General features: G+C 35.5%; 3 protein-coding genes and 2 pseudogenes across 6 annotated transcripts; 2 read left to right on the forward strand and 3 right to left on the reverse strand.

Moving 5' to 3' along the window:
* Positions 1-2361: 2361 nt before the first annotated feature.
* On the reverse strand, positions 2362-122087 carry AKAP9 (A-kinase anchoring protein 9). Its single transcript, XM_079152064.1, is given in 48 exon segments — positions 2362-2909; positions 4405-4544; positions 5094-5220; positions 6401-6486; positions 8474-8703; positions 9608-9805; positions 10924-11106; positions 12454-12559; positions 12862-13079; positions 13300-13968; positions 17850-18000; positions 18699-18918; positions 21391-21535; positions 25328-25516; positions 25754-25945; positions 26734-26825; positions 26937-27003; positions 27404-27889; positions 28205-28345; positions 30388-31440; positions 31958-32137; positions 32493-32645; positions 38226-38330; positions 38697-38873; positions 41556-41675; positions 42640-42872; positions 45478-45690; positions 46887-47049; positions 57105-57118; positions 57121-57282; positions 62228-62436; positions 64925-65028; positions 65520-65660; positions 66721-66945; positions 67630-67986; positions 71416-71508; positions 77075-77160; positions 77905-78043; positions 79355-79434; positions 81340-81553; positions 88301-90628; positions 94828-95025; positions 95850-96005; positions 96781-96948; positions 97317-97370; positions 100578-100622; positions 101267-101512; positions 121527-122087. Coding segments are annotated over 48 exon segments (11142 nt in total). The 5' UTR covers positions 121575-122087; the 3' UTR covers positions 2362-2871.
* A 45204-nt stretch (positions 122088-167291) lies between these two features.
* Positions 167292-168406, forward strand: LOC306668793 (ribose-phosphate pyrophosphokinase 1-like). The gene has a single exon (XM_079152547.1). It carries the CDS (start codon positions 167402-167404, stop codon positions 168356-168358), a length of 957 nt encoding a protein of 318 aa, XP_079008673.1. The 5' UTR covers positions 167292-167401; the 3' UTR covers positions 168359-168406.
* Positions 168407-181022: 12616 nt separating this feature from the next.
* Positions 181023-192522, forward strand: MTERF1 (mitochondrial transcription termination factor 1). Of its 2 annotated transcripts, none has more exons than XM_079152104.1 (2): positions 181023-181044; positions 189469-192522. In XM_079152104.1, the coding sequence occupies exon 2, from the start codon at positions 189499-189501 to the stop codon at positions 190630-190632; it is 1134 nt and encodes a 377-aa protein (XP_079008230.1). In that variant the 5' UTR covers positions 181023-181044; positions 189469-189498; the 3' UTR covers positions 190633-192522. The 2 variants fall into 2 exon arrangements, with proteins under 2 accessions (XP_079008230.1, XP_079008229.1); XM_079152103.1 differs by lacking the exon at positions 181023-181044 and adding an exon at positions 187200-187544.
* On the reverse strand, positions 184642-187121 carry LOC306668589 (zinc finger CCHC domain-containing protein 17-like; annotated as a pseudogene). Its single transcript has 2 exons — positions 186906-187121; positions 184642-186772 (listed from the first exon to the last, which is right to left on the reverse strand). The product of its transcript is annotated as a zinc finger CCHC domain-containing protein 17-like (transcript).
* Positions 192523-265516: 72994 nt separating the features above from the next.
* Positions 265517-265902, reverse strand: LOC306667822 (small ribosomal subunit protein bS21m-like; annotated as a pseudogene). Its single transcript has one exon. The product of its transcript is annotated as a small ribosomal subunit protein bS21m-like (transcript).
* Between the last annotated feature and the right edge of the window lie 22456 nt (positions 265903-288358).

The raw sequence follows: 288358 nt of genomic DNA on the forward strand, positions 1-288358 counted from the left end.
TTTAAAGCTTATAACATTGTTTTAGATTGCACACAATTAGTATTCTTTTACTTTTTTTTTTTTTTTTTTTTTTTTTTTTGCAGTGCTGGGGATTGAACCCTTATCCTTGCGAGGCAAGCACTCTACCAACTGAGCTATATTCCCAGCCCTACATTACTTTTAATGTCAGATTTTTGTCATATAGATCATTCATCTAAAACCCTATGTTGGACATTTGGATTATTTTTACTACTTTAAAAACAAGGTTATTAAAGATTATTTTGATACATAAAGATTGACTTTCCATAGATCCCTTAAAATACAATTGCTAGATCAATGACATAAATTCTAAGATTTTTAACTAAATTATGAAATTGCTATCAATTTAGACAGATGCTACCAATTTTAATATATCTTGCTAATTTAGAATAATAAGGCCATTACCTATAAAATAAACGTCATAAAACTAATTTTTGTTGTCATACTGACTGCATTTTATAGCTTTGTAACTCAGTCCACTATTAAGAGACAAAATCAAATCCTATATTTGGTGGAAACTGTGCCTTCGTTTCTGGTAATGCCCTTTTCAATTTAACAACATTGACTTTAACAATAGGTAACTTTTATTAATCTTCCTGGCCAAACAGAAATATTGTCACTTCTTATGGTTTAAATATTTGTACAATGCTAGGTCATTGTCTACAATTTAAGGTTAATAATGCTCCAGTTTATAGCAATCTTTTTCTGCAACTTAAAAAAAAAATAAAAAGGGGGAAAGATTTCTATGTAAACTCACTTAATTTCTAAAAATTGATATTAGGAGTTTCACCACTGTTGAGTGACACATGGAACAATGAAATATACCAGATTTTACAAGAAGGAGATCTTAAATCTCCAACCACAATATTTATATGCTAGATCTATTGAGCTCTCAGGTAAGTGAAATATATGGGAAATCTGTTGGGCCCATTTCCCAGATCCGCCTTTAATACATCCAATGATGTGGACTGGGGAATCAATCCCAATATTTGCTGATGATATTCATATGATGGAAGGTTTTACAGATACATTACACCCATCCATGTGACTGAATTTGACTATACTGGCCCTTGGAACTTAGGATTGTATGTATGTTCAAATGGTCTTAGAATGGGACTTTCTCATATAAGGCCAGTCTTTTCTATGAAATACCCACCAATATCTTACTGAATTAATTGTTCTGCAATAGAATTCAACAAACTGATATTACACTAGAAGGATGAATAATTCACATTTATATTCTAACAGTTATTTCTTTGATTATTTGGTTCATATATATTTTAATATATTCTTCTGTTTCTATTTATTCCCACATTCATTATATCTAGGGGCATGATTCCTTCTGTTAGGATGCTATAGCCCCTGAAAGTTAAGTATTAATAGAATGATTGAGATTAATTAAATGCTTTTACAGCTCTTATTGGAAATATCAGTGATGAGCCTTTGCTCTCAAATTTAAACAAAAGCTTAAATGCCATAATGATTGTAAACATGTAAGTTGTTATAACTAGATATCATACTCCCCAAAGGGACTAAGAGATAATTAAGAATCATGTAATGGACATTTGACATGGCAGTGATAATAGCCTGGATTCTGTGAAATCATATCACCACATCCAGGATATTCATAAGATAGAATTGATCTCATGGACTCTGCATTCCTGGTTGATCAGATATTTCCTAAATTGAATGGTATTGGAATAATGTTTGCTACTAATTTTTTTTGTGTCATAATAGGTTACCATACCCTCTGAACCAAGAGCTGGGACCTCAGAGTGGCTCTTAAAACCAAGAGTTGGAGCTTCAATATAACTGCCCATCATTTGTATTTTAAAATATTAAAAGAGGGGAGATGTGGGAAGCCATTCTTACTTAGAATCAGACTAGGTTGAGCCATGTGATGCAGAGGCCTGGTTTCTAGGAACTACCAGGAAGCATGTGGCGCTGTGTGGGAGTGGTTCCCTGTCTCCTTCTGGAATCTTCCCCCTAGGAGGGGGAATCATCCCTAACTCCACCCTATCCAGTCCATCAGAGAAGAAGCTCCTCCCGTTCCTTGCCTCCTTTACCTGTATGTTATAAATAAAAGAGTTGGGTGACTCCACATTGTAAGAGGCCAGAGCTCGTATGGCTGTACCCGTCATGCCCCCTCTCTTAAAAAGAGTATTGGCTATTATATGTGTATTGAGTAGATAAGTTTTTTGGGTAACAGAAAAACCACCAACATCCTCCTCTGGCAGTTAACCCTTTTCTCTTCCAAGTGGGGATGTGGCAGAGAGAACCCCTACAGGATGATATGCACCAAGAACTATGGCTCAGTTAAAAATGAAGAAGGTTCAAATACAATATGGTGAAAATGGTGAAGTCATTTTTATTTCAGTACTTTGACAAAATATCCCATAAAATTCAAAACTTCTACCATTATACAAAAATAGGTCTCTACAAGTGATATCTTCTGTCTTCATCACCAGTAGCAAATATATTAGGCAGAAACATGTAATTTCAGTCACGTTTAAGAAAAGTGCAGGGCACTGCAAGCTACACATTCAGTAGTATCATATTGGCTAAAGTTTAATCTTTTCACCCATTTGATAAATACACAAGGTTTATAATTTAATCAATTAAATTAGCATTCCACAAATATACATGTAATTGTGATAAGTGTGCATGAATACATACACAATGCTTATATATACAAATTCCAGTTTATTTTCATGTGCAAGGGATCTGTATACAATCATAAGCTGTATTTATATTGGTCCCATAGAGTATTCACATTACAAAAGCACAAAAGAATAATTGATTTACAAAAGGGAATTTGTTTAAAATCACTTCAACTTTTGATGTTTCATAGGATTATCGTCTCATGCCACTATAAAATGGAGTAGTTGGACCTGTATGAGAAAAACAAGACATTTTGCATGATTTTAAATATGACTGCTATCTATACCAGCTAATTTATGCAGAACAAAGAGATTCCTCTTAATCTCCATTAGAACAAATGCCCTTTTGTCCTTAAAGGTCTTATTCATAGTTCAACTGGCTTTTATAGAGATTTTGACTATATTTAAAGGTCACTGGGCTGGGGTTGTAGCTCAGTGGTAGAACGCTTGACGAGCATGTGTGACACACTGGGTTCAATTCTCAGCACCTCATATAAATAAAAACAAGGTCCACTGACAGCTAAGAAAATATTAAAAAGAAAATAAAAGTCACCAAGAGTGGTTCTATAGCCAGGAAGCAAGACTTCTACTAAGCTGCTCTATAAAGTACTCTAAAGGTTGAAGTTCTATGCCTTGTACATCCTGAAAAATATTTTGGTCCTAAAATTCTGGGTCTTGTGAAATTCTGGATGCTCAAAACAAAACAAACCTTTAACCAATAAACAAACCTCAACTATGATAATAAGAGTTTCATAGTACTACAAGTTGCTTATGTTAAACACATGACTTCTTGAGTGAAGAGAAAACTACTAAACTCAAAATAATCTCATATTAGTCCAGTTTGTGGGAGTAGCAGGAAAAAAAAGAATCATTAGGGGCTGGGGATGTAGCTCAGTTGGTAGAGTGCTTGCTTGGCAAGCATAAGGCCCTGGGTTCAATCCCCAGCACCGCCCCCCCCCCCCACACACAAAATCATTAATAAAAGTTAAAAAAAAACCTATAAAAGTGGACTGAATATAATCACTTAATGATTCAAACTATTTGGATCAGAAGTAAACTGAAGGGAGATAGGGAAAAGGGGTTTTTTCATAATGAACAGAGAATCTACTTCTGTTATAAAGTATGGTATTTGGGTGTATTTTTTCCATAATCTACCAGTGCTGGGGACTCGAACCCTGGCCTCCAGCATGGGAGGCAGGCACTCTACGTGATAGGCTATATCGCCAGCACTGGGTGTATTTTTGAGGAAAATGAAGTATCATTCTTATAAAGTCTAAAGTCTTTTAAATGGGATTTTTTTTGATCACTCATAAAAGCACCATGTAGTAGGGATAATGGTTGCATTAAGTGCTTAATCCTCCTCCCCATCTCATATCTGCCTGTCTCATCACTTTCTACCATGTATTACTTAGGCACGTGTTCTCCAGTAGACTGTAGTCTCAGAGCACCTTGCACATTAGTCCTCATCATGTATTTTGTATGAGCAACGTACTGAATGCAGGTTGTAGGGAATTATTTTGGGGTGAGTAGGATCTGAGGTGGTAAATCATGTCTTAAATTCTCTAAAGTCAATCACTCTGCTGGTTACACAGTTTAAGCTTTAGCTAACTTGGTAAGTGCACTAGGTTTTATTACTCTCAACAATAAGGGTTAAGGTGTTTCAAAATGAGGGGAGCTGTGAGTCTAGCACCATGGCACTACCAATAAGTGGTTAAACTTAAAGCACCTGAATACACAGTTCCGAGTCTTCTTTGTAGTGCTTCCAATCTGGTAATATAATCTGTCAGGGCTCTGTCAGGATCATAACTTTGGAGGTGAGAATATACTACAGAACCACGATTTAAATCGGCTGGAATGCCTAGGGACCTAAAGATCAAAAGCAGTATGTACATGAGCCAAATTACCCAGAAACAATGCGACCAAATTACCCACCTGCCTCTTCCCCCATCCACCAAAGGTAAGCCACTTACACACTATCTAATCTATACCCACCATGCTTCTAAGTGTGGGATGAGAAATAAATAGGTCTTCAATAAATTCAAAGAAGCTAAGTCTTCATGAGAATGCCAAGTATAAAACCTGTCAGTTTCTCAGTAAATGTTGGGTATGTAAAAAGGCATGTGTCATGTACTGTAACATTTTCTTTAATGGCCAGTGACATCGATTTTAGTCCATACTTTCTCCAGTGTCTAACCATGGCATATATTAAGTAACATTTGATCAACTCTTTCCTTTAACCTTAGAAACCATTTACAAATTTAAAAACTAGCTTTGATTCTGGGCCATAGGTTACACAGATAGAAACTAAAGATGTTTAGCTATTGCAATGCAAAGAAATCCAAGTCCTATCAGGGTCCATCTTTCTCTGTTAAATATTACTACATTTACTCCAGGCATGGTTTACCAAATTCTTACCTATTTTGAAAAGGTAAAGGAGACCTGGGATAATCCAGATCTGGTCTGGAGCGGTATACTGTGTGTCTTGGTTCTCCACATAGTTCTGGTCCACCAGAAGGATAAAATGGGTCATTCTTTTCAGCACCTTAATGTAACCCAAGATGTATCATTGTAAAGAAAAGAAAACAAAACCAAAAACAAAAAAACAAGCCCTTTAAAGTTTCTATAAAACATGTAAGGGTTCAAAAGACTAGTGTACTATACCATCCTATGTCTTACTTACAATCATTTTCAATTATTCTTGCTAAAGGAGAGAAGAGTACAAATAAAACTTCAGCTTTCAATGTTCTACTTATGTTTGAATGTATTTCTGATATATGAATTATGCTTCAAAGAAAAACTACTGAATTAGAGTGTTTTATTTTTAGAAGAGCTCATCTTAGTTATAATTAGATGTGAAGTGTTTCTGAATGTGTGTCATTTGGGGAAAAGAAGATATGGATAAAAATATTAGACTAATGTAACCAAATCTGTTAACACTCCACTTTCCTGACTTACTGCAAAAAGAATTGCAATCAAGATTTGCTAATTTTTAGTATGACACAGAACTCATGATAAAATTTTCAGCTTTTTCAGTGCAAGCATTTATATTTCAAAATACTTTCATGGAAATTTCCCTTTTCTCTGCTGCTCAGTTGCTGGTAAATTATCTACAGGTAAGTTCTCTGTACTCTGTGCTCTCCAGCTTTTGACCTCATCCTTATGTCCAAAGTGTTCAAGCCTTAATTTTTTTTCTACTTCATTCTAGGTGCAGAAAGAAGGAATTTTAACTGTTACCATTTTTATACAACGTAGTAGTAAACTCAAATAAGATTTGAGTATTGTTGGATTGTGAAAACTTCAAACCATGACTTCTATATGACTAATAGCAATCCCGTCTCGAACCAGAGCCTTAAGTGCAATTGTAAGGAGAACGGGCTTGGTGACTTGACAGTCAGTTTGGTTCTGGCTACACTACTGACCCCATTGGTCAGTAACCTGGGGCAAATACCATGTGTTTTCCATTGCTCAATTTTTCATCTGTAAAGGGAGAATAATAGTAATTGTGGCTATATAGAATTGGGAGAATACATTAAAAAAGCAGGGTCAATTCTCCATAAAAATTAGTAATTGTTACTCTCTTTAAAACAATGAGGTCCCTAGTCTTGTTAGTTATAAGGGCTTTATCTTTGGGAAACTGGCTCCAGAATTTGTTATTTGGAAGATATAACACTTTTAGTAATTTTGGAGGGTTGTAAATGTAAAAAATGTTATTTTGACTTTACCTGGAGTTAGTTCAAAGTCATCCCTGTTAATATTGGTGGAACCAGAATCAGTAACTTGATGCCACCGTCGAATCAAAATTTTCATTCTAAAAAAGATTCCAAGAAAAAAATATCACAGTACATCTATAAAGATCATAAATATACACCTACAAAAATCATTTAAATATGAATAAGGATCAGATTTTCAATATAATCACAATTTCCTAAACCAAAACTATGCAAATACCCCTGGTTGATGGCAAAATCAACTGGCACAGAAGAACAGGGCTGTAAGCTCCCCTTGCCCCATTTCCAAGGGGAAGCAGAGGTCTCTGGTATTGCCAGCATCAGGTTTTAGCTTTAGGGACTAATGGGACATGAGGAGATGAGGGGAAAAAGTAGATAAGAAAAAAAGAGCCAAGCCAAGAAAGGGTAAAAAGTAATGAAAAGAGCGAAAAAAAAAGAGCGGAAAAAAAAAAAAAAAAAAAAAGAATAGAGGATGAAAGGCAGGTGAGAGGAATAGGACAAAAGGACCTTTAAGGGGGAACTGGGAAGGCTGGAGGATGGGTGAGGCCTTGTGACCAGGAACAAAAAATAATGCTGGCTTAAATTGAATTGGGGGTGTTAGTGTCACCAAATAGCTGCACAGAGTTGCTGCATGGCCCATTCTGGCTCACAGAGCTTTTAGGAATGCCAGTTTTGATTTCTTAATTCCAATGTGTTTCAAGACTTGATTTTAGGAGAGTCAAAATACAATGAACATTAAAGAGTCTCCCCAAATTCCTCCAATTGAAATTACTAGCTAAGTCCTGTAACCTCCCATTGAGTGTCTCCTAAGTTCTGGGCATATGGCCCTTCCCCAACAGAAAGACAGCTGTCTTTGGATTTTAGGCAGGAATGATGTCTTTTTCATCCATGTAGCTCCAGTACTCACCCATGGTTTGCCAGACACAAGGTGATGATGGAAATGAGAAGTGAGAAAGGCAGAACTGAAGTGTGAGACTACAATGAGGAGAAAAGGCAGGCAGGGACAAAGGCAAACAGTAAGGTCACATCTGAGCTCTTTTAGAGAGCCAGCATGGGTGCGATCTGAGAGACCAGACTGACTGTCCTTACTGGGTTTATAACTCTCCCTGTCTCATTTTTCTCATTTGTGAACTGAAATTTGGAACTAGATAAACTCAGTTTCCAGTTAAACAAACAAACAGAACTCCTATTTTTCAGGGAAAATAGAAAAAGAGCAAAATTCCTTGAAGAAGTATCAGATGTGACGTGACAAACAGAAGTTTAAGAAACAAAATTCCTTTGGGACTCTGCTGAGTTTTAGAGAAATAAAAAGGAGGGGAAGATTAGGTGTCTCATCTACTAGCTAGATCAGAGGACAGCTGTGATCTAGGACTACAAGGTAGTTTTGACCACCTACAGAATGAATGCCAAAATTTTTAGCTTGTAACTACTAGGAAAAGAGTGACAAAAGCACCAGCAGAATCCAGTGCCCCTAAAGACCAACTGTGGACCTGAATGCAGAGTTAGACCACGGCTCTCCAGAGTTGGGCGCCAAAATAGGTTATTTTAGTAGTAAAGAGGACAGATGTATGCCAGCCAGAGGGGTGATTTTTCAAAACATTTTTTTCCTTTTTATGATCTCTTATGTCTAAGTAAGTATAAGCTAGTTCATGGGTCTATTCAAATTAAAAAAAAAAAAAAGACAACTGGAGTGGATGTGCCAGCTTGAGTCAGCAGCTGCATGTATCTGAGAAGGCCCTTTCCAAAGGGTTGATTTACACAGTACAGAATAAAGAATCCCTGCTAAAAGGATGTAAACCCAGAGAGAAAGTTATGGGATGGCAAAGAAATACTACAAACACTTTTTTTTTTTTCCTCCCCATGTTACTGGGGATTAAATCCAGACCTGCTCTACCATTAAGCTATATCCCCAGTCCTTTTAATTTTGATGCAGGGTCTCAGTAGGTTGCTGAGACTGGCCTCAAACTTCCAATGATCCTGTCTCAGCCTTCTGAATAGCTAGGATTATAGGACAAATATCCCTTTAGAGGGTCTATGAATGAAATCCATTTTCTTTAAGAACTTTACCGTGAAATTGCAATAGATACTCTGACAACTGAACGAAATCTGAGGTAGCCCTTCGGGCGGTTGATCAACTCCTGGTTGGTGAATGCTGGCAGACCCCCCATCTGGGCAAGCAGCGCTATGGTGGCTTCTTCACATTTCTGGAAGCCACCCAACATCAGCAGCAGGTATTTCTTCTGATAAATGAGAGCTTTTCGAAAACTTTCTGCCTTCAAGTATTTGCAATACATTCTCTACATTCAAAGAAGGGAAGAACATAAAGTCATTATTAAGAAATCATTCAAATTGTTCTCTAGGGGAACATTATTACCTAGTTTAAAAAAAAAAGCAGTAGCAGAATGGCAGGTACTATTTTTAGCTTCATCAGCAAAGCTGAAGGTTAATGGAACTTTAACCATTATACTTTGCTACCTTTTAGTCAATGGTGTGTAAATACTAATCTTTAGTTATGCTTTTAGTTTGAGTTTTAGCCCCTGTTCATGATATTATTGTAAATACTTTTGTCATCCTATTATCATTTGAGTTTCCTTATGAATAGAGCTATATTTTTCATCTGAGAATTTTAAAAGTTGCATAGAGCTATTTTATTGTTATGGTCACTCATCTATTTAGTTTTTTAAATAAGCTAATTTTTCTGTCACTGTATGAGTCATAAATTTATGTTGACTCTATAATCAGAATAAATATTCCCAATACTTCTTTTTCTTTTTGTTTTGGATTTTACATTAAGTGATCATGGTAGTTCAACTACAATATTCATCCCTAGACATTAGAAAGGCCACTCAGAGTGCTTTGCATCTTAGGACAAGATGTTCTTACATTGACAGTAGTAGTATGTTTGTGAGGAGTTGAAAAGAAAACAGTTACTATTTGTCTAGAAAGTGTGGGAGGGAAGACAACCAGCTCTGGATGTTGACACTGTGACAGTTAATAGAGCTTAATCTGGTCCCAGTCCTGGGCATGCCTCTTCACAAACCTCCTGTGACCTGCTAGAGACCTTGCAATCACAAAAGACTAAACAGGCACAAAGAGACAGCCTGAGTGCTACTACATTTCTTTAGTCTGTTCAAGTAAGGGCAAAGAGATGAAATAAAAGCAAAAACAGAGGACCCTCTTTAGAAGGAAGGTGTCACCTACCTTTAAATAGGCAACCTCAGAGTCAGGGCTCAGATTCTGTAAAGTGTCGTTTCTTAGTTCAGCTTTTAATTTATATATTTCAGCTTCTGCTCTTTCTAAGGCTTTCTGCAGAATTGACTTTTCTCTGTTCCATGTGTCTTTTTCAGAAGCAATAATGGCTTCAATATTGGCACCAACACAGAACGAAAACCTAGAAGACTGCAGAGACAAAGCTACTTATGTAATTTCTCCCCCCTTTTGGTGGCCCAGAGGCACTCTACCACTCATCTATATCCCTATTATATTTTGTTTTGATTCAGGGTCTAAGTTGCTGAGGTTGGCCTCAAACTTGCAATCCTCCTCCCTTCAGTCTGAATTACTGGCAGTTAGGTGTGTGCCACTGTGCCCAACTCCTTACATAAAGAACACAGCTCTGAAGAAAAATCTGAATTAAAGATAGTAAAGGAAATCCCCATCATGGATACCTAGTCTTAGTTTTCCGTCCTCAAAGTCAATCTCAGTTGACGTTAAAGAATATTTATCTACTAACTCCAAGTATATGGTTTTTTTTTTTTTTTGCCAAGTAGATTATCTTTACCCCTAAAAAGTCCTTGGTGAAAGCCTAGCCACAGAAGTTTACCAGATCTAACAGAACTTTAACTAAAAATGTTGAGAGACTTAAGAGATGGACATGTGGGTCCAAATGTGGAGGCCATACTAGAGAAGTGGAGATAAAAGAAAAAAATTAGCCAGTATGAAGAAGTACGTGGTTTCCTATGGAAGCCATACAGAGGTGTTATAATCCATTTCACAGTACACTTGTCTTACTGTTCTTCCTATCTTTATATTGAGTCATTATAGAAATTAGCAATCTATTTTGTAGGATTTTTTTAAATGGAAAAATTTAAATTCCAAGTGGTTTATCAAACTAAAATACAAAATTTCAAAGCATCTTCCATGTGAGTCATAAACATAGTAACGGGTAAATAATAAAGAGAATAGTGAGGATTCATATTTGAACATTTCTCTTCATGTGTCTGCTGACAGTCGATACATGTATCTGTCTTTGGAGATTCACAGACACAGACTGGATTATGATTTCAGGTCAGTTTTCTCATGTACATGGCTGGATGTAGAGATTCTGTATATATAACCCAGAGTCTGGTATAGAGAAGGTTCCCCCCACAAAATAATAGCTATTACTATTACTGTCATCATATAAAGTTTTCCACAGACAATCCTACACATCAGATACCTGACGCTTTTACATTCAGGGTTCAGAACCCAAATTGGATAGCAGAAACTGTAACTTGGCACTACTTTTGAAAATGACATACATAATCTCCACCAGTTGCTGTGTGCTGACAGCGCCTCATTTGCTCTTCTAACTTCATAATCACGTATCTCAAACCATTCTTTTCTTCAGTCAGTTGGCTGATATATCCTGTCAGCTCAGTATTTTGTCTGAGTAATTGTTCAGTCAGTGCACCAGCAAAAGAACCTGGAGATACTAAGCGAGGCTGGAAAAATAAAATGGTAATAAGGTCATGCAAGCACAAATGTACATGAAAGTGTGACTAGGCACTGAGAATAAAAGAGTTCATGGACTGTTGTTTGATTAAATCAAAGAAATTTAGCAAGCAAGAAAAAAAATCTAGGGAAGAACTTAGTAGAAGGAAAGGCACATATAAAACCTCAAAGGCTTATGCAAGAGTATGCTGCTTTTAGGGAGCTGTAAGTTGCTTGGTAAGGCTAGAGGGGCTGCTTCATTTATGAACAATAGATGTAAATGAGCAAGAGTCTTCATGAGTCATGAAAGACTTTAGGCAGGAGCTTGCCATGAACAAAACTGATGTGTTAGGAAAATTCTTTTGGTAGCAGTGTGTAAAGTAAACTAGGGTAGACAAAATATCCTAGTCTCAGGTAAATCCCTCAGGTGAAAAATACTGAAAGCCTGAGTCAAGAGTCAAAAAGCAAAGGGCTCATGGGATAAGATATTTAGGAGGCAGAAGGCATAAGACTTAGTGACTGCTTAGATGTGTAGGTCAAGGGTGAAGGAAAACAGTATATGGTGACTTTTGGCTTTATAAACTGGGTGATATCATGACCAGGAAGGGGGTGTGGGGCATGAAGGAGAATGGGAAGATGATGTTCAGTTTGGAATGTGCCTGGGAATTTCCTAAGAGGTCACTATGGGCTATATTTCCTAAAGAAAAGATGTAAATTGATTAAATGGACCTGTGGTTCAGGTCAAAGCCTATTATGGAGCTGCTGTCTACTAGATAATCTCCATGAGGGCAAGATTTCCGTCAAATTTGTTCATTCTATCCCTAGGAACTAGTAAAGTACATGGCACACAGTAGGTGCTCAATAGAAAATATGTAATCAATCAGTAAGTCTAGTGTGTGCTTGGGCTATGAGAATCAAGAGACCTTCTATAGATAAAAACATGAAAAATGACGGAAGAGGAACCCATGAAAGTAACTGATAAAGAAGTAGATGAAAGAGTACTGACATAAAAGGCAAGGAAAGAGAAGGGTTTAAGAAGGTAGAAGAGGCTGAAAATGTAAAATTCTACAAAGTCAAGGAAAGAAAGTGAGGAGATTTACCAGAATAGTCACTCGTGAAGACATTGGTGGGATTCTGCAGGTGATTTTATGGATTGGTGAGGGTATACCCCAGACTGCTCTTTCAAGAAGCTTGGTCTCTTAATAAGAGGCCGATGTAACTAGGCAAACATATTTAAAATTTAATAAAAGATCAAACTGCAATGCTTATAGGATATACTGTCAGTTTCAAATGATTCATCATTTCTATTAAATCTTTGCTCTCTACATTTTACGAAGAGTTTTAATTAAAAGTCTTACCTCTTCACTTAGGCGGCCAGGTAATTTCCGTAGTTGTAAAATAATTCTATCAATAGTGTCCTCAATCCAAATGAAAGCTTCATCATCTGCTGTTTCAAACTGTAGTCTTTAAGGAAAGGACAGTCAAAACATACCTCAGGGATGTTTACTAACACAAACATCAAGATTAGGGGATACTTGGCTTCACTATCACTTGTTCCTTATGCTAAGTGTTCTCTTTTCCTGGGTTAAGTGTTAGATATTTTCAGGTGTATGAGTTATTTATTTTTAAAGAATAACATTTCGTAACGTAAACATGCATGATCTTTAAAACTTTAATTCCCCACTCTTGGCTACCTACTCGTAAGGGACAGAGTCTATCTAGCTTGTCTAAATGCCATTTCTGAAGATTAGGCAGAAGAGTCTAACCTGTTAGAGGTTTTCTGGGCTAGATGCCGCAGTTTAAAGGTCACACATTGAAGTTTTTGTCCGATCATTTGTAATTCATGGTTATAACCAGTTTCTCCTCCATTCATTTCAATGAATTGAGGGTAGTTTGATTCTTTTCTCTCCCCTTCTATTTTCTGTTGAAGAACCCAATTTCTAGTTCGATCGTTGGTTAAACTCCAAATGCTTGGCTGGCAATTCTGGACAGAAAAACAAAATAATAATTATAAACATACAGTGTTTCATATTCTTTCTTAAAAGGTAGCACAATTATTGTTTGTATTCTGAATAAAGTTCTATAGAATTTTGAATGATTTGCACTTAAATATTTAAATACTTTAATCAATAGCTAAAGTTTTTGCTCAAAGGGCTGTGGAGCTCCTTAAAATATATTTAAAAAGAAACAAAGTGCCAATTTACCTCGTTAAGGTTTTGATAGAGAATTCGCCTACTTTCTCGATTTTCTTCTCGTGATAGTTCTTGTTTCTGGAATTCCTGCAAGATTCCCTGCAGACGTCTTCTTTCAAGGTCTAATTTATACACTTGCTGCCTCTTCTCCTCCAGCTGCTGCTGAAGGTCTTCTATTTTGGAATGTAGCTCATGCATTTTTTTCTGCCCCTCAGTGTTGGCATTTTGTTCTCTTTCCATCATTTTCCTGTGAACCTGCCTGTCTTTTTCTATTTGCTGTCTTATTTGCAAAGAATCCAGTTTATATTTTTCAGTTTCGTTCAACAATTCTACTATACGATTATGTTTTTTAGCCAGCTGTTTTTGTAGCTCTATAAGTAGGTGGTTAGAGGGTAAGGCTGACCAAGGCTGCTCACTATCACCCTTGATTTGGAGCTGTAAACGCAATTCTCGTTCTCTATCTAGAGTACTACTCATTTCTTGAATTCGAACTTTCTCAGAGTCAAGAAGTACTTGAAGCTCTAAGTTTCGGCACTGTTCTTCCGATAACTGGGCATCATACAGCATTTTTTGTGATTCTATTTTCTGCTGTGATTCATTTAATAGTTGTTTCTGCTGTTCCAAAAGCAGGTTTAGTTGAATATTCCTCTGTTTTTGATCCTCAAGTGAAAATTTCAAGTCCTTATGAGAGAAAAATCAAATTTAATAACATTATTAAAAATACTTTGTAAGTACATGACTATGCCTTTATTAATATTAAATTGATAAAATTTGGTAATAGAAGATAAAACTTTTATTTGGTTTATTAAATTTTCAGTGATTAGAGAAGAATTATTTGGATAGCCAACTGATTTTCAACATGGTATATAAACAAAAGGTAGGCAAATTAGCCAGCACTATAGAAAATACTTAAATACTACATACAGAAGAACTTAAAAACAAATACCCAGAGTTCCTGATTAGATGAAGCTCACTAGAAGAGCATTTAAGCAAATGAGAATTAAGATCCAATTAAATATATGAAATAAATCAAAATAGCAGGAAACTGATCTCTCCATAACAACTCTGAATGCTCCCAACTCATTCTATGAAGTCAATATCACCCTGATACCAAAACCAAATAAGGGCACATCAAGGAATGAAAACTACAGACCAATATCCTGATGAACACAGATGCAAAAATCCTTAATAAAATATTAGCAATCCAAATTCAGAAATACATGAAGAAGATTATACACCATAACTAAGTTGGTTTTATCTTGGGGATGCAAGGTTGGCTTACTAAATGTAAATCAATAAGTGTAATTCATCACATAAACAGAATTAAGGACAAAAGCCACATGATCATTTCAATAGATGCAGAAAAAAATTCAGTACCCATTCATATAAAAATACTGAAGAAACTAGGGATTAGAAGGAATTTACCTCAGTCTCGTAAAGGCTATACGTGACAAACCCAAAGCCAACATCATAATGAATGGGGAAACCTGAAAGCATTTCCTTTAAAGTGAGGAGTAAGACAACAATGTTTACTCTTACCACTCCAATTCAATTTGGTGCTTAAAATTGTAGCCAGAGCAATTGGGCAAGAGAAGAAAATTAAAGGAATACAAAAAGAAAAAAAAAAAGTCAAATTATTTCTGATGACAAGATCCTATACTTAAAAGATCCAAATACTCCACCAGAAGACTTCTAGAACTGACAAATTCAGCAAAGTAGCAGGAAACAAAATTAACATACAAAAATCAATAGCTTTCCTATGCATCAGTAACGAATCTGTTGAGAAATAAACCAGGAAAACAATTCCATTCACAATAACCTTGAAAACAAACAACAACAAAAAACCTGGGAATAAATCTAACCAAGAAGGTGAAAGAATTAGACAACGAAAATTATAGAACACTGGGGAAAAAAAGCTGAAGACCTTAGAAAATGGAAAGACCTTCCATGTTTTTGGTTAGGCTGAATTAATATGACCATATTACCAAAAGCAATCTATAGATTCAATATGATCCTCATCAAAATATTAATGACATTCTTAACAGAATAAGACAAAATGGCCTAAAGTTCAAATGGAAGAATAAAAGATCAGAATAGCTAAAGCAATTCTGAGAAATAAGAACAATGCTAGAAGCATCATTATACCTGATCTCAAATTATACTGTAGAGCAATAGTAACAACGTGGTACTGGCATTGAAACACACAAAGACCAATGGAACAGGATAGAAGACACAGAGATAAATCCACATAGATAAAGTCATTTGATCCTCAACAAAGATGCCAAAAACATATGTTGGGAGAAAAGACAACCTTTTAAACAAATGGTGCTGGGAAAACTGGATATTCAATATGCAAAAGAATGAAACTAGATCCCAATCTCTCTCCTAGCACAAAATCAACTTAAAAGTAGATCAAGGGCCTAAGACTTAGACCAGAAACACTGCCAACTGTTAGAAGAAAACACAGGGTCAACACTCCAACATACTAGCATAGGCATTGGCTTCTTTATGATTACATTCCTAAGGCTCAAGAAATAAAGGCAAGAATCAGTAAGTGGAATGGCATTAAATTAAAAAGGCTCTGCACAGCAAAGGAAATAAGACTGTGAAGAGACAGCCTACAGAATGGAAGAAAAAAATCTTTGCCAGCTACTCTTCTGACAGGGGATTAACATCCAAAATATATAAAGAACCCAAATAAACAACACCAGTTTCCTTTGCTGAGAAAAAAAAATTAGTTTGAAATCTATCCCATTTATTGATTCCTGCTTTTATTTCTTGTGCTTTGGGAGTCATGTTAAAAAGTTTGGTCCTAAGCTGACATGATGATTTGGACCTACTTTTTCTTCTTTTGGGTGCAATGTCTCTGGTCTAATTCTTAGGTCCTTTTTTTTTTTTTTTTTGAGGTACTGGGGATCGAACTCAGGGCCTTGTGCTTGCAAGGCAAGCACTCTACCAGCTGAGCTATCTCCCAGCCCTTAATTCCTAGGTCCTTGATCCATTCTGAGTTGAGTTTTGTGCAAGGTAAGAGATAGGGGTTTAGTTTCATTTTGCTGCATATGGATTTCCAGTTTTCCCAGCACCATTTGTTGAAGAGGCTATCTTTTCTTCATTGTATGTTTTTGGCACCTTTGTCTAGTATGAAATAATTTTATTTATATGGGTTCGTCTCTGTGTCCTCTATTTTATACCATTGGTCTACTGTCTATTTTGGTGCCAATACCATGCCATTTTTGTTACTATTGCTCTGTAGTATAGCTGAAGGTCTGATATTGTGATGTCACCTGCTTCACTCTTTCTGCTCAGGATTGCTTTGGCTCTTCTGGGTCTCTTATTCTTCCAAATGAATTTCATTATAGCTTTCTCTATTTCTATGAGGTATGTCATTGGAATTTTAATTGGAATTACACTGAATCTGTATAATGCTTTTGGTAAGTATGGCCATTTTGATAATATTAATTCTGCCTATCCAAGAACATGGGCGATCTTTCCATCTTCTAAAGTTTTCTTTGATTTCTTTCTTTAGTGTTCTGTAATTCTCATTGTAGAGGTCTTTCATCTCTTTTGTTATATTGATTCTCAAGTATTTTTTTTTTTTTTTTGTGACTATTGTGAATAGGGTTGTTTTCCTAATTTCTCTTTCAGAGGATTCATCTTCGAAAACCTGGAATGAAACCACCATTTGATCAACACCTATTGTTGCTTATATTCTTGATAATAGACATTCTAATTGGGGTGAGGTGAAATCTTAGGGTAGTTTTGATTTGCATGTCTCTTATTACTAGAGATTTTGAACATTTTTTCATATATCTATTGATTGCTTGTATATCTGCCTCTGTGAAATGTCTGCTCAGTTCCTTAGCCCATTTATTGATTGGGTTATTTATATTCTTGGTGTAAAGTTTTTGAGTTCTTTATAAATTCTAGAGATTAGTGCTCTATCTGAATTGCATGTAGCAAAGATTTTCTCCCATTCTGTAGGCTCTTTCTTCACAAAATATTCCATCAGAAAACTTCTAGAACTCATAAATGAATTCAGCAAAGTAGCAGGATATAAAATCAACACTCATAAATCTAATGCATTTTTATTCGTAAATGATGAATCCTCTGAAAGAGAAATTGGGAAAACAACCCTATTCATAATAGTCGCAAATTGACTGTGGTTCTGAGAGAGCCCAATGTTCACTTTAAATGTTCTTGAAGTATAACAGAAGGGCTCCTGCTACCAGAAAAGTATCCTTGTTCCCCTTTAGGAAGAAACAGGAACTAAAACTACTTCAGTGTTATACTGACATGATTGACCTATTTATCAAAATGTGTGTATAATAATTCATATCCCCAAAATATGGTGCAGTAGAGCAGTCTGTATGTTTCCCTGGATGTAACAAAACAAAAAATTATCACACTAACATTTCCTCATAGTTCAGTTTAGATAACATTACAACAGTACTTAACATAATGAACAACATTATACCATAAACAAGAGTCTAAAGTTGACATTTTAGACAGAGGAAAGTCTCAAGCATTTAGAGTCTCTAAAAACAGAAGGACAAGGACAATACCTCAATTTGTTCCTTTTCCCTTTTTCCAGTGAGGCCCAGTTTGGCTTTCTCTTTCTCTAGAGCCCATTGGAGCTCTCTTGATTTTTTCTGCTCACTTGCTAGTGTATCAGTAAGTAAATGTAGTTCATCGGTCTTTTCTTTAACTTCCGACCTAAATAAGAGACAAATAAAAAAGAAAGAGTTTTATGAAAGAGTTTCATAAAACTCTTTTGGATCAAGTTTCTATAGAGAGAAACAGGAAATGTTTCCAATGAAAGGTTGAGGAATATTATAAACTACTTAATAGGAAAATACAAACTATTTAGAGATTAAGAATTGACTGTGGTTCATTTTCAAATTAATTGTTTCTAGTAGTACAACTATCATTATTTACCATTGTGACAATTATTCAATTTATTTCTAGAAAAGAATATTAATAAAACATTTTCCTTGTCTTTTACTAATGTGGGAACTGTTATGCATCCATTTTTGACAAATGGAATACCTTAGGATCTATACCAACAAATATATCCCATAAGCATTATATCTTCAAATACTATATATTTTATCTAACTAAACTCTGAAACACATTGAGATAATACATTTCACTTCAAATTGGTTGGAGGTAAAATAAAGAATATTTTATACAAGTCTCAAATAGAACTTAGGGCCACAAAGAGAATGGGCCAAAACAATTCTGAAAAACTGAGGTTTTTCACCCTCTACTGTAATTTTTTCCTATAAATAACAAAATCACATGCTATTTAAACATCATGTATGATATTTTAGTTTTGTAATATCTGTGAAATATGATAGAAGTATTCTAATTCCTTCATTAATACATGTTTTTAATAAGGAAGTGTATCACACCTGAATGCTTCTAAATCCTTTAGATGCTTATGCTGTGCCTTGAGTGTTGTTTCAAGTTCCAATTCCGTTTGTGCAAGTTCACTTTTTAGTTCAGCAATTATCATTTTTTCTGAACTCATCTGTTCCTTTAGTTCACTTGTTTTGTCTTTCACATTGCTGAGCTCCACCTGCATCTCCAAAATTTGAGCCTGCTTCTGCTGCACATTATATTCCAACAGTTCTAACGGAAAAATGATTAATATTTATAATTTAATCTAGTAACTCCTATTTGGTTTATAAATATTTTATTGATAAGAACTGATTTGTAATATGAGATAACTGCAAAGCAATCATGAAAGGATTACAGACCCCAAAGTTGGTTAATACAAATAAACTTTATGCATGTTTTCCTCAGTGGTAGGAGTCAAGATTTCAGAAGCATATACATAGTTTCCAGAACAATCTCTCTTTTTTTTTTTTCCTGCAGTGCTGGGGATCGAACTCACAGAAGCATATACATAAATGATAAAAGCTTAACAATAGGCTAGAGGATACAAGATTTAAAATAAATAGCTTTATGTTTACAGAATATTATAAGTAGGAACTTGTAATCTGTTTATTCAAAACATCAATTGCTCACACTAAAAATTCCAAGGAGTTTTTGAAAGTCACACATAGTACTTGTAGGAGTTATTCATGTATCTATGACTACAATGGTTGTCACTGCTTCTTTTGTTCACCTTCTCTTTGAAGACAGTCCCTAGGAACTTTACTGTTATAACTCTTCCAGAAATGGCAGTCTAAACTCCAGTTGAGATCTTGTTTTATTTCATTAAAAACTAATCAAACCATCCATACTATGCATACAAGAATTTAAATCTCCAAGTATGTTAAGTAAAAATGGTTACAAAATATGCATCAGGATTCTGTTTTTATGAAAAAAATATGTACACATGGACAATAAAGAGGTCTGCAGACATATTTACTTGGGTGTTAAACAGTCATTATTTTAGACTTTAGTTGACTCCCTAGGTGATTTGTATTCTATTGTTTTTCTATTCTACCATAAATACGCAACACAACTCTAATAAGAAAATATTTTATTAACTGAAATTCTAGGAAAGTTCATGAATTCACATTACAGTACATATGAATGAAGTTAGGAGAAGGACATAACATTGACTTTAATGATAATCATGTTCAGTTAGCTTTTAAAACTATTTCTTAGGGTGTAGAGGCTAATGATGTACATATACAAACATGAATCTATTGAGATACTCATTAAGCCTTTAATGGAGTTGTATTAAATTTAAACAAACAATATTAATTAACTCTAAAACAATGTCAATTATGCCTCTTTCTAAAAGGATCTGTTTATCTTATTATACCTGTTTTTTCTCAAGAATTTTAATATGATTCAGCTTTTCAATGACAAATGTTGACCCTGTGCTGTGACTTTAAAGTTTGCAAAAGCACAGGTGTTTCTATCACTACATGAAACAAAGTTACTAAAGATGCAGCCATGTGTCCTCACTAGATATGAAAATTTACTAATGATTTCCATTTATAGTTAAATTAAATAGGTACTTCCATCAGAAGGTGGGAAAAAGATCCAAGCAAGCATATCACAAAACAAAATTCAACTAGCTGATAATCATAAATGAAAAGGCACTAAGTCACTTGAGTGATTAAAGATCAATTAAAACCACAATTATCTACCGCATACCCAACAGATTGGCAACAAACGTCTAACACTGGCAGTTGGCAAAATTTGTGAAGTAACACAACTCTCATATATTGCTAGTGAATGTACAAACTAATAAAACCACTCTTTAAATGGTTTGGTGTTATCTAATAAATTTAAAGATACGAATCCTATGACCCAGCAATCTCACTCCTAGGAAGGCATATGCACATATACATCAGAAACACTGTACAACAATGTCTACAACAGTATTGACTGTACTAGCTAAAAAACAGAAATAATTCAAATCTGATCAACCACAGAATAAATATATAAGTTGTAGATATCCAAACAAGAGAATTCTATAATGGTAACAAAAACAAACTAGAAATAAATACAGTAAGTTGGGAGAATACAGGAAGGTGACAGAAGCAAGACACAAAATATACAAAGTTCAAAAATAGAAAAACTTCATATATGATTTGGAATATATAAATTAGTAATAAAACTAAAGAAAAATCAGGATAATGATTACCTCTAAGGTACTAAAGAGAGGGCTTTGAGATATGGGCAATGTTCTACTTCTTAACACAGGCGACATCTCTTCCACAGACGCTCATTTAATAATGTCATACTGCGTTAATTGAATTATTCATTTTTCTATATGTTGTTATAGTTCCCAATTTTTAAAAAGAGGAATTAAAAAATAAATGGCTACTTTTCATTATAGATTTCCTTCTCCAGTAGGTAACTATCCTCTGGTATATAAAAGACTTTTCTTAACATACAGCTTTAAAAGAGACAATGAACTTAATGTGCCCAACTTGGTCATGGTAAGGCCTCTTTATATAAAATTAGATATAGTTGTTTAAAAACAGTTTGATAATCCTCTAACCACTAAAGTAAAATAATTAATGTTATGAGACATCAATGCCACTAAAAGTAAATATGTTTTAAATGAATAATAATAACGCAAAGTGAAATATTTCACCCATTTGTGTAATCATATGAGTCTGTTTTGTAACATACCTTGGATTGGTTTATCAATTTCCTGTTCTCTTTTCAAGGTCATTTTTCTACCATTCACTTGAGCACGAAGTGCTTCAATTTCAGATAACATACTCCTTCTATCTGCTCTTTGGAGATATTGCATAGCTGCTTGGAATTCCATACCCTTTTTTTTTTTTTTTTTTTTTTTTAAAAGGAAAAGGAAAAATCAAGTGAAGGGAGTTATAAAGATAATAAAATAAAAAAGTAGGAACTCTGAAGAATGAATAGTACATACATGCTAAAGTTTTTTCTTTTAAAAATTTTATTATTTTTCTCGTCTAAAAATCTAGAAGACAGATGCTCCTTTACCTCTAAATATTGCAGTGTATTTCCTAAAAATAAGAGCATTCCTTTACATAACTGCAGTACAGTGATCAAAAAGGATTAACATCATAATATTATCTACTATGAGAGTTCATTTAAATTTTGCCTAAAGTTCTTTACAGAAAAAAAGTGATTCCTAAGTATTCCTTTGTCTTTTATGATCTTATATTTTTTTGAAAAGTACAGGCAGGTTACTTTGTCACGTGTCCTTTTTTTTTTCTTTTAAATTTAGTGCTCCTTTATTTGGTTCCCTAATCACAGCATACTTAATACACTGAAGAGGTAAATATAATTCTAAATATTGTGTTAATGACATTATTAGCTTTTTTAAAAAATTTATTTTTATTGTAAACAAATGGGATATATGTTGTTTCTGTTTGTACATGAAGTAAAGGCAAACCATTTGCGTAATCATACATTTACATAGGGTAATGGTGTTTGATTCATTCTGTTATTTTTTCCTTCCCCCCAACCCCTCCCATCCCTCTTTTCCTTCTATACAGTCCCTCCTTCCTCCATTCTTGCCCCCCTCCCACCCCCCCATTGTGTGTCATCATCCGCTTATCAGTGAGATCATTTGTCCTTTGGTTTTTTGAGATTGGCTTATCTCACTTAGCATGATATTCTCCAATTTCATCCATTTGCCTGCAAATGCCATAAAAACTTTTTATTTTGAACTAACGTAAGCCAAAGTTCCTGTGACCCCTTCAATCAGCTTTCCCCCAAAAGTTTATATAATCATGGCACATTATCAAAACTGAGAAACCGACATAGATAAAAATACTATTTAAACTACAGGGTTTATTAAAATTTCATTACTTTACATGCACTCATTTGTTTTCTTGGTGTATGGTACTATGAAATTTAATCACTTGAACAGGTTCATGTATATGTACCACAATAAGGGTACAAAATTATTTCAATTACCACAGAGACTACTTTGTAGTCATACCCTCTCCCCAATCCTAACCCCTGGCAACAACTGATCTGTTCTCTATCACTGTAATTTTGACATTTTTAGATGTTACATAACACACAGCAAGTTTAGGGTATTGATTGATTGTTCCTTTTTTTAATTGCTGGATAGTGTGTCACTGTATAAATGTACCACAGTTTCTCCATCCATTCACTTACTGGAGGACATCGTGTTGTTTCCAGTTTTTGATTATTACAAATTAAACCATTATAAACATTCATAAACAGGTTCTAATAAAGACACAAGTTATCATTTCTGTTTGATTAAATATCTATGAGTGTGACTGCTAGACTATGTAGTAGATGTATGTTTATCTTTATAAGACACTGTCAGATTTAGTTTCCAGAGTGGCTTTCCTACTTTACACTGCTACCAGCAATGTATGTGACATGCAGTTTCTCTCCATCTTTACCAGTGGTGGTGTCATTATTTTTGTTTTTCCCATTCTAACAGATGCATGGTGGCCTTAATTTGTTGTGGTCTCATATTTCCCCAAGTGGATTCTGGTTATGCATTTCATAGAAGTATAACAAATTAATTACAGTGTCCTTCATATGAGGAAGTATCATGTCTTTTTTTTTCTTTCCCCCCATTACTGGTAATATTAATTCTGATCGCTTGGGTGATATCTGCAAGGTTTCGTCACTGTGAAGTTACTGTTTTTCCTTTTGTAGTTAAAAAGGATCTTCTGGGAATTTTACTTTTCTTATTAACTTTTTCACATTAGTTTTAGCATTCACTGATGATTATTGCTGAATTGATCATTACTATATTATTGAATAAAGTATGATCTTCTAATTCCTCCATTCTTTCTACATTTAATAGCTAGCATTCAACTGTGATAATTTATTTATATCCTTTGAGCTCATGAATTCTTATTTTACTCTACATTATAATCTGCCACTATCACTTAGTTTGATGTTTCAATTTTTTAACTTTGGACAGTGAGAGAACCTTCAACCACATTGTGTGACATTTGGCACATTCCCTTGATTCTTTGACTAATTCTTTACTTGCTGGCAAAATGAGAGATTACAGGTTTACCTTAAACCTTCCCTACTCTACTCCTAATTCTTTTTAATTAATTTTAATTCTTTTAAATTCTTTTTAGTGGATAATGTATTTAAAAATCAAGACCTGGGTACTAAGTGTTATGAGAACATTTTTAATTACTGATTTGCTTCTGTTACAGGTCTTTTCTGGCATTCTATTTCTTCTTGTATGAATTCTGATTTTCACTGCATGAAAGTGATTTTTTTTAAAGAAAACCTGTTTTACCCTAATTTTTTAATTTGTTGAAATAATTTAAAATATCCTATTATTTTAATATCTGTTATACATTTAATTATGATCCCATATTCATTTATAACATTTAAAAATCTTAATTCTCCAGAAAAGTTTATTTTATTAGTATTTTCATGGAACTGATTTTTACAGTTTTATCCTCTCTATTGTTCTGGCGTATATATTTCATTAATTTTTTTACTTTATTAGAGTTAATCCTCATTATTAATGGATCCTTTTTTTTAAGATTTGTCTACTTGATATAATTTTTTTGTAACTCCCAAATCAATACTTGTGTTGCTTTCACTGTCAGACATATTTAGAATACTAAAAAATTTAAATAGCCTCATGCACATGTTCCTAGATGAGTTCAACAAAGGGATACTCTACCTTCTTATTTCAGCTCTCATACTGTACACAAATATCTTTTTTACAGTTTATTTAGTATCTTGTTTTTCCTTTTCTTGTTTTTTATTTATGATTTCATGGTTTAAAATAGCCTACAAGTAAAGGGTTTTGTGTTTCTAAGTGCAAGAAATTTGTGAAGTGCTTTAAGGAGAAAAAATTTGTGTTAGATAAGTTTCTGTATGAGTTGCAATTACTCTTGGCCATGTTAAACATTAATGAAAAATATATAATACAGAAGGTGTCTTTTTTCTTTTTTTAACAGCACTGCATATTGAACCAAGGGCTAAGAGCATGCTTGGCAAGCATTCTACCACTGCTTTACATCTCTTCCCACATCCCCATAAGATGTCTTTAAACAAAACCACACAGAAAACAAGATCAAGTATTGATTGGTGATGAAAATGAAAATGTTGTGATCAAGGCTTGCAGGAACCTATTCCTATATTTCCCACAGGAGCAATGGCTCCTGGCAGTTTTATAAAACATAACTACTGCAAATAACGAGAACTGACTGCATCTTAATCCTTCCATTTTGGCAGCGGCAGGGCGGGGGGTGGTGGTGGTGGTGGTGGTGGTAATTCTATTGCTCTTTCTAACTTCCTAAGTTTGAGAACTAGTTCATTAATTTTCGTTTTTTCTTACTAATATAAGATAAAAATCTAAGGTAACTTTTTTTCCTCCTAAATATTCTTAGTGGCCCCTGTGAAAAATGTTAATATTCATACATAAATTAAGACTCTAAAACAAATCAATAACTGATTTTCTCATTACTATTAGAAATAGTAGTCTTTAAAATAAAATTTTGGGGCTGAGGTTGTAGTTCAGAGCTAGAACTCTTGCTTAGCATATGTGAGGCACTGCGTTCGATTCTCAGCATCGCATATAAATAAAATAATGGAAAAAAAATAAATTTTGTTTTGATACCTGTTGTTGTAGACTCTGTTCCAAACAGTTAAATAATCCAACTGCATCTCTATTACCTAGAGCTGTCAGTTCAGTCTGAAATATGGCTAATAAAACGTTGTGCTCCTTTAAGAAAATGTTTTGAAGGGCAAGCAGAAATTCCCCTCGCCAGTCTGAGAGGTTCTCAAGAGACTGAGAATTATCATAAACCTAGCAGAGCACAAATAAAAAGTTAGGTTTCAAATAAGCATGTTTTTAAAACATTCTAAAAATATTAATCTACTAACCAAAGTAAGTATTAAAAGCCAAAGAACATATGTATTTTTGAGTATGAAAATACATATAGTAATTCATGAAAATACATATAAAAAAGAATGAAATTTACAAAGTTTATTATTGTCATTAAAAATAACAATGCTACTTAGAAGCATAATATTTTTTGGGTACCTCAGATTCTCTTTGCACTTGCATTTTGGTAATTAAATCCTTAAGAGATGAGATTGTATTGAGGTAAGCTCTTCTCTCTTCTAGACAAGATTTTGAAACTTGATGAGCAGAATGATCTTCTCCGTCGCCATATGGTGACTCAGTGAGAGAAAGCACCTGCACGCCCTCTTTAAAAACAGCTCTCAGTAAGCCCTAGAAACCAAAATCCAAAAGCTAAAGTTATGACAACTTCTCCAAAGCCTGAAAAATTAGAGACACAAAGCCAAATAAATTTTAAGCAAGGTAGCATTATCAAGTAAAATGATTTAGAAAAGCAACTGCAGAAAAGAAACTCCAGGCACTTTTACTGAATGCCTTCTTCCTGTGGAGGGCTAAGTCAATTCAAATACAATTATTGTTCCTTTGATTTAGCTAATGTACTCTTCCTAGATTTAATAAGCAAGCCACTAATTTGACCAAAAGAACTACTGTGGGAAAAACTTCCATTCCCTGAGACTGCTTTTATAATTTTGGCAAACAAAACATTAAGAATAAAAATTATTAAAAAAAATCTTTATAACATAATCATTAAATGTATTTTATTATCTGTGGAATATGGAAATAAAATAAAATAGATTCCCAAGGATTTTTTTTTTTTTTTTTTTTGCTTTTAAGTCATTTATTTTAGCCTGTTTTCATTTGAAGCATGAGGAGAGTGCTACTCTTTCCTCCCATTTGATGGGGTAGACTGAGACATTTGATGCTCAGTTGTGCAACCAGGGATGCTATTTCCCAAGATCTTTTCTCCTCAATATCTAGTTAGCAGATATTGGTAAAAAGGTTTCCCTCCCTCCTTTCCTTTAATCTTTCTTGCTATGCAATTCTGTCTTCAGAGAGGATTCCAGTACATAATTTAAAATAAACTACTATGTTCAACATAGACATTATACTGGCTGTTTACTAAAAGATATTATGTTTCAATAATATTTTTCTTTTAATACCGTTATTTTCCTAGGAAATGACTCTCTTAAACTTTCTCCTTCTTCTCTCCCTTCTGATATGTCAGATTCTTGATTCCAGTCTGACCTAGAATCTAAAATAAAGAAAACAACCATATGTTGTTAAACAAACACACCCCTCTCCCAACAAAAATAACACTTTTAAATTGAATACTATAAACATTTCAGAAATTTATATAACTTACCATTAGTACATATTTCTTTAGACTGGTAAGCATTAGAATACGTTAATTCAGGAACTGAGGATGATCCCTAATTAGAAAAAGAAACAGAACACATAAATATTTTTGTTTTAAATAAAAACAGAACACAATGAACTATTTTATTATGTTATAATGTTCTAAAAAAAAAAAAACTCAATCTAATATCCTTGTTGGAAGACATGAAACTATCCATGATTTATAACGTCTATAATTTTTTTTCCCCATGAATGTTACCATAGGAAGAAGAGATAATTATTATTTAAGGAATCATAACAGGTTCCAAATCCCACAGGAACTCTATTATCTAATGCTATACAATGGGAAGACTTAAATTCTAGTAGTATCAAGAAGAAGAGATATTTCCCCTATTTCTTTTAAAATTTTTGCTTAAAAACAGATTCTTGAGAACAGTGGAAATTCCCCCCACAGGACAACAACAAAATACATACCTCTTTAGATCTCAAACACTGTACCACTGCCTTCAAGGTACTACACTCCTCTGTTAGTAAATGAATAGCAATATAATGATCCTTCTTCAAAGTTTCTGTTTCTGAAATATGTCTGGATTCCATATCCAAAATTTCAGCAGCATGCAGCTCTTGCATCTGCTCAATTTTTTCAGTAAACTGACTGATTATTTCACTGACTTCTTCGGAGGAACGGTCACTCTGTAAATCAATTTGAATTCCTGCATTTCTAACAAGAATTTGTGGAGTCTGGTTATAGGTATGAACTTTGAGAATTATGTCTGTCTGTGATGCCACATTTTTCCCCACTTCAACAGGAAGTGGCTCCAAGCAAATCTTTTTGTTTGCGGGTACCTCAGACTTATCCTCTTTTTCTAAGAAGTGAGATAATTTATTTCTTGCCTCTGTAAGTTGATTTCTAACTTGGTTTAAATCTTTTTGAAGAGATGCCATATTCATTTCTTTTGCCTAAAAAAACAGATGGCAGAACAGTATAGAATTCGGTTAAAAATCTTGCACATCAAATGGAGAACTTAGAGTGGAGAGGGAAACAGTATAATTTCATTTATATGTTTATTTGCCTCAGAATAATAGGAAAAACACTTTGGAAATAAGTAAGGAGATGCTGGTGAAGAGATTTATAACAATGGAATTTTTCAGTAAGCCTATAAAAGACTTTAGTGTTTAAGTTACAGGTCTGGGCTTATTTTTATAGAATATATTTTGAAAGGGAATTATGATGGGTAGAAATAAATGAATTAAAAGCTATATTACTTGTCTTACCAAAAGCTCTTCTTGAAGTTTTTCTGCTCTTTCTTTGCAATTGGCAAGTTGTTCTTTGGTAACTACCAACTCGGTTCTAAGAGCCTCAATTTCATCGAAAAAATCACTTTCTCTTTTGGCATGTATTAATTTGGTACTTGTCTGGATGGCAATAGAAAACATAAAAAACACATTATTTAAAAAAAAAAAAGCCAAATGGCTAAGTTCAAAGCACTTACATAGTCTAATGAAGCTTTTCCAGGAATGACTGCCTAGGGGGTTTTAGTGATAAATGCTCTTTTAATAAAGAGTGAAACATTTTCAGATCCATCATTTTGTATTCTTAAGGCAATAAGAAAGATTTTCTGGGAATGAAAGGTAAATCATGACATTAATATATATACTAAACATTTATAAATTATTGATAAAAATATTTTTTGTTGCCATTCAAAAGTTTCATATTTATATTATTTTCCTCAAAAGATATAAGATGTAACTAAGATAATTCTTATAAGTTATACCTGTAAATTATATTCATATTTTAATAATTAATGCCTATAGTAATAAGTAGTTCCAATGAGCTAGGAAGAAAAAGTCTAGTGAATGGAATTATTGCAGTATAAACTATGTAAGCATAAAATTCCAATATATCAATTAATCTTCTGGTGTTGGATAAGAATGCACTTCTGGCACTCGAAATTTTAAGTTTATTAAGTGAGGAAACTTGAAGGAAAAAGTCCTTGTATTATCTGTTATACAATAAGAAATAACTGTAATTTCAGATCTTTAAGTAAGTAGACTTGGTGAGGTCAGATACAAACCTTTCCTAAGAAGAATAAAATCTATTACGAGGCATAAAATTTGCAAAAGCTAATGACTTGTTACTCACATATTAATTCAGTAGAATATGAATATATTTTGATATTTTCATAACTGTATCTCACAATATAATTGTCAGATTTTATGCCAAAATCTTTCTGATCATTGTGTGAAGCTCCCCCACAACCAAAAAAATTGCTACTTAAAAATCATCTACTACTTAAAAGTCATCTATTACTAAACTGTCTTTGGTGCAAGATTAGGACGTACAGAATACTCATGAATAAATATTAATGTGGTGAACTATGGTACTTAAAAGCGATGCTGACCGAACATACTTACTAGAGGTACATTAAGGGGGAAAATATCCACACAAGTTCTAGAGCACTATAATTCTTTGAACTGTTCTAATTAATGACAATCCTGATTGAGTAAAGATATTTAAAGACAATAAAATACAGTTTGTATACATTATTCTAGTGATGATAATATGATCCCATAGTGTTAAATTTAATCTGTCTGGTCTCTACACCTTGAGTTTCTGTGTAAGAAACTGCAATCTAACTTAGTATGAAAACAAAAGCGTGTAACAAACTGCCAAGTCTCAGACAATGAAAGGCATCTATGTTTGAGCCAATTAAAGCTGACTGATCAAATCACATCCAAATAAATCTAGCTATGATCAATCAAGCTATTTCCGAATTTATTTGTGAGTTCTGTCTCTAAATACCACCCACTGTTGCAGAGAGGAACTTTTTTGTTTTGGTAGTTGTAGATGGACAGAATGCTCTTATTTTATTTGTTTAATTTTATGTGGTGCTAAGGATTGAACCTGATGCCTCACACATGCTAGGCAAGTGCTCTGCCACTGAGCTACAGCCCCAGTCCCAGCCCCAAAGTAGAACTTTTTGAACCTCTTCTGATTCTGAGTGCTGCACAAAGCATGCATCACTCTTTGCTCAAATAAACTCTTTTAGTTTGTCTAAAGTTCTTCTTAAGAACGGTATTTTTTTTTTTTTTTTTTGGTATGGGCGATTAAACTCAGGGGCACTTGACCACTGAGTCACATCCCCAGCCCTACTCTGTATTTTATTTAGAGACAGGGTCTTATTGAGTCGCTTAGTGCCCTGTTTTTCGCTGAGGCTGGCTTTGAACTTGTGATCCTTCTGTCTCAGTCTCCCAAGTGGCTGGGATTACAGGCGTTTGCCACTGCGCCCAGCTTTTAAAGAACAGTATGATATTTTAATAAAATCCCATTATGTATAAATTATAGGTGTAAGCAGAACACCATATTTAACTTAGTAAATTAGCAATCAGCTTAATGAGCAAAGGGAAAAAAGAGTTTCTTAGGGTATTTGCATGAAAATGTCAAATACAAAACTAACTTTGAGAACTTCAAAATCTCCTGGAAGGCTCGTTTTCCTTTCTTTTCCTTCCATTCTTTTCTTACTGTCTTCCAGTAGTTTCTGCAGTTCTATTAGCTTTTTTTCCTTTTCTAGAGCGTTTTTCTCTGCAGTTACTACTTGTTCTTTTTCTGAAATCAAAGTAGTATGCATTTTAATCATTTGGTTTTCTAATTCTGATATTCTCAAGGTTAACGCAGACATATCTAGCTCTATCTTGTTTTCTGCTAGTTGAGTTAAATTTTGCACAGTTCCATTTTCAAGTTCAGGAGAAACTGCTCCTTTATCTTGATAGAACTTCATATATTCCTGAACTGCCTCAAGTTGGACTTGGCTCACAAGTGCAGCAGCTACTTTTTCCTCAAGGGTTTTCTGTAGGTTTACAATCTTCTTTTGAAGTATTTCTGTTTCAGATTGGCCTTGCTCTTGCATTTCTTCTACTTGTTTATAACAATGGATAAATTCTAAGTCCTTTGTGCTAACAGAGCTCTCAAGCTTTGTTTCCAAACTTCTGGAAACTTTGGTGTTTTCTTCAAAAGATCCGAGGAACAGTTTATTTCCTAAGGGTTCAGTATGCAACACTTCTACTTCAGGTTGGTCTTTGCTGAGATCATCTACAGTCATGTTAACACTCTTTTCTGGTATACTTTGGATTTTGTCCTTATTTTCATATTCTTTCTTTAAGCTGAATAATTCTTGTGTGAGCTGATCCATTTTAAAATTGGTTTCTCGAAGTAAATTTTTTGTGAAGGCCATCTCCTCATTAGTGATTTCGACCTGCTGTTCCAAAGCCAGCTTTTCAGCTATAACCTTTTCCAACTGATGTTTTAAACTGTCTGCTTCTTCTGGTAGGGAACAGGTATCCACCAAAGACTTCTTTTCGATATTTGCCAATTCCTGCTGAAGTTTTTCGATCACTTCGTTGAGCTGTTCTATTTCTTCTTCTCTATTTTTCTTCACATGTTCTTGATCACTCATCAAACATTCTATTTGGCTTTCAAGATCCCTTATCAGTTCATTTTTTTCTTCAATAACCTATTAGTTAATGAAAAAGGAAGCATATGTAATAAGTATGTATTTATATTTTGAAAATTTTGTTTTATTTTAGGGCAGGAACTTAAAAAAGATCTAATATAAGATCAGAGGGCTGGGGATATGGCTCAGTTGGTAAGAGTGCTTGCCTTGCAAGCACAAGGCCCTGGGTTCCAATCCCCAACACTGCAAAAAAAAAAAAAAAAAAAAAAAAAAAAAAAAAAAAAAAGATCAGACACAAAAGCTATATACTATCTTACTTTCAATACAGACAAACACCTCCCCTATCCTATAAAACAAGGACCTTATTTAGAACTTCATTCTGGAAGTTCTGTTAAATATAAAGTGGCTTATGCTTTTAGTTGATTTTCTATTAGGAAAATAGTCAACATTAATACATTTTATTGGAAAGGATAAAATATTGAACTAAAGTGTACAACAGATGGCACTCATAGCTAATTATTCTATTTAACTATTTTATATTAGATTTCAGACAATAACCCATTTCCAATGAGTATACCTTGTTATCTGTTGTAAGTTTAAGTTGCTGCTGAAATTTTGTAATTTGCTCATTTAACCGATCGATTTCAACCTCTTTTTCTTGTATCATTTGAGTAAATTTCTCAAATGGCACGTGCTGGTCATGAGTAGAGATAGCATCAGATTCCTTTATAGCAAATTCCAGTTTTTTAATTTCATCCTAGTGACAAAAATAACCATCATAATTGGATGTATTCATGACATGGCATTTTCCACAACATTGTTTCAATTAAGTCTTATAGAGATATAGTACCTACAATGTACAAGTGAAAAAAATCAGAGATATTGTAGGATCAATAATTCTTGAAATATTTTCATAGACAATCTCAAAAATTTACTTATGATGTATTCAAATGTCTAGGTTGAGCAGAAAATAAGTTCCATGCAAATCCATTTGCTTGCTAGTGTTCCTCTATTGAGTATTAATTAGATCTGGATTTAGTAAATGTTTATTATAACTACATAGCATCAAAACTATTATTTATTTATACACAAAATTTTTCTAAAATAGATACCTTAAATAACTTATTTTCTTGGTCCAGTTCCTGCAGACGGGTAGTAGATTCCTTTTTCTGTATTTCCAATTGCATTTGTAATTGTTGAACTTCTTCAATCTTATTTTCTAGTTCTTCTCTAAATTGCTCTAATTGTTCTTCTAAGTTGTTAATCTTTAATTCCAAAATTATGAAAAGTAAAGAAAAAAAAACTATATACAAATGTTTGTCAAGATAGAATTGAGTGCTGCATCTGCTTTACAAAGTATATATATGCTTAATTCATAAGAATTCATGCTTAATTCATTTTTTCTTTTTTTTTAGTATTATTTAACAGATGTTGACAGACCTTTATTTTATTCATTTATTTACATGTGGTGGTGAAAATTGAACCCAGTGTCTCACATATGCTAGGCAAGTGCTCTACCACTGAGCTACAACCCCAGCCCAGAAGGTGGTTTTCTAAGCCAGGCATAGCTGCATGGTTCTGAGAGATTCTCACACTGCACATCCTTGGTTTTTGTTGTTGTTTCTTTGTTTTATTTTTGTTTTGACATGGGGATTAAACCCCAGGGAGCTTTACCATGGAACCACATACCAAGTCCTTTTTTCCATTTTATATTTTTTTTAGACAAAGTCTCCCTAAGTAGTTTAGGATTTCACTAAGTTGCTGAGACTGGCCTCAACCTTGCAATCCTCCTGCCTTAGATTTCCGAGTCACTGGGATTACAGGTATATGCCACCACGCCTGTCATGCTGCACATTCTTAAACCATCTTGCCAAAGCAGAAATACCTTAAAGAAGAACACCAGGAAATATTTTCTACCCAAAGTTTTTTTTTTTTTTTTTTGCTGTGCTGGGGATTGAACCCAGGGCCCTGGGCATGTGAGGCAAGCACTCTACCAAAATGAGCTATATCCCTAGCCCTACCCGAAGTATTCTCTAACGAAGCACAAAAGAGCCACAGAAAGGAGGAGTCCATATATTAACTCTTATGTTAAATTCAGGTGCTATTGAAAAGGTTAGAAACAAATATAGAATTAAATCAGTTATTCTAATATCAAGTAAGATTAACTAAATATAGTCACAAATATCTAATTAATCCACTGAAAGGTCTGGCTGCCTTGTGGTTTACTTAAGCAGAAGGAAGCAGAGGTAGGAAATAAGGTCAAGAGATCCTTAGGTCTGAGTTGCAGACCTTAGAGGAAGTTAACAATATGATTTTAGTAGAAAATTAGAGTGCTCCTACTGGTAGGAAAACAGAAATTTAGATTGATTTTTTGATTTTTTAAGACAGATTATTAGTAATAAAGGTGAAACAATCCTCTTTGAAGATTATACAAAAAAAAAATGAACCTGATGACAAATATTAGGAGCTAGTTATTGCCCTACTTAAAAGAAAAAACTGGGTTTGATTGAGGACATTAACAGTCATTTTAGTTCACTGCTTCACAGCTATTTAATATTTAATGTATGAATTTATAAACATGTATTTACTTGATGATCAAAAATGTAGCATTAACAGCAACCTAAGATGCAGAAGCAGTGTTTAGTGGCAGCTGGCTCAGAGCCAACCATAAATCATTAAGTGCCTTAGAGTTGAAAAGGGGCTTACACACGGATACATCACATAATTAGAATCATTCTAGCACTGGCAAAGCAAGGCCTTAAAGATTAGTCTAATATTTCTTAAACAGAAATGGTACCAATACTAAATAACAGCTATCATTTATAGACAATTTACTGCTTGGCAGAGTACAAAGTGCTTTATATATTGTTATTTTTTAAGAAAAACCCTCTAACAACCTTATGAGATCTATTCTATGATTATCCCCATTTCAGAAGTGAGGAAGGGAGTTATACCAAGAATTAACTTGTCCTGAGGTCACATGTCTAGTATGTGGTGAAACCACCTTTTGAACCAGGGGACTTCCACTCCTAAACTATAATTTATTCTGTTTCTAATAACTAATGTCTAAGACTCATATTTAATTTTTTTCTGTTAACACTGATATTACACTCTGTAGACATTTAAATACATTTAGTGGTTGTACATATATAATTACCAGGTTAGTTTGTTGAAAATTGTGATGACTATCTTCTTCAAAGTTATCTGACACTATTTATACCTATTCTTATCTTCTACAACAACTTTTGATGTCAAGGTATTATAAAATCAACACATACATAGTTATTTAAGTTCAAAATTGCTGCCCTACCTCACATGACTTTTTTTAAATTTTCTGTTACATCACTCAATAGTCAAATTCTTAGCTCTATGTCTAAAGCCCTGATACTCAAAGTATGGTCTCTGGAGCAGCAGAATAGGCATCATTTGAGTTTAAAGTACAGAATCTTATGCTGCACTCAAGCCCTGGATTTTAATAAGATCCCTAGGTGATTCATATGCAGAGGAGGACTGGTCTAAAGTATTAACATTTTACTTTTAAGTAGCTGAATTTGAGATATCACATCAGACTTTATTTAATTCCTCCAAATGACACTACAGAGCATTCTTGTTATTCAAGCAGACTCTAGTTTCAGTCCCAGGCTATCTTATTATTGAGTTTATAACCACTCAAACCGTAAGAACATTAGAAAGGTTTAAACTTGTTTTAATCTTGTTTATCTACCAATTGATATCTAGACTATTTGGATTACTCTAATTTGCACCTCTTTTTCTTTTAAGTGTTTTTTCTCTTTTTACAATAGTATATATAGCAGATTCCTTAAGTCTGGTGTTGGTTTTACAACTGGAAAGAAAGGCTCTACATGCAGTAACAGCTTAATAAATGTTGAATGACAGCCTTTAACACTTCTCACTAACAAGCAAAACATATCCAATGTTCTGGCAGCATAGCATCAGAGGGTTCCAGAACCAGCAAATTCTGGGAGAAATTTTTTCTGTACTAAGTACTAACCTCTCTTAAGGATCAGATTACACATTGGCAAAATAGGAGATAATAGAGTCTGTTCCCAGGGAGAATGTTAAAGGTTAATGGTATAAGGCAGTTAATATACTTACACCTTCTATCACTCAGTCCTCAACAAAGTTAAATACATTGCTGTCTGTAAACTAGAGCTCATTAGTTCTACAAACAGCTAAAATTTACTGAAGGAATCTTTTCCTAAAAAATAAAATTTCTATTTTCTCCACATTATTTTCCTTCTCCTATAATCCTGAAGCTCTTTGCTTCCAAAGTTTTCCTCTTTTTATTATCCCACATTTCTAAATAGTCTCACAAACTTTCAAAGAAATGTTTTATGCAATTCTAGGTTGAGAGTATTTGAAAGCATCTCAACTACAATGATATATAAGGATATCTTATGTTCATACTCAACAGGATATCTGAAAATATTTGCCTAGTTTTCATGATAGAATGCTTTAGTTATTTTCATTAAAAGACATGTCTTAATTCTACATTCATACCTCTCATTATTCGGTTATAGGTTAAGGGAGTGGGTTCTGACAGAGTACTCATTATAATTGTTTAAAACAAGTAGATGAAGGTCAGCTGTTAATCTGTTATTCACTCAACATCTCTGGCTCTGGGTCTCTGTGAAAACTGAGAGTCAGTTAATAGATGCTCTCTATAGTTTCTTATAGTTCTGAACTACTACAACTATGATTCAGAGTAAAAGGTATATGTTTATTAGAAACTTAATTCAAGAAATTAAGGTATTGGTAGATATATATTATATTCAAAAGGAAATAAAAATGATAGGGCATGATGGCACATGAATGTAGTCCTAGCTACTCAGGAAGCTGACGTGGAAGGATTGCTTGAACCCTGGAGTTTGGAGTTTATAGCCAGCCTGGCACTGTACTGGCTCCCAGTTAAAACAAACAAACAAACAAACAAACAAACAAAATATGTATGTGTATCTATCTATCTATACACACACACACACACACACACACACACATATATGTATGTACAGAATTAGGGCTAAGGAAATAACTCAGTTGTAGAATGCTTGTGTGAGGCCCTTTGATCCCCTGCGCTGGGAGGGGGGATTTATATATATATATATATATATATATATATATACACACACACACACACATATATATACACACACACACACACAATGTGTATATATTTATATATATATATATGCACACACACATATATGTATATGTATGTATATATATATGGAGAGAGAGAGACAGAGAGAGAGAGAGAGAGACAGAGAGAGAGAGAGAGGGGACACACTAATAAGTTAAACCAAGTATCCATAATCAACTACCACTGCTTTTAGATTCCATTGTGAAGCCCCATTTTTGGGGGAGAAGATTATTTAGTATGAAATAAATCATTAAATATGAACTCCTTTCAAATATATAGAGGTAGTTACACATAAAAGTATTTATACTGCCTCCATGAAAACTCCAAACCCAATAAACAAGAACTTCTCAGATGTTATGTGATAATAGGAAATCGATCCTTCTCAAGGATCATTTCAACGACAGTCATTTCTACAGATTCCTTTTTTCTCCTCTGAACTACAAATTCTCTGAACTGTCACTTTACCCAATGTCTAAATCATTCTTGTACGTAGATTTCAAAGTACTTATTAACAAATACTTCTACAACATTTAAGTAAAATAAGTATTTGTTAAAATACATTTAAATGTCCTGAGAAAATTCTATGGAAAGAGACAAAAACATAATTAAAAACTTTTTAGGGGCTGGGGATAGCTCAGTTGGTAGAGTGCTTGCCTTGCAAGCACAAGGCCCTGGGTTCAATCCCCAGCACTGCCCCACCGCCCAAAAAAAAAAAAAAAAAACCCCAAACTTTTTTAAACATTAAAAATTATATATCGCTATATAATGTTGAGTATGTTATGTTTTAGGAAGACTATTAGTAGAAAAAGAAAGTTAAAATTACTACAGTTCTAAAGGTGAATTTTCTTTTCTATTCTTTTTTCTTTTTGAGACAGGGTATTATTATGTTGCTCAGGCTGAGCTTAACTCCTAGGTTCAAGTGATTCTCCTGCCTCAGCCTCCTGAGAAGCAGGGCCTATAGGCATGCTCTACCATGCCTAACTGGATTCTCTTATTTAGGAAGGAGGGAGAAGAGCAACATAAGATAACTTTATAGTTACTTTATTGTTATAATTATTTTGTGGTGCTACAGATTCAAACTCTCACTGAGCTACATTCCTAGAGCTACTTCATTATTAATCCTTTAAGCACAAGCTTCATACATTGTAAAACAACACTATAAATTCTCTGGGAAAAGTTTAAAAAGAAAAGCAAGTAAACCCAAATTCACAGAACAGCAATAGCTGTTCACTGAACAGTGGACATCTCTTCACTGTCCTCTTCACGCAGTCCATACCTGCTTAACTGGCCTTTTTTCCTCTCTAAATTTCTTCCTGCTTCAAGGTGTTCACACTGGTTATCCTCTACTGGGAATAGTCTTCCTTTTACAAGCTTATCATTTCACATGTTTATTGTCTTCTAGATCAACTGATCAATTAGGCGCTGAACTGAGAAAGTCTATACTTTGGTTTTAGACCATAAGCTTCATTTTGTTCAAATGATATTTTCAAAGTAACTGATTTTAAAATAATCCAAACCATATGTCATTTAAAAATAAAGCAATAGAGTGCTTGGCTAGTTCGTGTAAGGCACTGGGTTCGATCCTCAGAACCACATAAATAAATAAAATAAAGGTACTATGTCCATCTACAACAAAAAAAAAACTTATATATATATATATATATATATAAAAAGAAGACCTTACCTCCCTTTCCTTTCTGTCAATAGCATCTCGTTCAGCCTGTAGTTGCACTTCTAGAGATAATTCTACTTTAGTTTCTAACGCTCCAAGGCGTTTTTGGTCCTCCACCTTTAAATATATAAGAATTTTCTCAAATTTTCAGACATTAAATCCTGATTATTCATTGTGTGTGATTGTGTGTGTGTGTGTGTGTGTGTGTGTGTGTGTGTGTGTGTGTGTTTCCTTTTGTAGAAGTATCAATTCTCTCCAATCAGGACAAACTCTACATTAGTGAATAATCAAAGTTTCAGATAGCCTTGAACGCATTCATAATTTCAAACCGGAACTTTTGACACTTAAAATGAATTCCTCAGATAAAAATGAAGGCTCTCTCCCATTTGCCCCCATCCCAAGCTTCCTTATTTAGCTCTGATGTTTGTGTATCAAACTATTCATCATTAAAACACTTGATAAAGTTAACTCAAAATGTCACACCTTTTGATAGATGTCTGTATTATTAAGTAAGGCTTGCTCTAGTTCTCTTACTCTGAACTCTAGCTTTTCAATTTCTTCATTTCGCTCCTGTATATCTCTCAGAAGCTGTTCTTTTGATAGCAAGAGCTCATTACATTTGTCTGTTTTTTCTTTCAGATGATTTGTTAATTGTTCAACCTGAAAATGTAATAAGCAAAATAAATAAAAATTTAAGCAGCTCATAACTTTAAATATATCTACCTTCGTCTCAATAAACATTTTTTCAAAAAACATTTTAAGTTCTATACTAATTTCATTTTTATAATGATAGCAACTGTTGTCTCCAACAAAGGTGACATTTCCCAAGTTGATAAGAACTAGGCAGCATTAGAAAATAAACAAATAATACTGCTTTCACTCAATCCTTTTAAAGAAAATTTCTTTCTCTTGAGACTTTCTCTAGCTAGCAAGAAGGGAAAAATGCATTTTTGAATAATGTTGAATTATCTAATGGTGCAATCATACTAAGACCCTATGACCTCGAAGATAGCAAATTTGCAGAGTACTTACTGATTTACTCTCAGAATGTGAGGTAAGATAACCTGAAAAAAATCTTTCATGAATTAGATTTTGATAAGTTATTTGCAAAGAACATACATTCAATCTATACATTCCACCACCCCAGAACAGAGATGAGGATGGGTGGTGAGAGAGATCTACGCACTTAAGGGTCTTAAAAGTTTCTCCTCCATCCAAAATAAATGATGACACATCTCAGGACTTATCTCTGAAGACTGATATGTAAGTCCCTTCAATTTAACGGCTCTGTGACAGTGGAATACTTGGAGGAAATTATAGAAAACAATACCTATTATTCAGAACATTAAAAAATGCAAGCTTTATTATAATTACAGGTTTAAAGGTAACAGTAACAAAGTTATTGAGGAGAAACTTTAATGATAATAGGTTGTCTAAGCTTTGGAGAAAGTTCATGAGAAAAGGATATAAATTAGGCACATTAAAATGGCATATTATAATATATATTCACAGTTAGAATTTTTGGGTCTTGAGAAAACCAGAAGCTGGGATTAGTTCTGGCAGGATAAGTAGAGAACAAATGAGTCACACGCTCCTAAGGAAAGTCAAACATGCCTTGTTAGTTGCTTAAAGCCTCACCAATGAGACAGGTCAACTTTCAAAAATTGTATAATAGGAAATGGCAGTCAAAGTTCTAGAGTATAAATAATCTTTTGAGTTTCAATGAACAAGTCACTACTTTTCAAAAGCTAAAAATACATTTGTTAGAAATAAGAGCAATGACTACAAACAAGGGGATTGATAACCTCTCTGCTATTCTAACAGATTTAACATTTAGTTACAATGAACTTCTTAGAAACTATAAATAATTTTCAGCAATAAAATTATTTTCAGAAATAATAGTAGTTGAATTTAAGTGTTACCCATACTGCTGTGCAGTGTGAGCCATTACCACCTTTATTTTAGAAATGAATAAATAAGAGATTTGAAAGGTTAAGTAGCATAGTCACTATCATACATCTACTAAATAGCAGAGCCGTGATCCATGCTGGGATTGCCTTATCTCATGCACAATCTCTTTATAACCAGGACAAGTAATCATTAGGAATATATATAGTGAATCTCCCCTCATTCATGCAGCATTTGTTTAATAAATATAGAGTGTTCTATATGAGGAAAATGGACAGAGAGAGTGAGAAAGAAGAAGCAGGGAGACTGACTGGTCAGGAGGCCACCTCACCCATCCAGGCAAATAACGACAACCAGGACATAAGGAAATGAAGGTGGAAGGAATAAAAAGATGTATTACAAATCTGATCCATCAACGGTGTTGGATCAGGGCCAAGGAGAATTGGGATTGAGGAAGAATTCTAGAACTTAGCAATGAGAAGATATAGAAGGTACAGCATTTAGTGAGATGAAGAAGGAATAACTGTATTCTTATCTTTTTGATAAAAGGTAATTAGAAATCAAGAATTTTTCTTTGGATGTGTTAATCATGAGACATCTACATGGAGACAGAGTAGGTAGTTGAAAATTCAAATACAAAGTTCAACAGAGATGTTAGGGATAAAGGAATAATTGTGGGACAATTTATATATAACTGCCTGGGAAGAAAATGTACATATGGAAGAAAAAGACCCCTAAGACTAAGTCATGAGGCACCCCTAGTTTATTTTGAGTAGGCAGAAGAGAAACAAAGACTAGAGGAGAAGACCACACTTTACGGCAGGTGTGTCATGGAAGTCAAGAGAAGGAGGTACTTTCAGAACACTATAATGAGTGTCTGAAGAGTTGAGTAGAATAAATTCAGAGAGGTGATTATTGGATACAGCCAAGAGGCTTTGTGTAACCTTCACAGGAACAGTTTAAATATACTAGCTGGTATAAAACTCCAAGAAAAAGACATTGGAAATGAAGAGAATGGGAAATAGATTAGTAGTGACTACAGATAACTCTTTTGACCAGTTTTGTTGGGAATGGGAGTGCAGAAACAGGCAGAGAAGATTATTTGAGTAATACTGGAAGATATATAAAGATGGAAATAATTCCAAATTTCAATACAATCTTTCTATGTTTTGTTTTTTTGTTTTTGGTGGTGCTCGGGATCAAATCCAGAGCTTCAGGCATGCTAGGCCAGTGTTCTACAATGAACTACATTCCCTAGTCCAATATAAATACTTTTTAGGGTCAATGACCTCCTCACATTTAAGTAATATTTAATTTTCTGATTTTTAAGATTTACACATGATAGAAAATATTCACTTTTAAGTTTTTCATAATATAACTCTTACAACGAGATAAAAATTACTATAAAGTAGATAATACCAATAAAGTTCTTACCTCTCTAGTTTGATGTTCACCAACATGCTGGATTCGAGGTACAACCTTAAGTTGTTGTTCAAGTTTCTGTATTTCTTGTTGGAACACATCTCTCTCATGTTCCCTATCCATAGTCTGTTCCTAAAGTTACACAATAATAGAAACAACAGTAATTCAAGAAACAATATTTATTAAACCTATTATTTTCCTTTTTAGTTACCAGTTAATTTTGTTTGAAGACAAAGTACTGATGACAATAGAATATCCCAAAGCACAAAGATTAAACATTTTTTTTGGTATGATTATGTAGCCTATTTGGGCTCTTCCACAAAAATGTGAGTATTTAAAAATTATTTGAAGTACATTTGTTTTTCATTTAAATAATGTTAAACTCAAAATGAAATAACAATTCTCCTTCGATGGATGCACTTGTACAAAGGAGGAATTACACTGCTAAGTCATTAAACAAGCAAACTGATAAATCAATTTTTTAAATTTTAATCTAAGTTTTATACCTAAAATTATACCTAAAATGTATAAGACTTTGATTCTCTGATATGTGAAGGGAAAATTTGGCTTATAAGAAATCCTAAAGAAGAAAATACATGTAAAATTAGAGATTTAACATCTTTTTGGAAGACAGCAATGGAAGCATGACAACTATTCCAGTCCAAGTGCCACACTGTTACCTGTGGTGGCCAATTAGCTCTTAGAATTCTTACCTGCTTTGGCTACTGGTTAAATAAGAGACTAGTAGAAGATTAACTCTGAATTTTGAAAAGTTAACTAGTAGGGCTTATTCACAAGCTAACTGTACTACTTTCTGTTGTTATTAAGGTTTTTTTTTTTTGGTGCTTGGGATTGAACTAATGGCCTCATGCATGCTAAATAGTGCTCTGCAACTAAGCTATATTACATCCCCAGCCCTAGTTTTATTATTTTGATTGTCAGATAATAAAATTATTGGAGTATTTGATCCATTGGTAGAATACACACTTATGCAAAACTATTAATTCAGGAGTCCCTATAATTTAAAATTACAGCCCAGAATAGTATCATGTAGCATTCCACTGAGAAAAATCAGTATCAAGTTGCAAATACTTACATCTAAAAATTTTCTCATTTTTTCTAATTGCTTTTCCAGTGCTTGGTTTTGCTGTCTTATATCCATTAGTTCAATATTTTTTTCTTGTTCCAACTCTATAAACCGGGTGACTTGTTCTTCAACATCTACTTCTAGTGCTTTCACTTGTTTTTGAAGGTCATCACGTACTTTTTCAGCTTGACACTGCACCTCTAACTTTTCCTTCATTAATTTTTCTGTCTCATGTAGTAGTTCTGTTTATAATATGCAGAATTATACAGAGTTAATTACAATTAATGGTGTTTTCAATGAATTTTACCTTCATGAAATAAAGGCTGAGAAATATTTTAAATATACATTAAAAAGTATTCTCTTATGAAAATAACAAAATATCCTACTTCTACATACATAAGCTACTATTATTAACATTATGCAGAATTAACAAAAAAGTCCTGTCACAAAAATAGCATTTTTGTAAAAACATAGCAAATGACAAAAAAATCCACTTTTCATTATTCAGAAAAGAACAAAATCAAATTAATTTTAAGTATAGGAAAAAAACATTTTCTTTACCTCATGCAAAAATTAATTCATTCCAAATTCATAAATCACTTTTATATGCATATGCAATATATACACAAATCACTGTAAATATTTACAAAAGCAAGAGTTGCAGAAGAAATATGACTATAAACCGAATTGCCTGTTACTCTTATTCCTCATTAGATCCGTATTACTGAAAAGTTGTTTTTACATGCTCACATGTATGTGCATCAAGGGAAAACTGACATGTGAGGGACAGTGTGGTTAGCACTTAGAAACAGACTATGGCTTCAAATCCTAGCTTGCCACTTCTGTTCTATATGATATTCAATATGATCTTTAGTTTCCTTATATATAAAATGGGAATAATATCATTACCAACCTTTTAATAGCAATTTTGGAATCAAATGAGTTTTAGTATGTAAAAACAGTGACTGGCGTATAGTAAGCATTTTTTGTGTTGGTTAATATTATTATTAATATAATAATAAAGTATATAAAAAATAAACCAATCCTCTAATAAAGAAAATAGAAAGAACACAAATCTAGAATCTTTATACTAACTGATGTGCCAATGCTGTACTCAGGCTTAGGAATCAATAGAAAACATCTTTACACTGATATTAGATGTTAACATAAAGTAAATCAACTACTGAACTTCATTGATCCTTTTGCTACCATCATCTTATAAACTTCCTGACTTAGAAGAGCATTCTGGAAAGTCATAGTACTAGAAGAGTTTAATATATTTGTTAAAAAAAAATAAAGAAAAGTCAAGAAAAAGACCCCAACATTTTCTTTGAAAAATTGAAAATTTTTAAGTTTTGTGCAAAATAGATACAATAAGATGATGGTCATTAGAATCTCAGTTGTTAATTTCAAATGAAAGTGTAAACTTTTATTGTAAGACAAGCTGTTTTGTTAGTAAATAGAACAACTGTTAAGTATGAAACACAGCAGCAAAACTGCAAAATTAGAGATGTTAGTTGAAAATCCAAGGATTGCTCAAATTTTGAGTCTAAGTCCACCACTCAAAAATAGTCCACGCAACTGTATGCACACACCTGTTCCATGAGCTGCATCGAATGCAGCATCTACTAGTCCTATGAAAACAGAAAACAAGACAAAACACAACGAAAATATTATATATCTTCTATTGTCTAAAATAATATGAAGTATGTGTCCACATGTATTAGAAACAGATGTTGAAGCCACTGATTATCATCACTGGGTATATTTTGAAAAGTTCCAATATTTCTTGAATATTTTACATGTATGGCATGTAAAAGATCCACATTAAAAATTACAACCCTAAACCTGTGGTAGACTAATTTCATCACTGGAAGAAAAATCTTCATCTTACAAAAAATGTATATTGTATTTCTTAATTGATAAAATGAAATTACAAAAACTAGTTTACAATTCCAACTTTTGTTTACTATAAAAAAGTGAGGTATCCTCATGATTGCCATTCTGATAGGACCAAATTACAATCTCAGTGTAGATTTGATTTTTCCTAAGGGCTAGAGATGTTGAATATTTTTCATATAATTGCTGGTAATTTGTACTTCTTCTTTTGAAAAGTGTCTGTTCAGTTCTTTTACCCATTTATTGTGTAAGTCACTTGGTTTTTGGTGTTGAGTTTTTTGAGCTATTTATAAAATCTGGATATTAAAAAAAAAGTGAGAAGACACAACAAACAATTTTAATTTTTACAATTATAAAGATTGACATTTACTGCTAAAAAAGCTTTAACTTCAAGATATTACTTAGTTTCTCATTTAAGGAAAAATTAAGGTTACTTGTAAATTTAAATTCTCTTTGAACTCATACTAAACTTAGGTGTTAGCCCACTTCTAGCACCAACTGACCTTTTCAATCTATTTGGCTTGCAAGCCCAAAACCTCCACACCTGCTTATTACTAAAATCAGACCATGTTCTTAGTTATTTAATCCAACAATATATTTTTGCTATCTCTTTGTTATTAAAAGAACTAAGCCTTACACAATTTGTAAAATATTTTGCCCAGTTATTTGTAGCCTTCTCCTGAGGCAGATTTTTGGGGATAAAGAACTGTTTTTTCCTGTTAACAGTTAACATCCGTCAAAGATTAAAAAAAGAAAGAAAAGAAAACCCTGATTCTACATGATTCGCTAATAAGACATTTACCTATAAAGTATGTTTTCTTTTAATCTTTCAAGTTCCTATATGGTATATGAATAATGGCATTTAAAGAAAGAAAAAAAAAAATGTCACCTGAATGTTTAAAGACTATAAAGGAAAAGAAAAGTGTTCCAAAGTCTGAAAATACATACGTTGTTCAACTTGTCCTGCTTCAGCTTTCATAGCTTCCTTCTGTCTGGATAATAATTCTCTTTCTTCTTGCATTTGTTGTTGGTCTATTTCCAGTTCGTGCAACCTATTACCTGCACATAACAATTCCTGCTCAAGGCGATTTATTGTATCAGTTTTTTCCTGAATTTGCCTTTCCAAAAAAATTTTTTCATCGGCATAGCCATCAATGATACCTATAAGGCAAAATGAACAGGAAATGGAATTACAACTCATTCGAATTTGAACATTAGGTTTTAGTATGAACAACAAAAGGGCTGTTAGCATAACTTTAAATCATTCCAACCTATTAAAAGACCTGAATGAACTTGCTATCAATAACAGCAAATTAATCTTTAATATGGTACATTTAATGCCGTTGTCTTTTTTTTTTTTTTTTTTTGGTACCAGAGATTGAACCTGAGGTGCTTTACCACTGAGCCACATCCCCAGCTCTGTTTTTTATATTTTATTTAGAGACAAGGTCTCACTAAGATGCTTACGGCCTTGCTAAATTGCTGAGGCTGGCTCTGAATTCACCATCCTCCTCCCTCAGTCTCCTGAGCCACTGGGATTACAGGTGTGCGGCAATGTGCCGGGCCTAATGCAGTCTTCCTGTTTACCACTCAACATAAACGTGAAATTTCTCTAAACTTTCGAGTACTTTGCTATGCTGAAGTTATCATCTCGTATGTGCACAACTCACTTTATTAAACAGAGAGAAATACACAAGTTTCTGGAAAGTTTAATGTAAATCAGATGCTCGTAAATCAAATAACAATTCTAGCAGAGTAGAGCAAAGAATGGGAGAGGAGAAGGAAGATGGGAGGGAAAAAGAGAGGATCATGAACTAAAATCAATTTCCATGCATGTATGAGTTTCTTGAGATGACCTCAACTACTATGTATAACTATGAAGCTCCAATAAAAAGGATCTCTCTCTCTCTCTCTCCCTCGTTGATATTTTAATTCTAGAAGGTCAATACATATAGCATGGGGGAAGAGACAAAGCCCAGGGCTTTAGAGGCTTAAAACCTATGGTCACCATTTAATGGTTACCTTAAATAATTCAATAACATCTTTGCCTTCAGTTTTCTCATTTTTAAATTATAAGTATTGTCTTAGGATGGTGGGATCATGGTAACAACTCACCACTATCCATTTCTCTATTCTCTAAAATTTTTTTAATATTTTCTGTAATTCTGTAAGTTCCTCTTATAATTATGTATATGCAGTTTTAAAAACTGCTTGGAACAGCTGAAGACAAACACAATTACTTTTCAATGGTTGCTCTAAACTAGAGCAGACTCATTTCTGAACTTGGCTGTACATCAAAATCTCTATTTGAAGAATGAAATTCCACTACTGTAACTTGCCAATGGCGAGGTGCTTACCCTCAGCTTTACTGAGCTCCATGGCCAGCTGTTCTCTGGCCCTGAATTCTTGGTGAAGGCGTTCTCGCAGTTCTTCTAGGCACTTCAGGGACTCTGCTGCTTCTTGTTTCTGTTTGAATGACTCCCGCATCAACTCTGTCTGTGTAACTTTTGCATGTTCGAGCTAAACCAGGAGGGAAAGAATACATGAAGGAAGATGAAGTGTTAGGAATACCAGTGTCATTTTCCATTAAAGTGAGGATTTAAAATAAAGGGCATGCTACTGACTTAGAGTCACTTAAAACAGTTCGAGTGAACGTTAACATTAGTGGGTAGCATAAGTCATAGTAGACTCTATATTTGGTTTATTCTGAAAACCTTGGAATTCAGAGGCATTAAAAACAGCTTTGAGGCCAAAGTTCTCAATCAGGAAGTAACTGAATCACCATCACTGAACCACTGTGTGAAATTATAAAAAAGTACCATCTCTGCTTTAGTTATCTGGGCTTCTGTATTCATCATATATTTACCTGTTTTTACTGAAACAACTACATGCAGGAAAAAAGACAAAAACAAAAACAAAAACTGAGCTCAAATGTTTCTAGTACTTAGTCCAAGAATTTTAAGAAATGATTATATGAATTGACAACAGGCTTACAGCAAATCTCATAAAATTTTGTAAATTTATATATACTTTGTGTATCAGAAAGATATTACTGTCATGTTTAAGCCTAAAATGATAAGATGCAGTGGTTTCTAAGGCTTTTAATTTAAAGTTAGACATCAGTACTATATTATAAAATTAAGATAATATTTAAAATCTTATTCTTAAAGACTTTTGCTCTTCACACCTGAGTGTTATTTGCCATAGTTCTTTTTTTTTTTTTTTTTTTGGTATTGGGGATTGAGTTCAGGGGCACTTGGCCACTGAGTCACACCCCCGGCCTTGTTTTGTATTTTGTTTAGAGACAGGGTTTCACTGAGTTGCTTAGCATCTTGCTTTTGCTGAGGTTGGCTCTGAACTGGCAATCCTCCTACCTTAGCCTCCTGAGCCGCTGAGATTACAGGAGTGCGCCACCATGCCCGGCTGTTTCTTTTATTTTACATTTGTTTTTAGTTGTAGATGAACACAATACCTTTATTTTACTTATTTATTTTAATGTGGTGCTGAGGATTGAATCCAGTGCCTCACATGTGCTAGGCAAGTGCTCTACCACTGAGCTACAACCCCAGCCCAAATTATTATTGTTTTAAAAGGTGTTTAAATTTTATTTATAACCTATTATTTGAAAATGAGTATACATATAAGACTCATAATGGAAAATTAAGCATAAATTTTAATTTATGAATTTCCTAAAATATCTGTGAAAATATTGTTACTTTAAAAAGGAAAACAATTTATGAACATCTTTACATCTTTAATTAGCAAGAATATTTTTCCTTTAAATGTGGATAAATACTGTATATTATAATTTTTACTATAAAGAAAATGACCATGAACTATAAATTTTGTATACAACTACTCTCCTGAATTTAGTCACATTCCATATTTTTAAAATATATCAATTGCTTCTATATGTACATTATTTTTTATTATATGCTAATGACCTAGCAAATACATGAAATCTACAAGAGTTAAAAGTTATAAATAAAAGAGGTAAACTCAGGAATTCAGTATTTGCAATAAAATAAATATTTGCTTTAGGATTAAATAAGCTTTTGCCCCATGCTCCATTTCACAAGACCTACATACATTTAGATATTTACCATAAAACCACAAGAAATAACTTCAGTTTTAGAAAACAAAACAAAAATCTGAAGCAATCAAATACAGTGAGCTTAATATATTTTATTTATGATAGTAGTTGGGAATCACTTTGTTTGGGATAAGAGACCCCCTTTCAAATTCTCATTTAAATACTTTACATTTTAAAAACTCTTCTATCCAGTTAAGGTATGATTTCTTTGTAATATCTATAATAGTATGAAGTATATAAGAGTTTTATAAAACTTGATATTTTCAAAGTATTTAGTAAGCTCACATTACATTTCACATTACATTTAAAGTATGGATAAGCTTTAGTAAAGATTCTGCCACTTAAAATAATAAGTTATAGGAGAGGGAGCAATACTATTCCGAAAACCATCTGGCTTGTTAAACATTAGCTAGCATGTACAGTTAAAGTCACCAAAGTCATAAAAAGTGCTGAGTAACTTGTAGTGAATCATTCACAACCTATTTAAGAATCAAATGAACCTGTAATACTGAATATGCAGGTATCTTTATGGTAAACATCCTTAGCAATGTTCAAAAAATAAGTTTCACATTAAAAGCAGAAAAAGATATTTCTCTACAGAATTAACAGACATATAGAAAACTGAAAATAAGTTCCTTTTGGTGTAAGAAAATCTAGAATCCAAGTTTGCTTTTTCCTTGCCTGGAAACTGCCAGTATGCCGTGGTTGTAAACATTTCCTAATTGGCTCAATGACAATTCAATTAGCCGATGTAGATATCACAATGCCTGTCCTCTCAAATATAATCATTCCACTTTTAGTCCCATTTTTATTCAGGATTGGTGTCACAAACATACAAAAACAAGAATCTTAAAGACAGCAGAATCTTTTATAAATGGCTTGCCTGGCACTGGAGAAATGTAATATTATCTCATTCTGCTTTCTGGAATTAAGAACACAGCCAAGGTGGGACTTTTAGACCAAACTGAGTCCTTTGATACATTTAGGATGAATGAGCAGCAGCATATACCAAATAATAGCAAAATATGGTTCTATTTCATTTTAACCTCATTAATAATACTTAAAATTCCATTTCTCATTATGCTTATATTTTAAACTAAATTAATTCTTTTATACTTACAGAATAAGGAGGGGTAGGCAGTGAAATTTTAGAAATAAGCTTTAATACGTGCTCATTTCTTTTATGAACCAAGTGGAAAATAGAAGTATTAATAATTACTGCGTTATTTTCATCCAAATGATCACACAGAGGAAAAGGATATGGTAAAGGCACTCGAGATTCAACCTCATAAATATCTTCATCTTGTTCTTCCAACCAAGAGCCATTGATTTTGACAGTTGCCAAATAGGTCCTGTAAGAATCCATTCTAGAAGATGAAGCTGCCAAGCTTCTTCACTTTTCAGTTTTCCACTACATTAAAAAGTTCCTTCTAGTTTATTCAAGATATTCCATACTAGTTTCTGTTTAGCACTATCAAATACATAAAAAAATAATTCATACAAATGAACAATAAAAAGGATAAGAAAGTCCAGGGGGGAAAACCCTACAAATCTAAAAACCAAAACCAAAACCAAACCAAAACAAATCCTAAATGTCTATCAGTCTTTATCCAAAGAATCCAAAACAAAACAACAAAAAAACTGCACAAAAAAAGCACGCACACAAACCACCACTATTTTACCTAGAATAGGTAAATCTTGACGAATGAAAGAATGAAAAGATAAATGTATAATAAGCGGAGCAATAAAACTACTTTCAGTATCAAATATGTCTGTGGTAATAAGTAAGCCTTCCAAGCAGAACCTGGCAGGGAAGGTCAGGTTTTAAATATCCACAGCAGCAGTCTTGAGACATGTAATTGCAACATTATTTCCCTTGGTCTTACAGCTTTGCCCTATTCAAAAGGAAAGGCTCTTCCAAACTGAGCCACAGGATTCTAGTCAGTGTCCCCTGAGGAAAAGGTCAGAACAGAGGGTGTGGTTTAATGTCTTTACCTATATGTGCTCTGACAGGTGGAATGTGAATTAATACGCCCACAAAAAAGCCTGCCTAACAGGATCCAAGTTCCTTGAAAGGGTTATTTAGAGAAGTTTACAATGTGTCTAAGATAAGCTGGTGTTTTCCCACCCCACTAAAAATTGTTTTAATTAAAAATGTGAATAAAATATGAGTTTACATTACTGATCAGTTCTTCAAGTATATCAGAAAATCATAATTATGTCTGGAAATTAAACTAGAACTTCTTTTTGATAATTCCTTAGATATAATACTTAAAAAAATTTTCTTTAGTTGTAGATGGACACAATACCCTTATTTTATTTATTAATGTGGTGCTGAGGATTGAACCCAGTGCCCCATGCATGTCAGGCAAGCACTCTATCACTGAGCCACAACCCCAGTCCCAGACATAATATCTTTGAGGAGCTACTGACAGTAAATACAGACAGTTCAGTTACAATTTATTTTCACACTGACTTGTTTACAGAGTGTATGTTAAGAAAAAAAAAAAATTATTTTTAAAGCCGCCTTGTATAAGTTGATAATTATACCACTTAAGGTAGCCTATGAACCGTGACTGAAATGTAAAAGCCCAAGTTGTATATAATAGTTAGCATCAGGTAATTCCAGAAGCCCGAGTAATACTGAATGAACCAGTTATTCATAATTATAAAAGATAAATAACTTACTTCTTACTATTAAAAGATTCTTAATAATGAAAACTATTTTAAATAAAAGAAAAGACTCATTTTGGTTACTAGTAACTAAATATCCTAAACCCACAAAGTCTTTATCTAAATGGAAAAATCCATACTAAAGCAAGTGACAGGTTAAAAAATGCCTTATAATTATAGCCACTCTTACTACATAAAGTAGTTTGGAGAAGCTAGTTTCTTTCATAGCAGACTAATAACTGAGACAGAGAAAATAAAAAATTTTACATAAAAGTCCCAAAGCTGCAGGGAGATGGCATGTGGTTGGGGAGGTGCAGTTGCCTTTTAAAGTTCTGAAAAATTTTATTACTGTTTCTTATATTCTGCAGTTAGTCTGTGAAGATGTCTTAACACCTGTATGAGATGGGAGCCCTGACCTATGACTGATGCAGCTAAATGTGATTTTAATGAGGCTACAGCAGATGCAAAATCATCAATATCCGAGCTATTCAGCTTTATGAACTGGGATTGGGGGGGTCCCATACCTTGCCTATGAAATGCCTCTCAAAATACGCTTTCCCTGCTCCCTTTGCAAATTACAGTTATTTTGATAATCATCTAATTTCTCTCATATGGGGTAAAAACAAAACCGTGGGTAAGAAATAATTCTTCATAAATATCAGCATTTTAGTCAACATAAGAATTAACTACAAGGGAAAAATAAATGGGGAGAAAAAAAGACTCAAAGAGTAACAGATAAAGATGACCCAGAAAGGGGCAGTCTTTGTAATAATATATTAACTAGTACCATACTACATTAATTGATATCCAGAAAGAAGACCCTGAATTAAAATACCTTTAAATGATGTACTAATATTTTCACCCAGTTTTGGAAGCACATAAAAACTTGTTTCCATGCACATAAAACAAAAACCTTTATAAATAAGGTATGTCTGCTTATGACTAGGAACGTGGGTCAAGGTAAGAAACTACAAAGAACAGTAAAAATAGACGAAAAAAGTCTTAAAAAGTAGTAAAGATGATTCTGGATGATGGCATATGGTGATTCTGACAATAATTCAAATTACATTCAATTTTGTATTTTCCTCTAGTTTAAAAGCTTATGAACCTTTTTGCAAAAAAAATTAAAATACAGTGACTTCAATTTCTAGAAGCATATTTAACTGTCCAGACTAGTTCCTTATCCTCAGATTTCAAGTCAGGACTTTAACATACGAATGAAGCTATTAATTTACAGTACATAGCTACATTTTCCCAATGAAAAAGGTTTACATTAATCATATAATGTCAAGTCATTTAACCTTTTATCCTCATAAATTATTTCCTTCAAATTGTAAAACACTTCTGCTGCTCTTGGACTTTGCTTTATTTACTTATTTCTCTAAGTTATTTAATGGAGAGACTAAATCCTGAATATATTACCTGACAGAACCCTGACTAATGCTAAGCATACTGGGGGCAACACTTGATGGCAAAATGTGTTTCAACACTTATAGTTATGATTAAAACAAAAGAATGACTAAACAAAAAGCTTGGTCTGCTCGAAAGAGCAAATTTCCCTTTGAAAAATTATAGAAGCATGTAGCTTTGATTCCATTACTCTCAAAAATGAGAATTAGTAAACTCACAATAATGTTCTCTAATGAAAATCATTCTGGAAAAATAAATTATTCATTAATTTCTTCCATGGGAGTTTTAAAATTCTCATTTTTAATTTTATTAAGTTTTATTTTATTGGCAAATAATAATTGAAATATTTTGAGGTAAAAAGTGATATTTTCTTATGTGCACAGGTTGTGGACCTCAAATATTTATAACTTCTTTGTGGTGAAAATAGTTAAAATTCTCTCCTTATAGCCATTCTGAAATATACACTAACTATTATCACCATGCTGTGTAACAGAACACAGTCTTTCTGTCTGAAACTTTGTAGTCCAAGGAATTCCTAAAGGAAATTTTTTGGTAAATAATCTCTTGTGGCTCTAAATATAACCTCTGGATTCCATGAAACTTTAATTATTGAAAGATTAATTCCCATAGAACAGATGTGTTTCTATTTTTACCTAACTGAAAAGTCAAGAATCTTTGAAACCATACTCTCAAAGATAATTTTTCTGCAGAATTGAAGATCACTGAATGAAGATTGTATTAAAGAGATTATCTTTTTAAGGACCTAAGCTGAGTCTCTAAGCACCTTTCATTACTGTATGTTGAAAGCTATCCCAAACAATTGGAAAACTATCAAACTCCACTGAGACAGTTCCTGTTAGGTTACCAATGATCTCTGGATTTCAAAATTTATTACTCAGTTATAGTTATAATTAAACAAAAGAATGACTAAAGAAAAATCTTAGTCTGCTCTTTAATTCTTAAGATTCCCAGAAGGCAGAAGAAGTAGTGGTTAAGAGCATGGACTCTGAAACCAAAGTACCTGGGTTCACATTCCAACTCTACCACTTAACTTGTAAGCCTGGGCAAGTGACTTCTCTAACTGGTTTCTATGTTTCTGCTCTGCATGTACCCTCAACACCCTCTATCTATTCTAGTCTATTTTTAATGAGATAGTCAAAGTGATCATTTTGGAAAATACAAGTTAAATTCTCTAATGATCTAAAGATGGAAACAATCTATATGTCCTTTAAACAGTAAATGAATAAACTGCTGCAGCCATATAATGGAATATCTCTCACTTATAAAAAAAAAAGTAAAGGACTGGGGATATAGCTCAGTTGGTAGAGTGTTTGCCTTGTAAACACAAGGCCCTGGGTTCAATACCCACCACCAGGAAAAAAAAAAAAAAAAAAAAGGAACAAACTATTATTATACAAAACAACATAGATGATTTTTAAATGCACTTTGTTAAGGTAATGAAGCTTGACCCAAAAGACTACATGATATATACTTTCATTTATGACACTTTGGAAAAAGCAAAACTGTAGGAGAGGAAAGCAAGCCAGTATTTACCACAGGAAGGAGGTGAGAGAGGGGCTGACAATAAAAGAGAAGTGGCTGGAAATGTTGGGGTAATAACTGTAGTGATAAGATAAATGACTCTACACATCTGTCACAATAGAGAGAACTGTCCGCAAGTGATTTTTTTTTTTCTTATTCAGAATAAGGAAGAACCCAAAATGGAATAAAAAATCACAACTTTGTTATGATTGTCATAAATATTCATGTACTTATTATATTCATATATACCATGGTCAGGCTCCTACTGCACCACACTACCTAGTCAAGTAAGCAGAGGGCTGTTGTGATTTGGGGACTTGGCCTAGGGAACTGAGTGTTTCAGGAAGATCCCACACACTTGATTGTTGACTGATGGCAGCATTAATGATTAGGGAGAAGTTTTTCTCTAGTTGACTGTAAGAACAAATAGTCTGTAAGAACCGCTGCTCACTTGTCATTTATTTGTCATTTTCCATGGTGATTATCAAAAGATTAACCATAATGTGCATAATTTATAGTGGCATTAACAGTGGTCAAGTTCCAGGTCAAAAGTATGTAATAATGGTCAGGAAAGAAAAAGAAGGGCTCCTGTTATAGCTCAGTGGTAGAGTGCTTGCTAGCATGTGTGAGGCACTGGGTTCTATCCTCAGTACCACATAAAAAAATAAAGTTATTAAAAAAAAAAAAAGAGGGGCTGGGAAATTAGCTAAGTCGGTAGAGTGTTTGCCTCACAAGCACAAGGCCCTGGGTTTGATCCCCAGCGCTGCAAAAAAATAAAATAAAAAAGAAAGAAAAAGTATCACTGTTTTCTAGTAGAAAAAGTACAAATCGCAGAATTTAAACACTAATATGACTGAAATAAACACAAACCAAACAAAAAAGAATAATTCAGTATACAATTATCTATACTATATAACTTTCACAGAATAAAGGGATAATTAAGATGCATATGCATTCAAGCTTTAAAAGTACTGAAAATGTCTGAGTAAGCTCAGCTGACTCAGTTGGGTAGCATACTCTAGAAGTGGCTTATGCAAAAGCATTCTAAAAGAGACAGGTCCTAGGACTTAGGTTAATTAGAAAAGACTAAAAATGTAGTAAATCTTGGTAGAAAATGTGTATTTTCTTATGTAGACTATGGAATTCCACATTATGGACACAGCATTTACAATGTCAATATTTGAGTTTAAATAAAGTCTGCTGAACTTCAGGCAAAAGGAAAGGTGACTATACAATTCTCTGATCCAAGAGTATAATTTAATGTCTTAATAATACAAATGAAGCTGGATTTTATGGGTACCATTTCTTTACTAGCATTTAGGATGTTGATATTGAAAAATAAAATAACTCTCCAGGATTTAGTGGAAGATGGAACCACCACTTATGTTTTTACTAACAGTCATTTTTTTCTACTCTTGGCAAATAACACAAGTATTTGAGCCTTCAAGATTATTAGATGTCCTATGGTTCTTTGTGATGCTCAAACAAATTTCCAAGTTCCTGAAACAGAAGCTTTTAATCATTCTGTACATGCTATAATAGAAAGCTCTAGAGAAATAAGAATTGCCCAAGGTTAAAAATTTCCTCTGTTATTTAACTACAGGTCCTCAGAATTAATCTATGGAAACATTTCTGAGACCTACATAAGCCATATATTTACCTTAGTTTGGCCAGTCAATCAAGGTGCAAACCAGAAGATATATTCTAACTTTTTATTCCCCATTCCTCTCCCCAAGTGCTGGGGACAGAACTCAGCGCCTTGCACATGCTGGGCAGGTGCTCTACCACTGAGTCCCGTAACAGGAGATACACTATGATGAATTTCCCTGACCAGTTAGGTGAATTCTCACTACAATGTATGGTATCTCAAGATTTTCTTTAAGGTATAATTCATATTCTATCACAGAAAAAAGGTTTAGTTTGTTTCCAAACAAAAAAGAATATCTGGGGAAATTCTAAGTGTCATATCTGAAGACTAGTCAAAGAACAAATATTTCAATAGAACCGTATGTAATTTTGATAATGCCTTCCTCAGTGAATCCCAGCAGCATGTTACAAGTGTCAGGGGGTGGGGTAATATATTGATAAGAGAAGTTAATAAACTAGTAGGTAGTTAACAAATTATTTTAGATGTCAATAATTGAAGAAATGGCCTAAAATCAATAACTTAACCCTAATATAAATGAATCAGGCATTAATATGCAAAATACATACTATTTGTCACAGTAATTAATAGTCACTGATATTGCAGAAACATGGATATTTAATTATTAGAAAAAAAAGTACAAGGAAAGTCAGTCATCAGAACAAGAGCTTAAAGACAACCTTTTGACTTCTCAAACTTTATCTTTAAAGACAATATTTTAATGGAAAAACTGCCCAACTAACTTCCTACCAAGAAATAGCTTGTAGGGTGAATTAATCTATTCATATTTATAAAAAGAATGTAAAAACCTGGTGAAGGAATTTAAAGTTTGAATTGTAATACTGTAATAGTATGTTACGAAACATATAGTTTTAGAGATTCATTATAGTATTAAGTTAAATAACGAGTTATTAATAAGTTAATGGAGCACTTCACACAATGGTGAGGTTAAAATCTCTTTTAATATAAAAAGAGTAATGTGTAACAATCTAGACAATCTAAATATTAAAACACCAGTGAGTTTTTGACCTGGAAGAGCCCATTATTACATTACCCTCACTACCTAAAAACAAGACTATTAATACCAATATTGGGTGTCACAAACACAATTATTAAAGAGAAGCCTAAATAACTTCTGTGGGATAACAGAGAGAAATATTTACTCATTTATGCCCAAGATATTCAGTAGATATTAATAATTAGGAGGTTAACCTGATCGTTAGTTCACTTATTGTTTCCAGAAGTTTTTCAACTGCCGTCTGTAGTCTAGAACTAATGTTCAGCATAAATTCTTCATTCTCAGGATCAACCTCAGTAAAACTACTCCTCGTGAGCTGACGTGACAACTCTGTTCCTTCCTCAGAATAAGAGGGTATGGATTCATCTATAACTAGAATAATAGTATGTTAAAGACATAAGTTAAAACCAATTAATAATTATACTTTCAAATTTTAAAACCAAGTCATATTGAAATAATTTTTGAAATTATATGTCTTTTAATAACAGCACTATAAAAGATTGCAGAAATTAATATTTGGGTTATTTAGTAATTTTTTTAAATAATTTTTTTGGGGTGCTGTGGATAAAACCCAGGTCCTTGCACATGATAAGCATGTGCTGTATCACTGAGCTATATTCCCAACCTGATAAAAACATTAAGAAAACTTTAATAAATATTTACCAATGTCCATCCAGCATGTAGTCTGCTGAAAATGGGGACACAAAAGAGTCAAAATCTGTTTCCTATCCTGAAAGACTTCACAGTATAATGAAAACACACACATATATATGTGAGGAGAAAAAAAAAACTTTTTTATTGTGCAATGGGAGATAGCAAATTATTAAAGAATAGAATAAATGCACCTATTTGGAGCAAACCTCTGAGTTTTAAGTACTACATTTTTGAGCACCACCTGCTCTGGCTACACAGTAAAAGAAATGAATAATTTCACAGCTTGCTACTTTCGTAAAAGGTATACTGGGAAGCATTAGACTGGTGAGAATTTCTAATTTAACTATGAACATTGTTATCTACACTATCATCATTACACTTTAGAAAATCGGGTTGATGTGGGCTGATGATAACCTTTGCAACTGCAAAGTGAAATGTTAATAGCGTATGTGGAGATGCATAAACTGTTAGAAATTTGGGTCTGCAGACTGAGGGGTCATTTGCAGAAATATAAGAGCTGAAACACTGAAAGTGGTTACATCTGTTTTAGGAGTGATATTTAGGGAGAGAAGGAAAACAAAGTTGGAGCCTCTGTCTATCTTAAACTAATAAAAGAAGTGCTATAGAAAATATCAGATAGACAAGAGAGGGATGTTCCAGAAGAGAACATTTCAGAAAGAAAAGACTTCAGGGAAGTTATTTGCTTAGAAAGACAAACAGGCAAGGACTATCCTATGAATTTAATGATTGAAAAGTCAGTGTTGTCCTCTGAAAGAACAGTGTTGATACCGTAAGAACAGAAGCTAAAGGCAATGAAAGCAGGAGTCAATCTATTCTTGCCTATTCTCTCACCAAGTATACTAAAGTTTACCTTGCAGTGTGTGTGTGTGTGTGTGTGTGTGTGTGTGTGTGTGTGTGTGTGTATGTATATGTAAACTAAAAGCAACTGATAGTTATTTTTAACAGTATGAAGCCTGCAGCATGTTTTCTGGTCCACAGAAGCAATCAATGGTGAGGAAAAGACTGAAGATATTGTGTACACAAGGGAAAAAATCTAAAGCACAAAATACAGAAAACATGTGAAACACAGAAACTTATAAATGATCACCGAATGTTAGTTTTTTTTTTGGAATAGCAACAAAAAATAGGCATTAAAGTACCTAGAAAAGGTGAAGATGTCAACTAGCTTAATGTATTTTATTAATAACATTTTTCAGGGCTGAAGGTATATAGTTCAGTAGGAAAGAGCTTGTGCTTCCCTAGCCTGAGTGAGGTCCTAGGCTCAATTCCCAGCACACATACACACAAAAAAATTGAAGACAGAAATTATCTGAAATAATCTGAATATTTTACACTAAAGAAACAAATTTGTTTATTCCTATGAAACAAATGAGAAAACAGCAAAATTATACTTACTCATAGTAACTAGTTTTGGGGGAAAAAATCTCAGGACAACAAAAAGAAGGGCTATTTCCATGTCAATGGAAAGCAAGAACAGGCAATTTTGTGAACAGAATCATTTCAGACTGGTGAAGAACCACTCACATATATGTTGTAAACATAGCAAATAATACTTATTCAAGTCTTTTAGTCATGTACTTTATGAATTATAACCATTCATTTCCTGATGGATAACAAAACAGTAAGTTTCTCAGGGTTAAAGGAGGGTGAGCAATATGACAGTGTCTTCCCAGCCTCAGTGGCTCACTGAAGATCTCTATGGTTCCAACTAGAAACTATTCACATCTAGCCTGATCCAAGTATATGACAGATGAGAACTGTACTAAAGATCTGGAGACTTAAGAGATTTGTCCAAAGTCACAGTAAAAAAAAAAAAAAAAAAAAAAAAAATGAAGCTTTCTTATCACTAACACAGTATCCTTTCTAGAACATCCCACTGCTCTAAAAGCAAGCTGAAACAAATGAACTTCAATCCCTGGACTCCTACAAGAAGGATAAGCATTCTACCCCTAAACTATCACAATGCAGACCTAAAGGAAATTTTCTTTCAACACAACCTGGGGAACTCATTTTTATGAACTGATCTAATATATACTCAGGTTCAAGTGATTTGACATTTGGCTCAAAATTTCCTTTCAATTTCATAAACTAGTTTGCTTTTATGAGAAAGTGAACATTAGCACAATCATTTATTTTTTCAAGTGTTAACAAGTTCATACGTGTTTAAATCTAAACAAGTTCATACGTGTTTAAATCTAAACAAGTTCAGGCTTGAAGGTTGAAACTACATCACAAGTGATACTTTAAACAACAAATGTTACTTCACAATGAGATTAAGACTTAATTCTGTCTGTTATGGTAAACATAAACCTTTCAAAAGTGCGTTTTAGTTTTTACAGAAATGTTTCCATTAAAAATATAAAAGAATGTCAGAAGAACTTCTTACACATGGAGCATGTTGTCAATATTTTAAAAGCCAGTGTTTTCATCTATTTTTATAAAAGAAATGTTTTAAACCATAAACTCAATTAATTCAACATATCCCTTAAGAAGCAGAATACGTAAGAATACCACAATGATACTTAATTTTATTAATAAGAGTAACACAGCCAGGCATGGTGGTATATGCCTATAATCCCAGCAACTTGGGAGGCAGGGATGGGAAGAGAATGGCAAGTTCAAGACCAGACTCAAGAACTTAGCAAGGCTCTAAGCAACTTAAAATAAAAAGGGTTGGGATATAGATCAGTGGGTAAGTGTCCCTGGGTTCAATGTCTGGTACCAAACCAAACCAAACAATGATTGGTAAATATGAAAATATAAGATTGAGTTAATTAAATGGATCAGCAAAATTATCTGTGCAACAATATGTTTTTTACACAATGTATTTTTTAACTTTGGATGAAGTTTTCTTCTTGTAACATTTTTTCAGAATCAGTCAACAGTTAAGTAATTACAAATTTTAAGGATTTAATTAATTCACATGTACAAATGGTTGTAAGTAAAATATTAAGTACTGTGAATTAATCTTGCCTTGAATGGGAATCTCAGTGCCTCCTTCACTAGACTACCCACTGCTGTAACGTAGAGACTATAGGGAAACTGCTGAGTAAATGTTTGTAGAACTGAACGGATAAAATTGCTTATAATTAACAAACACTTGCTAAGTATTTTAAACAGAAACAGATTATCTATAGATACAGATAGTGAATAGCAGATCTGCTTTCTTAAAGAAAATGGAACAAAAACGTCATCCTCTGCTTGAGTTCAATTATCAATTTACCATTTTTTATAACTCAACACACTGCTCTGGAAGTAGTATACTGTTGTTTGATGAATATTTCAGTAGCCATTTTGAGAAATATCTATGAGAAATGCTAACAAAAAGGCAAAAAATATTTTTGTAATCTACAGAACATTCCTTAGAGTGTCTTTTGAATATAGAAGTCAATCTAGTCTAGCTCTTACCAATAGAACAGAAAAATTCCTCCCTAGAGGATTAAGTGAAAACAGTTAATTATCTTAAAAATAACTGATAGCTACTTTTATAAGTTTTAGGTATTTTCAAACATTACCTAATTCTTCTCTATACATCAAGGTCCATCTGTAGACGTAATAGTCCTTGGTGGAGAGTTTAACCACAAGTTAATTTGAAAAATGTATCTACCAAGTTTGAAAACAGTAAATGTGGAAGGAAGGTTTAAAAGTCAGTATTATTTCATCTCTTATTTTACTAAAAGTGGCTTTGAAAATTATTTTTGAACTCACCTGAGGTGTCTTTTAAGTCAATTTTATTTTAAATTCCAAATCAAGCTTTTCTCCGCACTTAAAATATACTATTGGCTAACTAGTAATTAGGCAAACCTTGTAATTAGAATACTTTCTCATTTCTCCCCATGAAGCTTAAAAATTAGAATGTTTTCAAAAATTGTAAAAACTGGCATTTCAGAGCATTTCCCTCTACCTGGGAAGAAGTGGTTGGATGTGAAATGGTAGTAAACTGTAGGCTTGATCTTCTTCTAACTTAAGAATCCAGGCCCTATTTTTCTAGAAGCACCTGACAAAACTTTTCTTCCCTTTGATTTCCTAATTTCTTCTCCAGCAAGGAATAAGGAACTGAAAATACAAGACAGACTGGAGGTCAGCAATGTGATAGTAAGAAATTAAAAAGAAGAGCCCAACTCACACAGCTAGAGGAAGAAGACAAAATTAGGAAGATAGCCATGTCATATCAGGACCTAATCTCTATATCTACACTAATCTGTCAACCACTTTTCCAAAAGGAAGAAAGGACCTAGCAGAGGATAGTCCCAAGATAAGACCAAAGCTTCTGTTTCTTATAATGACATTCTTCTAACCATCTCAATGTAAAACTGGTTCTGAATTCCTACAAGTTCTTTACTCAAAGCTCTTCTTAATTTATAGGGTGATGATGTGGAATTTTTCCTTTATACGTGGAGAAATTAAAGTGTTCTGGTTTAAAGGTATATATGATGGCAACTCTAAGACATTCACTTGCAAATGCTATACAATAATACATATAGTGCTTTGAAAAGAGTGGTTTTATATATTTGTGTTTGGAGGTGCATTTGTTGAAAAATACTTGAATATTCTCTCTTCTATATTTTCCACACAGAGTGCCTTGAACTTAGCAAGATTTGTTGAAGATGATTATTTCAAAAGTATATGCAACTAATATTACCTCCTCTTGTGTGTTCCTCTTGGACAGATGACTTGTGAGATGTCTCTGGCTCTGACCTCCAAATCAGGCTGACAGATGATTGGCCTTTACTAGATCTATCTAAAATTCCAAGAACATGGCGGCCAATTGTTTCTTCGACAGCTGCTGTTGTCTTTACAACTTCTAAGAGGATCTTCAAAAGTCTGTTATTAGTTTTCTGAAGCGCAAACCTATAAAGAAACATTTATTAAAATATTTAATCTTTTTATAGTAAATCCTTTGCTATTATCTCACAAAAATGCAATGAAAAATATGATTGGAAAAATACCATATAGATTTGCTCTATTAAAATAATACATAATGACACCTACAATGAAGTACCTTCTTGCTTTTAATTTATTTTAAAACTATATTATAAAGTAATTTGATTTCTCCTAGAAAACAAATGTATAGCTATAACATTTTAAAATGTGTATTTTATTGACCTGAAAGAAATCAAATAATTACATTTAAAGATAGTAATTAAATTTGAAGAAAACATAAAACTCAAGTTTCAAAAAGTGTGGTAATACCAATATCTAAGTTATTGAATTGGTAATATTGTTCATGTTTATTCAAATCTATCACTTATCTTTTTATGTGTCAAACATATTTTAAGATATAATTAAGAATCCCACTAGAAAAAAAATTGGTAGTATTTCCACAACTTCTTGGTGATAAACTAGATGTTTACTACAACAGGCAAAGACCTACTTTTAAAAAGGTTTTCAGTGAAACTACACTCAGTCAACATCACAGGGAATATTATAGACTGTTTTTAATTACAACCAGACACAAAAATATCTCTAGTTACACATACTACACTCAGCCAGTAGGAAAAGAAACATATCTTCAACTAAGTAGAAATAAGAGCTCATCTTTTTAAAGATAAATAATATGTTCTTATCTTAAAATTAGAAAATATTTTTAATCACCCTCCAAAAGATCTCTGCACTCACTATTAACATTTTAATACCTATATTTCTAGACTTTTTTTTCTCCTCTGTCTCACTCAAATATAAACACATTTTAAAAACAAAAAGGGATCATATTGGACAAAGTGTTTTGTAAGCTTTCTTTTTAGCTAACATGAACATTTTACCACATGAAGAAATGTGCTTCCATAAATGGTGATTCAAAGTACAATGAATTAATTTTATGAATAACTGAATAACACACTCATCTTAAACAGTTTAATTCAACAGAGATATCACAGTGGCAAACTTCATATATAATACATGTAAGTAAAATAAGAAACTTTCATAGTAAAGATCCCTGACCTAAGAGACTTTTCTCTCAACTTCTCTTTGTAGGAGATTACTAACAATCAGGTTTAAAGGGTATCTGTTTCACAGGCACATGACATACCTATTTTAAGATCAGGTAATATAAGGAGAAGTTTTCCTTTAGTATTTGTCAAGCCAAAGAAGATAGTTCTATTTTTGTACCTAGATCAAATTCTCTGCTTACATAATCAAGAATACTAAAAATAAAACCCCAAATAATTTAGTTAGCAGGAAGTAAAGGGTTTTAATTCCTTAACTTTTATAGAAGTTTTGTGCAAGCCCCAAATCCCAGGAGTTGGATAATGTGAACACACTAATTACTTAAGAGAAATGATTAAAACTGATAAAATGGTGAAAAGAAATAAAGATGGACATTCATTTTATCAAAATTCACTATAAAAATTCCTCAAAATCAAACTTTCAAGTTTATAAAATATGTTAGTGATAGTATAAAATAAACAAAACGTTTATTTTATATTGGCATGGTAACTCAAATTTTCATACACTGTCTTTCTTGTTTGAGTCCCATACTGACTGTGTTCCATACTGATGATCCAATGGGGAAGCCAAAATCTTAGGGGCCAAATTCCTCCATGCAAGCTGAGGAAGGAGGTTAGGAGGACACAAAAGGGTTGAGAGTGACAGAAATCAGAAAAGGAGGAAATTAAGTTAGTGGATATTAGTTTTAATTTAAAATTTAAAAAATTATTTTCATTTGAACAAAATAAATTTTAAACACTGTGCTTAAGGACCTTAATATTAATGTAGGATAATTATTCTCACATAGTATAGTTTTATACATTTTAATACTAACATTTACAAAATGAAAGGGAGGTTTTGTTAACATTGATCATTAACTTATTACTGCTAATTTATTACTACTGGGATATGGATTAAAAAGGTCTCACCTGTTATGCCATGAAAGCATGAAAGAAACTAAATGTTGAATATTTACATATACAGTAATATTTTTTCTCAACATAAACAAACCAGAGAATAGTTTACACTGAATCCATGCCCAAACACTGAAGAAGGAAAAAAGAAATAAGCTCACAGGTAGAATTTTTTTTTTCTTTTTAGGTTACAAAACAGCATTAAGAATAAAATTAATCAAGAAAGGTCTGATGTCCAAATAATAATAAACATTTAAAGTCAAGTTTATAATGAATAACCAATTAAAAATTTTAGTAGATAAAAAGATTTTAAAATTTATAATTGAATGACCAAAAATGGATAATCCTTTTACATACTACACATATATGGACATCTTTCATACACAGTATTTTTAAGATAATATACATGTACAAGATATAAATATGGATGAATAGGGTTTATTACATTTTAACAACCATTTTAATTGACTTTGCACTGAAAAAATACACGTTTCATATACCTTTCATTGGAGAGAATATCAGGAGGAACATCTTCAGGTGTTCTGTCCAATTCCTTTTCTGTCAACATTTGTTCTTCAGCCTCCCATGGGCTTTCGTTTTCATTCTGTTTAAGTTTGTGCAAAGGCAGAGAGGACAAGACAGAAAGAAAACCTGTCATCTTAGAAACAGCATGTCATTCTTCTTTATTGATATGACGTGAAACAGAAACTTCTGTGCACAAAGTAGATACTGCTTGAAATAATATTTAACTACATTTTATCAAGAGATCAGCATTATCAATAAAAGGTAAAATATTCTAGTGCAGAGATGAAAAACATTTTAATGGTTCAAACTAATACATGCTATACAGTGTGATAAAAAAAACGTTGTTAGGTTGCTTCTTGGTGAAACATCAGTTGCTGCTACAGCAATGCCAGATTCAAATTATCTTAAATAGAAAGCAAGGACTTTGACTCCACCTACCTTACATGTAAGTGCTTACCAACATGTTAAACTTAGTACCTATAAAAATACATCTCACACCAACAATAAAGACAAACAAATCCTATTGCATTGTTGATCCACTGTTCCTAAATGCACCAAAGTCCATACTACCTGTGTTTGCGTACTGCTGTTGCGCAGCTCACAACACAGCTTCTCTCTTCCAGCTAAAGACAGCTGCTTGAGTGCTTCCAGTTCCTCTAAAAGCACCCTTTCTCTCTCTGAAACCAGGTTTTCATTATCTAGTGAGGACCTCTAAATAAGAAAAAAGGTCATAAGAGAATATTGTTTGCGATAGAGGTAAAAAGCAGAAACATCAAGCAGATTTCTTTTAACCTCCTGGGACCAAGAGAACATTAATTCTATCTGTGATTCATATTCCATTATTAGGGGTTAAAAGGCATATACGAAGTTCAATGCAAAATTTAAATATCCAGGAAGTTGTATAGTTCAAGTACTATTTTTATGTCAATTTTGCATTGAAATTTTAGAAGTCTGAATTCACAAAATGCAATGAAGAAAAGCAAAACTGATTTTTCCAAATGATATATTCTCAAATACCAATTTTCCTATTATTTTATATTTAAAAGAGAAGCATTTATGTTAAGCATTCTTTTTAGTTTTAGTTTTCAATATTAAATTCAATAAATTTGTTTTCATAAGAACTTTCATGTAAATATTTCTTGCTTTTCTGCAATAATTTTGTGAGTATATTTTATACAGTAGTTGACAAGAATACAGATCCCAAATACCATGGAATATTTAAATTTAGACAAGAAAGGGATAAGAATGTGATATAAATTTGAATTTCTCTAATCAAAAAGAGATGTTTCCTGGAGATAGTTCCAGAAAGAGACTACTTCAGAAGATTTCCATTCATGATTAAAAAGATGGATTAAAGATAGATAAAGATAAACCATGGAGAAGCTAATTGGTGGACTCACAGAACTATTAATGAATATAGATAAAGTGAATGACAGCAGCTATATACTCAAGTACTCCAGTATAATATTTCCCAAACTGTCAAAGACCCTCAGCTATATATGGTCAGTAAAAAAAAAAAAAAAATTTTAATTAATCTTGTAGCCATGCTTCCAGTGCCTGAAAGGCAGTTAAACAAAATGATAATGCACATTATACAGTTGAGTTAGGTGTGCCTAACACAATCTAAATTTAGCTGATCCCAGGACCTTCCTGGTGTTACATATTTATAACTTATTCATATCTAGGTAAAATAATTTTGACTTTTTAAAAAAAAGTCACATAAAAAATACTGTTATTTCAATTGAGGAGAAAGAGACTCTAAATTCCATACCTGGGCTAACTGTCTATTAAGTCTCTTAATCTCTTCTTGTAGCTGTTCCTGATCCTCTCGCTGTCTCTCCATTTGTTGCATGTGCGCTTGCCTTATTAGTTCTGTGGCCTGTTGGTGTTCTTCGTATTGTCGTACAAGTTCCTGCCTCATGTCTTCTAACTGTTCTTCATTTGCTATGAGCTGTCTAGAAGCATCCATGCTTGATACCAACATCTCACTATGAATCTTTAATAATGAAAAAGCAAGCAAAAAATTCAGCCATAACACATTTTATGGCAATTTGTCAACAATGATATTTTAATTAAACATGAAAGCAATTCTATTAACACCATATAGCACCTGAATTTTAGTTTTTTTATTAAACAAAAGTAAAAATCACTTTTTTAAAAGAAGTATTTTTCTTAATTAAAAGAAGGATTTATTGTTTTCTGATAAAGGCAGCAATTAGTTGAGGTAACATATCTTCAGCTAACAAGAAAAAAGAATTAGTATGGAGATAGTAAGATGCTTTGAATAGTCTTCTTAAATAGGTAGCAATTTCCTTAAATGCTCTTATATTTAATTGAGCAAATCTTTTGGTTACAGATATTGCAGAGTTATAGCATAATTAATCTTGAATTAGTTGAAACAAAATTAATGCAGGTATAACTTACAATGAGATTTTAACATGTACAATGTCCATAAGACAACGAAGAATACTATGATTGACTTGTTTTATACTTAATATTGTTTCACGTAACCATATACCTTATAATTAGTAAATTACATTAATATATGAATCTAAGCCAAGAGTGGAATTGATACTTTCCTTCTCTATTAAGCAGCATTATTGCTACTATTTTCAGACTGAAGAAAAGTCACTACTTTTTAATAAGTTTTTCTTTTTTGTATGCAAAGAACCATACTTACAGATTCTCTAACTATAAATTTTTTGTCTTCGTAGGACATTTCTTCTGAAATAGCCAATTTGTGAACCTCTGACTCTAGTATATCATCAAGATGATCACTGTTTGATAAGAGAACTTCTTCATCTTCTCCTAACTCTTTACTAAGTGGTTTAAAATCTTCTGTAAATTTCATGGCCATTGCCTCAGAAATCTGGTGATCAAACTGACCCTGAGATAATTTACTTTCATTAAAATAATGTTTTTCTTTTTGTGGATAGAAAGTAAGTGATTGTTTTGATGATGCAGTATTTTCTTTTTCCTTTGACAGTCTAGATAGTTCAGTTTGTTGAGCAAATGCTATGCTCATTGACACGATGACCTAAAGAAACAAAAAAGGGTTAGAATTTTAAAAAAGTGGGTTTTTACTCAAAATTACATGAATTAGAAAAAAGCCTGCCCTCATAGGTTTAAACAAAAATAAATCCTCTGATAAAGTGATACAGAGAGAGGCTATTTTTCAATGAATTTAACCTCAAAGTGTTTTACTGACTGCCTTTTAAAATTAAACACAAGTATATATTTTTCTAACTTCAATAGCAAAAAATGCTCAATACAAAAACAAGAAAATAAGTCTTTATTTTTCTTCCTTCCAAGAAAATTCACCATAACACGTTAGTAAACAAATGTTCTTCTTCTTCTTTACATATATATATGAATTGATACGGATAAGCATTTCCTACAAAAAATGTGATCAGACTAAAATTATAATACGTTTTTTATACCTTATTTATAGTAAATATCTTTTTGAATCATATAACACATTTCTATACAATTTCTAATGGGTTCAAAGTTTCATATTACACAGATGTATATTTATTCAATCAATTTTCAATTATTGGACATTTACCCCGATTCCATTCTTACGCTATTTAAACACCACTGTCATGAAATCTTATAATTATATAATTGTACATACCTTTGTTATTTCTTCACAATAAATTTCCTGAAGTGGAACACTGGATTTGTATGGACTGGTAAATATGGTTATACATTTCAATCTCATCTGTTTTCTACTACAATTACAAACCTGAATCCCTGTTTATTTTAGTCCCTCTTAGGACAGGTATTTTAGGAATTCTATAAGAACTTAAATAATATCAATTCTACATAAATTCCTCCAGAAAACAGAGAAGGAAGCAATAATATATTTCAACATTTTATGAGGTCAGCATTATCCTGGTATCGAATTACACTCTAGTTATGTATCATCTATCAAAATGCATTAATGTATTCTACTGTCATGTACAACTAATTAGAACAAATTAAAAAAAAAGACATTACAAGAAAATAAAATGATAGCTGGGCATAATGTTGACTGCCTGTAATTCCAGCTACTCTGAAGGATGAGGCAGGAGGACCACAAGTTCCAGATCAGTCTGGGCAACTCAGCAATAATCCATCTCAAAATTTAAAAAAGGACTGGGGACATAGTTCAGTGCTGGAGTAACCTTGCATTCAATTCCCATTACAGCAAATAAAATAACTACAGATAAAATTTCTCATGGACACAGACATACATATCCTTGACAAAATATGAATAAACAGAATCCAGCAATATATAAATGGAAGGAGTTGTCTCCAAAGGGGAATGAGAAAACTTGGGGGTGATTAAAATGAGTCTCTTTATAGCTCGCTGTGGTATAAGGTATTAGAACCATTAAACATTCATTAAAACTCATAAAACTTTGCTTTTATAATTGGTGAATTTCGTATTTTGTAAATTATATCTCAATAAAAATAACTATAAACAACAACAAAAACCTGACTATATGCTAGGCCACAAGGGAAGCTGTTGAAATTTTCAAAAGTTGCTATCACTTTCTTTTGCATTTGCATTTAGATTAGAAATGAATGATGGAAATAAATGTAAGAACTCTGTGGTCTGGAAACTAATAATTCAGACTTGCTCCATCTTATTTTTCTCTCCCTTCCCTTCACTATACTAACAAAATACCATGATACCAACTGTGCTTATAGTTAATTCCTTGCCTACTATTATTCCTATTATTCTCCTCTTTTAACCCATAGGGAAACAAGATTCAGAACTTAACTTTCCTAAGGTAACAAATCTAGTAATCCAGAATAATAAGAATTTAAAATATGATATACACAATACCAAATCTCATGGTAATTACCACACTGATAATTTGATAGAACACTGGAGAAATTGACAAGAAGCTAAGTAGAAAACTTGCATTTCTCTAAGACCCAGATAATGGAAGCTATATAAAAATGATGGTGCCTTACTTTTTTCACTCTGATAATCTAGGAACTGGAACTGTACATTTCACTCAGACATAATATATGACTAAGGTCTCATGGTCCAGATGTTTTCTTGGGTCTTGATCTCCTTATCTAATTTATGCTTTCCCTAATTTCTTATGTTTTTCCTTTATATTCTATCAATGCTCCCCCTTTAAAAACACACATTCTCTATACTGCTTTCCAGAGTGGGGCACCAATTTGCAGTCCCACCAGCAATGTACGAGTGTACCTTTAACTACCATGCTACAGCCACATCAATGTTTACAGCAGTTCAATTCACAGCAGCTAAGCTATGGAACCCACCTAGATGCCCTTCAACAGATGAATGGATAAAGAAAATGTGATATATACATATATATACGTATACACACATACAACAGAACATTACTCAGTCATAAAAAAGGATGACGTTTGCCAGTAAATGGATGGATCTGGAGATAATCATGCTAAGTGAAATAAGCCAATCCCCCCAAACCAATAGCCGAATGTTCTCTCTGACATGCAGATGCTACAACAAGGAGTGGGGGTCGAAGTTCAGTGGATCAGACAAAGGGGAATGAAGGGAAGGGTTGGAGATGGGAACAGGAAAGGCAGTAGTATGAACGGGACATAAATTTCCTATGTTCAAATATGAATACACCACCATTGAAATATGATATCATGGATACCCGCAATAATGGAATCCTAATTAGAATACGTTACATTCCATTTTGTATATATGTCAAATTATACTCCACTGTATTGCATATCTAAAAATAACAAATAAGAAAAAAAAGAGTATGTTCTCCACTGGGACTGTTACGTTGGAAGAGTTGGAATATTATAAAAAACAAACAGGCAAACAAATTCAAAATTCAACAGCTTCAGTATTAAAATGGAAGTGGGTATGTGTGTTTTGAAAAGAAATACAAAGACAACCAAAATGGAACCATAAGAGTAGACTAGGTTATACAGTTGATATTCAAACATTGAAAAGAATAACTCTGGGCATAGTAGCTACAATTCACATTTATAAAACTCCTCACTTAGCCATGAGTTACAACGTTCAGTGGTAATCGTCCATCAGTATCTGTATTTATATCTAACATCATAATAATTTCTCTGGGTGGAGCTAGGCAAAGGTAACACATAGAGGACCAACCACCTTCTCTCTTCCTAACTTTTCCCTAACTTTTAGAAGGCCAAACTCTTTCACGTGGTATCTATCCACAATGTAACACATACATAAAGATTTACAGCATTCTGAAAAATTTCTAATTACTATTTTACATCAAGAAAAAAATGTTCCTCTCAATGAAAAAAACCACAGAACATTCTATGAAGCAGTAATTATAGTTGATACTGTTACATGACTATTTGATGGACTATATATGAAATTTACAAATAAAGACAAAGTGCATACCATCAATAAAATCTGGGTTTTTTTTGACAATTAAAAGAAACAATAAACCAAGAAAATCTTTCAGATAAACTATAAACTTACCTTAGCCACTTCTTCTTCTAATCGCTCTTGGTATTGTTTTTCCAGCAACTTAACCATGTTTGTTTCCTGTGTCACTCCAAATTCATCAGAAAACTAAATTAAAAAGCAAAATATGACAATTCACACTAATCTTATACCATTTATTTTTTATTTTTATTTTTTTTTATTTGCAATGCTGGGAATTGAACCCAGGGCCTTGTGCTTTTGAGGCAAGCACTCTACCAACTGAGCTATACCCCCAGTCCTATACCATTTATTTTTACGTTTCTACTCTTAAAAATATTCTTCAAAATATCGCTATTTCTGAACACTCTCAGTAAATTTCAGTTCCCCTTTAACAAAAACACTCATTATAATAATTCTACTAAATAATTACACTTATTGTGGACTTAAAAGATGCAGAGAAATACATTTATGTATTTATAATTATTAGCATAAATTCAAGGGTGGATGAAGGATACTTAAATATAATTACTAAGACATATGTGTAAATGTATATTTCATTTTAAGCAAAATGCTAACAAGTGGCTATGTTTGATAATTACAAGTAAATTTTCTTTACTTCTTGGTATTTATTAAAAGAACACAATTTTCCATAAACACAAATTACTTTTATCAATTAAAAAAACCTTTTATTTTAGAAATGTAGACATACTGTCAACATGAAAGTATTTGTTTATTTACCAATTATCTGAATTACATCCAGACATTTCATAAGGGATGAGTGTGGCTAATATCTCTCTTTCATATCCAGAATGAGGAAGGGCATGGGCAATGATCTTTATTTTTACTAGGACTTATAGGACTTTATTGAGTGAAGATGAAGACACATTTAGAAGTTTGAAAAAATTTATGAATAATACAATGTTGAGGAGAGGCAGAGAGTGGTTTAATGGCAAGCACTGCAAAAGGTAAGAACTTTTTAAAATCATGACCTCTGCTGAAAGAGGGTCTCCACCATTATTCCAGTCCTAGTACCTTGGGTTTTAGGGAATCCTAGATACTATTGTGAAGATGCCCTATGCTTCCATAAGGGGAGGAAAAAACTATGTTGGCCAGGGTACTGAAGCTGATTTGTTAGAAGCCAATAAAGAAATGTTACAAAGAAAAAAATCCAAACTATAACATGGGAGGAAAATCCTCAAATTTAACTTTATGTTTTTCTATTCTATGAAAATATATTAGATTTCTATATACATTCTGGATCTTTTATAAAAGGTTATTATCCCTATGCTAATATAAGAGCTTGCCTAAATGGTAAACATGGCTTACTATGCCCAGACTGTGCACATACTATGATTTGTGCTGAATACACTTTCCTTTTGAAAGTATAGGTTTTGGTATGTGCTAGGCAGAGGGGCCTGTATAAGACAGAAAACTGTAGAATCCTAAGTTTAGGTGAGCTTCCCTGGTAGGCAACACTTTGCACATATTGCCAAACTTGTTGCTGGAGGAATTGAAGTGTGTCCTGTGACTCCACTGGGAGAGAAAGTATGTGCTTTCTTTCCTCTTGACTTTATCCCATGTACCTTTCCAAAGCAGATTTTGCATTGTACACTTAGCTATTAATAAATCTAAAGATGTTGATTTCTACGCATCTTCCTATCAGATTACTGAACCTGGGGTACTCCAAGATTCCCAAAAGACCCATAGTTTGTGCCTTGTTATATCGACATCTAAGGCCTAAGTTTTGTAAATAAAGGAATGAAACACACACACACACACACACACACACACACACACACACACACACACACACACATCTTGGCCTCCTAGCTTTTTTTTCTTCTTACCAACTATAAAATCCTTTAGATTCTTCCCTAAATTATCTTATAAACCATCCCTTCTTACCCAGGAATGCTTAACCACTGAGCCACATTCCCAGTCCTTTTTAATTTTTTATTTAGATACAGGGTATTACTAAGTTGCTTAGGGCCTTACGAAGCTGCTGAGGCTGGCTTTGAACTTGTGATCCTCCTGATTCAGCCTCTGGAGTTGCTGGAATTACAGGGGTGCACCACTGTGCCTGGCCTCCTCTTCTTTTCTACCTACCCCCGCCATCACATTAATGTCCCTAAAAGTTCAACTTCATAATATGCAGCTCTATGATCACAAATGTTCATTAGCTAATGTCTATAAGACAAAAGTTCAGCCTAGCATTCAAAGTTTTTTTTTATAATCTATCCTCTTGAATCTTAGGGTCCATTATTCTTTCAATCACCAAATCCCAAATAAAGCACCCTTCCATTTTCAAGACTGGTCAAATTATCTCTCCAGTCTGGAAGGCCATTTTTCTCCCCCTTCTTTATCCAAACATACACATCATTCATGGTCCAAATCAAGTCTTACTTCTTCTAAGAAATGTTACTTAAAATTATTTCAGCCTATACTCATCTACGTATTTACTTAATTCCAAAAGAACTCATCTACATTTTTCTTTTAAACATTTAGTAGATGTTGCCTTGGGCAACTATTTTACAAACATATATCACATTATTTAATTAGTTTATAAGTGGCATCAATTTATAAATTTCTTCAGTCTAGTGATTTTGTTTACATTGTACATTGCTTTATTCCTAATACAAAGAAAAAAACCAACACATAATTAACAAGTAAAAGTTTTGGCTTGATAACTAATGAGAATTAGGTAGGTGTCTTTCATTTCTTTTGAATTCCAGAGTATAATTTAGTATTGTGGAATATCAGGAGTCGGGAAGAGGACCCCCGGTTTCTGGTTGAATGTCATTTTTCAAAGTTGAAAAAAGAGAAGCTAGTTTAAGAAATTAATAAACTCAAATTTTAATATGCTGACTGAGACATATCTCTTCTGAGAGGAGATATCCAATTAGAGATAAGACTGTAGCTCAGAAGTAAGGACGGACACTACAGTTTGGATCTTGAATGACCTCCAAAGGCACATACGTGAAAGGTTCAGTCCCCAGCTTATGGGGCTACTAGGTGGTGGTGAAATCTTTAGGAAGTGGGACCTAGGTCATAGGGGGTCTTGTTCCTGAAAGGAATATTGGGGCCCCAGCCCCTTCCTTTCTCTTTACTTCCTGGCTGCCATGAGGTAAAAAGCCCCTTTCCATTATCTACTCCCTAAATGCTGTACTATACCACCACATGCCCAATCAATAGGGCCATGTCACCATGGGCTGAAACCAGGAGACAAGATAAAAAACTCTCTTCCTAAGTTGATTTACTCAAGTATTTCATCACAGCAATGGAATGTGAACACACTGACCTAAACATAGGCATCTGGGAGCTATATAAGAGTGGCACACAGAGAAATAAGAGGATCACAGATTCTTGGTAATTAGAAACAGGGTGGGCAAAGTCCATGCTAGAGGCTTAAAAAGTTCCATCAACTAAGAAAAAAAATTGGCCTCAGGAAGCAGCAAATATTATAGTCAAGAAAAGAAATTTGATAACTGAGAATTCAGTGGTGACTGCTAAGGAAAATTCAGTGGAGAGTAAGTTAGGATTTCATTTACAGAGAATAGAAGAGAGAGCAAGAAATAAGGAGATGGGAAAATCTGGTTATATTTCATTCTTTTCAAGCATCTAACCACAAAGAAGAATGAGAACCAAAGATTAAGGGAGATATCAGACTGAGAGGAAGAGATTTCAAGAATGTGCAAGGGAAAGGGGACAGAAATTGTTATAGTCTGGATGTGAGGTGTCTCCCAAAAGATCATGTGAGACAATGCAGGAAGGTTCAGAGGAGAAACGATCGGATTATAAAAGTCATAACCCAATCAGTGAATTAAGCCCTGATGGGATTAACTGAAGTGGTAGAGTGTGGGTGGAGGAGACTGGAATTGGGGTGTGGCTTTGGGGTATATATTTTGTATCTGGAGAGTGGAGACTCTCTCTCTGCTTCCTGATGATGCAAGCTGCTTCCCTCTGCCACACTCTTCCACCATGATGTTCTGCCTCACCTTGAGCCTCGAGGAATAGAGCCAGCCTTCTATGGACTAAGACAGACCTCTGAAACCATGAGCTCTCAAATAAACTCTTCCTCCTCTATAGTTGTGATGGTCAGGTCATTTAGTTATAGCAGCAAAATAGCTGACTAAAACAGAAATGTAGAAAAACTGAGAAAGAGAGGCTAAAAACAGAAAAGAGGGAAGGAACAAAATTATCAACCTTAGAGATGAGATGGAAATGGATATTAAAGCACAGGAAATAAAATACCCCTGGTTATGTAAAGGAATAACTACTTCTGGGGCAGAATGAAAATAAGTTAGGGTATTTGAAAAAAAATACATGTGGTCTAAGGGTAGCTAGTTGTGATACAGAGAAATTGGGGAAAAGATCACCTAAGAAGAAAAATAGGAAATAAAAGTGGAATATGTAACTTGGGTAAAATTATAATTCTTATGTGGAGAGGACTATAAGAAGATGAATGAGTATTTTTAAACATTGCTAAGAGACTCTAAGGGTCCATTTGAGGTCAGAAATCAAGATTTTGTACTGTTACCAAACCAAATCACCAACTAATTTTCTTAGCAGCCAGCCCTCAGAAATGCAGAGATAAGCCAAAAAGAAGGATCTCTGGAGGCTGGATAAGGGAAACAGAAAAACTAATCTGCCAAGGGTATTAGTAAGACAATGGTGCAATGATTTTGAAAAGTTAAGAAGGGAAGTATAAAATTATAATTGTAAAGAAATGTGGAGTTAAAGTTTTTTTTACCTATCTACTTGCTCACTTAATTATCTATAAGATACTGGAGGTATGTTTATAGATTCTAGGAAAAGGTGATAAGAATGTGCTCAACTGGAGGAAAAGGAAGGAAGAAAGGGAGACGGAGAGGGAGACAAAAAGGAGGGGGAGGAGAAGGAAGAGGAGAAAGAAGAGATGATTTTCGATAAAACATCTCTCATCAGCAATATGTCTTTCAGTTTCTATCAGTTAATTCTTTCATAGTGGCCTAAATATCTACATAGAACTAAACACCAGAAAGTATTCAAAATAAACGAGTATGAAGATCTTTCTAGATGTTTTCTGCAACATGAGATTTTCAACACTTATCCTTGCCAATATGTGTTTTAAATTATTTTTTTCTGATACAGCTAATGAATTATATTTGCCATATATATTATCTCACCTACTTTTCTATGAACATATTTTCAAATGAACTGCTTGAGAATAAAATTGACAAAACCCTGTGTGTGTGTGTGTGTGTGTGTGTGTGTGTGTGGCTATGTGCTAAATCTAATCTTCTATAAACACAAAGACAGACCCATTGCTTTAAAATGTTATATGTAGGGGACTGGGAATGTAACTCAGGTACAGTGATTGCTTAGCATGTGTAAGGCCCAATTTCAATTACAATTACCACATTTAAAAATAAATTATACACAAAATTAAATGCAATTGTTTCACATAGTTTACAACTTGATGTCTTATATATATTTTACTTTATCATTATGTCAAAAACTCTCCCAGGGGTTAAATATTTTTCAACTTACAGAAGTTTCCTCAGCTTATTGATAGAAATGCTTTACTATAAATATGAAAATATATATTACTTTTACTAATCTCCTTTTTCATATTCACTTATTTTAGAAATTCTTGGATTATAAAGTAGCTCACAGAACAGCAGGTAATACAATAAATACAAATATTACATGATACATTTTCCATCTCACAGACCTTGCTCAAACGTGTCTGGAGTACTGAAAGTTTGTTGTATTCTTCTGCTACTTTGTTTAGAAGGGTTTGCATGTTTTCTTGAAAGTCTAGATGATAAACAAACAATTATAATAATAATTTCACTCTACTACAAAGGATTATATCTGAATAATTATTATTCATCTATTTATAATTTTAAGGAACCCATCTACTAGAAATAAATCTCATATTTTAGTAACCAAGAAAAAATTTCTTTAATGTGAAATTCCTACTACAAAGCTAACCTGAAAAATTAATATTAAAATATGCTAATTTATTTTGTTATTCATTAATTTATAGCTTTTTAATAATTCATACAAATGGGCAGGGTTAGGAAATGTTATCTATGAAGGAACATAAAAAAAAGTGAGGTAATTTGTTAAGCTAATGCCAGATTTATATTGAGAAATACTTTTATTATTTACCTATTATTTCTTGATTTTCTCCTTATTCTTTTAAAAATAACAAACCACTGACATAAACTTATTAAACAATAATTTTTCAAGATTAGGATCTATGGTAAAAATGATAAAGGAGAGAATTAGAATGAGGAAAAAGTTGGAAGTAGAGGAATAGAAGATAAACAAGGAAACTTGTAGACTGTTTCAATTATCACAGCACAATTATTGCACTCATAAAAATTAAAAAGTACACATTAAATATAAGATTCATGAATACGAAAAGAGGACAAGATACTAAGCTAAAATACTCAACTTGGCTGAGTGATTAAATCATAATCAGAGGTAACAGTTTATCATCAATTGATTTAAGAAAATTAAATATTATTTAATAGTGTAGAAAGTTTTCATTACCTTGAACTTCATATCTATAATCTTGTAATTCTGATACATGATTTCCAGAGGTGTAAAGACCAGAATTTTCTTTCTCCTCTACATTCCCATCACATTTTAAAGTAGGAATAAAATGTTCACCAACTGTATCACTTAAAGTCTGTTTAACAAAATTGAATATTTCAAGAAATTACAATTTTAACTTCTGCCTCTAAATATCATTAAATATTATCCTCCTTGATATAAAAGATGGTCAAAATGTCATGGACAAAAAAGAAACTCACTCCTTTTCCCTACACCACATCAATCTGCAGAAGAAATAATTAAGTCTAAATATTTTTCTACTTGAAACTCTTCTTAGATCAGGAAAAGATGATAATCTTTAACGCAAAAAAATTTTTTTTCGTTTCTTTCTAATAATAAATCTTATATTTTAATTTACCTCTCCCTAGCTTAGATCGTATTTTGATATTATCTCTGTATCCATAATGTAACACTTATTTTATCAATAACCCTTGAAAATACACAATGGGACAAGGACAGAAGTTCAGAAATTATTAGAAAAAAGTCTGTGACTTCTAGAGAAATTACATAAAGTTGGAGATTACATTCAGACACTTTTCTAAAAAATATCAGAGTAGCTTTCTGTGGTTTGTACCCACACAAACAAGACACCTTACACATTTTTCTGATTGTTCTCCTAAGCAATAGACAACTCTGTCATTTAAAACAACTCACGCCCCATAATCATTTGATAAGCCCTCCAAGTAAGTTTTACCTTTGCCCCTAATTCAACTGGAAAGAACAAGCAACAACTCTTAGTTTTAAAAACCAAATTGTTTATTGCTACTATTTCTTGAAATGTGCTTAAAAGTTAAATAATTCTGTCAGTTAGTAATTGAGTTTATTAAATTTTCAGCATAGCCTGTAAGATACAAATTTTATCACATTAGAATTGGTTTGAGAAAACTCGATCACCCAAAAACAAGTAAAAAAACTGGGACTTGCAAAGATTAAGTAGCTCCTCCATGGCAACATCAATGATTTGAAGTCTATTCTATTGGTGAGATAAATTTATCTGAATTTTTTCTCCTTCTTTTTGAGGTACTGGGGATTAAACTGAGGGCCTCACACATTGCTAGGCCAGTGCTCAACTACTGAGCCATATCAATAGCCCTGAATTTCTTTGTTTCAAACTGATCATCAGGAAAAACCTGCAGGTTCATTTTGAGTTTAAAAACTCAGGAATAGGAGCTGGGGATGTAGTTTAGTGGTAGAATGCTTACCTAGCATGTGTGAGTCCCTGGGTTCTATCTCTAGCACCACAAACACAAACAAATCAGGACTATTTTCTAAGTGCAGTTCTAGAGTAAGACAGGTGGGAAAATAGGCTCGATGGTTCTGCTCATCAAATTAGTAGCAACTCAGAATTTAGTACCTATTATCCAAAATTGCTTAAGTAATTTCCTACCTTTGAAATATAAGAACATTCTTCAGACACGGCCTTCTGAAGTCTTCCAATAAGCATTTGTAAAGACTTTGCTTCATCACCTAATGAAACGGATACTGTTGAAGACATTCAATTCACATATATAAGTACTACCATATTTAACCTATGTTTCACCTAAAGCTTCCTTGCAGTAAGACTGGTTTTAAATTCCTTATTTCTTTCAAAGTTATTTCCTATTGGTCAATGTTAACTATCTCAGATAATTGGTAAGATTTTCAATTTCATTCTACAAAGTGGTATAAAGTAGTGTCTTTCAAACTTTAAAGCTATAACCAATTACAAGAAATATATCTCATATATACATATTATATATATATATATATATAATATACATCTATGTAAAACTGAAACAAAAACTTCACAAATCAGTATTTACTCTTTTGGGTTAAGGGTACAGCTCAGTGGTATAAGGACTGCCTAGCATGCACAAGGCACTGGGTTCAATCCGTAGCATAACCGAGAGAAAGAAAGATAAACATCTATCTACCTGTCTATATGCGAAGCACTCCAATGTTTCCTATCTGGCTCTACTCTTTTATTTTTTAAAAATGCTGGTAGTTAGTCACTAAACTAACTTTATTGCTAATTAAAAGAGCCAATAGTTAACTTGCAATATGACAAATGGTGGACAGACTATCTGAGGAGGATATCAATAAAATTAAAAAAAACTTAAAAAATTACTATATTCCAACTCAACGAACTCCTAAAATGAAAAAGCCTAATATTCTTACTTGAGATCCTTGAAATTCTATTGTTCAACAAAGCAATTCCAATGGTAAAACTCATTCCTAAGGGCAAAAGTGAAGGCCTAGAGATACCTTGAACACAGGAAGTCTAGTTAACTGGCCAAGTAATTATGAAAGGAAAAACAGTAATTGCCACTAATGTGTTTACGGTTTCTCCATCCATCTTATGGTCCCTTAACAGTGTTGCTTCCCACAATGTCATCTTGGTCTTTTAGCTCACTCTCTAGTTCCCCAGGGTATCTCATTCTTGTCCTTGACATTCATGTTCATTCTAAATGTTTATCTCAAGCCTAAATTTTTCTCCTATTTTAGACTTCTATTTTCAACCTTTTTTTCAAAATCAACAAATATTCTATTCTTAACTCAATATATTTAAAACTGAATTTATTATTTTTCTCACAAATATGCTCCTTTTTATGACTAGAATCACACTCCAGTTACCTAAGCTAGATATTTAGGGACAGTCATAATTTCTGCTAACATTAACTATCAACTGGAGCCTAACTAACTTTTGAACTTAACTTTTCATCATACTCAATTCAGTATCTTATTATTTATTGGAATTACTGCCAAAGTTGGTCTAGTCTGGTCTTCCCATCAATTTCATCCCCTCCAATTGATCCCAATGGTATCACCTTAAAATAAAAAATGTATTATGTTGCTCCCACTATTTAAAATCCTGCAGTAGGTCTTATCACCAATAGCATAAAACATAAACATGCTTCATCAGGGTACCTAAAGCTTTTCCTGATCAAGCTCCTTTCCAATCTCTCCAGCTTTCTCTATCACTATTTTCTGACATGATCTGAATTCCTAATTCTCCCAAATGGAGAACTTACAGTTCAGTGCTTAAGACTCCAGAATCTTCCTTAAATTTCCTACCCAAACCCTCATCCTACTCATCTTCCCAGGAAACACAAGAATCTTTTCCTTTCTCTCTCCATTCTTACATTTCAGAAATTTTCGGTTTGTTTTATATATGCTTTCCCAATTGACTGTGACTTCCAATGGGAAAATGATTCAGTAATTTCAGCTTTCTCTATTACTTGGAATGAACACCCAGTGATTACATGAATAAGACTAGGACTTAGATACACAAGTCACCTTCCCCTGTGGGTTCTAAGGACAGAAGTATGGAATGGTGGACTCTTAAGTGATACTTATTTGTTTCATGATGATTATAAGTCAGAAACTATTTACCTGTTTCTTGTGCTTTTATGTTCTGTAGTTCTAACTGGTACATTTTCTGAAGTTTCCTGATTTTTTCCTCTTGAGCGGAAATAAGCTCCTCTTTGAGGCTGCAAAGAGCTTTATCTTTTTCATTTTCCATATATTCACGAACTTGATCCACATGAGTTGAATAAATTAGAGAAAGACAGAAGCGTTGTGCTTCCATCTGGAGCCGTAAGTCGTTCTTAAAGTGAATATATAAACATTAGGAAAATTTTAAATAATTTACCATAAAATAATTTAATTTTCTTTGCATATGCTAACTACAAAAGAAATAAATTATAGTTCAAAAATATAGTTCATATAAAAGAACCAAAGACATTCTTTCTTCTCATTCTTCATTTATTTACACTGAGCTACTTCTTTTTCAAGGAAAGCAGCATGTTTTTATTACATCATTTTTATAGCAAATTTTGATATTTGGTATAGCTTATGATTTATCTTTGATTTTTATTTTAAAATAATATTTTGTTTTCATGGCACTAGGGATTGAACACAGGGGTGCTCTCTACCACTGATCTACATTTCCAGACCTTTTTATTTTTATTTTTGAGGCAAGATCTTACCAAGTTGCCAAGGTTGGTCTTGAACTTGGAATCCTCCTGCCTAAGCCTCCCAAACAGCTGGAATTACCAGGCATGCACCACCATGCCTGGCTTTAAAATAATATTTTAAATGTAGAAATATGTAAATAATAATAAACTCACAACCCAAATTAACAAGTACTGTAACATTTTGTCTATTTCTTTTCATTCCCCTACTCCCTACACACTTTATGTTCTTATTACTCCTTCCTCACAGGCCACCATAATCAGAAATATGATATAAATCCAGTCCAATTGTTACATTATCACTTCTCAACACAGTATATTTTGCATCCTCACTGTACTGTATGTTTTCTATTTTTATGGGCTTATACAAACAATATTAATTTTACAAATTTATTTTTTCATTCAATATCCTCTGGTATCATTCCATGTAAGTAACGGGTTCAATGCCCCAAACAAATAAAACAAATAAGCACCATGTAGGCATCAGATTAATTCATTTCAACTGTGGTATTATGAATATACCAACATTTGTCCATTTCCTTTCAGGAGATAAATTGGTTTATTTCTAACTTTTGGATATTAAATAAAAATACTGCTGTTAAATTCTTATACATGCACTTAGATAAATGGGCTAATTTCTCTCTAATGTAGTGGTTCTCAACTGTAACATGCATCAGAATCACTTGGAACGCTTATTAAAATAGGTTACTTCAGGGGCTGGGGCTGTGGCTTAGTAGTAAAGCTCTTGCCTTGCATGTGTGAGGCCTAGAGTTCGATCCTCAGCACCACAATAAGGAAATAAATAAGTAATATAAAAGGTATTGTGTCCATCTAGGACAAAAAAAATATTAAAAAAAAAATAGGTTACTTTAGGAACCTAACCCCATCTCCTCAGTTTCTGATGCAGGAGGTCTGAAGTAGGGCTTACAACTTTGAATTCTAACCTGTTCCCAAGTGATGATGTGCTTCTAGTTAGGGACCACACTTTGAGAGCTACCTAGAAATATAACTTATAGGTCACAGATAGTGTGTTTTTAACTGTACTAGATTTGATCAAATTATTTTTATGATAGTATTAATTTACAATGCTACGAGTAGGTTATGTGAGTACTTGTATCACCACATCCTCACCAAGATTCTATTTTCTTCTTATGAGTACATCTTTAACCAATCTGTTTTTTTCCTAAAGCAATAAGGATCTAATTCCCTAACTTCTAACCTTTAGTATCTAAAGTCAATTGTGCCCAAAACAATTTTGTTTTTTCTCCCAAAACAATTGTGACTACTCTAAGCTTCTCCTGCTAATTTGGTTTGTTCTTTAATTTCATTTGTCTCTACTTAAATATCACCTCACCAAAGTAATCTTCCTTGACCTACCCTATGCAAAACAGCACCTACACTTAGGGAGATCTCTTTCTTCTTATTATACTTTAATTTTATTCATAGCACTTAAGACCACCAGAAATATTTGTCTGTATTTTCTAATGTTTATCTAAACCCTCTAAAATATAAACTTCTTTCCTCCTTGATCATTTTATTCACTGTTGTATTATCAGTTCCTGGAATGTAGTAGAGGTTCAATGAGTATTGTGAAATAAACATCAATTTATAGGGCCTTCCTTGCCACATGCTAAATTTTCACAAGAATATGAATCTGGGGCTTTCCATTGTATTTCACTTATTTATCCCAGCATCAAACCATATTACTTATAATGATTTTGTAATAAGTCTTGATACCAGATAAATACTTTTTAGGATTGTCTTGAGTATTTTGGGGGTATTTACTTTTCCATATCAATTTGAGAATCAGTATTTCAGGATCCATAAAAAAGCTTGTTGGAATTTTGACTGGAACTACATTAATTTAGCGAGAACTGATCTTTTTCTATCTTTCCACTACAGATATGACATGTAATACCACACAATCAGGTCAATGTTTTACAATTTTCTTAACAAAAACTCAAAACTTCTCATCTAGAGTTTAAAGTTTTACCTGATCTCTTTGCATTTTTCTCATTTCTTACTCTTGTCATATTGTAAGAACTGATGACACATTCACCAAAAACTATAAAAAAGGGACTGGAGTTGTGGCTCAGTGGTAGAACACTTGCCTGGCATGAATGAGGCCCCGGGTTTGATAGTCAGCACCACACACAAATAAAATAAAAAATTTGTTGACAACTAAAATATACTACACACACACACACACACACACATAAAACCTCCAAAATAATGTTGCAACAGTAATGTTGACAGAGGGTATCCTAGTCCTATACCTGATTTTAATTATGAATGTGTCTAAATTTCATCGTCATAAGTATTATGTGCTAACATTTTGATGAAAATCAGCATAAGTAGAAAATTTCCCTGCTATTCCTGATTTCCTAAAGCTTTTTTAAAATTATAAATGAGTTGTCAAATTTTTTATGGATTTCCAGCATGTACTGAAGTGATCATATGGATTTTGTCCTGCTAAGTGTAGATTTTGTCCTGCTTCCTTTGAATGTAATTTCATAATTTTTTTCAAATGTTTAACTATTTGTCTATTCTTGGCATAACTTGCTAATATTTTATTTGGAATTTCTGCAACCACACTCATGAGTTAGAATAGTCTATAATTTTATTTTCTTTACCATCCCTATCAGGTCTTCATATTAATATTATCCTAAGATGAACTTGGTGGTTTTTCTTTCTTCTGTTTTTCTTCTTTCCTTTCTTCCTCCATTCTCTCTTTAATCCTATTTTTAGTAAGCAATACATTTGTTCTTGGAGAGATAATAAGATCCACTTGTAAAATGGTCTTAGTCTGGCATTTTTGGTTTTACATGAGGCAAATGGGAAAATTTCTGACTACTATTTCAAACTCTTTAATGGTTATGGACTTACTCATTTCTATTTGATGGTTATTAGCTTATTCATTTCTATTTGCATTAGTTCTGATAATTTATATTCTTCTAGAACACCATCTAGTTTGCTTACATTTTCAAATTTATTGACAAATTACTTAAGGTATTAATTATGAATTTTTAAAATTTCTGTGGTACCTATACTTAAGTCCTTATTTTCATTCTTGATTTTGCGTGATATTTTTTGAGATTTGTCTACTATTTGTAAATAATCTTTTCAAATAATAAACCTCCAAAGTTCTTGAAAACTTTCTCTCATTTACTACAAGTTCTCTTATTTTTGCTCTTTATTTCCTTCTTCCTTTGAATGTATATACCTTTGAATGTATATATTCTTGATACTATTCTACACTGTTGAATTAATAGTTCAAGTCATTTCAATATCTCATAAATTGATATATTTAAACCAAAAAACTGTCCTTCACATATCATGTTATATACATTCTACTTTAAAAAAAAAATATTCTCAGCTCTACTTGTACATTTACTCTTCTGGATGAACTGTAAACCAGTTAAGTCAAATTTCTGTAACTTTCATTCTAAGTTGTATTAGAGCTACTTTGTGGATAAATCTAGAGATAAACTGACATGTTATAATATTAAAAACTGCCCACTCAGAAATGAGATTTTTCATTTTTCAAGTACTTTTCATTAAAATACTCTAATGTTATTTATATTGGTTCTATATTTTTTGGCTAATTTTGACCTTTTATTTTATATTAGGTTTTTGGTTCATTTACTTAAGAGATTTTTCTTAATTTCTTAATTACACCTGTGAGTTAACTATTTCTCTCCATTTATGCCATGTATCTCTATCTTTGGAATAGTTAGGGCTTATAGAACAATGCTAAATAGCAAGCAACAAAAGCTGTTCTGGGCTGAGGATATAGCTCAGTTGGTAGAGTGCTTGCCTTGCAAGTACAAAGTCCTGGGTTCAATCCCATCACTGAAAAAAAAAAAAAAAAAAAAAAAAAGGCTGTTCTGATTTTCATCCTAACATGAAGGCTTATCCTGACTCACTGATGATTCTTGATAAAAGGGCTTTGTTTATTTCCCCTTATTCACTCCTCATTCATCCATTCATAAAAAATTATTAACTGCTGACCATGTAAAAAAACATTATTCTAGGCACTAGGCATATAGTAGATAGGATCCCTGCACTCACAGAACTGACATTGTGGTTCTTGCAATTTCTAAGCTCCAAAATTTCTTTCAATTCCATTATTTACATCTAGTTTTAAACACACACACTTCAATCTATGGCCTCTCCCAGCATCAATAATTAACCAATATCTATAACATTCCTGCCACTCCTTTCCTGCATCCCAATGCTGAAAAGACTTCTTTGAAAATCTGTAATTATACTCCAAAATTATTCATTTGTTTCTTTTCAGTTAAAAACTTCTTAACGGCCACATTTCTTTTGGTTTCAGTGAGATATAACTGCTCTAACAACTAAGCTTAATACTGAGAGCAGGAGTACTTTGTTGCCTCTGCAGTATTTGAAGCATAGGTAAACTGTTCTTCAGTGTTATCATTATGTTAGTCACTGCGCTATTTCTTCTGTTGAGTTTCCCTCCACCTACCCTCCATCAATAAAGGGGTGTGTCTTGGTAATGATGAATGGGAACAATTTACAGACTTGTTTTTCTTCACTTTGTTTAGTTAATTTCAAGGAGAGAGTATCTAAATGCCATTGCAAGTATTTTTGTGGAGAAAACAAAATTCTTACTAAGAAAAGTTGTTCATTTTGACAACAGTGCTTCAAATTCAGGTCCTCTTTGAATAATGCTTTTTAATAAAATTTAAATTATGTCTGACAGGGCTGGGGAGATAGCTCAGTTGGTAGAGTGCTTGCTTTGCAAGCACAAGGCCCTGGGTTCAATCCCCAGCACCGCACACACACACAAAAAAAATATGTCTGACATTTTTAGGAGTAATCAGCATCAATTATGGTTTTAAAAACAATTTGAAATATTTAACACAGCAACAGCAGTTAAGCAATTTGAATTTCTTGACTATCAAGTTATTAAAAAAAGTAAAGTATGACCACATTTGATATAAGATCATCAACATGAATATAAATTATTAGAAATGATTTCAAGAGAAAACTTTCTGATGCCTTCCTATTGTACTTAGGATTAAACCTAAACTTACAACGTCTGTAAAGCTCCCTATGATCGAGTTTCTTCCTTCTTCAAACTCATCTCAAACTCAACTACATAGGCCTTCATTCTGTTCCTCAAACTCACCGATGATACAACTGCCCTAATTTCCATGAGGCAGGCTTCTTCCTCTCATTCAAATCTCAGTTCAAATGTTAATTCCTCCAAGCTCCTGACCACCACCACCTCCACCCATCATTCTCTATCATGATACCCTGTTTTATTTCGTCATAGACTATAACACTATTTCTATCTTACTTCCTCATGTATTACCTGCCTCCCTCACTAAAATACATACTCCTTACCTTCTCTCTCTTGTTCACCACTAAACTCTTATATCTGGCAAAAGATATTTGTTAAATATGTTTGGAAACACATAAAAGTTAGCGGGCTGTGGTTGTGGCTCAGTGGTAGAGTGCTTGCCTAGGATGTGTGAGGCACTGGGTTCAATCTTTAGCACCATATATAAATAAATGAAATAAAGGTTTTGTGTTCATCTGCAACTAAAAAAATTTCTAATTAAAAAAAGTTTTTTTAGCATTATCATACTGAAGATACACACCAGACTTTTCTGTCATTTCTAATATCAATATCTGACAAAAATAGAAATAACCTATTATTATATGTGTATTTATTTTTTTAGCTGTATTTAGTTAATACTACTTTTTCCCCTTCAGGTATAAGATTCAGAAAACTCTAGGACTAAAGGTGTTTTTCCCCCCCAAAGGAAATAGAATTTACAACTGAACAAATGCATAAGGTTCTAAAACACTGAAGAGTTCATTTACAATTGTGGAACCTTGAAAAGACCAGAATGAAATGAAAACTCGGGGCTGGGGCTGGGCCTCAGTGGCAGAGCACATGTCTAGCACGTGTGAGGCACTGGGGTTGATCCTCAGCACCATATAAAATTAAATAAAATAAAGGTCCATCAACAACTAAAAAATATTAATAAATAAAAACTCTAAAGTCTTTGAAATTGCAACAAAATACTAAGTTATAAAATCAATTACTTTTGTAAAGCTGAGATTCTCAACAAAATTATTTTAACTTGTCTTTACAAAGAAAATATGGAACAATTTGTATGCTTTATTTCCTGAGAAGAATATATAATAGCTTAACTAAATGAAAAGAAACAGTGTTTAAGGAAAAATAGGAAAATTAAATGATAAATGACAGATCCAAATCAGAATTACATGATGTACTTTCATTCTAAGGATGCAAATTTGTTTTATGAAGATGAAAATTCTTTTTAGTGTGAAATGTACATTTTCATTGTGCTATACCACAAATAAATAAGTTAACAAACCTGTTCTGACTTCAGTACATGAAGTTCCTGCTGGAGTTTATCATTTTCATTTGATTCAACTGTCCCAGGTGAGGATTCATGTGTTACTGATGGTGAAAGTAACTGTTCTTGCTTGTTTTCTTTTCTCATTGTAACATTTTCAAAAGAAATTTTATCTTTCGCCACTATTTTTGATTCTTCACCCAAATCTTCACCTACATTAAGAACTGATCCTCCAGAATCCCTGCTTGTTATAGTCACAAATCCATCTTGTAAAGAGCTTAAATGACCATCATACATGATTATATTTTCTGCTCTATGATGGTTAATTATGATTTCTAGTTCTTTACATCTTAATAAAACTTGCTCTTTCTCTTGCTTTAAAGATTTGATTTCTTCACTGAGACAATTAACCTCACCATGTTTCTGTTTTAATTGCTCAGAAAGATTAGACAGTTTCTCCGACAGCTCTAGTTTTTCTCGCTTTGTAATTGCAAGTTTTTCCATAAGTTCCGTTGTATCTTTTTCAACAACTTCAGTGATTTCTACTGTGTCTGCTACAAAAATTTTGTCAGTATCAAGAATGGAACTTTTCACTTTCACTGTAGCTGGATTTATTTTATGCAAATGAAGCTCTTCATTAAGTGCTTTAAGCTTACTTTCATACTCTAATTCTTGTTTATTTTTACAGTCTTCTAAATCATCTTTCATTTTGAGAAGGCTGGCATATTCCTCTTTTAATTCTTGATAGTTAACTTCAAAGTTTTTTTCAGCAAATGAAAATGTATTCCTTTGCTTTTCAATTTCTTCATTTAGCTGAATACACTGTAGTTTGAGGTCCTCATTTTCTTCAGTAAGTATTTCTACTTCCCTTTTCCAGTTAGTGTCTTCGGATATGGACTTGGAGTCTGTGAAAATCAACTTTTCATCTTGGTTATTAGCAGGAACATAATTTTTCAACATGTCCTCAAGATCTCTCTTATCAGCTTTAAGAAGGTTGTTCTCTGTTTTGAGATGGGCAAAGGTTTCTTGAAGCCCATCTTCTTTTTCTTTTATTTGTTTCTCCAACAATTCAGTTTTAAGTTGTAATTTCTGAACTTCTTTTTCAAGAGTCCCCTTTTCATTTTCAATTTCTTTTTGCAGTTCAGTTATTTGAAGGGTCATTTCTTCTGATTTTGAATTCTGTAAATCTTTTAGGTTTGAAATTTCCAAAATTAACTGATTCTGCTTAGTTACCAAATTATCTTTTTCAAGCTGCATTGTTTCTATCTTTTGACTCATTTCATTTTGTAAGTCATCTATCTGCTGTTTATAGTGAATGTCAAAGCTATCTTTAAGTTTTTCAATATTTATTCGATGTTCGATTTCTAAATCTTCTTTTAGTTTCGAAAGTTCTTCTTCGTGACTAAACAGGAGCTGTGTTCTCAATTTGTCCAATTCGGCTTCTTGAGACTCTGCCATTCTATCCAGTACGGCATTTTTCTCTCGTTCCATCATTTCAAGTTTTATCTTGTAATTTGTAACTTCAGCTTCATGTTTTAATTCTAGCTCCTTCCTGGATTCAGATACAGACGCAATTTCAGCTTTTAAAGCTTCTACTGTACTAAGTGACTTATGTGCTTCATTCAGTTTACTTTCTTGTTTTGTTATTGTCTGCTTAGCTATCTGAATCTGGTCCCTTAAAAAGTTGAGCTCTTGAAAAATTTCTTCAAGCTGTCTCTGTAGGGTAGATTTTTCTTCTGCAACGACTCTTAGTTCTTCCTTGAGTTTTTCCTTTTGAGAGTTAGTATATTGTAATTTTATATTCAGCTCATTTATTGCCACATTCATTAATTTTACTTGATCTTCATTAACTGTAATATTGGAATATGCTTTTAAAGCACTCTCAATTTCTTCCTTATGTTGCAGTTTCACCTTTTCAATTTGTGACATATATTGTTTTAATAATTCTTGTTTCATCTGTATTATCTGTTGCCTATATGTCTCATCTAACTCTGCTCGTAGCTGTTCTAATTTTCTCTGCATTTCTTGTTCCATTCTTTGTACCATATCAGTTTCAAATTGGTTTTCTTTACGGTTCCTCATCTGCATTTCTTCAACGGTCCCTGCTAACTGTTTAATTTCCTCAGAACATTTTATTTCTTTTTGCTTAGAATTAGTTAGTTCTAATTTCATACTTGCAATCTCTTGGTTCTTTTGTAAAACCTGTTCTTGTAAGTCTTCTAGTAATTTATCCGTAGTTCTTGCTTTATCCTTTAGTTCATTTATTTTTGCATTTAACGCTTCAATGATTGCCTCCTTTTCTTGTACTTCTCTTTTATTTGAGTTTTCTACTTTTTTATCTTGTTCCTTTAGAAAGAAAAGAAAATGAAAACATAAGAATGACATTTTTTAGCTTCTGGCAACTTCTATTGCTTAGCTTCATTATCGAAAGACTTAGGGGTGTCTCCTCTTTATATAATTCTATAGAAAGGAACTGTTGGGCCTGACCCTCAATTTTTCTCATGTTGAGACCTAGAACTTATCTACCTGACAGTACTTATGAGCAAACAATATAGCAGTTTTATCCTTCTTGTGAAGAAATTTCTCTTACATAGTGCTGTAATTAAACATTTATATTTAAAAATGTGATCTAATTTGCCTAGCATGTGTGAGTCCTTCGGTTTGATCTCTAGCACCACGGGGGGTGGGGGGGAAGCAAAACAAAACAAAACAAAAACCAGTCTGACTAAAATATCTATAAACCATCATATTTTCATTTTTCTTATTAACTGGTCAAAATTCTAAATATTTAGTATTTTTGATAGCTAGTTATAGTACTACATACTTTCTAGACTCTCTCAAAAGAAACTAAAACAATAAATATAGGTCCCTCTCATGGATTCTAGTAAGTTGAAGGTAGTTCATTGACAAGTGCTATAAAATAAGAAAAAACAACAACAACAGCAACAAGAACAAAAGCAGATTCTTCTTTTGAGTCTGCCTTAACTCCATTCCTGGGGTCTTAAGTGAATCAGAAATTTAGGGATATGTAATACTTAAGCAATTGAACATCAGGTGACAACTAAAACCACTATAGTATGTACAGCATACCAACTTGGCCTTAGACTAGTTTAAACAGAAATTTAAAAGTACAGCAGATAATTTTACCCAGTTCCTATTTTGGGAATCAATTTTGGAACTGTAGATTAAGCTAAGACCAGACATACACTAATGTATATTCATTATCACAATTATCTAAGAATGATTGTAGTTTAACAGAGGCCTGAGGTCCACATTTTGGCTCAGTTACACAGTTTCATCAGTAAATAGTTAAGAGGTATAGTTGCAAAGCCAAAGAAATAAATGAAATCCACAGAACTAATGAAAATATAGGTAAGGAAGTAAAATTATCTTAAGGAGACAAAAGCCCTCACCAAACAAGACTTACAGGTGCCTTGAATGAATCTGTAGTAATATATTTAAAGTACTACCATATTTAAAGAAAGAGTGTCATAGCCTAGGAAAAAGAAAGCCTCAAAAGAAAATGTAGACAGTGCCCAATTAAGTACAGTTCTTGAAAGAAGACCAATGCACCATCAGCCTTTGAGAATTCTGTTCCCTCTAGAGAAACCATACTTAATGCAGAAAACAATGCTGCGAGTTACAGTAAAGAGCATTTAAGAAGTTCAGTCTATAGACATGAACATTACTACTGTGAGATGGATATAGCAGGTTATCTCAGTCTCATGCCACTTAAGATCTGATTCCTCCAACACCCCTTCATCTGATACTCAATAAAACTTTTTAATTATTATCTAGCTTTTCAAAATTCATTTGTCCATGGAAAGAAAATCCAATGAGCTTTAAATCTGAAATTTGTGATAATTATTTCTCATTGTAAACTCAGTCTTATATTTAGACTTTAAACATTAGCCTCTTGAACTAATTCACCTCTGATACAGCTCAAATATCTTTGATAGAAGAAGACAAAAATCTGACTTCTGAGCTTAAATAAAAGGCCAAATTTTGTACTATATAAGCCAAGGTTACCTTGTGCAGCTTCAATTCATGATGGTCATTTTCAGTTAAACTGCTAAGTAAGTAATAACTAGTTTTGAAAAACATTAACACTGATAAAATCAGTTACTCTTTTATTTCCATAAGGGGAAAGGGGCACCCCTCATAAAAGAGAATACTTAATTCAGCATTGTCCAACACCTAATATGATTATAAATAATCAATAATAATTCTTCATTCAACTATTAAACACCAAAAATTCAGTTTATTTTCTTCATATTGCTTTTTTCAAAGTATATGATTTTAAACCACTTGCTATGTTATAAAACTGATAGATAGCCCTTAGGTTGAAGACATGATGCCTCTTTTTTTTAGAACTACAACTGAAAGAGTGGGGAATAATACAATTCCTGTTTGTGACTATGATACCACAGAAAGTTTGGAGGATTAGGACAATGAAATTGAGTTTGAGCCTTTGACTATCAATATAATTACTTCTTCAGTTACTTTGATAGAACTACTTCTCAAAGGGATTAATTTTTTGAAAAATGAGAAATTAAAATATAAATGTAATAAAAAGAGCAATAAAAGTATTCTTCCTAACATTCAAATACTGCTGAGTGAGAAAAAGAGAATAAAATTCTATATCCAGGCAATTTAAATGTATTTAAACCTAGATTATCTTTCTACTCTTACCCTCTAGAAAGACACTTCCAAAGGCTACTGCTTTCTAAATAAACTATTTTCTGCTCCCTGTACATTTTCAACATTTCAGCCTGGGTCTTTATGCCCACTCCCCGCCCTATAGAAAATGTCCTACCTATCTCTAGTAGTTATGAATTCATAAATTATTCATTTGCTTACCAAAACAGTATTGAATAGCTACTATGTTCCATATATTATGCCCATTTCTGGGCAAACAAAATATAAATAAAAATAGATTATTCCTATCTCAAACATTACCTCTGCTGTTGTCTACCCTGAATCTTTTCCTCATGAAGCAGACCTAGTCAGAACTTTTATAACACTGTTAACTAAACTTATTCTTATTTTGTGGTGTCATGTGTACATGCCCCGCCTCTCCATGCATTCAGTGAAGAAAGGGGCACATTTTAAGGTTCATCATCTGTCTTGCAAGGGTTGCTACAAAATAGGTGTTCTGTAAATATTTACATAATATTTAAATTACCTTAGTTGAAAAGCATGCCTTTTTCATAATTTTCATTTATACATGTCCTGTTTTTCAAAGAGTAGTCTCTGGAGTCAGACAACTAAGCTTTGAAATCTGCTCTATCTATGCATCACTTGTGTACCTGGATAATTCCCTCATCTTGCATTGTCTTGGTACCATCATTTATAAAATGGAGGTAATGGTATCCTTAACTCATAGGGTTATAGTTATGATTCAATGCATCAATATGAGTAAGATGCTTTGAATACTGCCTGTTATAGAGTAAGTACTTAATTAAGTGCTAGTTAATGCTTTTATTCAGATGATATTCTTCTCTTGGTAATTTCTCAACTTCTTGCAGAGCCTCCTAAGTTTATAAAATATGCTGTATTACATATATTCTCTATCTTCATTATTCACAAATTCCATATTTGTAAATGTGCCTACTTGCTCAATTTTATTTGAAACTCCAAAATCCATACCAATGGTGCTTTCACAGACATTTGCAGACATGCAGAGAGTGTCAAAAAATTTGAGTTCTTGTACAACAATGTTCAGCTAAGTTCAAACAAGGTGATCACACTCTGCCTTACTTCAGCTCTCCTAGAGAGAAAACCAGAGGACAGAGATGGAAGAGGCACAGTACAGTGTAGTGCAAGGAGCTCTAGCTCTGGGCCAATTGGACAGGATTAGAATCTCAATTCTGGCATCTCTTAGTGGGGCAGCTTCAGGCAAATCACGTCTGAACTTCGACTTCAAAGAAAATGGAAAATGGAATCTACCAGCATAAATTGTTTTTAAGATTGAAGATTACAATCTATATGATACATTTCCCACCAGGAGCACTTATTTACTAAATAATTCCCCCAAACTAAAACATAACAGAAGTGAATAAAAAGAATCATCTGCATTTTTTTCTAATTAAAATTCATAAAATTTCTTTGTCAAGAATTTTATAATCATGGCTAACATAAGCAGAAATATACTTAGCAGGGGAAAAGAATAGAAATTGTAGTTATTAAAATAGATTCTCGGGCTGGGGATATAGCTCAGTTAGTAGAGTGCTTCCCTTGCATGTTCAAGGCCCTGGGTTCAATCCCCAGCACCACAAAAAAAAAAAAAAAAAAAAAAGATTCTCCTGAAACTTCAGTTTAACGTAGGCTGATCACTTTTAAGGAGTAGAATAATAAGTAGTATCATCTTTAAAACTATTATTATGAAATTCTCAACTGTTTTTGAAATATATTATTTTATATACTCAGATTATATCAATTATGAAATTTTGTGATGCATATGCATAAAAAAGATAAACACCTGCACTAAAAACTTTAAATTACAGAGCGCTACAAGTAGGCTGACATCCTTAAAATACACATACCATTTCATATACTTTAATTTTCTCTTGTAAGAAACTAATTTGCATTTTGAAGTCTTCTTTCTTTTTTTGATAATCTTCTAATAGATGGTCTTGTTCTTCCAGCTGTTGTTGGTGAGTGAGGATCTGTTGCTTGGCTTGTAGTAAATCTGCCGCTGTGCTACTATGAGTGTTGTTTCGCAGAGTTTCACTAGCCTGTAACTTGAAAAAAGAAAGAAACCTCAAAATATTAAATTCTGAAGTGACTACTTTAGAGAACAGACACTTTATGGTACCCTCAGTCCACACTGACTCTGGGAACTCTGCTCATCATAGGCTTAAGATCTCAGTTGACATGTTGCCATAACTAATAGGTAATGTACACTTTGGTTAATTAGCCTAAGAAATTATCTTTCACATGATAAAACTGAGAAAATTGGGGAAATAAGACAGGTAGACATGCAGAGAGAAATGGGGATAAAAGTTCTTCCTGGATTTCTGATGACTTTTCAGACTCTAGTTCCAATTTCTCTCAAAGGTCTGATTGTATTTCTGCCCTTGAGTTCTATAAGATAAGCCTGTATTCTTACCTGGAACTCCTCCCTTTTGTTTAAGTTATTTCAAGTTGTTTTCTATTATTTGCTCTCAAATACCCTGATTAATGCAATTATATTACAGTTCTAACTAAAAATAAATGGATATATTTAGTTATCAGTCTAGTTACCATTTAGACTGATAATTAACATAAAACCATACCAGAGTTGGAAAAGATAGGGTGTAACTACAGGTTAATTTCTGTAAAATTACACCTGACAAAATTCTGTAGAATTTTAAGATAAAGACAGGGGAGAAGTACAAAGAAAATAATGCAAGAAACCATCCAAGAAGTATAAATTAAATTCTTGGTTAACGTAACACATACTCTCTAGTTTTTCCAGTATGAATAAGCAAATGGTTTTGTAACAAATTCAGATATGTTCTGCAAAGTGAAAAATTTAAATTCATTATAAAAATCAAAAAAGTCTTGTTCTACTAGTAATACTTACGTGTTGTAATTGAATCTGTAACTTTTGACTTTGTTCTGTCAATTCCAAAAATTCTCTCATTGTTTCGTCCTTTTCTTTTCTTGCTTGTTGTAAATTAGTAGTGAGTTTAGTTATTATTCCATCTCTCTCCTTTATAGCTGCTTCAAATTCTTGTAACTAAAGGAAACCAATGAAAAGAATTAAAATTCTAGGGTTTTTTTTTTAAAATATAAATCTGATTACCATTATTATAGGCAACATTTTTAAAAATATGAGATTCAAAACAGTGGAATTCTGACAATTTGAAAGCTATTTATTAGCTTTAAGAAATTTGTTTTACTTCAAAATCAATTTGAAAAAAATTATGTGCACAAAGGAAAAAATATATGTGGTCTGGCTTTTCCATATATCTACTTCTAGAAGCAAAGGCCTTCTTTATATTGGGAAGCTCCCCCAATCTGTTACCAGGCAACATCACCAACTTTGTTTCTGAAGAGGATGAATCTGAAATATATTCTGTCATGCTCATTAATGTCTCATTTCATCTTGATTTAATAACTGACTGCTCAGTATAAGGATGTCATTCTAACCACAGAGATTATTTACAGAGACTCATTGACATTCTTAATGGGTTTAAGTCATTTTTTAAAAAATAAAATGTGATTGATACCATAATTTTCTTTCAGGCTCATTAGAAAAACATCTGTCCTGAAATCACTCAAGTGATTTCACTCTGTGAAGTTAAATAAACAAAGTCCATGTATGTTAACCCTATTAGTGGAATTCTAGTTGTAAATGGGGTTCTTAATGCTATGTACAAGAACCAAAAACCACGAGATAACCTTAACACTTATTATTTTCATTGTTACAGTGTATACAATATACCATTATTAAAATTTCTTATTTTTGTTTTTGTGAGTAGCAAACCAAAGGCTACAGAAAGTAAATGTACCTGATGTAGTCCTTCTGTCCCATAGGTGGCCCTCATTTCTTCTAGTTCTCTGTTCAGCTCTTCAGTCTCATGTTTCCCAGCCAATTCATTTTCTATCAACTCTAGGTGGGTCTGACTGTACTGTGCTCCTTGTTCAGAATAGGAATTGTCAACACCAAATTCTTCTTCCTAAATAAATCCAAGATTTTAAATAATTCAGTACTAGCAACACTCCTCAGAGAGAGGAATTTGAATATTGAATTCTATAGCAAAGCCCACTTTAAAACATCACTCATTACTTTGAAATTTAATTCTTATGGCAACCTAGTTTGCCATTAATGTGATATTACCTTAAAAGCACCTAAATAGAATATCTGCAAATTTTATTCCAACTGCATGTTATGATAAAAACGAGATATCTTTGTTTTGTTAATCAGAAAAGGCATTTAGAAATCATACATAGAAAGAATTACATGCAGGAAAAAGCTCTGTTAGTAAGCCAAATAGTTTTAAATAGTACAAAACATTAGTATCATGAGTAGTTTTATATACTGTACCCTTAATAAATCGGTAGGCTTTTCTGTTTTCACCAGTGATCTGCAAGTATTTGCCTGTATAAAAACAATTTCCTGATATATTATGATCTTAGACAAAATTTTATTTACCTAACAGTATTTCTACTAACTGTGTATCTTTTACATCTCGGGAAAATGCCTTATTAGCAAACCAAATATGGCAATTATATTTAGCTGAAGTATCTAAAAGACATATCAAATGCCAATCATTCCTCAAATATCTGAGTTCTTACAATGCAAAAGACACTTTCATTTAAGTGAACTGAAGTTCTAAGTGCAGCTTCTATTTAGTCTTCAGGATAACTATAAGCTTCAAGTTACTATATCTTCTTTTACAAAATGCTTCCTTCAAATCAGCTAAATATATTTTTAAAAATTAAGCCCTATTTATTTTCAAGCAAAACCATTTACTGGTATAAATTTATTAAAGGCTAGTAAGCAAGCCAAGGGAAAGGATGGGAGATAAAGAGGTAAAGAACACTACCCGAAGAACTTTCCTCAGGGAAAAGTACTACTGCTAGTCATGCCAACTCAGACAGACGTAGGGGCTTTCTTTAACATATCACCACCTGTCTGTATCAAAGATATTTTGTAGTAAGAGAAAGGATGATGACAGAATGTATATAGGGCTTATCTAGTGGGAAATTAATTTCCTATTAATCACTTAATAATTGTCTTTTTACCAGTAACAATACAAAGAACAACTTCATTCCTGCCCATATCTTAAGCCTTCACAATTCTATGTTAATAGGACCCAAGATGATGAAATTGTTAACGCTGAAATTTGTAGGACAGAGTAGTCAGAATAGTCTAGACTTAGGATTAAATCTATATGAGCCATAACACTTTCTAAAAAGTGAAAATCCTAGGGCTGAAGCTGTAGCTCAGTTGTAGAGCATCTGCCTAGAATGTGCAAGATGCAATCCCCACAACTGCCAAATAAAAGGGGGGGGGTCCTAATTAAGAATTTTTTTTTATCAGTTTGATTGCTTTGCTTTTATCCTAAGAATAATTTCTGAGAAATAAAAGGAAGGCAAAAAAAAAAAAAAAAACTTTCATGTAATGCATTATTGTAATTGGTGAAAAACCGTCAGAATGTAGGAGTTCTAATTCTAGATAGAAAGTCATGTGATAATTTTTAAATTACAATACTTCTAAATTTCAATTAGTTTTTCATGACTCAGAAATGATACATTCTGATTATAATAGATGCTAAAATTTCTATTTTTAAGTAATAGTGTAATAAAATGGATATTTGTAAATATCTTCAAAGATCATGTCAAACATGTTAACAGTATTACATAAATTAGTTATTAGTTATAATAATTATATTAATGTCTTCTATAGCCAATGTTCAGTTAGGTCTTCTCTAATTCAGGTAAAACAAATTTATACTGCCCCACAATGGGTTGGTTGGGACTGATCTCCATGTACTTTTTGGCCATCATATAGCCCACTATAGAGTTGTCTTGAAGTGCCTGGACTGTCATGAGCTGCTGTGTTCACTGTCCAGGCATAAGTGCTAGCCATAATGCAGCAGGTTGGAGATACAAGTCTACTGCGGATTGTCACAATCTTCTTAACTAAGATTCTCAACTTCTTAACTAAGATTTCTTTCATAAGCTTGCAGAAAAGTTCTCAAACTTCACCTCACTGTCCTCCATTTTATTCTTCTCAACCTCATCTTCAGTTAATTGCAGGCCTTCCCATCAAATTCCTTGAGCTGCAACGTGCAATACTCAGCAAAACACTACCTTCAAAGCCCTATTTGTGCACTCCACAAAACCAGAATTAGTTATCTGCTCTCTGCTCTCAGCAGTGATAAGACTTGAGTCTCCTTCACGCAAGAAACACTCTGACAGAGAAGTGATCTCACCTCCAGTGAGAGGTGTGATAGCTCAGAAAGGCATCAGTAGCTTCCAAGTCCTCATAGCTTCCAAGTTTCAGAATTTTAGAGGAATGCCTCTTAGAATTTTTTTTTTTTTTAGTTCTCTTTATCTTGTGCCAGCTCAGAGAAAAGCTCAAGGCACTTCTTAACAATGTCTTTGTGAATGACTTTCAAGGTGTTGCTCTGCTGGAGCATTTTCTTAGGAGATGTTCAGGGGCAGGTCCTCAGAGTCAACCACACCATCCATAAAGCTGAGATAACTCTGGTTTGCAAGGGCAAGGCCAGCCTGAGCAATTTAGCATGACAGTTTCAAAATAAAAAGAGCTGGAAATGTAGCTCAGTGGTACAGCACCCCTGGATTTAATCCCTAGTAAACAAACACACACCCACACTCGAACAACAACAAAAACTGTAATATGTCAATTTAAGAACATAAAGAGTTTTTCTCTTTATTAGAAGCCTACAATAAATTGAGACTCAAGAAATGCACTAAGGTGCTTAAACATTCAAACTAAGGTGCTTAAACATTCAAAGTAAAGAATAATTTTCTGTCCTCTAAATTTGGAGCAAAGAAATGAAAATCATATCTAAAAAGAATAAGATAACAAAATGATACTTATTACAAACATATAAAGAAGATAGGTATTTCTTAAAGAGACCAATGCCTTATTTTATAGTTTATCACCTAAAATAAAAATCACCACTGTCAGGCACAGTGATGCACACCTATAATCCCAGCTTCTCAGGAAGCTGAGACAGGAGGATCACAAGTTCAAGGACAACTAAGTGAGAACCTATCTCAAAATAAAATTTAAAAAGGACAGGATATAGCTTGATGGTAGAGTGCTTTCCTAGCATGTACAAGGCCCTGAATTCAATCCCCAGTAACACACACACACACACACACACACACACACACAAGCATGTCACTACAGCAACTTTAATTCCAATAAACATGTTTATATATATATATAAAACCAGAATTCAAGCATTTGTAAAAAGCATTACTCAAAATTATATTAAACTATGAAATTTTTACAGTACTAAATGGCTATCTTAAAATGGTCATGGATCCTAGAAATGCAGACTCAAAACACTTCCCTAAAAACTAAAATAGGGCCTCCATATAATTAAGGACTATGCAAGTCAAACAGTTAAGACTTTAGCAAACAATTGAAAACAGATATGGCAGTAAAATATAATATTAGGATTTCTATCCATTTATATTATATTACATTAAATTATATTACATATATATAGAAGAATATAAATTCATAAGAAATAAAGTACCAACAATCAATAATTTCAATATATCAATTTTATTTACATTTAAAATTGTGATATGTTAGTCTTACCTCTGAGGTATAATCATCTGCTGTTGTTGAAGTGTCACTTTCCATCTAAAACAAAAGTAGAACCTAATTACAATTATGATATTTTCCCCCCTGCTAAATATCATACTGTACCAAAAAAAATCATGCTTTACTTATAATAAGACATTTCTGTTAGTAACAATGAAAGAAAATTCACATAAAATACAATTTAAAAACCAGTAAAAATTACCCAAATCTCTAAAACTTTCATTTCATTATGAATTGTAATGGCTAATAAGGCATATAAAATTTATCTCAAGGCTTTTTTATATATACAAAAGTACCAAGAACATTCACACATGTACAGTACATATCCATTTGTAAGTTAAAAGCATCAAAGAAGACACCATTCCTCTAATTCATGTAACTTTTCAAAATAAAACTAAGTCCTTAAAAGGCTATCAGAAAAGTTCGATTTTTTTAAAAGAATCATCAGCTCTTGATGCTAAAAAGTAATACCTTGAAGAGAAAATAACCACTTTTGCTTTCAGAACAACTTTAGAGCTTATAAAGCATTCCAAAAGACATTCTTGCTTCACCCTCACATCCCTGGGACTTGGGTAGGAAGTCAGTGAATTTGCCAAGATTCCCTCAGTTGGGTGCTAATGACTTTTAATTCCAAGTACTTTCCATTTAAGGTAGAATGTTTTAAAATCTGGATGAATACTTACATTAACAGAAAAGACCTGTTCATGCTTAAGTATTTCTCCACTGTTCAGAGTTCTCATTACTGTGGAATCATTAGTCAAAGTGGATTCCATTTCTTGAGAACTATTTATGTGTATCGCCTCACTTTGTGATTGATCAATATTCAAGCCATGAACATCCTGTTTACTAGTTGAGGTGTTCTTCTTTTTTGGCTTCTTGTGAGGGTTTTGTCCATTCAATCGAGCTCTTCTTTGTCGAAACTCAGCGAGCTACAGAAAAAAAGTGTCATTATCATCAAAGATAATTTTTCTTTGGGATCACGTTCTTTAAAAGATCAAACTATCACTAAATAAAAATGATGATAAAGGACAATTTTACAGTTTTTAAGAATAACTATTGGATTGAATATTTGGATTGCAAAGAAACTATTAAATATTGAGGGGTAAGAAATGAACATGTCAAGCCTGAAAGAAAAGGAAATTAGCTGAGTTAGGTAGAATAGGGGAATATAGGCATTCTCATTCACAGTATAATCTCTGAATTTAAGATTATACGAAAATACAAACAAGGAGCTCCAAACACACTTGCTCTGTCCTACTACTTTATACTAAAGATGATTAGCCTATTAGCTATACAAATGCTCACTGCAGTCATATTTATAATGGAAAAACTTATAACTTAAATTTTAAACAGCAGTGTTTTGTACCCTTTATCATTTGCCTATCATCATAAGTTTTACCAAACCCTAGTCATTGATACGTTATCAACATACTTCATATATTTTAACTAGTGTACTTTCTTTTTTTATTTACATTCTTTTCTTTTTTAAAAAATTTTGATTCATTGTACACAAATGGGGTACAACTTTTGTTACTCTGGTTGTACATAAAAAAGAGGTGATACTTTTTTTTTTGTGGTGCTGGGGATTGAACTCAGGGCTTTCTGCATGCAAGGCAAGCACTCTACCAACTGAGCTATATCTCTAGCCCCACTGTACTTTTTAAATTTAAATTTATTTTAAAAGGAGATGTAATCTCTGGCATAAAAGTTAATATCACTTGTTATTTCTTTACAAGAATAAGTTGAAAATAAAAGTAATGATAAATCTATTATTGAAATTTTAGTTAGGAGCTGGAGTTATGGCTCAGTGGTACGGCATCCATCTTCACGCGTGAGGCCCTGGGTTCAACTTAGCATCACATAAAAATAAAATAAAGGTACTGTGTCTATCTACAACCAAAACCAAAAAATACATATTAAAAAAAAAAAAAAAAAAAGAAAGAAATTTTTGTTAGAGGTTGCTAAAGGTTTTTAAAGAAATGGACAAAATAAAGGAGTACTAAGGCTGTGGCTGGGGCTCAGTGGTAGAGAGCTCGCTTAGCACGCGTGAGGCCCCGGGTTCGATCTCCAGCACCACATAAAAATAAAATAAAGGTATTGTGTCCACCTACACCTAAAACAAAATAAAAAAAGATTTAAAAAAATAAATAAAATAAAGGACTACTAAAGATAGATAAGTATCAAACAGATTTTTGGTTATTATAAGCAGAAAGGAAACTGAAAAAGGTAAAAACTTACAATACTATCCAAAGTTTTTTAGTATCTAAAATATTTCCTTACCACCTAAAATCAGAAGTACACATTACATACTAGATAACACTAGACTAATTATGGTGAATCTATATTAAAAAATACAAATGCAAATAATTATTGCTAGTAAAGACTGTGATACAATAGCAGGTATAAAATAGTATTGGAGAACAATCTATTTTCATGAAAGGAAAACTACTCTTAATTTTTAAAAAGATGAGGCAAGTCTCAGACTCATAGCCTTCAATAATTATATCTAGTTTGGAATTAAATATCATTGTATTCACAGGCATAGGTAAATTCTGGAAAACCATAACAACTTTGGTTTATCTCTGGAGTTCAGATTACAGGTATTTTTCCCTTTGCTCACTTACATTTTCTTTTTCTAAATACAGTAAGTTTTCCAATTTTTGTATGAAGAAACTACTAAATTAATTTCTAAATTTAATTTGAGCTCTTGAATCACTCAACAGAAGAAAAAAGAAGACCAAGTGTAAGTTCCTTTCTGCCTTAAAAAGCGGAAGTATATGTTTAGAATTATAATAACTATTAACCCAACCAATCACAAAGACAGCAAATTTCTTATTATCTAAAGTATTAAAGCAATCTTGCTAGTGTTACTATCAAAATATGTAGCAAATACGTTATTTATAAATAATATATTTTATACATAAATTATCTGCTATAATGCTATGAAGAAAAGCATATAAACATGTCCTGCTTCCTTAATGAAGACATTTAATTCATAAGGCAGAAATAGCTAATAACTAGACTTATAGAATGTAAAATATATCACATTTAAAATTTTTCCCAGTTATTAAGTAACTACTCATTATTCCAAACTCGCGTGTGCTGGAGGAACAGATGCAAGACCAGTTGCTTCTATTTGCACATTATTAAGCTGCTGGAATGTACTTGAACTATTCAGAGGATAAAAGATTCATTCTTAAAAATAAACTAACTAGAATGCTGGCAAATATTTTATCTACAAATAGAATCAGAAGTCCAGATCCCTCTGAAGGAATGCAATGCCAAAAAATAAATACTAATAATGACATTTATAATATTTACACTCAATTTCAGAAACTTCTTGAAATATCATGTTTCTGCATTAGAATATATTTAGTCAGCAGAATTTATCAAGGCAAAGATAAAGATTTTGCTTAAAATTCCAAGTATTTGATTATATAAATAATTTATATCTAATATTTATTCAGATGTTGAGTATATACCAAAGGGAAAAAATTACTAACTTTGCATTATAAGAATGACTTAGGTCTAGGGATATGGCTCAGTAGTAGACTGCTTGCCTAGTATGTACACAGGCCCCAGGTTCGACCCTCAGCACAAAATGAAAGAAAAATAAATAATGAAAAGTTTGATTTTTAAAAACAACAAAAAAAGCCCTGTAAGACAAGATTATCCATTACTAAATGCAAAAAGTAGTACACATATATGGAATAAAAAGTAGAAGTTTCCATTATAGTATTTAGAATGAATCACTTCTATAGACATAAAATTATAAAGATATTGTTTTAGGCCTATATTACCTATTATATAAAGGTATATTATTTCTTTGGAAAAACTATCCAGAAGGTAAATTCCATGAGGCCAAGGACTATTTTTTTTTTTAACTTCTATATATTCAAAGCCTAGAACAATATTTGATAAATTGTATGTTGAATTTTTAAAAAGGATAATTTATCTTTAATGGAAAAGTCACCACTAAGCCAGATGATATAAAAGGCATATCTAATCCTCCTTTATTAAAAAGTTCCATGGTTTCAAAATTAAAATGAATAATTTTCTAGTTACTTGAATCATTCTTAAGAGGGGAAAAATAAAGGAATCAGACTAAGTAAATTTCATTGTGCCTTAAAAAGAGGAAATATATGACTAGAATTACTGTAACGATTGATCAGACCAATTACAAAACTGGCTTATAAATGAATGAGAACATAAAAAGAATTTTCATTAAAACCTCCCTCCCTCCACCAAGAAAAACAAAACAGAACAAAAGTTAATTTCTCAGAAAAATAATGCCCACAATTGCTTTCTGGCAAGACTCACATGTGATAAAAATGTGAAAGGAATAAGATCATATCACGTATTCAATTTCTTATAGTTACTTAAACTATTTTCATTTTAAATGTGAAAGATGGCAAACAAGCAGATAAACAAAAAAATCTGAATCAATTAGGTAACCATCTGATACTGAAATGATGCACTTTAAATTACTAAGAAAACATTCTAAAACATGATGAAAATTCAGACTACAGCCATCTGTGTTTGTCATTTGGAAGCCAATTATAAAAGTGTTAACATATGTAGTCACAGAAATAGTTGCAAGATTTACTGGAAAGATATTATGTTCATATATATTTATCTTTCAAAACTGGACCAGATCCCATGTAAATATCTTATCTTGACCAGAACATGAATAAACAACTGAATATAAATAATAATTATTCCTTAAACTCAAGATTTATAACTTTATAAATAAATGATCATTGTCAATGAAAATTAATTTTCAAAATGTTATATGAAAACATACCAAGCTTTTATAATGTTCTTTCAAAAATAAATGACTAATTGAAGTCTATTCAGGTTTCTGTGTGTCCACTGACTGTTTACTACATGCTTACTACATGCCGGGCACCATGCTAGATGTGAATATGGTTCCAACAGTTGGACTTTTCCGTGTAGACAGACTATTATTAAATGGATTGTGAGAAATAAGGGTTAGAACACAATTTCTTTAACTTGACAATCATATTTATATATATAAATAAATATATATATATACACATATATATTTTTATATATGTGGAGAGAGACAAACAGAGATGTGTTGTGTTATAGGAAACCGTATTGTCCTGATTTTCTCAAAGGCCTTCCAAAAGAGATGTGGCTGTACAGTTTTATACCTGGAAAGGATACAATTTGGTATATGTCATGTTGTAAGTATATAGTTCATTTATTTAACAAATACTTACTGATCATATGTGCTATGATAGGGCATGTAGTGATAACACATATGAATTCTCAAGAATTGTAATCCAGTAAGAAAGATAATATTAAACCAATAAAGATAAACACAGAAATATGTACTTTCAAGTTATAAAAAGTGCTTTGAAGAGAAAGTATAGGCATTAAAGAGAGCCTACAACAGAAATTCAGTTTGTGGGGTTGTGGGGAGAGGTCAGAAAACATCTTACTGAGATAAGAATGTAGAAGCTGAGATATAAAAATCAATGTTATAGGTAAAATAAAAATCAATATAATCAGTGGTAAAACAGGAGTATCTGACTCCAAATCCAGCCTTTCGTCATACTAATTTGCTCTTAGGTATTTTTAGATCCTTTTTCATTATATTTCACAATTCTAGAACATTAATTTTAAAGACATGAATAAATGAAATCACCAAACTGACAAGTGTTTTTTGAACAAGATTTAGAGGGAAACACAAACATGACAATGCACACACACCCCAAAGAGAATGCTACAAAATATTTTAAAATGTGTAACTAGTAATCTCTATAGTGTTCAAAAATAACCATAAAGGGCTGAGGCTGTAGCTTAGAGGCAGAGCACTTGCCTAGCATGTGTGAGGCACTGGGTTCAATCCCTAGCACCACATAAAAATAAGCAAATAAAATAAAGGCATTCTGTACAACTATAAATTTTTTTAAAAAATAATAACTATAAAAAGTGATTTTTGTTTTTGCTGTATAAAATGTAAGAAATCCTAATTATAATTATGTTGACTGTTCTTTTTAGTGATATCATTAAACCTTTTTAATATTCCTTTATGGATGATAAATAAGAATGCGATATAAACTATAACAGCAAAACTTTGGTGGCCTATCTATGGAAACAAAAACAAGATTATAACAACTGACCTAAAAACCAGCTGAAGAAGGGCAAATGAAAGCAAAGATAAAAGCAACATTTTAAGGATGCTCTGAAGCATATTTTAGAAAATAACAGAAAGGTACAAACTAGGCCTGGTACATGCCTGCAGATCCAGCTATCTTGTTCCAGGTATTTGAGAGGTTGAGGCAGGAGGATCACTTGAATGCAGGAGTTTGGGGTCAGGCTCAGAAACATAGCAAGACACTCACCCCTCAAAAACAAAAAACTTGGAAAAAAATAGTGCTAAATAAAAATACGGAAATCAAGAATGGAAAAGGCCACAATATATCATTGAGCCACCAAACCTGTTTATATCCTATAATCTCATTTAATGCAATTTTTTTTTTTTTTTTTAAATTTAAGGCTTGGATCACCTTCAAGTGTAAAAAGAAAGGAGAGTCTGTTGCTTAGGGAATCATCTTAATTTTGTGTATTTCATTGCCTGTATTTCATACAGTAGACACAAATAATTCTTGAATTTCAAAAGAATATGGATTACATATAATATAGTACTGGGCTGTTGTTATGCAGCAAACTAGGTATGTGACAATGGACAAGTCACTTAACATCAGGAGAACTCAGTTTCTTCAAATGTAAAATGAAGAGACACATTAGAAGGATCACCTAAGATTACTTCCAGGTCTTAGGGATTTTTGGAGAAAAAATTTTCAATTATTTCCTTTCCTTTCTCCTTTCTGTATCCTCAATTCTAAGGAAAGTAGCATTTTTGCATTATGAAAAATTAGAAATTGTTAATTGAAAATACAAGTCAATAAACAGTATATCCATTACTAAATGATCCTGAAAGAAAAATTGTATAGGATATAGAAAAAGTGGAATGATTCAGAGTATTTAGAATGAATCATGTCTAAGTACACAGAATTACCAAAACATTATTTTATTCCCATGTTACTAAGTGAAATAGTATTTCAGAATAACTAGAAAATTCCAGAAAGGTAGGAATTTTTAGTAGAAATCAATTATTATATACTCTAAGCCTAGTACTACATATAGTCTCTCAATAACTGTTGAATTTTTAAAAACTGATTTTTTAGGGAAGAGGCAACACTAGGCAATAATTACAGGCATTATTTCTCAGAACTTCAGAACACCTACATAGTTTCTTAACAAAAACAAAACAAAAACAAAAACAAAAAACCAACAACAAAAAAACCACTATGATATCATCAGGTCCATGGCCATACATGGCTATATTACTTAACAATCATACAATGTAATATTATGCAGCTGTCAAAAAATGTTTAAAAAAATTCTAATGTGGGAAAATGTTCTTAACATAAAGCTGGGTAAAATAAGAGCATTACATTGCACAGAATGAAACAAGTGGAGTTTTAAAATATACTTGTGCAGAGAAATAAAGATTAAAAACAAATTATTAAAAGTAATTATTGTGGATTATGAGACTATAGGTGATTTTCTTTTGAAAGATCTTTGCTGCCTTCTACCCCTACGTATCTTTAAGGAATATTCACTGATAATATTATCATGGATCCATGTGTTAATATAACTATTTTTTTATGGTGTTTATGTTTTTTACTTACATCTGCTTATTCTATACATACAGATGCACATAAGCATATATGCACGCACAGAGGTCTCTGTATCTAATATGCACATATAGATATAAACATACACCAGAAAATATTTAGGTCATGAAACAATGAAACAATCTTTTCAGTTTCTTCATGAATCAATACAATGATGTTAGCAGTAGTACACCAAGATAGAGTGAGGAACGAAGTGGTAAATGCTAAAGCAGTGGTTCCAGTTTCATATTGGAGACTCATCTCATTTTACCATCACACTGGTTCCTGTTTGTAATGAAACTGTGTTTTCTTTTTAGCCTGAGATCAACTAATCCAGTACTCCTGGCTCTAGGACAATCAAAAATCAATGTGAGAGGTTCATTTCAGATGCTTGACAGAAGGTGTCTAGCAAGAATATCATTTACAATTGCTACTTGGGATAGTCTTCTTAGTCTCTGTATGCTTATGTCTCAGGCCGTTTTCTCCCACCACTGCCACTCCACCCTCAATAGTAACTATTTTTTAAAGGATAATAAAACTACATACCTACTAGAAATCACATTCAAAAGGGCAATATTCAGGTACCACCTACTTCTGCTTTATTTCCTTGTCATCACAATCATTACTATTAATGAATAGTGAAAAGAATGGCACTTTGCCCCTGATCTTACCTAGATCAGCATATTATGAAGTTTAATCTCATTAAAAATAAAAAAATAGCCAAGTGGGATGTGGTGGCACATGCCTGTATTCTCAGCAACTCGGGAGGCTGAGGCAGGAGGATCTTGAGTTCAAAGGCAAACTCAGCAATGGTGAGGCACTAAGCAACTCAGTGAGACACTGCCTCTAAATAATATACAAAATAGGGCTGGAGATGTGGCTCAGTGGTTGAGTGCCCCTGAGCTCAATCCCATGTACCAATAAAATTAAATAAATTAATTAAATAAATAAATAAATAAAAAATAACAGGGCACAATTCATAAAATAGACCCTAAAGCAAAGTAGAAATACTCTCAGCAGCATAAATACATATGATTTTATTATCTGAGTTTTTTCATTTTTAAGTCTAGATCATAGATGATTTTTTTGAGAAGCATATAGTTTTGGCAAGAAATATCAACTAAAAAATAAAAGAACAGCTGCAACTGGTCAGTTCAGGATTCCATGTTAATGGTCAATGGGTTTCCAGTGTCCATTGACAGCTTTCAGGGATGTCTGACTGATAATTTACATAATGAAATCAGGTAGATAATATAAGCTCAGAAATAATAGTTTTGCTTTTTAAAATTTTTATTTTTTGGTTGGAAATGGACACGATACCTTTGTTTTATTTACTTATTTTTATGTGGTGCTGAGGATTAAACCCAGGGCCTCACACCTACTAGCCAAGCGTTCTACCACTGAGCTACAACTCCAGCCCTAACAGTTTTTGATTTCACTCCCTCTTTCTCCCCCATTCTCAAAGATAGTACTATTAAGGGACTAAAGGAACCACAGGATCATGATTTCTACACATTTCTAAACCCTTGGCACTTGCAGACAGAAACTAACACAGCAGCAGTCTTTGTAACAGTAACAAAACTGAAAATTGCCTAAATGCTCATTGATGAGAATGGATACTGAGACAAATTTCAATAATGGAATACTATGCAAGAGTGAAAACGCTCTACATGATATTAAACAAAAAGAAAATCACTGAAGACTTCACATGATACCATTAAGTTCAAAAATAGAAAAACTAAATATAGTTTATGTACATCTATGTGGTATAAAAAAGCATGGTGATGATAAATTCAGAACTGTAGTTACTTCAGGTGATAGGGGATTAGATAGGGAAAGATTTTTAATGCATTTGTACTTGTATGTTTCTTAACATAGATGACAGGTGCAGAGGTCTTTTTTTTTTTCATTTGTCTTTATCTTATATATACATTTAATACACATTCTTTTGTAGGTGACACACTATGTGAAACTTTTTTCCTAGGGATCTGGCCAGTACTCGCAACTCCTACTATCCATGACATCCCTGCCTGCTCTCTTTAGATGAGAGGAGTGAATCAATTAGATTCTTCTCTTGAAATTAGGGAACAAGGAGGTAGCAGAGTTGTCCAGAAAGGTTACAGAGGAGAGATATCTTTTAAGAAGGATTCTAAAATTAGTGCATAATTTGATCCTCATGTAATTATAGCCATGCCACTAAAATGACCTTTAAAGTACAGTATATGTGATCACCCTACTAGACAACTTGCAGACCAAAACACTTTTCTCTGATTCTAATAGTCAGTTTTCCTTCTGGCATTAAATCATACCAACAGGAGACAGGAGCACATCAACTAAAGTAACTGGCTCATAAGAAATCATAATATATAGTTTCTCAAGTATTGAAAAATCATGCAAAGTGGCTCTATCAATGGGTTTTTAAACTTTACTGCTCACTGAAAATCCTTTTAAAATAGTGAGACTTGGTTCCCACCAGATTTCTGATTTTGGCATGCGGCGTGGCTTAAACATTAAAAAAAAACATTTTTTTTTAAAGTTTACAAGGAGCTTCTAGTGTACAGTAAAATTTGGGAACCACTGGCTAGAGGTTTATTTTACGAGATTTGCTTCCACCATTTATATAGTTTTTCTTTGCCTTAAAAATTTTTTAAAAATGTTATTTAGTCAGAAGCCACTCCATTGTATAGCATAGTTTTGAGAAGCCATTCTATAATTTTTGTTCATACACAAACTGATGTGTAGGTAAAGGAAGTTAATATACAAATAAAAGAGTGTAAGATACGGAAGGAGATAAGAAATGATGGAAAGAATGGCATCAATTTCCCATGGTTTTTCAGATTCTACTCTTCTGTGTTATTCTGAAATGTCTGCATTTTTACAATAAGCCTTTCATATCTCATCTCCACTTAACTAATCTTAGTTTTTAGAATTAGACTGTTTACATTTAGCGATCTTACATCAATGCTTCATATTTTTTTTAAATGATAATTTTATTGCTTCATCTGTACAGCAGGAACATATACCTACCACCTGGTGGCAGCATACCTACCTAAAAATAATACATTATTTGAAAAGAACCCTCGCTAGGTTAAAAACATAACAAATACATTTAAAAAAAATATTTTTCTGATACCTTTAGGATAAAATCCATACTACTTTTAAGTGATACATATGGCTCCTCATTATCTGATCCCAGCCTATTTCTCCAATCTAATATTTTCCTATATAGCTTTAATCTTCTCCACTCCAACATGACAATGATGGTAAGAATGGCTAATAATTCTTTAAGACTTTTTACAACCTGACAATATTCTAAAGTGTTTTAAACTTAAAGGCTGTCCTCACAACAACCCCAGTGCCAAACACAGGTACTATTATTGTTCTTTTCACAGATGAGTTACTAAGGTAAAGAGAGGTTAAATATAACTTCATAAAGTCATATAGCCAGTATATGGCAGTCACAATTGATTCCAGTCTGGTTTAGTTTAACCTGTTAGCCACAACAGGTTTGACTTTTCTCAACAAAATCTTTGAAAAGTTGCTTTCCTCAACAAAATCTTTGAAATATTCCACTCAGATGTCTCGTAAGGAACTTTTAATACAATATATACCAAACCGATTTCACAATCTTGCCTGAAGTCAAAAATTGAAACTGTTCCTTTTCCTTTATTTTTCTTACGATAACACCAACCTTCTTTCCATGCTCTCTCTAACCAATCACATTCTGATTTTATCCTTTCTACATTAGATTATCCCCACTTTCACTCCTATTTCATTCTAATTTGTACTACTTCAACAACTCCTAAATGGTTTTGCCCTCCTCAGTCTATCCTCCATACAACTGCCAAACAGATCAATCTAAAACTCAAATCTTTTTAAGCATCAGATTAAAATAATTCTTTTAAAATATAAGAATTTAAATAAATGAAATGCAAATCTATATAACTGTATTACTCCCCATCATAAAACTCATCAACACATCCCACCTTCAGGATAAAGTCTCCTTAACATGAAATTAAAGACCTTCAGGATGGAGTCCTGGTCTACTTCTTTAGCCTCATCTCTTGTCATAACTTGCATACAGCTTTATACTCGAATACCAAGCTCTTGTACACCTTCCCCTAAGGAAGTTGAACTGTTTCATACCTCTGTGCTTTCCTCATCCTGTCTCATTTTCCTGGAAGATTCTACCCACCCCTTCTCTCCCTTTTCACCTAGTTTCTCTACATGCTTCAAGGTTTCATTCAGGGTTTATCCATGCAATAAGCCTTCTTTAACTGCCAAAATGGAATCAGATATTCCTCCTCTGTGTTTTTCATAGTCTTGGAATTACATTACACTCCTCTATTTATAAGTATCTGTTTATGTTTCTGCCTACTAACTAGATGAAGCTTTTATTTAGCAGATTCCATGTCTTTCACATTCTACAGTCTAACACAGGAATATAGTAAGAAGTGCACAAATGTATCTATCAAATAAGTAAATAAATGATTCTCTGCACTTCACTTAACTTACCGTATTATGGTTGACTTTCTACTCTATTAGAATGTGAAAATACTAGAGGCAGGTCTGTGGCTTTATCTCTAAATCTACACTATCTTGCATGGAGGTCAAATAAATGTTAAACAGATAAACAAGTCAAGACTGAAAATAACTGAGTAACAGAATGAAAGGGACACTTTGAGATCAAGACAGTGACAATGAACAGAATCAACTGGATAAAATGAAGAGAGGCAAGGAAAACACATAAAAGGTGAGTTAGGCCTGATTTTCTTAGGGTGTGATATGGGAACAGATAGAAAAAAGTTAAATATGAGGCAAATTTTGAATTAAAAAACAGGTTTGGGATTTGGTTATGAGTATGCAGAATAAAAAAAATCACATAATGTTCAACGGGTTTTTCAACCAAGATGTTTCCTGAGATAGATATAAACTACTGTGCCTAAAAAATATGACTGCATGATAGAGAAAACCTAGAACACTAAAAGAATTTTAAGTTCAGATCCTAGAAAAAAGTTAGTAGAGACTCTTCTGTCATATTAAAATCCTGAGACCTATTAAAATATTATTTCAAACTTTTAATTTACAAAAAATATCCTTCTAAACAAAAAAATAAACCCAAATTAAAATTTTCCTGTCAAACTTTATTTTAAAAATTGGTATTGGTTGTTTGAAGCAGAAAAATCAGTCATTAGAAGTGTTCAGACATGTAGTTCACTATGAAAGGAATTTATGCAAATTAAAAGTAAACATTAGTCTGACAAATATAAAAGATTTCACACCAAAAATATTTCTAATATCTTTGTCTATTAGTAGAAAGTAGAATTTCTATGACTTTTAGCCAAAACCCATTATTTCATGTATAAACTCCCTCCTAGTGCACATTTGTTAATGCAGTTTTTATGCTTTTTTAAACCTTGCTGTTTAGAGCACTACTAATTTATTTGACTCTCAAAGGATCAACATATAATATGCACTCAATAAAATATCAATGATGTGGGAAGTTAACTGAGATCACTGACCACGCCTATAGCAATTCCCTACATCTCCCTCACACACTTTTCACACATTAAATTTGATTCCTGATACATAAAAAGGACTAGTACTTTATTTATAATTGATTCCTGTTTCTATCTTCCCTGGGGAAAACAACTAGTAAAGCAATACTGACTTGAATAAAAATGAGACCCCCGAACCCTGAGCCCACAATGAACAATGCTTAGTCAACAACAAGGATTTTTAGAGTGTGTGTTCAGTGTCAAGAAATAGAAGGCCTAGCATGCATGATATCCTAGATTTTACCTTGTTAGCTTTTCAGAAACCTGTAAGTCAGAGAATCTAATCACCTAATACAATTTATAAATTCAAATATTTAAATTAGGACTTTGTATAATGTATTGTGTAGTTCTGAATCATCAAAGTAACTTGAGACTTTAAGAAATGATCTCTTCAAAAAGGGGAAAAACATGTTTAGCACTTTTGAACAGTGTAAAACTCATGCGATTTAACCAAGTTTTATGAGGTGTACCTCAATGTGCATTAAGTAAGTATCCTAAGTTCTATTTTGGTGAAAACTACCAGAAAAAATCAAAGGGAGTCAATATGACATCAAAAATGCCTTATACTGGTACAGCATATACACAGGTCTATTGCATTCACATTAAAAAAATGACAGTGCTTTTTGTTATGGAAGATGAAGTCATTTTCCCCCCATAACTGATATGAATTGGTAATGATCAAGCCAAAAACCAAACAGGTGCCCATTTGACCATTTAGTTGTATTTATGGAACAGCTGGCCAAGGAATGGAATGACATTGCCCCACAAAAAACTCAAAGTTTAACATTACCATCATGATCTAATCAATTCACCAAAACTTATTCAAAGGAAGCACCAGTTTAAATTTTGGTGAGCCCAACAAGCCTAAAAACCAAGATGGAAGATAATTCCTAATTCCACTGGAAATGTGTTTGTCTGCTCCTCTCTTGCACGTGATCATGCATGCTCTCTTCCCCTATGCATATATATATATATAATAAACATAATATATACACATTAATAATAATATGTAAAACAAGTTGGTAACAACCAAATTACAAAATGGACAAATGATTTGAATAGACATATCTCTGAAGATCTATAAATGGTTAAAAAGCATACAAAAAGATACTCAGTGTCATTAGTCATTAAGAAAACATGAATTAAAAACATAGTAAGATATCCCTTTATGTCCACTAGAATGGCTATGATTTTAAAAAATGGAAAACAAATTTGGTGAGATATAAAGAAATTGGAATCCTCATACATTGTCGGTGGGTATGTAAAATGAAATGATTATTTAGTCATAAAAGGGAATGAAGCATGGATGCATACTACACCATGGGTGAACCTCAAAACATTACACTAAATGAAAGTAGTCAAACATAAGTGTCATGTACTGTATGATTCCATTTTATGAGTCATCTAGAATAAGTAAATTCATAGAAACAGAGAGTGGTGGTTGATAATAGCTGGGGGAGGAGGGAATGAAAAGTATTTGCAAAATAGGATTTTATTCTGGATGATAACTTGTGATCTTCCTGCCTGAGCTTCCTGAACTGCTGGGATTACAGGCATCTATCACCATGGTCGAGCTCCCAATTAAAAGGATGCTAAGCAATTAAATAAAATGCCTAATTTTAATTTTAGAGAAATCTTGCTTAGAAATAAAAATAATGTCCCTTATCACTAATGTTTAATAATTTACCAGAACTTTTTCTAGTTTTCATATTAGAAGAAATTCAGGGGCTAGGGATATAGCTCAGTTGGTAGAGTGCTTGCCTAGCATGCACAAGGCCCTGGGTTCAATCCCCAGCACCACCAAAAAAAAAAAGAAAAAAAAAAGTGCATCTAGAAGACATTCATTCAATCATCAGTAGTCTAAAATAAATGTTTCATAGTCATAGTTTAGCTCTCACTACAAACTTTTTTATTTACAAAAATAAAAGATGTTTCTGTTTGAAAACAATTTTTGTTCCACTCTTGTCATAGTCCAATCCTTTGGACAAATCTTATCTTTTTTGTGTCCTCTTTGCTGTGTGTTAGCATTCAGTAAGGATGTCTATGGTGTTATGTCAATGAAACTGAAAAGTGAAAAGAGAAAGTAAAATAAAGACACATCCAAGGGACTGGATTAGAACAGAAGTGGGACAATTTTCTCAAACAAAATTATCTCTGTATTGGATTTTATCAATGCTCTGTGTTCCTGCCACTTTTTAGAGCTGCCTTAGAGAAATTTAATATACATTTCAAGAAGCCTATCCTTCCCATTCTTTCTTCCATGTTATCTCTCTTAACACCATGTTTTGTTTTGTTTCAGCAAAGTCCGAGAGTCATGAATTAGTTTTAAATCACAGGAATGCACCAGTCTCTGATGAAGCCATCAAATCGCTGCGTCCAGTTTGAGAACTAAGTAAGACCTGTCACAAGTATAAAAAATTAGAAAAGTTTAAAATAAATCAGGGATGGAGAATATCTTTCTTCTTTTAAATTTTGATTCATTGTACACAAATGGGGTACAACTATTGTTTTTCTGGTTGTACATGAAGTAGAGTCGTACCATTTGCTTAATCATACATGTACATAGGGTAATGATTTGTCTCATTCTGTTATTTTTCCTTCCCTCACCCCCTTCCCCACCCCTTATTTTCCTCTATACAATCCATTCATCCTCCATTTTTGCCTTCCTCCTACCCCCTGTTATGTATCATCATCCACTTATCAGAGAAATCATTCAGCCTTTGGTTTTTTGGGATTGGCTTATCTCACTTAGCATGATATTCTCCAACTCCATCCATTTACCTGCAAAAGGCATAATTTTATTTTTCTTTATGGCTGAATAATATCCCATTGTGTATACACACCACAGTTTATCCATTCATCTACTAAATGGCATCTAGGTTGGTTCCACAATCTAGCTATTGTTAATTGAGCTGCTATGAACATCGATGTGGCTGCATCATTGTAGTATGCTGACTTTAAGTCCTTTGGGTATCGGCCAAGGAGTAGGATAGCTGGGTCAAATGGTGGTTCCATTACAAGTTTTCTAAGGAATCTCCATACTGCTTTCCAGAGTGGCTGCACCAATTTACAACCCCACCAGCAATGTAAAAGTGTACCTCCCCACATCCTTGCCAACACCTATTGTTGCTTGTATTCTTGATAATAGACATTCTAATTGGGGTGAGGTGAAATCTTAGGGTAGCTTTGATTTGCATTTCACTTACTACTAGAGATGTTGAACATTTTTTCATATTATCTGTTGACTGCTTGTAGATCTTCTGTGAGAACAGCTTTCTTAACTATGGAGTAGAATATCTAAAATATGCAAGCAACAATTTTATACCATAACTAACCTTGTCTATCACAGTGAAATAGTAACTGAAAAGTTCTGTTATCAATAATGTAATAAGAGAGCTTACAGAGAACACTGTGCACACCACCGGCACTACTCTTCAAACTGAAAATGCTTGTTAAACAAACAAAACTCATATAATTACAAGTTACTGAATGCAGTAAGAATTTTAATTATTCAATAAATAATGACAATTATATAAAGTGCTATAGAGGTATAAAACTTTGGTTTTGTGGAATTCTGCAACATTTGAAGAACTTTAAAAAGTATAGCAAAGGTGATTTATAGGAGTAATTTCATACTAAATACACAATTGCCCTTTATTTAATTTTGTTTACTAATAATAGAATGCTTTGTTTATATAATCATAAATAATTTTACTTGGAAAAAATGAAGTCATTTAAAATGAAGCTGGAATAGCTTGGTTCAATATAAGGATAGCTGATGTGGTAGTCTACCCCTGTCAGCACCTTGCAAATGAGGTCAAGTCCAGCTCTATATATATTTACTTAATTATGCGTAACATCTTACATCTCCAAATATCGAATTTCTTGCAACATCTACACTGAGGACATAGATGAGGATCCAACAGCAAACCAAAGAACTACTAAGTATCAGAAAAACTGAATTGCCATGAAGTCCATTCTACTAAGTTTTATTGACCCATTATTCTTAGAAACCATTCCATTAACCTCAGTTTCTGGGTCCTTTTGTTATAACAATCTAAAACAGCAAGTTAGGGGAAGAGGCAAAGGAGAAAACATAGACAAGTATGTCCATGGCAAAGAAAACTGACAGCAAGGAAAAAGGATAAGAATGACAAAAACAAAAAGGAGATTCATAAATGTCCAATAATATAGAATTCCGACTATATAATACAAGCAGTACTGGAGTAAGAATTACAGTTCCAGGACTACGCTAATGTAGGAGGACCTAGTTATTTTGCATCTCATGTTCTTGTTTTGTATAACAGTCATACAACATTAACATGGTCTTTATCATACTGTATGTAATGTCTTTTTAAAAAAAATAACATCTGATCTTTTTTGCTTGAGGATAAAAGAAAGATATTGTAGAGAATTTGGAAGATACTAAAAATATAAAGAAAATTAAAATTGCCTATAACCCACTACCCAGAGATAATCACAATTGACATCTTGGTGGATATTTTTTCAAATGTCTTCATACAGGAACACTTACATGTACCTTTTTTTTTAAACCTGGAATTATCTGGAATTGGCATTTTTCCAACTTGAAAAGTGTTTGTAAAATTATTTTAATGGCTACATATAAAATAATTCCTTCTCCTACTACTGCATTTTGATTGATATAAAATATTTTACAAAGTACATATACTATACTGTAGGAGTTGGGTTTGTGTAGAGTGCTTGCCTAGTACATGTGGGGCACTGGGCCCAATCCTCAGCACCACATAAAATTAAATGAATAAAATAATGGTATTGTGCCCATCTATAATTTAAAAAATATTTTAAAAGTATACTGTACTGTATACATGACAAGCTATTTTTAAAATGACATTTATAAGGTCTAGAGAAAGGAAATTAAGAGAAATCTAAACTGAGAAAGGAACAGAAAACCAATCAATTACCAAGAAAAAGATTAAAAAATCATACACTGTAAAACTAAGTTATCAAATATAACATTTTAGTCTAATGAACAAAGAAGATACTTGGAGATACTTACTCAAAGACTTGGTTCTTTAAATGTTGGGAAATGATCATTTTAAGTGGTTTCTGATGCCAGCAATAAGTGACTTTTGATTAAGAGAATTTTAGATTACTGTTATTAAATTCCAACCATGCTGGTAATTGCACTGATTAAGAACTTAGTCATTCTGCTCATTCAATAAGCAAACATTTACTGAATACCTACTATTTGAAAGGCACTATGGTAGGTTGCATTTATCTTGATATTGAGAGCTTTTCTTACAAAATATTCTAGAAAATGAGTCAATAGCATTTTAAATATTTTAACAAAACGTGAAAAAAAAATCCAAACTTCCACCGCACCTTACCTCTCATGTACTTATTACCCAGGAGCATCTGTCTCTCGCTTTGGAAAGTAGAGACTATAGCCATCTCTCTATTTCTACCTCTTGGTATAAAATCAGAATTGATCTAAGTTTGCTGAATAACTATAAATTGTGTTTGGTGTTGAGAACTAACTCTAGGAACTTGTGTTCTACCACTAAGCTATACTCCTAGCCCTTGAGTAATTATATTTATAATCCAGAGTTTTTCAATCCCAATCTAAAAGTACTTATGTTTACATAAGTGAAATAATGTATACACTTTGCTTTGTTTTTGCAGTAGTGGAGATTGAAGGCAGGAATGCTCTACCTTTGAGCTCTAATCTAAGCCCCCTTTTTTTCCTGAGAGGATCTTGCTAAATTGCCCAGGCTGATCCTCCTGCCTCTGTCTCCTGAGTGGTTGGGATTGTAGGTGTATACCACTGCAATGCTTATACTATTTTTGATAAAGTTGTTTTCACTCTATTTACCTTGTCCCTCTTGGCCTTCATCCTTTTAACGATTGCATAATATTCCATTGTACTTACATGGCTTAGGAATCATGTTGTCTTTAAAAATGTTTTATAACAGATAACTAATGTTGCAGCAAACATATGTTACCTTAAAAGTCTCAACAATTTCTCACTGGAAAACTGGGCTCACTTCTAGAAGAAAATAAACTACAATAAAAATTAACTTTAAAAGATTTTTACCCCATAGGTAGAAAACCGAAATTCTACTTTGCCATATCTACTCACAGCAAGCAATTTAATTATCATGAAATGTGTCTGTTCAAAGAAAACTATGTTTAGCAGAACCTCTTTATATACACTTAAGACAGATACATTTGGTGAAAGGCAGTAAACATTCTTAAGTAACAAATAAGACATCTAATCAGAACTTCAGTGCTTTTGAAAGAATGAACGCAATACACTTTCAGTTCCTTGGATCAGACTGCTTGCTTAGTCCCTCAGGTTGCACACTGTAAGCAACTTTGGGTTTCTAAAAATGTCAATTCCTCTGTTCCTTCATTTATAGATTCTAGAATTAAAAAAAAAAAAAAAAAAAAAAACAAAACCTACCTGGCTACATATAAGCATTTAAGTCATGACCTTAAATAGAGGGAGATTATAAAAAAGTCTAAATTATATTTTAGAAATATGAAGCTGGCTAACATACACATTCATTCAGCAAACTTCTGCTGAACATCTACTACTGCACAACTGCAGTAAGATCTTTCATTGACTACTGAAATCATTGACCTGGCTTCCTTTGTTTATGTGGGGGAAACAAGAAAGGAAGGTCGGGAGGGAAACAGTTCATTGTGGACCAAGGATGATTGTTATCGATTAGTTCTAAAAAGGCAGTATCACCTATAAAAAGTAACTCATTGTAGGGAGGAAGGGGGCCTTTAAGGCAAGCCCAAAGATCTGCTCAAATATGTAATTTTTCTTTTTAAATGCCATTCAATTTATATTTTGTCTGTTACATTTTTTATGATGCCCAAAGAAGGATATCTCTGTATAACACAATTTTATATTGTTTGCGTTACAGGATTTTCCACACATGTACACACACACATATAAGATCAGAACTCACTACACACACACGCACGCACACACACACGTAAAACGAATTATTTAAAGCGGGAATTCTAAAGCTTTGTTATATGGAATCTTTCTATCTCTAGAACTTCCAATCCACACGACCAGATGCGCGGGCCATGACAACGCCCTCCAAACACAAACGTACAAAGAAACGCTTCTAAAAACGCCCCTAAAGCCAAGTTCACAGCTGGCACTTGTGGCACACACTGGCTACTGCTGAGGCAGCTGTCACAGGCCAATCACACACACACCCTGGCGTGCCAGCGTGCCACCTAAGGAAGACAAGCTGATGACCAGCGCACAAATCCCCCACTGAATAAAAGGAAAGCTCTAAATCCCCGCCCTGGAAAGCACAAGGCCTGAACCACCCATAAAACTCCCTTAAAAAGTGAAGGGCTTGAGATTTAAAAGCTACCAATTACCAGCTTAAAGGGATATAGTAAAAAGAGGGGTTTTATTGGGGCAGTCACGAGAGTCACGCCATTCAATCACCATCCAAGTCTCGTTAGGCAGCGGCGCCGGGCTTCACACGTCTTGGAAAAAGGAGAGAGGAGGGCGAAGGGGAAACGCAGACCCAGCAGCACCTCCCTCCCAGAGCAGCCAACCCCGGCTGCCGCAAACTCCGTTCCCCAGGCCTCCTGCCACCCCTTCCCGGCCACCGCCTCCCACCTCGGGCCCAGCGGTCTCCGGCTCTCCTACCTACCTTGGCTCTGCCAATCGCTAGTTTCCTCTGTCTCTCCTCGTCCTCCATGGTTTCTGAGGGATAGGGGGGAAAAACAGGGAGGGGATCGGGGTAGAAAGGAAAGGTCGGTTCAGATCGGGGTGGGACAGCGAGCTCCGCAACCCGGGCAGGAGCGCCGGGTCCGGCGCTGCCCCGCCCGGAGCAGAACCAAATTTCTCTCCGCAATCACAGGCAAACCGTCCTCGTCCACACGAGTAGTACTGCCACTGTGGCCGTCTACGTCTCCACGTAAACACACGCCGGGCGGGAGTCAAGGGACGTCACAGTGCGCAGTCGCTCCGAACGCCGCGTTGCCAGGCAGGTGCGCTCGCGGCCCCGCCCCGCCGGCCTCGCGGGGCCCAAAGCTCTGCCCCGCGTCCTCAGCGCCGAAGGGCGCGAGAGACGGGCTGGGCCCAGTCGGATAGTCCCCCGGACCCACAGTCCGGGAATTCAGTGTTTTCAGAACATTCGATTTTTCCGAATTACATAAATAACAGATGCTTCCTGGTGAAATTGGTGAAGGCTTCTGGAAAAGCCCATGGGAAAGATGGGAGGGAGGAAGCCCGCGGACGCTTGTCTTCAACCTAGACTGACCCCTCCCGGACTCAGGGACTGTGAAACAGCTCACATTACTTCCTTAGCCTGAGAGCCCCGCCCTCTTCCCCACACTGGTTCCCGCCCCATTTCGGGTTCACCCTTCAAGGCCCGCCTCTAGCGCCGCCTCCAGAGAGCTCTGATTCCTTTGTTCTTTGCAGGGTGACTGGGACGCTTCCAGTTAAAATTTACTCCCCTCGCAACCTTCCTTGGGGCGTCCGTTCAGCAATGGTATTCTGAAAGAAGCCTGAACTTGGAAATAAACGTGGGAAACAAAGCCCATCTATATTAACTTTTTAGCTTTAATGACTTAAAACAACTTACCTGTCCTGTCTGATCTTACCTGGCATTTTTGGAAGGGTTGTTAGTACATTTGACTGCCCCGGTATACTAAAACATCTGAATTAATGTCTTTTTTTTTTTTTTTTTTCCCCTTCCTGTAGTTTCTTCATTTACTCTGCATATTTTAAAATAATACTCCAGGACTCCCAGCTCCTTGATGGCAGAGACATACATCCTGAGTCTTGCCTATCTTGACATTATTACTGAAATGATGAGCACACTGCTTTTCACTCAAGAAAAGAAAGTTCGGTTCAGACAGAGGTGGTTTGAATTGAACCGTGTTTATAAATGGAGCATTACTCTTCACCCGATCCCTTAATCCTTCCTTTGTTTTCTTTGTACTCTCCAACCCACAAATCCATTCCTAGGGTGAAATACACATTGCATTGTCTGAGGTTGATAGTTTCTCCATTGTTTGAACCATGAGTTCAAGTAGAAGTAGTGTAAAGTGAAAGTTGGTTTTAAAAAAAGAAAAAAGAATTTAAAGGCCTTAAGTCTATCACAAACCAAGTTAGTCTGCACTAGTCCTAATTTTTAAAATTCATAAATTTTAAGATTTTGTTTCCTCAAGCTCTGTATTGCGTACATAATTGTGCCAACTTGTAACACTCAAGTGTATACTGCCCTGTTATCTCAACCTCAATTGAGAATTGGATGAAATTAGACAATTTATCATAGGGAATCAAAGAATTGAGACAATAAAAAAGAAGTGATTTACTCAGTACATGTATCAAACTGAGTGCAGAGATTTAAATACTACTTTGACTAAAGAATTATGTTTGTAGATTCTGATTGCCTAGGAGGAGGAAGCCCCAGGATATTTGATAGCTATTCCTATTTGTTAGTGGATGCTGCTTTCTCAGTGACTAGGGAGGTCAACTATTTATTGTGTGTGCTGAAAATATCCAAGAACACCTGCTAAAAGCAACAAGTTTATTTCCCTCCTCTAATAGCGGTCAACCATATACATTGTTTTACATGTACTAGGTACTCAATAAAGGCTGAAAGTTGTATGTTGACTTCCATTAAAAGAGCAAGCATGTGACATTAGTGTTCTAAGTCTTCATGCCTCGTTATACCATTCACACATTCGTGTCATGTCACATTATTCATTCTCTCAAGTCATTCCCTAAGAAGATATTGCAGCAAGGACTTGGGAAAGATGAGTAAGCCCTGGAGATAAGTGAGGGAGTCACAAATCCAAAGGTCCTCAAGCTGGAGTATGACTGATATATTAAAGGAAGAGCAGGTGGCCAGGGTGGCTAGAGAAGAGTGAGCAAAGAGGAAAATAGTAGCAGAGAGGAAACGGCCAGATCCTGTATAATTCTGGAGGTCACTGTGAGAATTTTGACTTTTACTGAGTGAGATCGGGAGCCACTGGAGAAGTCTTAGCAAATAAGTGACATGATCTGGCTGGTGTTTTTTAGGGGGGAGGCGGGCGGGGTAACTGGGGATTGAACTCAGGGGCACTCGACCACTGAGTCATATCCCCAGCCCTATTTTGTATTTTATTCAGAGATACAGTCTCACCGAGTTGTTTAGTCTCGCTTTTGCTGAGGCTGACTTTGAACTCATGATCCTCCTGCCTCAGCCTCCTGAGCCGCTGGGATTACTGGTGCGTGCCACTGTATCCAGCTAGCTTGTGTTATTAAAGAACATCTGGGGCTGGGGATATAGCTCAGTTGGTAGAGTGCTTGCCTCGCAAGCACAAGGCCCTGGGTTCAATCCCCAGTACCACAAAAAAAAAAAAAAAAAAAAAAAAAAAGAAAAAAGAAAAGAACATCTGGCTACTATTAGGGGAAAGGACTCAGGGGTCCTTTTGGTAGTTATTGCAATAGTTCAGATAAGAGATAATGGGAGTTTGGACCCATTTATAGTATAGTAGTAGTAGAGGCAATGGTGTGGGATCAGATTCTGAATATATTCTGAATGTAGAACTAACAGTGCCATAGAAATTGTAGATTGAATGTGAGGTTTGAGAAAAGAAGAGTCAGGGTTGATTCTGGTGTTTTGGTCTGAGCAACTAAAGTGATACAGTTGCCAGTAACTCAGAACAGGGCAAATCTGAAGATCAAGAATTCAGTTTTGATATGAGAGCTTAGACATACAAATTAGGCATCCAAGAAGTGATGTTACCCTTAGATATCTGAGTTTGAAATTCAGGATGTACACCAGGCATAGTCTCCCTTCTGTGTGTTCAAGTGTACTTATCTTGTATTTTTAACTAATTTTTAAATGCCCTGGGTTGGGGTTAAAAACCAACCACCAAATGGTCCCAACACCAATCTGCAGCCCAGGGGTCCAGGAAGCCAGATGCTCACATGTCTAAATCCCTTCTCAGAACTAACAGTAAGTCAATTCTCTTTTTATAATTAAAAAAGATGTGCAAAACTGAGTAAGATTGCCTAAGAGTATCAGAAACTGCCTAAGTGGAAATACTATTTACATTTAAAACCTGACTGCAGGCTGTGTCTGCACATGTACAGCACAGTGCAATGCACACTAAATAACCTATGGAGACACTTCTGGCACCCAGGATTACAGAGTCCCACTTTTGCCATGGAGAGCAGAAAAGTGCGAGCGAGAGGGGTTCTGGTTCACTTCTGGTTCATGAGCTGACTGGACAGCCAATCCAGTCCTCTGTAGAGCCCATCTGGTTAGTAGCACAGTGGCCTAAATGTATATCAAATGTGGGGTAATGAATGCAGCCCAAGCCCGCCTGTGACTTTGGCCACATCCATGGCATTGGGGAGGTTCCGTTTGTTGGCAAACAGTAGCAGGATGGTGTAGCCTAGCTGGTCTTCAGCCAGCACTCTCATGAGCTCCTAGGGGCCTCATTCACATGCTCTCATTGCAGTCCACCACCAAGATGAAACCTTGCGTGTCCTGGAAGTAGTGGTGTGGTAGTGGGAGAGTCCTGCTGGCTTCCAACGTCCCCCAGGTGAAGCTGGTGTTCTAGTACTCATTTGTTCTCCATGTGGAACCCTAAGTGGGAATGGTGGTCATGATTTCACCACGCTTCAGTTGGTACATAATCGTCATCTTCCCTCCAGCATCCAGGCCCACCATAAGGATGTACATTTCTTTTTTACCAAAAGGCTCTTGAAGAGACTTGCAAAGATAGTCCCCAAGCTCTGCTCAAGGGCTGTTGGAAGTTACACTGACCAGTGACTAGAGCCAGCTGCTCTGGGCCAGGTGTTGGTTTTGTTCCATAAGATGGCAGCACTTCCAAACCATGTTTGAAATGTTACCTTGTACTGTGTCTTATTCCCTCAAATATCTCATCAATAACTCTCTGCAAACAGATACTTATTTTTCTCACTTTCCTTAAGTGTTTATTGTGAAACTGAAATCCCAGGATTTTGCTGATTACTTCCTTAAATTTTTCAAATCTAAATTCATGTGTAGATGATCCACATAAAAGATCCTATGGTAATGAATCTGCTATCTGACTATAACCTAAACCAAAATTATTTAGAAAAAACTCATCTGTTTGTTTTGTAGATCAGAGTAATTATTTACTCAGTTGCTTAACCATTTTGTCCACCTTCATGGCCTTGTTTCTGTTTCTCTCTACCTCATCCATCATAGCTTATCAGGCACGCTGTCCTGTTGTGCTTTCTTTCCCAATGTCTCTTGACTCTTTCCAATATTGTCCTTTTCCACTGCAACCATAATAAACCAGACCCTTCTTTTCTCATATTTTGAAAATAACTACAAGAATCCAAGCTAGGATATCTGCTTTATCCCCTCCCCCTGCATTTCAGTCCTTATAACTCTGTCAGATTAGCTTTCTAAAGCACAAATTTTGGTAAATTCTCCCATTATGCCCTGCTGCCCATAAAATGAACCTCAAACTCCTAGATGTCATGCATGTGTCCCAGTTTAACTATGTAATCCTAACTCCAATTCCTCCCATTCACCAACTTCCCATTCTAGTGAGACAGACACTCACTGGGTATTAATAACATTTTACACAATGCCAGAAATCCACACACAATATCACAGTTTTCACAAGACAAAGATTTATGGTACATACAATTAAGCTTCTTTTGTAAATGTGACTGCTGTTCTTTGTAACTAAGGCCAAACTGAAGGGGAAAAAAGGAGACATTGAATGCTAAAACCAACCATGGTGATTTTTACTAATTAATGGAAGTGAAAGATATAAATAAAGAAAATAGGAGGGAGCATAGTGGCACATCTTCCACAACTGATAGAATAAGAAACTGAAAACTCGAGAAAGCTAAATGTGACTTGCCAACTTCCATGGTTGGGCAGCAGAAGTCCTGGCAAGTCCTAGCTCCAAACCATCTGATTTGAGTCTTACTTCATTTCGCCAAAATGCATCTCCAAACAAATTAGTAGTAGACTTTTAAAAGAATAAATTCATTCTTACAGAATGTGTTAAATACAACTTAGGACAAATTTGTTCACTATTTAGTTTTCAAATGGTAAGCCTTTTGAAATAATAACTTAATGAAACTAATACTCCTTCAACGTGGCCAATAATTGAATGAAATATTATAGAGGTTTAAAGTGTTACTATTACAGAGGATGTTATTATAAGTCTATAATTTAAGACATTACAATTGATTAGTGAATAATGTAATATGTACACAGTAATTTCAGATCTTCTAAGACTTTATACCACTAAACAGTCCCAGAATATAAATGAAATGAGTTCTCAAAGGGTTGTCTCAAAGACCTACATCGTTTTTTATACTCGAGATACATTTAGTTTAAACATGAAGGAAAACGTCAGTTGTTAGTCTTTCAGTGTCTCTTTTGTTTCAGCCAAGAGTCTGTGAAATGTTAAAAACCCACTATTTTTTTGTGGTGGTCTTCAGGGAAACTCTTGGAAGGTGCTATGATTTCTACTGGTTTTGAGTGAAACCAGCCTTATTTATCCAGGGTACAAATGTTTGGAGCACTGTAAGGACTGGACACAAATAAGACTGACCTCCTGTGAGTTTGAGTAGTGCTACATTTAAAACAATTTTAGTACTCCATTTTGAATGGCACTTATGGGCCTAATCATATTCTTTCTATTTTGGGAAATAAGAGGTCTTGTGAACTAAGAGAATTCAGGTCATTAGAGTTGAGACATGATTCCAGTTTTCCATGAGGCCTGCCCTGCTATACTCCTCAATCTTCAGTGCCTGGAGTAACTCTATAACTAAGAAGATAACGTCCAGGGCCACCTTGCCACCCACTGTGTGCTTATACAAAACCTCCATTTCCAAAGGTGATCTGGGTGTAATTTTTCTTTGTATCTTTAAGAAGCCTAACAAAGAGCTCTTACATAGGCTCTATGCCATTTTTAAAAATGGTTAAAATAATATAAAATATTTGAACTCTTTCTGTATCTCCAGAATTAATTTTTATTTTCTTCATTTTTCATCCAAGAAACAAAAGAATGAAATTCACCATTGTAAGGGTATATAATTCTTTTTTTGTTTCCAAAACACAATAACAAGAAATTAAATCAAAATAGAAACAAAAAAACCCTAAAAAAAAAAAAAAGGAAAAATGAAACAAATGAACCCCACTGTATACCAATGTAGTGGAGAAATAAATGAAGAAGAAATGATAGAATTTAAAAAATAATCATTTTGTAAACCCCCCGAAATAATGGATATGGACAACTTTTGTCATTGGGCATTAAAACCATTATTGTAAGATTAATAGGAAACTTTAATAATGAAAGGGTAAGTCTATACCACTTGAACCTACTGATCAAACCCCTCATCAAAGTCAAATAACCAGACAATGCCTTATGGTGTGATGCAACAGAAAGTGCAGTAGCAGTGCCTGTGTAGTGTTCTTGCCTTCACAAAGAGAAAGAGAGAGCTGACAGGTGTGGTGGTGAATACCTGTAATTCTAGCAACTCAGGGGGCTGAGGCAGGAGGATTGTGACTTGAAGGCTAACCTCAGCAAATTAGTAAGGACCTAGGAACCTTAGTGAGACCCTGTCTCAAAATAAAAAATAAAAAGGGCTGGGATCTTAGCCCAGTGGTAAAGTACCCCTGGGTTCAATTCCCACTACAAAGAGAGAAAGAATGAGAGAGAGAGCAAGAGAAAGAGAGAGAGAGCTCATTGTCATCTAATTAAGCCTTTATATCCAAATGTCATTATATATGAAATCCAGTCAATAAAAGAAAAATTAAACAACACCAGGATACAGCAATCATCCAAATCCAGAATGAAATATTCTGTGTGACTACCTCTATGTTAAGGAATTATTGTTAATTTTGTTATGTGAAGTGGATATGTAAAACAGAATTATCCTTATCAGAGAAAAACTAAGAAAAGCATTATTCATAGAATAGATTTTTGTAAATCAAAAGGCATTTATTTTGACTGTTAGAGGAATCACATCCCAATTCTTGTAAAATAGTATAAAAATAGTAATTTTTAGCATGATATTTGTTGTTTGGAAAGCCTTTAGTTGAACATGTTGCCAGCCAGTATTTGATTTTCACTTTATTTACAAAAAAACTCGTTATCTGAATAGTTCTCCAAAAATCCAGTAATATAAAATATGCAATTTTTTTGTATAAATGTACCTTTAAGATGTTATACTACATGTTTTGTTACAAGTAACAACTTCACAAAATTTGTTTTTGTTTCTGATATATACATTTGATTAGTTTTGCATTATTAAACAATAGGGAATGTGAATTTGCATATCAATGAAATTCAATCCTGTGGGACTGACCAAGGGATTAGTTTTAAAACAATACCTTAAGCATGATGACATAAAATTAGAAATAGATCGCACACTGTTATCAGTATTGCTATACTTTTTCATGATTATTTTTCTTTTTTTACCTATTCAGTTATTGAAAAACATGAATTGGTGCTCAATAAATTTTTTGTGATAATTTCCAAATTCTTATAGCATTCACTGCAGTCCCTAGGAACTAGAGATAAAAACAAAAAGTAGTGGATACAATGAATCCTTGGAGACTTTTATTATAGTTTTGATCTCTTTTCTTTAATCTCATGTTTCATCTTGGATAATTGATGAAAGTTATATCTGTACAGTATGAGCTAAGCAGAAGAATTAAGAAATCTAAACTTTAGCAGAAAAACTGAATTATTGCTATAGTTTAGATTTGGAATGTCCGTTAAAGGTTCCTGTGGTAAAAACTTGGTTCCAGTGGTAAAAACTTGGTTCCAGTGTGGCACTATAGGAAGTAGGAGAACCTTTAGGAGGTGGGGCCTAGTGGGAGGTCTTTAGGTCATTGATTGGCTTGCCCTTGAAGGGAATATTGGTACTCTGGCCCCTTCCTCTTCTCTTTCATTCCTGGCCCTTAGGTGAATAGACTTCTCCCACCACATGCTCCTGCCATGATATATTGCCTTGCCATAGGTTCAAAAGCAACAGGGCCAACCAACCATGGACTAAAAGCTCCAAAAGTGTGAGCCAAAATACCTCTCCACATACACACAACTCTCTGTTTTCCTCTTAGGAGACAGGAACTCTCTCCTTACCCAGGCTGGTCTTCAACTCCTGGGCTCCTGGTATTCTTCTTTAGCCTCCTAAGCAGCTGAGACACAGACGCACACCATTGCTCCTGACCCTTTCTTCTTTTTAAGTTTATTATCTCAGGTATTTTGTTATAATAACAGAAAGCTGGCTAACATAATCATCTAGCTAATGGCTTCAATTTTCTCCTCCCTGCCTTCCTTCTTTCCCCCCAAAAATTGTTAATTTAAGAGAACCTCCCACACGTTGTATAATACAACCTCTATCTTTTGCACCCCCCTTCATTCTCTTTTGTCTTTTGTGTCCTTTAGAACTCGCAAGCATAATCAACAAAACCCCAAATATCTCAAACCTTTTCTCTCCTCTTTCCATTTACTTTTTGATCTGCTAAAACTTGGTTCTCTCCTAGAACATCGCTCCTTCCATAGTCTTCTTACATGGGAGCTATCACTCCCTAAAATGCTTTATGTTACTGGAGATAGAGGTGGATTAAGTGTTCTCTTGTCCTTTTCTGTGTCTCAGACTATGAGCCCAACTAACGTTCATGTCATTAGATGTACTATTTCCTTATTGTAGATCTCAACCCCTCATTTCTTGAAGATTTTAGGCCTGCCCTTAATGACTCTACTGTACTTCCTGTCATAATTCTTGGTGATTTCAGTATTCTTGTAGCAGTCTTTCTAGTACCCTAACCTCTTGGTTACTTGATCTTCTGTCTTCCCTTGTTCTTGTCCTCCATCCCCCCTCAGTTATCCATTTATACTGTTACATTGCAGACTTTGTCATTACTAACACCTGCAACCGTTCCTTAATAATCTCAATTAAAAGTATCCCACTTTCTAATATACCTTCTTATTTTTTTCAGCTGATTTTCTTGGGGGACCCTCCCCCCATTTTCAATCATTCTTTCCATCACAATGTTTAATCCATTAACCACAATATCTTCATGCATCCTATCATGTCCTTACTTCCTGACTTATATAGCTTAGATTTATGGTTTGTCATTATAATAACTTCTTGCATATATCCTAACTCCTTTAATCCTACCTCTCTCCCTCCCTATTCTTGAATAAAATTTGTGCTAACACTTGAACCTGACTGAAAACAAAACACTCAATTATGCTATCCAATCTTATTCTGAATTTACTACATTTTCATAGTTTGTCTGTTGACTCAATTCATATCTTATCTCTCCTTACTTTCCATACCATTTACAAGATTCTCACTCTTAGATAATAACTTTTATTTTTAATTGCTTAGAAACCAGATACAACTGTAAGAATAAAATGTCAACATACCTGCACATGTACTCATATTGTACAAGTTCCTTTCCTCTAACAGTGATTACCTCACTCCTATTTAAGGTAAATCCTTCCATTGGTTCCCTCTTCCTCTTTGTGCTCTAGGGTATTGTTTCAGTAATTATCCCCTTTCACCTGCAATTTACTCTTAGCTGAATCATTACCATTAGCATATAAAAATGACATATCTCCTATCTTAAAAAAAAACAAAGAACTTCTATTGATCCTTTAAGTCATCTAATGACCCCACAATTTCTGTACTTTTTTGCATTAAAACATCACATATTCATGGTTTTCAGCTTCTCTACTCTGTTGAACTCACTTGAAGCAGGTTTTTGTTTTGTTTTTGTTTGTACTGAAAATTGAACTCAGAAACAACCACTGAGACACATCCCCAGTCCTTTTTAATTTTTTATTTAGAGACAGGGTCTTCTGAGTTGCTTAAGGCCTTGGGAAGTTTACTGAGCTGGCTTTGAACTCACAATCTTCCTGCCTCAATCTCTGAAGCCGCTGGGACTACAGGCTTGTCTGGGATTACAGACTTGTGCCATCAAGCCTGGTTTGAAGCAGGTTTGACCTTCATTGCTCTACCCAACCTGTTCTTGTTAAGGTCAACTGTGGCCAACATTTTGCCAAATTCAATGCTAAGCATTGATTCTTATTTTCCTTACCTCTACATGTTGCAGGCCCTAAAATCAATCCTCAGATATTTTCTCCATCTCCACTCACTACCTTGGTGATTTCATCTAGTGTCATTTTTTAAATACCACTTATATGCTGTCTATTTATATCTCCAGCTTGGGTCTTCCCTTGAACTCCTTATTCATTATTTAATTACTTACTAGACAACTGTATTTGAATGAGTAATATATATAAATGTAAAATTTCCTCTAAAACCAAACTTTGGTTTTTTCCCCCTAAACCTCTTCTTCCTTATTCCAGTGAATGGTGGTCCTCTTTTAGGAGTTCCTCAGTAGGAACCTTGGAGTTATCCTTGTCTCTTCTCTTTCTTTCAAAACCCATATTCAATCCAGTATAAACTATGTTCAAATATATCCCCTGGTTCAAGCCACCATTGTCTCTTACTTTGATTTTTGTTAAGGTTTTAAATAATATTTCTGCTTCTACCCTTGTGGCTCACTTCATAGTATTTTCTCCACACAATAACCAGACAGATCCTCATAAAACATAAGTCATGTTATGTCATTCTTATACTCCAAACCGTTTTATGGCATTTTTTTATCACTCAGAGTAAAATCCAAAAACCTTATAAGGCCTTCTAAATCAGGTCTCTGACCTCATCTGTCCTTTTATCTTATTTACTCTGATTCAGCCACCTTGGCCTTCTTGGGTTTTATCCAAAAAGACAAGCATATTCCTATCTTAGGGTCTTTGCACTTATTCCCACTGACTGGATTGTTCTTTCTCCAGATAGCCATTCCCAACTTGATTCACATCATCCTATGTTAGGATCTAGAAAGGCAAATACTTTTCTAGTCTCCTTTGCAGCAAGGATTGAGCTGTGATTATATATAATCATGAGATGCAAATAGACATTTCCTATCTGGCAAGGATCTGGGAAATCTTTGGGCACCCTGATAAAAAGGAACAGAGAATAAAAAGGTACAGCAATAAAAAGGTACAATCTATTGGTACGCATTACCTGATATAATAAAAATTATTATGTTAAGTGAAAAATCCAGACAAGTGTACATATCATATGATTACACATTTATAAAATTTAATTATAAGACAATGAGAACTATAGCTGCTTCTGGGATGGTGAGGAAACTGTCTCTAAAAGAGCACAGGGAACTTTAAGCAGTGAGGAAATATTTTTATCTTGATTTGTGTGATGCTCACATTAATGTATATTCATGATTAGCATATTTAAGATATGCTAACTTTACTTCATTTAAACTATACAATTAAAATTTTTTAAAAAGTAAAGAAATAAAAAAGGCACAGAGATGGCTTAGTACCCATTCAGCTACCCCCTTTCCTGGAGTTGCTACAGTCATTTGGGTCTAAGCAGAAAGACCAAGAAACTTGCAGGGACATTTGCTATAACCTTGCTAAGTCACTGAACCACTACTGTAATTGCCCACCTCCAGACTTCTTGCTGTGTCAGAGAAATAAATTCTTATTTATTTTAGCTACCATAGTTGGGTTATTGAAGGAAATAAAAAATACATTTTACTCCAAAAAATTGAGACTAGTGATTTAAAGATTTACTATTGTGTGATTTGTTTTCATTTCACATCTCACCCAGTGAGATTCTATGATGATTCAAAGTGGTTTATTGTCCTGGAAGCATTATCATGGGAAAACAGGCAGATCAAGGAAATTTACCTCATTCTTGATTAAATATTAATAATGATAAAGTAGAATGCACACTTATAAAACTTAAGAATTGGATTTAAAATAAACAAGCGGTCAAATAAAGAACAAGATGTTACATAACTTTTGCTTTATAAATTTGGTCCCTAAAAGGGAAAAAAAAACTGCTAAAAAAGAAATTATGTAGGCTGAAAAAGTTAAAATTGTCTACCATAAAAATAATTGTAAGAACTAATATTTGTTGAACTTGTCGAAGTACCTATCAATCATGCAATAAAAGCTTTATAGACATTATCTCAGCATATTCTTAACAATTCTATGAGGAATGTACTATCTCCATTTTGGCATGAGGAGTTTTAGTTGCAGAGAAGTTAAGCAACATTTTCAAGGTCATGGGTTAATAAAAGAAGAAAGCAGGCCTTTATGATGGGACAATCAAGAACCCTTAACCATGGACTAGGGTTATAGCTCAGTGGCAAAGTGCTTGCCTAACATGTGTGAGGCACTGGATTGGATTCTCAGCACCACATAAAAATAAATAAAATAAAAGTCCAGTGACAACTAAAAAAATATTTTTTTAAAAAAAGAATGCTTAACCATGACTATGTTTAATTTCTTTGTGATACCACAGGACAATGTATCACAATTTTACTGTGTTAAAGCAGTTTGTTTTTGTTTTTGTTTTTGTTTTTTTTTTTGCCTAAAAAATATATGAAAAGGACCTTGTTTCTGACCCCCATGGGGGTCTAATACCTGCAAATCAGATTGTGGATTTCCTCATAAAAATTGAAAGACTGGGACTGGGACTGGGACTGTGGCTCAGTGGCAGAGCGCTTGCCTAGCACCTGTGAGGCACTAGGTTTGATCCTCAGCACCACATAAAAATAAATAAATAAAAAACAAAGGTATTTTGTCCATCTACAATCAAAAAAATTTTTAAAATTGAAAGACTATCTTATTTTTAACTGAAAAAAGATTCTGTGGCTAGTAATCATAGTTTGTGTAGTCCACATTGCATTTCTGTAGCTTGCAGTCCATAAGCTATCCTCACTTTGGCACTTTGCAGAAGAAATTAGAATGATATTTATTTATTAATTATACTTTAATAAAACTGAAAAAGGGTAGAATAATGATCAGTTATAAATTGTTAGTAATTGCAAAATTTGAACTCTCAGGGAATTCAAAATATACTGATGTATAATATCTTCAAGTAAAATGAAATTTTCTAAAGACAATTGAAATAGTTTCCATTTTGCAATTTTGTCTTGGTAAATTTTTTAAAGTATTTACTGCATTTATTGCCATGGGCCCATAATTTTTAAAGACAGTCATAGTACTGTAATAGTAATTGCAAAATTGCATAGTAATTGCAAAATTAAAACTAGTCAGTGAGATTAAATAACTTTTCCTGCTCATAAGAAAAGTTTAGAGACCTTTTGAGAAAATAGTGAGGTCACAGAAATGAAAACTATACTCATCCTCCTCCCCACTCAGTTGCTTAAAATATCTGGAAAATTCTCATTAAAATGTTTTAACAAAATCTGCTTTTTGGTCAGGTCATGAAGCTTCACTATTACACTGTTACAGTTTAGATATGAGGTGTCCCCCAAAAACTCTTGTGTGAGATAATGCAAGAAAGTTTAGAGTTAAAATGATTGGGTTAGGAGAGCCTTAACCTAATCAGTAGATTAATCCACTGATGGGGATTAACTTGGTAGTAATTGTTGGCAGATCCCTAGGGTTGTGACTGAAGGAGGTGGGTCACTGGGGGTGTGCCTTTGGGGTTTATATTTTGTTCTTGGCGAGCAAAGCTCTTTACTTCCAGTTTGCCCTGTCCTGAGCTTCTTTCCTCTACTACATACTTGTGCCTTCACCTTAGGCCCAGAGTCATGGAGTTTGCCATCTATTGACTGAGACTTCTCAAATTGTGAACCAAATAAACTTTGCCTCCTCTAAAATTGTTCTCATCATGCCTTTTGGTCACAGCAATGAAAAAAAAAAAACAGATTAAAACATATACTAAACTCCTTCATTCTCAAAATATAAACAACACTTAAAATTACTATTCATTTTCTGTAGGGTAGGGAATGGGAAGAGTCAAGAATAGAATTGTTCTACTGAATTATTTTTAATTCTCATATAAGTCATTTATTTATTTATTTATTTTTAGTGGTCAGTTCTCAACTATCCAGCTCATACAAACACTCAAGAATGCAACAAAACTAGATACTAATTGCTAATTATCAACAGGAACATAAGATGTATTTAAATGCTTAATTATTGAAAAAGTATTCTTGCTTTGATGATTTCTCAATGTATAAAAGATAGTAATGATTGCCCAAGAGCCAAATAAGATAAATTTTTTAAAAAGTGGGTTAAAGTAACAAGGAAGTTGTGGCTATGAGTGTTGAACCATTTGAATGTTTTGAATGGTTCTAAAGAGTAAGAAAACATATTAAAGGATTTATTAAAGAGAAAATAACTTAGAAAACTTTTTAATTTTTAATGTGCTTGTTCGGCAAATAATACAGCTACATATAAATTCTCTGTCTTTATAAGAAAACCATGAAGGAAAAGAAATCAAACTGATCTCTAATGTTTATTCAAGATTAAGTATATCATGGGGAGATAGTCTGGAGTGAGGGGGGCGTGTTATCTATGTCTATGACACAGGTGTTTGTTATGAAGATTCCCATTTGTCAAGGACACAGCATTGGTCAAGTAGAATGCCCTCTATTCAGAAAGAGGATGTCGTCTATTTTATTCAGAATGATCCCAACTGGAGTTTATCTACCTCCACAGTGCCCTGGCTCAACACACGATCTTTCTCTAAGCTAAGACCCCTTATAGAGTTTCTCTTGCGGAGACATGAAAATAGTAAAGAATGGTGGGAGATTCTGCTGTGGCAGGGCTCAATCAATAACTCCTTCCTCTGGGTCAAATCGAGGAAGAGGAACCAAGAAAGATATGAGAGCTAACATTCATTTTATGTTTGTATAGCACTGGGTACTGTGAGTTCCATTTATATTATTTCAGTTAATGTTCACAATACCCTTGAAAAATAGACATTACTAGCAATTAAATCTTGCAAATAAAGAAATGGAGACTGAGAGAGTTGACAATTTTTCCATTATCACATGAATAAGTGACAGAAATGGGATTCAAACCAAGATCTGAGTCACTAGCACTTGACTACAACTGTTTTAGGTGAGGGAAAAGGAATAAGTGAAGAATACTGAATACTGAAGCACTTTGAAACTAAAGAGTATCTCTCCTTCAAATTCCATCAGTTGGACATTCAAACCTAAAACAGAACCAGATACAGTACGACTGCTTGTTAAATACTTGTGAATGAATGTTATATAAAAGCTCTAAAAGAAAGGATGTGGGAGAGAGAAACAGATTCAGAGATCATAATGGCATGACCTTTCTCAACATTGAAAGCTGCAAGACAAGAGATCAATGCCACAAAAATGTGGGGGAAAATTATTTCCTTCTGCATTCTTTATCCAGCCAAACTTAATCAAGTACGAGGGTAAATTAAATATACTCTAAGATTCGCAAGATTTCAAAAATAAGCTATTGGATGATATATTCAAATAAAATGAGGAAGGAAATGTTTAAAAAATAGGGAAGCATAAATTAAACAAACAAACAAACAAAACCAAGAGATTCAGCACTGGGAGAGGCAAAGAGAAAATGAATAATGATAGTTAGGGAAAATTTTAGCCTGTCATCATACAGAAGGCCTGGAGTACAATCAATCGAGACAGGGGCTGGAGGCCCTGGACTCCAGGTATAAGGGGAAGAAGGACGAGAAGGAGACAGAAAAGGAGAAGAACAAGAAGAGGAAGACAGAACCAAGAGTTTGCTTTATATATTTGTTCATTAAGAGGAGGATTTCTGTTTTTTTATTTTTTTAAATCTTGATTCATTGTACACAAATGGGGTACAACTATTGTTTCTCTGGTTGTACACAAAGTAGAGTCGCACCATTTGCGTAATCATACATGTACATAGGGTAATGATGTTTGTCCCATTCAAAAGAAGGATTTTTATAGGTCTGTTGGAGAGTTCATGAAGAATGAGTTAGAAGTAAACAGAAACCAAAGAATATTATATGACTCAGTTATTAATAATATTTTCATGTTCATAGTAATAAAACATAAATTATTTGACAAAAATAACATTGGATAGAAAGAATGTGTGGAAGTGATGTACAGGAGTCAAATTCATCTGGTAATTATCTAAAAATAACAAAAATAGCACTATAAGCATAGTATTTGGAATTATGAATGTAAATAACTACAGAGAAAGACATAGAAGAATGGAAAAAAATTGCCACTAAAGAACAGGCATAAAAGATTGAGAGGAACAAGATACTCAGAAGCTCTCATTCTTCATTACAAGCATGATAGTACATTTGACTATACACTTAAGTGAATTTATTTTATTATATGTAAATTATAACTCAATACCTGATTAAAATAGCAAAAAAAGTGATACTGACATAATTTCATTAGACATAAAATTTTAAATTTAAAAAGTTCCTCTGAATTTAACAAAATTATGCTATATATAAATATACCACAGTGAATTTTACCATTATATATATTTATAAAGCACCAATAAAAAATAAATGAATAAATGAGCAAAAGGAAAACTAGTGGAGTAGAGGAAAGAGATTAGGGAGAGGGTGGAGGGGAGGGAAGTGGCTGGGGGTGGGACCAGGGACTTAAATGAAATAAATCAAATCCCATGCATATATGGTTTTGTTAAAATGGACCCAATTATTACGTATAACTATAATGCACAAAAAAGAAAAAAATCAAGCAATAATGTTGTAGCAATAACCTTTACAGTCATGGAAGTGATAAAAGGAACTAAACACAGTTGGTAAAAGCCAGTGATTACCTCTGAAAAGTGGGATTAGAGTCTGATATTTTATGATCATAGATATGACTGCTTTAATAATAAAAATAAATTAATGATACCAAGAAAATATAGGTTGGCTTATCAGATACCTGTGGGACAGGACTGAAAAATAGTTTGAGGACTAGCTCTCATCGGAGTCACTTTGACAGAATACATATGTTAACAGGAAGAAACTACTATTTTGATAAAGTGGACATATTCATGCTTTAAAATGATGACGTCACTATAGTTTGCCTTTCTAACAAATCAAACTAGTGTTTTGATATCAAGGAGTGTTGCCTGTTGGCTTAATAGGGGTTACCCAAATGCTGAAATCACATTCAAATTTGTGTACTTGAGTTGAAATGACCTTGAAGAATTAATCCTCTTGGGCTTTTGTCCTAAACTTATTGTAAGTGTGGATTTTATATAATACACAATGGAGTTATTTGAGTTCTGACACAGAAATAGCAAAGAAATGGTATCGAAAATTAAATGAACAGCCAGAACTTCTGTGTGTACCATGGCAGCAACCAATCGTCATGAATTGCATTGAAGTTATCGAGGGTGAAATCCTGTTGGCTTTTATTTTTTAAGACACTTAGACAAAGATTTCACAATATCTCTTAAAAATTCATTCGAATTTTCTTTTTAATATGTTTATATACAGGCTGGGAATATAGCTCAGTTGGTAGAGTGCTTGCCTCCCAAGAACAAGGCCCTGGGTTCAATCCCCAGTATTGCAAAAAAAAAAAAAAAAAAAAAAAGTTTACATAATATTTTAATAGTGAAAAATTCAACATACACATAAGGGATATGCTTAAGGAGATATAATAAAATGAACCCACTACCTAATTTAAGAATGGGAGTGTTATCAACAACTTTGTAACTCCCTGAGTAACCTACATCCCATTCTCATTGACAAAATAACAATCTCTATAGCTATCTTCAATACTTGCTGCCATGTTCAAAATTAATATTCTCTGGTTTTGCTTTCTGGAGATGAATATTTATGAAACATTTTGGCTTACACTGACTAATAAGTAAGCATAGTATTTTGGAGTTGATAGATCTAGTTGCAAGTTCAACTCTGCTACAATCTTACTAATGATATAACTGTAGAGATATTTAACTCTTCTGACCTATAATTTCCTCATTTGTAAAATTTAATAATTTCTAATTTCTAGGGTTATTATAAGACTTAAGTGAACTCATGCATATACAACACTATATATATTTTACAGAAAATTAATAATTGTGATCTTAGAATCTTTTTGAAAAGTGTGAAGGAAAGATAATTAGAAGTTTGGAAGCAGCCCAGCCCCCTCAGGTGGGAAGCGCCTCTCTAGGCTAGCTTCTCGGGGCAGACCGCCCAGTGAGAGCCTTTCGACGAGAGCCAGCCACAAGTCCCCAAGCCAGCGGAGACCTCCGACCCGCAAGCAGCCCTGGGACCAGGGTTGGGTAGCCAGAGACCTCTCCAGGCAGCCTTGCCCCCCTCCAGCTGCAGGCTTTTTCCACGGGGCAATACAAGATGGCAGACTAGAGGGAGACTGCATCTCCAGTCGCTCCAGAACCCAGGATTCAAGAAGGGGAGGCATTGAGAGACTCAGACTAAAATAGAACCACGGGGTGAGTCTCCCCCACCCAGTGAAGCTCAGCTGGGCAGCAGGCCCAGATTTGAGCAGCTTATTAGAGTAGGACAGGGCAGATAGAGTCTCCCCCAGGCAGCTCTGAGCACTCTGGCGGTGGGCTCCTCCCACAGGGCCAGATTCTCCAGCCTCGCTGAGCAGGCCCCCCAGTGAGAGCCTTTCTGCACAGAAGCAGCCCGGCCAGCTCTGGCCCACCTCGCTGCCAGCTCCGGTGCCCGCAGGTTGCTTCAGAGACTAGCACAGGGCGCCAGGGAATTCCCCAAGCAGTCCAGCCCCCTCCGGCGGGAAGCGCCTTTCTAGGCTAGCTTCTCGGGACAGACCGCCCAGTGAGAACTTCTCTACACAGAGCCAGCTACAAGTCCCCAAGCCAGTGGAGACCTCTGATCTGCAAGCAGCCTCTGGGACCAGGGCTGGGCAGCAAGAGACCTCTCCAGGTCTCTCTCCCTGGAACCAGTAGCAGGCTAGGGGCAGCGTTCTTCGGAAGCACTGCATTATCAAGTTAATCCAAGACTTCAGGCTAATGAAGGCTGGGAGGTGATACACTGGAAATCTACAGGGACACTATAAGCCAATAGAGGAAATCTACAATATCACAGAGTCCCACTGACATCTGACCAACATGAGACAACAAGGGAAGAAAATGTCCGAAACAAACCTAGATACTATATCAATAAAACCCATTGACAGCACAGCAGAACAAATGTCAGAAAGGGAGTTCAGAATGTACATAATTGAAACAATCAGGGAAGCAAACGAGGAGATGAAAGAACAAATGCAGGCATTAAATGAACGCACCAATCAACAGTTAAAAGAGCAAATATGGGAAGCAAAAGAGCATTTCAATAAAGAGTTAGAGATACTGAAAAAAAACAAACAAACAGAAATCCTTGAAATGAAGGAAACAATAAACCAAGTTAAAAACTCCATAGAAAGCATAACCAATAGGATAGATCACCTGGAAGACAGAACCTCAGATATTGAAGACAAAATATTTAATCTTGAAAACAAGGTTGACCAAACAGAAAAGATGGTAATAAATCATGAACAGAATCTACAAGAATTATGGGATATCATGAAGAGGCCAAATTTAAGAATTATTGGGATTGAGGAAGGCTTAGAGAAACAAACCAAAGGAATGAACAATCTATTCAATGAAATAATATCAGAAAATTTCTCAAATCTGAAGAATGAAATGGAATCCAAGTACAAGAGGCTTATAGGACTCCAAATATACAAAATTACAACAGACCTACACCAAGGCACATTATTATGAAAATACCTAACATACAAAATAAAGACAGAATTTTAAAGGCCGCGAGAGAAAAGAATCAGATTACATTCAGGGGGGAACCAATAAGAATATCAGCAGATTTTTCAATCCAGACCCTAAAAGCTAGAAGGGCCTGGAACAACATTTACCAAGCCTTGAAAGAAAATGGATGCCAACCAAGAATTTTATACCCAGCAAAACTTACTTTCAGATTTGACGATGAAATAAAATCCTTCCATGATAAACAAAAGCTAAAGTAATTTACAAAGAAAGCCGGCATTACAGAACATTCTCAGCAAAATACTACATGAGGAAGAGATGAAAAACGATGATGCAAATCAGCAACGGGAGGAACTAGCCTAAAGGAATAGCCAAATAAAGGAGAAACCAAATCATGTCAAAAAACAAAAATGAGTCCAATGACTGGGAATACAAATCATATCACAATAATAACCCTGAATGTTAATGGCCTGAACTCATCAATCAAAAGACACAGACTGGCAGATTGGATTAAAAAGAAAAATCCAACAATATGCTGACTGCAAGAGACTCATCTCATAGAAAGAGATACCCATAGACTAAAGGTGAAAGGATGGGAAAAAACATACCATGCACACGGACACAGCAAAAAAGCTGGAGTATCCATCCTCATTTCAGATAATGTGGACTTGAAGCCAAAACTAGTCAGAAGGGATAAAGAAGGACATTACATACTGCTTAAGGGAAGCATAAATCAGCAAGACATAACAATCATAAATATCTATGCCCCGAACATTGGCTCATCCATGTACGTCAAACAAATCCTTGTCAATTCCAGAAATCAAATAGATCACAACACAATAATACTAGGTGATTTTAACACACCTCTCTCACCGCTGGATAGATCGTCTAAACAAAAATTGAATAAAGAAACAACAGATCTCAATAACACAATCAACAATTTAGACTTAACCGACTTATATAGAATATACCATTCAACAAAAAACAAATACACTTTCTTCTCAGCAGAACATGGATCCTTCTCTAAAACAGACCATGTTTTATGCCACAAAACTACTGTTAGCAAATACAAGAAGATAGAGATACTACCTTGTACTCTATCAGAAAATAATGGACTGAAATTAGAAATAAATGACAGAATAAAAAACAGAAACTTCTCCAATACCTGGAGATTAAATAATACACTATTATACGATGAATGGATAACAGAAGACATAGGAGGGAAATTAAAAAATTCTTAGAGGTAAATGAGAACAAAGACACATCATATCAAATCTCTGGGACTCTATGAAAGCAGTACTTAGAGGAAGATTTATTTCATGGGGCGCATTCAACAAAAGAAGTAGAAATCAACAAATAAACGACTTAACATTACAGCTCAAAGCCCTAGAAAAAGAAGAGCAGACCAACACCAAAAGTAGTAGAAGACAGGAAATAGTTAAAATCAGAGCCGAAATCAACCAAATAGAAACAAAAGAAACAATCAGAAAAATTAACAAAATAAATAGTTGGTTCTTTGAAAAAATAAACAAAATTGATAAACCCTTAGCCACACTAACAAAGAGAAAGAGAGAGAAAACTCAAATTACTAAAATTTGGAATGAACAAGGAAATATCACAACAGACACGAGTGAAATACAAAACATAGTTAGAAGCTATTTTGAAAATCTATACTCCAACCAAACACAAAACCTCGAAGACATCAACAAGTTTCTAGAGACATATGAATTACCTAAACTGAATAAGGAGGACATACACAACTTAAATAAATCAATTTCAAGCAATGAAATAGAAGACGTCATCAAAAGCCTACCAACAAACAAAAGTCTGAGACCAGATGGGTTCTCAGCCGAGTTCTACAAAACCTTTAAAGAAGAGTTCATTCCAATACTTCTCAAAGTATTCCTTAAAATAGAAGAGGAGGGAACCCTCCCAAACTCATTCTATGAAGCCAATATCACCCTGATACCTAAACCAGACAGAGACACATCGCATCGAGGAAAGAAAATTTCAGACCAATATCCTTAATGAACATTGACGCAAAAATTCTCAACAAAGTTTTAGCAAATTGCATACAAAAATATATTAAAAAGATAGTGCACCACGATTAAGTGGCTTTTACTCCAGGGATGCAAGGTTGGTTCAACATCTGGAAATCAATAAATGTCATTCACCATATCAACAGACTAAAAGTTAAGAATCACATGATTATTTCAATAGATGCAAAAAAAGCATTCGATAAAATACAGCATCCCTTCATGCTCAAAACACTAGAAAAAATTGGGGTAGTGGGATCTTTCCTTAACATTGAAAAGGCCATCTACGATAAGTCCATGGCCAATATCATTCTAAATGGTGAAAAACTGAAAGCATTCCCCCTAAAAACTGGAACAAGGCAGGGATGCCCTCTTTCACCACTTGTATTCAACATTGTTCTTGAGACTCTAGCCAGAGCAATTAGACAAACCAAAGAAATTAAAGGGATCCGAATTGGAAAAGAGGAACTCAAACTATCCCTGTTCGCTGATGACATGATTATATATTTAGAGGAACCTGGAAATTCCACTAGAAAACTCTTAGAACTCATAAGTGAATTCAGTAAAGTAGCAGGTTACAAGATCAATGCTCATAAATCCAATGCATTTTTATACGTAAGTGATGAATCTTCAGAAAGAGAAATTAGGAAAACTACCCCATTCACAATAGCATCGAAAAAAATAAAATACTTGGGAATCAATGTCACAAAAGAGGTGAAAGACCTCTACAATGAGAACTACAGAACACTAAAGAAAGAAATTAAAGAAAACCTTAGAAGATGGAAAGATCTCCCATGTTCTTGGATAGGAAGAATTAATATTGTCAATATGGCCATACTACCAAAAGTGCTATACAGATTCAATGCAATTCTAATTAAAATCCCAATGATATACCTTATAGAAATAGAGCAAGCAATTATGAAATTCATCTGGAAGAATAAGAAACCCAGAATAGCTAAAGCAATCCTCAGTAGAAAGAGTGAAGCAGGGGGTATCGCAATACCATACCTTCAACTATATTACAAAGCAATAGTAACAAAAACGGCATGGTATTGGTACCAAAATAGACAGGTAGATCAATGGTACAGAATGGAGGACACGGACACAAACCCAAATAAATACAATTTTCTCATACTAGACAAAGGGGCCAAAAATATGCAATGGAGAAAAGATAGCCTCTTCAACAAATGGTGCCGGGAAAACTGGAAAACCATATGCAGCAGAATGAAACTAAACCCCTATCTCTCACCTTGCACAAAAATCAACTCAAAATGCATCAAGGACCTCGGAATCAGACCGGAGACCCTGCAGATTATAGAAGAAAAAGTAGGTCCAAACCTTCAACTTGTTGGCTTAGGAGCAGACTTCCTTAACAGGACTCCCATAGCAGAAGAAATAAAAGCAAGAATCAACAACTGGGATAGATTCAAACTAAAAAGCTTTCTCTCAGCAAAGGAAACTATCAGTAATGTGAAGAGAGAGCCTACAGGGTGGAAGAATATCTTTGCCACTCATACTTCAGATAGAGCCTAATATCCCGAATCTATAAAGAACTCAAAATACTCTACTCCAAGAATTCAAATAATCCAGTCGACAAATGGGCTAAGGAAATGAATAGACACTTCACAGAAGAAGATCTACAAGCAATCAACAAACATATGGAAAAATGCTCAACATCTCTAGTAATAAGAGAAATGCAAATCAAAACCACCCTAAGATTCCATCTCACCCCAATTAGAATGGCGATTATCAAGAATATGAGCAACAACAGGTGTTGGCGAGGATGTGGGGAGAAAGGTACACTCATACATTGTTGATGGGGCTGCAAATTAGTGCAGCCACTCTGGAAAGCAGTGTGGAGATTCCTTAGAAAACTTGGAATGGACCCTCCATTTGACCCAGCTATCCCACTCCTTGGCCTATACCCAAAGGACTTAAAATCAGCATACTACAGAGATACAGCCACATCAATGTTCATAGCTGCTCAATTCACAATAGCCAGACTGTGGAACCAACCTAGATGCCCTTCAATTGATGAATGGATAAAGAAACTGTGGTATATATATACAATGGAATATTACTTAGCCATAAAGAATGATAAAATTATGGCATTTGCAGGCAAATGGATGAAATTGGAGAATATCATGCTAAGTGAGATAAGCCAATCTCAAAAAGCCAAAGGACGAATGATATCGCTAATAAGTGAAGGATGACACATAATGGGGGGGAGGGAAGGGTTAGTGTTAGGGTTAGAGTTAGGGTTAGGGAGGGGGGCAAGTATGGAGGAAGGAACTACTGTATAGAGGGTAAAGAGGGTTGGGAGGGGTGGGGGGAAGGGAAAAAATAACAGAATGAATCAAACAACATTACCCTATGTAAATTTATGATTTTTAATAAAAAAATGGAAAAAAGTTAAAAAAAATAAAAGATCATCCTTCAGGGATGGCGATGAGGTGCATTCACCTAGCATGAGCAAAGTCCTGGGTTTAATTGCCAGCACTGCAAAATAAAATAAACAATAAAAAAAAAAGAAGTTTGGCTCATTTCTTCTTTTGCTAATATTTGCTTCAAAAATAATGAAACATAATCTGGAAAAGACATTTTTACCTTATTTTTTTCTGGATATCTTAGTAACTGAATCCAGTCATGTGCATTAATGATTTTTATTGATTGTAGATATTGGTTGTCAGGACAGCTAAATGTCCCATTAGTTAATAAATTCAGTAACTTTTAAAGTTCTACTGAAGGGTGACATGAACCATAGAAATTTGCATACGAGAAATGTATGTGGAATATTAATTTAGTCTAGATCTATGTTTAGCTGAGACAGCATCATAGGTACACAAAAAGAGGGGTAATGACTTGGGAAACATTTCATTTTAGTCCTAGAAACCATTTTTTCTGCTTAAAGAAATAACAGAATCAGCAGTGCAGAATGTTGCCAGTTAGACCATCATCATGGTAGCAGCAGCATCTGGGGAACATTCAAGATGCACTATTCTAGCGATCCAGAGGTTGACTCCTACATTTATAGAGGGAGGCTTGTTTATCTAAAGAGATATAAAATCATTTCTTTGGTACTTTTGAATTGTATATAAGGTTAACTTTTTTAAACACGGAAGTATATAAAATTCTGGAACAAATTAAAGATGGCCACATTAAGTAGCTTCAGAAATGAAATCTGTGTTGAAAAGACAATAGTGTGGAGAATTGACAGTTTAAGCTTTAAAGTACTTAATGGTTTGTTATCACATATAATGCTGCTGCTAGAAACTATAACAATAACAATGATGATGATGATGACCATGCTACTGTGAGTGAATTAGGACAGGATACTTGATGTTAAACTTAAGTGTTCATTTTGGTGCATTTCTTGCTCACTCTTCTTAAAAAGCTGTTACTTCATTTTCATGTAACGCACATTCTGTGTTTCAGTCATACTTTTTGACTTGCATGTTGTAGTGAAATGTGCCATGGAGTTATATAATTAGGTTAATTTTAAAAGACACTGTTAAAAAAAGGTTTTTTTTTTTTTTTCTTTTTTGCTATCTTTTGTTCTATCATTAGAGATCAGGGCTAAACTTACAGCATGATAAATATTTTTGTGAAGTATGAAAAATTCATTCAAATGATAGATTAGCCCAGGATGTTAAAAGACTGGTTTGACTGATTTTACATTTACCCTACTCAACCAATAGTTGCTTTCTTTGGAATGTTTTAGACAGAATTTAAATTCAATAAGTAGTTATGTGGAACTTTGTCTCAAAGCTATTTGTTCAGCTACTTTTATATCAGAGTGTCAATAATGAGGTTAATCACTGAACTATCTAGTCCAATCCCTGTAATGTATTCAGAAAAATCCACACAGTGATAATGTTAGTATCACCAAAATACATTTTGGATGAAGAAAGATGGTTGAGAATTATTCAAGAATTCTTCAATAAAGGGGATTTGATTTCTTTCCAATTTTTAAAATCATAATTCACACTGTTGTTATGAAAATCTATAGAACAGGTCACTCTGATAGTCATCAATTCTTTATAAAATACATTTTATCTAGTTTCCTTGGGGATATCAGGGATTGAACTCAGGCACTCAACCAGTGAGCCAACAACCCTAGCCCTATTTTGTATTTTTATTTATTTATTTATTTTTTACCTTTGTAGATTTATTTATTCTTTTTTTTAAATTTATTTTTATTGTAAACAAATGGGATACATGTAGTTCCTGTTTGTACTTAAGTAAGGCATACCATTTGTGTAATCATACATCTACACCAGGTAATGGCGTTTGATTCATTCTGTTATTTTTTCTTCCCCCCCACCCCTCTTTTCCCTCTATACAGTCCCTCCTTCCTCCATTCTTTCCCCCCTCCCGCCCCCCATTAAGTGTCATCATCTGCTTATCAGCAAGATCATTTGTCCTTTGGTTTTTTGAGATTGGCTTATCTCACTTAGCATGATATTCTCTAATTTCATCCATTTGCCTGCAAATGCCATATTTTATTATTTTTTATAGCTGAGTAATATTCCATGGTACATATATATACCACGGTTTCTTTATCCATTCATCAACTGAAGGACATCTAGGTTGGTTCCACAATCTGGCTATTGTGAATTGAGCAGCTATGAACATTGATGTGGCTGTATCTCTGTAGTATGCTGACTTTAAGTCTTTTGGGTATAGGCCAAGGAGTGGGATAGCTGGGTCAAATGGTGGTTCCATTCCAAGCTTTCTGAGGAATCTCCACACTGCTTTCCAGAGTGGCTGCACTAATTTGCAACCCCACCAGCAATGTATGAGTGTACCTTTTTCCCCACATCCTCTCCAACACCTATTGTTGCTTGTATTCTTGATAATCGCCATTCTAATTGGGATCACATGGAATCTTAGGATAGTTCTGATTTGCATTTCTCTTATTACTAGAGATGTTGAACATTTTTTCATATATCTGTTGATTACTTGTAGATCTTCTTCTGTGAAGTGTCTGTTCATTTTCTTAGCCCATTTGTTGATTGGGTTATTTGTATTCTTCATGTAGAGTTTTTTGAGTTCTTTATATCCTGGAAATTAGTGCTTTATCTAAAGTATGAGTGACAAAGATTTTCTCACACTCTGTAGGTTCTCTCTTCACATTACTGATAGTTTCCTTTGCTGAGAGAAAGCTTTTTAGTTTGAATCTATCCCAGTTATTGATTCTTGCTTTTATTTCTTGTGCTATGGGAGTCCTGTTAAGGAAGTCTGCTCCTAAGCTGACATGTTGAAGATTTGGACCTACTTTTTCTTCTATAAGATGAAGGGTCTCTGGTTTGATTCGGAGGTCCTTGATGCATTTTGAGTTGATTTTTGTGCAAGGTGAGAGATAGGGGTTTAGTTTCATTCTGCTGCATATGGATTTCCAGTTTTCCCAGCACCATTTGTTGAAGAGGCTATCTTTTCTCCATTGCATGTTTTTGGCCCCTTTGTCTAGTATGAGAAAATTGTATTTATTTGGGTTTGTGTCCATGTCCTCTATTCTGTACCATTGATCTACCTATTTTGGTGCCAATACTAAGCCATTTTTGTTACTATTGCTTTGTAATATAGTTGAAGGTATGGTATTGCGATACCCCCTGATTCACTCTTCCTGCTAAGGATTGCTTTAGCTATTCTGGGTTTCTTATTCTTCCAGATGAATTTCATAATTGCTTGCTCTATTTCTATAAGGTACATCATTGGGATTTTAATTGGAATTGCATTTAATCTATATAGCACTTTTGGTAGTATGGCCATTTTGAGAATATTAATTCTGCCTATCCAAGAACATGGGAGATCTTTCCATCTTCTAAGGTCTTCCTCAATTTCTTTCTTCAATGTTTTGTAGTTCTCATTGTAGAGATCTTTTACCTCTTTGGTTAGATTGATTCCCAAGTACTTTATTTATTTATTTATTTATTTTGAAGCTATTGTAAATGGAGTTGTTTTCCTCATTTCCTTGTCAGATGTTTCATCGCTTGTGTACAAAAATGCTTTAGATTTATAAGCGTTGATTTTATAGTCTGCTATTTTGCTGAATTCATTGATGAGGTCTAGAAGTTTTCTGGAGGAGTTTTTTGGATTCTCTAAATATAGAATCATGTCATCAGCAAATAGTGACAGCTTGAGTTCCTCTTTTCCTATTCGTATCCCTTTAATTTCTTTAGTTTGTCTAATTGCTCTGCCTACAGATTCGAGGACAATGTTGAATAGAAGTAGTGAAAGAGGACATCCCTGTCTTGTTCCCATTTTTAAAGGGAATGCTTTCAGTTTTTCTCCATTAAGAATGATGTTGGCCATGAGCTTAGCATAGATAGCCTTTACAAAGTTGAGGTGTGTTCCTACTATCCCTATTTTTTTCTAGTGTTTTGAGCATGAAGGGGTGTTGTATTTTGTTGAATGCTTTTTCTGCATCAATTGGAAGAACCATATGATTTTTATCCTTAAGTCTATTGACATGATGGATTATGTTCATTGATTTACAGATGTTAAACCATCCTTGCATTCCAGGGATGAACCCCACTTGATCGTGGTGCACGATTTTCTTAATATGTTTTTGGATATGGTTTGCCAATATTTTGTTAAGGATCTTTGCATCTATATTCATCAAGGATATTGGTCTAAAATTTTCTTTCCTTGATGTGTCTTTTCCTGGTTTGGGTATGAGGGTGATATTAGCTTCATAGAATGAGTTTGGTACTTTCCTTTTCTATTTCCTGGAATACTTCGAGAAGTATTGGAATGAGTTCTTCTTTGAAGGTCTTGTAGAACTCGGCTGAGAATCCATCTGGTCCTGGGCTTTTCTTGGATGGTAGACTTTTAATGGCTTCTTCTATTTCATTGCTTGATATTGATCTGTTTAAATTGTGTATGTCCTCCTGGTTCAGCTTGGGAGGAGCATATGTCTCTAGAAATTTGTCAATGTGTTCTGTAGTTTGTATTTTGTTGGAATACAGATTTTCAAAGTAACTTCTCATTATGTTCTGTATCTCAGTGGTGTCTGTTGTGATATTTCCTTTTTAATCACAAATTTTAGTAATTTGAGTTTTCTCTCTCCTTCTCTTTGTTAGTGTGGCTAAGGGTTTGTCTATTTTGTTTACTTTCTCAAAGAACCAACTTTTTGTTTTGTCAATTTTTTGAATTGTTTCTTTTGTTTCAATTTTATTGATTTCAGCTCTGATTTTAATTATTTCCTGTCTTCTACTACTTTTGCTATTATTCTGTTCTTCTTTTTCTAGGGCTTTGAGCTGTAATGTTAGGTCATTTAGTTGTTGACTTTTCATTCTTTTCTGGAATGCACTCCATGCAATGAATTTCCCTCTTAGTACTGCTTTCATAGTATCCCAGAGATTTTGATATGTTGTATCATTGTTCTCATTGACCTCTAAGAATATTTTTATCTCCTCCCTGATGTTTTTTGTTATCCATGTTTCATTCAATAGCATATTATTTAGTCTCCAGGTTTTGGAGTAATTTCTGTTTTTAATTTGGTCATTGATTTCTAATTTCATTCCATTATGGTCTGATAGAACACAAAGCAGTATTTCTATTTTTTTGCATTTCCTAAGGGCTACTTTGTGGCATAACATATGGTCTATTTTTGAGAAGGTTCCATGTGCTGCTGAGAAGAAAGTGAATTCACTTGTTGATGGATGAAATATTCTATATATGTCTATTAAGTCTAGGTTATTGATTGTGTTATTGAGTTCTATGGTTTCTTTGTTTGGTTTTTGATTGGAAGATCTATCTAGTTGTGACAGCAGTGTGTTGAGTCACCCAAAATTATTGTGTTGTGGTCTATTTGATTCCTGAAATTGAGAAGGATTTGTCTGATGTACAGGGATGCACCATTGTTTGGGGCATAAATATTTACTATCGTTATGTGTTTGTGATTTATGCTTCCCTTACGCACTATGAAATGTCCTTCTTTATCCCTTCTGACTAACTTTGGCTTTACATGCACTTTATCTGACATAAGGATGGAAACCCCCGCTTTTTTACTGGGTCCATGTGCATGGTAGGTTTTTTCCCATCCTTTCACCTTTAGTCTGTGGATGTCTTTTTCTAAGAGATGAGTCTCTTGTAGGCAGCATACTGTTGGGTCTTCCTTTTTAATCCATTCTGCCAGTCTGTGTCTTTTGATTGATGAGTTTAGGCCATTAACATTCAGGGTTATTATTGAGATATGATTTGTATTCCCAGTCATTTGGGCTTATTTTTGGGTTTTAACTTGGCTTGGTTTCTCCTTTGAATGGGTTTTTCTCTAAGGTAGTTCCTCCCTTTGCTGACCTACATTGTTGTTTTTCATTTCCTCCTCATGGAATAGTTTGTTGAGAACATTCTGTTGTGCAGGCTTTCTATTTAGAAATTCTTTTTAACTTCTGTTTATCATGGAAGGATTTTATTTCATCTTCAAATCTGAAGGTTAGTTTTGCTGGGTATAGGATTCTTGGTTGGCAACCATGTTCTTTCAGAGCTTGAAATATGTTGTTCTAGGCCCTTGTAGCTTTTAGAGTCTGCACTAAGAAGTCTGCTGCTATCCGTATTGTTTTCTCCCTATATGTAATCTGATTCTTTTCTCTCACGGCCTTCAAAATCCCATCTTTATTTTGAATATTAGGCATTTTCATTATAAGTGCCTTGGTGTGGATCTGTTGTGATTTTGTGCATTTGGTGTTTTGTAAGCCTTTTGTATTTGATTTTCCATTTCATTCTTCAGGTTTGGGAAATTTTCTGATATTATTTCATTGAAAAGGCTGTTCATTCCTTTGGTTTGTATCTCTGTGCCTTCATCAATCCCAATAATTCCTAAATTTAGACTTTTCATGATGTCCCATAGTTCTTGGAGATTCTGTTCATGATTTCTTACCATCTTCTCTGTTTGGGCAACTTTATTTTCATGATTAAATATTTTGTCTTCATTGTCTAAGGTTCTGCCTTCCAAGTGGTCTAGTCTTTTGGTGATGTTTTCCATTGAGTTTTTTATTTTGTTTATTGTTTCCTGCATTTCAAGGATTTCCATTTGTTTTTTTTTTAGAATCTCTCTCTTTGTTGAAATGATCTTTTGCTTCCTGCAGTTGCTCTTTCAACTGCTTATTGGTATTATCATTCATTGCCTTCATTTGCTCTCTTATCTCATCCTTTGCTTTGTGAGTCATCTTAATCATGTATAATCTGAAGTCCTTTTCTGACATTTCTTCTACCATACTGTCATTGGATTCTATTAATATAGAATCTAGATTTGTTTGGATCATTTTCTTCCCTTGTTTTTTCAAGTTCATGTATCTTCCTCTCTAGCAGTGCAGATCTGGGGTATTGCAGATTCCCCCCTATAGGCTTATAGTGGCCCTATAGGTTTCCAAAACCTTTTCTTTAAGGGGAGATCAATATTAGCAGTGCCCAATTCAGACACTATGCAATCCTAGACCAAATAACCCCTATGAGGACATTAAAAATATTGTCATAATAAATAGAATGCATTCAAATATTATCTTCAGTATAACAAACAGATTTGCAATAAGGTCTGCAGTTTCTAATGGAGGACAAAGAGGATGCAGAGGGATGTAGGATGTAGCTGCTAATGGGATAAGAAAAGAATATACAGAAATTCTAGATAATAGAAAGGGTGAGAGTATAATAAAAAGAAATTGGATGTTGGCATGCAAAAAGGGAGAAAGAGACTCTGAGGGAACAGGTATACAAAAGGAAAAGAGAACAAGAAAAGTAAAGAAATAACTTAAAATTGTTCAATACAGAGAAAAAAGAAAATCTACACTATAACAGTCTATAGTATTCAAACCTCCCAGTCTTCAGTAGCCTGATGCATGAGAAGTACCTGACAATGAGCTTCAGGTCTCCAACAGGCATCTCAGGATGGGATTTGCCCCACCTAAAGATCAGAGCTATGGCTTCCAGGATTATCCAAGATGGCAGGTCTGGCTTCCAAATGTGTTAGCAAATGGGGCGCTGCAGCTGGAGGTGTGGACGTGGTTGGCTGGAGGTCCTGGAGGTGGGGTGCGGTTGGTCAGGCAGGGGTCCTAGAGGTCGGTTGTGTTTGGTGTGGTTGCAGGATCCTGGAGGACGGGTGCAATCAGTCGGTCTGGGGTCCTGGTGATAGGGTGCAGTCAGTTGGTCTGGGATTCCTGGCGGCAGGGAGCAGTGAGTCGATGTGAGGGCCCCGGAGGCAGGGAGTGATCGATCGGGCTGAGGGATCCTGGAGATGGAGCTCAGTCAGTCCAGCCAGGAGTCCTACGGGACCTAACTGTTGTCTCAAAATGGTGGCAGCCACATGTAATCAAACCTGTAGGTACTTTGGCTGTGAATTTCCAGGCAACAGCAGGCAGCTCGTGCTCCATTTGTTGGTGGTTGGCGATCAGTTTGCTGACTGTCCTCCGACGATTGGGAGGTGAACCTCGGGTGGTGGGTGATGGATAGGTGTAAGGCAGGTGATGGACAGGCAAGGGGCAGGCAAATGGCGGATGATAGGTGCCTGCCAGTGAGCAATCTGCACTCAAAAAGGGCGTCGATATGCTGGCAGACTGCAGGTGATCACAGTAGACAAATGGAGTAAACAGCAGGGGATCTATAAGCAGCAAAAACTGCCTCACCAAGAAACAGATATCCTCTGCTTGAAACCCGGGTTATGGAGTGACAAGGAATGCAGCCTCCCTCTAGTCCGCCATTTGGATCTCCCTCTGTATTTTTACTTACAGACAGGGTCTCACTGAGTTACTTAGTGCCTCGCCATTGCTGAGGCTGGCTTTGAACTCGAGATTCTTCTGTCTCAGCCTCTGGAGCCGCTGAGATTACAGGCATGCGACACCTGGCCCAGCCATTTTATCCATTAACATCACAAATATCCATAAGTGAAAATCTTCTATTCAATGCATACCTTAATTTTCCTTTTAATTGAATAGTATCAGGTACCCTTAGAAACCTTACCAAGGAAGGAACCCTTTTTTAAAAAAAACATTCATTTTACTCAAGGCTCTAACTTCTAAAACAAAGTACTTAGTCTTTTCTGTATCCTTTCTACAAGCTTATAAAACTTCTTTCATTCTAAAAAGTAACAGTATTTGATCATCTGGTCAAAATTTTTATATCCCTATTAAAATTATTATTATTTTCCTTTTTTTGAGATGTTTACCCAGAATACCTACTTATCAATTTGAAGGCTAGTTGTAGTATTATAATGACTATTATCATAAAAGATAAAATATATACTTGTTTATTTTTGGTATCAAAATTTTGTGTGTACACAACAACCAAATTATGGAACTAACTCAGCTGCCCAATAAAAGATTAATGGATTAAGAAAGTGTGATAGATATATACAATGGGGTTTTACTCAGTCATAAAGAAGAATGAAATTATGGCATTTGCCCATAAATGAATGGAAGTGGAAAACAGCATGTTAAGTGAAATAAGCCCAACTCTGAAAATCAAGGGTTGAATGTTTTCTCTCATATGGAGAAACTAGAGCAAAGTAAGGGGAAACAAGGTGTGCATGAGGGAATCAGATACCATAAGAACAGAGGGAAGATTAGTGTAGTAGAAGAAGGAGCTTGAGAGGGAGAGAGGAGGGATAGGAAAGAGAAGGAAATGCAGGATGAATTTGACAAAATTACACTATGTACAAGTATAAATATACCACAGTGAGTTCTACCTTTAAGCATAGCTATAAAGCAAAAATTAAAAATAAATAAATAAATAGAAGGAAGATCAGTAGAAAAAGGGGAATAGGGTGAGGGAGGAGGGGAAGGAGGGAGGAGGGGAAGGAAGGAGGAGGCACCAAGGACCGAAATGGAGCAATTAAATTTCACACATGTATGATTATGTTGAAATGAACCTATTATACATAACTATAATGCACTACTAAAAGCATAAAAAAATCACAGCAAGATATTACTACATACCTATTAGAATGACTAAAATGAAACACTAGCAATACTAAGTGTTACTGCAGATATGGAGCAAGTGAAATTCTCATAAACTTCAGTAGAGATCTAAAATGGTACAATCTAGAAAGAGAAAATAGTTATACAGTTTTTAAAATAGACGTTAATCATTAGACCTTGCCCTCGTACCACCAGGTAGTTATGCAAAAGAAATAGAAGCTCATGTCTATCAAAAAACTGTAAATGAGAGCTGTGGTTGTGGCTCAGTGGTGAAGTGCTTGCTTAGCATGTGGGGAGTCCTGGGTTCCATCCTCAGCAACACATAAAATTAAATAAAATAAAGGTATTGTGTCTGTCTACAACTAAAAAAAAAAAATTAAGAAAAAGCTGTACATGAATGTCCATCACATCTTTATTTGTGACAGCCCTAAACTGAAAACAATCCAATGTTCATGAGCAGGAATGTGAATAAATAGGTTGTGGTATCCATATACTAAAAAACAATGAGTTATTGGACATATGCAACAACTTGGAGGAATTTCAAAATAATTATACTACATAAAAGATACCAGATCAAAATTTCTAACAAATGCAAACTCTAATGACAGTGAGAAGACTTGGTTACTGTCTAGAGGCAGAAAGGTGGGGAGGGAGAAATTACAAAAGGGCATGCAGAAAGTTTTAGAGACAATGAATATGTTCAGTATTTTAATTCTGATAATTTCATGGGTGTGTACATATACCTAAATATATCAAATTTTACATTTTAAATATGAACAGTTAATTGATGCTAATTCTAATGAAATGAAGATGCTAAGATAGAAAAAATTTAGTGTGTACAATGTTTTTTATCATTATTGAGAATACCTAATTATTAATTTTAGTAATATCGCTACCAAAAGAAACAAAGATTTAACTATTTTCATGATTTTACAAAATATAAATTTAAAAAATTTCTTGTGACATGACAAGTCTCTTGTTTTTTAGCGAACTGAAATGATCATTTTCTTACTGTCAACTTACTTTCTCTTATTTTATATTTCAAATACCAGGTCTTTCTGACACTTATAAAATAATATTTTGTTCTTTTATTTCTTTTGTATATGAAGTGGGTTCTACTAAAAAACACAGATTCTCTCATATATTATGGTTAGGAATATATTGCCTCCTATGGAGGGTGATTTGATTCCATAAGTCAAAATTAAAATGCTCTTGTTCTTTGACTCAATTTCAACTCCTATGCATTTATTCTATAATCTTTCATATATAAAATGTATGAACATGAAATATTTGTTGCAGCCTACATCTAATAGTATAAGATCAAAACTATCTAAATGCTTATCATTAAGAAACTGTGGTATACTCCCACAGTGGATCACTATGCAGACAAAAGCTTGAATGATATCCTTTATATATACTAATTTATAACAATCTTTGAGTGAAAAGTCAAGAATAGAGCAAAGAATATGTTCATACTAAATCTTCCTATGAAAAGTGGGGAGATATTTTATGTGTATATGATGGCAAATGCATGGATTGTCTTTGGGAGAATCTTCAAGAAACTGGGTACAATGTTTCCTCCAAAGTGGAGAACTGGGTAATTGAGGAAAGGTGGAGAGATTTCTTTTATATGATTTTGTATCTTTTTTATCAAGTATATGCATACACATAATTTTAAAAACTAAAAGAAACAGGGCTGGGGATAGCTCAGCTGGCAGAATGCTTGCCTCGCATGCACAAGGCCTTGCGTTCAATCCCCGATACTATACACACACACACACACACACAAAATATCCTAAAAGAACTATAGGCTCATGATGTACAGCATACTGTTATTATTATTCATTTTCTCCCACCCACTCTATCACTTGAAGAGGACTGAAGTTCTTTTGTTAGTTGACAAAGAACAGATATTTCTATCATTATAGTTAGCCTGCACAATCATCGCCAAGTAATCAGAGAAAACCTAGACCTTTCAACTTCAACATTTTAAAAGTATTGGGCTTTGCAAATACCTCAATGTAGGTGGGTCCCTTCAACCTAAAGAGAAGTAGTGACTTGATGGTTGCAACGGTAGAAGAGAATCCCCTTTGGGGGTTGGAATTGCTTATTGTTCAATAACTGCTAAATTGCATCAATGGGTAACTGCTAAATTGCATCAATGTACTAGGATACAGAGTCTCAGAATGATTATCTAATGTAATACTGTAATTACATCTCTTAAGATGGTTGAGTGTGTACCATATAAAGTACGTAATGTATTTATAAAATGTGAACTATATATGTAAAACATATTTAGTGATTAATGGCAAACAGTTTGAAAACTTATTTAAAAGTTAACAATGAAGTAATATGTTCATTGGAAAAGAAGGTTCAAACTTTAAAACAGAAAAAAGAATTATCTTTTTTAAAATATATTTTTAGTTGTCAATGGACCTTTATTTTATTTATTTATTTATTTATATATTGTCCTGAGACTCAAACCCAGGACCTCACACATGCCAGGCAAGTGCTCTACTACTGAGTCACAACCCCAGCCCCAAATTAAAAGATCTTATGTTTTGTAAAATGCTATCTTGATTATAGGTGAGGACTCTCAAATCTTGTATTTTTAGCCATTCCATTTATTTCCAATGAAAAACAAGATAACTAAATAAGATCAAAAGAAATCTTAAACAGACTAGAAAAAGTTCACATTCTCATATTCATTTTTTCAACACAGGCACAAATGCATGTAGATCAGAGTCAGTCTGTGATGTTTTCCTTTTCCTATCCCCAGGAATTCATATCTGTTTTTCTTTTACAGATAGCTGCAGATACTTACACAACTCTATAGTCATACAAACAAACTTAACACTTAATCCCTTGGAAGGATTGTTATAATACATACCCCCAGGAGAATGATGTCTTTGTTTTCTCCATCATACAATATATGGTCTGACAGATTTTAAACTCCAAGTATCTATTTTTAGACATGATGGATCTTTATCCTTATCTTTTAATAAAAGATAAAGAATTTGTTGAGCTGATACTTGCTTTCACAATAGCACTCTAGGCTAGAAAGCAAGAGGCTTTGTCAGTTTAGAAAGTTTGGTGAGATGAATAATTTAGTCTGTAGGAGTAATGTATCTAGGGAAGAAATTTAAGCAGGGATTTAGATAATGCAGGCAATTAATTAAATGATCTTAGGATTCTTGATTCACAATGGCTTATTTAAATATGTACTAAAAATACATACAGATCACAATCCTGAGTTTTGCAATACTACAAAAAAAAACCAAAAAGCTTATGTTATTATGTTGTTATTAAATACTGAAGAAAAGTTTTCAACAAAGAATACAGACTTTCAAAAATATTTTTATTAATTAGCTACATATATGATATTGGGGACCATTCTGATGTATTCATACATGCACAGAATACAATTTGCTCCATTTCAATCCCTAGTACTTTCACTTTCCCTCCCTCTCTCCTTCCCCGTTTCCCTTTCTCTACTCTGTTGGTCTTCCTTCTATTTATTTATTGTTTTTTAATTGTTGCTTTATAGACATACATAAAGGTGGAATTCACTATGGTATATTAATATATGTACATAGCATAATTGGGTCAATTTCATCTGACAGCTTCTCCCTTGTCCAATCCATCCTCCCCCTCAATTTCCTTCCTCTATACCACTTATTATTCTTATATATTAAAGAATATAGATTTTTATGGGAAATTTGAAGAGTATTTATTAGTACTTTTATAGACTCTAAAGGTTGTTCTTCATTTTCATGCCCCAAATTCCACTCTTGAAAATATGTAGCTTTATTTTCCTTGGTTTAAATACACACTGATAATAGTCTTACACTTCAGCATGATTACAATCATGGGATGGAAGAGATCTGTAAAAAGGGATCAAAGGAGAGATGATTCTGGAATTGACTAGGTGCAATTAAAAGAGGGAGAAAATAAAGGATTAAAGATAAGGTATCTCAGAGAGAGATTATTAAGTTATCACTAATAGAGGAGTATGTAGTGAAATAAACAGATTTATCTGGCAGCTTGACATAAGACATAACTGAAGAGATATCAGGACAGATATTTTCTATCCATAAAGGTTGCTAAGTGATCCTGTTCACACAGGAGAACTTTGTTAAAATGAGATGAGCAGAGTGGATAGGAGGCAGAAAGAAGTGGGAGAACATTAGAGTAAACACCTGCTGTTTTGCTTGCTCAGCAACTGTTAACCCTTTTACCCTTCCCATTCCTTTGGGGCAAGGGCTTAATAATGATGAATAACAACAACCTATAATTACTGGAACTGGGAGTCTAGGCCACAGTGGGATTAAGTCTGAGTATTGAGCTGCTGAGCTGCTAGTCTAAGAATCCTTGAATTCTCTCTGGACAGGAACAGAATTGGGTACAGAATCCAGGGCTGAGACTTAACCTGGAGGTGAAAATTAAGCAACTTCTGTTTCAAGGGTGTAGCTGTTCTCAGTTCTGGCTATACAACAGAGTCATCTGTTGGGGATTTAGAAAACAAAAACGAAAACCTGAACTGAAACTAAAAGCAGACCAATGCCAGGACCTCATGTTAAACCAATTAGATCAGAATCCCTGGGGTTAGAGAAATGGGCTGGGCTTCAGCATTTTTTAAAAAGCTCCCTTGGTGATGCTAATATGCATTTAGGATTAACTTCTGCAGGATATGAGGTGTACAGAGGTGAAAAAGTCAAGCATCCACCTCATGGGTGAAAGTTAAGAGGGAAGTTCTTAAAGGCAGCTCTGGAATAGGCAACATTTCATGTTTGGTTGGTGTGGCTAGTGCCAAAGTAGAATTTGGAGGACATAAGTTGCCTAGTAGATATTATAGTTAGTAATGTAGAAAGGAAGTTAGAGGGAAGTTACCCAAAGCTTCCTATTCCTTGTTAGTTGGATGCTGTGGAGCAGCCCTATATTCTCTCCTTTGGTTATTTGACAACTAATGCTTGCCTTCTCTCTCTAGCACCTAGCAAGGATAGTAGTTACTTAAAATTATCTGAATCTACTTTTTTTTTTTTTTTTGGCATTGATTTGAATTTTTAGGATAGGGAGAAGAATGAATCCTTTAGGATAGGAACAATCTTCTTGATAAATACTTCTACCACTAAGGTACAAAGAGAGCAAAACTCCCACTCAATATAATCTCAGAATTTTAGAGCTAGAAGGAACTTTTAGACTGTAACTCCACTAGACTTGTAAAAGAATTAAGAGTGGCAAGGCGAGGTCATAATTAACTACACCAACTGCCATAATATCACCCCATACAGATGGGGAGGAAAGACTGATATCCACCTAGTAGTTGTCAAAAATGGCTTTTGGGTCATTTATGCCACTGAACAGAACAATGGAATGATAGTTATTAACCATCTGAATCCATACTTTCTTTGATTTGAAGCAATGTCGAAGACTGCATATGACAAATGTGTTGCATCAAATGCTTTTATGATATGTAGAATCCTTTACATGGTCAGGTCAGTTTATCAAGACGATGAAAATTAAACAGGCAAAAATGCAATCAATTATATTTATAAAACCCAATTAAACTGAGAATAATATGTAGATGTTCCCTTCCCCAATCAATATATTTCTGCAGTGGATTCCACTTCAAGAGATAACCAACTCTATGTGTGGAACAATAATTTTATTTTATGATACTCTCTGGAGTTAAGTCCACCTGATCCTGCCTAAGAGAGATTCTGTGAAACATCAGATCGGGGAGCAGGGGAATGGCCTCAGACACGAAAGGGAATGATGGTTGGACAACTGTGTCACAAATGAACAAGAGGAACTGCCTTGCCTTTCTGCATGGTTTCCACTGGAAACATGGAACTCTAAGGGTCCCTATCTTAGCAACTGTACCTCATTGGGTAAATCAGCTGACTTGGAAGTTGAGAAGCAGAGAAAATTCTGCTAGTCTTGTCAATGAACTGGCTAAATATACCAAAGGACCTGTGTTTTCAGGGGATATGAGTTCTTCAGTGAGATTGATGGAGCAATTGGTGGACATCACTGATACACAGCTGAAAGAATTGAAACTTAGTGAAAAGGATTCAGCTGGATGGAGATATAACAAGGCAATTTTTGACACAGGGACAATTTTCTGAGACCTGAAGCTTTGGAATCATGAAAACACATGAACTCTTCTGAACAAGCAAATACTGACATTGGAAGAAGGAGCTTTTGTATAACTGACAATCTTTTAGAACCAAGAAAGGTCTCAGTGCCCACAGAAAATATTGTTTTGGAAGTTGCAGTACTCAGTACAGAAGGCCAGGTCCTGGACTTTAGGTTTCCTCTGAGAATCAAGGGAGCAGACAGATCAGTCCAACTCTGCAAACACTGTCAAACAGAATAGCAGGTATAGGCTTTGCAAAGTTTGTGTTAATCATTTATGGGAGTCTGGGACTGTTCCTTAGTACAGAGAATGCAACCATAAAACTAGGTGCTGACTTTATTGGTCTTAACACCATCACAGTGAATTCTCACAGTCATTTCAGTTTCAATCAATAACAAGTTCAGCTGAGTATACCTGTCTGATCTTATGCTTTTTAACCTACCACACATTGATTCTGATAATTATTTCAATACAAACTGCTTCTTCTAGAACTACTCAGAACTATGATGGGATATTGGTCTACTCATGGAAGCTGGCTGACACTAAAAAAACTCATACAACATGTGCACGAAGCCACCTGACCAATTTGTCATTCTTATGGCCCACCAGGAAACTGGATGTAAAGATGGAGTCCATGAATTTCTTCTCACAGTCATCACCAGGGTGGAAATTGTCATTTCTCTTGTATGCCTGGCTATCTGCATCTTCACCTTCTGCTTTTCTATGGTCTACAGACTGGCCATAATACCATTCACAAGGACCTCTGTATCAATCTTTTCATTGCTGAATTAATTTTTCTAATAGGCACCGATAAGACAAAACATATGATTACATACCTACTATTTGTAGGACTTGTACATTTTCTTTTTGGTGGCTTTTGCTTGGATGTGTCTAGAAGGTGTACAACTCTATTTAATAATAGCTGAAGTTTTTGAAAGAAATATTACTATGTTGCTGGTTACTTGTTTCCTGCCACATGGTTGGAGTTTCATCTGTTATTGACTATAAGAATCATGGAACAGAAAATGTTTACTGGATTGATGTTGACAACTATTTTATATGGAGTTTCATTGGAACTATTGCCTTCATAATTCTGCTATATATTATCCCCCTGGTGACCACATTGTGAAAAATGGTGAAGCACTCAAACTCTTTGAAACCAGATTCTAGCAGGTTGGAAAACATTGTCTTGGGTACTTGATGCTTTACAAGGTCTTCTTGGCCTCAGATGGTCATATGAGTGCTTTTTATTAATGAGGAAGCTGTTTTATAGCATATATCTTCACCACCTTTAATGCTTTCCAGGGAGAATTCATTTTTATCTTTCACTGTGCTCTCCAGAAGAAAGTACGAAAAAAAAAAAAAAAACATGGCAAATACTTCTGTACTCATATCTCTGTGACAGTTTCCCAACTGGGAGGCCCTACAATTCTGTGAAGGCATCAATCAACACAACCAGTATCCAATATTCCTCTGACACAAAGAGTTGTATAAGGATATGGAATGACACTGTGAGAAAAAAAATTTGATTCCTCAAAACTAGGAATGGTCACCATATGACCCAGCTATCCCACTCCTCAGTATATATCCAAAAGATTTAAAATCAGCATGCCACATCAATGCTTACAATAGCAAAACTCACAAGAGCCAAACTATCAAACAACCTAGGTGCCTTTCAACAGATGAATGAACAAAGAACATGTGGTATATATACAAAATAGAGTATTACTCAGTCATAAAGATGAATGACATTATGGCGTTTGCCAGTAAATGGATGGAACTGGAGACTATCATGAAATGAGCCAGTCCCCAAGGGTCAAAGGTTGAATCTTTTCTCTGAATGTTTCTTTTCCTTATTTATATTTCTAATGCAAAACAATGGAGTGGGAATAAGTAAACAAAGATAGGGAGAAAAAAAGGGAGAGGGAATTTTATCAAAATAGAGGAAAGATCAGTAGAATAGATGAAGGAGACTGAGGAAGAGGAAGAAGAAACAGGAAAAGGGAAGGACAGTGGAGTGAATCTGAATGAACTTTCATATGTGCATGTATAGATGTGGCACAGTGGATCCTGGCATAGGGTGTATCCACAGGATGCTAATTTAAGAAAAAGTAAACTGTTAAGTGTATTGAAGAAGAATTTGTGGAGTGGTTGTAGGGGGCAGGGGAGAAGTGCTAGGGACTGAATTAGAGCAGGTTATGTTCCATGCTTTTGTGATTGTACATAATTTAAAAGAATTTTTGAAAGAAAACAATCTGAATCTTCTTGTTAAATATGAGGTGTCCCCCAGAAGTTCATGTGTGAAACAATGCAAGAAAGTTTAGAGGTTGAGTGGTGACTGTAGGCACCGTAGGGTGTGGCTGGAGGAGGTGGGTCACTGGGGGTGTTGCCATTGAGGTATATATTTTGTGAGCTGAGCGTAGTCTTTCTCTGCTTCCTGGTGCCATGTCCCCAACTGCTTTTCTCTGCCACACACTTCTGCCATGGTGATCTACCATGATGTCCTGCCTCACGTCAGACCCAGAGAAATGGAGTCAGTTATCTATGGACTAAGACCTCTGAAAGTGTGAATTCCCAAAAGACCTCATCAGGTCTTTTAGACACAGTAGTGAAAAAGCAGACTAAAATATCTACTAACAAATCATATTCAACTCCTGGACATTGACTACACCTGTAACACTTACTTAAACAGTTTTATGTAATGCCCCTTCAGTTCCTGTATTTAACTTATCATGACATTCACCGGACAATGCCAGGGGTACGAGTGCCATGTATACTCTACTGCTAAATGGTAATTAGCTATTCACTGTGCACGGGGGACTATAACAGCATTGTCTTGCTCACATCCTACATGGGTGAGGGAAAGGGTTCCCAGAGGAATGGGCTGGCTGTGAAATAAAAGTTAGGAAATATATATATCAGAAATAAAGACAAAAAGGCAAGACTATTTTTGAAGCAGGGGTATGATTGGTTCAGATGGCCAGAGGGTCTGGTTCTAACAAAGGAAGAGGGCCTGCTTGCTTTATTTATAGCGATATGGATCAAAGGAGACTGATAGGAACTTATTCACGAAAAACAGAATGGGTGGTAGAGGTAAGCACGCCATTTGGTTCTAGTGGGTCACTCCCATCTTTGGTGCCTGTACTCGAAACTGAGCAGTGAGCTAATGCAGGATGCCACATGACTCAGGTGTTCTTGAACAGTGGATATCTGATGGTGAGTTCTTGAGGCCAGGCATTCCTGGTTAATGGCTCGAACTTCGGCCGGTGTTCATACCAGTCATGTATGGCTCCCTGCAGCACTGTGCAAGTTGTGGACTGTATACTAAGGTTGAATGATGCCGCTTTTGAAATTAGTACACACCAATCTCTGGACAGCGGCAAGACTCACAACCTCGAACTCACACTCCCAGTCAAGCCTGTGATGGAAGGCAGCAGTGATGGAGATGATGCTATTGTGGTCGATGCTTCATCTTTAATGCATGGCAACAACCCAGGGAATAAAGCTCCTTCACAAAGAACTCAAGGCCCAGCTCATTCCTCAGTAGATTCACTCCCTTCTCTACCAACCCCAAAGAAAGGGAACTGATAGATATGTCTCCTAGTTGACTGTGGAGGTGGAAGATACACCTGTTGACCCCCTACAGAGACTCCCTTTATACAAGCATGCCCAATCTTAGGGACTCTCCCTATCAGGAAAGCAGCCCTGACAAGGAAGAAAACCTCTCTCTTCTCTAAGAGGAGTGGAAGAGGACATTTAAATAAAAACATATCTTGAAGCTGGACAGCAGCTTTAGATGTGCTACCAGGTCAGCAGAGGCAGTGTGATGGTTATATAATCCCATTAACAAAGAAGGGTGTATCCTGGAAGGGAATGTTAGAGAAGGACAGATGAAACTGGTAAGAAGCCTTAATAGTACAGCTTAGGAATTTCAAGGGCTACATGAAAACATTAATAAGTAAATAAAGACTCCATTGATCTGATGCAGTTCTCCCTCAAGCTCTTGGAAGAGATGGCTCTGATAACCTATGGCTTGTCAGTGTAAAAAAGATGATCAACTCTTGCACTTCTGTGAATTTTTATAAAATGTACAAAAACTTTGTATGTACAAAAAGTATATACTAGGCGATCTAAGATGGCAGACTAGAGGGTGTCTGCATCTCCAGTCGATCCAGAACCCAGAATTCAAGAAGGAGAGGCATTGAGAGACTTGGACTAAAATAGAACCACGGGGTGAGTCTCCCCCACCCGGTGAAGCTCAGCTGGGCGGCAGGCCCGGATTCAGGCGGCTTATTAGAGTAGGGCAGGGCAGATAGAGTCTCCCCCAGGCAGCCCTGAGCACTCTGGTGGTGGGCTCCTCCCACAGGGCCAGATTCTCCAGCCTCCCTGAGCAGGCCCCCCAGTGAGAGCCTTTCTGCACAGAACCAGTGCGCGGCCAGCTCCGGCCTGCCTGCAGGTTGCTTCAGAGACCAGGACAGGGCAGCCAGGGACTTCCGCAAGCAGCCCGGCTCACTCCGGCGGAAAGCGCCTTTCTAGGCTAGCTTCTCGGAGCAGACCGCCCAGTGAGAGCCTTTCTACACAGAGCCAGCCACAAGTCCCCAAGCCAGCGGAGACCTCCGACCCGCAAGCAACCTCTGGGACCAGGGTAGGGCAGCCAGAGACCTCTCCAGGTCTCTCTCCCTGGAACCAGTAGCGGGCTAGGGGCAGCGTTCTTCGGAAGCACTGCATTATCAAGTTACTCCAAGACTTCAGGCTAATGAAGGCTGGGAGGTGATACACTGGAAATCTACAGGGACACTATAAGCAAATAGAGGAAATCTACAATATCACAGAGTCCCACGGACATCTGACCAATATGAGAAAATAAGGGAAGAGAATGTCCCAAACAAACCTAGATACTATATCAATAAAACTCAATGACAGCACAGCAGAAGAAATGTCAGAAACGGAGTTCAGAATGTACATAATTAAAACAATCAGGGAAGCAAACGAGGAGATGAAAGAGCAAATGCAGGCATTGAAGGAGGAGATGAAAGAGCAAATGCAGGCATTAAATGATCGCACCAATCAACAGTTAAAAGAGCAAATACGGGAAGCAAGAGATCATTTCAAAAAAGAGTTAGAGATACTGAAAAAAAAAACAAACAGAAATCCTTGAAATGAAGGAAACAATAAACCAAGTTAAAAACTCCATAGAAAGCATAACCAATAGGATAGATCACCTGGAAGACAGAACCTCAGATATTGAAGACAAAATATTTAATCTTGAAAACAAAGTTGACCAAACAGAAAAGATGGTAAGAAATCATGAACAGAATCTACAAGAATTATGGGATATCATGAAGAGGCCAAATTTAAGAATTATTGGGATTGAGGAAGGCTTAGAGAAACAAACCAAAGGAATGAACAATCTATTCAATGAAATAATATCAGAAAATTTCCCAAATCTGAAGAATGAAATGGAAAACCAAGTACAAGAGGCTTATAGGACTCTAAATACACAAAATTACAATAGACCCACATCAAGGCAAATTATAATGAAAATACCTAACATACAAAATAAAGACAGAATTTTAAAGGCCACGAGAGAAAAGAATCAGATTACATTCAGGGGGAAACCCATAAGAATATCAGCAGATTTTTCAATCCAGACCCTAAAAGCTAGAAGGGCCTGAAACAACATTTACCAAGCCTTGAAAGAAAACTGATGCCAACCAAGAATTTTATACCCAGCAAAACTTACTTTCAAAGATGGTGGAGTAGCAACGCGAAGCGGTTAGTATTAAGTCTCTGGGCTGACTTGGGTTCTGGTCTCCGCAGCAGAGTGATCGCTGAGCGAAGAGCGCCTAGGGTAATTGCCCAAGATGCCGAATATCAAAATCTTCAGCGGCAGCTCCCATCAGGACTTATCCCAGAAAATTGCTGACCGCCTGGGCCTGGAGCTAGGCAAGGTGGTGACTAAGAAATTCAGCAACCAGGAGACCTGCGTGGAAATTGGTGAAAGTGTACGGGGAGAAGATGTCTACATCGTTCAGAGTGGTTGTGGTGAAATCAACGACAATCTAATGGAGCTTTTGATCATGATTAATGCCTGCAAGATTGCTTCAGCCAGTCGGGTTACTGCAGTCATCCCATGCTTCCCTTATGCCCGGCAGGATAAGAAAGATAAGAGCCGGGCTCCAATCTCAGCCAAGCTTGTTGCAAATATGCTGTCCGTAGCTGGTGCAGATCATATTATCACCATGGATCTACATGCTTCTCAAATTCAGGGCTTTTTCGATATCCCAGTGGACAATCTGTATGCAGAGCTAGCTGTCCTGAAATGGATTAGGGAGAATATCTCTGAATGGAGGAACTGCACTATTGTGTCACCTGATGCTGGTGGAGCCAAGAGAGTGACCTCCATTGCAGACCGGTTGAATGTGGACTTTGCCTTGATTCACAAGGAACGGAAGAAGGCCAATGAAGTGGACCGCATGGTGCTTGTGGGAGATGTGAAGGATCGGGTGGCTATCCTTGTGGATGACATGGCTGACACCTGTGGCACAATTTGCCATGCAGCTGACAAACTTCTCTCAGCTGGAGCCACCAGAGATTATGCTATCTTGACTCATGGAATCTTTTCTGGCCCAGCCATTTCTCGCATCAATAATGCATGCTTTGAAGCAGTAGTGGTCACCAATACCATACCTCAGGAGGACAAGATGAAGCATTGCTCCAAAATACAGGTGATTGACATCTCTATGATCCTTGCGGAAGCCATCAGGAGAACTCATAATGGGGAGTCTGTTTCCTACCTGTTCAGCCATGTTCCTTTATAACAATACCTTGAGGCTTTTTTAAAAATAAAATCAACCCCACTCCTTGTTTTCCCTTGGTATTTGATGACAAATTCAGAAGACCCAGCTTGCTCCAGTGTAGCTTTCTACATCCCACATCACGTAAATGAGTTTATTGTAAATTGGGGAAAGACAAATTGAGATTTCTTAACTGCATTGTCTCATTCTGGCTTCCTTATATTTTGTGAACCTTGCAGCTTTAATTAGAGTTCAGCTGCTGCAAAATTTCAGACTTCTGAGGGTGTCGAATAGGATTGTTTGAATGGTTGGGGACGCTGAGACTCTGCATGTGAATGTTTGGGGGATTTTTCTTTGTCAGAACAACTAGCAACAAAGCAGCCCATGTGTGACAAGTTCTCCAAGATCTCTGCTAAATTAAGAACAAGAGTCCTGGGCAACTCTAAACCTATTCTCCATAGCTGAGCAAGTACCCTGTTAAGGCAGGAGCAGGGAGCTCAGTCTGAAAAACTGTTGGGTGGGATCACAAGGTGGGAGGGGGTAGCACAGTGCAGCAAATGTTTCTTGGGAGGAAGAAGCCTGATTCATTGTCATCTGCTTGACCATATAGCTTGTATTCCCTTTGTACTGATTCCTTTCCATGGCTTCACCTTCAGCCATCTTGACCTTTTCCTAGCCAAATACCCTCTTGGGCCCAAACAATCATTGTATCATAGTCTTCTGGAATACAAACTTGCTTCCTGCTGTGTAATTGCTAACATTCACATTAGATAATTTGTTGTAGTTTAACCTTCCTTAGCCTACTTCCCCTGTGGTTGTGGGTTTTAGGTGGTATCATAGTGCCTTTTAATTTAAGTATTTAATTTTCATCTTCCTTTCTGGAATCTGTTGGCCTCTCAGATGACCTGACATTTCTGTTAAAAGTTTGATATTATTGTCTCTTGTAGAGGAAACTAATAAAGTGTCTGTGTGTGTGAAAAAAAAAAAAAAAACTTACTTTCAGATTTGACAAGGAGATACGATCCTTCCATGATAAACAAAAGCTAAAGTAATTTACAAAGAAAGCCGGCATTACAGAACATTCTCAGCAAAATACTACATGAGGAAGAGATGAAAAACGATGATGCAAATCAGCAACGGGAGGAACTAGCCTAAAGGAATAGCCAAATAAAGGAGAAACCAAATCATGTCAAAAAACAAAAATGAGTCCAATGACTGGGAATACAAATCATATCACAATAATAACCCTGAATGTTAATGGCCTGAACTCATCAATCAAAAGACACAGACTGGCAGATTGGATTAAAAAGAAAAATCCAACAATATGCTGACTGCAAGAGACTCATCTCATAGAAAGAGATACCCATAGACTAAAGGTGAAAGGATGGGAAAAAACATACCATGCACACGAACACAGCAAAAAAGCTGGAGTATCCATCCTCATTTCAGATAATGTGGACTTGAAGCCAAAACTAGTCAGAAGGGATAAAGAAGGACATTACATACTGCTTAAGGGAAGCATAAATCAGCAAGACATAACAATCATAAATATCTATGCCCCGAACATTGGCTCATCCATGTACATCAAACAAATCCTTGTCAATTCCAGAAATCAAACAGACCACAACACAATAATACTAGGCGATTTTAACACACCTCTCTCACCGCTAGATAGATTGTCCAAACAAAAATTGAATAAAGAAACCATAGATCTCAATAACACAATCAACAATTTAGACTTAACCGACTTATATAGAATATACCATCCAACAAAGAACGAATACACTTTCTTCTGAGCAGAACATGGATCCTTCTCTAAAACAGACCATGTTTTATGCCACAAAGCTACTGTTAGCAAATACAAGAAGATAGAGATACTACCTTGTACTCTATCAGATCATAATGGATTGAAATTAGAAATAAATGACAGAATAAAAAACAGAAACTTCTCCAATACTTGGAGATTAAATAATACACTATTATACGATGAATGGATAACAGAAGACATAGGAGGGAAATTAAAAAATTCTTAGAAGTAAACGAGAACAAGGACACATCGTATCAAAATCTCTGGGACACTATGAAAGCAGTACTTAGAGGAAGATTTATTTCATGGGGTGCATTCAACAAAAGAAGTAAAATCAACAAATAAACGACTTAACACTACAGCTCAAAGCCCTAGAAAAAGAAGAGCAGACCAACACCAAAAGTAGTAGAAGACAGGAGATAGTTAAAATCAGAGCCGAAATCAATGAAATTGAAACAAAAGAAACAATAGGAAAAATTAACAAAATAAATAGTTGGTTCTTTGAAAAAATAAACAAAATTGATAAACCCTTAGCCACACTAACAAAGAGAGAGAGAAAACTCAAATTACTAAAATTTGGAATGAACAAGAAAATATCACAACAGACACGAGTGAAATATAAAACATAATTAGAAGCTATTTTGAAAATCTATACTCCAACCAAACTGAAATCCTCGAAGACATCAACAAGTTTCTAGAGACATATGAATTATCTAAACTGAACGAGGAGGACATACATAACTTAAATAAATCAATTTCAAGTAATGAAATAGAAGACGTCATCAAAAGCCTACCAACAAAGAAAAGTCCGGGACCAGATGGGTTCTCAGCCGAGTTCTACAAAACCTTTAAAGAAGAGCTCATTCCAATACTCCTCAAAGTATTCCATGAAATAGAAGAGGAGGGAACCCTCCCAAACTCATTCTATGAAGCCAATATCACCCTGATACCTAAACCAGACAGAGACACATCGCATCGAGGAAAGAAAATTTCAGACCAATATCCTTAATGAACATTGACGCAAAAATTCTCAACAAAATTTTAGCAAATTGCATCCAAAAATATATTAAAAAGATAGTGCACCACGATCAAGTGGGTTTTATCCCAGGGATGCAAGGTTGGTTCAACATCCGGAAATCAATAAATGTCATTCACCATATCAACACACTAAAAGTTAAGAATCACATGATTATTTCAATAGATGCAGAAAAAGCATTCGATAAAATACAGCATCCCTTCATGCTCAAAACACTAGAAAAAACTGGGGTAGTGGGAACATTCCTTAACATTGTGAAGGCCATCTACGCTAAGCCCATGGCCAATATCATTCTAAATGGTGAAAAACTGAAAACATTCCCCCTAAAAACCGGAACAAGGCAGGGATGCCCTCTTTCACCACTTCTATTCAACATCATCCTTCAAATTCTAGCCAGAGCAATTAGACAAACCAAAGAAATTAAATGGATATGAATTGGAAAAGAACTCAAACTATCCCTGTTCACTGATGACATGATTATATATTTAGAGGAACCTGGAAGTTCCACCAGAAAACTCTTAGAAGTCGTAAGTGATTTCAGTAAAGTAGCAGGTTACAAGATCAATGCTCATAAATCCAATGCATTTTTATACATAAGTGATGATTCTTCAGAAAGAGAAATTAGGAAAACTACCCCATTCACAATAGCATCGAAAAAAATAAAGTACTTGGGAATCAATGTCACAAAAGAGGTGAAAGACCTCTACAATGAGAACTACAGAACACTAAAGAAAGAAATTAAAGAAAACCTTAGAAGATGGAAAGATCTCCCATGTTCTTGGATAGGAAGAATTAATATTGTCAATATGGCCATACTACCAAAAGTGCTATACAGATTCAATGCAATTCCAATTAAAATCCCAATGATATACCTTACAGAAATAGAGCAAGCAATTATGAAATTCATCTGGAAGAATAAGAAACCCAGAATAGCTAAAGCAATCCTCAGTAGAAAGAGCGAAGCAGGGGGTATCGCAATACCAGATCTTCAACTCTACTACAAAGCAATAGTAACAAAAACAGCATGGTATTGGTACCAAAATAGACAGGTAGATCAATGGTACAGAATAGAGGACATGGACACAAACCCAAATAAATACAATTTTCTCATACTAGACAAAGGTGCCAAAAATATGCAATGGAGAAAAGATAGCCTCTTTAACAAACGGGACTGGGAAAACTGGAAAACCATATGCAACAGAATGAAATTAAACCCCTATCTCTCACCCTGCACAAAAATCAACTCAAAATGGATCAAGGACCTCGGAATCAGACCAGAGACCCTGCAGATTATAGAAGAAAAAGTAGGTCCAAACCTTCAACTTGTTGGCTTAGGATCAGACTTCCTTAACAGGACTCCCATAGCACAAGAAATAAAAGCAAGAATCAACAACTGGGATAGATTCAAACTAAAAAGCTTTCTTTCAGCAAAGGAAACTATCAGTAATGTGAAGAGAGAGCTTACAGAGTGGGAGAATATCTTTGCCACTCATCCTTCAGATAGAGCGCTAATTTCCAGAATCTATAAAGAACTAAAAAAAAAACAACTCTACACCAAGAATACAAATAATCCAAACAACAAATGGGCTAAGGAAATGAACAGACGCTTCACAGAAGAAGATCTACAAGCAATCAACAGATATATGAAAAAATGTTCAACATCTCTAGTAATAAGAGAAATGCAAATCAAAACTACCCTAAGATTTCATCTCACCCCAATTAGCAAGAACACAGCGATTAGCAAGAACACAAGCAACAATAGGTGTTGGCAAGGATGTGGGGAGAAAGGTACAGTCATACATTGCTGGTGGGGCTGCAAATTAGTGCAAATTAGTCACTCTGGAAAGCAGTATGGAGATTCCTCAGAAAGTTTGGAATGGAACCACTATTTGTCCCAGCTATCCCACTCATTGGCCTACACCCAAAGGACTTAAAATCAGCATACTAGAGAGATACAGCCACATCAATGTTCATAGCTGCTCAATTCACCATAGCCAGTTTGTGGAACCAACCTAGATGTCCTTCAGTTGATGAATGCATAAAGAAACTGTGGCATATATATACAATGGAATATTACTCCACCATGAAGAATGATAAAATTAAGGCAAATGGATGAAATTGGAGGATATCATGCTAAGTGAGATAAGCCAATCTCAAAAAACTAAAGGACGAATGATCTCGCTGATAAGCGGATGAGGACATATTAAGGGGGAGGGGTTAGCATTAGGGTTAGGGTTAGGTTTTAGGTTTAGGGATAAGGAGGGTGGTAAGAATGGAGGAAGGAAGGACTGTATAGAGGGAAAAGAGGGGTCGGAGGGGTTGGGGGAAGGGAAAAAAATAACAGAATGAATCAAACAACATTGCCCTATGTAAATTTATGATTTTTAATAAAAAAATGGAAAAAAGAAAATATTGAGTAACAAAAAAAATTATATACCAAAATGAATTATTTTTTTATAAAGAAAAGAGATGCCAACCAAGTGTTTTAAGATTCTGTTGCTGTACAGAGCAAATTTGAAAGAAGCAAAACAAAATTTCCAGCTATTTTACTTCAGTAGTTTGTGTACTAAATTTGTAAATATGACTGCATCATTTTGTAGACCCAAATTACATTACATACAAGACTTAGGCTTTAAAATTCTGTGGGACAAATTTACTGTACCTTATTGTTCTTGACAAGACTTGGAAAGTAGGAGAGATATTCTTCATCAGTTTGCAGTTCACTGAAAATGTTTTACATTAAGGCAAAGATTGAAAACATGTTTATCCATTTGCAATCAAGACATAGGCCTTATTTTGTACATTTCCTCAACTGTACAATGAACTATTTTCAGGAAAAATGATTAATGAAATTATATTTTCTTCTTTTGCTAGGGTAAAAATAAATACATTTTGTCCAGCTGAAATATAATTGCCACTGAAATAATTTTAAAATAATTTGAAGAAGATATTGAGAAAAGCTCCTGGTTGCACATGTTACAAAGTGTTTTTTCTTACACTTTATCATGGTAAATTCTACACATTTTCGCTTATTTTCCACAGTGTTCTCCTTTGACCAGTTTGTCTTTAGCTTTACATTTAAATTTCTTATTGCCAAAAGAATGTATTTTTGTGGTGAGAAAACTCTTCAAGGTCAGTTATGCCATCCCTCACACAAGTGTGCTGAAATCTAGTAAAAGACTGTGTCATCCCTCTGTTTACTCAAAGAGGGCACTAAGCACTCTCATAAACTTTCTAGTGAACAAAAGGTGCCTATTCTTTAAAAAAAAAAAAAAAACAAATATTACTCTTCCTTCTGCCTATATTTAGTAATTAATTTACTTTATGATAAATTTCCAATGAAATGTAAATTGTTTCAACAAAATTCTCCTTTTTGTTTCATCCCTTTGTGTAAACCCATTAATAATGAGCACATCCCTAAAATCCAGTGAAAAATGTAACATGGTTTGACAGTAAACAAATGTGATTTTTTTCAAGTAAATATAATTAAAAATTAAATACATGATAAATGTGACATTTCAAAGCAGTGGGCAAAGAAAGTGTTATTCATTAAATGATTTTTAGGATAATTAACTAGGTATTTGGAAAAGAAACAAAATAAAACCTCTACTTTATTTCTTACCTCAAAATAAAGTCCAGATGATTTAAAGATTTAAAGAAAAACAAACAAAAATAATAATTAACCCACACAGGACAGTCATCTGATCCTTTACAAAGGTGCCAGAAATGTATATTGGAGAAAAGATAGCCTTTTCAGTGGTACAGGGAAAACTGGCTATGGCTGTGTAGAAGAATGAAACCAGATCCTTATCTTTCAACCTGCACAAAAGTCAACTCAAAATGGATCAAAGACCTAGGAATTAGACCAGAAACCATGTAACTCCTAGAAAAAAATGTAGGGTAACACTCCAGCATATAGGCACAGGCAACAATTTTCTCAGAAGAACCCCCCAAACTCAGGAAGAAACACCGAGAGTTAATAAATGGGATGGCATCAAATTAAAAACCTGCCAAATAAACCAAACAATTAGGAATATGAAGTGAGAACCCAAAGAATGAGAGAAAATCTTTGCTAGCTACTCTTTTGACAGAGGATTAATATCTAGAATATACAAAGAACTGGAAAATCACAAAAAATCCCAATTAATTAATACAGGGGCAAATGAATTAAACATACACTTCTCAAAAGAAGAAATGCAAGAGAAATGCAAATCAAAACCACCCTAAGATTCCATCTCACCCCAATTAGAATGGCGATTATCAAGAATACAAGTAACAACAGGTGTTGGCAAGGATGTGGGGAGAAAGGTACACTCATACATTGCTCGTGGGGCTGCAAATTAGTGCAGCCACTCTGGAAAGCAGTGTGGAGATTCCTTAGAAAACTTGGAATGGAACCATCATTTGATCCAGCTATCACACTCCTTGGCCTATACCCAAAGGACTTAAAATCAGCATACTACAGAGATACAGCCACATCAATGTTCATAGCTGCTCAATTCACAATAGCCAGATTGTGGAACCAACCTAGATGTCCTTCAATTGATGAATGGATAAAGAAAATGTGGTATATATATATACAATGGAATATTACTCAGCCATAAAGAATGATAAAATTATGGCATTTGCAGGCAAATGGATGAAATTGGAGAATATCATGCTAAGTGAGATAACCCAATCTCAAAAAAACAAAGGCCAAATGATATCGCTAATAAGTGGATGATGACACATAATGGGGGGAGGAGGGGTTAGTGTTAGGGTTAAAGTTAGGGTTAAGGAGGGGGGCAAGAATGGAGGAAGGAAGGACTGTTTAGAGGAAAAAGAGGGGTGGGTGGGGTAGGGGGAAGGGAAAAATAACAGAATGAATCAAACAACATTACCCTATGTAAATTTATGATTACACAAATGGTATGCCTTTACGCCATGTACAAACAGAGAAACAACATGTATCCCATTTGTTTACAATAAAAAAATTTTTTTCCAAAAAAAAAGAAGAAATACCAATGGCTAACACATTCAGTAAAAAATGCTCAACGTCATTAGCAATTAAGAAAATGCAAATCAAAACTACACTGAGATTTCATCTCACACCAGTCAGAAGGGCAGTCATCAAGAATACAAATAATAAACCCTGGAGAGGGTTTGGAGAAAAAGGAACACTTTTATGCTATTGGTGGGATTCTACATTAGTACAACAACTATGGAGCTAAATACAGAAGTTTCTCAAAAGACTAGACGTGGAACCACCATATTATCTGCTATACCACTCTTTGTTATTTGTCCTAAAATCAACATATTATAGTAAAACATACATACCCATAGTTGTAGTGGCACAATTCACAATAGCCAAAGTATGGAACCAGCCTAGGTGTCCATCAGCAGATGAATGGATAAAAAAAATGTGGTATATATCCACAGAATGGAGTTTTATTCAGCTGTAAAGAAATACGAAATTATGTCATTTGCAGGAAAATGGATGGAACTTGAGATCACTTGTTAAATGAAATATGCTAAATTCACATCAAGGATCATATGTTTTCTCTCATAGGTGGAAGCTACAGAGGAAAAAGAAAAAGAAGGGTGAGGGGGGCAAGGATCTAATGAAAATCAAAGGGAGCTCAGTAGAGGAAAAGGATCAGGGGTGGGGGGAAAGGGCGAAGTGTTGACCAGTGATATTGACTAAATCCTATTGTTATATTGTGTGCCTAAGGAATATGTAACAACAAATCCCAACATTATGTACAACTGTAATGCACCAATTTTAAAATGTGGAAAGAAAAAAAGTAATGAAAGTACTGGTAGAAAATAGGGGTAACTGCTCTTTACAAATCCAGGGGAAGGACTGGGTATGCAGCTCAGTGGTAGGGCACTTGTCTTGCATGTGTGAGGCCCTGGGTTTGATGCCTGGCATCACAAATAAATAAAATAAACAGTAGGTTAAAAAGATTGCAGCAAGTAAGTATAAATTCAAATGCAGCAGAAGCCAGGGGGTAAGAGCACAGGTTCTAGAAGCAACAACTTGGTTTCAAATCCTAGTTCTACATACATATCAGCTTTATGATCTTGACAAAGTCATTTAATCCATCTAGGCTTCAGTTTTACCCTTTGCAAAACTATGATATCTACCTCATACAGTTGACCAAGGAAAATAATTATACTCAGGAATATTCTGGAAGACTATAATCCAAAAAATATTAAAAATGTAAATAGTGGTTTTTTTTTAAGGTGATGGAATTGTGGGTGAATATTTTTGTGCCTTTTTTCTTTATCCGTATTTTAAAAAGTGAATTAAAGTGTTATTTCTCCCTGAAGTAGGCATAGAGTTGCAATTATGATCATAGACTCTGGGGCCCAATTTGTGAGGTTCCATTGCTAGATCTATTAAATGTGTGAACTTAGGCACTTAGTCTTTTTATTTCAAATTCTTCATCTGTAAAATGAAGATATTACTTCCATCATAGAACTAAATAGTTATTAATGTAAGTGAATGGGATTAGTACCTGATAGTGTTGGATGAATGTTTTCAAATATTATTAAATATTTTCCTCTATTATGTCCTTTCTCTTAATATTTCTATTCTTTGGATGCCTATAACACAGTGGTCAACACACTAAGCTACAGTTATATGGGAGTAGCTCATTATAGTTTATAGTTTAGTGCAGATGTTGGAGGACTATGGTTCATGGTCAGGTTACCCTTAAGCTAAGAATGGTGTTTACATTTTGAAAGCATTGTTTAAAAAGAAAGAAAGAAAGAGAGAGAGGGAGGGAGGGAGGGAGGAAGGAAGGAAGGAAGGAAGGAAGAATATGCAACATAGGCCTGTAAATCTTAAAATATTTACTATCTGGCCCTTTGTATAAAAATTTTGCCCAACATTGGCTTAATACATTTCCCCTTTCAAATATATTTGAAATTTAAAACCACCATGGTATAGATAACGATGAATAAATATTTAAAGGTATAATTTCAAAACACTGAAAACAGGAAGAGGGATAATTTTGGACAAGGAAGATCTTATTTCATTTTTTGAATATTTGGGGAATTCCCAGTTCTGTGGTGAGATAAATTTTTCTACCAATGATTAGAATCACTTCAGGGTAATTAACAACATGGTAGAATAAAACAATTTCAAAGTTATTTAAACTTGAGACTGGGACCACAAGAATTATCTGTTTATTCTGGTCAATTCTGTCCTGCTGATGTTGGCAATCCAACTTCCAGGGGAATTCAGGATCACATCAGGTCTGGAATCAGCAAGTCTGTCAGGCTAAGTATCTGGTTCTATGCCACAGACGCTTGTGGTAATGAATGTGAGAGTAGGAAAGCTGACCCAGGAAGTGTTTTAAGACCCTGGTTAGGTACATTTCAGAGAAAGAAATTTGCCAGAAGTAATATCTTTATAAATGTAAGGTTGTTAAAAAGCAATTGTTTTGAAAAGGAAGGCAATTTTTGAGCTATGTTTTTTGTTTGCAAGCAAATAGTGTTAACTACTTGAAAAAAATCTCTGGGTAACTTTAACCTACTGCTTTAATCAGACTTGATCACCTTGCAGATCTTTCCTTAGAGAAGAGAGAGTAGGCCGGGTCTTGGGTAGAGACATGACCCTCCTCTGAGAGCCCTCAAGTGATACTGTAGGAAGTTGACAGATCTATGAAGTTGATGAAGGGGTCGGGGGATCCATTTGTTTATTGAATCCAGGAGTCTCAGGGGTGGTGCAATATCAACAGCAAGGGCAGTGGAAGGCCACTTCCTTTCTGACCTTAATTATCTGCTGAGATGCAAACATGAGTGCTCAAATGAGGGTCTGTGAACCTTTGTGATGGAGCAAGGCAGGCAGACATGCTAGGCACAGCGGAAGTCTTTAGTTGTAGATGGCAGGAGGCAATTCAAACTATAGCACAGATGCTGTATGTGAACTTGACTTTTGGCTCAGCTCCTGAGTTCTAAATCCATTTTGCAGATGGTGGACTCCAGAGTTTGTGCTTTTCCTCTGTGACAGTCTTTTGTATTAAAAAAAGGTGGTTGGTGGTGGTATTGATGATACTGACTTTTCTTTCCCAAGAAAGGTCATTTAAAAACAAATACCCAACCAGCGTGATTCTACATCATGTACAGAAGAATGAGACATTATACTCCGTTTATTTTATGATGTGTCAAAGTGCATTCTACTGTCAGGTAAAACTAATTAAAACAAATAAAGAAAAAAGAAAAACAAAACAAAACAAAAAAATACCAGGTAACAACACCGTTGTTGCAGAAAAGAAAAAGATTTGTAAGGGAGATGTAATATGATAATATAAATTTGAAATAAAAATAGAGTTGATTTAGCCTTCATAAAACATCCAGAAAGATGAAGACTTTAGGAAAAACTCTTCTCCATGTTGCTACTAGTCTATTTCATCTCCTTTTCCTCTTTGTTCCCTCATCTTTTACTTCTTGCCTTTGGTCTTTTCCCCAGTCCTCAAATGTTGCACTATTTCAACCACACTTTCTTCTCTTAATTTCATCAGTTTATGAGGGATATGGGTCAGCTACCAGGAAGGCAGATGGGAGAAGCAAGTAGAGGAACAAGACACTCAATCTGAGAAACTAAGGTCCAGGAGGGTAGGAACTTTGTCCTGTTTTCCACTATATACACAAGCCTGAAAATAGGGCCTTAGAATGCAGGTGTTCAATAAATGCTCATTAAATAAATGAATAAAACACAGGCAAAATATATACATTTCTACTGTAATGCATCATACATTACAGGAAGGTACTGGTCACTTCTCTTATTAGAAGTAATGAGAACATTTCAAAAATCATTGCAGAATTAGAAGAAAAAACTCAATTAATAACATACCATCCTAACCAGCCATTACTCACTTTTACTGTTATTTCAGTATTTTATAATATGCACTTACAATCTATCTGAAATCAGAAAATTTTGGATAGAATATGAAACTTATTTTCAGAAGAACCAATTTCCTTTACGTACAAGAGACTACAAAAACAAATTCAGGTAATGTTACCTAATCTGAAGTAACCTTTGATAATCTGTCAGTGCAAGAAAGCGTGTGGTATAAAAAACACAGAAGATAGCCCTCTCTTTTTCTGTGTGATGCTGGGGAATTGAACCCAAGGCTTCAAGCATGCTAAATAAGCCCTTTACCACTGAGCTACAGCCCCCATCCCCAAAGAATACATTCTCTTGCTGGCTCCTACTCTTAAAGGTTTCAATATTTTCATCTATGAAGCAAGAGGGCTGTGGTTCCATAATCTCAAAGACCTTCTTTAATGATTCCTAAAATAGACTTTGTTTTACCTTCTGGTGGTAAAGCAGTTTGTAGACATAAATTTATATATTTTTATGTAATAGTAAACGTTAATGCAGACACTGGAGTTACTTCCATGCAGAAGCAGATTTTAGAAATGCACTTAGGAATCATTTCGAGTTTTTCAATATCATCTTTTTTTAAACCTGGAGGAACCGCAGTAAGTAATTTCACTTACCGGACGAACTGATTATTAGGGATCAATTCGCAAAGACAACTCTTCATCCTACAAACCAACAAAACAAATTCAAAGTGACAACAAATAAGAGTAATCTAAGAGGAAGACTAAGGATAAAACAGACTTGGTTCATTGACAAAAACAAGCCCCTTATCCCGGAGAGGGGGTTATTCTGTCACGCCCTCAAAACCCGCCTACTCACGCACTCACAGCGGTCTCGAGCCGCCCCCTGCTGGGCTCTTTTACGTCCGGCTACGGAGGACCTACGGGGCGCAGGCCGATGACGTCACATATACGCGCGGCCCGAAGCAGGAAGTTCGTCTTCTTCATTTCCGCTCCTCTGTCCAGTTAGGATACCTGAGGCGGAAGTAAAAGGTATCTATCGTGAGCATTGCTAACTGTGTACTGTTCAGGTGAGATGGGGTCAAGCTGTAGCTGTACCGTTTTATTTATTTATTTTTGAAAGCGTGCCTGGGTGTCTCTGACTTAAACTCAACCCCTTGCAGAGCTTCCCTTGGGGGAAAAAGAGGGATGAGAAGAGCCTATGATGAGCCATTACTGTGGTTTTTGAGTTAAGAAAGATCTAGCAGGATTCAAACTCTACACAAACTAGTAAGGGGGCTCGGTGCTGTTTTAGATTTTGGAATTTTAGAAGCAGCGCTTACTTTCTAGGTTGTTGTACGTAGGGTTATGACAATGTGTATTATGCATTTAGCTCTGGTTTTACAAAACATTCGTGATTCCACTACACTTCCCCATCACATTAAGTCGTATACTATCCGTTTTCTTCTCAGTATGACTTAAGTTTACAAGAGGTATGATATTTAGTTTACAAGAGGTAATGCATCTCACAAAAATGTCATGCATTGTTAGCTGCAATTGATCTCTTTATTCTCTATCATGAATCTTGGTAGTGTTTTGCCATTTCTTTTTTAGGGGTGCCATTTATAGAAACAGTGATTTCTGCTTTTCTGGAGGGATGCAAAGTCCTCTTAAGACCAGTAAGAGGAGAACTGCATTGTTCTAAAGGTCTCCATACTTACCTTGTTGTGTCTACAGGTCAGCTGGAATGTAGTGCCCTAGGGCCTGTGATTAGCCATTTCAGTTAGAAGCCCTTAAATAGGCCAATTGTAGAGAAGAAGGAAACATAAATCCTCTTATTTTATTCCCTAGACCTCATAAGTTACAAGTACAGAGATTTTCAGTGTGTTAACATTAGTTCTTAATATATGGTTTTGAGAAATTGAATCAGTTTGAGAAACAAATTAAAGACAATTGTGAAATATTATTTTTGTAATTTGTTGATTGAGGAAGTTAATAACTTCTCTTAGGCTGTTTGTGAGTCACAAAGACAAAATACCTGAGACAATCAGCTTAAAGGAGGAAAGATTTGTTTTGGTTCCTTGTTTCAGAGGTAAACGTGGTTATTTGGCTCCCATCACTGTGGGCTTGGGGTGAGGCAGAACATCATGACTGGGAGCACCTAGTGGAGAAAAACTGCTCCTTAGAGCAGAGGAGGGTCCTGGAACAAACTTATGTCCTTCAAAAACACCCTTCCCCCACACTGACTTATGTCTTCTAGCTAGGTCCTACCTCCTGAAGTTTCCACTACTTTCCAGAAAGTGCCACCAGCTGGGGACCAACCCTTCAGCACATTTGCCTTTGGGGAACATTCCAGATCCAAATTATAACAGGCTCTTCATTCACCTTGCTAGATGTTGTACGAGTATTGTATTTTGAATGATGATCGGTTGCTAATGTATTTTTGAAGTCATCCATTTTTTGTGTTATAAATCGAAAAATAAAGGTAACATTTCCATTGCATATTTCACCCCAGGCCAATTTAATTTGTTTATTTTTTTTGTCTGATTGCAAAATAACACTCATATAATAATACTCAAATAAAATCATAGCATTTCAGAAATGGTAGAGCCCCCATTAATCTTTCAGAAATGTTATTTCACTTTTTCTTTTCTCTGTGTGCATTAATGCTGCTTCTCTTTAAAAATTGTAATCCATACTATTGTGCAGTTTAACTACTTAGAATATCTTGGACATCTTTTAATTGCATTAGATATGGTACAATTTTTTAAGCAACTGTCTAGTATTATGGTATTATATTACATAGCATACCCCAATTTGTTAATTATTTTACTATTAGTGGGCATTTGGGCTTCTTTTTGCTATAGCAAATAATGTTATGATGGGCATACTTTTTTATAACAATATTGTTATATTTGTTTTCCTTTTATTTCCTTTGTGTAATTCCAAAGAAGTAGAAATGTTAGATTAAAAGACATGAATGATTTCTAGATGCAATGTTGCATGCTTATAATCCCAGCAGCTTGGGAGAGGCAGTAGGATCACCAGCCTCAGCAAAAGTGAGGCACTAAGCAACTTAGTGAGACCCTGTCTCTAAATAAAATACACAATAGGGCTGGGGATATGCTTTAGTGGTTGAGTGCCCCTGAGTTGAATCCCACTAGTTTTTCTTCACTAGAAAAACTCCCAGTCATGATGTCCTGCCTCACCCCAATCCCAAAGTGATGGAGCCAAATGACCATGGTTTACCTCTGAAACAAGAAACCAAAAAAACAAAACAAAACAAACAGATAAAGAGAAAAGATATAAATACTTAAAATTGTGACAGATGGGGCTAAATTATCTTCCAATAACAGTATCTGAGACTTTCCTGTTTTCTCATATGTTCACTAATGGTCAGTATTGTTATCATTGATTTTCAGTTTAGCAGAGATAGCTCATTTCAGTTTTTGAGGTCACTATTTCATGTTAGTGTTATAATCAAGATCAGATCTCAGTTGCTAGTTCTAAGTCCATTTCAGTGCTTTTTTTTCCCTATATAAGCAGAACACTTAGCTTCAGATTCTTTAGTCCTAAATTATTATCAAGTGATTCGATTCAGCAGTAAGTTTTTTAAGTTAAAGATTTGAGGGAAAGTGTATTTATGATGGGTAGGCATCAGGAGTATGGGCCTTCCTGAAAGAATGGATGGCATAAGCAAAGGTAGGGGGACTGGAACGGGTTCAGAGGTTTGAGAGGTGATGATGCTAGGCAGTGAGTTTAATTGAAGATAAGAGAAGAGATAGCTGGAAAGGTAGTTTGAACTAAGTGGTGAGGGCTTTGAAAGTTGAGTCTAATGGTTTTTCTGGGAGAGAGCTAAAAAGGTCTTTCATCACAGAATGAGGGACATAATCAGATCTTTCACAGATATCAGTATTGTGGCAGTTTTGAGTGACTGGAGTAAAAAGCACGTTAGGCAGCTGGTATGGTTTGGGGAAGAAAATATGAAGACTTTTAAGAGCAATGAGAACAGAAAAGAGTGGAGAGATTGGAGTTCAGAGATGCTGAAGAAGCTGAATCTACATGATTTGATGACTGTGGGGTTGAGGAAGAGGAAGAAAGCAAAGTTTACTTAGATTTTTATTGTGGGCTACTCTGAATTACACTCAAAGAGATTTATCTCTGGCCATTTTTATTCACCTATTTGTCTACTGTGTGCCAGGCACCATCTTAGGCGTAAGGAAGAAGGAAGCTGAATGGTGTAAGGGAAAGAGAAACAAATTATATCCTTTTTTAAGGCTCATTTCCCCTAATCTCTAAAGTAAGAATTACAGTGCCTACCTTAGAGACTTGGTACATATCAAACAGGGAAAAAAAAAATATATATATATATATATACACATATATATATATATATATATATATATATGTATGTAAAGTGTCTGGCACAGAGCAGGTACTCCGGTGACAATTATCAGGATGAGTAGAGAGTACTGCTCAGGCCTTCCCCTGACTCTCGTCTTTCCTTCCAGACACTCACCCATGGCAGTGCAGTGTGCACTCGCACTTATGAGAAGGAGGCATGACCTGCCAGCGCTGTCACTGACTGCTCCTCTGCCAGCTGGCTACCCCTGGACTCAGCACCACATTGCCTCATTTTTTCCTCTGGCATTTTGTATAAATCTACTTTGGGGAATTCTTTTAAGGTCAAATGGCACCAGCCTGAATCCAGTTCCAGTTCCCATTGTGTATGTGTGGTTTTGTTTTGTTTTGTTTTGTTTTTTTAAACTGTATCCAAAGAGTGCTTTGAGGTCAATAAAGCAGAGCAAAGATGACCCAGTTGCCTTTGGTGCCATGGTTCTAGGAGTCTTTCCCCGTGTGTCAGTCGGCAGAAATAACTGCTTTAAGGTCACTCAAGATCAAACACTGGATGAGAAGCTATAATGGGCAGTCTCAGGGACACTAATAATGATAGTTGCACCTACACCTTGCCTTGACATTGCCCCTACCTGGGTCAAATTACCATTCCAGTCATTAGAGGGTTGGCCACTGAACTGTCACCTCTGGCCCATCGTGCATTGAGTACTTTTGGGTCTGGCTCTTTGTGGAATGCTGTGGTTACTCCCTTCCCAGAGTGTAGGTTCACAGGATCTAGGCATGTGCTATTGTGGGAGGAGATGACCACTGGTCAAGATGACCGCTGAGCTCTCATCTATACACCAAGCTAATACTCAAGGTTATAAGTCTTACTGGTTCTCTAACCAACTCTGGGGAAAGAGATCATCTGATCATTACAGAAGGGTTTATAAGTGATCTCAAGAAAGCTGTGGCCTGCAAGTGATTCTAGCTCTGTTACCAGCCCTTGGCTGGGCTTCTCTCCAAAGTCTAAGGGAACATATTAAATGTTTTTCTGTCAACTAATGCAGGGTTCAGTGACTATAAATCTGTTAAGTTACCCAAGAAGAAGGATTGTAAGAATAATAACTTTCAGTAGGTTTAAAACCAAACACATTTCCATTTAGTGCCAGGAATTTAAGCAGAGTCCTGAAGTGGAACTAGCCAACTCATACAGTAGTAAATAGAAAGGAGAGCAATGATCTTGGCTTCAGGTGTCTGGTTCAGTGGTCTGTTGGAATGTCATACATAAGTCAAACTGCAAACAACTGCTTTATGGCTGTTGTCACTGGCTGTCACTTCTAGCATAGAACCATACTGGGGAATGGAAAAAGTGAGCACCACTTCTCACCATGTTCTTCCTCCTGCTCTCAGTTTCTCTGTGCTCCCCCATATGCAGCATAGACTACCCCATCACCTGGTTCAAGAAGACCAACAGGAAGGCGCCAGTCATTGTTCAAATACAGCCAGGCACTCACCTCCACAGCAGTACTTTGGCTTTAGCCTGGACTCCTACAAAGGAGCCCTGGCAGTGGCAGCTGGGGAGGGTAAATAGACCTCCTGCTGAATGAAGGAAGTTAGGTGAAATGAATGGGTGGGCCTCAAGGGTCACTTGCAAAGGGATTAGGAGTAGTAAGGAAAGAAACTCATTCAGGCAGCTGCTTTTGACCTGGAACTCCCAAACCTGCTTGCTGCGTTCCCATGGAAGTCAGTGGGGTGGGAGGCCATATTCTCACTATTGAGTCTTTTCAGGAGCCAGAGCTTAAAGGCACAAAGCTCCTGGTTCCTTATTCTCTCAACCACCCCCATCTCTCTTTTCTACTCTCATTCCTTGTGCTTCTTCTTATGCTTTTTCTTCTTCTTCGCCGCCTTGCTATCTTTTGATGTGTGCTTTGCTTTCTTGCCTGTATCACTCTCAGAGTCTGAGCTGTCAGAGTCAGACAACTTCCTGTCTCTGTTTCTTTTTCTTCTTTTCCTTCTTTCTTTTCCTGGAAGAATTCCTCAAAGGATCAGGTTTCTCAAATTCTGCTGACTTTGTCTCTTCTTTCTCTTCTTCCTCATCAGGTGTCAGAGAATATCTGGTCCCACCTGGCTGCATGAAGCAATCTTTTGCAAAGTGGCCTTTACAGCCGCACTTTTTGCAGGTCGTGTTCAGCACAGCCTCAAGGGTGATCTTCTGACCAGTGTAATCCTGGAAGGAACGCCTCCGCCTCTCTTCTTGCTCAGTGATAACGTTGTTGGGATTGAGGTCTTTTCCAGTCCCTTGGTTGACAGCTTTCATGGAGAGGGATACTTTTATTCTATCATTTTTCATCTCTTGGCCAATCAGTTTCACCCACACTTTGTCTTCGACATCTACTATCTCAGAAGGCTTGTCCACCCGACAGGAGGACATGTGAGTTCGATGGACCAGACCTTGACATATTCTTGGCTGCGACTGTTCTCTCATGGTCAAGATTCACCTGTTTCATCTATTGTTAACTTAAGTTATGAAGGAAATATTAAACGTGTTTGGTGATGGTGGTGTAAACCTACTGTACTGTTAGTCCTTGCTTCCGACAGCCTGGGATTTTGATAAAGGCTCCATAGTCTGTCACCATGGCAACCTCTCCTTGGAAAATAGTGTAGAGAGCAGGCAAGTTTTCCATGGTCTCGGGTCTTCCTGAATTCATCCTTAATGTTCTACGGCTCCTCCATTTTTCTTCTGCTAAAGCTAACTCAAGTGTCTTAGCGTCAGCTCCTGCTCTCCCCGCCGCTGTATCTATTTTCTTTTATTTTTGGATTGCTGTTAGAATTTCTGCTGAATGTTCTGTGCCTTGTTCAACTCTGTTTATTATGGTGCTAAAAATCTAAAGATAGTACCTTGTTTAGGTAGTAGCACTTCAAACTTGTATACACTATCAATAAAAAAAGTTCAAAAATAGTGATTGATTAGTTATATGCCATACAGTGTCATTATGTTGTATACATTATACAACACATAGAAGTATATATTTTCAAAGGCTAAAACAAGTATACATTAGAGTTTTACTGATTTTTTCCTCTTTGTTCCACTGGATCACCTTGCATTCTTCTGTAGGTATTGATCTGATTTCCAGCTGACAGTGTTCTGTCCCATTCTCCAGTAGAGGTCACCTGTGAGCATGTGGAAGAAAGAACAGGCTGTTGAGCTATAAAAGGTAGTCTTTATTTGTGAATTAGAAGAAGGATCTTATTTCTAAATTTCTTAATTAATGCATTTTTGGAATGGATGTTTTTATAGAACAGTATGTGGAATTATGGAGAACTAAAGAATAGTAAACTCAGTAGAGTTTGGCTCAATCTAAAATGTGCTTTTGTTTTTGTTTGATGTTTGCTTTGTGAGTGCTTTGCCTTTGAGTTTGAATGTTACTTGATTCTATAGTTTTAGAATCTTTTCCTAGTTCATTTGAGAATCTGTAGACTATGTGAGCCACAGGAATGTTTCTAGTGTGTAGGCACAATCCAAGTTTTTGTTCAAATTGAAGTAATTGAAAAGACACAGCACATACAAAGAGATATTCATTGAAATTGCTCCTAAAAGCGGTATATTAAACCCAAGAATTTTAGTGGTGGATTGGAATTATCTATCTTTATTTTTCTATTTTATTCATGATTAAGAGAAGGGTCAGAGACTTGCCTCCTCTAAGTAAGATCTCATTGTAAGTAATTAGAAATCATGAACTAAATTTGTTGCAGCCATATATTCTAAAAAAGAGAAAGTAATTTTTTAAAAAATTCATATGTTGTATGATTCAGAGCGTAAGTAGCCTAGGAACAAATCCTCTGATAGATTATGAAACAGAATACTTTTTTTGTTGCCTTCATTATAAAATATTTCCTATGAACAAAGATGCTCATTTAATAGTGACCTATGATTATAATCATATATAAGCTCATATGTTTAATGTCCCATAAATGATCAGGAACATTAGTTATTAAGATTTTAGTCCCTTGAAAGTGTTGTGCAACAGTTGTAGACAGTCCTGGGTTAGTCTTTAATATGGTGATGGGGTAGAGGAAAATGGCAAAAATTACATTTGAATATTTATATAAAGCTGGGTACATTGGCTTATGCCTGTAGTCCCAGCTATTTGAGAAACTGAGGCATGAGAATCACTTGAACCTAGAAATTTGAGACCAGCTTGAGCAACATAGAGATCTCATCATGGACTAATGGATTAATTATCCCAATTATTGTATGTGTATGTGTGTGTGTGTGTGTGTGTGTGTGTGTGTGTGTGTGTCTGTGTGTCTGTGTGTCTGTGTCTGTGCACTAGGGATTGAAAACTCAGGGCCTCATACATGCTAAACATATACTCTGTCACTGAGATACATACCCAGTTCCCAAACTGCATAGTTTTGAAAATGAAAATTGGTTTAAAATTGTTGCATTACAACCAAGGGGGCAATCAGGTAAACTGAGTGAGATGGATATTAGAATCAGGAGCTGTTGACCAGAGATCTATATAAGCTAAGAATTAAAGCTATAAAACCAGCATGGATTTAAAGGATACCATAAATCTAGTAAAATATTAAATCTAAAATATATTTAGTTAGAAATCAGATAGTCAGAAGTATTGGTTTTCAGGACTGGATTTAGTGGTTTGAAAGCAGGAGATCAGAGGCAAAGAAGCCTAGTAACTAAGGGTAGGGAAAGATCAGACACCTGGGAAGTTGGAAGACAAGGCAGAAATGAAAATGTCATTTATTAGGAATAAACCAAAGGTTGGAAACCAGGAGGACAAAGCAGAGATGGAGAAGGACTATTGGTTTTGGGTAGAGAAGCAGGTAAGGTCAAATAGAGCAAGATGAAAACAAGAATAATTCTAGGGCAGCGATAGTGCCATCCAACTCTTCTTTTTGTTAAGAATGGTAGCAGCCTTGGGTTCACAGATAACCAACAGAAGCAGTGAGCTAGGGAGTGAAGAGTGTCATGGCTGAATTGTTACCATTACCATCAGGAGAGCCGGAAGTATAGCTATTTTCTTACAAAAAGGACTGTGATACTTGTAGGATGGTAAAATGGTCCTTTAGTTATTTAATGCAGGCTTCTGTATAATACTATTGTGTTGTTTTGTGCAGCTTTCCAAAAGGTTTGGGATACCTGAGCTTATGGCATCAAGAAACTTCTGGTATATGAGAAGTAATTTTCTCTTTGGTTCAAGATGTTGGATGATCCGATATTCAGCAGAAATCCTCCTCAAATCAGTTTCATTTAGGCTTTTTGGTGTGAAATGTATTAATGGAGACAGTGGACCTTTGGAGAATGAGGACCTACTAAACAACTTACTTACTATGGGAGTTGATATTGACATGGCAAAGAAACGACAGCCTGGGGTTTTTCATAGGATGGTTACTAATGAGCAGGACCTGAAGATGTTTCTACTGTCCAAAGGAGCCAGCAAAGAAGTAATCGCTAGCATCATATCAAGATATCCACGAGCTATAACACGCACAGCTGAAAGTCTTTCAAAACGGTGGGATCTGTGGAGAAGGATTATGACATCAGACCTTGAAATTGTAAATATTTTGGAACGTTCTCCTGAGTCCTTTTTTCGGTCCGATAACAATATAAACTTAGAGAATAACATAAAGTTCCTCTACTCAGTTGGATTGTCCCGTAAATGCCTTTGTCGATTGTTAGCCAATGCCCCTCGTACCTTCTCCAATAGTCTTGATTTGAATAAACAGATGGTTGAAGTTTTGCAGGAAGTCTGTCTATCTTTGGGTCACAATGATCCCACAGATTTTGTCAGGAAGATAATTTCTAAAAATCCTTTCATCTTAATTCAGAGCACCAAGAGGGTGAAAGCTAACATTGAATTTTTACAGTCAACTTTCAACTTGAACAAGGGAGAACTGCTGCATCTGCTATGTGGTCCAGGAGCTGGAATTCTAGACCTTTCCACTGACTATGCCAAAAGAAACTATGCAAATATTAAAGAGAAGCTGTTTTCTCTTGGATGTACTGAAGAAGAGGTACAGAAATTTGTCTTCAGCTATCCGGATATGATCTTCTTGGCAGATAAAAAGTTTAATGATAAAATAGACTGCCTCATAGAAGAAAAAATAAGTATTTTGCAAATAATTGAAAGTCCTCGGGTTCTAGATACAAGCATAAGTACTTTGAAAAGTCGAATCAAAGAATTGGTACATGCTGGCTATAACTTGAGTGTATCTAAGATCACACTTCTGTCTTGGAGTCAGAAAAGATATCAAGCTAAATTGAAAAAATTAAGCAGCTAAAACAGTGCCTGGGGAGTTTTAAAAAAAGTCTTACATTGTAGTTATATATTTTAATTTTGAATTTGGGCTTTTCAGAAAGGAGGGTTTTGATTTCTTAACCACAAACATATGTATAATAATCCTTTGGGTATTTTGTCTTAAAGGTTCATAAGAACCCAAAGTTGGCATGCTTAAGTGTAGTCTTCCTACCTACTACTGTAGTTTGAATTAATGTAGTTTGAATTAATGGCTGCTGTACAGTAGTGGTAGTTCCTGAGTACCATGCAGAACAAATGTAGAAAGATATATGGAATAAGCTTTTGTGGTTTCTGTTTAGATTAAAAAAATCAACAGATTCAGGCTGGAGATACTGCTCAGTGGTAGAGGTCTTGCCTAGAATGTGCAAGGTCATGTCCAACATTGATCCCAGCATAGGAAAAAAAAAAAAAACAACGGACATTCATTCAGATAGTTCTCTTCCCTCATGGTTTTGAATGGCAAGCTGTTTCTTCTGTTATTCCAAAGTATCAAATTATGGTTCATCACTAAAAGTCTGACAACATAGAAAGGAGGGATTTTTCAGTTCCAAATTCCATATTCTCCATTTAAACCATTAGTGTGCCCCACAACCTAGAATTTACTATGAGTGTGCTCTGACAAGGGCAACTATGTTAGGAAGAGGAATAATGGCTACCTAAAGTTATCAGTCTTAGTTCCCAGAACCCATGAATAGGTCATGTTATAGTGCAACAGGTTTTGTAGATGTGATTAAGTTCAAATATGATTAAGTCAAGGGTCTTGAGATGGGGAGGTTATCCTGAATTATTGAAGTTGGCTCACTGGAATCACAGGATCCTGAAAAGTGGGGAAAAAGGCAAAGGAGGAGGTTGAAGTGATGGAGTGATGAAACACTTGACCACTTTTGCTGGCTTTGAAGGAGGAAGAAGCCATGAGGCAAGGCCTGTAAAAAATGGAAAAGGCAAGGAAACCGGTTCTGCCTGGGGCCCCTAGAAGGAAGTGCAGTGCTGCTGGCACTTCGTTAGCCCAGTGAGAACAGAATTGAACTTCTGATGTACAGAACCTTCAGAGTAAATCTCTATTGTTTTGAACCAGTGAGTTTGTGGTAACTTGTTACAGCAACTAGATTGATAAGTTGTATTAAAGGAGGATGTCACAAAATGTGGTCTTTTATCATTTCTATTTTTTCCTCTTATAAGAGTAAATTATATTAAAATTTATTTTTCTGGAATTACTATTGTTAGTGTTTATGAAGTCTATGTGTATAAAAAGCTAAGTGTAAATAATATGATCTAAATAAAGGAATATTTTTGCCTAATGAATGTAGCTTAAGGAAATGGTGGTCATTTGTGTATATTTATATTTTGCTGGCATTTCATCTAATTTAAATAAACAGGAATTACTGGAGGCATTGACTTAAAATTGATAAATTAGGTCATGTCTATATTTTGAACATATTCATAATCTAGCTCTGATAGAAACTGAGAGAAGCAACAAGTTTTGTGATCTTAATTAGATTTTTTTCTAAAGTCATTTATTTTCTAGATGTGGGTTTTGAATTGAGTCACATAACCATTTAAACTGTATTTGCAATCATTAATGTCTCAAAAAAAAATCCCCACTAATTTATACCATTGGTAGAAATAAAGTGCCTGTTTTCTGAAAGCCATTTATATTTATTCTTGTAATTATCTCCAGTAAGCTATTTGATGGCAAATTTGACATAGTTTAGAAAACACAATATTTGTAGACACATTTCTTCAGAGTGATAAATAATTTAAATTCACTGAAATTGTTTTCTCATAAAATTAAAAATCAACCTTGCAGATTTGGTACAAATTAAATTATATAGGGTCTGTAGGGTTTCTTGTTCATAATAGCTATTCAGTCAAGGATAGCTATAAGAAAAAAGTTATAGTAGTATTTTTTTAAAAAACGACTTTATTGATATCTAATTCATATACCATATAATTTATTCATTTAAGTTAAAAAAATATTCATTTAAATTATACAATTTAAGGCAACATATGTGACCATCACTACAATCTAATTTTAGAATTCGTGTCCTCTAAAAGAAACCTGCACCCATGGGCAGCCAATTATGTTATCCCCCTCCCACACTCAGAGCACTAAGCAAAACCTAATCTTGCTGTCTTTATACATTTGCTTTTCTGGACATTTCATATAAATGAAATCATACATATGTAGTTTTGTGACTACTTTCACTTAGCATAATCTTTTTAAGGTTCATCCATGTAGCTTATATCAGCATTCCTTTTTTTTTTTTGCCAAATAGTATTCTATTGTGTGGACACGGTAGTGTTGCTGGGAATAAATTTTATTGTTATGGCTTGAAACACAAAGAATTTAATCCTGTCTACTGAATTGTATGGGAGAATTTCCCAAGGTATCTCTTGGGAATCTAACAAATTTATGTGGAACCTGAGGGAGATAGAGAAGGTAAAGTTTTTTTGGCATTAGCAGGTCATGAGGATTATACCTGGATTGAGATAAATTGTATAGCAACAATAGTTGGAAGAGCCCAAGGAGAATATAGGATTAACAGGAATGTAATACAACACTTGATAATTTTTTAAGTAACCTATTTTTTTTTCTTTTTTTATTGTGAACAAATGGGATACATGTTGTTTCTCTGTACATGGCGTAAAGGCATACCATTTGTGTAATCATAAATTTACATAGGGTAATGTTGTTTGATTCATTCTGTTATTTTTTCCCTTCCCCCCACCCCTCCCACCCCTCTTTTCCCACTATACAGTCCTTCCTTCCTCCATTCTTGCCCCCCTCCCTAACCCTAACTCTAACCCTAACACTAACCCCTCCCAAGTAACCTATTTTTTTGTCAGATGTGAAAGGAAAATCCATGTTTTTAATGGGAAAATAAATCACAAAAAGAAGAAAAACTTCCAGAAATAATATTTTGGTGATTTTCTGTTGTTTTTCTTTGCAGAATACATCTATACCTAGATGTAATATGAGTAGTTATGTGGTATATATATTTAAATTGAGATTGAACTATATATTTTATAATTTTTTCTTATCCTAATAGATCTTAAACATATTACATATTCAGTATTTAAAGAATCAAGTAAGTTTTCACCTATTACTATGGTTTATTTAATGGTTGCATGATGAAATTCTGTTGTTGGATAAACCATAATTTCTGTACTCAATCTTTCACCACTGTGCAGAGCAAATGAATTTTAGTAATATTTTGAGCATCTTGTCTGGATTATTTTAGCATTTTACATAATGACTTTTTTAACCATTGGTATTCTTTAGAAATTATAAGTCTGCTGTAGAAAATGTAAAGATTAAGAGAATTGCATTGTACTGTTTTCCAAATGTCAGACCCACAAAACTAATTTTTTTAAAAAGGGGAAACCATCTGTGCATTCTGAATTCCTGGCATATATTTAAGGACTTTCAAATAACTGCAGGAATTAGGATAATATTAAAGATTAAAGAGGAAAAAGTGAGTTTATTCATAGTCAACTAAGCAGGAAAATAAAGTAGGGATATATATGGTAAAAGGTTTGTTGAGTTACTGAACTAGTCCTTTCTCAGCTTTCACCTAAAATGCTTGACTATTGGCTTCTTCCTTTAGAATGTAATGCCCCATGTTTCATACCCAAAAGTATGATCTAGTGGAGATCTAGGGAGAATTTGTTGATGGTAGAACCCTAACTACAAACTTTGATAATAGCCCATTGTTACACAATGCAGGGAAAGCTTGGCACATGTAGGATAGCAGGACTATATAATTATTAGATTTTGGGAAGATACTATAGCAGAAGCCCAGTTACTCAGCATTGAGGGGGAAGCGGATGTGCTACGATTCACAGTTATGTTCTTCCAGAGATCATCTCTGGGCTACAAGGTCCTGGTTCTGATTGCCTACCATGTGACTTAGAATAGGTGTTCTACAGTGGCCAGCATGTCCCTGGATTGAGATTGTTCACAGTCGTGTCTCCATTTATGCCCTATTGCCTAAGGAACTGGGTGTAGGATTGAGCTGTAATAGGATCATTTTGAGGAGTTGAGTTGGGGAAGGCATTCCTCAACTGACTGTCATAACCAGGTGAATGTCATAACTGGGTTTTACCTGTCTTCTTGCTCATATCCATATTTGTTAACTCCCAAATGATGCTTTCGCCACTACTTTCTTCTGTTCTTCCCAGAAGAATGACATCTACTGTTTTGCTTTCGTACTTTTCCCCCCTTTTCAATTCACAGAGATTAGTTAAGTAAAAGGAAGAAGTCAAAATGCATGAGGATTTTTTTGTTATGATTGAAACCTATTCTTGGTGGGGTTTTTAAGCCTTTTGATTTCTGAGTGGAATTTGGTACAGAGCTAAACAACGTATCGATGGAATATCATTCTCTTAGTTTCATAATTAATCAGACCAGTATTTGGAATTTGTTTTTCCTTAACAGCAATATTGTGTAAAGACTTAATGAATTTATGTACATTCATTGCTTTGTGTTAATTGTGAAACATTTTTGTGGGTGGTGCTAGGGATCAAACCCAGGGCCCCATGCATACTAAGCATGCACTGTACCACTAATCTAAATCCCCAGTCCCTAATTATGAAGAAATTTAATATGATGTTTTGAGAATTTTTCCACATCCATTTTGAATATCTAGTGCCACTTTCACCAGCTATCAAGGTACCTTCAATTTATGCCCACCATGATTTTCTTTTTTAAATTTCACAATGGAAATAAATTTATTCTCTGATAATACACAATCATCATAAAATCCTTTGAACAAAACAGAGAAATCTATCATGAGGTTGAGGAAATATCCTTTTATTCTTAATTCACAAAGTGGTTTGTTTATTTAAATCAGAGATAAATGGACAGTTGGTGATTTTTAAGAAAGTCCTTTAAAAGTCATCTTTTAAAATCATTTAATGAATGATTATCAGTGAATTTCTTCATATCATCCTTTATTTTACTGAAATGAAACTTATGCAGTGTTTAATTTACTAGTATTTTACTTAGGATTTTTCATTAGTGTTCATAAGATAATTTGGCGGTAACCTCTCTACACATTTCCTCCTTTACTTATGAATGTTTGGGTGGGTAGGTTCTTTGTATTTTAAGGTTAAGGAGGTTACCACTTTGTCAGGTTTTTAGATAAGAGCTGTGTTAGCCTCAAACAATAAATTTGAAAACATACTATTTTACCCTATGCCTTCTAACTGTTTGAAAACTAAATATTATTCATTTCTTTAAAGTTTGGCAGAACTTGTATATAAAATCATCTGAGTCTGGTGTATTGTTCAGATACATCGACAACAATACAAAGTTGTAAATGCTTATATAAAAGCTTTTGACCTGTATCTTTTTGGTAAAAGTCAGCATGAAGGTTTCTCTTAGTTAATGCATTTTGATGTATGTAACTGCATGGGTGAATCTCAAAATATCGTATGAATGAAAGGAACCAGAGTACAATCTATATAATTTCATTTATATGGAATTCTAGAAAATGCTCTCTAATCTGTAGTGACAGAAAGCAGATAATTGTTAGAGGGATCAGGGTGTTTGGATGGGGAAGGATATGAAAGAGGGACTACAAAGAAGCACAAGGACACTTTTGGGAATGATGTATATAGTCATTGTCTTGATTGTGGTGATGGTTTGTGAGTGTATACATATGTCAAAATTTATCAAATTATATGTTTGAAATGTGTTTGGTTTAGTATACTTCATTTATAACTCAGTGAAGTTGAACAATTCATTCACTTAACACTGATTTAAAGTTCCATCATGCTGGGTATGGTAGCACATGCCTGTAATCCCAGTGACTAGTGAGGCTGAGGAAGGAGGATCACAAGTTTGAGGCCAGCCTTGGAGACCCTGTCTCAAAATAAAAAAATTAAAGAATAAACTAAAAAGGAGTAAAGATGTGACTTAGTGGTAGATTGCCATTGGGTTCAATCCTCAGTTCCACACAAAAAATATTGAAAAAGTTCCATCATTATCTGATAATAAATTACATGTATGTATGTGCATATTTCTAGACCTTCTTCAACTCTCTTAAGTGAATTTGAATTTATATTTCTATATCCATATCAAGAATTAAACAGTATCAATAAAGGTATTGGGAGACCATGGAAGCCATCTGGAAAAAAATATTGATGGATTCCTACTTATTTACCAGGCTAAACTCCCCCCAAAAGCAGCTATAAGTCTAGAAGGCTTCTTGGACCTTGGTCTTACCCTTACTGACCTATACTCAAGTTGAGCCATGGTATGAATTGGGCCTAAAGCTTCTTTTCATTCTAGGGGACTTCCTGGACCTTGACTAAGACCAGCGGGATGGGATTTATATGGAAAGCAAGTGCACCTTTGCTCTCACTATACCTGGATTTCAGATAAAGTTAGACTTTGATCTTTCTGTCACATGAAAGCAAGAGTTCTTTTTTAAATGTGGATTTATCTTTTATTTGAAAAATAATTTTTCTGAACTACATTTTGATATTAGTTTTCATTGCAAAGTAAAGCATGCTTGCTACCACACATTCAAACAATATAGAAATGAATAAATTAAAAAGTGAAAGCAGGTCCCTGTCATTCTCCAACCTTTTAAAACTATCACAAAATTATATATATTCATTATAGAAAGTTTGGAAGAAACAAAAGTAAAATGAAGAAAACTGATCCCCAGTGCCACCTCACAAAGACAACTACTATCATTAACATTTTGGTGTATTTTCAGTTCTTAGGGATATAAGAAAATTTTTGTCATTACAATTTTCTTAAAGACTCTCTCACACACAAATAGCATAGAACATCTGAGGAAAAATTGGAAAATAAAGTTATATTAACAGAAAAAAATTTAAGCCACCCAAACTTTCACCACCCCATGATACTCACCATTGATATTCTGGTGTGTGTCCTTATAGATTTACATCTTTGCATTTACACGTAGAAATGCATATGTATGAACACAGGATAATCCTAGACATATTGTTTTATAATTTTCTTTTTTCAGTGTATAATACTTTGTGACATCTTTCCACTTAAATAAATATATGTTTATACTTCATATGTGAGGCCTCTTCCACCCAGTGGGCATATCACAGTTTGTCAGTGTACTATTGCTGAACACTATTTATTTTTCAAGTTTTCACCATTATGAACAATGCTTCAAGAAATAGCTTGTATGTCTTTAAGTATTTGTCCAGTTGTTTCCTTACTATAAATATCTGACAGTCAAAATATGAGGTCAGAGAATATGGGCATTGAAAAGCTATTAAATGGGAAATACATATGTACATACATATAAAGGTTGACCAAGATTCAAATCACACAAAAATATACACAGTGAAAAATAAATCTCCCTCTTACCCCATACCTTCCAAGTCACTCTTTGTTTTACACATAAATTATAGCATAATATGCATATGTTTATTATTTGTTGAGAAACAAAGTTGACTTCTCCTATTTTTATTGGTTCTTTTTAGTTATATATGACAGTAAAATCCATTTTTTTTTTTTTTTTTTTTTGGTGCTGGGGATTGAACCTAGGACCTTGTGCTTGCGAGGCAAACATTCTACCAACTGAGCTATCTCCCCAGCCCATAAAATCCATTTTGACACAGTTACACAAACATGGAATGTATCTTGTCCTAATTCAGACCCCAGTACCTCTCCTTCTCCTTCTCTGTTGCCAGGTCCTGCTCCCTTCCCTCTACTGATCTTTTTGTCATTTACCCATAGTGGCTACTCTTAATCTTGGTTGATTATCTAAGAGAGAGAAAAAAAAATGAACAAAAGCCTAACTAGGGCTGGGGTTGTGGCTCTGAAAGAACGCTTGCCTAGCACACGTGAGGTACCAGGGTCGATCCTCAGCATCACAAAAATAACTAAAAGTTATGTGCATCTACAACTGAAAATATTTTTTAAAAAAGCCTAACTAGTCAGGTCATTCTCTATTTGTGTGCTTTTCCCAAAAGAAGAGAACTATATCTCAGTGAAATGGTTATGTGTGAAGACTTCTTCCTTTGAAAATCTGTCTCTCTCAATCTCTATTTATGTATAGCCATTATACATATATATACGTATATATATACATATATGTGTATATATACATTATATATGTATAATATACATTTTATAATTCTATTATCTATACATTTATGTAGAATTCAATTATTCAACAAGTATGAACTTTCAGAAGTCATTGTATGTGAAGCTTTTTAAAAAATTTGTTCCAATTAGTTATACATGACAGTAGAATACATTTTGACACATCATACATAGAGTATAATTTCTCATTCTTCTGATTCTACATGATGTAGAGTCACACCATTCATGCAATCATACATGTACATAGGGTAATGATGTCTGTCTCATTCTACCATCTTTCCCATCCCTCCCCTCTCCCCTCATTAACCTCTGCCCAATCTAAATTTCCTCCAATTTTCCCTTTCCCCATCCCCCTATTATGGATAAGCATCCACTTATCAGAGAAAACAGTTGGACTTTGGATTTTTGGGATTGGCTTATCTTGATTAGCATGATATTCTTCAATTCCATCCATTTACTTGCAAATGCCATAATTTTATTCTTCTTTATGGCTGAGTAATATTCCACTGTGTGTATATACCACAATTTCTTTATCTGTTCATCTGTTGAAGGGCAGCTAGGTTGGTTCCACAGTTTAGCTATTGTGAATTGAGCTGCTATAAACATAGGTGGCTGTGACACTGTAGTATGCTGATTTTAAGTCCTTTGAGTATAGACTGAGGAGTGGGATAACTGGGTCAAATGGTGGTTCCATTCCATTCCAAGTTTTCTTGGGAATCTCCATACTGCTTTCCAGAGTGGTTGTACCAATCTGCAGTCTCACTAACAATGTATAAGTGAACCTTTTCCCCCACATTCTCACCAATATTTATTGTTGCTTGTATTCTTGATAATTGCCATTCTGATTAGATGAGATGAAATCTTAGAGTAGTTTTGATTTGTATTTCTACACTAGAGATGTTGAACATTTTCCCATGTATTTGTTGATCTATTGTATATCTTTTTCTGTGAAGTGCTGCTCAGTTCCTTAGTCCATTTATTGATTGAGTTATTTGTATTTTTGGTGTTAAGTTTTTTGAGTTCTTTATAAATCCTGGAGATTAGTGCTCTATTTGAAGTGAATGTGGTAAAGATTTCCTCCCATTCTCTAGGTTCTCTCGTCATATTATTGATTGTTTGCTGAGAAGAAGCTTTTTAATTTGAATCCCTCTCATTTATTGATTCTTGATTTTATTTCTTGTGCTTTAGGAGTCTTGTTAAGGAGTCAGATCCTAAGCCAACCTGATAAAGATTTGGGCTTGCTTTTTCTTCCTAGGTTTTTGATCCACTTTGAGTTGAGTTTCCTGCAGGGTGAGAGATAGGGGTTTAGTTTCATTTTGCTGCATGCGGATTTCCAGTTTTAGCATCACCATTGTTGAAGAGGCTATATTTTCTCCATTGTATGCTTTTGGCACCCTTGTGTAGTATGAGATCACTTTATGTGGGTTTGTCTCCATGTCTTCTATTCTCTACCATTGGTCTACCTGTCTATTTTGGTGTCAATACCATTCTGTTTTTGTTACTGTAGTTCTGTAATGTAGTTTAAGGTCTGCTATAGTGATACCTCCTGCACCACTCTTTTTGCTAAGGATTTCCTTGGTTATTCTGGGTCTCTTATTTTTCCAAATGAATTTCATGACTGCTTTCTCTATTTCTGTGAGGAAAGAAATTGGAATTTTATTTGGAATTATATTGAATCTGTATAACGCTTTTGGTAGTATGGCCATTTTGACAATGTTAATCCTGCCTATTCAAGAATATAAGAAATCTTTCCATGTTCCAAGGTCTTCTTTAATTTCTGTATCCAGTGTTCTGTAATTTTCATTGTAGGGATCTTTCACCTCTTTTGTTAGATTGATTCCTAAGTATTTTATTTTTTAAGGCTATTGTGAATGGGGTAGTTTTTCTAATTTCTCTTTTAGAGGATTTCTGATGTATAGAAATGCATTAGATTTATGGATGTTGACTTTTTTTTATTGTAAACAAATGGGATACATGTTGTTCCTTTGTTTGTACATGGCATAAAGGCATACAATGTGTGTAATCATAAATTTACATAGAGTAATGTTGTTTGATTCATTCTGTTATTTTTCCCTTCCCCCACCCCTCCCACCCCTCTTTTCCCTCTATACAGTCCCTCCTTCCACCATTCTTGCCCCCCCCACCCTAACTCTAACCCTAACACTAACCCTTCCCTCCCCCCATTATGTATCATCATCCACTTATTAGCGATATCATTCGTCCTTTGGCTTTTTGAGATTGGCTTATATCACTTAGCATGATATTCTCCAATTTCATTCATTTGCCTGCAAATGCCATAATTTTATCATTCTTTATGGCTGAGCAATATTCCATTGTATATATATACCACAGTTTCTTTATCCATTCATCAATTGAAGGACATCTAGGTTGGTTCCACAGTCTGGCTATGGTGAATTGAGCAGCTATGAACATTGATGTGGCTGTATCTCTGTAGTATGCTGATTTTAAGTCCTTTGGGTATAGGCAAGGAGTGGGATAGCTGGGTCAAATGGTGGTTCCATTCCAAGCTTTCTAAGGAATCTCCACACTGCTTTCCAGAGTGGCTGCACTAATTTGCAGCCCCACGAGCAATGTATGAGTGTACCTTTCTCCCCCATCCTCGCCAACACCTGTTGTTGCTTGTATTCTTGATAATCACCATTCTAATTGGGGTGAGATGGAATCTTAAGGTGGTTTTGATTTGCATTTCTCTTATTACTAGAGATGTTGAACATTTTTCCATATGTTTGTTGCTTGCTTGTAGATCTTCTTCTGTGAAGTGTCTATTCATTTCCTTAGTCCATTTGTCGATTGGATTATTTGTATTCTTGGTGTAGAGTTTTTTGAGTTCTTTATAGGTTCTGGAGATTAGTGCTCCATCTGAAGTATGAGTGGCAAAAATTTTCTCCCACTCTGTAGGCTCTTTCTTCGCATTGCTGATAGTTTCCTTTGCTGAGAGAAAGCTTTTTAGTTTGAATCTATCCCAGTTATTGATTCTTGCTTTTATTTCTTGTGCTATGGGAGTCCTGTTAAGGAAGTCTGGTCCTAAGCCGACATGTTGAAGATCTGGACCTACTTTTTCTTCTATAATCTGCAGGGTCTCTGGTCTGATTCCGAGGTCCTTAATCCATTTTGAGTTTAGTTTTGTGCATGGTGAGAGATATGGGTTTAGTTTCATTCTGTTGCACATGGATTTCCAATTCTCCCAGCACCATTTGTTGAAGAGGCTATCTTTTCTCCATTGCATATTTTTGGCACCTTTGTCTAGTATGAGAAAATTGCATTTATTTGGGTTTGTATCCGTGTTCTCTATTCTGTACCATTGATCTACCTTTCTATTTTGGTACCAATACCATGCCGTTTTTGTTACTATTGCTTTGTAGTAGAGTTGAAGATCTGGTATTGCAATACCCCCTGTTTCACTCTTCCTGTTAAGGATTGCTTTAGCTATTTTGGGTCTCTTATTCTTCCAGATGAATTTCATAATTGCCTGCTCTATTTATGTAAGGTACGTCATTGGGATTTTAATTCGAATTGCATTGAATTTGTATAGCACTTTAGGTAGTATGGCCATTTTGACAATATTAATTCTTCCTATCCAAGAACATGGGAGATCTTTCCATCTTCTAAGGTTTTCTTTAATTTCTTTCTTTAGTGTTCTGTAGTTCTCATTGTAGAGGTCTTTCACCTCTTTTGTGAGATTCATTCCCAAGTATTTTATTTTTTTTGAGGCTATTGTGAATGGGGTAGTTTTCCTAATTTCTCTTTCTGAAGATTCATCATTTCTGTATAAAAATGCATTGGATTTATGAGCATTGATCTTGTAACCTGCTACTTTACTGAATTCACTTATGAGTACTAAGAGTTTTCAGGTGGAACTTCCAGGTTCCTCTAAATATATAATCATGTCATCAGTGAACAGGGATAGTTTGAGTTCTTTTCCAATTCATATCCATTTAATTTCTTTGGTTTGTCTAATTGCTCTGGCTAGAATTTGAAGGATGATGTTGAATAGAAGTGGTGAAAGAGGGCATCCCTGCCTTGTTCCGGTTTTTAGGGGGAATGTTTTCAGTTTTTCACCATTTAGAATGATATTGGCCATGGGCTTAGCGTAGATGGCCTTCACAATGTTAAGGAATGTTCCCACTACCCCAGTTTTTTCTAGTGTTTTGAGCATGAAGGGGTGCTGTATTTTATCAAATGCTTTTCTGCATCTGTTGAAATAATCATGTGATTCTTGACTTTAAGTCTATTGATATGGTGAATGACATTTATTGATTTCCTGATGTTGAACCAACCTTGCATCCCTGGGATGAAACCCACTTGATCATGGTGCACTATCTTTTTAATATGTTTTTGTATGCGATTTGCTAAAATTTTGTTGAGAATTTTTGCGTCGATGTTCATTAAGGATATTGGTCTGAAATTTTCTTTCCTTGATGAGTCTCTGTCTGGTTTAGGTATCAGTGAGATATTGGCTTCATAGAATGAGTTTGGGAGGGTTCCCTCCTCTTCTATTTTATGGAATACTTTGAGAAGTATTGGAATGAGCTCTTCTTTAAAGGTTTTGTAGAACTCGCTGAGAACCCATCTGGTCCCGGACTTTTCTTTGTTGGTATGCTTTTGATGACTTCTTCTATAACATTACTTGAAATTGCTCTATTTAAATTGTGTATGTCCTCCTCATTCAGTTTAGGCAATTCATATGTCTCTAGAAACCTGTTGATGTCTTCGAAATTTTCTATTTTTTTGGAGTATAGATTTTCAAAATAGCTTCTAATTATGTTTTGTATTTCAATCATGTCTGTTGTGATATTTCCTTGTTCATTCCGAATTTTAGTGATTTGGGTTTTCTCTCATCTTCTGTTTGTTAGTGTGGCTAAAGGTTTATTAATTTTGTTTATTTTTTCGAAGAACCAACTATTTATTTTGTCAATTTTTTGTATTGTTTCTTTTGTTTCAATTTCATTGATTTCAGCTCTGAGTTTAACTCTTTCCTGTCTTCTACTACTTTTGGTGCTGTTCTGTTCTTCTTTTTCTAGGGCTTTGAGCTGTAGTGTTAGGTCGTTTATTTGTTGAGTTTTACTTCTCTTATTAAATGCGCTCCATGAAATAAATTTCCCTCTAAGTACTGCTTTCATAGTGTCCCAGAGATTTTGATATGATGTTTCTTTGTTCTCATTTACCTCTAAGAATTTTTTAATTTCCTTCCTAATATCTTCTGTTATCCATTCATCATATAATAGCATATTGTTTAATCTCCAGATGTTGGAATAGTTTCTGTTTTTTACCCTTTCATTTATTTCTAATTTCAATCCATTATGATGTGATAGAATACAAAGTAGTGTCTCTATCTTCTTGTATTTGCTAACATTAGCTTTGTGACATAATATATGGTCTATTTTAGAGAAGGATCCATGTGCTGCTGAGAAGAAAGTGTATTCGTTCTTAGTTGGATGGTATATTCTATAAGTGTCCAGTAAGTCTAAATTATTGATTGTGTTATTGAGATCTATGGTTTCTTTGTTCAATTTTTGTTTGGAAGATCTGTCCAGTGGTGAGAGAGGCATGTTAAAATCACCTAGTATTATTGTGTTATGGTCTATTTGGTTTCTGGAATTGAGAAGGATTTGTTTGACATACATGGATGAGCCACTTTTTGGGGCATAGATGTTTATGATTGTTATATCTTGCTGATTTATGCTTCCCTTAAGCAGTATGAAATGTCCTTCTTTATCCCTTCTGACTAACTTTGGCTTGAAGTCCACATTATCTGAAATGAGAATGGATACTTCAGCTTTTTTGCTGAGTCCATGTGCATGGTATGTTTTTTCCCATCCTTTCACCTTTAGTCTATGGGTATCTTTTTCTATGAGGTGAGTCTCTTGTAGGCAACATATTGTTGGATCTTTCTTTTTAATCCAATCTGCTAGTCTATGTCTTTTGATTGATGAATTCAGGCCATTAACATTCAGGGTTATTACTGAGATATGATTTCATTTCTCGGTCATTTGGTTCATTTTTTAAATTTTATTTATTTATTTCTTTATTTGACATGACTTGATTCCTCCTTTATTTGACAATTCCTTTAGGATAATTCTTCCCTTTGCTGATTTGCTTCTTTGATTTTCATCTCTTCCTCATGGAATATTTTGTTGAGAATGTTCTGTAGTGCTGGCTTTCTTTTTGTAAATTCTTTTAGCTTTTGTTTATCATGGAAGGATTTTATTTCATCGTCAAATTTGAAGGTAAGTTTTGCTGGGTATAAAATTCTTGGTTGGCATCCATTTTCTTTCAAGGCCTTGAAAAAATGTTGTTCCAGGCCCTTCTAGCTTTTAGGGTCTGGATTGAAAAATCTGCTGATATCCGTATTGGTTCCCCCCTGAATGTAATTTGGTTCTTTTCTCTCACAGCCTTTAAAATTCTGTCTTAATTTGTATGTTAGGTATTTTCATTATAATGTGCCTTGGTGTGGGTCTGTTGTAATTTTGTGTATTTGGATTCCTATAAGCCTCTTGAACTTGATTTTCCATATCATTCTTCAGATTTGGGAAATATTCTGATATTATTTCATTGAATAGATTGTTCATTCCTTTGGTTTGTTTCTCTAAGCCTTCCTCAATCCCAATAATTGTTACATTTGGCCTTTTCATGATATCCCATAGTTCTTGTAGATTTTGTTCATGATTTCTTACCATCTTCTCCGTTTGTTCAACTTTGTTTTCAAGGTTAAATATTTTGTCTTCAATGTCTGAGGTTCTGTCTTCCAGGTGTTCTATCCTACTGGATATGCTTTCTATGGAGTTCTTAATTTGGTTTATTGTTTCCTTCATGTCAAGGATTTCTGTTTGTTTTTTTTTTCAATATCTCTAACTCTTTATTGAAATGATCTTTTGCTTCCTGTATTTGCTCTTTTAACTGTCAATGGTGCGATCATTCAAAGCCTGCATTTGCTCTTTCATCTCATCATTCAGTGCGTGCATTTGCTCTTTCATCTCATTGTTTGCTTCCCTGATCATTTTAATTATGTACATTCTGAACTCCTTTTCTGTCATTTCTTCTGCCATGCTGTCATTGGGTTTTATTGATGTAACATCTAGATTTGTTTGCGGCATTTTCTTTCCTTGTTTTCTCATATTGTTCAGGTATCAGTGAACCGCTGAGATATTGCAGATTTCCTCCACCGACTTACAATGTCCCTGAAGATTTCTATATATCCCCTCTTAGCCTTCAGTAGGCTGAAGTCTTGGAGGAAGTTGATTATGTGGTGCTCCACAAGGAAGCTGCCTCTCTAGGAGTGTTGGCCTTCAGGTGGGGTATATTCCCTGCTAGTGGGCAGAGGTGCCTCCACTTGTTGACCAATGGTCATCCAAAGGGGAACTAGGCTGCGGGCTGAGGCAAGGCCTGTTTGGGCCTGTGTCTCTGGTTTTACCGTCCTTGTGGGGTAACCTCACCCGGCAGGGAAGACTCACGCTGTGGGGAGGTCTCGCTGGTCAGTTCCCCTCCTAGAGGTTCCCCTCAATTTACAGCTACCGCCTGGGCTGGGCTGCCTTCCTCTGCAAAGTTCCCTGGGGCCCAGGCCCTACCTCCTGGGCCTGGGAGCCTCACCCTTTGCAGATGAATCTCCTTAGGCTGCCCCTCCTCAGAGAATCTGCCCGCAGTCCTGGAACCTTCGCTCCGCCCCTAAGCGTGTCTCTGTGCGGCTCTTCCACCAAGAAGCCTCCTAGGTCCTGGGACCCTGCTCTCCACTTAATCACCTGGCTATGGGGCCCCTCCTGTGAGCAGGTACCTGGAGCCCTGTACAATCGCTCTGAGTCCCAGAGACCCGCAGCCCGGTGTTCCGATGTGCTGACTAGGAGTCCAAGCAACTCACTGCGTGCCTCCTCCTCCCGCCAAGTACCCGTAGCCCTGGGCAGTCACTCCGAGTCCAAGTGACCCGCCCCGTTCCTCCTCCTCCTCTAGGTAACCCCCCAGGTGTTCAGGAGCGGTCGCTCTGAGTCGCTCTGAATCCATGTGACCCGCTGCACGCCTCCTCCGGGCAGCTGCCCAGAGCTCTGGTGCGGCCACTCGAGACCAAGTGACCCACCGCACTTCTCCTCCAGTCATTCCCCTGGTGTTCAGGCGCGGTCACTTTGAGTCCAAACAACTCACCACTTGCCTCCTCCTCTGAGCAGCCGCCTGGAGCTCTAATGCAGTCACTGCGAGTCCAAACCACCCGCTGCGCTCCTCCTCCTCCTCCTCCTACTCCTCCGGGCAGGCCCTGGTGTTCAGAAGCGGTCGCTCTGAGTCCAAACAGCTTGCCACGCAGCTCCTCCTCTGGCAACTGCCTGTAGCTCTGGTGCAGTCACTCCAAATCCAAGTGGCTGCGCTCCTCCTCTTCCTCCTCCTCCTCAGGGCAGGCCCCGGTGTTCAGAAGCAGTCGCTCTGAGTCCAAACAGCTCGCCGCGCAGCTCCTCCTCTGGCAACCACCTGTAGCTCTAGTATAGTCACTCCGAATCCAAGCAGCCACACTCCTCCTCCCCCTCCTCCAGGCAGGTCCCAGGTGTTCAGGGGTGGTTGCTCTGAGTCCAAACAGGTCTCCTCGCTGCTCCTCCTCTGGGCAGCCTCCGGAGCCCCAGTGGTTTCTCTGAGTCCCAGCGCTGTGCTGAGCGGCCTCCTCTACGATGCTCCTGGTTGTCCGAGTTCACTGCTCCAGCGGGGGGAGGGGTGTCTCGCCGGGCAGCTCTACTTCACAAAGTTCCCTGTGTTCCGGGACTACCGTCTCATCCAGGACGCCTCCCCAACCGGAGAGACTCACCCGGCTGCTTTGAGTTGGTCCCAAGTCTCTCAATATCTCCTCTTTTGAATCCTGAGTCCTGGAGCAACATGAAATGCAGCCACCCTCTAGGCTGCCATCTTGAAACCTTCTGGATGTTGATTTTATATCCTGCTATTTTGCTGAATTCATTTATCAGGTCTAGAAGTTTTCTGATGGAATTTTTGGGATCTTCTAAATATAGAATCATGTCCTTGGCAGATAGTGATAGTTTGAGTTCTTCTTTTCCTATTTGTATCCCTTCAATTTCTCTCATTTGTCTAATGCTCTGGCTAGAGTTTCAAGGACTATGTTGAATAGAAGTGGTGAGAGAGGGCATCCCTGTCTTGTTCCAATTTTTAGAGGGAATGTTTTCAAATTTACTCCAATAAAATGGTGTTAGCCTTGGACTTAGCATATATAGCTTTTCAATGTTGAGGTATGTTCCTACTATCCCTGTTTTTTCCTGGTGATTTGAACATGAAGGTGTGCTGTTATTTTATCAAATGTTTTTCTGTATCTATTGAGATGAGCATATGATTCTTTAAGTCTATTGGTGTGATTAATTACATTTATTGATTTCCATATGTTGAACCAATCTTGCATCCCTGGGATGAACCCCACTTGATTATGGTGTACTATCTTTTTAGTATGTTTTTGAATGTGATTTGCCAGAATTTTATCAAGAATTTTTGCATGTTCATCAGGGATATTGGTTTGAAATTTTCTTTTCCTAATGTGTCTTTGTTCGGTTTTGGTATCAGGGTGATACTAACTTCATAGAATGAATTTGAAAGGGTTCCCTCCTTTTCTATTTCATGGAATACTTTGAGGAGAATTGGTATTAGTTCTTCTTTGGAGGTCTTATAGAACTTGGCTGAGAATCTATCTGGTCCTGGGCTTTTCTTGGTTGGTAGGCTTTTGATGGCATCTTTTATTTCATTGCTTGTAATTGATCTGTTTGAATTGTATATGTCCTCCTGATTCAATTTGGGTAGATCATATGTCACTAGAAATTTGTTGATGACTTCGAGATTTTCTATTTTGTTGGAGTACAAATGTTCAGAATAGTTTCTAATTACCTTCTGTATTTCAGTAGTATCCATCATGATGTTTCCTTTCTCATCGTTAATTTTAGTAATTTGAGTTTTCTCTCTCCTCTTTTTTAGTGTGACTAAAGGTTTATAAATTTTACTTATTTTTTCAAAGAACCAACTTTTTGTTTTGTCAATTTTTTCAATTGTTTCTTTTGTTTTAATTTCATTGATTTCAGCTCTGATTTTAATTTTTTACTGTCTTCTGCTACTTTTGGTGTTGATCTACTTTTCTTTTTCTTTGAGATGTAATGTTAGGTCATTTATTTATTGAGTTTTTATTCTTTTAAATGAAAGAGCTCAATGCAATGAACTTTCCTCTTGGTACTGCTTTCACAGTCATACTGTCCCAGAGATTTTTTTAAATTCATTTTTATTGTAAATAAATGGGATACATCTTTTTTCTCTGTTTGTATATGAACTAGAGGCATACCATTTGTGTAATCATACATTTACCTAGGGTAATAGTTTTTGATTCATTCTGCTATTTTTTCTCCCCCCACCCCTCCCACTCCTCTTATCCCTCTATAGAGTCCCTCCTTCCTCCATTCTTGCCCCCTTCCCACCCCACATATGTGTCATCAGTCGCTTATCAGTGAGATCATTCGTCCTTTGGTTTTTTGAGATTGGCTTATCTCTCTTAGCATGATATTCTCCAATTTCATCCATTTGCCTGCAAATGCCATAATTTTATTATTCTTTATGTCTGAGTAATATTCCATGGTATATATATACCACAGTTTCTTTATCCATTCATCAATTGAAGGACATCTAGGTTGGTTCCACAATCTGGCTATTGTGAATTGAGCAGCTATGAACATTGATGTGGCTGTATCTCTGTAGTATGCTGATTTTAAGTCCTTTGGGTATAGGCCAAGGAGTGGGATAGCTGGGTCAAATGGTGGTTCCATTCCAAGCTTTCTGAGGAATCTCCATACTGCTTTCCAGAGTGGCTGCACTAATTTGCAGCCCCCACAGCAATGTATGAGTGTACCTTTTCCCCCACATCCTCTCCAACAACTATTGTTGCTTGTATTCTTGATAATCACCATTCTACTTGGGGTGAGATGGAATCTTAGGGTAGTTTTGATTTGCATTTCTCTTATTACTAAAGATGTTGAACATTTTTTCATATGTTTGTTGATTGCTCATAGATCCTCTTCTGTGAAGTGTCTGTTCATATCCTTAGCCCATTTGTTGATTGGGTTATTTGTATTCTTCGTATAGAGTTTTTTTGAGTTCTTTATATATTCTAGAAATTAGTGCTCTATCTGAAGTAGGCATGGCAGAGATTTTCTCCCACTCTGTAGGCTCTCTCTTCACAGTGCTGATAGCTTCCTTTGCTGAGAGAAAGCTATTTAGTTTAAATCTGTCCCAGTTATTGATTCTTGCTTTTATTTCTTGGGCTATGGGAGTCCTGTTAAGGAAGTCTGATCCTAAGCCAACAAGTTGAAGGTTTGGACCTACTTTTTCTTCTATAAGATGCATGGTCTCTAGTCTGATTTTAAGGTCCTTAATCCATTTTGAGTTGATTTTTGTGCAGGGTGAGAGATAGGAGTTTAGTTTCATTCTGTTGCATATGGATTGCCAGTTTTCCCAGCACCATTTGTTGAAGAGGCTATCTTTTCTCCATTGCATATTTTTGGCACCTTTGTCTAGTATGAGAAAATTGTATTTATTTGGATTTGTGTCCGTGTCCTCTATTCTGTACCATTGATCTACCTGTCTATTTTGGTGTCAATACCATGCCATTTTTGTTACTATTGCTTTGTAGTATAGTTGAAGGTCTGGTATTGTGATACCCCCGATTCACTCTTCCTGCTAAGGATTGCTTTAGGTATTCTGGGTTTCTTATTCTTCAGATGAATTTCATGATGCTTGCTCTGTTTCTGTAAGGTACATCATTGGGATTTTAATTGGAATTGTATTTAATCTGTATAGCACTTTTGGTAGTATGGCCATTCTGACAATATTAGTTCTGCCTATCCAAGAACATGGGAGATCTTTCCATCTTCTAAGGTTTTCTTTAATTTCTTTCTCTAGTGTTCTGTAGTTCTCATTGTAGAGGTCTTTCATCTCTTTTGTTAGATTGATTCCCAAGCATTTTATTTTTTTCGAAGCTATTGTGAATGGGGTAGTTTTCCTAATTTCTCTTTTTGAAGATTCATCACTTATGTATAAAAATGCATTGGATTTATGAGCATTAATCTTATATCCTGCTACTTTACTGAATTGACTTATGAGTTCTAAAAGTTTTCTGGTGGAATTTCCAGGTTCCTCTAAATGTATAATCATGTCATCAGCAAATAGGGCTAGTTTGAGTTCTTCTTTTCCTATTCATATCCATTTAATTTCCTTGGTCTATCTAATTGCTTTGGCTAGAGTTTTGAGGACAATATTGAATAGAAGTGGTGAAAGAGGGCATCCCTGCCTTGTTCCAGTTTTTAGGGGGAATACTTTCAGTTTTTCACCATTTAGAATGTTATTGGCCATGGGCTTAGCATAGATGGCCTTTACAATATTAAGGAATGTTCCCACTATCCCTATTTTTTCCAGTGTTTTGATCATGAAGGGATGCTGTATTTTATTGAATGCTTTTTCTGCATCTATCAAAATAATTATGTGACTCTTGACTTTAAGTCTATTGATATGGTGAATTACGTTTATTGATTCCTGGATGTTGAACCAACCTTGCATCCCTGGGATAAAACCCACTTGATCATGGTGCACTATCTTTTGAATATATTTTTGCTAAGATATTGTTGAGAATTTTTGCATCAATGTTCATTAAGGATATTGGTCTGAAATTTTCTTTCCTTGATGTGTCTCTGTCTGGTTTAGGTATCAGGGTGATACTGGCTTCATAGAATGAGTTTGGGAGGATTCCCTCCTCTTCTATTTCATGAACTACTTTGAGAATCATTGGAATGAGCTCTTCTTTAAAGGTTTTGTAGAACTCGGCTGAGAACCCATCTGGTACCAGACTTTCGTTTGTTGGTAGGCTTTTGATGAGTTCTTCTATTTCATTACTTGAAATTCGTCTATTTAAATTGTGTATGTCTTCCTCGTTCAGTTTAGGCAATTCATATGTCTCTAGAAACCTATTGATGTCTTCGAGATTTTCTGATTGTTTGTGGAGTATAGATTTTCAAAATAGCTTCTAATTATGTTTTGTATTTCAATCATGTCTGTTGTGATATTTCCTTGTTCATTTCGAATTTTAATAATTTGGGTTTTCTCTCTCCTTCTCCTTGTTAGTGTGGCTAAGGGTTTATCAATTTTGTTTATCTTTTCAAAGAACCAACTATTTATTTTGTCAATTTTTTGTATTGTTTCTTTTGTTTCAATTTCGTTGATTTCAGCTCTGATTTTAACTATTTCCTGTCTTCTACTACTTTTGGTGTTGCTTTGTTCTTTTCTAGGGCTTTGAGCTGTAGTGTTAGGTTGTTTATTTGTTGATTTCTTCTTCTTTTTTTGAATGCACTCCATGAAATAAATTTTCATCTAAGTACTGCTTTCATAGTGTCCCAGAGATTTTGATATGATGTTTCTTTGTTCTCATTTACCTCTAAGAATTTTTAAATTTCCTTCCTGTTATCTTCTGTTATCCATTCACCATACAATAGTGTATTATTTAATCTCCAGGTGTTGGAGTAGTTACTGTTTTTTACTCTGTCATTTATTTCTAATTTCAATCCATTATGATCTGATAGAATACAAAGTAGTGTCTCTATCTTTTTGTACTTGCTAACATTAGCTTTGTGGCATAAAATATGGTCTATTTAGTGAAGGATGCATGTGCTGCTGAGAAGAAAGTGTATTCGTTCTTAGTTGGATGGTATATTCTATAAGTGTCCAGTAAGTCTAAATTATTGATTGTGTTATTGAGATCTATGATTTCTTTGTTCAATTTTTGTTTGAAGGATCTGCCCAGTGGTGAGAGAGGTGTGTTAAAATCACGTAGCATTATTGTGTTGTGGTCTATTTGATTTCTGGCATTGAGAAGGATTCGTTTGATATATATGAATGAGCCACTGTTTGGGGCATAGATGTTTATGATTGTTATGTATTGCTGATTTATGCTTTCCTTAAGCAGTATGAAATGTCCTTCTTTATCCCTTCTGACTAACTTTGGCTTGCAGTCCACATTATCTGATATGAGGATGGATACTCTGGCTTTTTTACTGAGTCTATGTGCATGGTATGTTTTTTCCCATCCTTTCACCTTTAGTCTGTGGGTATCTCTTTCTATGAGATGAGTCCCTTGCAGGCAGCAAATTGTTGGATCTTTCTTTTTAATCCAATCTGCTAGTCTATGTCTTTTGATTGATGAGTTCCAGCCATTAACATTCAGGGCTATTATTGAGATATGATTGTATTCCCAGTCATTTGGCTCATTTTTTTTTTTTTTGACACGACTCGATTTCTCCTTTATTTGACTGTTCCTTAGGGTAGTTCCTCCCTTTGCTCATATACATCATTGTTTTTCATCTGTTCCTCATGGAATATTTTGCTGAGAATGTTCTGTAATGCTGGCTTTCTTTTTGTAAATTCTTTTAGCTTTTGTTTATCATGGAAGGATTTTATTTCATCGTCAAATCTGAAAGTAAGTTTTGCTGGGTATAAAATTCTTGGTTGGCATCCATTTTCTTTCAGAGCTTGAAAAGTGTTGTTCTAGGACCTTCTAGCTTTTAGGGTCTGGATTGAAAAATCTGCTGATATCTGTATTGGTTTCCCCCTGAATGTAATTTGGTTCTTTTCTCTCACAGCCTTTAAAATTCTGTCTTTATTTTGTATGTTAGGTATTTTCATTATAATGTGCCTTGATGTAGGTCTATTGTAATTTTGTGTATTTGGAGTCCTATAAGCCTATTGTACTTGATTTTTCACTTCATTCTTCAGATTTGGGAAATTTTCTGATATTATTTCATTGAATAGATTGTTCATTCCTTTGGTTTGTTTCTCTAAGCCTTCCTCAATCCTGATAATTCTTAAATTTGGCCTTTTCATGATATCCCATAATTCTTGTAGATTCTGTTCATGATTTCTTACCATCTTCTCTGTTTGGTCAACTTTGTTTTCCAGATTAAATATTTTTTCTTTGATATCTGAGGTTTGTCTTCCAGGTGTTTTATCCTATTGGTTATGCTTTCTATGGAGTTTTTAATTTGATTTATTGTTTCCTACATTTTAAGGATTTCTGCTTGGTGTTTTTTCAATATCTCTAAATTCTTATTGAAATGATCTTTTGCTTCCTGTATTTGCTCTTGTAACTGTTGATTGGTGTGATCATTCAATGCCTGCATTTGCTCTCTCATCTCCTCGTTTGCTTCCCTGATCGTATTAATTATGTACATTCTGAACTCCCTTTCTGACCTTTCTTCTGCCATGCTGTCATTGGATTTTATTGCTATACCATCTTGGTTTGTTTGGGACATTTTCTTCCCTTGTTTTCTCATATTGCTCAGGTATCTACCCCTCTAGTAGTGAAACTTTGGGATATTGCAGATTTCCTCTATTGACTAATATTGTCTCTGTAGATTTCCAATAACTCACCTATTAGCCTTCAGTAGCCTGAAGTCTTGGAGGAACTTGATAATGCGGTGCTCCACTAGGAAGCTGACCTTCTAGGGATGGTGGCCTTCAGGTGGGGCATATTCCCTGGTGGCTCTGATTTGGTCCTGAGTCTCTCAATACCTCCTCTTCTTGGCTCCTGGGTCTTGTCAAAGGTCCTCTAGCCTCCTGTAGGTGTCTCAGGAAGGGAGTTGCCCTTCCAATGATGATGGCCACGCCCTCAGGAATAATTCAAAATGCTTGCACCAGCCTATAAAGAAACCTCTGGCTAACTCCGTGATGGCGACAAACCTTGGTGTGGTGGTGGGGCGGGGTTGTTCAGTGATGGTGTCTGTCTTTGGCCTGGTGGTTGGGCAGGTTGGCTACCTGCCGCCCAGCTCTGCAAGGAAGGCGGGTTGGATGTCTGCCTGCTACCTCCAGGATGCAAGCGGCCTGACTTGCCCACCAGCTGCTCTGTGACTGCAACCAACCAGTGATGGCACCAACCTAGGTGCAGAGGTCAGGTGGGGTCGCTCAGTTATGACGTCTGTCCTAGGCCTGCTGACTGGGCAGGATAGCTGCCCCCCGCCTACCTCCGTGATGTAGGCAGCCTGGCTCACCCGTCAGCTCACTTTGCGACTGCTGAGATTTTGATATGTTTATCATTGTTCTCATTTACCGCTAAGTATTTTTAAATATTTTTAGTTGTAATGGATGCAATACCTTTATTTTGTTTATTTAGTTTTTTATGTGGTGCTGGGGTTCAAACTCAGTGCCTCACATGTGCAAGGCAAATCCTCTACCACTTCCACAACCTTAGCCCCTAAGAATTTTTAAAATCTTTTCCCTGATGTCTTCTGCTATGTTTGTATCATTCAATAGCATATTATTTAGTTTTCAGGTGTTGGAGTAGCTTATATTTTTAATTTTATCATTGATTTCTAATTTCATTCCATTATGACCTGATAGAATGCGGGGTAGTATCTCTATTTTCTTGTACTTGCTGAGTTGCTTTGTGGCATAACATATGGTCTATTTTAGAGGAGGATCCATGTGCTGTTGAGAAAAAAATGTATTCACTCATCGATGGATGGAATATTCTATATATGTCCTTTAATTCTAAATTACTGATTGTATCACTTATTTCTATAGTTTATTTTAGTTTTTGTTTGGAGGATCTATCCAGTAGTGAGAGAGGTGTGTTAAAGTTACCCAGTATTACTATGTTTGATTTATGTAGATGCTCCATTGTTTGGGGCATAAAAATTTATGATTGTTATGTTTTGTAAGATGTATAGTTCCCTTAAGCTGTATGAAATATCCTTCTTTGTCCTTTCTAATTAATTTTGGCTTGAAGTATACTTTATCTGATAGGAGGATAGAAACACTTGCATGTTTACATGATCCACATGATTGATATGTTTTTTCCCATCCTTTCACCTTCAGTCTGTGGATGTCTTTGCCTAGGAAGCGAGTTTCTTGGAGACAGCATATTTTGGGGTCTTGTTATTAAATCCAATCTGCCAGTCTTTGTCTTTTTTGTGGGGGTGGGTACCAGGGATTCAACTCTGGGCACTCAACCACTGAGTCATATCCTCTGCCCTATTTTGTATTTTATTTAGAGACAAGGTCTCACTGAGTTGCTTAGCATCTTGCTTTTGATGAGGTTGGCTTTGAACTTGCAATCCTCTTGCCCCATACTCCTGAGCTTCTGGGATTACAGGCACATGCCACTGTGCCTGGCCATTCTATGTCTTTAGATTGATGAATTTAGACCATTAATGTTAAAGATTATTATTGAGATATGATTTGTATTCCTGGTAGTTTTAGTTTATTTCTAGTTTTTAATTTGAATTAGTTTCTCCTTTGCTTGACTATTCCTTTATTGTGGTTCCTCCCTTTGTTGGTTTTCACTTTTTTGTTTTTCATTTCACTTTCATGGAATATTTTGTTGTGAATGTTCTGTAGCATAGGCTTTCTAGTTGTGAATACTTTTAACTTTTATTTCATGGAAGGTTTTTATTTCATCTTGAAATCTGAAGCTTAATTTTGCTGGATATAGAATTTTTGGGATGGCATCCATTTTCTTTCAGAGCTTGAAATATAGTATTCCAGTACCTCCTAGCTTTGAGTGTCTGGGTTGAGAAATGAACTGAGATCTGAATTGGTTTCCCCCAATACATACTCTGATAGTTTTCTCTCCCAGTCTTTAAAATTCTGTATGTTTGGCATTTTCATTACAATGTGCCCTGGTGTGGGTCTTTTGTAATTTTGTACATTTGGGTTCCTGTGAGCCTCTTGTATTGATTTTCCACTTCATTCTTTAGATTTGGGAAATTTTCTGATATTATTTCACTGAAAAGATTGTGCATTCCTTTGGTTTGTATCTCTGTGCCTTCACTTATCCTGATAAATCTTAAATTTGGTCTTTTCATGTTATTTCATAATTCTTGGAAGTTCTCTTCATGGTTTCTTATTATCTTCTCTCCATGGTTAACTTTATTTTCAAGATTATATATTTTGTCTTCCTTGCCTGAAATTCTGTTTTCCAAGTGGGTCTAGTGTTGGTGATACTTTCCATTGAATTTTTAATTTGGTTTATTGATTCCTTCATTCTGAGGATTTCTGCTTGATTTCTTTTCAGAATCTCTATCTCTTTATTGAAGTGATTTTCACCTCCTTAAATTTATCTCCGATTTCATTTGGTACATCATTCTTTATGTCACTGATCAGTTTAACAATTTACATTCTAAACTACCTCTCTGAAATTTCTTTACCGTGTTGACAATGATTTCTATTATTGAAGCATCTTGATTTGTTTGGGGTGCTTTGTTCCCTTGTTTTTTCATGTTGTTTGTGTGTCTGCCCATGTAGCAATGTGGAGCTGAGGCAGTACAGTTTATACCCTGTAGATTTATAGTGTTCCTGAAGGTTTCCAGTACCTTGCCTTCAAGGGGGAGACAAATAATAAAAGTACCCAGTGCAAATAATATACAACCTTATACCAAATTGTTCCTATTAGGATATTACAGTTCTGTTGCATTAAACAGAAATGATATGTTCAGTTGTTGTTCCCAGTTATACAGTAAGTTTGTAAAAGAGTTTACAATTTCAAATGGTGGACATAGCAAATGGAAGTGTATAGGATGTAATGTTTATGAGGAAGGAAGAGGGAGGCTAGAAGTAGAAATTTAGAGGGAGAGTGAAAAAGAAATTAATAGAGGTTGGCTGTTAGCAGGAGAAAATAGAAAATCCATGGAAACAGATGAGAGGACAAATATGTATAAGATAAAAATTTAAAAAAGAAAAAAGACAATAAAAAGTAAAAATAAAATAATACACAAAAAACTTTAATATACTATTCAGACATCCCAGTCCTCAATAAAGTGATGCATGAAAAATAGTTGGTTTCAAAAATGGTGCACATACGAGAGAATAAAAAAAGAAAAAAGGGATCTGGATGAAAAATTTAACAACTGTTTCTGTTACAGTTCAGAAGTTTCTCAGCTTTCCTTCTTACCAGTTAGGTGATATCATCTGGAATCTGATGCTAGCTCCACCCTCAGTGTGGTTGGTGTTGCTAGGGTGAGAGGCTTAGTCTTAGAAGTGGAACTCCTGGAGGCAGTGTGTAGGCTTAGGTATGCTCCTGACTCTTCTCTGGGAGCTTATTGGTCTAGAGATTTTAAATTGGCACACCTCCAAGGCCCAGCAATTGTTTGTCCATGTTGGAAGACTGCACCTCAGGAATCTCCTTTGGGTTCTACTGGTGTGGTATAGGAGAGCCTGTTCTTAGCTCACTACCTAGCTTGTGAACCCCATGATTCCTGATCTCTGATTTGGTCTTGGAACTCCATCTTTCCTGTCCCTGCCCTTTTGGATTCCTGGTCAGGTGCTTCTCTCCCAGCTGGTCCTGCAGGCAGCTGGATTGGAGGAGGAGGGGAAAACCAGGTGGGTTTCCTTGACCAGTATTTTCCTGTGTAAACCTCTCTGCATGCTTGATTTTCTCCTCGTCAGGTGGGCACACTCTTCTGTCACACAGCATGGGTTTGCCTGACTCTTTTTTCAGGCCAGACTTGGGTCTGCCAGTAATCAGCTCCCCCAGCTGCTGGCCCCCATGCCATGGCTGCATGGTTCCTTCCACTGTCCTTTGTGCACACCACTAAGAGAGATGGTGCCCTCCCTCCTGTACATGAATACTGTGCAGCACGACTTACTTTTTTTTTCAAACAGTGTCTCTGATCTTTAAGTTCTCTGTTCCCTGACACATCTCAGTCTTCCCAAGAATGGGGATTCCTTTAATTCCTTTATTGCTTTATTGTGTTCACATAGGGACTCTTCTGGTTTGCACTTCCTGCTACTGTTGTAGCTGTGGGGCTGGGGATCTTTTCGCCCTTATTTTATTATACAAGACCTCCTGAGTTCCTTTTATGTTTTGAGTGTCCAGTATTAAATTCCAGTAAAGTTCCCCCAATTCTTGATCATTTACCCATCTTGTTGAAATGCTGCCTGTCTGCCTTTGTAGGTTAATGCCAGGGATCCACCAGGGAAGTGACCCCTCTATTCCACCATCTTCCCAGTATCTCCACAAGAGCTGTTTTGAAGCCTCATGCCTTGTGGAGAACTGGTGTGTTTCTTTAATTTGGAAACTGTCTGGATTTTCTCTTTTATCAGCACACCTGTGCCTTTTCTAAGAAAAGTGGGATGCAAGAACTGAAATTGGAGGCAGCCCTTTGTTTTTGCTTTCCTGCAGTTAGGGAACACTGCTCATCATGCCCTGAGTATTAACTAAAGTGTTCATAACAAATTAAATGCACTTAAGTCCACATTATCCCACTCTGCTTACTATATGTTGCTGTATCTCTCAGACCTGCTCAAATTTTGCACAATGCCTGTTTTTCCTGAATGAGGCTATATGACTGCATTTTATGTAAGCAGAATACATATGACTACAGGTTACTGCTTTAGCTTAGTATAATAAACTATTAAAGAATTAAAATTTAATTTAGTGTGATGAATAAGTAATAACAAGATTTAAAAAGTTATACTGATCACTGACAGAAAGATTAAAATTAGGCCGCAATCATCCTGTGTTTACTTGTGCAAAGAACTTCATGAACTGCAGGGGGAACTGTAGACAGCATTTTGGCTAAACAGTTTTCTAAAGTCAGCTAGCTATAAGTCTGGCTGATGATTCATACTAAGAAACATGTTTTAAATACCAAGAGAGTTGGTAGTGGACTATTTTATCTGTAGGTTCTGTCAGCCTCAAACTGAAAGAAAATCCAATGATATTCTCATATTTTCCCCTTTTAGTTCAATGCCTGTTTAAAGGAATGCAAAAACTGTTGTCTTTTAATGATTGTTACTTTTTTAAAACAACACTTTTTAATTGGAGAGTTCTGAAATGATGTACGTAAGGGTATTTTTCACATTTTTTATGTAGGCTTAAAACTCTTTTTGTTTGTTACATGATCTTAATGATTAAAAATATACAACAGTGTGTTTGTACTTTGCACTTTCAGATTATTTGCCCGTAACTCTCACCTTAAAACCTCTGTGGTAGTTGTTGTCTGTGCACAAGCCCCAACATAAGGTGGTACATTCTCTATTCATTGAAAGTTATTTTAACTTTTTCACTTTTTTAAGGGATTGAGGAGGAGGAGTTTTTTAAAAATAAAGATCCTAATTGTGATATCTGAAGTGTGGGAATCAGATTTTGTTGTGAGAATAAATGTTATAGATCAAATAGACACATTACAAGATATCCTTGATTTCTCCATTGCTTAGAAAACATTGCAAATACAAATGTATGTAATCTTGGGTTTCTCTTAGCATCTAGTACAGCTGCTTTAATGACCTTGGCCCACTTAACTACGATTGAATGAATAATTCTAGATATGAGGAATGATAGAGAGGGAGAACGATCAAATTGGAAATAAAAGTAAAATATCTGTATTATAAAGCTCCAAATGTACAAAGTATGCCCTACATGCTTAGTGGCTATAAAGAGGTTGAAACCTCAGCAGCGAAATAATATCATGTCTTAATGTCTGCATTAGGCCCTCATCAAATTGAATTTTGGTCACACTATATTTGAAGACCTGACGGTAGACTCTGGAATGGAATAGTTATCAGATAGAGCAGACCTTCTCTATCTGATATAAGGAGTATGAGAGTATGCCCCTCATACTCCTGTCCCCCAGGCTGAAATCAGTACTTCCTGCTCCTTTATTTTCTTCCCTAGAGGTAGCAAGCAAGGGAGACATTGTGGTGGTGACTTGATCAACTAGGACCTTCAAATAACTTAGGTATATTTTCTTCCCCTTTCTATTTCCAGTTAAACTTATATAGATGTTTCTCAACGTACAGTGGAGTTAATTAACTCCCAATAAATTAATATAGTAGGTAAAAGTTCATGTGATATATCTCATCTACAGAACATCAGAAGCTTGCAACACAGTACACTGTTGAGTATCTTGGGTCTCAGGAGGTAATCACATGTCTAACTGGGAGCTGTGACTTGCTGTTCCTGCTCAGCATTGCAAGAGAGTATTAGAATGCATATTGTTAGTCTGGAAAAAAATCAAAATTCAAAATTCAAAATCTGCTTTCTGCTGAATATGTATCATTTTCATACCATTGTAAAGTAGAAAAATGATGTGTCGGTCATAATTTGGTTATCATTTTTATTTATATAATTGCCACAGTCTTAAGTCATTGTTATAGTTGAGGACTTTTGGTGGAGCTCATTAGTAACTTGGATAGTTTATTGGTTTATTTATAAAAACATTTTTTCCTGATTGTAAATTGATTATGTGGTTATACAACACTGGAAAATACAGAAAAGCAAACACACAAACAGTACTTATGATTCCAATACCTCAGAAATAGCACTTGTTAACATGGTGGTATATAACTTTCTTTCTGTTTTTCTTATGTATATATGTTACATGTAGAAAATATATTTAATCTCTTTTCTTTCTTTGTTTTGGGAGGTGGGGGTACTGGGAATTGAGCCTAGGATCAATTTTATTTTATTTTTAAATTTTGAGACAGAATCTTGCTAAACTTCTGAGGTTCTTTCCAAGTTGCTGAGGTTGACTTGAACTTGTGATCCTCTTGCCTCAACCTCCAAAGTTACTGGGCTTATAGGCATGAGTCACTATATGCCCAGCCCATAATCTCTTTTCTAACTAAAATTAATTCTTTGAACACATATTTGTAAATTGTGCACTATTGCATTTAACAATGAATTGCTATGTGTGTTTTAAACCTATTTTTGTAAGCACATGATGAGCATTCTTCCACATCACACACTATTTATAACCTGTTTTTAGATATATTGGAGACTTGACAATCGTGGTTCACAGTGGTTAAGGGAATATGCCATTTGAAAACAACAGGGAAAAGAATTGGCCTCCTAGGAGACCTGGTGTGAGCTTGAATGGTCACCATATGTTATTGTGCTCTGGGCTTGTTCAGGGGATCCCATCTTGTTTCTATTAAGTGTGATGGAAGCTCCTGAAAAGATTATCAAACAATAGTAGAAAGCAAGAGGAGCACATGGGAGGTGTAACTGAAAATTTATCTCCAAATCATACAATGAATTAATACTGTGATGAAAAGAATGATTGGATCCTTTGGCTAATCTTGGAGTATTTATAAAGAAAATATATTAGAATGCTGAATTGCATATTCAAATCTAATTTTGCCAATAATTTTCCAGAAATGAAGTTTCTAATAATTTAATATTTAAAAAATTTAGTAGAAAAGTAAAAATTGTATATATGATAGGTAACCTGATGTTTTCATATAACTATACATTGTAGAATGGATAAATTAAGTGAATTAACATGCATTACTTCACATTTATTTTTTTGTTTGGTAAGAACACTTAAATTATACTTTCTTGGCAATTTTAAAGTATACACATTGTTATTAATTATAATTACATGTTATACAATGGATCTTGAATTTACTCCTATATAAATGAAATTTTGAATCTTTTGACCAACATGTCCACAATTCCCACCCCTACCTGCCCCAATCACCATTCTATTCTCTGTTTCTATAAGTTTGTATTACTTTTAAGATACCACATATCAGTGAGATCATGCATTATTTGTCTTTCTCTTCCTGGTTTAGTTCACTTAACATAATGACCAGCAGGTTTATTCACCTTTTCACAAATGACAGGCTTTCCTTCTTTTTAAAGACTAAACAATATTCCATTGCATATGTACACCATATTTTCTTTATCCATTCATCTGCTGATGGACACTTAGGTTGACTTCATATCTTGGCTATTGTGAATAATGCTGCAATGAATATGGGAATACAAATATCTCCTTGACATACTGATTCCATTACCTTTGGAAACAGACCAAGTAGTGGGATTGCTGGATCATCAATTAATTCTAATTCTTATATATTTTTCTCTAAGCATTTCTTGCTTTTTTTTTTTTTTTTTTTGCCCCCACTCTCTAATCTTTTTATCTCTAACTGATTCCTACCGTTATGGTAGGGATATGAGGTGCCCCCCAAAAACTCACATGTGAGACAATGCAAGAGGGTTCGGAGGGGAAATGATTGGTTTGTAGCCTTAACCTAATCAGTTAATTAATCCCTGATGGGTCTAACTGAAGGCAGGTGGGGTATGACTGGAGGAAGTGGTTCATTGGGGGCATGGTTATGGGGTGTATATTTTATATTTGGAGAGTGGAGTCTCCTCCTCTGCTCTCTAATCATCATGTGAGCTGCTTTCCTCTGCCACACTCTTCCACCACCTCGAGCCTCACCTCTAACCTTGAGGAATGGAGTCTGCTGTCTCTGGATTGAGACCTGAAACTGTGAGCCCCCAAATAAACTTTTCCTCCTCTACAATTGTACTGGTCAGGTCTTTTAGTTGCAGCAGTGAAAAAGCAGACTAAAACACCTTTTATGCATCCGTTACAGTGCCCTTCTTTGAGCAACACTGGGTCTGTTAATGGTAGGATGAGATCTGCCTTCTTACCATAGAGCTTACAGTCTAGCAGAGGAAGACAAACAATAAATAGTTAAATATAAAAATAATTATGTAACTATGAATTGAGAAAAGTGTTACAAGGAAACAGAGATCTGGGGTGGAGAATAAAAGGCAGAAACCCCTGGACTGGCTGATCAGGAAGGGCCTCTTAGGGAGCTAACTTATATATAGACTGAACCTTGAAGGATGAGAAGTAGACAGAGGACCAGGCAGAGCATCATAGACACAGGAAATAATCGGTATCAAGGCCCTTGTGGGTATTAGCTTAAAATATGTTAGAAACTAAAGGATGTCAGGTGCTGCTGGAGAAAATTGAGAGGTGGGGGAAAGTATAGATGAGATCAGAGAAGTGGGTGAGGTTGTAGAGGGCCAAATCATTGTATCACATGAGAAGTAGATTGGATTTGAAGGACCATGAGAAACCATTAATATGTGTTAAAAGTATGAAATATAATTGGGTTTACATTTTAAAAATATTTCATATTTCAAATAACTCATGAAATCTTATGAGGAGAATCATTTGATATGGGACAGTTTAGAAACATGGTGATCGGTAAGGAGGCTATTGTATAGTCTAGGAAAGAAATGGTTATTTAAATTATGATGGTGACAGCAGATTTTGGAGAAGTTGCTGGATACACTCTGTAGCAGCACTGTCCAATGGACTATAAAGTAAGTCACAAATGCAAGCCAAATGGGTATCTTAAATTTTCTTGTAAGCACATTAAAAATGGAAAAGGCAATTAATAGGTGATATTAGTTTAACCCAATATATAAAAAATATAACTTTAATGCATAATCAATATATTTTAGTCAGATTTTCATTGCTTTGACCAAAATACCTACTATTCTTTAGACTCATAAATCTGCTTAGGAACTACTTGCAACAATAGTTATAGAAACTGACCATTCAGATCATTATAATCATCTAGTGAACTATCAGTTTAATTTTTATAAAATTTTTCCTAGAAAATTCTAGTTATTTTATACCCCAGGGAGTTTTTCACTGTCTGTGCCTCTTCATAGACTCTAGTTTTCTGTCATGTGGTTCATCTCTCTGGACTCTGAATCTTTTGTGTCTTACACCTCTTTTCCAGGCCCCAGAGGACAATGCCAAAGTTTCTGTTACTTGATTGTTAATTGATCTTGAACATCTATTTAAATCACCATTGCATGAACAACTCCCATTGAAGCTATGCCCAGAGGATCTCCTTTATCATAAGCCAAGTGGCTCAAACTGAAATCAACATTGATGATACCCATATTTTCCTTTCCGCTGGACAAATTTTAGTATTGTTTTGAGGGACTTTCTGAGGCATTTGGTATTGTTTGAATAGGTCATTACTACACTTGGAATGTATTTCTGAAGATACAAGTGGATTTAGAATGCAAAGTAAGTCTCCCTCATCTCTGTCTTCATATAATTCCTCTTTCCATAGGTAACTCTGTGTAGTTTATTGTGAAGCCTTTCAGAGATATTCTGTCTTTACACGAGACATATATATCTGTCTTAGTTAAACCCTCATCATAGTATAAAATATATGCTGTTGTTTAATCCACATTGTAATATAGAATATACTGTTGTTTTAACTTGCTTTATCAATTGAGGGATTATTCTGTACTAGTGTAGTCCTCATTTTTAATAGAAGCATAGTAGTTTGTATGGATGTACCAAATTTGCTTAACTTGTCCTAATTTATTGTTCTATTATCAAATTTCTATTAAAAGTACCCCTGTAAGAATATCTTTTGTATGACACTTTAAAACATGTAGGGTATAGTCTTAAATTATACCATTAACATTTTACATATTTTCTCTATCATCTGTCTTATCTATCCATCTATCCATCCATTTAGCCATTCACATGATGGTTATTTTCAAGTCCAGATCTGATATTAGGAGCTCCTCCCCTCCCCCGCTTTTGGTCAGTATTTCCTGTTGTTTTGGTTTTTACTCACAGTATCTTGCTTTCTTATGTGCCTGGTTAGTTTTTATCATATGCCTGACATAATATTTGTCTAGTTCCAGAAATAATTTGAGACATAGAATGATGCTAACTTCTTCCATAGAAGATTTATTTATGCCAAATGCCAGTGGGTACTAGTGACTTATGATTTACCACAATCTAATTTTAGGGATTGAAACAATTTGAAACATGAAGGTTTATTTAATTTAGGTTTACCTTTACATCTGGAATATCTTCCTTGGTCTGAAAAAACAAAAATTAAGAGTATTCATCAGTCCTCCTTTCCCTCCAGGCTCTGTAGTTTAGCTTCTCTCCCTAGAATAGTGCTGTCAAAGCTTTGCTTGGCTTCTCAGCTGCCCCTTTCAGAATAATTAAATACTTCTAGAAGGCAACCACTCTCAAAACAAGAAAAGCTCAACTCTGAGTGAGGTTGCCAGCTCCTAGACAACTTTATTGAAAATAGAACTCTTTTTTAAAATTTATTTTTATTTTTATTGGTTCTTTTAAATTATACATGACAATAGAATTCACTTTGACATAATTACAAAAGCATGGAATATAATTTGTTCTAATTCAGTCTCCAACATTTCCCCTTCCTTTCTCCTTCTCCCTTCCCTGTTCACTTCCTTCTACTCTACTGATCTTTATGCTATTTGTTTACATTTTTTTTAAATTAGTGTCTTGTGGATATTCATGATGGTGAGATTCACTGTGGTATATTCATATATGTACATGGGAAAGTTAGGTCAGAATCATTTCACTCTCTTTGCCTATCCCATCCCTCCTCCCCTTGTTTTCCCTTCATTCCCCTTTGTCTACTCCACTAATCTTTCTTCTATTATTTTTTATCCCCCCACCCTTATTTTGGATTAGCTTCTGCATATCAGAGAAAATATTAACCCTTTGACTTTTTGGGATTGGCTTACTTCACTTAGCATTATAGTCTGTAGTTCTTTCTGTATGACATAATTTCATTCATCTTTATGACTGAGTAATACTCCATTGTATATATATGCTACGATTTCTTTATCCATTTATCTGTTAAAGGGCACCTAGGTTGGCTCCATATTTTGGCTATTGTGAATCGTGTTGCTATAAACATTGATGTGACTGCATCTTGTTGAATGCTGATTTTAAGTCCTTTGGGTATAAACCAAGGCGTGGGATAACTGGGTCAAATGGTGGTTCCATTCCAAGTTTTTTAAGGAATCTCCATACTGCTTTCCATAGGGGTTTCACTGATTTGCAGTCCCACCAGCAATGTATGAGTTCCTTTTCTCCCAAATCCTTGTCAACATTTTTTTTTTTTTTGCTTGTTTCTTGATCATTGCCATTCTGACTGGAGTGAGATGAAATCTCAATGTAATTTTAATTTGCATCTCTCTAATTGCTAGAGATTTGAACATTTTTTCATATATTTGTTGACTGTATTTCTTCTTTTGAGAAGTGTCTAATTCCTTTGCCCATTTATTAATTGGTTATTTATTAGTGTTATGTTTTTTGTATATCCTGGTAGCCCTGAGGAGCAGATGGCCAAGATTTTCTCCTATTTTCTTCACTCTCTTGATTGTTTCCTTTGCTGTGAAGAAGATTTTTTAATTGGATGCCATCCCATTTATTGTTTTTGATTTTGCTTCTTGTGCTTTAGGAGTTAAGGAAGTCAGGTCCTGAGCCAATATGTTGGAGTATTGGGCCTACATTTTCTTCTAGTAGATGCAGGGTCTCTGTTCTAATGCCTAGGTCCTTGATCCACTTTGAGTTGAGTTTTGTGCAGGGTGAGAGATAGGGGTTAAATTTCATTTCATTTCCAGTTTTCCCAGCACCATTTGTTAAAAAGTCTATCTTTTCTCCATCATGTGTTTTTGACACCTTTGACTAGTATCAGATAACTTTAAGTAGAGCTTAATACATTTAGTTATATGACAGATATTTTTGGTCTTTGCTTTAACTTTGTATTTTAGGTGCTAATATCTGTGTTTATTGCTTTAATTTTTTTGCCATATGGTTGGTATGTTTCCTTTGGTTTATTTTTATTTTTGTTTTTTTTTAACATAATCTCTTTTTAGCTATAAATTTATATAATTTTTTTTTTACCTGAGACTTAAGAGATAGTTTCTTTATCTGTAAATACTATATTTCACTGGGTTCTTTTAAGAATTGATTAAAATAATCTGTTAATCATTTATTATACTGCCTGGCATATGGTAAGCCTATTATAAATATTGGCTCTAGGGCTTCTGGATGAATGAATGATGAAGCCATAAAGCAGAAATAAAAGCAGATTTAAAGGAGAAGGAAGATTAAAGCTTTTCTTCATCTCCTGTGGTTGGTAGGGTCTTTCCAACCTGATGTGTTCTTTTTGTCTGTAGCACCCCCAGCCCCCTGCCATTTTCTCAGTGCTCACGTCCCAGCTCTTGGCTTGATCCTCCCAGCAAACACACATCATGATATAACTGGAAAACCTGAGGCTAAGGTATTCCTCTGAAATATATTTGGCAAGATAATTAATTGACATAAGTTTTTGTTCTTTCCACTATCCCCAGAAGCTATTATGTTCAGATTCTGGGCTTCCTAATTTCAGAGTGTTGTAAATAGTCTTTGTATGGTAGGCCTGAAAAAGAATAGGGATAAAATGAGAGTTTCTTGGTCCATGGAATAAAATTCCACCACCTAGGTTTTTATTTTGAATATTAGGAATATTGGGAAAAGGGTAGTAATGGGACCATGAAGGGGTGGGATTTTTGGGGCGGGGGAGGTAGAAGAAACAGCAGACGCGGGATTAACTTTCTGAAATGAGGCAATGTAGGTGACTGCTTTATGAGTGGTTGAAACCTGCCCCTTGCCTTTGTAGTGAAATCTTAAATGGTGAACTGAGTTGGCTGTGTTGATGAACACAGTGAACATTTACAAATGTCATAGAAACTAACTTAAAGGATTCCTGTCACAGGATGGTGTGTCCCATTTTTCAATGTACTAGTGAGCTTAGGCAATGAACCACTCATGTATGAACATGATGGCCTGAGGATTGGAAGAAGAGATTTACCCTATTTTCATTGTAACACCCTGTCCCCCAGTTTGGGGATGCCGTTGAGTGGGAGAAAGTAATCTCCTAGTTGCAAGTTAAAATAACTCGATACCTCTAGCTGGTAGGGGAAGAGCCATATATATTTTTTTCCAAATATCCACTCAGCATGACCTCTTTTACTCTTGAAAGTTGTAAAACCAATTCGTATCTCTTTTTGTTCCTCAAAACTTATTGTTATCATCCAGGTGTACTTTTGTCTCCCTCAAATTAATCTAAATAATAATACTAAAAAAAAAAAAAAAAAAAAAAAAAGACTTGGAGGGTGAATTTAGGATAGCTCTTTTATCCCCTGACTTTCCTTTGTTAGCAACTGTAACAGTTTAGGGAACTTCAAAAGAATACACAGGAACAAAGGAGAAAACTGACAGTGATGTTCTTAGGTGGAGTAGACCAGGAGGAAGAGTGAAACTTTGGTGGAGGCAACAGGTAGTAGCAATTGAAGGGGAATCAGAACAATCCCAGAGCTGGTGGAAGAAAAGAAAGATGGTGCACAGGCTAGATCAAGGAGTATGGCTGAAGTGTATGCTGGCAGGAGACTTCTGACCTAACCTCATAGATGCTGTTCCACACCTTTACACCTCAGACCCACTCTCCATCTTCATCACCAGTTGAGAGAATACTATGCTGGCACCCTATGTGTTTGTTAGCCTTCCATTGTTGTGAAAAAATACCTGAGAAAATCAACTTATAAAGAGAAAATGTTTATTTTGGCTTGTAGTTTCAGTCCATGTTTGCTTGGCCCTGTTGCTTTGGGCCTGTGGCAGCACAGTGTATCATGACAGGAGCACGTGGTGGAGGAAGCCTGTTCACCTAATGGCAGCAGGGAAGCAAAGAGAGAGAAGAGACTAACATCTCCAAACCCCGTCAAGGGCACACCCCTGGTGATTCAACTTCCTTCCACTAGGCTTGATCTCCCAAAGTTTCCACCACCTCTCAATAGTACCACAGGCTGGCGACCAAGTCTTATCACTTGTGGGGATTTGCAAGACAAAGTGAGGAAAATAATACTGTTGGAATTTTTAAGGAATTTTCTCATGGAAGCATTATCGTACATTGTTCTACAATATTATTTAGCACAGATATATTTTGTTCCTATTAAACTATTAGCACAATTATGCGGTAGGTTAATTAGACTTTTATGACCTGTCCTAAAAATCTAACCAATGTGTATAACATTGTTTCCATGGTAAAATGCTTTTAAAATCCCACAATAGGCCGGCTAAAGAAACTTTGAGAATGCAATCTGTTTGTAAGTTGGATTGGCCTGGTTGAGTTAAAGAGGCCCACTCTGTTCTTTAACTTTAATATCTGCCCCTATACAAAAAAGGCAGTCTTTTATAGTGACAGACAGGATGAACCACACACTCTGAGTTTAAATAAAGATAAAGATTAGCTTCTTGAAGGAGCGCCTGACTGATTTAAGACAGGCCATATTTAATGAAATAAGGCACTAAATGGACCTACTTTAAATGAGGCAGTTTGTATAAAGTTCTCTACTATTATCAAACCATCTGTGTTTACTTCTGTGTGAAAGCAAAAGTTTTAGTCTTATTTTGAATAAAAAATGGCATTGCTCAGTGTGATAAGGGGTGTGTGAAAAGTAAAGAGTAAATAAAAATGTGGGTTATTTTTTACTGGTTGCCATTTTCAGTGGAGAATAAATGAAAGGTAAAGAGGAGGTGGTTGACAGGTTAGTCATGTTTTATGTAATACTTGTTTTTCTTCTACATGAACACATTATACCATCCATCAGGATAAATTAATATGTCTTGGGCCTTTAAAAACTGTAAAAAAAAAATTTTAATGGTTCCAATAACAGCTCCAGATGAATGCTGGAAAACAGATATTCCAAACTGTCAAATAGCATATGTATTGCTTGGCTCTGTTGTAACTGCAAGTAAATGCTGCTTTTGTACGAAGTTTCCTTGACTGCCAATGGAAGAACTGTAACACATTTATTGCGAACAGAATTGGAATGGGAATGAGACATGTTACAACAGAATGGCAACCAACTCCTTCTTGCCAGTTGGACTGAATTAAAATAATAAATCATTAGGACAATAAAAGGTCTTGGTTAAAAGGAAGAATCATTTAAAGGAATTTACAAAAATGGCAGGATCATACATTATTGCTTATGATACAGAAATTTAAAAAAATGTTTTTCTTATCATGAGATACTGTTAGATTCCAGTGTAAGTGTGTATATTAAATGGGAAAAATATCACATAAGCTTCAAAGGTGAATTTAACTGTGGTATGGAAGGTAACTGAAAATCAGTGTTTATAACAAAGGCCAGTTCCAAGTGCTATTTTTCGCAGGTAAGGGGCTTCAGGATGCTGTCCCATGTTTGAAAGGTGACTCATGCCATTATTTATTGCAGTTAATTGCTAATGTTTGTGAAGAGCACAGTATGTTGCACAACAGGACTGAGTAATCCTTGATGACCTTTTGTGCTATCAAAGCTTTATCAATTAGAAGCTCCTGATTGTAAATTCAGAGGACGCCCAATGAGTGCCATCAAAAAGAAAGATTATACTTGACTTCTTATGCAATCTGATTTTTTTTTTTTTTTTGGCTCTTCATTTAAATTGAGTCCTCTCTAGGGCACTGCTTCCAAATCCACAAAATTAAGCACATTCAAGTGTTTTTAAATTTCAAGGAGTGGTTTTTACAAGCAATACCAGGGAGTTTGGAAAAACGGTAGTTATATTTTCCTGATAAACTCCTTTTTTCCTTTAGGTCCTCATGCTGGCTTGTTAAATTTCTGGTCACTTTTTTCCCATCCGCTTTGTTCTGTTGATATTGGGCCTGTGTGGCATTTTGAAAACTTTGCTAAATGTTTCAAAATAGTAAATTAAATACCTTATTTATTACCTTATTTAATTGTTAAATTAAATACCTTATTTCTCACTGAGTTGGTCTTAAAATATTTGTTCATTTTTATTCACTGATCCTCAGAAAGGATTTTTCAGTTTTCTTTTTCATTTTGCTTCTTCTATGACAGTGTCTAATATACCCTTTTTAAAATTCTTTATTCTCATGTCTTCTATGACACAATAATGTCCTGAATTTTTTTATTTTGTCCTTTTTTTCAAACTGATTTTTTACATATTCTTTTTTATATTCTCTAATTTGGTCCATTACCCAGGACTAAGAACTCAGCTTTCTTTACTTCCTCTAATCTCTTGGCAAACTAACCTACTCCTAAGTGTTTTCCAAGCTCCAAGTCCACATTTCAAACTGTTGTCAAACATCCTTACCATCTTCATCAAGTACATCCAAAATCATACTTATGATTTTCCCCAAGCAATATATAGGATCTCAAATTATTATCTGAATTATTCCCCTAAATCTTCTTGCCACTTTCATTCTAGGGATTACTGCTACTGAGTTCTCATGATAGCACTAAATTGTAGTTCTGCTTCCTCGCACCTCCTACCATCATGGTCTAGTCTACAAGACAGCAGTGTTGCTATGGTTGCTACTTATAATCAGGTCAGGGTCAGTTGAGGTATATGGACCAATGGGGTAGTCCATGGAATCTGTGGATCAGTGAGGTAGTTATTCTGTTCTTAACTGGACTCATGCATTTGTGGTTAGCAATGGGTTGGCTCATTGGTTCTGCTGACCTTGACTGGCTTTGCTCATGTTTTTATGTCTGCCAGATATAGGTTGGTCTTTAATCCTCAAAAGGTAGCTCAGGTTTGATCTCTTGGCAGAGACAGGGCTTTGAGGTTTTAAGCCTCTTGTAACTCATCTGAACTGTAGTGAAGGCCTGCTGTCCATTAAAGGCATTAGAAAACTTCGTGTGGGAATGAACCCATAATAAGAGTTTGTAAAGGATGGCAGGACAGATCTTCAGAAGAGAGATCCAGCTGCAGAGAACAACTCCAGAATGGCAGCTTCCAGTGGAGGAAAAGAGAAGTTAGGAGTCTGTACGCAGAGGTGGTAGCCAAGGTGGATTTTGTGTATCAGTGTCACAATTAATGGTCTTTTTTACCCACAGCCATCAGTGAGTGTGGCTTTAAAGTTTTTTTCCATTTGAGGTGGAGCCTATTTCCCTACTCCTTGAATCTAGGCATGCTTTCTGACTTTCTTTGGCTAATAGAATGTAGGAAAAACTGCAGAATTTTGGCACTCAAATCTTCAAAGTCTCTGTGGTTGTCCTTTTCTCTATTACTGTAGATGGGTAAATTGATTTTGCTGAATATTAAGTGGTCAATTATAATGGAATGCTCACCCATTTGAGCATTCCTGAATTAACAATGTTCTGGGGGGAAAAAGTAGTTATCCTGAACTTTTTATCGGAAACCATTTTTCTTAAAAAAAAAAATAAATAAAAACGAACACCCCAGATTGAATTGTTTGGTCATATTGGTGCCACCTTAACTCCTTACAATTTGGAGCTCTTTCATTTCTTCAATTAAGTCATGTTTTTCCTACCTTAGGGCCTATAAATGTCCTACTCTTTGCCTGGTTTCTTATCATCCTTTATATTTCCTACTTAAGTGCTATCTCTTCAGTAATGTCCCCACCTCTATCTAGAGTTGGTTTCATTGTTTTCTTTTTATTTTTCTACTTTCAGTTCACTTTAAAGGACTTTTTATTACCATAATTAAAAATTATTTTGTTTACTTTCCCCTTATTTTTTTCTGTCTAGTTAAAGAGAATCATGAGGCTATTATTGTTCTAATGACTATCATTGTGTCTGGCATATATTAGGGACTCAAGAAATATTTGTTGAATTAATCAATAATGTGGAGGAAATTATGTTGGGAGATGGGGTAGGGGACCATACTGGGTCTGGGCATGGTCAGAGCTCACATGGCCAGGCTGCCTGAAAACCCCAGGACTAGTGGCCAATAGTCAAACCAAAGTGACCAGACAGGAATGACAAATGGGATGCTCATATGCAGATGTCTTAAGTATCCTACTTGGCGCTTCTCTAAATTGTTATTGGTCCTCAATCAGCATCTTGGGGAATAGGCTAGAAAGCCTGGAAAGGTCTAGGCATGTTCTTACACATTTCCCTTTCATCTAGGGAAAGAAGGGATATGAGTTTAGGACTTGGGTTTAGTTCATTTATTTTAGTTCTAAGGAACAGAAACTTTCAAATTACCTCAAATAATGAGGTAGAAGGTAAATAAATCAGGAATCTCCAGCAAGTGGGCAGTCCTCACAGAAGTCTGGGAGAGGCTAAGACTCATGGGAAAGCAGTCTTACCAAAGCTGAACAAAATCCCAGGTGGCTCTTTGGACTTCAGCACCAGGAGTTCATAGATCTTTAGACTAGATCTCTGCCTTTAATGAAACTTAGCAACCTTTGGTGACCATTGATTTGCCATATCCCTTTTTCCACTTTCAGCTATCCTCTCACTCAATAGTTCTTTAATCTGAGTAGGAATCATCCATGGAGCTTTAAAAAGTACATATGCTTAGTTCCATCTCTTAAATTCTCACTTAGAATATATGCTCAATGAAGTTAAGGATTTTTTTTAAAGTTCCCACTGTTTTGCTAACCTCTGTTTCTACCACTCTTCCTGTCTTGCACTTCATTCAAGCCAGAGGAACCACCTTGCTAATCTTTCACCACACTCAACATCACATGGACTTTGTAGCTGCTGTTCTTTGCTGGGATGCCCACTCCCCGAAGACCTGCCTGGTTGTTATTCACACAATCTAGTTCTCCTTACAGATGTCATGAGAGTGTCCTTTTTGACAATCCTACTTAATAAATAGTATCTCCTTCTTGTATCCTGCCTTTTTTTCCCTGTATACAGAAACATGTATTTTATTTTTTAAACTCTGTATGCCCTCATTAGGTTATAAGTCTCATTAAATTTGATATGGTTTTCCCCAAAAGTTTATGTGCTGTAGATTGATGACTAGAATAGGCCAGGGCCCAATTGACTGAGTTTTTAAGAACCTTCTCAAATTATGCAGGTGTATGGTCAGGTTGATAACCCCCATAGTACACCTGGTTTCTTTTATATACTTCACAGATTCATCTTTAGAACATCATGTTCCTAATGGCTTCTGCTCTATTTTGTGGTCGTTTTCTCTGTATTGTTTTAATTTTATATCTCTGTTATCTACCTATTATTCGTATTTTACAATTCAAGTCCCCAGTAACTTGGCTCTGAGAGGCCTAGCTTGCCTCTGTTTGAACAGAGTTTTCATCAGAGTTCTATATAGTTAGATGGTCAGTTTGGGTTTTGGATGCCCTTGCTTCTTTCTAGCCCAATAATATTTAGCCAAGAAGGAGAGGAATAGAAAGGATAAAACCACATGATACAAAATATGGTGGCTAAACAGATTGTGAGTATGGTAGATAATGTGATTGGTTTGTCAAGAACAGAAGACTTAGATGTGCCTCCTCTTTTTACTAATTATAATCAAGTGATTAAATATTTTTGAAGTGCCTTACATGTCAGGCATGGGAAACAAAATAGCAAGCAAGGGAAACATGTAACCTTACTATTTGATCTTATTCTGCAGTAGAATGGCAATTACTAAAGTAATTAGAATGAAGTGTGATATTTAAAAAGTGAATAAATTGAACCCCATCAAAAATTTTTGTTCTTTAAAAGACAAGAAAATGAAAAGGTAAGCCTTGGACTTTGAGAAAATATTTAAAAATACATTTAATAAGAACTTGCGTCAGAATATATAGAGAAACTTATAACTCAATAATAAAAAGTCAAAGAATCCTGTATAAAAGTTGGGAAAAAGATTTGAGCAGATACTTCACTAAAGAAGATATATGAGTGGCAAATCAATATGAAAAGATGTTACACATCATTAGGCATTATGGAAATGCAAATTAAAGGTACAGTGTGATATCATTTCACATATACTTGAATGGCTAAAATTAAAATGATTCACCACACTGAGGATAATCAAGGAAGGTAGAGCAACTAGAACTCTCATATATTGGTGGAAATGCAAAATGAAACAGCCACTTTGGAAAACAACTTGGCAGTTTCTTATAAAGGGAAGCATAGTTAACATATAAAACTTACCATATGATCCAGAAATATACTTAGAGGTCTTTACCCAAGAAAAATGAAAATACATATCCTTATAAAGATTCGTAAGCAAATGGTCATAGCAGGTTTGTTCCTCAGAGTCCCAAACTGAAAATAGTTTAGAAACAACAGATGAATGCATAAATAAACTGTTACATTCATATAATGGAGTACTAGACAACAGTTTTACAAAAAGGAATGAATTACTGTTAAATGCAATATCATGGATGAATATCAAAAGCATTATGTTGTATGAAAGAAACTGCCCACAAATGACTATCTGTGTATTATATGATTCCATTTATATAATGTTCTGGAAAAGTCCAAACTATAGTGATTAATATGAAACCAGAGGTGTGGGGTGAAGATAGATTTGAAAGAAGCACAATAGAAACTTCTGGACTGATAGAAATAGTCTATATATTGATTGCATTGGTTGTTAAACAACTTATACATTTGTCAAAATGTATTAAATTATACACTTAAGTCAGAGAATTCTGTTGTATATAAATTATATCTAAAATCTGATTTTAAAAAATGAAGAAAAATTAAATGAGATACATGCTTAGATTGGAAGAAGTTTTGTACTCAAACACTACAATATAAGGTCATCTCACAAATCAGGGGATCTGAGGAGGCTTTTCATGGAATGAACCATTTAATCTTAGCATGAGTAGAAATAGGCCAAGTGTACATGGCTAGGTGGAAGGGAAGAGGATTTTTTCAGAGTCAGCAGCATTATACAGAGTCTCAGAGGCAAGAAAGAAAAAGAAACTTTGGAGGTGCTGGGGAAGGAAGATGGAGGAAAAATGGGAGTGGAGAGGTACAACAAGATAAAAGGCTTTCTATGTTAAGTTTGACTTTATCAATGAGTAACTGAAAGGTTTTAAGCTCATCATGGAGTTACATGATGATACTTCTGATATATAAGAATGTATCTGGCTGCTGTGTGGAGAATGGTTGCATGCAAACACCTTTCCAAAGAGGGCATCACGTGATAATGCCAATCATTAGGGGTCTTTCAGGATGGATGGAGAGAGCTGGGTGGATTTCAGAAGTGTTTAGGGGGTAGAATTTCCCATAAGAGTTGAGGGGAAAGGAGGAATCAAGAATGACTTTAGGTTTCTAGCTTGATAACTGAGTGAGTAATGGTGCCATTCCCTGAAATAAAGAATGAAGTAACAAGAAAAGGTTTGGGGCAAAGCAGTGACTTTAGTTTTGTACATACTCGTTTTAAGGTGCCTTGAGAAGCACTCGAATTGTGTTCATCTTCACTCATATGTTGCTTAGAAGACAGGTATAGGTTGCAGAAACAGATTTGCATCATCAGCACATAGGTGGTAACTGAAACCATGGAACTGATAACTGAGGAGGTGGATGAATAGGGTGCAGAGAGTACAGGTCTACCATAGAGCTCTGAGAAATTCCAGTGTTCAAGGGTGAGGCAGGAGGAAAATTAGGAGAGAGATTATGGAATCCACTAGAAGAAATATATGGTCAACCAAATCAAAAGGAATTGCTTCATTGAAAAATAGGATTATGTTTAAGATTCTTGATGGTCTGTGTTGTGAAATTTTGGGAGGTACTTTTACTGTAAAAGATGAATCACCTTAAAAGGAAAAGAAAGTTAATAGTTTGATAGCTTGTGGAAAAGACAGTGTATTTCCTACCTAAATGGAAGGACTCACAATTTTGTATCATTTCATCTTATTATTCCCCCTTTAGATTTATTTTTCTTCCTCATTAGAGACTTTCAGAACACTAAACATTAAAGAGCGTCTAAAAATCCACTTATAAACATTCTGGGTGGAGAAACTTAACACTAGATAGTCTCTTATTTACCAAGCTATGAGCAAGAACATGCTTTTTGCAATGCTTGCTTAGTAAGGACTATACACCCTAATTCCCCTTTCCCTTTGGTCTCTTTCATTCTCTAAATGAGTGTGACTAAACTTGAAGAGATCAATGGGAAAAGGTTTTTTATCCCCCTTCTTCAAGCAAAAAGGGTTTGTCAAGCAGGTAAGGATCAGTCACTGCTATACAGAGAATTTTCTTAAAACTTAAGTCTCGGTTGCTTTCAGAGTGATCATACTACCATGGGCATCTTTAGTGGTCTAGGACAGTATTCTGGAACAAAAGTCTCCATTTTTCCAGATGTTCTCTCTCCCTTTCCTTCCTACTCTTTCCTCTTCCTATTTGCCTTCTTTCCAAAAAAGGAAGATTTAGAAAGCTTTCCAAGAGTTAGAGACTTACATTAGAATTATGAAGGATGTAATAGGATAATATTTTTAAGGAACCTATTGAAGGTCATGGTTACATGGACTCAGATATAGGCCTTAGAAATGACTGTGGGACCCTTACTACATCATGGTTCTAATCAGTTGCAATTTATATTGTAACTTCTCTGGCTCAGGTGAGAGGGGAAGGGAGAACTCTATCTGAGCCACTTATCAATTGTCTCTCAGCTCCAGCTGTACTTTTTAATATCTGCTCTGGAATTATGGATTAGACTCACTAGGTGTTTCTCTGTCACAGGGAGAACAATGTTAAGCTTTGTCTGCAGAGATGGTGGAGAGAAGGAATTCCAGGAGGACAGGGTCTTCTCTTCCTAGTTCTATGTGCTACATTTTGCTTTTCCTTGTTCCTGCTGTAGAGTGTGTCATTGGTGTTTGTGCAGGGCCATTCACTGGTGCTCTGCCTCAGATATGCTCCAGAATGCACAGTTCCTTAGTGACTTTGCACACCTGTCCTGGACCTGGTGGTTGCCTTGCTACAATCCTCTCAACGTGGATACGGGAATGTTCCAGATCTCATGCTGGCACAGTGGTGCCTGAATTTCTTCTGTGAATCTGTCCTTTAGTCTTGTCTTAAATGTACTCCAGAAGTTGTTTCCTGTAACTGTGCTGCTGTGGATACCCTATGTTTCAGGCCTCATACTAGGCCTGAAAGAGGAAGTGCCCCAACTCTGTGTGTGCCCACCTACCAGCTTTGGTTTTCCTGCTCCCTAGAGTTTTATCTCTTGGTAGAGATTTCTTTTCTTTTCCTTCTTTTTATTTTTCTGTCTTGCTCTCTGGTCACTTTAGACCAGCTCTGGCCTGGGCAACCCAACAAATGTCTCCACTCACCAGTTTGCTGCAACCATACCTTTTCCAATGAGGTCTTTATTCTATCCTGTCTTGGGGAGGAGGCCCTTCTAGATTGCTTCTTTTTGATTCGCCATCGAACATACAGTTTCCATTAGACTACTTTTACATGTTTATATTTACTACTTTATCATAGAAGATTTTATACTAATCTTCCCCTATTGAAATTACTGTGTGCTTTCTGGATTCCCTATAAACCCAAACAGATATATTGCCCTTTCCTTAATCTATTATATATAACCTCTGCTGGATTAATCTAATTAGCTCTGATTTAAAACACCAACAAAAAATCTCACCCCAAACAAACTATTACCACCCTAGAATGATTATACATTCCCTGACATTTAAGACTCTCCATGATCTGGCCCCTGCCTGCCTTTCTAATCTTATTTTGTACTTTTCCTAAAATAACTAAGGAAGGCAGCAGTGTACAGTTCAGAAAGCTCAGACTTGGGTTTGACTTTTAGCTTAGCCATTTGTTACTAGACAGGCAAGAACATGTCTTTAGACTTGTGTCTGTTTACCCATCTGAAAAACAAAGATAGTAATAACAGTTTTGCCTACCTACAAGGTTGTTGTGAGATTAAATAATATATGTGAATGTTCTCCAGGAATTTAAGTTTGTCTCACTGTAATGTATTGACGTAGGGTTTGTCTAGTGTTTTCTTTTTTCACTTTTTTTCGAAGTACTCACATATGAAAAATTATGAAAATTACTGTCAAGCTTTCATTTGGTATTTCTAGATTAGTTAAAAAGAATTAAGGCACTACTTTTCTTTCAAACTTGAAATTTTATCCTATTTTTGAGTTTTATGTTTTTAGTTTGCCTCAGACTGGGTGAAATTAGACATTACAAGTATCTTGGCTTGAATCTTTCTCTTCTCCTTGCCATCACAATACAAATAGATTGACTAAAATTTGAGGGCAGGGAAGAACAATTGTCTTTTTCATCACCTGGTCTATGGGCATCCATTCATTACTTGGGTAGATAGAGAAATTATACATATGTGTGAGTGTATTCTTTCCCATTTACATTGGTTGTGCTTGTGCTAAAGAACACCAGAGTGATTTGTAAAATAGAGGAAATGAACTTTTCTCAGGAAGTAAATCAGAGAAGAAAAAGCTTCCAAGATGACAAGGTATTCAACCAATTTCCAATTCAAATCCCCTGGGAAAGGTATTCCTATTCTGTGAGAATTTGTTAAAGGCTGAGGCCTTACATATGTGATAAAACATGAAGGACCCAATTTCCTGTGTAAAAAGAGGCAGATTTCTCCAGTTGCCTATGTCCAGAGTCATCTTTGTTGGGGGTAGGGCCAGTTCATGGATATTTTCATTAGCAAGTGGTTCTTCTGAGTTTCTTATTACCTTGCATTTATAATGTTGCACTAAAGCCAATTCCAGAAGAACTTGAAACATGAATGTAAAAGGCATTTAGAATTTTGCTTTAAAAAATCTTCCTTAGGGAGTCAAACACTATTATTCTATGTAAAAGTATGACTCCACAAATTGTATGCCTTTACTTCATGTACAAACAGAGAAACAGTATGTATCCCATTTGTGTACAATAAAAATTTAAAAAAAATCTTCCTTAGGGAAGAAATACAGGGTTCCTTTTTTTTTTTTTTTGTAACCTGAAGAGGAAGGTGGTTCAACAGAAGATGAAAGTGAAGAGAAGTAGCCATTTGTCTCGTTTAGACAAAGTATCTATTAACATTTCTATAGCTCTTTGTATTTTCCAAAAACCTTTACAAATGTATTTCCCCCATATAACAAGTTTCTGATCAAAGCATTTTACTATTCATCTTTCCCTTTTCTAGATGAGAGAAAAGAGTTCCAGAGAAGTGAAGTCACCTTCCTAAGTCCCAGGGTGAATCGAAGGTAGAATGAGGTTTTGAGACTTTGACATAGAGTTCTTGGCATAATTGCTTGGTAACATGTTATTTCTTGTCTTGACTAAATCTCTACAAATTGGTGAAAAGAATTCTTAATCTAAGAAGCCAAATCTAAAATTGTAAACAGAGGATACTCAGTGGGGAGGCTTGAGGTTTTAGAAAAACTGAGATTTCTTTGGGCTACAAGGTTTAGAGGACTGTGGTGAAGAGCTGATGTGGTTCACAGAGAAGAAAGCCCTAGACTTCAAGGAGATGTTTGTTCAGGTCCCCTGGGAATTAAGGCTGCATCACTTTATAGGAGAAATCTGAAAGTGTTGCTGGTAGGATTGACTGAAGTGATTCAGCTCAGCCATTGAGATTTGTGTCCAGTTCTCAAGTAGCCAGTCAGTCTTCATGTGCTTGAATTCTTTTTTCCCAGAGGAGAATGTGGTCAGTCTCCAGTTTTGGACCCTCTAATTTAGGTTATTTCTTTGCAACGTGAATCTATTTCAATATTGATGTAAGACTCTGACTGGTGTATTGCCAAATACCCAATAGGCACCTCAATAAATATTTATTAATGTTAATGATAAGAACAAGCCTTTTCAATATTTATATTTGAAATATGTACTCTGCCAATTCTGCAACAGGGAAAACTTGCAGGATAATTACATTTTGCAGATATATCTAGTGATTTATTTCCTAGAGTCTCAAATTTTGTTAGAAACATGATTATGTTAATTTTTTTAAATCTTAAGTTTATTGGCAAATATTAGTCTTATTTGATAGATGGGGATTATAAAAGGAAAGGGAAATTGATTTACAAAAATTATTACAGTGGATTGAAGTAAAGTCAGGAATCAAAGTTAAGGTCTCTGTTTCCAAGTTTCACTAGCTTTGGAACTAAACCAGTGGTCAAGAAGTTGTAATATGGCATGGATAGCTCACATGTATGGAATTGTCCTCTGGACCAAACTTTAATTTTGGAAAGTGAATTTTTCTTTTGAAAAAACATGTGAGTTCTGGCAAGTAGAGGCTGTTTTTTCTCCCCATTGAATTTTACCTGTGGTTGTTCATTCCTGATGAGTCAGAGGGTAATATTATCCCTTTATATTGCTGCTATCTATTTTTTTAAAATTGGCTTAATTTTTATAGAAACTGACCCAGTATTTTGTTTCTTAATATACAGATTCCTATTTTTTAAGTTAGACTAGTTGTTAGTATTTACAGTAGGAAATGACTTCAGTAGTCCTTTTTGAAATAATTCATAGATATTTTAGAAATGTACCACCTATTTATTCTTATAGTTTCAAGCATGAATAAAATGAGAAAATTGTCTATTATATTTAAAATATAGAAAGAATGAAATTTGTATCCTTTCCTTGTTAAAATTCTGTCATGTAAAATATCTCCAGGGCTGAGGGGTGTAGCTCAGTTGTAGAGCATTTGCCTAGCATGTGCAAGGCTCTGGGTTCAGTAACCTAGAACTGAGAAAAACAAAAAGCTAAAATACCTTGAAGATTTAGATATTTTTGTTACTCCTATGAAACTATTAAACTGTAATTCACCTGCATTAGAGGCACTGAAGATGTTTATTACAATTCAGAGACCAGAGTCTCATCCCGAATCTACTGAACAAGATTCTTAACACTGGGGCCCAGAAATCTGTATTCTAATTAAGATTTTGGGTGATTTCAAGGTGAAGAGACTGGGAAGTTGCAAGGATACACTTTAATTTTTATATGAATCATAATTAGATAGTTATATTGTATGCATGCATGAATATGTAACAAACCCCCATCATTATGTACAACTATAGTACACCAATAATGAATATGGAAAAAATAAAATAAAAAATACATAAAATAATGGAAACAATATCAAAGGTGCATTTAATGACCAAGGTCAGAGTTAATGAAGTTATTCTGTCAAAGATCACAGTCTATTATAAAGCTACAGAAATAAGACAGCAAAGTATTAAACAGACACAAATAGGATCAATCTGGAATATAGGTTTAGAATCACAGTGCTATATGCAATGGCATTTAAGTGGCATTTTATAGCAAGTTGAGATAATTTTGTTGGTAAAAATCTAACAAACACTTAAAGAAAAAAAAATCAGAATTCTCTACAAACACTTCCAGAAAATTAAAGAGGTGTGAAAACTTCTATATCTGAAGTCAGAATTACCATGATTATCAAAACATTTGTAAATTAATGCAAGAAATGTACAGATCAACACCCAGATGAAAATGGATGCAAAAATTCTTAACAAATTTTTAGAATTTTAGGGTCTGGTTTGTAGTTCAGTGGTAGAGCACTTGCCTAGATTGTGTGAGGCACTGGGTTTGATCCTCAGCACCACATAAAATAAACAAGTAGAATAAAAGCATGTTGTCCATCTACAACTACAAAAAATTAAAAACAAAGAAAGATAGTGAGGCTAAATACCTCTAGAATTGTATTTTTGTGTAAGGTTATTTTGAAGATTATCAGATATATATAATTTATTCTTCACTATTCTGGCATGGATGGTTCCATTTTTGTGTGTGTGTGTGTGTGTGTGTGTGTGTGAATGATAACCAATATAGATTGCCTTTATTTTCCTATTATGATTCATATAAAAATTGAAGTGTGGAAAAAGAAATTCAGGAACAAACTGGTAATATTATTAATATACATTCACAATTATAGAATAACAGGTAATGAGTAACTGTCAATGAGGTCATTATGCTAATGAAATGACAAACAGTACTGCAGCAACTTGTTCAAAGCTTTTGTACATTTACAGAATCCATTCAGGTAACAAGCTATACTGACTTGAGTATAATTGCAATTGTGTTATCTGCCTTCTGTATAAATAAAAAAATTGTGGTAGTCAAGTTAGATGTTGAAATGAACAACTCTAAATGTGACTCAACCCAATAAAAGATGGTTTCCCACTTATATCACAGACAATACAAGTTTTTGGGAGCAGGTTGGAACTATACTCTAGGCATGGATCCAGACCTTTTGCAATAAATCATTCCACTATTCTCTATAGCCTTAACATTTAGCTTGAATGTAACTGTTGGACAAGGTGGAGAGAGAGCATGACGTTACGTGTTCTCTTAACCATCTCACTGGAGGTGACATACGTCACTCCTCCTCTACATTACACTGGTGAGAACCAGTGACATGATCCCACTGAGCTGCAGGGCATCTGGTAGCTAATAATTGTCAGGAAAGAATAGAGCCAGTCTCTGTCACAGTAGATGATTCTTCAAGATCACTTATGTCAAAGATATATACTAGGGAGTAGAAACTGCTCAAGTAGTTCCTGTAGATATTTCCCAACTCACATATGTCCCTTACAGTCAGGCACTGAGGATAGCCGCCTTTGCAAGATGGCCCACAGAAAACTTTATCAACCTTTTTGACTGTGCTCCAATAAAAAATACATTTTATGGGGTGGTTCAATACCAGTACTTATTACAAACACAAAAATTTCAAACCTGTTGTTAAGGAAACAATAATTACCTCTACTAAATATGGTACACTCTGGTATTTTCTCTATTCTCTGTTCTCCTCCCCTCTCCTCTTCTCTAATTTCCTCCTCTGCTCTCTCTTCTAGACTGCCTCAAAACTGGTCTCATCTGTAGTTTTGGGAGGCTCTATTCCATCTCTAGCAGAGCCTATGCTCCTGCAGTGAGATGTCCTGAGGAATTTGAGTCTGGGTGTTCTGACATGTAGATGGTCCTCACTGCAGTCCCACAGGTACCTAAAGACTTGCCATTGTCACCTGATCACTTACTTCTCTGTGCTTTCTTCCTCCCCTGCAGCTAGAGTTGTCAGATTTCATTATGAAAATATAAGATGCACAGTTAAATTTGAATTTCAGACAAATAATTAACAAGTTTTGGTATAACTATGTCTCTTGCAGTATTTGAGACATTTTATACTGAAACATTTGTTGAAATCAACTGAGTATCCTGTTTTATTTGGTAATCCTACCTATAGCAAATGAGGCAATATGGAGGGAAGATTCTGTTAGGGTTTGGATGTGAGGTATCCCCCAAAACTCGTGTGAGACAATGCAAGAAGGTGAAATGATTGGGTTATGGGAGCCTTAACCCAATCAGTGAACTAATCCCCTGATAGGGATTAACGGAGTGGTAATTGTAGGCAAGTAAGATGTGGTTGAGGAGGTGGTTCAATTGGGGTATGACTTTCAGGTTTATATTTTGTCCTTGTTGAGCAGAGATCTCTCTCTGCTTCCTGGTGTGATGTCTTGAGCTGCTTCCCTCCACTATACTCTTCTACCATGATATTCTGCTTCACTTGAAGCCCTAGGGAATGGAGTCGGCCATCTATGAACTGAGACCTCTGAAACTGTGAGCCCCCAAATAAACTTTTCCTCCTTTAATTGTTCTTATGAGGTCTTTTGGTCACAGCAACAAAAAAGCTGCCTGTGAAAAAATGCTAATGTATTTTTAGTTTTTAGTTGCTCTTTGTTTCTCTTGGCAGCTGATAATAAAGAAATCAGATAGACATTAGATACTGTGTTCAGGGACAGTAGTGGAGAGGCTGTGAGTTTGGGGTCTGTTTGATAGTGAGGAAGGCAGAGGAACTTGTACTCCAGGTCAGTGGGAGGTGATGAAGAAATAGGTGGCTAGGGGAGAGGGGGTTCTGGCCTGAGAGAGAGAAGGGGTGATTGGGAAATGGGCATATACAGCAATAAGAGGTCTTGGCCCACTGTTTTAGTCAGCTTTTGCATCACTGTCACCAAAATACTAGACAAAAACAACTTAAAGAAGGAGAAGTTCATATGGGGCTCATGGTTTCACAGGTCTCAGTCCATTGATGGTTAACTCCAGTGCTCTGGGCTCGAGATGAGGTGGAATATTATGGCAAAAGGGTCCAGTGGAGGAAAGCACTTCATTTCATGATGATCAGAAAGCAGAGAGAACTCCTCTCACTAGGGATAAAATATAAACCCCAAAGGCACACCCCCAGTGAACTCCTTCCTCCAGCCACATCCTGTTTGCTTACCACCCAGTAAATTCATATCAGTGGATTAATCCACTGATTAGTTAATAGTCTCATAATCTGATCATTTTGATCTCTGAAAATTCTTGCATTTTCTCACATATGAGCTTTGGAGGGATACCTCCTATCTAAACCATAATACCCACCAATGCCTGTTATTCCTTCATTTTTACCTCTAGAGATCCCACTCCTCTTCTTCATGTCTCTCATTGCTACCTGAGCTCTGTTGGAGACCGTCAGGTGACAAACCATCACTGTGAACTTGGACTGTATATAGAGATGGGAAATCTTTAATGTAATAGGAAGGTATTTTGTGGTAAGGAATACATTCGTTGGATTCTTAGTAGAAACTCTGAATGACTTTCCCATACGAACATGGTAATAAGTGGTATTATGTTCTACGGGAAAAATTCTACAAGAAATTCCTTAGGAGTTTACTACAATGCAGATTCCTAGGCTTCATGTAAATATTTGGATTTTATAGATCTAAGATGAAGCTCTGGATTCCACATTTATTTTTTACAGGCTTCTAGAACCACAGTTTAGAAAATACTGTAACAAAGTTTAGCATGGCATATAGTACATTCTAATACAGTACATAGTATAGTATATAGTACATTCTAATCTATATAGTTTAATATTGTATAAGTTAATATTCTATTAGCAAATTACAGTAATATAGGCATAATATAAATTTAACTAGCATTCATAAGTTTTATGGGGAGTGTCTTTTACTTTTATTCGTTTTAAATTGATGGTTTCAAAGTTTCATACTAAAGACTTTTGGACTCTCGTCCCTTCCCAAATTGAGGACACAACAAATACAAGTGCCATCTAGTGGCCAATGGAATTTTTGCTAAAAATGCAGTCATGACTATGCCAGAGAATCTGATTTTCCATTTTACCAGCTGGAGGTATACTAACACTAGGACATGGATATCATACTTCAAAGTTTTGCCATGAATGGTTCCATTCCCGAGGTTGCTGCAGCATAGATAGCCCTGATTTCCCCCTCTTTAAAGGAGGCAACGTGAATAGGAGGGCTTGGACCACAAAGTTGCTCTCCTATATCAAGGATATTCTCTGAGTCTGCTATCAAGAGGTTGTGGAGTATTTGATATTCATTCATTCATTTCAACATTGAATCAAACAATTTATTCAGTGCCAACTAGATCAATTAAATTTTGTAGTGTGCTAAGTGATAAAGATTGATTTAGACCAAATTTTCTGTCCTTCAAAGAGTTTATTGTTTAATAGGGTACATACACATCCATGTTTTTAATGAAAATGTGATGTTTTTAAAAGTGACTCAGTCATGGTTTTAATCTTAGGGACTTGGAGTGTATTAGAGGAGACAGGAAACTATCTAGCACTGCTCTAGGTACAATCTTGGGGGAGATAAGACGTGCATTCACAAGATGAAATAATGGAAGATGGTAGCTGAGTTGCCCAGCTCCATCTGCAAATGCTGCAGGAGTTAGCACTCCTTAAATTAGCATTCTCTGTCATCCCACATGACTCCATATATTCTGAAATCAACAGATAATGGCTAGTGTAGAAGGCATGATAAAATTTGCTGTTTTTCACATCTAGGGTTATCAACTGTAACACAGCATCTTTACAAAAAACAAACTGGTCTTGTCATGGTAGTTCACATTCAAATCAGCTATTTTTCTTAAAAATGTATGTAGATTTTAGCTAGTTTATGCAGCTAATAAATAAAAAATTCCAGTGGCTATTTCTTGACTAATTTGATGATGAAAAAGGGGACACCCCAAGTTGAACAAAGAAAAGCTTGTATTTGAAGTTAGCTGTGGTGAGTTAATAGCAATTCCCCAAATCCCTTTTCTTATAGCAGCTTTAAATTTTGTAGTTTTTCAATCCCATCCCTCCCCATTTTCTTCCCTCAGAGTCGTGAATGATTAATTTTATTGACTTAATATTAAACTTTAATATATTAAATATTATTACTGTAAATCTTTTCAAACATTCAGAAGTAGATTTCATTTTAATGGTTTGAATTTGTGGAGTTTTTTTTTTTTTTTTCTTGGTGCTTTCCTGAGTTTTTCTAAGTACTGATGGAATAGGGAACTTAAAACATGATTTATAAAGCAAGTAATATATGTGACATTCATATTACCCAATAAAGTCTGCAAGGGGAAAGTTTGTCTTACTTTTTTTTCTTCAAAAAAAAAAAACCCTGAACCACTCTGCAATTAAAATCTTTCCCAATGCCCCAGATTATAATGTATTTGAAAAAACTAAAAAATCAGTGTATTATAATTAGACAAAATAGTGGGCTTCTTGTTACATGCTCACACATTGATATAATATAGCAGATTGTTATTTATTAAGGATATAGGTCTATATAACTTGATGATATCTTTAAAAATGAATCTAAGAAAGCTTTTGGGTGATTTTATGGCAAAATAATTTTGGTTATGTTTATGTATTGGTAACATATTTTAACTTTTTTTTTTACATTGTCTAGAGATTCCATTTTTTGTAACGAGGTGAGGAATGTTGAGAGTAGAACTTATAAAATTTTCATGACTCTAATGTATGTTTTGTAAGTCTTATGATTTTCTAAAAAGAGAAAACACAGACATGAGTTGTCAGCCATTACTTCTGAGCTGTGGACTGAGAGTGGGTTATAGCAGCTCCTCTTTTCTGGGTCAAAGACAGTGTCCACAGATTATCCTGCTAGGTACAGCATTGGCCACAGCTACTCTACCCTGGCAAAGTAAGATTATTTTTTTGTGATTTTTATTAGCTTCTTCTGTTTGCTGATCAAATATAAGTTTGTATTATATTATAAGTTTGCATTTAGTGTTTGTTTTTAATGTACATAGGAACAAACTGATATCAACTAGCAAGTCAATAGACAGGGCTTTGATCCACCTTCTTTGATGAAGATGCTCTACTCACTTATTTGGCCATTTTTTCCTTCAACAAATACTTATTAAGTACCTTCCAGGTATCAGGTATTTTTCTAGGTTCCAGGGTTTCAACAAACCCTAAAATAGGGACATAAAATTGTGGACAAAATAGGCCACTGTTCTGGCCCATAGGCTTCCATTCTAGTAGGTGGACATAGACAGTAAACAAAGCAAATGAGTAAAACATACAGTATTCAGATGGTGGTAAGTGTTATAGAGAAAAAAGTAAACAGAAAATGGGGAGAGGAAGTTCCAGGGAGAATGAAGAGGTTCAAATTTAAATAAAATGGTCAGAGAAGATCTCAATGAGAAGGTGATATTTGAACAAAGAAAAGAAGGTAAAGGAGTGAGCCATGTAAATATTTCAGGGGGAAGAGTGTTCTAGGCAGAGGAAACAGCAAGTACTAAGGCCCAGAGGTAGGACAGTGCCTTGTGTTTTTAACTGAACCACAGAGGGGTCAGTAAAGCAGGGGCAGTAGTAGAAGGAATAGTTCAGGAGATGAGGTCAGAGTCATAATGGGACCAGATCATGTAGATTATTGTAAGGACTTTGACATTTAGTATTAGAGAGAAGGAGAACCACTGGAGAGTCTTAAGAAGTTTAAGTTTTTATCTGATTTATGTTTTGAAATAATCATTATGGTTCTTTCATTGAAATGGGAACCAAGGTCATTGGCTAAGAGTGAGCATGAGGAATAAGGTGCTGGAAGACTGAAGAGAGATTGTGATGCAGTTGTTTAGAAGAGTAGAACAATGATTTGATTAGGAAATATATTTATGATTGGCAGGTAGCATAGAGGGTCCACTGGGGGCTAGTGGTCATGAATTTAAAATGAAGTCTGCCTCAGGTGACTAAGAGAAGATGAGGCAAATGTAATGGTTAATTTGAATTGTCAACTTGATTGGATTAAGAGATGCCCATGATTAAGAGGCTTCTGGGTGTGTCAATGAGGGTGTGTCTAGGAATGATTGGAATGTGGGAATGTGAACTGAAGTGGAGCCCCTCCCTAAGGTTGGGCAGCACCGCCCAATAGGATGGTGGCTTGGATGGAATAAAAGTTGGAAGAATGAAGGAAGCAGATGCAGATGCAAGCTGGACTCTTCTTGAATGGGTTCTTGATTGCTGCTTTGATCGTCTGAGGATATCGAACTCTCACTCATTCACTCTTCCAAAGTGGACTCTGCCAGTGATTCTCCAGGGAGTTTCCAGAAGCCTTGGTCTTGAAGTAGGGTAACACTGTTGATCCCTCTTGCTCTGGGCTTCTGCCTCTTGGGCTATGCAGCTACTGGTTCTTCCAGCTCTCCAACCTGCAGATAGCCATCGTGGACTATCCAGCTTCTGGTTGTGTAAGTCAATCTAATAAATCTCCTTTTTATAATCATACTTCCTGTTTATTCTGGTCCTTTATAGAACTCTAATACAGACAAGGGAGCTGGTCGTACAGGAAAGTGATTTATTGTTTGGCTCAGGAGTTTAGACTGGGTAGGGAGAGAAATGAGCACATGAATGGCCAAGGTCAGTGAGAGGAGTTAGGACCAATGACTTGAAGTGCCTCACTGCAGGATTGTTGGACAGTTGACAGAGTAAGCTAATTAGAGAATGGCCTTGAAATTGAGATGATAGTACAAAAACTGGTTTCATTTAGGGCATCATGAGGAAGTTCTCTTTCTTAAATGAAGTACGAAAATACCCAGGTAAAAGGTTGATTATAATAGAATCTTTTTGAATCATGACATTCATTTTAGATATTTTTCTTCTAAATATTTTAGCTCTAAGAATACCAACAGAAGATATCTACAATAACTGATTTAGAAGTTCAGGGCTCAATTTGTAGATTGCACTAAGGAAAAAACCCCTTTACAATAGCAAATCCATCTTTACAAGATAATTTACCTTAGCTCAAATGACAACAAACAAACAAATCTAAATACAACCAAGATCATGGAGAAAAATCTCCCCTGTTAAGTTGGAAATACTCAGTGAACAGTGAACAAATGAAAGAGACATTTATGCTTTCCACTGTACCAGGAACTGACTGTACAGGAGGAAAACACTTGTGAATGTTAGCACAGTAATGGTTATAAAACCCAAACACAAGATTACCCAGTAAGTCTGTACCTTAGATGCATTCATCTCATTTACAAAATCACACTCTTTTGCTTTTAAAAGGAGACTATTAGACCTGACATACAATTTGAAAGAAGTTAAATATAAATTGTAAGTGTTCTTAAAAAATAAAGAATAAAATGCCAACATTTGGAATTTTATAACATATAGGTAGTAGTTGGACTGCTTTAAAAAATCGCATCAGAATGTGTAAGGATCCCTTGAGTAAAGTTGGAAGGAGGATTTGAAAACATCTGTGTTTGTCATTGTTTTCCATTAATCTTTCTAGGAATAGATAAAAATATTGATACTTCAATCTCTGTGGGTGGTTACACATCAAAGATAATTATACAGTTATTTTGAAGAAAGAAATTAAAAGTAGCTTTCCCTTTTTAAGGAGGGAAAGCCCACAATAAATACAGATTTTTTTTGCTCTATAGTGTCCAGAATTCAAAAACTTTTAAAAGTTTTGTTCTGTCATGAATGCATATAACAGATTATATTTGTGTTCTCATCAACATTTCTTCCTGGGAGAAAGCTTTTATTTAGAAAGGACAAAATTTCACAGAGCTGTAATTATCCTTAAATATTTGATGGGTTTTTAGGCAGAAATGGAATTACATTTCTTTATGTTGCTTCAGGAGCTACAACTGGGTTTAAGTGATAGAAGTAATTGAAAAGCAAATTTTGATTAACAGAGTGGGAGAGAAAAGAGTCCTACTAGAACTAGGCACTACATTGAACAGCTTTTCATATATTGTTACTTTGTCTTATCATCATAATGATCAATTTAATTAGGAACTATTTTTTTAAGGACTACTTATGTTCCAGGCACTATGTTTGTATATAGGTATATAACTGAAAAAGCAGATAAATTTCTTGACATTTGTAGTATTGATGCGGTAGAGTCATCTTCCTCTTATGGAAAAGAAGACTGAAGTTTCAAGAGGACAGCTTATAAATATTGCCATTGAGGAAGCTTGAATTTGAACCCAAGCACTTCTAATACTAAGTCATAAAAAGTGATACAGCCTCTGCTTGGGGACACTTGATTTTGGATCCACATTATTATCTATAAGGAAGACAAGGAGTCATAAGGAGAGATGCCAGCTGAGGTCAAGTCAACAGCCAGTATCATGCGCCTAGATTTTGAGTTTCCTCAGTTGATGTCTCATGGTGTAGAGATAAGTTTTCCCCACTGAGCTCCTGACCAAATTGCAGACTTATGAGCAAAATAAATGATTGTTATTTTCAGTCACTGAGTTTGGGGTGACTAGTTACACAGAGAAGGTAAATGGATCTTTTTTTTCTTTTTTTGTGGTTCTAGGGCTTGAACCCAGGGCCTTGTGCATGCAGGGCAAGCATTCTAGCAACTGAGCTATATCCCCAACTTCTGGATTTTGGTATTCTTATGTCCATCTTACAGATGAGAAACATGCTCCAAAAGTGAAATTATTTATTCAAGGTCAAGTAACTTTAATCTTCCATATTGTTGCTTCTTTAAAAATTAGACGATTCAGGAGAGTAAGGAACTATTACAGCAACTTGATAAGGGTAATGTAATGATGACCTTGATTTAGGAATATTAGTCCAATAGAGACTTTCAAAGAAGATTGGAAAGGAGATGGTGCATTCAGAATAGCATATTTCAGCCAAAAGAAGTTACCACTATTTGGAATACTACATTATCATATGTATTATTAAAAAAGAAAAAGTATCTATGTTAGGATTTCTAATGGGAGACCCCTACACACAACTGAGACACTAGAAAGCTAAGCTTTCAGTTTAATAGAAAATGAGAAACAAATTTGTCATGCATGGACAGCAAGAAAATGTTATATATACATAATTATATAGTATATATAATTAATTATACATTATACAAATAATTATAATTATTTGTTTAAATTTATAAACTTGGCATATGTGAAGGGAATAAAATCCCTTCAGAATTTGAATGATTAACCAGTACTCACTCAGATTTCTGATCTTAAGTTTTCCTACCAGTGAGGAACATATAGACATATATCCACACATGAGACACAAATAAACCACTACCACCAAGAACAACAACACAAACCTCAGAGAATTTAATTTAAAGAAGTTTCAGGGTTGTAGTGCTGCTGATGACTGACAGATGCAAAAGCAAATCCTCTCTGGAAGATCTGGAAGACCTAGAAGAATTTGACTTCAATATAGACCAATAGCAATTATAAAACATCACTGAATGTTAAATGTTATAGAATGTAAGATATTTGCCAATTTCAGAAATATTAAAGTGTATGCAAAATTTTCATCTTAGAATAGTCAAATTAGAGCAGTTTTGACATGAGGAACTGTAAGTAGAAATTAATAATTATTGACCAATATGCTAGCAAGGTGCTAATTATTATGCAAGGTGCCAGAATGGGGCATAAAAATGGGTGTGAATGTACATTTCATATCTTTTACACTCTATTTGTCTCCTAGGGCTGCTGTAACCAACTACCATAAATTTAGTGTCTTAAAACAATAGAAATTTACTCTCTCACATATCTGGAGGCCAGAATCCTGAAATCAAGGTGATGGCAGTGCAGTGCTCCCTCTGAAGCCTCTAGGGGAGTATGCTTTCTGTTCTCTTCTAGATTCTGGTTACTCCAGAGTTCCTTGACTTGCAGCTTGAATGCTTCTGTCTTTGATTCCTTTGTCATGTAGGGCTGTCCCTGTATGTCTGTCTTCACATGGTATTTTCCTCTTCTTATAAGGATGTCAGCCATATTGGATTAGAGTTCACTCTAATGACTTCAATTTGATTACATCTAAAAAACCTATTTCCAAGTAAGGTTACAGGGTACTGGGGATAAGAACTTCAACATATCTTTTCAGAGGACACGATCAAACCTGCAATACATTGTTTTAGCCATTTGCTGCTGCTTAAACAGAACCACAGACTGGGCAAGTTGTTTACTATAGAAGTTTATTTGGATCACAGTTCTGGAGGTGGAGAAGTCCAGGAGCATGGTGCTAGTGTCTGGTGAGGGCCTTCTTGCCATGACATAACATTATGGAAGGGCAATGAGCATGCATGAGACAGAAGAAAAAGGGGTTGAATACCCTGTTTTAGTAACTAAACTTGCTCTAATAATGACATTATCCATTCATGAATCCACTTTACTGTCATGAACTAATCACCTCTTTAATAACAGTTTTAATACTGTTGAGATGGCCATTAAATTTTAACATGAGTTTTGGAGGGGACATTAAAACCATAGCATACACCATGATTCTCATATTTGAGGTGCCCATTTCTATTGTCCCAGTTTCCATCCCTCACTTCTCATTCTCTGTGCTCATATTTCAGCTCTACTGAACGATTTGCTCTTGTCCATTCTAGAGTGCTGCAGTCTAAGACTAACATCACACAGCACGATACAGCTCAGCTCAAGAGTCCTTTTCCTTGTGAGCCTGCCTTGAGTCAGCCAAGTCTGGTTAGGGCCTCTCTCTTGGGTGTATTACGATACTCATCCTTCTGCTTTATCATTCTTAGTCCACCTGTGTGTTTTTTTAAAATATTGTTTTAGATGTTGATAGGCCTTTATTTTTATTCATTTATTTATATGCCGTGCTGGGAATGGAACCCAGGGCCTCACACATGCTGGGCAAGCGCTCTACCACTGAGCCCCAACCCCAGCCCCAACCTGTGTCTTTCTTACACTGGCTCTGAAGTTGTTGAAGGTAGAGCCTTTGTGTTTTATTTTTCTTGTTCTTGCTCAGCACAGTACTTAGCATTTGATAAATGTTTAATATTGAATGTGACTTAATAATATAAAAGAGATTTGATAAAACCTAGAGACCAAGAGACCAATGAAAGAAGTGAAGTATTACTTTGAATAGGTAGGAGACCAGGAAAGGTGTGCGTGCATATGTGTGTGTGTGTGCATGTTTCTACATGCAGAAAGTGCAAAAGTCAAAGGGAAGATGGTTGGGGAAAATATGAGTTCAATTTAAAGGGATCATGTGGTAGAGAAAGTAGGGGGAAACCTTTTTTTTTTTTTTTTTTTTTCACTGTCATTTTTTTTTTTTTTTTTTTTTTTTTATTGTAAACAAATGGGATACATGTTGTTTCTCTGTTTGTACATGGCGTAAAGGCATACCATTTGTGTAATCATAAATTTACATAGAGCAATGTTGTTTGATTCATTCTGTTATTTTTTTCCCTTCCCCCCACCCCTCCCACCCCTCTTTACCCTCTATACAGTAGTTCCTTCCTCTATACTTGCCCCCCTCCCTAACCCTAACTCTAACCCTTCCCTCCCCCCCATTATGTGTCAACCTCCACTTATTAGCGATATCATTCGTCCTTTGGCTTTTTGAGATTGGCTTATCTCACTTAGCATGATATTCTCCAATTTCATCCATTTGCCTGCAAATGTCATAATTTTATCATTCTTTATGGCTGAGTAATATTCCATAGTATATATATACCACAGTTTCTTTATCCACTCATCAATTGAAGGGCATCTAGGTTGGTTCCACAGTCTAGCTATTGTGAATTGAGCAGCTATGAACATTGATGTGGCTGTATTTCTGTAGTATGCAGATTTTAAGTCCTTTGGGTATAGGCCAAGGAGTGGGATAGCTGGGTCAAATGGTGGTTCCATTCCAAGTTTTCGAAGGAATCTCCACACTGCTTTCCATAGCGGCTGCACTAATTTGCAGCCCCACCAGCAGTGTATGAGTGTACCTTTCTCCCCACATCCTCGCCAACACCTGTTGTTGCTCGTATTCTTGATAATCGCCATTCTAATTGGGGTGAGATGGAACCTTAGGGTGGTTTTGATTTGCATTTCTCTTATTACTAGAGATGTTGAACATTTTTCCATATGTTTGTTGATTGCTTGTAGATCTTCTTCTGTGAAGTGTCTATTTATTTCCTTAGCCCATTTGTTGACTGGACTGTTTGAATTCTTGGAGTAGAGTTTTTTGAGTTCTTTATAGATTCTGGAGATTAGTGCTCTATCTGAAGTATGATTGGCAAAGATATTCTCCCACTCTGTAGGCTCTTTCTTCGCATTGCTGATAGTTTCCTTTGCTGAGAGAAAGCTTTTTAGTTTGAATCTATCCCAGTGGTTGATTCTAGCTTTTATTTCTTGTGCTATGGGAGTCCTGTTAAGGAAGTCTGGTCCTAGACCAACAAGATGAAGATTTGGACCTACTTTTTCTTCTATAATCTGCAGGGTCTCTGGTCTGATTCCGAGGTCCTTAATCCATTTTGAGTTTAGTTTCGTGCATGGTGAGAGATATGGGTTTACTTTCATTCTGTTGCATATGGATTTCCAATTCTCCCAGCACCATTTGTTGAAGAGGCTATCTTTTCTCCATTGCATATTTTTGGCCCCTTTGTCTAGTATGAGAAAATTGTATTTATTTGGGTTTGTGTCCGTGTCCTCTATTCTGTACCATTGATCTACCTTTCTATTTTGGTACCAATACCATGCCGTTTTTGTTACTATTGCTTTGTAGTAGAGTTGAAGATCTGGTATTGCAATACCCCCTGTTTCACTCTTCCTGCTAAGGATTGCTTTAGCTATTCTGGGTTTCTTATTCTTCCAGATGAATTTCATAATTGCCTGCTCTATTTCTGTAAGGTACGTCATTGGGATTTTAATTGGAATTGCATTGAATTTGTATAGCACTTTAGGTAGTATGGCCATTTTGACAATATTAATTCTTCCTATCCAAGAACATGGAAGATCTTTCCATCTTCTAAGGTGTTCTTTAATTTCTTTCTTTAGTGTTGAATAGTTCTCATTGTAGAGGTCTTTCACCTCTTTTGTGAGATTGATTCCCAAGTATTTTATTTTTTTCGAGGCTATTGTGAATGGGGTAGTTTTCCTAATTTCTCTTTCTGAAGATTCATCACTTATGTATAAAAATGCGTTGGATTTATGGGCATTGATCTTGTAACCTGCTACTTTACTGAAATCACTTATGAGTTCTAAGAGTTTTCTGGTGGAATTTCCAGGTTCCTCTAAATATATAATCATGTCATCAGCGAACAGGGATAGTTTGAGTTCTTCTTTTCCAATTCGTATCCCTTTAATTTCTTTGGTTTGTCTAATTGCTCTGGCCAGAGTCTCAAGAACGATGTTGAATAGAAGTGGTGAAAGAGGGCATCCCTGCCTTGTTCCAGTTTTTAGGGGGAATGCTTTCAGCTTTTCACCATTTAGAATGATATTAGCCATGGGCTTAGCATAAATGGCCTTTACAATATTAAGGAATGTTCCCACTATCCCTATTTGTTCTAGTGTTTTGAGCATGAAGGGGTGCTGTATTTTATCAAATGCTTTTTCTGCGTCTATTGAAATAATCATGTGATTCTTGACTTTAAGTCTATTAATATGGTGAATTACGTTTATTGATTTCCTGATGTTGAACCAACCTTGCATCCCTGGGATGAAACCCACTTGATCATGGTGCACTATCTTTTTAATATGTTTTTGTATGCGATTTGCTAAAATTTTGTTGAGAATTTTTGCGTCGATGTTCATTAAGGATATTGGTCTGAAATTTTCTTTCCTTGATGAGTCTCTGTCTGGTTTAGGTATCAGTGTGATATTGGCTTCATAGAATGAGTTTGGGAGGGTTCCCTCCTCTTCTATTTTATGGAATACTTTGAGAAGTATTGGAATGAGCTCTTCCTTAAAGGTTTTGTAGAACTCGGCTGAGAACCCATCTGGTCCCGGACTTTTCTTTGTTGGTAGGCTTTTGATGACTTCTTCTATTTCAGTACTTGAAATTGGTCTATTTAAATTGTTTATGTCCTCCTCATTCAGTTTAGGCAATTCATATGTCTCTAGAAACCTGTTGATGTCTTCGAAATTTTCTATTTTGTTGGAGTATAGATTTTCAAAATAGCTTCTAATTATGTTTTGTATTTCCATCCTGTCTGTAGTGATATTTCCTTGTTCATTCCGAATTTTAGTGATTTGGGTTTTCTCTCGTCTTCTCTTTGTTAGTGTGGCTAAAGGTTTATCAATTTTGTTTATTTTTTCGAAGAACCAACTATTTATTTTGTCAATTTTTTGTATTGTTTCTTTTGTTTCAATTTCATTGATTTCAGCTCTGAGTTTAACAATTTCCTGTCTTCTACTACTTTTGGTGCTGTTCTGTTCTTCTTTTTCTAAGGCTTTGAGCTGTAGTGTTAGGTTGTTTATTTGTTGAGTTTTACTTCTTTTATTAAATGCGCTCCATGAAATAAATTTCCCTCTAAGTACTGCTTTCATAGTGTCCCAGAGGTTTTGATATGATGTTTCTTTGTTCTCATTTACCTCTAAGAATTTTTTAATTTCCTTCTTAATATCTTCTGTTATCCATTCATCATATAATAGCATATTGTTTAACCTCCAGATGTTGGAATAGTTTCTGTGTTTTACTCTTTCATTTATTTCTAACTTCAATCCATTATGATCTGATAGAATACATGCTAGTGTCTCTATCTTCTTGTATTTGCTAACATTAGCTTTGTGGCATAATATATGGTCTATTTTAGAGAAGGATCCATGTGCTGCTGAGAAGAAAGTGTATTCACTCTTGGTTGGATGGAATATTCTATAAATGTCCGTTAAGTCTAAATTATTGATTGTGTTGTTGAGATCTATGGTTTCTTTGCTCAATTTTTGTCTGGAAGATCTGTCCAGTGGTGAGAGCGGCGTGTTAAAATCACCTAGTATTATTGTGTTGTGGTCTATTTGGTTTCTGAAATTGAGAAGGATTTGTTTGACATACATAGATGAGCCACTGTTTGGGGCATAGATGTTTATGATTGTTATATCTTGCTGATTTATGCTTCCCTTAAGCAGTATGAAATAACCTTCTTTATCCCTTCTGACTAACTTTGGCTTGAAGTCCACATTATCGGAAATGAGGATGGATACTCCAGCTTTTTTGCTGAGTCCATGTGCATGGTATGTTTTTCCCCATCCTTTCACCTTTAATCTATGGGTATCTTTTTCTATGAGGTGAGTCTCTTGCAGGCAACATATTGTTGGATCTTTCTTTTTAATCCAGTCTGCCAGTCTATGTCTTTTGATTGATGAATTCAGGCCATTAACGTTCAGGGTTATTATAGAGAAATGATTTGGTTTCCCGGTCATTTGGTTCATTTTTAAAATTTTGTTTATTTATTTGTTTGACACAACTTGTTTCCTCCTTTATTTGACAATTCCTTTAGGATAATTCCTCCCTTTGCTGATTTGCTTCTTTGTTTTTCATCTCTTCCTCATGGAATATTTTGTTGAGAATGTTCTGTAATGCTGGCTTTCTTTTTGTAAATTCTTTTAGCTTTTGTTTATCATGGAAGGATTTTATTTCATCGTCAAATTTGAAGGTAAGTTTTGCTGGGTATAAGATTCTTGGTTGGCATCCATTTTCTTTCAGGGCTTGAAAAATGTTGTTCCAGGACCTTCTAGCTTTTAGGGTCTGGATTGAAAAATCTGCTGATATGCGTATTGGTTTCCCCCTGAATGTAATTTGGTTCTTTTCTCTCACAGCCTTTAAAATTCTGTCTTTATTTTGTATGTTAGGTATTTTCATTATAATGTGCCTTGGTGTGGGTCTGTTGTAATTTTGTGTATTTGGAGTCCTGTAAGCCTCTTGAACTTGATTTTCCATTTCATTCTTCAGATTTGGGAAATTTTCTGATATTATTTCATTGAATAGGTTGTTCATTCCTTTGGCTTGTTTCTCTAGGCCTTCCTCAATCCCAATAATTCTTAAATTTGGCCTTTTCATGATATCCCATAGTTCTTGTAGATTCTGTTCATGATTTCTTACCATCTTCTCTGTTTGTTCAGCTTTGATTTCAAGGTTAAATATTTTGTCTTCAATGTCTGAGGTTCTGTCTTCCAGGTGTTCTATCCTATTGGATATGCTTTCTATGGAGTTCTTAATTTGGTTTATTGTTTCCTTCATGTCAAGGATTTCTGTTTGTTTTTTTTTCAATATCTCTAACTCTTTATTGAAATGATCTTTTGCTTCCTGTATTTGCTCTTTTAACTGTCGATTGGTGCGATCAATCAATGCTTGCATTTGCTCTTTCATCTCATCATTCAATGCTTGCATTTGCTCTTTCATCTCCTCGTTTGCTTCTCTGATCATTTTAATTATGTACATTCTGAACTCCTTTTCTGTCATTTCTTCTGCCATGCTGTCATTGGGTTTTATTGATGTAACATCTAGATTTGTTTGCAGCATTTTCTTTCCTTGTTTTCTCATGTTGTTCAGATATCAGTGGACCGCTGAGATATTGCAGATTTCCTCTGTTGATTTACAATGACCCTGAAGATTTCTATATATATCCCCTCTTAGCCTTCAGTAGGCTGAAGTCTTGGAGGAGGTTGATAATGCGGTGCTCCACAAGGAAGCTGCCTCTCTAGGAGTGGTGGCCTTCAGGTGGGGTATATTCCCTGCTAGTGGGCAGAGGTGCCTCCACTTGTTGACCAATGGTCATCCAAAGGGGACCTAGGCTGTGGGCTGAGGCAAGGCCTGTTAGGGCCTGAGCCTCTGGTTTTACCGTCCTTGTGGGAAACCTCACCCAGCAGGGAAGACTCACCTGGTGGGGAGGTCTCGCTGGTCAGTTTCCTCCTAGAGGTTCCCCTCAATTTACATCTACTGCCTGGGCTGGGCTGCCTTCCTCTGCAAAGTTTCCAGGGGCCCGGCCCTACCTCCTGGGCCTGGGAGCCTCACCCTTCGCAGATGAATCTCCTTAGGCTGCCCCTCCTCAGAGAATTTGCCCATAGGCCTGGAACCTTCGCTCCGCCCTAAGCCTGTCTCTGTGCGGCTCTTCCACCCAGAAGCCTCCTAGATCCTGGGACCCTGTTCTGCACCTAATCGCCTGGCTGCGTGGCCCCTCCTCTGAGCAGCCACCTGTGGCCCCGAACAATCGCTCTGAGTCCCAGAGACCCGCCCCAGGCCTCTTCCTCCAGACAGCTGCCCAGTATGCCGGTGCGGTCACTAGGAGTCCAAGAAACTCACTTCGTGCCTCCTCCTCCCACCAACCACCCGTAGCCCGGGGCAATCAATCACTCCGAGTCGAAGTGACCCTGCCCGTTCCTCCTCCTTCTCCAGATAACCCCCCGGGTGTTCAGGAGCAGTCCCTCTGAGTGGCTCTGAATCCACGTGACCCGCTGCACGGGTCCTCTGGGCCACCGCCCGGAGCTCTGGTGTGGTCCCTCAAGACCAAGCGTCCCACCACGCTTCTCCTCCAGGCAGCCCCCCTGTGTTCAGGAGCTGTCACTTTAAGACCAAATAACTCACCACTCGCCTTCTCCTCTGAGCAGCCGCCTGGAGCGCTAATGCAGTCACTGCGAGTCCAAAGGACCCGCCGCGCTCCTTCTCCTCCTTCTCCTACTCCTCCGGGCAGGCCCCGGGGTTCAGAAGTGGTCAGGGTCCAAACAGCTCGCCACGCAGCCCCTTCTCTGGCAACCGCCTGTAGTTCCCGTATAGTCGCCCGAATCCAAGCGGCTGCTCCTCTTCCTCCTCGTCCTCAGGGCAGGCCCCGGGGTTCAGAAGCGTCGTTCTGATTCCAAACAGCTCGCCGCGCGGCTTCTCCTCTGGCAACCGCCTGCAGCTCTGGTGCAGTCTCTCCGAATCCAAGTGGCCACGCTCCTCTCCTCCTCCTCAGGGCAGGCCCCGGTGTCCTGAGTCCACACAGTTCTCCCCGCCTCTCCTCCCCCGGGCAGCCGCCGGAGCCCCAGTGGCTGCTCCGAGTCCCAGCGCTGTGCCGCCGGCCTCCTCTATGGCGCTCCAGCGGGGGGAGGGGCGTCTCGCCGGCAGTTCTACTTCACAAAGTTTCCTGCGTTCCGGGACCCCCGTCCCATCCGGGATGCCCCCCCAGGGGGTGAGAGTCACCCGGCTACTTTGAGTTGGTCCCAAGCGTCTCAATATCTCCTCTCTTGAATCCTGAGTTCTGGAGCAACACGTAATGCAGCCACCCTCTAGGCCGCCATCTTGAAAACCCGGGAAACCTTTTAAGGATAAGGACTGCATCTTATCTTCGTGTTCCCAGTGCTTAGTATTGTTCCTGTCATTAAAAAGGCAATGAATCCATCTTCACTAAAGAGGAAATGAATGTTTCCAGGTCTCTAGTGTGGTGTTTCTACTGACCAAGTAGAGAAGATTTAGAGAGTAACTAGTTTCAGGACTGGGAAGATAAAGCCTTCAACTTTAGATATATTGATTTGAAAAATTCACAAGAGAATATTTAATGGGAGAAGTTTTCAGAAGCTAAGTCTGAGCCATGAGAGTTCCGAGCTATAGACTTGAAAATTACAGGTACCTCTTTGGAAGTTATCAATATAGAAATGATAATTGAAGATATGGAAAGAGATACGTTTTTAGAGGAATTGAGTATAAAAATATTGGATAATCAAAGAGGTAAAAGCTAAGCCAGTGAAGAAAATGGACAAGGAGCAGTCACAGAAAAGGACATCTGGATAGTAGTGTCACAGAATTAGAGAGGGGAAATAATTAAAAAAATAGGAGATCATTAACTGTGCCAAATGCTGAAAAAAGATTAAGAATAATGAGAACTGAGAAAAATTCATTAGTTTTAGCTTCAGAGTTAGTCATTTGTGACCTTCAAGATAGATATTTCAGTGGAGTGTGGGCAGAGAAAATCTAATCTGAGGTGTTTAAATAGAGATTTGGTGACAGTTTAGTGACAGTAAGAGAGGTGATGTGTAGACAGTATTAAATTTGGCAAGAAAAGGAAAGAAATTCAAAAGTGGCATAGAAAATCAGTAGGATCAACAAAGACTTATTACTGTGCTTTTAAAATGAGACCTTTTTAATGGATTTAGTGTTCTATAGCTTGAGTATTTAGCTTACAATTCAGTCTAGAGCTGTAACAAAGGAGGCAGTTGAGTTACAAAGGCACAGAAATTATGTGACATTTGACTTAATAAATCAGAGGTGTGTCCTATTGAGTGCTAGAGAATGGCTCTATGGCTAGCATTGGAAAAGAGAAATGGAGGATAAGGGATGAAGAAAAAATGTATGGTGAAACAAAAATTGTTAGGTCAGGTAGTAGAATCACAGCATGTTGGGTCAGGAAGGGTCTGAGCAAACCTCTCAATTTACAGATGAGGCAGCCGAAGTTCAGAAAGGAAACTTGGGAGTTCTATGTATTAATGAAAACCATCTGAACTGTTTGGTAAGGGGATGAAAGATTTGTTTTCCCTTTTCCTCAGCTTGAGGGGAATTCTATGGCATTATTATTGTTCCCCATGGGGGTATTGGATTATAGACAAAGAGTTACTGTCTGCCCCTCACCTGAGGATGTTGCTGACCTGAGTGGAGTATTGTCCACATTTGGAAAAGAGTCTCCTTCTCAGACAACTGCTAGAACCAATTTGGTTGTGTTTTGCCAATAGGGTAGAGAAATGTAGACCCATATTGTTGCCTCCCCAGGGTTATCATTAGCCAGACCAGCTGTCTAACAAGCTAACAAGCTAACAAGCCTTTGGCTATAGAAGCCAACCTTACTGAAGAAAGACTGTTTATAAAAATAAGCCTCTTTTCTTTTCAAGTTGCTTTGCTGGAATGATACCTTGGCCCTTTGAATTAGCTCTTGTAGAAATATCAGGCTGGATCATTTAATCTTCTCAGTCAATACCTTATCACAGGTTTTTAAAATGTCTTCCCCTGTGTGATCAATTTGGTTCTGTTGAAGACAATGATAAACACTGCATTTCCCTACACATGAAGGATTTTTATGTTGTGGACTCATAATATACTTCACTTTCTACATATGGAATAAACTGGAATTCCTGAGATGGAGAAAAGATGGTCTGTAATGCTGGCCATACCTTGGCTGCCGGCATTCAGGGTGATGAAAGGAATAGTAAGCTGGGAGTTTGATGTCTGGGTGTCTATCTCTATGTAAATATCAGTTTCCTTCTCCAGAAATATTTTTCTTTTTCATTGAGGTTTGGAAATATGATATGTCTCATGTGCTAGCAGCTCATATATATGTTACATATATGTATATGTTATATCCACACACACATCAGAATTCATTAACTACACTTGGAAATCTCATATGCAGAGATAATAGACAATAGAGTTGAAGGACAGAGGGAAAACTGTGTGACAGAAGCATAGAGTGTTTATTAAATTTTTTGAGGAGGTTATTTGAACTGTTTTCTTCTGACCTTATCTTTTGTCTCCCACACTGTTATACAGTTTTTACATTATCATTCTAGACAGCACTGTAAAACCTGAGGCAGCCCATTTAGAAATCTCTCTTAACATATTAAACTGAATAGCAAGTAGATAATTTCAATCATAATTTGCAGCCAATAAAAACCTTCCAGAAACAGGCAGATTCTCAGAACCTTTGAAGGCTTCCTTTTTAACTACAGAATTCTATAGGACATTAAAATCAAGTTCAGACTGTAGAAGGAAGTTCTCTGGGTGGCACAGATGAGAAAACATCTCAGGGTCTTTCAAAATCATAAATACAGGCATAGTGCTGTGTTTTAGTTATGGACTGAGAGTTTGTCTTCAGTCCTTGTTCTAAACAGTAGTCAAAAGTTGACTACCAGTAATACTGCCTCCTAGAAACAGCTTGCATAAGATGTTGAAACAGGAGGTGTATATGGGATAAAAGAAAGAAGATTGGAGTAAGGGCACTAATAAGAGCAAACAACTAGAGTAAAAAAAATCAGCAACAGTTTTACAGTCAAAAAGTTCACAGTGTATTAAATAGATCACTTCCCTGTTTTAGAACAAGACTTCATTAAGCTACTTCTAGGAGAAGCTCTTCTGTTTTAAAATATAACTCTAAAAAAGGAACCATGACCTCCATATATAACCCATTAAAATATTGAGTAAGTCTTCCTGCCAAGATTCAAGTTCATCCGTTTTGTCATAACCAAGTCAAACTTATTCTGATTTAGATAAACTAGCCCGACACCATCCCTTCGGGTGTAGTCATTCTTATGTGTGTAGACTATAGTTAGGTATTAACTTTTAAGAGACAATAATTCTTTTATCCTTAATTTTTATATACCTTAATCATCTTGTTTGCTTTCCTCTAAACCCTTCAAAGTTCCTTGTATATAAAATATGAGCTTGGCTCTTACCTATGATTATCCTAGGGTCTCGTTTCTTATTTTTTTGTTATTAGAGATTGAACACAGGTGTGCTTGACCTCTGAGCTACACCTCAACCCTTTTAAATTTTTTATTTGTTCTTTTTAGTTATACATGACAGCATAATGTATTTTGACATATCATACATATGTGGAGTATAACTTACCATTTTTGTGTACCCCCAACTCTTTTTAAAAATTTTATTTGAGATAGGGTCCCCCTGAATCACTGAGGCTGGGTTTGAACTTGAAATCCTCCTGCCACAGTCCCTCAAGTAGTTAGGATTACAGGTGTGCAACACTGCGCCTGGCTCATGTTTCTTATTTTGAACTCTAGAATAAACTGTTGGAGCAGTTTTCAATTTTATTCCCTGGCAAAATATGTGATGGATGGTGTACACGTGTGTAACAATGTTGAAGTTTCTTCCAAGACCCAAAGACATGATTAGTGTTGCACATTAGAGGAGGTAGTTCTGCAGAATGTCCAAAGAAGTAAACTGGATTATAGGATTCTGGGAGAGAGGGTGGGGATGATTTCAAGATTATAAGGATTTTTTTTTGCAGTTTTGCTGAGTCCTTATCTTCTTCTGCAAGGAGGGGGTTGAGAGAGTGCATCTTTCTTCATCTCAAATCAAGAGAAAGGAGATTTAACAGATGGCAAAGATAACTTGATATATGTCTTCTGTGGTTGAGGGAATGTAGTTGACTGGTGTCTGATGATTACATGGAAAATCTAAGAGGCAGAGACCAGCTTGCTACCTTCTTTGACCACTCCATGATGTTATGGGACACGTGTAGATAATAAAATGGTTACTTGAGTGAAGGAGATTAACATAGCTATCATTTTACACGGTTACTTTTTTGTGACAAGGTAGCTAAAATCTATTTAACAAAAATTCCTAACAATCTTTTTTTTTTTTTTTTTTTTTAATACGTGATCTGAGTTTATTGTAGAGAAAGAAGTGGAGACAAATGATGTGGGCCTCCAATCCACATCTCAGCAGCCCTGCCATGGATTTGCCTGATTCTTTCGCATCAAAAAGTTGCTCTTTCGAGCCATTTCCAGGTTGTAGATTTGCTGGCAGTTTTCATAGCTCTCCCACTGTCATTTGCAGCAAGGTTTCTTATAGTATCTTTGTCATTAAATGTCCTCAATGAGCCCATCCATGCTGAGGATTCTGTTCAGGGTCCTGTATGCACCTTCCACGTTTCCTTCCTGTACCATTACAGTCCTGGCAATGAACTTCAGGTGTTTTGCCATGACCTTGGATTTAAGTCTTCCCTTTGCAGGATCACCAAAAGGAAGGTTTGGGCTGCGATTCGGAAAAGGAATCTGTGGGTCTTTGGGAAAGGGACAACAGTGCAAACATGCTCCCTCGCCAGGGCCTCCATTACTTCCCAACCACCTTATGAACTCTCACCCGTCGCCCTCAGCACTCTCCCTAACACAATCTAATTAAGCATAGTCCTCATTTTGTACACCAGATCTCTAGACTTTTTCATTGTGCATATCTGCTACTTTGTATCCATTGACCTACATCTCCCCATTTATCCCACCTCCACCAGTGATAACCACCGTTTTATTCCTTATCTCTATGTATTTGAGTTTTTTAAAATTCCACATATAAGTGACATTTTGCAATATTTTTTCTTTCTGTTTGATGTATTTCACTTAGTATAATGTTCTCCAAGTCCATCAGTGTGGTGGCAAATGGCAGGAGCTTCTTTAGGCTGAAATTATATATATTTATATACACACACACACACACACATATATATATATTAACACATACATATATATTATGAAAAAAGTGATATTCATATCACATTTATTTTTTCTAGCTCTTCTTAGTTACTATATCATATTTTCTGTATCCATTTGTCTGTTAATGGACACTTAGGTCATTTCTATATCTTAGCTATTGTGACTAATGCTGCAGTGAACTTCAGAGTGAATATATCTTTTTTTAATAACTTTATTTTATTTATTTATTTTTATGTGGTGCTGAAGATCAAACCCAGTGCCTCACACATGCTAATCAAGTGCTCTACCATTGAGCTACAATCCCAGTCCTCTGAATATATCTTTTTGAGGTGGGGATTTCATCCGCTTTGGACATGTACCCAGATGGTCATAGGGTAGTTCTATTTTTGATTTCTGTATGAACCTCCATACTGTTTTCATAGTGTTGTACCAATCTACATTCCTACCAATAGTGTGCTAGGGTTCCCTTTTCTCCCCACCCTTGCCAATATTTGTTGTCTCTTATCTTTTTGATGATAGCCATCTTGACAGCTGTGAGGTGCTATTTCACAGTCGTTTTAATTTGCATTTTCCTGATGATAATGGTGTTGAACATCTTTTCATACAACTGTAAGTCTTTTTTGGAGAAATGTCTGTTAAGGTCCTTTTCCCATTTTAAGATCCAGTTATATGTTTTTCTACTCTTGAGTTATAAGAGTTCTTTATAAATTTTGGATGCCAATCTTTTATCAAATATATGGTCTGCAAATCTTTTTTCCTAGTCTGTAGTTGCATATTATTATATTTGATAGTTTCCTTAGCTGTGTAGGTTTTTAGTTTTATGTGGTATCATCTCATTTATTGATTCTTGATTTTACTTCTTGCACTTTAGGAGTCTTATTGAGGAAATCAGTTCTGAAGTGGACATGGTAGAGATTTTGGCCTACTTTTTCTTCTAGTAGGTACAGGGTCTCTGGTCTAATGTCTAGGTTCTTGATCCACTTTGAATTGAGTTTTGTACAGGGTGGGAGATAGAGGTTCAATTTTATTCTAATACATATGGATTTCCAATTTTCCCAGCACCATTTGTTAAAGAGGCTATCTTTTCTCCAACATATGTTTATGGTGCCTTGTCTAGTATGAGATAACTGTGTTTATGTTGGTATGACTCTGTGTTTTCTATTCTGTTCCATTGGTCTTCATGTCTATTTTTGTGCCAATACCATGCCCTTTTTGGTTAGGTCGGTAGTATAATTTAAGATCTGGTATTGTGATGCCTCCGATTGCTTTGGCTATTCTGGCCTCTTATTTTTCCAAATGAATTTCATGACTGCTTTTTCTATTCCCATGAATAATGTCATTGTAATTTTAGTAGGAATTACATTAAAGCTGTATAGAACTTTTAGTGGTATGGCCATCTTTTTGCGGGGGGGTAGGTACCAGGGATTTAACTCAGGGGCACTCAACCACTGAGGCACATCCCCAGCCCTATTTTATTTAGAGACAGGGTCTCACTGATTTGCTTAGCGCCTTGCTTTTGCTGAGGCTGGCTTTGAACTCTTGTTCCTTCTGCCTCAGCCTCCTGAGCTGCTGGGGTTACAGGCGTGTGCCCACACCTGACGGTATGGCAGTTTTGACAATATTAATTTTGCCTATCCAAGAACATGGGAGGTCTTTCCATCTTCTAAAGTCTTCTTTGATTTCTTTCTTTAGTGGTCTGTAGTTTTCATTGTTGAGGCAGGTCTTTCACCTCTTTTGTTAGATTGATTTCCAAATATTTTATTTTTTTGAGGCTATTGTGAATGGAATAGTTTTCCTGATTTCTCTCACAGTTGATTTGTCATTAGTGTATAGGAATACACTTATGTATAGGATTTATGGGTGTTAATTTTATATCCTGCTACTTTGATAAATTCATTTAGGAGTTCTAGAAGCTTCGTGGTGAAGTTTTTTGGGTTTTCTAAATATAGAATCATGTCATGGGCAAATAGGGATGATTTGAACTCTTCTTTTCCTATTCATATCCCTAATAAAGCATTTTTGAAGTTTTAAGTGTGTTATTCAAAATATCATTGTCAAGGCCATTATTAAGGAATTTCCCCCTATGTTTTCTCCTAGGAGGCTTGTGGTTTTGGGTCTTACATTTAAGCCTTTTATTTATTTTGTGTGATGTAAGATAAAGGTCCAGTTTCTTTATTTTGCATGTGGAGATCCAGTTTGCCCAAGACTGTTTATCGCACAGACTCTCCTTTCCCCATTGTGTCTGCTTGGAGCTTTTGTTGAAAATTAGTTGACTATCTATGTCTGGATTTACTTCTGTGCTCTCCATTCTGTCCCATTGGTCGGTTCCCTTTTTTTTAAAATAATAGGACCATACAGTTTGTTTACTGTAACTTTGTAATCTAATTTTAAATCAGGAAGTGTGATGTTACCAGATAATACTGCTTTGTCTATTTGGGTTTTCTTGTAGTTTCATATAAATTTTTGGATTTTTTTCTATTTTTTTGAAAAATGCCATTGGAATTTTGATAGAGATTATGTTAGATCTATATATTGGTTTGGGTAGTATGGGCATTTTAATAATTTTAATTCTTCCTATTCATGAGCATCAGATTTCTTTACATTTACTTAAAGTTCTTTCATCAATGTTTTATAGTTTTCAGTGTACAGATCTTTCACCTTCTTAGTTAAGCTTACTGCTGTTTTTTTTTTTTTTTAAGGTTATTGTTAATGGGATTATTTTCTTGAGTTCTTTTTCAACAGGGTTTTTATTTCTGTATAGAAATGCTACAGATATTTTTCTTTTTCTTTTGGGATTGAGACCGGGGTGCTTGATCACTGAGCCACATCCTCAACCCTTTTTATTTTTTATTTTGATAAAGGGTCTCGCTAAGTTGCTGAGGCCAGTCTTGTCTTGAATTTGTATTCCTCCTTCCTCAGCCTCTTGAATTGCTGGGATGACAGGTACATGTATCATGATACCTATCTGCAATGCTGATTTTTATACATTGATTTTGTAACCTGAAACTACTACATTTATGTTAGTTCTAATAGATTTTTTGCATTAAAACTTAGGGGGATTTTTACAAATAGATAATGCATATGGAGATAATTTTACTTCTTCCTTTATGATTTGGATGCCTTTTATTTCTTAGGGCAAAAGTCTTCAGTTGCTTTTCATTGATTATGATGTTAGCTGTGAGTTTTCATAAATAACCTTCATTATGTTGAGAAGCTTTTCTTCTATACCTAAATTGTTAAAAGAGTTTTTATCAGGGAGGAATACTGAAATTTGTTAAATGTGTTTTCAGCAACAATTGAAATAGTCATGTGGTTTTCATCTTTCTGTCCATGTGATGTATCACAATGATTGATAAGCATATGTTAAACCAGGCTTGCATGCCAAGGATAAAGCCCACTTGATCATAATATATAATCTTTTGATGTGTTAATTCACTTTTAAAAATATATTTAAGCATTATTTTTAGGATAGTTTTTGAAAAATTATGAAGATACCACAGAAATTTCCATATACTCTTTACTGTTTGTCCTTTTATTAACATATTAGCATGGTACATTTTTTACAACCAATGGAACTGATATTGATTTGTTATTATTATTAGTGCCAACTTCTATTTATTTTTCAAAATTGAATGATAAGACTTTTAGTCCAATAAAGTAATATTCAAGTTATCCTAATGTTGAACAAATGAAAAGAGAACAGAGAAAAGGAAGAATGTAGTCATGGTCACAAATACTTCTTGAGAAGACCAGAAGATTGCTTCCTGTCTTTATTCATACTTTTTATTTTTTATTCAATGTGTAAAAAAATATACAAGATTGTGGAATTTGAAAACTTTTTTTTAAGGGACTTCCATCAGCAATTGCTTGTTATAATTTTTCATTATTATTGCTGAAAACTGAGTACGTTTTCCAAAATTATTGTTCTTTTAATCTAATATTTTGTTCCAATTCTACTAGAAGTTTTCTTAATTTGGGTTAAAGTTATTTAAAATAACTTGTCCTAATCTTTTCTTTTCTACTATGAACTTTACAAGTTATTTCCAAATTGGCTTGCAATCTTTCTCAAGTCATTTTATTATTATTATTTTTAATCTCATAATTAGTTTCCTAATCACCTTTCCTGAGAGCACTCTATAGCTGCCCCAAAAAGGTTGAGAAGGTGAAGGTCACCTCCTTCTCCTCCGCTCCTTCTTCCTCCTTGTCTTACACCTTCTTCCTCTTCTTCAATCCCCAAGTGTGTTTGGTAGCCTAAATGGTGGCTCCCAGTGATCCCTGCCTCCTATTATCTATAATCCTTGTGTAATTTCCTCTGCTAAATAACTTGCTTCTCACCTATAGAACATGGCGATGCTAAGAGGATGTCATTTCCACTAATAACTCATAATAATACTCATTACATGGCAAAGAGTAATGGCCTTTGGGTAGCTGAGGCCCTCAGTATACCAATACACCAGGAACTAAATCCTTCCAGTAACTGTATAAATGAGTTTGGGATTGGATTCTTCCCCAGTTGAGCCTTTAGTTGAGGGTCCTGGCCAACATTTTCATTATAACTTTATAAAAGATCATGAAGCAGAGGACCCAGAATCTGGATTCACATCCAGATTCTGATATATAGAAACTGGGTTTTCTTTTTAAGATGCTAAACTTTGGGGTAATTTTTTAACCTAGTAATAGATAACATACCAACCCTCCCTCTACACTATGGAATGTGATGAGTCACTAACAAGTTACCCTTGAACAGATACTATATTTCTGAAGACAATAGGAATGGATACTTAATTATAAAAGTTTAGACTCTATGACCTCTGAAAAGATGAGATTTTAAAAAATTTAAATTTCATTAAAAAATTTTTTTTAGCTGTAGATGAACACAATACCTTTATTTATTTATTTATTTATGTGGTGCTGAGGATCGAACCCAGTGCCTCACACATGCAGGGCAAGCACTCTCCCACTGAGAAACAACCCTAGCCCAAGACAAGAAGTTTTTTGGGACTTCTTGGAATGTTTAAGTGATCTCAGAGGTGATTTGAGTTTCTCCAGATATGTTTCACAGAAAATAAAACTTGATTTTCCACTAAAATTAGTTTCACTACTAGACATCTTTATTTTATAAATGAAATTCCCTGGCACCCAGCTGATCAGCCTGATATGCCATGTCACCTTGATTTCTTCCTCGTGTACCCATCCCTCCACCCATACAATTGATCGTCACCCATCCTGTTAGTTTTATCCTCAAAAAAATGTCTGAATCTATCTACGTTTCTGATGTTAGTCTGATTTTCTGATGTTAGTCTGAGTTTCTGATGTTAGTCTGAGTTTCCTTGTTTCTCATTTTGAACTATAACACAGCTTTTGTGATAGACAGGATAATGCTTCTTCCCCCACTTCCTCAAAGAAGTCCATACTTAATCCTTGGAATCTAGGTATATGTTGTTTTACATGGTAACAGGGACTGTGCAAATGTGACCTTCAGTTGGTGATATTATCTTGGACTCACTTGGTGGGTCTGATTCAATCACATACTTCCTAGAAAGCAAAGAGCATTTCTTGGTTGAGTCACATTGATGAAATGGAAGAAATGATTTGAAGCATGAGAAAGAATCAACACGCCACTGCTGACTTTGAAGACCGAGGAAGAAGGCCATGAGCCAAGGAAGGTGAGTGAATGCTCAAAGAGAATAGTTTCAGTTTTATAGCAAGTGCTGTAGTTTAAACGTGTCCTCCAAAGTTCTTGTGTTGGAAACTGAGTGCAAGAGTATTTAAGAGGGGGTTAGGTCATGTGGGTTCTGACTCCATGAGCAGATTAATGCTGTTATTTTGGGAGCAGCTTAGTTATTGAGAAAGTGGGTTCCTGCCGAATGTTTGCATTTGGGCTCCTTTCCTCTATCACACAAGCACTCTCTTACCTTGCCTTCTGCCATCTGTTTATGGAGTAAGAAGACCCTTGACCTTTTACTTCCCATCCTTCAGAACTGTAAGAACTTGATTTCTGTTCATTATAAATTATCCAGTCTCATGTTTTCAGTTATAGCAGCACAAAATGGACCAAGATAGGACTGGGACCCTACTGCCACAACCACAAGGAACTGAATTCTGCCAACAACCAGATGGAAAAGATATTGATTCTCCCCTAGAGACTCCAGAAAGGAAACTCTGTTGATATCTTGATTTTAGCCCAATGAGATGCATGGCAGATATCCAACCTACTGGACTGTATGATTAGAAATTGGTGTTGTTTAGGTCACTAAATCTGTGGTCTTTTATTATAGCAGCAATCAAAAACTAATACAGCTTCTTGCTCTTCTCTGGCCCCTTCAAAGTGTTCCTCATAGGATCCAGAATGACCTTGAAAAAGACAAACCCAATTAAATTAAAAAAAAAAAAAAAGACAAACCCTATCAGGTCACTTTCTAGTATAAGCTCCTTTCCACTGTACTCAGAGTACAACCCATGCTCTTTTTTCTGAGGTCAAGAATCATTTGCATTGTTTGGCTGCTTTCTCCAGTGCCTGCTGGAGTCACTCTTCCTCTTCTGCCTCACTGGTCTTTCAATTCTCTGCACATGTTAAGCAGTTTCATATCCTGTGGTTTCCACAGATGCTGGTGATTTTCCTGGAATGCCTTGCTCTTCACATTCAGACCCCTTCTTGTTCCTCAAATATCTTAAATGATCCTAATTATACTAGTATCTCCAAGCACTTTTCTTGACTTGGAATCATATTTGACACTTTTATTGTCTGTCTTCCCAAGTAAACTATAGGCTCTGAGAGAACAGGGACAATATTTATTCTGTGTATCATTCTATCTCCAATACACAGTGCAACGTCTGATACATAGATGATCAATAAATAGTTTTTTAGTGAATGAACGGGGACTGTTTTCATGGGATGTTCATAGACTGATTTTTTTCAAGGATATGGTTTCATGGTCATTGAGTTTGGAAAACTTGAGATTAAACAAAATTAAAGAGATTTCTTAAATGGGGAATATTGCTTGTAGCTTTCCTTCTACTTATTTGACCCTGAACAACTTCTCTTCTTTCTCCTTCTCTTTCTTCTTCTCCCTGTGCTGGGATGGAACCCACAGTCTTGCATGTTGCTAGGCAAGCACTCTACTTCTGAGATACACCCCCAGCCCTTGGAATTTCTTTTTTGACAGGAATATCCCTTTAGGACTGGTGTTCTGTTGTTCCTAATTCAGAAAATGCCAAATGTAATTCAAGTTTTTATAGATAAGGAAACTGAGGCCCAGAGAGAGTAAAGTTACACTGTGAACTTTTGTAGAAATCAGGTCTTTCATGAAAGCCTAAACATTTATGAATGTGTATAGCATCTTTAAATGATTAACCCAAACCAATAGGGAAAGTTATGTATAGAATAAATTAGAGATGAGTGTTCAGCAGACTGTATCAAAGAATTTGGCCTCTTTTGGAAATTTCCATTTTTGATAAAAATACCACAATAGAGTTTTTCAGATCCCATACTTTAAAAGTGCTACCGTACCTCTATCCACACCCAGATCAGAATAAAAATGCATACAATTTAGTTTGTCCTAGCAGCCTGTGATGTGGATGAATCAGTCAAAAAGCATAAGGAAAGTCTGGCATTTATTTACTTACCTGATTGCTGTGTGTGTGTGGGAATAAATTCTGAGAGCATATGAGGGTGGACTCCATATGTTTAATCTCCATGTGGGAAAGGATTGAGTGTTATGATTGAGAGCCTGGCTGTGTATCCTACAGCTGAGGGTTAGAAAGCTTTCTTCATCCTTTAGATTCTGTGTGACATTTAGCACATTATACTGAATTTCTATTTTCTCATCTGTAAATAGGAGTACTATTAAGCCCACCCTCATAGGATTGTTGAGATGAGATGGTGCATGCAAACAGCTCAGCACATTGCCACTCACCAATAAATACCCTAAATGTTAAGTATTATTAGGAAAACATTTAGGAGGGCCGTTTGTGAGTGCTTGAGGGATAAAAATACTGAGATAAGTTTCAAGGTTGCTTAATGAGGTCCATTAATTGATTCAGGATCTCCTTGTAAGACTGCTGAATTTAGAAACTGTGCCTTCTGATTTGGTTTTGAAAAATACCAAATAAGAAGCACAGAGTTCACATATATTTTCCAACCCACTTCTTGATCACTTAGGATTTTTACCTGTAGATCTGGAGTAAGACTTCTGATCTGTGCAGCATCAACACACACTGGCTATGACTTAATGATAATGAGAATGGTTAACCCCTTGAATTAGGGGGTTTATATGGTATGTTTTGCAAAAAAGCCATTATTTTGATCCTTATGAGGTTTGCTTTTCAGCTTTGTTGGGGTTAGTGTAGAATAAATTGACTTGGTCTAGGGCATTCTTCCTCCTCGGGCCTGGTCTTTCTAGGGTTTGTTGAATGCTTAGGGTGTTTGGTGAGGTTTCTCATGCGAGTTGAAACTTGTGGGATTTGTGGTAATTTTTTCCCTGGCTTGTGGAGTCTTATTTTACCTACTTACTGCACGTTCTTCATTCAAAGATTCAGACTCTGATGCAGGTTTCTGGAACTCCTATTCATCCGCTTATAGAATTTTCTCAATTGGAATTATGTATTGTACAAGTAGATCACACATCCCATTTCTCTCTAGCATGCCCCATGAATTCCAGCTGCCTTGGTGACCCAGAATTCTGATCTGTTTCCTCAGCACCCAACACCAAAGTATGCCAAGTATTTCTGGGCTCACCTCATTTGTTTCACTCTTCTCAGGGATTGCCTGTTGCCCAACATCTGAGAAGAGTTATTCCATATGTCTTGTCAAGTTTTATAGTTGTTTAAGAGAAAAGGTTTCTATGTTGAGGCCAGAAGTGGAAGTCCTTTCCCACATTCAGTCCCTACTACTTTACCATAGGGCCTCTACTTTGAAGAATGCCCCCTTCAATACTGTAGTGGCAAGAGATTTGCTTTCACTACACAGTCTTGCCCAAGTTTCTCTTGTGACTAAGGGTTTGAGTAGGATGATGGGCATGGATCAGAGAACCAGTCTATCATTAGAGAACAGAACAAAATGAACTTGTCCATTACTGAAACAGTGCTTATAACTTTGCACTTGGTCTGTTTGATTCTTGACCATACAAATGATTGCATGTTAGTCTCTGTGATGGGTTCATTTTTAAAACTCATTTCTAATCAACTTTGATTTAAAACAACTTATTAGTTATTTAGATTGGTTATAAATGGAATAACTAGAATCTGTGTTAGCTTTTTGTCACTGTGACAAACAATTTAAAGGAGGAAAGTTAGTTTTTGGCTCATTGTTTCAGAGGTATTAGTCCATGGACAGCTGATTCCAAGGCAGAAAAACCGTGGTGAAAGGGCATGGTAGAGGAAAGTGCTCATCTCATGAAAGACAAAAAGAGGGTGTGGACAGAGAAAGAGACTGGGAGAGGTGAAGATAAAGTCTTCTAGGACATGCTCCCAGTGACCTACTTCCTCCAACTAGTCCCAGCTACCAGTTGTTCATTTATTTATCAATGAATTAGCCCATTTAATTATCAATATCAATAACTCATATTGATTATCAAATGGGTTAATCTACTGATGAGGCCAACACCCTCATGATCCAATCATTGTCTGAAAGGCCCACCTCTGAACCTTGCTTTATTGGGGACCATGCTTTCAACATGAGCTTTTTGAGAACATTTCAGATTCAAACTATAACAGAACCTATGCTTAGTCCCATGTTCTTAGGCTAGGAAGACCTGGATATATCAGAAAACCCACAGCTTTCCTTTCAGGTACAGGATCATGTAGGACCCTTATTTTCTTTGGTCACCCTGAGCACATTAATTATGATGAAATAAGCTAACACCTGCTCCTATGCCATTTTTTTTCAATGTAATTTGAGTTGAAAAGTAATCATATACTGGCATATTTCATAAACTACCAACAAGAATGGTTTCTTTCTTCCTATAATAGAACTAGGTGAAAAGAAATGCAATAAAATATGATTTAAAAGGCTCATAGACTTTCAGTCATCTTTTTGCCTAATATATAAAAGGTAATATAAAAATAGAAAAAACTCAAGAAAAATAATTAGTTGGTTTTTCTTCTTGGTAGGAGGTATGGGCCCACTGGTGAGAAAATGTTCATTAGTAAGTTTTTGCTACAAAGAATGTTTGCTGGCATCAGTAAAGAATATTTATCTTTGCTTGCAAATGATATTGCCTGTATCATGAATAACTATGAGGCATACACAAAGGAAAATTCCCAAATTTAAATTTGCACATTTATTGCAGTTCCATGTTTCAAATGTCTAATGCCTATTAATTCAGATGCCATTATGTTCTTTTCTTCTCCATAATCATTTTGCTTGGATAACTTTGGAAAGGCATTTTAAAGAAGATAAAATGTCTTTGTTTTGTGACTGGCCTGTACATTTACTGGCTCTAACCTTTTTAGGGCCTTGAACTTTGAGAATTTCCTATCCACTTGTAACTTCAAATAATCTTTAGAAAACAAACTGCTTTGATGTTCCCTTTTTATTCTTTCGGGTTTGCATTTTATTATGCTAATATAATGATATTGCACAATCATCTTATGAAGACAATGGGATAGTTGATACTCTTCTACTTTTACAGAGGAAGAGTCAGAGTTATGGAAGGATTTTTGTGTGCTATTCACAGACAATTATCATAGCCAAAACCAGGATAGATGAATAGGGAGGATGAACACTGGCTGAATAGGAGGAAGGGACCTGACTGTGTTTCCAACTCCATTCTCAGTTTTGGCCAATTCCTTATCTGGACCTCATTTTTCTCATTTGTAAAATGCTAGGGTAGAATAGGTAAGCTCTTAGATCCTTCCACCTCTGTAATTCTATGGTTATTTGCCTTCCTTTGGCTTTTCTTCCACAGTACGTTGCTTCCTTTAGCTTTCATCTAGCTATACCTGGGTTACATTTGATTTTTATGTCTCACCTTCTCCTTGTGCCTTTAAGTAATTTTGTTGAAGAGGTGAAAAAAAAAAAGCATTTAGCCACCTAGCAATACAATCATGGTATGATTTAGAAACAGTCTGACTGATTTTCTCATTGTTCTCTTAATGTTTTATTATTGTGTTATATAGTACATTTATTACAAGTTTACCTATGCCTTTGTAGTTCAACTAAAGTATGACTACATCATTATTATCTTTTTAAATAAATTAGACTTCAAGTCCCCAGATGTTTGCCACTATTTGGCTTCATTATTAATCCCTTGTGTGATCTTGAGTCTTCTACTAACCTTATTATAATATAATGAGGGAGAGTTATTAGTAAATCTATCTATATGGTGACTGAACAGAAAATTAAGTAATAGATATACTTCTGAACTTAAGGACCCTAAGAACGAAGCATTTTAAGATAAAATATATGCTTCAAAGTCTTCAAAATAGTATAAAAATAAAATTTTAAAATAGTGAAGAAATGTAAAGGTTATTGGATCTTTCAACTGGGTTATGAAATGTGTACCAAAGTTTGGAGCCCACTTCTAGACTTTTCCGTGACTGATAAGTCTATAATTTGCCACTAAAATGTGACGATTTCGGTTTTAGACAATGAAGTTATAAATTGCTAAGATCTGGCATAAATGGCCAATTATATAAGAACAGATGTCTATTGTTTTATTTGTGAGGGGAGAAGAGTTCACTGTACTATTTACTTACAGTGATTCTTTCAAATTTTCCTCCAGAAGAAAAAGTCCATGCCGCATTAGTGGAAATGGTTAAGTGACCACAGTAACAAAGAATTCAGGGATGATTTAGTGCAGATCTTCATGCAGGCTTCCTGGCATGTGCATTTTAAACAGTATTGTGTTGTCTCCAAGTTTGCCAGAGTCTAATCTGTGAGCAATTGAGGCAAAATCAAAATCAGAAACCTAGCAGAGTAATATTGTTTTGAAATCGTCAAGCAAAAGTCTTTGGTTTAGGTTTGTTACGTCTGGAACCAAAATGTCACATGTGGCATACATCATTTAAAGTTTATTATTTTAACCTTAGACCTCCTTGTTTAAAATTCAGTGCTTTGCATCCCAGCATAAGCATTTTTATTCTATTATACACTAGTCTGCGCCAGCTCCATGGTGAGCCTGGTGAAACCATAGCTTGGATGACTGGAAGGCCTCTCCATGGTTCCATTCTTTTGCGGGAACTGCCAAACCCAATAGGTTCGTGGGGGTGCTCAAAAATTAAAGCATGGCACCAGGTAATTGAAACCAGTCCCTGAACATCTAGTCGTACTCTCTGCTGAAAAAGAAATCATTCCATGCTATTGGGAAAGTAAAAGTGGTGTCATTTTACGTTTACAGAAGCATTCAGTATTTTCATGGACAGACTCAAAAGCTTGTGGTTACAAAGTGTGAAATTCTTATTAAAATTCCTCATGAAATCAACAGAACACATATCTAGCAATTGTTCCAAGGATTCCCGTCCTCCCATTTGGAGAGCATAGCAACAATCCCACCAATCCATTCTCTTCTCCATATCAAATAGGCTATTTCTCCTTCATTGGATGACTTATCCAGCAAAGGAATTTTTAATTATTTGTCATTCAATATAAGTTCACCCTTGATGTTATGACCTTGTTCACACTGGCATGAGGCAAATTGTCCCTGGGATTAAGACATGGTGAACTTGGGCTGGCTGCAGTAGAAGAGATAGTGGTGCTGACAGAGAGTACGTATTTTTGGTTTTAAATCTAAGCAAAGATTTACAGATTGAGAATTTGATTACGTTCTTTGTGCAGAACTTAAGCCTTTTACATGCAATTCAAGATTTTCATGGCTGCAGTGGATTTACACATCTTAAAAAGTATCAGTTATAATAAGAGTATAACACTATACTATTTCTGAGATGCTTTCCATTTCTTGTTCATCTTTACAGTATTTCTTTACAGAGCATATGGGGTAGGGATTGTTTAATCCACTTTGACAATGAGGATTCTAAGGCTCAGAGAAGTTAAGTGGCTTGCCCAAGATCACATAGCTAGTAAGGACAGACTAAACTGATCTTCTGACTCTGAATCTTATGCTCTTTCCATTAGCATGTGGTGCCTCTTATGTTTCTTATGTCTTCTTCTTACCAAAGCAAAATTTTTTTGGACCAGTTTCAAAGAAGTTTTAATGGAACACATCCAAATGCTGTTTCTGTGGAAGCTGACAGCATGGAAAAGTGCAGTTTCTCAATCAGGACAGTGCTCATTATCTTGGAATCCTGAGACTGCCAAAGATCAGTGTGGAATAGTTGCATACATCTCTACTTGTGTGAGCACAGTAATTTGCTTGCTCCTCCACCACAATATGTATTTCTGTCTTATAGATATTTAGACATCTATTTCTAAATCTCAAATATAAACTCCTGATGGTCAATTACAGTCATATTCATTTTTGAATATGCTTTTGCATTTTGTACAAATCTTACATGAAGTTGACGCTCAATGTTTACTAAAATGAATAAAAGATGATAAATGAGGGTTTGAAGAGTCCAAAGATACCATCCTGTACTATCTGTATGAGTTCTGTCTAGTATAACATTCTTTTTTTTAAATTGTAAACAAATGGGATACATGTTGTTTCTATGTTTGTACATGGCATAAAGGCATACCATTTGTGTAATCATAAATTTACATAGGGTAATGTTGTTTGATTCATTCTGTTATTTTTTCCCTTCCCCCAACCCCTCCCACCCCTCTTTTCCCTCTATACAGTCCTTCCTTCCTCCATTCTTGCCCCACTCCCTAACCCTAACTCTAACCCTAACACTAACCCCTCCCACCCCCCATTATGTGTCATCATCCACTTATTAGCGATATCATTCGTCCTTTGGTTTTTTGAGATTGGCTTATCTCACTTAGCATGATATTCTCCAATTTCATTCATTTGCCTGCAAGTGCCATAATTTTATCATTCTTTATGGCTGAGTAATATTCCATTGTGTATATATACCACAGTTTCTTTATCCATTCATCAATTGAAGGACATCTAGGTTGGCTCCACAATCTGGCTATTGTGAATTGAGCAGCTATGAACATTGATGTGGCTGTATCTCTGTAGTATGCTGATTTTAAGTCCTTTGGGTATAGGCCAAGGAGTGGGATAGCTGGGTCAAATGGTGGTTCCATTCCAAGTTTTCTAAGGAATCTCCACACTACGTTCCAGAGTGGCTGCACTAATTTGCAGCCCCACCAGCAATGTATGAGTGTACCTTTTTCCCCACATCCTCGCCAACACCTATTGTTGCTTGTATTCTTGATAATCGCCATTCTAATTGGGGTGAGATGGAATCTTAGGGTGGTTTTGATTTGCATTTCTCTTATTACTAGAGATGTTGAACATTTTTCCATGTGTTTGTTGGTTGCTTGTAGATCTTCTTCTGTGAAGTATCTATTCATTTCCTTAGCCCATTTGTCGATTGGATTATTTGCATTCTTGGTATAGAGTTTTTTGAGTTCTTTATAGGTTCTGGAGATTAGTGCTCTATCTGAAGTATGATTGGCAAAGATTTTCTCCCACTCTGTAAGCTCTCTCATCACATTACTGATAGTTTCCTTTGCTGAGAGAAAGCTTTTTAGTTTGAATCTATCCCAGTTGTTGATTCTTGCTTTTATTTCTTGTGCTATGGGAGTCCTGTTGAGAAAGTCTGATCCTAAGCTGACATGTTGAAGATTTGGACCTACTTTTTCTTCTATAATCTGCAGGGTCTCTGGTCTGATTCCGAGGTCCTTAATCCATTTTGAGTTTAGTTTTGTGCATGGTGAGAGATATGGGTTTAGTTTCATTCTGTTGCATATGGATTTCCAATTCTCCCAGCACCATTTGTTGAAGAGGCTATCTTTTCTCCATTGCATATTTTTGGCCCCTTTGTCGAGTATGAGAAAATTGTATTTATTTGGGTTTGTGTCCGTGTCCTCTATTCTGTATCATTGATCTACCTTTCTATTTTGGTACCAATACCATGCCGTTTTTGTTACTGTTGCTTTGTAGTAAAGTTGAAGATCTGGTATTGCGATACCCCCTGATTCACTCTTTCTGCTAAGGATTGCTTTAGCTATTCTGGGTTTTTTTATTCTTCCAGATGAATTTCATAATTGCTTGCTCTGTTTCTGTAAGGTACATCATTGGGATTTTAATTGGAATTGTATTTAATCTGTATAGCACTTTTGGTAGTATGGCCATTCTGACAATATTAGTTCTGCCTATCCAAGAACATGGGAGATCTTTCCATCTTCTAAGGTTTTCTTTAATTTCTTTCTTTAGTGTTCTGTAGTTCTCATTGTAGAGGTCTTTCACGTCTTTTGTGAGATTGATTCCCAAGTATTTTATTTTTTTCGAAGCTATTGTGAATGGGGTAGTTTTCCTAATTATTCTTTCCAAAGATTCATCACTGACATATAAACATGCGTTAGATTTATGTTCATTGATCTTATATCCTGCTACTTTACTGAATTCACTTATGAGTTCTAAAAGTTTTCTGGTGGAATTTCCAGGTTCCTCTAAGTATATAATCATATCATCAGCAAATAGGGATAGTTTGAGTTCTTCTTTTCCTATTCGTATCCCTTTAATTTCTTTGGTCTGTCTAATTGCTCTGGCTAGAGTTTCAAGGATGATATTGAATAGAAGTGGTGAAAGAGGGCATCCTTGCCTTGTTCCGGTTTTTAGGGGGAATGCTTTCAGTTTTTCACCATTTAGAATGATATTCGCCATGGGCTTAGCATAGATGGCCTTTACAATGTTAAGGAATGTTCCCACTATCCCTATTTTTTCTAGTGTTTTGAGCATGAAGGGGTACTGTATTTTATCGAGTGCTTTTTCTGCATCTATTGAAATAACCATGTGATTCTTGACTTTAAGTCTATTAATATGGTGAATGACATTTATTGATTTCCGGATGTTGAACCAACCTTGCATCCCTGGGATGAAACCCACTTGATCATGGTGCACTATCTTTTTAATATGTTTTTGTATGCGATTTGCTAAAATTTTGTTGAGAATTTTTGCATCAATGTTCATTAAGGATATTGGTCTGAAATTTTCTTTCCTCGATGTGTCTCTGTCTGGTTTAGGTATCAGTGTGATATTGGCTTCATAGGATGAGTTTGGGAGGGTTCCCTCCTTTTCTATTTTATAGAATACTTTGAGAAGTATTGGAATGAGCTCTTCTTTAAAGGTTTTGTAGAACTCGGCTGAGAATCCATCTGGTCGCGGACTTTTCTTTGTTGGTAGGCTTTTGATGACTTCTTCTGTTTCATTACTTAAAATTGGTCTATTTAAGTTGTGTATGTCCTCCTCGTTCAGTTTAGGCAATTCATATTTCTCTAGAAACCTGTTGATGTCTTCGAGATTTTCTGTTTTGTTGGAGTATAGATTTTCAAAATAGCTTCTAATTATGTTTTGTATTTCAATCGTGTCTGTTGTGATATTTCCTTGTTCATTCCGAATTTTAGTAATTTGATTTTCTCTCTCTCTTTGTTAGTGTGGCTAAGGGTTTATCAATTTTGTTATTTTTTCGAAGAATCAACTATTTATTTTGTCAGTTTTTTGTATTGTTTCTTTTGTTTCAATTTCGTTGATTTCAGCTCTGAGTTTAACTATTTCCTGTCTTCTACTACTTTTGGTGCTGGTCTGTTCTTCTTTTTCTAGGGCTTTGAGCTGTAGTGTTAGGTCGTTTATTTGTTGAGTTTTACTTCTTTTATTAAATGCGCTCCATAGTGTCCCAGAGATTTTGATATGATGTTTCTTTGTTCTCATTTACCTCTAAGAATTTTTAAATTTCCTTCGTAATATCTTCTGTTATCCATTCATCATATAATAGCATATTGTTTAATCTCCAGGTGTTGGAGTAGTTTCTGTTTTTACTCTTTCATTTATTTCTAACTTCAATCCATTATGATCTGATAGAATACATGGTAGTGTCTCTATCTTCTTGTATTTGCTAACATTAGCTTTGTGGCATAATATATGGTCTATTTTAGAGAAGGGTCCATGTGCTGCTGAGAAGAAAGTGTATTTGCTCTTGGTTGGATGGTATATTCTATAAATGTCCGTTAAGTCTAAATTATTGATTGTGTTATTGAGATCTATGGTTTCTTTATTCAATTTTTGTTTGGAAGATCTGTCCAGTGGTGAGAGAGGTGTGTTAAAATCACCTAGTATTATTGTATTATGGTCTATTTGGTTTCTGAAATTGAGAAGGATTTGTTTGACATACATGGATGAGCCACTGTTTGGGGCTTAGATGTTTATGATTGTTATGTCTTGCTGATTTATGGTTCCCTTAAGCAGTATGAAATGTCCTTCTTTATCCCTTCTGACTAGTTTTGACTTGAAGTCCACATTATCGGAAATGAGGATGGATACTCCAGCTTTTTTGCTGAGTCCATGTGCATGGTATGTTTTTCCCCATTCTTTCACCTTTAGTCTATGGGTATCTTTTTCTATGAGGTGAGTCTCTTGCAGGCAACATATTGTTGGATCTTTCTTTTTAATCCAATCTGCCAGTCTGTGTCTTTTGATTGATGAATTCAGGCCATTAACATTCAGGGTTATTATTGAGATATGATTTGTATTCCCAGTCATTTGGTTCATCTTTCTATTTTATTTATTTATTTATTTTACACAACTTGGTTCCTCCTTTATTTGACAATGCCTTAGGATAATTCCTCCCTTTGCTGATTTGCTTCTCTGTTTTTCATCTCTTCCTCATGGAATATTTTGCTGAGAATGTTCTGTAATGCTGGCTTCCTTTTTGTAAATTCTTTTAGCTTTTGTTTATCATGGAAGGATTTTATTTCATCGTCAAATTTGAAAGTAAGTTTTGCTGGGTATAAGATTCTTGGTTGGCATCCATTTTCTTTCAGTGCTTGAAAAATGTTGTTTCAGTCCCTTCTAGCTTTTAGGGTCTGGATTGAAAAATCTGCCGATATCCGTATTGGTTCCCCCTGAATGTAATTTGGTTCTTTTCTTTCACAGCCTTTAAAATTCTGTCTTTATTTTGTATGTTAGGTATTTTCATTATAATGTGCCTTGGTGTGGGTCTGTTGTAATTTTGTGTATTTGGAGTCCTATAAGCCTCTTGAACTTGATTTTCCATATCATTCTTCAGATTTGGGAAATTTTCTGATATTATTTCATTGAATGGATTGTTCATTCCTTTGGTTTGTTTCTGTAAGCCTTCCTCAATCCCAATAATTCTTACATTTGGCCTTTTCATGATATCCCATAGTTCTTTTTGATTCTGTTCATGATTTCTTACCATCTTCTCTGTTTGTTCAACTTTGTTTTAAGGTTAAATATTTTGTCTTCAATGTCTGAGGTTCTGTCTTCCAGGTGTTCTATCCTCTTGAATATGCTTTCTATGGAGTTCTTAATTTGGTTTATTGTTTCCTTCATTTCAAGTATTTCTGTTTGGTTCTTTTCAATATCTCTAACTCTTTATTGAAATGATCTTTTGCTTCCTGTATTTTCTCTTTTAACTGTCGATTGGTGCAATCATTCAATGCCTGCTTTTGCTCTTTCATCTCTTCGTTTGCTTTCCTGATCATTTTAATTATGTACATTCTGAGCTCCTTTTCTGTCTTTTCTTCTGCCATGCTGTCATTGGGTTTTATTGATGTATCATCTAGATTTGTTTGCGGCATTTTCTTCCCTTGTTTTCTCATATTGTTCTGGTATCAGTGGACCGCTGAGATATTTGCAGATTTCCTCTATTGACTTATAATGTCCCTGAAGATTTCTATGTATATCCCCTCTTAGCATTCAGTAGCCTGACGTCTTGGAGGAAGTTGATAGTGCGGTGCTCCACAAGGAAGCTGCTTCTCGAGGTGTGGTGGCCTTCAGGTGGGGTATATTCCCTGCTAGTGGGCAGAGTTGCCTCCACTTGTTGACCAATGGTCATCTAAAGGGGAATTAGACTGTGGGCTGAGGCAAGGCCTGTTTGGGCCTGAGTCTCTGGTTTTACCGTCCTTGTGGGAAAACCTCACCTGGCAGGGAAGACTCACCCAGTGTGGATATCTCACTGGTCAGTTCCCCTCCTAGAGGTTCCCCTCAATTTACAGCTACCACCTGGGCTGGGCTGCCTTCCTCTGCAACATTCCCAGGGGCCTGGCCCTACCTCCTGGGCCTGGGAGCCTCACCCTTCACAGACGAGTCTCCTTAGGCTGCCTCTCCTCAGAGAATCTGCCCGCAATCCTGGAACCTTCGCTCCTCCCCTAAGCATGTCTCTGTGCGGCTCTTCCACCAAGAAGCCTCCTAGGTCCTGGGACCCTGCTCTGCACCTAATCGCCTGGCTATGCAGCACCTCCTCTGAGCAGGCACCTGGAGCCCCGTACAATTGCTCTGAGTCCCAGAGACCCGCCACATGCCTCTTCCTCCAGACAGCCGCCCGGTGTTCCAGTGCGGTCACTAGGAGTCCAAGCAACTCACTGCATGCCTCCTCCTCCCACCAACTGCCCGTAGCCCTGGGCAGTCACTCCGAGTCCAAGTGACCTGCTCCGTTCCTCCTCCTCCTCTGGGCAGCCCCCTGGTGTTCAGGAGCGGTCGCTTCGAGTCCAAACAACTCATCACTCGCCACCTCCTCTGAGCAGCCGCCTGAAGCTCTGATGCAGTCACTCCAAGTCCAAGCGACTGGCCGCACTCCTCCAGGCAGCCCCCCGGTGCTCAGTAGCGGTCGCTCTGAGTCCAAACAGCTCGCCACACAGCTCCTCCTCTGGCAACGCCTGTAGCTCTGGTACAGTCCAAGTGACCCGCTGCGCTCCTCCTCCTCCTCCTCCTCGGGGCAGGCCCCAGTGTTCAGGAGTGGTCACTCTGAGTCCAAACAGCTCTCCTTGCAGCTCCTCCTCTGGGCAGCCACCCGGAACCCCAGTGGTTGCTCCGAGTCCAAGCGCTGTGCTGAGTGGCCTCCACTCTGATGCTCCCAGTTGTCCGAGTTCACTGCTCCAGCAGGGGGAGTGGTGTCTCATTGCGCAGCTCTACTTCACGAAGTTCCCTGTGTTCCGGGACTACCGCCCCATCCGGGATGCCTCCCCAACGGGAGAGACTCACCCAGCTGCTTTGAGTTGGTCCCAAGTCTCTCAATATCACCTCCTTTGAATCCTGAGGCCTGGAGCAACATGAAATGCAGCCACCCTCTAGTCTGCCATCTTGAAACCCCTCTTAAATTTATTTTAATTCGTTAGTTTAAATAGTTGCATGTAGTGAGTAGTTACTTATTAGACATTGCAACTCTAAATTCCCATGAATTCTGATTGTGTTTGGGTCCTTCCACGTGCTGATGGTCCTCACTATGCCTTTTTAAATGTTTTTAAATTTAAACAATTTAAACATCATTTTTATTAACATGAATCAATTGTACCAATTGATGGGGTTCAGTGTGCTATTTCCATTCATGTATATAGTGTGCATGGCTCACTGTATATTTGATGAAGAGGTTTTCCAGCCAAATGTGGACAAGGAGATGTAGTGGGTTCAGACCTCTCCTTACATCCAGGTAGCTGTCTCTTTTTGCTCTTGGGTTCTCTGAAGAGGGCCTGGCATCTTCCCTGAGAATTTTCTGGAAGGCAGGAGTAATTTGTCTCTTGGAGTTGCAAAGTGTCAGGAGGGAATCTGGTGATGCAATGGGCATGTCTCAGTTTCTTGAGGCTCAATGACATATGTCTGGGCCTATAGGAAAGAAAGGTCCATCATTTCCTAAGAAAGGCAAATCTTCAATCAGGGAAAGTGGTGGGCAGGAAGCTAGCATTTGTTAAACAGATTTCTTCACGCACAGTCCCGGTGGTGGTTGTTTCATTTGCCATAAGAATCTCTAGGCACGGTCTCCTTCATGTAGAAGGGTATATCCATCAGCAGCAACCATTAAGTTATACATACTTTCTAGTTGTGAAAGTTCTAAATTCCTCCTCTGAAGTTGTCAGCTTGGGATTAATAAAAAAAAAAAAAAAAAAAAAAAAAAAATCTGTCTCCTCCTCTACCTACCAGATAGCGGTAGCAAAAACTACCCAGGAAGAGAGAAATGCTGTTCATGCAGGGTGGACCCTTTGATCTCAGCGACTTCTAAGAACCTCCATTCCTCATGCTGTGGCTTCTGCTACTTCTCTCAAGGAGCCAAAAGGTTAAACAGAGAGAGCGGCAGGAGTGAAATGGCAGCCAAATGGGAGAGTCCAAGAGGCCCCTTGAACAGATATCTATGTGTTATTATGTGATTCAGGGCACAAATCCTTTCTCAGAATGTAAACAGAGTTCAAAAGGTAATTGTTAGATCTTTGTGCTCTATGAGAAGTAAAACAGATATTCAGGAAAGGAAAACGGGTATATTGTTAATATTGACGTACTCATGGGTGACTGCAAAAACCGAAATGAATGAATCCTTAATTTCAGAATTAAAACTTTAACTCAAGATTGGTATTCTTATTTGTGAAGGGATTCCAGATTGTCTATTGTGATTCAAAGAGTAGAATCTTCCCTGAGGAGCCTACTCTCTAAAGCTGACAAAAAGAGTTAAGATTAATAGTGTGTATTGTGTATGAAATGGGCACTTAAAAATAATGTTCAGATAACTGCTTTAGTCATCCTTCCTTTTCTCGTGAAGGTGGAGTTATGGATTATCTGTCCCTTTGGGTGTGAAAGGAAAGCAAAGCACAGAGAGGAAATTGATCTGGCCAACCTCACAGAGCAATCTTATTTATTTTTATATTGGTATTTGAATAGGGAACTTTGAAATAGGAGCCATAAAGCTGGCCTTCCTCCTCAGCAGTAATTGAAAGTGCCAATCCCTTATTAGATATACAGGAGCCCATTTGTATGGAATATATACATAAATGTGCAAATGAGTGAAAGAAGAATCCAATGTGGTAAAGCTGTTGGAGAGAAGACAAATTGACATCTGCAATTACAGTTCTAATTCCCTGTATTGTTTTTTATTTAAATAAACTTTTTTGTCTGGGAGTAATTTTAGATATATAGAAAATTCCAAAGACAATCTAGAGAGTTCCCATATATCCCTCTCAGGGTCTTCTTTTTTTTTTAATTTCTTTTTATTGCGGTGCTGGGG

This window comes from Sciurus vulgaris, assembly GCF_902686455.1.
Source record: "Sciurus vulgaris genome assembly, chromosome: 8".
Taxonomy (NCBI): domain Eukaryota; kingdom Metazoa; phylum Chordata; class Mammalia; order Rodentia; family Sciuridae; genus Sciurus; species Sciurus vulgaris.

Excerpts from the sequence above, each read along its gene's own strand:
- LOC306668793 (XM_079152547.1), top strand. The coding sequence starts at position 167,402 with ATGCCGAATATCAAAATCTTCAGCGGCAGCTCCCATCAGGACTTATCC.
- MTERF1 (XM_079152104.1), top strand. The coding sequence starts at position 189,499 with ATGGCATCAAGAAACTTCTGGTATATGAGAAGTAATTTTCTCTTTGGT.